The 233320-nt window shown below is 24.8% G+C and overlaps 1 protein-coding gene across 4 annotated transcripts; it reads left to right on the forward strand.

Annotated features, from left to right (window-relative positions):
• Positions 1-36104: 36104 nt before the first annotated feature.
• LOC129611020 (potassium voltage-gated channel subfamily H member 8) lies at positions 36105-215458 on the forward strand. 4 transcript variants are annotated; one of them, XM_055523924.1, is made up of 17 exons: positions 115680-115727; positions 115790-115823; positions 122323-122442; positions 150556-150666; positions 158499-158618; positions 160346-160483; positions 163882-164093; positions 165226-165454; positions 168345-168508; positions 183438-183642; positions 185416-185595; positions 187481-187599; positions 197062-197142; positions 202958-203053; positions 209661-209814; positions 210112-210236; positions 210684-215458. In XM_055523924.1, exons 3-17 carry the CDS (start codon positions 122367-122369, stop codon positions 212514-212516), a joined length of 3843 nt encoding a protein of 1280 aa, XP_055379899.1. In that variant the 5' UTR covers positions 115680-115727; positions 115790-115823; positions 122323-122366; the 3' UTR covers positions 212517-215458. The 4 variants fall into 4 exon arrangements, with proteins under 4 accessions (XP_055379898.1, XP_055379901.1, XP_055379900.1 ...); XM_055523923.1 differs by lacking the exons at positions 115680-115727; positions 115790-115823 and adding an exon at positions 36105-36596; XM_055523926.1 differs by lacking the exons at positions 115680-115727; positions 115790-115823 and adding an exon at positions 36105-36596 and having other exon boundaries at positions 163897-164093.
• The last annotated feature ends 17862 nt before the right edge of the window (positions 215459-233320 follow it).

Consider the following 233320-nt stretch of genomic DNA (forward strand, 5'->3'; position numbering starts at 1 on the left):
TTAAATATATATAGTAGATATGTAAAAAAAATAAACGTATAAATATGTTTAGAAAATATTTTTGTTTCTTATCATCAATTTACATAATATATTTAATTCTGTGGGAAAAAATATTAAAAAATTAAAATTAAAAAAAAAAAATCAAAATTAATGCATATATAACCCAAAATATTTTCTGATATTTCATCAGTTACATCAAAACAAAAAAAAAAGAAATACCAAAATTAAATAAAAATTAAAAAAAAATTAATTCACAATATAGAATTATAAGATTTCAATTCACAATATAATCTTCATTTAAATGTTTTACAATATTTCACAATATTATAAAAAAAAAAGAGTAAATATTTGAAATAAATAATTAGATAATCAAATAAAAAAATATACATTATTTTAAATCTAAGAAAAAATAAAATTCAGAAAAAATAGAAAATTAGTAAAAGTCAGAAAATCCGGTTTACTATAGTTACTTTGTGACAGAATAACTTGTGTTTCAATATAGCATTCCAACTTTATTGCATAATACAAATTGCAATTTTAATACAACCATATTTATCAACATTTTGTTGGAATAAATGCTTAACACACAAAATTCTAATCAAAATAAATATTAAACCGGATAAAAATTTTAAATAAAGAAAACATGAATTTTTTTCACAATATTCTTTATTTATATATCACAATATATATGATTCAAAAAAAAATAACACACAAATATATTATTATTAGAATATATCACTGTACTATAAATTTTTCAGATTCAATAACAAATTCTTCAATAAATGTTTAAAAAAAATAAAATATACAAATAAAAATAAATATATATATATCTATTATAAATGTAGAAATTAAGAATAATGTAATTAAAAAAAACTAAAAAAAAATATGGTATTTTTAGACAAATTTATTCATTTAACAAAATAAAAAGCAAAAAAAAAAACAAAACAAAAATATGAACAAAAATTATTAAACGCTAAAAATTTAAATGGGAATTAATAACTAATTTTTAAATGGAATATACATATATAAAAATAAAGGAAAAAACAACAACAAAGAAATTAACCATCAAAAAGTATTAACATCTTATATACAAATTATGATAAATTAAAATATCAAATAAATTAAAATAATAATTATTAATATAAATATATGAGAATGTTAATTATTATTCTCAATCACAATTATTTTAAACATTGAACTCATATTTACATACATAATGTTATAATAAAACAACACACATCTTATAATAAATGTCGAACATAATGAATTATTAAAGTAAATTATTAAAAAATAAAAATAAATAAAATATTCACAATTTATTTCATATTTACAAAGTAAAATTCAAAAAATGCATGAATATTAATTTAATGTTTAGCAAAAATTATTAAATTATTAAATTATATTATATCATTATTATTGTAATTTAAAAATATAATTAGAAAATATAAGTGAAAATGTAAACATAAAATGTTATATAACCCATATATGTACATATATAAATATTTATGAAAACAGTATGTAAATTACAAAATATAATATTACAAAAACAAAAAAAAAATAAGTATATATATAAATGAAAAATATATATAAAAATATTCTTGTAGGTGTAAATATAAACTCATACATATACATGTTACTAAAAATTATATTTTAGAATTAAAAAATTTCAAGACATCGTGTACTTTATTCGTATATGTATCATATGGATTATGAAAAAAATAATTAAATATGTATTTACAATTTAATATATATGTATATATATTCTATATATGTATGTATATATATAAAAATGTATACCAGCTATAATTGAAATATACACATATACTTAAATGCATATATATAAATTATGATATATATGATTTATATGGCATATATCATATATATCATATATTTGATACATATAATTTCATTTGTATCATATATATGATGTATATAACATATTCCATATATATCATTTATATATATATATATATATATCATACAGATATATATGTATAATTTGAATATACCACATATTGTATATATTTTATATATATATATATATTTATATTAAAAAAAATTTATATAAAATTCAATAAATAAAAAGTAAAGTAAAAGAAAAAAAAATACAAAATGGCAGCTAAAATGGTTTTTATTATTGACAATTTCACTTATAAATTTGTATTATAAAAATAGTATATAAAAAAATTGAGGAGAATCTTAGCTAAATTATGATGGAGAAAAATATTATGATCTTGTTTTTTATGTTTTATTTTATTGTTCTTTGTTTGTACTATATTTTTGAAATATAAATGACCTTAATGAATATCTGAATTATTAAATGAATGCTACAATAATATTGTTGGTAAATACTTTTTAATATAATTATTATATAAAAATTTTAATTAACAAATGAGTGCAATAAAATTAATATAAATAATATACATTATATCCTTTAACATATATTTTTATTAAATATTCTATTATATTGATATACATTATTTGTATATAGTATATTGTTGAATAAAGTAATATCATAAAACTTATAGATAATATTTATAATATAAGCATGGGATTGCATACAATAGTCCTAAAATTATATACGTTAATATATACATTTTATTATTTATATTGGTTTCTCTTGTCGAATGTTAAGGGTTCACGATGTAGGATATTGTTCCCATTAAGTCAAAAATGCATTACTCTATTTATAGCATACGGGAAAGTAGATCATTTAAACAAGGTTTTACTTGAAAATATAACCTGAATTAAGTTTTTATTTTTCAGAATTAGCAATTAAAATATTGTTTTACACATTTTTATATTAACACAACGAAGAAAATTTTATAGAACTCCAAATTATTCTTCGGTTATTATAAAAAATATTAGTATTCGAAAACTATTAGCATTTGTAAACTATGAAATAAAATTAATTTTTTATTAATTATAACTTTTATTAATTATCATATCTGTTATTGAAATACAATTATTAAATATCTCCATAATAGTTTTTTAAAATACTTATATAATTGAATTGATACACGGACAGAACCTCTTTCAGAGAAAAATCAAAGTCATAAAAGATAAGAAAAATTCAATTAAATCCAGTGGCATAAAATATAAAATTACTCCCTTAATCTTTATATAAAAATATATAAATACTATTGTAAATTTTACAATATTATAGAATTTTTATATATTTAAAAAAAAAATTTAAACAAATATAAATATATAAATTTAATTTTTATGTAGTACTATATTAACAAATAATTTTAAAAATTTAATAAAAATTATAGTTTACTGTACTACTTATCTATATTTTTAATCTTATATATTTATATTTGTATAAATTTTTATTAATTTTCAAATATTGGTATGTCAATTTTAGATAAAAAAAAGAAAAAAAACAAAATTTTTAAAATCAATTTTCACTGGATTCTTATTTCTCTTATCTTTCATATGAGTATGGGCAAAGTTGACGCAGAGATGTACTAATTAAAATTGTTCGTAAGAAAAATTTTTTAAAGTAGCTATATGGTATAGAATGTATGTACGTCATTATAATATTAAAATAATTGTATGTACCTACGTAATATCCAATATATTAAATAAAAATTAATTATTATACTGAACCAGCCGCAACATAAATTAAAATTAATATATATAATTCATGTTAATGAATCAATACGTAAGTATTCTACCATCAATAAATTGTTATGTGTATGTAAATGTTTCTTAACAATTTACTTAAAAACAAATAATAAATTCATAATATTCAGATAATTCACATTATATATAGAGTATTTATTGAGTATGATGGCAAGCAAATTATAGAAAGTTGGATTAAAAATAGTGATTATAGTCAAAATAAAACCAAAAACCAAAAAAAATATTTTTTTAATTGAAAAAAAAATTTTACAACCTTTATGTTTTGCATATACCTATATACTAAATTAAATTCCGAATATTTAGAAAATGTCTCTTTATATAAAATATTTGAAAATAAAATGAAAGAAAAAAAAAACAAAAATATCACTTAAAAATAAAAAAATTAAAAAAAAAAATATTTTTAAAAATGTTTTTCCGTGTTTTACTCATGTTGTTCATGTTATTAACAAAACAAAAAATAAAAATATTTGAAAACATTTTTTTCAAATTCAACTTTATTTTCTAAATGTTTTTGTAATTGTATCCTTTTGACATAATTTTAAAAATTTCAAAATTTACAAAATTCAATAAATTAAAAATAAAAATATTAAAAACTTTCTAGAAAAAAAGCCAGTTATTATGCGGTAAAAATATAAAAAATAATTAAAAAAAAATTATTAATTATGAAAATTTGAAAAAAAAACTTTGTGTTGAGAGAAACAAAATTATTATCAAAATTTAAAATATAAAATTATTAAAATAAATAAATAAAAATTTATAAAAAATAAAAATAAAAAAAAACATTTGTAATTTTATGCGTACCTAAAATGCATTTAATTTTAAAAATATTAAAAAATTTATTATTAATTTTTTCTTTTTATTTTATTTTAGAATGAGAAAAATGGTTAAAAATTTAAATAAAAAAAGAAAAATTTCAATATCAAATGTAAAAAATTAAAAAAATTAAAAAAAAGAAAATAATAATTTTTTTTTTTTGTAGATTTAAGTAAGAAGATGTCATGACTGGTTTCAAAATATTCATCTTTTATAACAGTTAAAAGATGGTATATTGCAGCGAACTGATAAGTGTCAAATGAAAAAAAAAAATAAATAAAATTATCAAAACAAAAAATATAATAATATATATATGTATACATATAACATAATAAAAATAAATTTACCCTTTAATCACGAAAGATCAAATTTTTAAAAGCTTTTCCATTCAAAAATTTTATTTTACCATTTCAATAATTTTATTTGAATATTTAGAGGACGAAATTTTTGGTAGGAAAATACAGTCAAAAATATTGTAAAATATTTCTTTGAGCTTCAGATTAATTGTGAAGATCATTTGTTCTTGCTTAATTTCCATATCTAAATTTCGAAATAAATCTGTATTTTTGTGTGCAATAAAATTCAATTTTTTTTTACTCTTCATTAGTATGATATATACATACATATCTAATTTTGAATGATTTCAGGATAACTAAAAATATTATTTAACGAATACAACCATAAAATTTTAATAATAATTTCGTTACACTTAAAAGAATTTTGAACATAAATAATTTATTTGTTATTATTTATTCCAATAGAAAAATATAGAGCAAAAAAAGCTCAATTAATAAACAGTATTCATTATTATATTACATATTTGTATATGTATATAAAATATAGTCTTAATATATACATATATATAAAAAATCTATATTCAAATTATAAATAAAAAATAAAATTATTATATATTATTATTATAATATTAAATTAATAAAAGAAAAAAGCAGAAACATATTACATTATACATATATTCATAATATATATATTTAAATATATATATATATATATATATATATATATATAAATTCAAAAGCATCATATTAAAATAGTAATTCAAGTTCTGATTAAATGTGGCAAAACGAGAAAAATAAATAAGGCAAAGAACACTCTTTAATTTATATATATGTTGTGTAAAATTAGTAAAAAATTCAAAAAAAAAAGAATTATAATATTAATTATAAAAAAAATAAATAGAATTAAACAAAAAACAAAAAGATTTTTTTAACTGGATTTTCAATATAATATTCTAACCTATATATACATTACATACCTATATATATATAAATATAAATTTAGTTAACACACTAAATAAAATTATTACATATTCAAAGACAAAAAAATATATAATTATATTTAAAAATTATAAAATATAAATATTCTTTCACAATATATTATATACTTATTCATATTATATAATATATAAATATATATATATATATATTATATATATAAAATCATGTTTTGAGGGATGTTTTTTAAATGTATTTTAAATTATTAAATGTGCATTTTGTTTTTCACTTTTCTTTTGAATTGTAGACAATAATAATATTTACAAATTAAAGGCTGTAGATTATAAAGAAAATAAATAACAATAAATATAATATAAAAAATACTACTTACTTATTATATTATAAAAATATGTTAAAATAAAATTTATAAAAATGTTTATAAATTTTATTATTACAAAATTTTAATCCTTTGTCCAACAATTAAAAATATTACTTTTCAAATAATTTTTTTAGTTACATGTTTTGATTAATTCTAGTAACAAAAAAAAAAGAAAAAGAAATTATATAATCAAAAAACAAAAACTAGAAAGTTTATATTAAAAAAAAAATCTATTTAAAATTTAAATATTAAATTTTTATGATTGGGTGTAATCAGAAAAAACAAAATTATTAATTTTTACAACAATTTAAAATTATTTCCAAAAAAAATTAAATTATAATATAACTTGATTATTCCATTATATATTACATATACTTTTATATAATTTTATTAATAAAATACAAGCATATTATAAGTATATACATACAAAAATATGTTATTAAATGTTTTTCAATAAAATTAACATTATTACATTATATATTATACATAAAAAAATATTATCTATACTACAGCCTTAAAAATTTAAACAAATGGCTAAAATTTTGTTAAAATTTAAGTGAAAAATATATATTATAAAATTATATATATACATAATATAATATAATATACATATACTATAACAAATATATAATTAATTCTACGCAGTGGATACGATCTTATTAATTGATATTACTTAAAAAATATAAGTATAATGTATATTTGAATGTAAATTATTTATATAATATTAAAAAAAATGAAATAAAATTAAATTAAAAATATTGAATATTAATTACATAATTATAATTGTTTGTTAATATGTTATTTAAATATTATTATTAATTATTATTAATATTATATTCTAGCAATTGAAACGCTACATATAAATTGATATATATATATATATATATATATATATATATATGTATATATATATTAATTATGTGAAAAAATATATTATTTATGTATAGTATAAAATATATGAATTAAAAATTATATAATATACAAAATATATATAAATAATACAAAATAATGGCTTTAATTTTTAATTTACAAAAAAAAAACTTATATTGAATATTAATTTTTATAACACTATAAAATATAGATAAAATATGAATTATATCATATATTCACGTATATTATATTTAAATATATATACAGCATTGTAAAACTATATTATATGTTACATAAACATTTGAATGTATATGTATATGTATGTATGTCTGTACATTTATATTTTAATTATAACATCTTTAAATATAAACTCACATACATACATATCCGTAATATTATATTTATGTATAATAAGTGTATAAAATATTTTTACAAACAAATAAAAATGAATTAATTCTACAGTATCGTAATTAATATTAATTGTATACATGCTATGTATATATTATATACTTAATATCATTCATATTGTTTATTATTATTATTGATATACAAACTAAATTATTAAATATACACGTATAAATATACATTTTAGAAATAATATTACATATATATTTTATTTACTTATTAAAAAATAATTTATTATTATTACATATATACAAAAATACATTTATCATAATCATAGAATTAATTTTAAGTTTATAAAACCATTAAAAATATTATTGATGATAAAATGGAAAAAAAAAAACAAAATTTTCAAATGCAGAAAAAATAAAAGAAAAATACATAAAACAGTTGCAAAAAAAAAACACAAAAATTACTTGAAACATATTGTATATCTTTAAAATAAAAAATTAAAATTAAAAAATAAAATAAAATAATTATACATAAAAATTAAAAATGCGTAACAAAACAATAAATTTAAATGAAAACCCCTGGAAGATGATAGAGAAAATTTGAGAAACAAAACAAAAAAAAAAATCATAAGATTACAAAGTAAAGAGACAAAAAAACAAATCATTAAATAAAATTAAATAAAATATTAAAAATATGAATGTAAAACAAAACTCAATTTTAAAACAAAAAAAAATATTAATTTAAAAAAAAAAACAAAAAAAAAATTTGATGTTTTTATTGACCCATTACATTTAACTAAACACTAAACTGTAATTTTTATTCAAAAAACAAATTTCATGTGAAACGAAACATTGCAAATCTAAAAAAAAACAAAAAAAAATACATTAAAAAACAAACAATAGCATTAAAATAAATAACTGGATTTATGTGAGAAAACTTTCTATCAAAATTATATACTAAAAAAAAAAACAAAAAACTTATATATAAATCAAGAAGACAATGAATTCTTAATATAGATAAAAATGCAAAAAAATGGAAAAAAAAATGAAAATAATATGGAAAATCAAACGGATACAAATATATTTTATATATTTGTAGTCTACAATAAAGAAACAAAAAAGCAAAAAAAAACAAAATGGAATTTTTATTACAATCATTTAACACCTAGCTATCATTCATCTCACCTGTACTACGTTATATTTGTTAAAGTTTACATAGCAGATTGACATTACGAGTATTTGTGTCATGTTTTGGAAACAATTGAAACTTGTGGCCCGGCCTCTCTAGACAGTTCGATTTTTCTGCAGTACTAGACCAATATTGTACAAAAAATTGTATGAGCTCAATTAAAAATTTTACCATATTACATACCAATATCGTATGGTATAGTAGCTTAGAAACGATTTTTTTTTTCATTTCTTTAAATTGGTACTTTAAAAGTGGTTTTACTTAATAACATTATATGAAGCCTAAATAAACAAAGTTTTTGATATAATAAAGCACAGAAATTGAAATACGGAAATGTGACGTTTTAAACATCATGACAGCCTTGTTAGTAATTATTTTTGAGTAGGTGTAACTATTTTTATTGAAGTCTGATAACATTTTGTTTTTAAATTTTAAAATTATACTTGGATATTAAGATTTCAATATTGTACGACATTGAGTTTAATACGATATTAAATGACATTGAAGTTTTCATAGAGTCGAACTATATTATTAGAATAATTTCTAGCAAAATTAGAAAAACGTGTATTTTTTTGTTTTATTCTCCTGTCAAATTGATCATTAAGGTGACTGTTTATAAAACTTATGATATTTTTAAAATAAAAACCTTTAATTTTGCATACGAAATGGATCTTTTTAAAAAATATTGCATATTTTTAGGGTTATACTGAAAATTATAAGAAATAAAAAATGAAAAGAATGCTGTGGTCAAATTTCACAGCTAATCAAGTGAGTTTAAAAAAAAAATAATTATGTTTTTAATATTTTATTTGCAAAATGAGACTGGAATTGAATGATACTGAAATTGAGACTGATTCTTAAAAAAATTGTCGTTTAACTATTTACGGGGGAGCTATTGGGAATGATTTAAGAGAAAAATTATTAATTTTGAGCTACACAAAACTTGATCGCAATTATTTCTGAACTGTATGTAAGGGTATTTGCTAAAAATGCAGCAAAATTTTATTTATGTATTTTATTTAGTGTTCAAATTTCTAATAGCAAAATTAAACCTCATAATTTCTTATACGTATTTTTCCCGCTTTTTCATAAAAATAAAAATATTGATTAAAACAAAAAAACCACCTTTTTAATGAAATGTAAGTATAATATATTCATGAATTATGTACTTTCAAGATTTGAATACAATGTATCGAGGTTGCATTAGAAATAATTATTAAGAATTTATTCAAATTATTGAATGAGTATACAACATTTCTTTGAAAAATACTCATTTCTATCAAGTTTTGTCTATTCATTAATTTAAAAGCTATCATAAAATTAAGTGTAGTCAAATTCTTCATGGCTATTACGAGCATTAAATAACACACAGGCAGAGGTCAAAAATTATTTTTTATTACAATATACAAGTACTAAATTTGTGTACAAGTAATTCAGATTTTGCTTTAGTAGAACTCAATTGGAATAATTTATTAATTTCTGTGTAAAATGATAAACTATTTAAATAATATTTTAAATTACAAAATAATATTAATTTCTTTACAAATATCCTGCATATGGGGTCTACTATCAATTTTTTTAAATAAAACTGATTTTAAAGTTAAATTTTCTAAAATTTTTTATATTTATCGTATAATTTTAACAATGTCAAAAATAATTATTGTTCCTGCGGTATTTCGTTTATCATTCTTTGAACTCATATATGGAAACTTTTCCTCTGTTGAAATATTTTTTTTTATAGCGGAATTAATTTCTGAATATTTTACCCACCTTGCTCTAATTTATTTGAATGGGAGGTATGAAAAAAAATTTATATTTATTTTTAATAAAATTTTTAATAATGAAAAGAAATTAAAGAGATCATTTAAAATAGGTGGCAATTTAAAAATTAAATTTTATATAATAGTTATAATTGAATTTTTAAATGTTATTGTACAAGTGATATCAGTATTTACTGATGTTAGTTACTATTTTTGTGACGAAAATTTAACTGTATTAAAAATAATAATATATATATTTTATAATTTTTTAAATCGATCCATGAATATTTATAATATTAGTTTTGTTTTAATAATTGTTAATTTTTCGATATTTTTCAATCATCTTACAAATTGTTTGAAAAAAATTTATACAAATTATATAAACGAATTGTTAAATAAAGACTTACTAAGTAAAAAGACAAAATTAAATTTCCGGAATTTAAATAGCCAAATTATTAAAGTAAAATATTTATATTTTATTGAAAAATCATTATATAATAGGATATTAGCATTAAATAAAATCGGAATCCTATTTTTACTTTCAACGAATACGATATTAAGCTCTATGGAACTATATTCAACATATTTATTTATAGTGAGATATAAATTAGATATAAAAACTTCACTAACTATTTTGTGTTTGCAAACTATTGAATTTGGACTTTTAATTATCTCTGTTGAAGTAAGCACAATGGAGTTTAAGAATTTCAAAAAAATCATCGTGGATTTATTAGATAATGTGAACTGTTGTTCCGGTGGAATTCATAAAAGTGTAAGTAGGTTAGAAATCGTATTAGCTGTGTAGCTAAGAGCTTTTCTAATTTCTTCTGAATAATCTATTTTTTTTTTGTTATCTAATTGGTATGTAATTATAAATGAGCTACATAGTTTTTTTATTTTTAAATTAATAAAGGATTGTTCAAATTTCTATACTGAAAAAACTGGTCACTATTTTGGTAGCCAAAAATCTAACTACGACTTTATATCAGTATTTGTTTATAAAAATTACAAAATTAGCATTATTTCTGCCTCCATATTGATTCATGTAATATAGAGGCAGAAATAATGCTAATTTACATATTCATTCTGTATTGATATAATATGTACATAGCTGATTTGTAACATAGAAAAGTGTAACTAGATATTATGACATTTTTAGTTAGCTTTGTGAGATTCTCCATGTGTATACGGCAAACAAAACATTTCTAAAATGACTGCTTAATATGGAAGATTTACCTTAATATTAAAAGTGTTTTGGCAACAGATCATACTCACCTACAACTCTCACTGTAATATTTTTTGTTTGTACAGTAATAAAACATTACTGTAATTACTAAAATATATCCTGAATATTTAATCAATTTATATAGCTATGCTTTTCTATATAATATAAAATCTGCAAAGAAAATGCTTAAGTCAAGTTACATAGTCTTCAATGAAATAAGTAATTGCGAAAATTATAAAATTTTATGGTGCATTTGCAATAAAACAAAACAGAAAATGTTATTTGTTCGCACTATTCTGATTTCTACCAGTTTTTATCACTGGGAGCATGCAGAACTATGACAGATATAGTAATATTTTTTTTGAGTGTACTATACGAGTAATTCCTATATAGTAATATGAAGACTTATATAATTCCTATATAGCAATATAAAGCTCAACAATATTGTAAAGAAAACCTAAAGCAATCAAATCAATAACACCGTTAACTAAATTAAAAATTAATATTTTGTTAAAATATAGTCTTAAGGAATAACGATAATTTCCCAAAATACAAATTTACATACCCTGTAAGTAGTACTTTACGCGTCACTTAATTGATTATTTTGTTACGCGTTACTTAAACTCGTAACAATAAATTTTATAACATTTTAATTTACTTAAAAGCCCGTATACCTGTTATACAGCCCATACGAGTTGAACACTTTATATTGAAAATTTCGATATCATCTTATATTTGTACAATTTAGTAACTTGATGGTATTTCGTCTTTTGAATTAAAGTGTAATAAGTGAATTTAATAATTAAAGTGTACTTTCGAAAAAAAATTTTTAAAATAATGTTAATTTACTTAAAAAATATTTTGAATTATAAAATTTTTGTTTTATGCTTAAGAATGCTATGTATATTTGGTTTTGTTTCAATTACATTTAATTCGGCTTTATTTAAAGTTGAAATATCAAAATATTTTCATATTTATCGTATGATTTTGAACATTTTAAAATTACTTTCAATACCTTGGGTATATTATGAATCCCTCTATCAAGGATCAAGACACAATTTTTCTCAAGTTGAATTGATTACATTGTTTTTGAATATTATAATTGAATATTTTTCTCATTTTATGCTAATATATTTTAAATGGAGATATGAGAAATCATTTTTAATAATTTTAAATAAAATTTTTAATAATGAATTAAAATTGAAAAAGAATAATTTTACTAATGAAATTCCCAAATTAAAATTTTATTTTATATTTATTTTTAAAATGTTAAGTATTACAATGCAATTGCTTTTTATTTTGACTTCAATAATATTTCTTACAACAGGGGAAAATTTGTTAGCAAAGTTTATTTATATTTTAAATATGTTCTTAAGACAAGCTGTTAATATCTGTAATGTTAGTTTTGTTTTAATAATGGTGTATTTTTCAGTTCATTTTAATAATTTAACAAACTTTTTCCAAAGAATAAACGTAAAAGATTTAAAAGGATCACTAAATGGGAATTTGTTAAATGGAAAAAATTTGATCCGCGACCTAATTAAATTAAAAAAATTTTATTTTTCTACAAAATTGTTATATACTAAAATATTAAAATTATATAAAATTGAGATTTTATTTTTAACTTTAACAAATGCATTAACAAGTTTCTTACATTTGTATTTGATATATTTAAAAATTTTGAAATTTAAATCACATATTTTGGCTTCAATGACTTTTTTGTGCTTGCAAATAATTGAATTTGCATTTTTAATTACTGGTACTGAAATAAGTGTTATGGAATTCAGAAATATTAAAATACTTTTAGACAATTATTTAGATATAACAGATATAATGTTTTCTGATGAACTTAATAAAAGTGTGAGTTTTTTTCTTGTACTCATTTTCTTGTCTTTTAATGTTATAATAATTATATTTAGTTATAATATAAATATGTAGTAACATATACAGTTATGTATAATTAAATTTCATTATAAATAAATATATAGATTAGTTAAGACATATATTTTTACTAAAAATCAATGTACTAGATAATGTAAATTACTTTCATTTAAATACCAAAATACTTCAAATCATTGCATACATTTAGGATGAAAACAAAAAATTAAAGAAGCGTTAACATAATTGGATCGGTCCGATTCGACGGTAAAATAATGGTCGGATTCGACGGTAAAGCTGACGTTTACCTTAAGCCTTTTGCTTTTTTAGAAATTTGAAAATGTTTTAGAGATCTTCTATAAAATTAAAAATTAAAAAGTAAATGGTTTTCTTGTCCACGAATATATTGACTCCAAATGTTTCGTTACAATAGACCCTTTTAACCAATATTTTTACTTTAAATTTACTTCTGAGGACATATACGTTATCATTTTTTTATTAGAATTAGAAAATAATTTTTATGGAATATCGTTTTCACAAATTGAACCAACAATATTTGTAATATTTATAATAAGCCATAACTTTGATAGGCCAATATAATTCTTGTTTTTGTTTTCAAACTCCGAAATACTTAAAACTTAAATATTTAAATTTCCAGAATGAAAGTTTCCTTGTTTGACCAAAAAAATATTTTTTTTTACTTGGTTTTTTACTTGAACAAGTTTTGAAGAGAATATCGAAGTAACTTACTTGTACAAAAATCTCGATTCCTAGGAAGTTTAAATGTATTTTGGTTACAACATTGTCCAATCATTTCATTTATTACTAGCTTATTTAAATTTGTCACCCTCTAGTATTAAAAATTTGATCTGGTATAGTTGGCTGGTATAGTTCTTTCGGCGGCCGTATTATTTAATTGAAACAACAGTGTAGTTAAGGAATGAAAATGCCAATGCAGAATGAATGTAAAATTCAATGCCCAATGAATAGAATTTTTTCTGTAATATAATTTTTTTGAAATTATAACAAAGGTAGGAGCACGCGATTTTGTGATTTTCATACATTTCTGTAATTACTTTAGTAAGCTATGTAGGTATATAAGAAATATAATATTTATAGAAGTTACGTATGTACTATGATGGCTTCTTCATTGAACACTTATGATGGCCCGTTAATTAATGAATATCTTGTGTTCAATTTATTTATATACTTACATAATATGTAACTAATGATGTGTACATTATTATATCTAGTAAATTTATCCAAATGTGTTTAAAGAATTTTAACATTTTTTGTGTTTGTACTTTAAATATTTCTTGTTCGAATTAAAACTTAAGCTAAATTTGTTGAAACATTCTTAAAATTGGAATTGAAAAGATATGAATTCATTAAAGTTTTTTAAGAAAATCTTAAAAAATATTTGGAAAAATGTAATAAAATGCAAAATATTAACATTGATTTTAAATGTATCTTGCTTATGGGGAATTTCAGCTGTATATTATGACCAAAATCAAAAGAAATTTAAATTTTCAAAATTTTTCTATTATTACCGAATATTTTTATTGATATTAAAATTTATTTTAATGCCATCTTATACATATATCATATTTACTAATAAATTTTTTGTAAATATTTATTCATCAAGCGAACAGTTCACTTATTTTTTAGATTCTTTATTTTCATTCATTACAAATATAACTTTAATTTATACAAAATGGAAATATGAAAAAGAATTTTTAATAATTTACAATAAACTTTTTATAAAAATACAAAATTCAGTAAAAATAATTAATTTTCGAAAAAGTAATATAAAAATCGAATGTTGTATAATAATTATTGTAAGAATAATATGTTTTGTACAACAAACAGTGAGTGAATTAAAATTTATTTTCTCATATGTGCCCGAAACTAATAAAACTTGGTTTATTAAAGTAATTTGGATATCATTAGGATTTTTACAGGATACAGTTAGAGTATATAGTAGTTATTTAATAATATCACTACTTTATTTTTCGAATTTTTTCAATTGTTTGAAAAGTTATTTTAAAAAGACATGCATAGATTTTATAAATGAAGATTTAAAAATGAATCAAAAAAATAATAAGAAACTTTATATAGAAAAATTTAATTATAAATTATTTATAATTGAAATTTTATATTTTAAAATAAAATCATTGTATTGTAAGAATATTTATTTAAATAATGTTAATATATTATTTTTAATTTTACTAAATACAACGGGGGCATTGTCTTTAACATATAATGCTTACTTGAATTTAACAAGATTTAAGGAAGAAATTATATTTGGAATTTTGACTATAATTTGTCATATGGCTGAATTTATGATTTTAATAATATGTTTTGAAATTAATGCAATTCAATTTGGAAATTTTAGAAATATTTTAAAAAATTTCATATACATAGAAAACAAAAATTACAAGGGAACCTACAAATATGTAAGTTTAAAGTTTTATTTTTTTTGTTAAATTATGTAATATGTTATGACGAGTTAAAATTAATTGGATAATGCTACTTGATTTATAATTTAGCTCTAGAATTAATTTGAAAAAAAAAAATAAATGAGCTCTTATAAACATTAATCATATGAAATTCCGTAATTTCAAAATCAGAATCCTGGTGATAGTTTCTCTAATAAAGGGTCAAAACTGATTCTTGCTGAAGGAGAGTTTATTTAAAAAATTCGTTAAGTGCATATTCATAAAGTTAATAAATATGTACACTAATAGTGCGTGCAAGTTAAATTCAACAATAATATATGAAAGCGTTTTTAAAAATTTCAGGTTAATGAAAAATCTGGTTAAGCTTCTACATTAACTATTAAAATTTGAGTTTTCTATACACTAATAAATAATTCTCCTTGTTCTGAAATGAAACGTGCCTTAAAAATTGATGAGTTTATATCATCGGTAAAGTAAACTGAAGTATAATTCTTTTATGTATAAATCGATTCAGTCAAAACTGAGATAAGAAAACGCAGTTTTTCTAAATAGTTTTTATAATAATAACTAATTTTTAATTTCCTAACAGATATACATAGTTCAATCGAGACATTTAAAATTTTGTGATAAAAATATTTTTTAATTTAGACAAAAATTTCATTCTTCACCTTCCTCTTTTCTGCACGAAAAAGCTTTTTAAATTTCATTTTTCGTTTCTAATAATCGTTCTCTTACCTAAAAGTAAAACGTTATTCCATTACCAAATTAAAAAACTATATTTTACATATATTTTATTTTTTAGCTCTTCTTATCTCGTCTCTGCCCTTTAAGTAAAACAGCGTGCAATAAAGTATATATGCAAGGTTTATTGTATGGTTTTCATTGTAATAAGACCTTAAATTACGCATACGGCATATGTCATTATGCACTTATTAAAAATTAATACAAAATTTTTAATCAATTTAAAAAATTGTTTTTTCCCCTAATATTGATTTTTTCAATAATATTTTACTGTGTAGAAATTTTTTAAATTTGTAACTAAATTTTATATAAATCGTGACATCTAACAATTGTGTCTGAATTTCGAAGCTAACCATGTTCAGTTTTATTAAAAATATCCTCGATCGAAATTTTATAATCTTATATTTAATAATGTTTTCATTATGGGGCTATTCCGCCATTATATATGATCGTAATATTAAAAAAGTCACTTTTTCAAAATATTTTTATTTCAATCGAATAATTTTAAGTGTTTCGAAGGCGATCGTTTTACCAATCGCCATATACATCAGTTTTAATTATAATAGTAGAGTAAAAAATTTGACTTATATTGAAAAATATATGTTTCTATTTCATTTGGACCTGCAAATAATCACACAAACTGTTATAATCTACAATACGTGGAAGCATGAAAATATATTCTTGAAATTTTTTAATAAATTAAACTCAATAAATAAAATTGAATGTAATATAAAATTTAAATTGTATTTGGTGATTTTAATTAAATTTGTATGTTTTGTAATGCATGTAATTGTATTGTTCAAAAATGTTAGAATAATTTTAAAATTAATGAAAATTAACATTTTAATATTATTTGCCATTCATGGTTTTGTAGTTTTTTTGCAAGCTTCAATTAAAGTTTTTACTGCAATTTTTATATTAAATGTAATTTTCTTTTTAAAATTTTTTAATTTTATTATGAATAATTTTGGATTATTCTATAAAGAAATGCAAATGAAGACAATTAATGAAAACTTTATTAATCCAAATATTTATTTTAAGAATTTACAATATAAAATGTTAAAAGTGGAAAAATTTTATTTATTAATAAAAAAATTGTATTATAAAATGTTGAAATTAAACGAAATAAATTTATTATTTTTGATTTTGTCAAGTGTTATGACAGATCTAGCGTATCTGTACAATATGTATTTGTATATACTTATTCAAAAATATAAAACTTATATTTTATTTTCGATAGCTTCAGTAATTTATCATACAATAGAGTTTTTAATATTATTAGAGGTTCTTGAAACTGGTTTCAAAAATATAAGAAATATTCGTAAAAGTTTAGATTATTTTTTATGTGTAACAGACGAAAAAAATTTTAAAGGAATCTATAAAAATGTAAGTAAGAAAATTTTTGAATTTCATTATAACAGTGATATGAAAAAACTTTAATGAAATTTTCATCAATTTATTTCAAACCAACTTCGTACAGAACCCATGGAATTGGTTAAAAGTACGGCAGTTAAAAATTAAGTACGACAGTACTGTCCAAATGACAGCCTAACGTTCGGAAAATTTGAAAATATTTGTGGCCCTTCGCAGTTACATAGTATTTAATATAATACGGCATGGCGCACTCCATTAAAATACAAAATGGAGTGAAAATTCTCACTTTATCTATTGTGAGAAAATGAAGGCTAATGAAATTTTGTCATATTATATGTCACATATTTAATTCGTTTTTAAATGTTTTTTTTTTATTTAAAAAAATACGGCATTTCAAGTTTTTGTGGATTATAGCTTTTAGGAAGTGGGGGAAGGGGCTGAGATTCGCAAGAATTTTATTCTAAGAAAAATTGGTTTCTAGTAAAAGTTTTTTAAAGGACTTTTTCTTGGTACAAAAACTTTTTCAATAATAAAATAAAGAATTCCGAATTCCGAATGTTAATGTGAGACTGTGAGTTTTTACTCTATTTAATATTTTAGAGAAGTAACATTTCATTTTGATTATATCAGCACTCATATTTACTAGTCAATAACAGGTACACACAAAATATTATTTTCTTAAAAGTTCGTACACATTATACAAACGCATATTGAAAATAAATTTAATCGCATTATTAAAATTAATTGAATTACTGGTGAACTTCTATCTCGAATAACAATTCCACAGTTTTTCATCAAAAGTAAAAACAAGGGTTACGTTCTTTAATTTTCCTCGTAATTTGGAGATTCAACGAGTAGTTGTAGTAACCACATGAAGATTATTTATATTCTAGGCTGGGATTGCCCTTCAACACAACGTGTCGCAGTTGCCGAGAAGTGGGCAAGAAGGAAACCATTTTGCACTATCTCTGCAAGTGTTCGGCTCTGGGCGGGGTCAGGCTGGTCACGTGGGGCAGAGCTGGTGATCATGGGTTAGTGGTATCAAAACGGCACATTTATGCTTATTGATGTGCAGTGGACCTACTGCAGCTGCAACGTCAACACACCAATCAAGAGTAGCCTTATGATATGTTGTCATTTGACTGTAAGATGTTAATCATTAGTTACCAGAAAATTTGGTGCGAATAAACAAAGATATATTAATAAAGTTGGGTCAAACAATGGTTTGTATTGTAGCACTTTTCCCTTCAACAAGTGAAAATACTGCTTTTAAAATACAGTTTATGTGTATCCACCATTAAAATTATTTTCATTCATATACAAAACTATTTCTAGGATTGCATATATTTAGGATGAACGATTTATGCAGTCTTTTAAATAAAGCAAAAATTAATATAAAGTGGGGTTAACATAATGCTCGATTTTAAGGGTTAATTGTGTGAGTTAAGAAAAATAATTATATTTTTTAATGTCATGGAATTTACCGTTAGCTTTTTGTGTTTATAGAAATTTGAAAAAGCTTCCGATTTCGGAAATATAAGGCGTCAAAAATTCAAATTTTACAAATTTCAAGAGGCGATAACTTGAGAGGGGGTGGAGATGAAAAAAAGTTTCTTTTAACGAAGTGAAGCATTTATTAGTGTCTAAAAGCCCCTAAAATTTCAAGCTTCTAGAGGCTGGGGTCTAGAAGATAAAGGACATCAAAATTTTGAAAAAAAAGACTTTAGATAACGGTAAATTTGAACGGCCATTTTGTTTTTCTAAAGTTAACCTATAGTATACTGCGCTAGGGGAGGCAAGCCACTGACTTTCTGCTTTTGCAAAATTTGAAAAATGCTTATGGTTTCACTGAACTAAATAGTTAAAAAATGGCATTTTTAGGGTTTTGGAGGGGTATAACTTCTAAAGGGGGGAGATAGATAAAAATTTTGTTCTACGGAAAGAAGTTTCTAATAAAGATCTATGCAAGTATTAAATTTCAGCTTTCTATCTTCAAGGATGTAGAAGTTTTGTAAACAGACACACGGACGGACGGACGAACGGACGGACAGAGTGAAAGTAATAAGCACTTTTTTTCAAAATTTTTTTGGAAAAGTGCTAAAAATATAATATTTCACACAAGGTTTGGCATACGAACTTTTTTTGAAATATATTTTAAGGCAAAAAATTAGTCGAAATAAATGTAAGATCGTTTTAGATGAAACAAAAATAATATTTAATAATTTTTTCAGCATTTGTGCGACAAAAAAAATCCTACATATTATTTCTATATGACAGAAACATTCCGTGTTTAAAAACTTAGTTAAAATACTTGTTATCCAATATTTTCAAGGTATACTTTTTGTTCGGTGCCAAAATTTACTGTCAGAGTTACTAAAATGTGGACTTAATAAAACCTAAATTTTTAGCAATAGCAAAATACCAGTAATTGACTAATAAAACTTCAGATATTTGCCTGAAATGTATCCATAATAGTGCTTGAAATGTATTTGGAATGTAATCACGACTCTTAGCATTAGTTACTGGTGAAATTATTGAAGTTCTTCTACATTTATTTATTTACGAGTTCACTGTACTCTTGCAGATTTTGTTTCTTGTTTTGATAGTCTTAGAACATTTCTGTTCGGGAACCATTCATAAGTTAAGGTGGAATTGAATATAAACGTCTATGAATCACATTGTTACCAAATAATTAATTTACAGTAAATTAATTTTCTTTTAAAGCTTTTATTGTTGAATTGTTGTTGCTGTGCATTTCTTAGATATACTTTAGGTATAAACTCTAACACATTATGTAAATATTTGTTTTACATATGTATGTACTATTAGTATATGTGTATCCAAAATAATATATTATTCATTTCGTTTGAATTGCTAGAAAATAAAATTGATATGCATATAGTTTTTAAAAATCTATCAAAAATGTTACAAGTACGTTATCTTAGTTTTGAAAATTTTTTACGATTGAAAGCCATAATTTTTCACTTGAATTTATTATCAATATTTGGTTTAAATAATATTGTATATAACAAGAAAAAATTAAAATTTTTAGTATCAAAACCACTTAAATTTTATAATTTTTCAAGTATTTTAACTAATTTAGTATCGCTACCATTCCTCATTAAGTTTTATTTTAATATAACAGATGGTACTCCACCTTACTTATATTTTTTGAACTTCTTAATTTTAATTTCATTTGCAACATCTACGGCAATATCATCTATAGCAAAATGGTGTTTTAAAGTAAAATATATTAAAGTTTTGAATAAATTACTTTTATTGGAAACAATTGTATTTAAAAATTTAAAAAAATCTAAAACATTGAAAACCTTCTTAATAATATTAATAATAAAATTAATTTTAATAACAATTTTGATAATTTTAGGATTTTCTGTTATTTTGTTGAATATTAAAGCTGATAACCCAATTTTAATAATTATTTGGGTTAGTTTTTTAGTTACTGAACTTACAATGAAAATTTCTAGTAATATTTTTCTCATATTTATAATATATTTTACAAAACTTTCAATTGAACTAGAGCAATACTTCAAAACAAAAGTGAAATATTTTCTTAAAGCAAACGTAAATTTTAATTTAAAAAGAAATAATCAAGCAATTTTTTATTTAAAATGTGAAAAAATCTTAATGAAAATGGAAAATGTTAAGAAAATTAATGATGTTATTCAAAATTGTTATAAAAAAATTTTAAAATTCTATGAATACGAAACGTTAGCAATTTTGTGTTCGGATACAGCGAATAGTATAGTGTTTATTTTTGTATGTTTTAAAAATTTCGCGAATATAAAAGAATTTGATTTAATTTTAATACTTTTAAGTTTATCGCAAGTATCAATTTATTTTATTGAAATATTAGTTTTAATTATAAGTATTGATACTGGTATTAAGAAAATTAAAAATTGGAAACAATTTTTATTTAATTTCGAAAATATAAATTCAATATTTCAATTAAAATACTTCAAGATTTTGGTAAGATTTTCCTATATACATCTATATGCATAATTTTACAGGATGAATCAGCAAGAAGTTAGGAGCCATATACCACCGGTAGAGAGTCGAAATTAAGTAAAATTTTTATTTTGAATATAAGCTATTTCTGAGCTACATGTATTTTAAGAAAATTTGGTGAAATTTTAACATATCTAAGTTTTTTGCTTAGTTATTTTAATATATAGCGAATTATTTGGCATTTTTAGAAATACATGCATTCGGCCTTTTGAAAAATATCAATTTTCGTCAACTTTTATTTTTTTCATAATTTTTGAACGTAAAAATTTCTCGTGAAATTTTTTGAAACTTCTAAAATCCTTTTTACAGAATTTTGACTAGCTGCTTAAGCTTTAAATTAATTCCTCAAACATTAAAAAATCTTTTATGTTACAAGAAATATAGCAAAAAAACCATTTCTATGTCAAGACTAACTTGTTGCTAAATCACCCTGTACATATAAATCTAAATACATACTCAAACATATGTACAAATACTTTATTTACATTGTAAGTAAAAACACAAATTAAAATATACGCTGTAAATGTTACTACAATTAGTGTTGGAAAAGTGTTGCCAACAGTAAATGTAATTAATTCCCGCTCGTATTGTAATTAAAAAAAATTTTACTACAAGAAAAGCGTTAAGCCTTTCCTATTTTTATTTTCTACTATTTAATATAAATTTTTTCAATGACGATTAAATCAAAAGGTCCCGCGTTCAATTCTCTTTTTGGAGATAAATTTTGGATGGTTTTGAATGGACAAAAACGTAAAAAATTTAACATTAATTAACACAAAACCATATTGGTATTCTAGTCTAGATTTTCACAGATAACGTTAATTTACAACAAAGTTTCAAAACAGTTATAGTTTTTAAGCCCATACCATTTGAGAATTTAAAACTTTAAATTCTCTTTCTTTTCCCTTGATTTCATTATACATCATTCTGTAAATTAAATTTATTTGTATAGTACGGATCACCTGTTAATCTAATAGGGTAAGTGTATTAATAAAATATTTACTCACTTGCAAATTATGAATTACAATAATGAATTAATAAAACTAATTCAAAATTATAGGTACGAGTATAATATAGATTGTTGAGCGATAACTTTTTAGTAAGTTTAAAATGCTTAGCAATGACTATACTATTCTACTCAGTCTCATTTATGGCTAATGAATACACGTCAAGTTTTTATTATAATTAAATGGAATATGTAAATTTTATTTATTTAGAAATAAATTCGCTAATACAACATTGAAAATGTTGAAAAGCAATGATTATGTGTATAAAATAATAAATTTTGCAATCTTATTTAAAAATTTTTTTGGTCTTTGTCATATATTTTTGGATAAAAAGAGTTTCAAATTAAAATTTTCAAAATTATTGGCATATTATTGTGGAGTAATAACTTTTATTAAGCTTACAGCTTTCCCATGGGTTCTATATATATATTTTAATCGCACAATAAAGCAGTTGGAGGACACTAATTATATTATACTTGTGTTTTATAGTTTAAATTCTTGTACGAAATGGCTTGGTGAATTATTAATTGTCCTATTAAATATTAAGTATGCAAGAAAATATTTATTACTATTTGATTCTATTATGAGAATTGATATGAAAAATTGTTATAATTTTAAGAATAGTTCAAGTAATATTTTTCTTTTAGGAAAACTAATAGTAATAATTTTTATAATTGCAAGTTACATTATTTATTTTATTGAAATGTTGAAGATTGAAGCCAAAACTTTTATTCAAAAATGTGTCTATGTTTATATGATATACTCAACAGTTTCAGTAAAATTAACATTTCTAATATTTTGTTCTTATATTATTTTGTATAATAAAAATTTTTCCATAGTTCAATTAAATTTTTTAAGAGTTATTAAAGATTTTGTAGAATTGAATAAAATGGAAACGATACAGAAACGATTTATTTATAAAACAATTTTAATTAGTTTAAACAAAATTTTTACAAAATACAGAAAATTAAATAAAAATTTTAAAATATTTTTAAGAATTTCTGAAATCACTGTTCTATTAATTACTTGGGCAGATTATATTGGAAGTATAGTAAACATTTATTTTTTCTATGCTGAATTGACAAAAAAAAATCGGGATTGGAAATTACTTTACATAGTTTTCGTTTTTCCAGCTTGTACTGTAATCGATTTTGGTTTTTTACTATTTATCGTTGATTTAAGTATTAAAAGTTCAAATCTGTTGAGACAAAGTTTAAATAATATACTCTGTTTAAACCTAATGAGATCTACTATAATTAATTTTAAGGTAACTATATTAATATTCAATTACTAATACAACGTGTAGTTATTTAATTAATAAGTATTGTGCCTATTACACTAATAATGTTAGCTCAATGTAAATTTCTTCATACAACTGCAGAACAAATGGGTGACGTAATCAAAGGAGTTAAAGGCAAGAAATTAAAAAATTTTTCTTCCCGAACTGGATTTGTAGCAGTGACCTACTAATACCAACTGAACTACAGAAGTATGAAGAAATTGCCGACGAATTGTTCTTCACATTGCTTTATACTGTAATCCACATGATTACTAATTAACTATACTAATTTTTTATCTGAATTGATTGTCAACTCTCATTAGTTTAAATTCGGAAGCAAACACTCCATTCAAATTTATTTACACATTATATTTATTTTTTTCTTACAATTATTATTTTAGAAATAAATTCCAATTAACATAATGTTTTAATTTAAGTATCGTACAATTTTTTGGATAATTTTAATTTACATGTTTTTCATTTTGAATTTTTCAGCTTCAACAATTCAATATTCAATTATTAATGGATGAAACGAAATTTGATATTTGCGGTTTATTTGTATTAAGCAAAAGAATGGTACCACAAATTTTAATGGCAATTTTAATTAATTTTAGTGTATTGGTCCAGTTAAATATGATTAATGAACAAGGAAAATAAAAAATTTATTAAAAAAATTATGCGCTATAACTAGAATAGCAACAATAAAATGTATTTTATCAATGTATATTGTGTATGTAGTTAATTATTTTTTAAATTTATTTGAAAATGAATCCCTGTATTAAAAATTTTACTTAAATGAATCAATAATTATTATAATGATAAATGGTTACTAATAACACAAAAAGAAATTCAATACAGTATATTTGATTTTCAACTGGAAATCTGTAAGTAAAAAATTGTGCTAGTATACTAGTGTGCTAGTATTATATTATAGAAATTTCTACTGGGTTAAACGTAAAAATAATGGCCAAAATGAGTTTGAAGAGTATGCACACTTCATTTTTCTTCGTAAGTATAGATAATAAAATTGGATCAAATCAATGGTTTGTTATGTAGCGCTTTTTCCTTGAACAAGTGAAAAAACTGCCTTTAAAAACCTTCATCAGTGTTTCAATTATATATTTTCATTACATACCAGAATATGTAGATTTATTGCGTATATTTAGGATGAGCAAAGAAGATTTTAAGTGCAGTAGAATTTAAAGGTTAAAAAAGTAAGTTATAGAAAAATAATTATATTTACCGATCGTATTGTGTAAACAATAGGTAGGTTATGTGATAGCAACAAATTTTGCATATCGAGTTTTCGGTGGGAATGCACTTCTCCATAGTAGGGAAGTGTAAATAAACTATTTTTAGCAACCTGTCGGTCTGTCGGTCTGTGTGTGCACGCGTGTATCTCAAGTTCTACTGAACCGATTTTTATGAAATTTTATATGTAAGTTTATTTCCACCTAATTGATAGAATTTCTTGAAATTTGATATTTGAGTTCTGGTTGTTACCGAAACTAACTGACGAGCATTTCAGGGAATTCGGGTAGCACAAAGCGAAACTCTACTAAGAGCCAAATTTACATTTTTCTAGGTATGTTAACTATAAGCTTACTAATGTCCTAAAAATTGGAAAGAGGTAACTGACAGGCATTTTTATAATATTCTGTAACACTTTCAGTTAACTAGCATTATATTTACTTTTAGTTTCTTGCTTTCATAGAAATTTGGAAAAACTTGTAGTTTTAAGATTAAATACGTTCCAAAAATTAAATTGTTTCAAATTTTAAGGGACGAAAACTCGAGAGAGGATAGAGGTGGAAAAAAATGTTCTTCTAACGAAGTTAACTATTTCCTACTCTCTATAAAAATGCCTACAATTTCAGATTTCAGCAATTTACCATTTAGAAGAAAAACGATATCGGTAATTAGATAAAAATTTCTTTAGATAATGTTAAATTTTAACGGTTATCTTATATTTTTGAATTTCAGTTACATTATACCATCGTAGAACAAGTTTGTCCCTATATTTATGCTTCTGTGGAATTCAGAAAATATTTATGGTTTCGTTATAATTAATAATCAAAAAATGGCGCTTTAATGACTTTGATCTTTTATAACTTATAGGGGATGGAGCTAGGTAAAAATTTTCTTCTACGGAAATAAGTTTCTAGTAAAAATTAATGTGCATGTATGAAATTTTAGCTTTCTATCTTCAAGATATAAAAGTGGTTTAGACGGGACAGAGTGAAACTAATAAACCTTTTTTTTTGTTTTTTTTAGAAAAGTGCTAAAAACATGTAAGTAAAATGTATTCAACAATTTTGTTTAAAAATAAATTGGAAACTTTTTTTCATATTTATTTATATTCCTTGATTATAACACATTGTTCCTTCCAACTTTAAATTTACTCAAGTCGAAACTTTTGTAGTTTTATTACCAAAATATTTAAGAAAAAATCAATTACATTAAAAACTTAAAAATCACCTCAAAAATATTTTTAAAATTTTTGTTATTATTATTTATTAAGAGGGCTAGGCTAACCTATATACAAATAATCAAATTAACATTAACTTTCTTTATATAAACTATAATAAATGCGTGTTATATATTCCTTATAGGTTCACATTAGCTGTAATAGAACTAGTAATAAGACCAGATAGTAAATTATTACACATTATTAAAATTAAATTTTATCTATACAAATATATTAAAATTATTGCATACATAACGTATATTAATGTATGTAGATAATGTAATTATATACATGACTCTGTACATATTTGTACGGTTTTAATTTGCGCTATATATTTCATAGTTACTTTTGAAAAACTAAGAGGTGGACAAATGATAAACGTCACAAAAGGATTGGGTTAAATTAAAAGTAAAGTAAGTAAAAGTGAAAAGATTGTAAATGCTAGTTAGAAAACAAATCTATGTTCAATCCCACTTATTTTGTATTTCGAATGGATACTATAGTATCTTCGGAGTTGTACTCTTTTTAGCGAATTAGTACTATTGCAGTTTATTTGACACCGTTTCCCATAAACTTACTTCATATTTCTCAAGCTTTTTCAGTTTATAGAAAGTATAAAGTGCTAAATGAGAAAATATCAACACATTGAACAGGAGAAACGACTCATTCAATTACAAAACTTAATAATGAACTTTCTTAATAAAACGTCTTAAGTTCTACATGCAGTTGGTTATTGACTTTTTAAAGATATTATATTTAACTCGATTTTGACGAACACACACTTTGGCTTGTCACATAGAATTATGAATTTACCTCAAATTGTTTTTAATGCCAACCATGATATTTTATTTTCAACTATGAAAACTAATTCAATTCAATTACCTATCAAGTAATTTCAAATAACTTTAACCTACAAAAAAGTTATTTAAATTAAAAATTAAATACACCTAAGCAAATATAACCTACATTTCATTGTATTGTACTGTGTATAATATTTTTAGGCTATAAAAAGAAAAAGTTTCCAATCATTGGTCAGGGCAATAAATATAATTAAAAAATTTAAAATAATTCCAGTGCGTAGCCATTAATACATATAAAAACTATAATAGCCGCTTTACACGCTATTTAAAATACTATGAAAAATAAATTTTATTCCGCGTTTATTACAAATTTTTTAAGATGCAGTTTCTTTTATATGACGTTTAGTGGTATAAATGTATTAACAATTAATTTCCGGGAAAATATTGTTAAAATATCAAAATTAAAATTATATTTTAGTATATTTTTGCATATTTTAATGCTATTGCATACACCAACGTTTTATAAGTTATCAAAAATCGAAGCAGAAATTTATTCAAACCATGATGAAATTTTTTATTATTTATACTTATTCATTTCGTTAATGGCATTATTTCTATCCCACACAATATTTATTGCAAATCAAATGAATGCCAAGAAATTTATGAGATCTTTTAATTTAATTCTTAAAATAAGAGAAAAATATAAGAAGGAATTGAAGAATTGGGGAAAAGCTAGTAAAAAATTGTGGATTATTCTTCTAATACGATTTTTAATATTTATAACAAATGATATACTTTGATTGGTTATAATGATAACAGATTTACCAATAAATAAAACAATAACATTGAAATTGGTATTGAATTGGGTTTATGTTATACACTTGCATAATGAACTTAAGATTATGTCAGACATTTATTTATGTTTTAATTTAATTATATGGAAATTATACGAAAATATTAATAATTATTTAAAAGGAAATTTAGATAAAATAAATTATATTCAATTAAATATATTGTGTAATTTAAATACCTGGAGAATCCAAGAAACTTTTTATAATGACCTTAGTCGGATTGGTTTAGGTTATGGTGTTAATTTTGTAATATTTAATAAAATAGTTAAAATATTTCAAGTGCAAATTTTATTTGTCTTAACATCGTATTTTATGTCAAATTTAGCTGTCTTCTATTTTTGTTATAGCCATTTGTATTATAAATTATTTAAAAATTATACTAGATTTTCCATTATAGTTATAAGTGTTATACTTTCATTTATTGATTTTAATTTATTGCTATTTGGAGTTGATTTGGTTACAAAAAACGCTGTCAGATCATCAGATATTTTGGGAGAATTTCGGACCAATAAATTTTTTAACAGAAGATTAGAAAAAGAGGTGAGAATTGGAAGTGATTTTACAAATCATTTTTATAAGGCTCATATACATATACGTATATGTACATGTATCAATATATATATTTAATTTTGCCATTCTAAACATGTTTTTTCTCATTTTATAAAATATTTCTTATTTTCAGCTAGAAAAATTTCATTTGCAACTAATTATTCAAAAGCCATATTCAAAAATTTGTGGTTTGTTTTATTTGAATCGTTCTACTGTGTTGTATGTGATGGGAGCCACAATCTTAAATTTGTGCGTTTTCATGCAACTAAATGAAGTTAAAGGAAAATAAACATATTTTTGACTATAACATTGTGTGCGTTTTTATTTACTATTTTAAAGGAAATCATTAAGGAAAGTTTTTCTTTGGTAGGTTAAACATACAACAGGTTTCAAATAAAATATGTGCATGCACACGTTTTAGATAAACAGCAATAAAATTGCAAAATAAAGGAAAAAGGGCAACGCTAATAATGTGAGGGAAGGAAATAAACAGAAAAGCAGGTTGAACAGGTAACCTTTGAAAATAAAAGAGCTAATAAGTCGGTTAGAGTACACTTAGAAGCAAAATGAAAAAGAATGACTTGCAATATCTTAAAAAAATAAACTTATTTTCAGTGCGTTTTTACAGTTTTCTCGTTAATTATTGGCATTTCTTTACCACTATTTAAGATTACAATGCGATCAAGTATTCTCAAAATACTTTAAAATGTATGGTTCGCATTCATTCTAAAAAAAAAATATATAAAGAATATTTAATTTTTTTTATCTTACAATTTTAATAAGTTCAACATATAACCCACCCGAACTTTTAAGTGTTTTACAAGTTATGATTTCGTTATTGTACGCAGCGTGTATAGAAATTGTTTAAAAATTAGAAAAGATATCGAATGTGAGAAAAAATCCTATAGGAATAATATGAAAAAAATTTTAAATTTTTCAGAAAATTATATTTTCTGAAAAGTTTTAATTTAATCATGAAAGTGTAGGAGAAAAAGTTTAATTTTTGTTTCTTTGGTGTACAAAAATTTATTGATCTTTTCTTTTTATTTCAGTTAAAAAAGTTCTTTCTGTAAATTTAAAAGAGATTGAAAAGAGATTGAAACTTATAATTTTGTTCTATGTTTTCTATTTTGAAAATTATGCACACAATTCATAATCCTTTTTTATTGGCTTTGAGATTAAAAATTTTTCAATTCACTTGTAATTATTGTGGATAATATCTTTGCTTCTCACGGCTTTGCTTTTTAATGTTCAAGAAAAGTTATTTAGTGCTTAGCGAAAACATTCCGTTTTATAAATAAAAAATTTTTTCAAGTTATAGCTTTTCAAAAATGTCACTGCTATATGCGATTGTATAGGCCCTCATCAGCAGACAAAAGGTTCGCAGGGGCTTAAAGTCAATTTCGACTGATTTTTTTACTTTTTGAAATTTTAAGTATAACTTCACGACTGTGTAAGACAGGCGCATTAAAAAATATGATTTGAAAACCTCAAAGTAAGTGCTTTCTTATAAATATCTACATTAGTTATAATCTGTTCAGATTTCGGAATCACATGACTTTAAAGTTCGAAAAAGTTGAAATTTTACAAGTTTTGTCTCGATTTAGGGCTATACAATTACATATAACAGTGCATAAAAGCATAAAAGACCTATTTCAATAGGACGAAAGGCTAAAAAAGACGTGCAAATTTTAAGAAAACACATATGTAAGAAAACACAAAAATTAAATACATACATATAATAATATTGTTGATTTTTTGCGTTTTCTAAGGTGTTATAATTTTATTTAGATTTAAAGCTACATATGTGGTCAAAAACATAATTAAGAACTCAACATAAAATATTATTTAGGACGCATTGCAGGTTTATTATCTTCAACAATTTTTATATATATATATATATGTTTATGTATATGTCATTTATATTTACATAAATGTATGTAAATCACTTTTTTGAATAAAACAGAAAATATATTGACATGATTCGCTTTTCAACATTAAAATACAACATACCTGTACAAATTTCGAAATAGTTTTGTACCATAAAACAACACACCATAAGTCACAATTCAAATATATGAGAGCATTAGAGTAAGAGGAATTTAAAGTAAGATTTAGTGTTTATTACAGGAGAAAAAGTCTTTATATAAGGAAATTTATACATCTTGTTTTGAAAATATGTAGAACATAATAAAAAATATCCTGAAACATTGAAACAAAGAACAAGTAAATAATGTAAAATAAATTATAACACAAAAATACGGTTGATATTGTTTGCTTTCCTTTTTACTTTGAAAAGGCTTAGTGAAACATGATCGAAAGAAATTTAGTTGAACTTTTCTCTTTAGATTGTTAAAGACTTGAAAACGTGCTACCGAATTGAATATAGTTTTCCTTCAAAATTATTCTCACAATAGCAATTATTTTATGACTAAAAGGTCCTCCGAGTGAAATTAGAACGTAAATTTCTGAATATAAGTAAATAACTAGATTAATACATAATGTATAATTAAAGTTATTAAACGATTTCAATATTCAATTAATGCCTGAGGGATTTCCATACACAGCGAATAATCTAAATTAATATAAATGCAATGAAATCATAATATGCAACGTAAATATTGGAAAATTTCACTCTTAACTTTATTAATAATGATTTTAAAGTCAAAAGTTTCGACTCTTCTTTCAATTGCCAAATTTAAATTTATTTAAAAGCTTTGTGGTTTTTATTATTCCGAGCAACGTCAACAACATAATTATTTTTTAAAACCTCATTATAAAATTTTTTTTTTTTCAAAAATATTTTCATACATTATTTCCGTTTAATTTTATAGTAAACTTTGTAAGCGTGTATAATATTCAATATGTTGTCATATGTGCACATATTATTTGTATATATGCACATACAAATATCAAGTCATTGTATTTAACGCAACAGGAGCCTTCGTGCGAAACTATATCGTATTGTATATGGTAAGCAATAAAAGAATATATCTGTATTTTGTTCTTAAAATAAACAATACAAAGATGTCGTAAGCAACAGTCGATTTGTACACGTGTTGATTTCTGCTAACTTATAAAATTTTACTACATACATATATGTACGTGTATGAGTAGGTAGTCATTATTTTTTATTTTCTCCGAAAGATTTTTCTTTTTTGATTTCATTTGAATTTATTCTTATATGCGTGTATATTTTTAACAGCGATACTAACATACGCATACACAAATATATTTTAATTTTCTCAATTTTAATGCTTTTTTTCTTTTAATATTCCATTTCAATTTTATTTTTTTTATAATATATAGAAATATTTATTGCCTCCTCCTTATTGTAACTCATATATACCGTACAGATATCTCAATTTATGTATACTTTTATACGCAGACAAATTTTACTTTTTTACATTTCCAACTTAACTTTTCCTCTTGTTTTACGATTCAAGAATGAAAAATAAGATTATGATATGAGTGTGTATCTTTATAAATTTTTTATATGCAAACGTACTCACTTTTTTTTTAATACAAATTTATATTAAAGTACATTTTGTGCATACAAACACGTACACATGTGTGTGTATGCAAAGCAATTGAAAACAATTTTCCTGTAATATCCTGATTTCAAAATTACAAAAGAATTTTACATAGGACGTACTGTATGTACATTCTTTTCTTGTATACATAACTTTACTGATATAACAATCTGTTCCCTATAGACGACAGCTCGTCTAACCCAGTAAAAAAGAGCAGCACAAATTGATATTTTCATTTCAAATTTTCTTTATGTAGTAAATGAAATATAAACGTGTATATAACCGTACACTCATTTTATCATTGAGATTTTTTTCATAAATTTTGGCTAAATTTTATGTGCAGTGAATAAAAAATTCTATGTACATACAAGTATAAATTCCATGCTCATGAATGTATATTTGTATGAAAAAATATTCACAACATACCACGATACTTTTTCTACAAATTTAAATTTTATTTAGATATTACTACATATGTTACATACATACATATTTGTATCTCAGCTCTTGCTCTCCACAAGAAATACATAAGTATTTATATATTACAGCTGAGTGTAATAAGCTTTTATATTCAACAGGGTTAAAACTTTTCCTCTCTTATTTGGAAAACTGTAAAGCATTTCTGCTAATTGGAGAATAAAATAATTGGGAAAGGAGAAACTATATAAAATGAAATTGAATAATAATAAAAATTTTTTTATTAGAAATATTTTGAAATTATGAAAGGGAAGAGAATGAAATGGATTACAAAAGCAAAAAAAAAAAATTATTTAGCAAGGTATTCAAAATAATTTATGGTGAAATTTTTATGTTAAGGTCACAATCACAACATATTAAAATTTTATTATCGCTGAGTATAAAAGTTACAATTAAAAAATTGGACTGTGTTTGGCACTGTTATAAAAGTGTGAACTAAATACTCATTTTTGTCTGCAAATTTTATTTTTCCGACTTTCATATAATTTCATATATAAATGGAAGTACGAGACAATACTCATATAACTCATATATTGAGTTATTAGCACAAATTTTGCTATAATTCGGGGGTAATTATATTATGTACAAGAAAAAATAAAAAAATTGCATATTTTTGGGCAAGTCCGGTTTTGATACTCTCGAAATACGTACGAATACAAATGCGACGTTCTTGTGGCTTACGTTTTATTTAAATAATTGATATCTATACTATGTAATACGCGTAGAAAATTAATCAAATATATAACATGTGAAAAATATCTATATAACTATGTAACAGCGATGACTATATTTGTACTATCCCGGGAGAATGGAATACAATAATTACAGCTGAGTTCAATTAAAATAATTTTATGGAGTCTTCTATTTTAATTTGATGTTTCAGCGTCTGAGGCTGGTTTCAGAAGAAAAGTAGAGCTATCAAAATAGAGAAAGCTGTTGCTTTTTGTTTAATATTCATCCCATTTACATACATTATTGTTACATACTATATTTTTATTTCTGAGTTATTTCTCCTCTGGAACATAAGATAAAACAAACATTTTTTTACAGCTGATCTGTATGGCTTTTTAAAGATTTACAGTCAAAATTATTTTGATGATGCAGTTTTCAATTAATCTTCCGAATTACTTTTTAGCAGTCGCAAACGATGCTTTAATAATAGAACTACAACATAGAAACATGTTCGAATCGATTACGTAGCGAAAAATCAGTTTCGACCTGCCGACTTGCTCAGCTGTTTTTATTTTATGCGAAACTCCTCAAAAAAATAGTGTAAATGAGCAATATTTCTTTATTAATTTAAATTTTGTAATATTATTGAGTTAATTAATTATACTTGTTTAATTTACGTCTTATACTAAAAAATCTTTAAATATGTATGTGTTCTTGGACATTAATTTATCATTGATATAATTTTCGTATAACATAAAACTTATGTTAAGTAAAAAAAAAAAGCAACAAATTATTGTTGAACTAAAATTTTCATACCATAAGAAGATTTTAATAAATATCAATTTCCACCTGTTGTTCTATTGAGAGTAAATAATCTTTTTTCCAAGGGCATATGAGTATTCCAAATAAATTAAATATGTATGTATATATGGTGTTGTATAAATATTCTTAAAATTATAGAAACAAATTTATTATTGAGGTGTAACAGGTTTTCTAAATGTATATATACATATGTAAATGTGGCGTATGTATATATATTATTTGTTGTGTATACTTTTATATTACATAAAAACAGGAAGGTATATAATATTTTGATATTTCTTAGTACATAGGGATCAAAAATAATTTAACCAAAATTGTATATAATACGACCTTCATTCTTAAGCTCTCTCTTTAATAATAAAGAAGTGTAAATTCGTGAATATACACACATTATGTTATATATAGAAATATATATATATATATATATATATATATATATATATTTTTCATATAATACATCAACTAATAAAGCATTCCTTTTTTCCAGAAAACTAGGATTTCAGGTTCTATGTTACATATGACTATATACTTGCCTATATACAAACAAAATTTTTATTATTTTCCAATATTTTCGTTTATTATGAAATTTCCTCAATTTTTTTTTCTTATTCTAGTTTAAATGGAACACTGGAATAAGGAAAAACAAATGGAAACAGAACAAATGTAACATGTAGATTCTCCAAATGGGAGAATGAAAATATAACAGAGCTTTTTATAAAATTTTAAAAAAGAAAAACGAAAAATAATAAAACTGTTCTAATGTTTCAATTCCCAAATTGTTTCAATACAAACATCATTATACACCTATACATCGCTGGTTAATATTCATCTTTGGACCATTTTGAAAAATGAAATGTGCTGTTGTTTTTTTTTTTTATATTTTTTTTAGTTTTCTTTTTGATATTTTTAATCTCACCGGGTTTATAGTAACGGTAATTTTAAATTTTAGATCAGTTTGTGTCGAGACCTTACCCGAAGCGATTTATCATTTTAGGTAAACGGATGGATACATTGTTATATAAAAATTATTGTTATCATATTTATTGTATTTTGTGAAAAAAAAAAATAAATTTTTTTTTCTGTGTTTGCTTGTCGTTCAGATTATAAAGGTAAAATAAAGAAAAATTAAAACAACAAATAAAAAGGAAAATAATATTTTGATATATATATGAATATATATATCTACATATTTATATTTTTTTAAGTTTGGTTTCCTGGAAAATTAAAAATTTTCCCCAGACACATTTAAAAAAGGAATCTATAAGAATATAAGGTAGTAGTATGTTGTGAATAATGTAAGAAATATTAAACCTACTTTAATGCTAGTGGGTTTCTTGCAAAAAAAAAATATCAAAAAAAATATTTGAACATATTTGTTGATTTTCGAAAAACAAGGACACATATGGTTGGTTGTATAGGCATATGGATATATATTCTTAAATAGTAGATATATAGGAAGAGTATATAAGATTAATTGAAAAAAATACGTAAAATATTGTGTTAAAAATTATAAATGATTGATTACCAGTTATAGTGACTAATTTTGAATTTAACATTTTAAGAGCTGCACATTTTCTAATTACATTTTCCTTTTTTTATTTTGAGTAATTTAAAGTTACTGTTCAAAATTCATGAGTTATTAAAATTAAAAGCGAAAAATTGAATGATTCGTGCTGCATAACAATATATTATTTGTGAAGTGTTAAAAAGCTAAAGGATAATTTTTAGCAGAATCTCATTGGCTCTACTTGTTCTTACAAGCGCTTTTATTTTTTGATTTGAAAAAATTTTAAATTATATTTTTTTTGTGAAATTTGTAAATTTGTAATTTTTAAAAAATACATTAATATTATTGCGCATTTAAGAGACTCTTTTGTTATTTGCTTTTTGATTAATATTAATTATCAAAAATTTATTATACAGCTTAGATATATTTGAATAAATTTATAAAATGCAACATTAATATGTGCTGGATGAAGTGAAATATTAAAATTTCATATGTGAAAGAAAAATTGTTATAATTAAAACAAAAAAAAACACAAAATTGAAAATTATAAATCTTGAAATATTTTGAATTAGTAGAGACTTTAAATATTATACGACAGAACAAGCCGATACTAAGATGGATTAAATTGCCTATAATTGGCTATCGTTCTTTTTTAATTAGACAGCATTAAGTAAAAATTAAAAAGGTAAGTGATTAATGAAATTAAAATATTTTTTTCTGTTTTTACTTCACAAATAAAAATATTGTAACAATGATGGTGTTTGGAAATTAATTTTTAATGAAATGAACCAAAAATATGGTGAAGGAAAGATGGAATTAAAATAAACTCATATGGTGAGGTTAATGCTACAACCAGATAGCTCGAAAATTTTATATTTTTAGATAATTAACCTAGGCGTCATAAAATCGAATGCCCTTTCACTTGCGACCAATATATAACCTTAAAAATGCTCTTAAATATCTAAAAATAATAACGCTAAAACTAGATATCTTCATGATTAATTATTTGCTATCTAGTTTTAGCATTAACTTCACGATATATTTTATAGAGTTAACACTGTCTAATCGAAATTTTCAATTATAAAAAAAATTTGTTGAGGTATATATGAAATTTAAAGTACTACGAGGGGTTCAAAAACAGAGTGGCGTAACCAATCAGAAAACCGAATTTTTTAAAGTTAGAGTAATATATTAATAAAACAAGCTAAAGTACGAAAAAAGCTGCAATACTGATTTTGCTGGCTCCTTAAAATTTTGTTCTTTTCAATTGTATTTTTTGCAAAATAATGTGAATGAATTCTGCAAAATAATGTGTCATTCTGCTTTTGAGCCCCTCGTGAAGTGTAAAATGCAGTTGGTAAATATTTTTCCATTCATCATCATAATATAAAAATATATGATAATTTTATATATAAAAATATTTTATTGAAAGCAAAAATTATCAACATTAGAAAAATATACAGGGGGTACCAAAATTATTTAGTCTAAAAAATGTTAAACTTATGGAAAATTTTAGAATTTGTATTGACAAAAGGTATTGCGTTAAATTGTTGTGTTTTTATAGTTATATGTCTTGCAACGGGGTTAAATGTGAAAAATGGAATTCACTAAAATTACTTCAATTGAATAGTAATGTAATTACTATTCAATTAATGTAATGAGAAGAAAAAATATGGTTATATATGATTGTTCAAAGACAGAAAATTGAAGTATGTGTTTTAAATTAAGATTTATAATGGATAGTATTCTTTAGTTGCATAAATGCTGTAATATCTAATTACTGTATATAATTTAAATACTATTGAGAAATTTATGACAATTTTGAATTGATCAAATTATTCTAGTAAGCTCAATAAGACCGAAAAACCGTGTTTCTGTAACAAAAGCACAAATTATTCAAAAGGAGCTTAATAGAATAATATTATGTACACAAGTTTTTATAAATTAAATTTCTGTTGGCTTAACCCATTGTCGACTGATGCTACTCTCAAGTATCATGAAATTTATATTGTTTAAAAATCGTGAAGGTAGATTAAACTTAAGTTTTAAGCTGTTGATACTTTAAAGTGATCCATTATCTCGTATATTGAATTATATTATACTTATAAGAATTGGGTCCCTAAACTCAGGCCAAACAACCGAATCCAAAAACCTTCTATTTTTCAAGAAACTATAGCTGCAATTTATTAAAAAAAAAATAATTTTGCAACAGATTTCGTCTATTTCTATTCTCTGGCAACAAAGGGTTAAAAATATTTCATTTATATCATAACTTGTAAAAAAAACATTCAAAACTTTAATTATAAAAGTTTTTTTTAATTTTCAATTGTGGCGCAGAAGCAACTGCATCCGTCGCTCTCTTAAAATGAACTCAATTTAGAATCAATAAAATAAATTTTTATTTACACTTTACCAAAATAATTCCAACAAATTTTTGGATTTTTTTAATGTGCCGTAAAAAGAAAATAAATAAAAATGCCCAACAGATGGCATATGTTGTATTCTTTTTTTTTTTTTGATTATTATTTTTAGATTATTATTGTTTTTATTTTTTTTTAATTACATACACCTTCACATATTGTAAACAACTAAATAATATTTGGGGAAGTAAATAAATTGTAAAAATATTTTTGTTCGGAAATTATCAGTCATTCCGTTCTGTTATTATAAACATACTTATTTGCCTTAACCTTAAAAAAAAAATGTTTTTTATTCATTTGCTTATATCTTATCAATTTTGTTATTGCATTGCAACAAGAATTGAAAATTATGGAAATGAAATCGATAAAAATCATTCGGAACAGATCAATAAAATTATGATTTTTAACTTTATATATACAAAAATAATAATAACCAAATTGCAACCACATGAAGAAATGTGTAGGAGTCAACTATAGTTTAAGAAAAGAAACTCTCTTATCTCTAACAAGATTTGGGGTAATACGTACTTTCCATTTGTACCATTTATGCATATCAAGAAATTGAGTTTTTAAAAATTATATAACCTGGGTCTAAAAACCAAAAAAAACTTCCGAAAATTGTTAGAAAACTTGTTTTGCAGTACGATAACGGAATAGGTGAAATTAAAATTTATGAAACGAATTTTGAAGCTAATTTAACAATTGAAACATTATTATACATATCTATATGGATAAATTCGATGATTAAGTGAAAATCTTAGGCCTAAAATGGAAGACCAAGAAAGTCTTCCTAGAAATTATGCAAATTGCAAATGAAGTCGTTTACTACTTCGATATAAGTTTTATGTGGCTTTAGGTTTTAATTTAAATATTGGTAGAAATCATAAACAATTTACAACGGCATCTAAAACAGCACAGAGAGACTGCGTTTAAGAAAGGCACATTATTGTCTAATCGAGAAATTTATACCTAAATGTGTGTTTGTTATTGATCATAAAATATTTTCGAAATAAAATACTGTCTACAACTGCCGTATAATATAGTTATCGTCAATTAATGGCTGATAGTGTATGTGAAAAAATATGTGAAGGCGTTGTACATTCAATTAAGTTGGCCTTTCAAACTAAAAATTTTACGTTAACATTAAAGCTTACGCAAATATTGAAAGCTAAAATTGGTTATGCATACTTATTTTGAGAAGAATTTTATGAATTCTTCTAATAAACTTGCTATTATACGAGAGCATATTTTAAAAATTGTAAAGTAAATAGTTGTTCAATAAATACACCTGTACATCTAGACGTATACGAGACAGGAAGGACACTTCCACCGTTTCACCTTTTAAAATTAATATTATAAATAATAAAACATATATACGCTTTTGATAACATGAAAGAAATTATAATTGATGTAACTTTGAATTATTTAAAATAAATATTAGGTGACGGTAAATCAAAGTTAAGTCTTTAAAATATGAAGTACTGAACCAATGTCAGAATACCAGAATGGAGAAAATAAAACAAAAAATTTCGAATATAGAAAACTCTACAAAATTCATTGTCCTTATAATGGTTAATCACATGTCGTTTTCATTTATGAAAGATGAGAGGCCTTATAATTTATGGACTTAACATATTATTTTGATTACATGTAAGTATACGTACATATTATATTTTACTCATGATAAACTGGGAGATTACTAATTTAGCTTTATTATTTTGACTTCTAATTATTATTTTAGATTTTTTTAACATATCATAACATTAAATATGCCTTCGGACAAAGATTCTTCTATATAAAATTAAGTAAGTATGTACGTATTTCAAGAAAATGAAATGAAATTTTTCTGTTTGTTGATTAATTCATCCTAAGGGTTGACTGACACATGACTTATACAAAAATGCTTAGTTGAATTTTTGTTATGTTTTAATTTTTGTAAAATTTTTTCTCTTACTTTAATAAAACAATACAAAATTCGATGGGGTCACAACTTAATCGTATTGTCCTAATCATATTCACCAGTTAGAATCAGTCTATACTCTTCTATGAAAATTGGACTAGTAGAAGGATGGTACAAGATGGTCAAATATTTCCTTTGAAATATTTAAAATAATTGCTTAAAATAATTGCTGAGCTTCTCAACATTTTCAATGAAAAATTTTTGTTAAGATTCTATTCAATACGCATTCAAAAATTTACCTCTTTTTCCTTATGGAGGTTATGTTGTTTTTCCCGGGGAATTTATTAGCTATGACAATCAGGGAAGAAACTAAAATTGACATAGCAAAATCATTAACTATGCTCTTAGCGAAAATATAAAGCCGGCTCTGTATATTTATCAACTTATCATGTACTTCATAAGTGTATAAATTCATCATAATTACACTGTAACCTCAAATTTAAGCTAGAAACACCAAAATTATTGCTACAAATACTGCCACAAATACAATACTACAAGTACTGCAAGGTACTTCATTACTTTTAAACTATAATATATTCATATGAAAATCTGGATATGCCACATTTTATGCAATCACAATACCGCGCCTTTTGTATATAATATAGCCGATAAAAACATTGTAAAAGAAAAAGTTATACGTACTTATACAAAATGGATTTAATTAGAAAAAAACTCAAAATTAATTTGATATTATTTCTTAGAATTCTCTTAGGGTAATTAATACGTAAGCAAAAATAACATTTATATATATATTTATCTATGATTATATATTTATGTATATATTATTGTAAGGATACAAAAGGATATTAAATCTTAGACCATTATTCAAAATATTAAAATGTTGGACATGTTAATCAAAGATGAAGACAAGAACATGTATTGCAAATGTACAAAATTTTTGGGTATTATTAATGTTAGAAATAATTCTGAACGCATCCATATCGTCATACCATTCCTCCGAAAACTTATTTAAATAATGCCTACTACAAGTATTAGCTTCAGCATAATGTACACAATATATTATAATATTTATTAAAGGTATAATTTAGGCCAGACAAAGGTTTGTGACCTTTTGATGTCAACATAGTTAAATTAATAACAGAATTCAAATAAAAAATAGATGGACATTTTTAATTTTTTCTAATATCTTTTTTGGCGAAATTAATTTTACTATTTTCGTAAAAATGTAAAAATGGTGTGTTTTTGTTTTGTAAATCTATGTGTCATCTATGTAAAAAATCGATTGGTCCATAATATTGACAAGGTGTGAATGAATACCGTTTTGGCAAAATGAAGAATGCAAAATATATTTTATTAAAAATGTTGTCGATGAAACGGATGATTTCTAATATAGCAAGTCTCCCTTTTAATTTTCCCTTTAAAATTTAATCAAAAGATGTAGTTATTCTATTATTACCACATAATCTCTAAATTTAGGAATTATTCTTTTAAGAATTCTTTTATTACCGCGTATTGTTCATTTTATTCATTTCATTCACTATAGCTTAAAGTTTGAATTAGAGGACCATTGCCATAATATTTTTGTTTTTAAAAAAGTTCGACAGAGTTATCGATGTTTTATGTAAAATTATTTCACTAGGAAAGTTATTATGTTCCAGTAAAATAAATAAAGTTGGGTCAAACCAATGGTTTGTATTGTAGCACTTTTCCCTTCAACAAGTGAAAATACTGCTTTTAAATACAGTCTATGTATACCTATCACACTACTAAAATTATTTTCATTTATAAACGAAACTAATTCTAGAATTTATTTTAGGATGAAAAAATTTCAAAAATGCTTATGGTTTCACTGCACTAAATAGTTAAAAAATGGCATTTTTAGGGTTTTGGGGGGTATAACTTCTAGAGGGGGGGGGGGGGGGAAATAGGTAAAAACTTTGTTCTACGGAAATAAGTTTCTAGTAAAGATCTATGTACGTATTAAATTTCAGCTTTCTATCTTCAAGGGTGTAGAAGTTTTGTAAACAGACACACGGACAGACGGACTGACAGAGTGAAACTTATAAGCACTTTTTTTTTCAAAAAATTTTTGAAAAAGTGCTAAAAATTAATCTATGTTAATAAATTGCAAACATTAGAGTTGTCTTGTAGGATGAAATTTATTTCGAAAAAGTACTCTCGGTTTCGATGCTCAAATTGCTTTTGATGTCGGCACATTAGTTTTCCAAATTAATATTAATTTATATAACGTATTTAAGAAAAATAATGCTTTCACTAGCACCTATTTATAAACAACATATTTGTATATTACTGTATTTTGAATGGTGTAGAAAGCTTGTAAACAGGATAGAGGGTGAAACTTTTATAGCAAAAAGAAAATTTGTGTGGGAAAAAAACTGTTAACCATCTATACTTGCCAATAACTTAACACACATTTGATATTTAATTACTTCACATTTCAAGTACCATAAGCATGAATTTTTGTAAGTAGGTAATAGGTTAAAATCAATATTTTGAAATCTTTTATAATTTTTCAGAAATTTACCGACATCGTATCAAATATTTTACATTTTTTCTGAACAAAATTCATTTAAAGCTAATTTAAAGTTTTATAAATTTTCAAAAAAAAAATTAAAATTATTAATAAAACGCTTCCAGATATTTTTTTTAAACAAAAATTCATATCTATAATTTGGGTTTATTTGATTTTCTGATCTATGCCTTAAACGATAAAGGACGCATTCTCTTATCCAAATTACTTAAAATTTTTATAAATTAAATTCAAAAATTGACTCGAGTATATCGATTATTTAAATTTAAAGGTTTATTTTGAAATGAAGAAGCAGAATATGTTTTTCACTATTTTTTATTTACATTTACATATGTATTGGAATGGGTTCATGTTCATGACAGGATTTATTTCTTACAGAGCAATATTGAAAACGTGAAAGAAATATCTATAATTTTAACTTATAATAGCATTAATTTTTCAGTTCAGTAAATTTTTACAACGTTTTTCTTTTTTAATTTTTAAATAAATTTATATTCAGGCAAAGAATTTTTTTCAAAAAATATTTTTCTTTTCTCAAATACACAACTCTTGAGATCGAAATTGTAATATTATTGTATTACTGCAGAATTCAGCTTATGAATGTCAATTGCTGAATTATGTTTCGATGCGGTATTATTACAATTCTGATGTCAGGTTATGTCAAATTAGTAATATGTAAAATAATAAATGAAAAATCATTTTTTCTTCTAAAAAATCCTTAATGAAATTATTCAAATTCTATGCATTATTTATTATTATATTCCATAGTTATACTGGTATCGATTCCATTTTACGAATAAATCGAATTGAACGACTGAAAAATTGACATTTTAATAACAATGAGAATAAGTAAAATTAATCGTGTCGAATTCTGATACCCGTGCCAAGGAATGATGCTAAGAGTTGAAAAATATAAATTTTCGAGAAAGATAGGTTTAACGTAAGCAACTTAAAGGGGTAAATAAATAATATTCTTTTGGAAAGGATGCATAAGTTTTCTAAACAGACATACAAACGGACCAATGAAAGAGATAAAGGGTGAAACCATTCCTTATATTCGTTTCCTTATTGTCTTTAATCATTCAAAAAGTGGATTGTAAAAAAAATTATTTATCTGTTGTTTTATGCAATCTATTAATTTACTTTTTTTCCACGTTTTTAATAAAACTATATGGAATATAAAAGATACAAGTGTATTCTGTATGGAACATCAGTTTGACTTAAGTAATTTGGTTTCACAGACAATATGTTGGAGACCGTAAAATTTTTACACAATTTATACTCTTCTTGACAATTCTTGTTTAAAATCAAAAACAATCTCAACTCTAATATCAGAAAAAAATCTAACATGTCCGTAATTCAATTTTTACATTATTTATTTTGTTCTTTTGCTGCCTTCGGCATTTTTTATTGTACTAAAGATTAAGATACAAAAATTTATTGCTAATTAAATATTATGAGATTCTTTTTTCTCTTGTCTTTTAATCATTTCTAAATTTTCTTAAATAATTGTTAATAAAAAGGCCAAATTAAGGATTTAAGGTATATATACCTTTTTACAATGAACCTTGACCTTTTGAAAAAAAATTAAGATATTTTTTATATAAAATTTGAATATTGAATGGAAGAAGTCAAAAAAATTTTTATTTTTTTTTTCTTTTGCCATTCATTACCGTTATCAATCAAGATAATTCTTTTGTTAATATTTCGCTGTTTATATCAAAAGATAATTTAGTTCCCCGTTTATTCTTTACCTAAATGGTATTTTGTGTACCATCTGAAGTACATATACAGAAATAAGAAATATTACATAGGTATTTTATACATTACTTATACATGTACACATAGACTTACATAATGTAATACCATACATGAACTCGTACATGCATATCTACATACAATGATTACTGAAAAAGTCTTTACAGGTGTTATGAGGTAATAAAAAAAAATTTAGAAAAATGCGTTTCTTTTTTTTTCTTCAAAAATATTTCTTTAAAGAAGATGAAGGAGAAATTAAGATGTAAGCAAAATAAATACAATAAAAAATTACACACACAACAAAAACTCGTTTAAATGAAAAAAGGATTGAAAAGTTAAAAAAAAAAAAAAACGAAAAAGGTATAAAGACTGTAATAATTTTTGTGATTGAAAATTAAATGGGGGTGAAAAGCGGAATGAGAGAAAAAGCAGCCTTTTTCATTGGAACTCTTCCATTTTATTCAATTTCTATTTAATTCCGTACTCCTACACAGTTTTTTGATGTTATTTTAGGGCACGGTTTTTTTTTACCTCATTCTGTAAATTTTTTGCTTCTTTTTGTTGTTTGTTGTGCCAATAAACAAAAGGTAAAATAAAGCAAAGGTTTTTTTTAAAAACACTTTCCGTGCAATTTAAGTCTAAATTGTTGTTAAGAATGTTATTATTGCATTAAATTTCTATACAGTTAAACCTCTATATCACGAACTCGCATAAGTTCTCCTTAACGCGTTTTGTTGTATTTTGTATTATACTTATTTTCCTTTACATATCCCATAACGCAAATCTTCTTTAATCAGAATTAAGTTTATTTCTATTAGCCCTTATTGTTTTCGAGTGAGTACTTCAACAACAAATAAATAGATATTTAATTAGAATTCGTTGCCGGTCAAACGTATATACGAGTATGTATGTGTAATATATATTTCATAAATATTTAATTCCTATCCTTTTTGGTGTTGTGCCCTAATCTTTCCAAGAACATTATAGATCCATTGTTTAAGCACTTTGAATTTAAAATTAAATTTCAAGGAAATTTGCTGATTTTTTGTCTTTATATGACCAAAAATCGAACTTGACCCGCAAATAGGTGCAGTTCCCAAGGCCAATAATCTATTCTAAAAATTGATCAATTCGTTTCATTACTATAATAAACTCTCATATATAATTTCATTAAAATCGGTTCAACCGAACAAGATACACCCGTGCGCACACAGACCAAAATCTCTCTAATAATATAGTTTATTTAGGCTTTCTGTCATAAAAAAGTACATTCCCACCGACAAAACTTGGCATGAAATTTTTAATCTGTTAAAAGGATAGCTTTAAATTATAATAAACGCCTTAACATTAATGAAAAGTAATATTTTTTGAATTTTAAAGGCGGTAAGAACGGTAAATACCAAATGTAAATGCAAAGACGGTGAAAACGGAATAAAAGTGCACTCTCACTAACATAAAAGAATATCAAATGAAATTTAAAAAATGTTACTGATATCTTTAGGTTTGTCTTAAAAACACTATCGCTTATTAAATAAAAAATAATTTTAAATTCATAAATCCCTATTTACTAATTTAAGGATTTGTTAAACCTATAGGATAGCAGGTTTGAAACAAAAGAAAACTCAACAAAAGAGAAATATTAATTTTTTATGAGGAAATGGTAAAAATTTACGATATTTTCCAAATTCAGACTTAATTTTCTATGATTGAAAATCAGTACAAGTAACTCTGCCTTTACTGCGTTCTTTCAATTTAATTTGGATGATATTACATCGCATAAATATGGAATAGAAACTGATCCTTACAAGAATTTTATCTAGGTTATGTTGTACAGGTCAGGTATGGAAATATATAATAAAATGGGTCCAAATAGAAATATTCTATATTTTCAGAAATATTTCAGATCAGAAACTTCCATAACTCATTTTTTGTTTACATATTTAATATTATAAAGATTTAATTATAGAATAAAGGATTTAATGGAAAACGAGAGAAAATAGAGTTGAGCGTGTCAACTCTGTGATACCCTTAATTCTGATCGACTCAGAATTCGACGCTGATCAAATACATACATTTGAGTCTATATCTCAGACCATTATTTCTTAGCGTTACAAACGGTAAAGCAAATTTAATATATCCTTTGAACATATGTTCGTACGGGTATACTTAACTATTAATTACAGTAATTAACTATATTTTATAGCAAATTGATTTGTGCGGTTTCAAAAAAGTTCGAAAAATATGGAAACTTCTAATAATAAAAGAATCTCTATAGGATATGGTATAGGTACACCTAGCTGTATAAAACGCATAGAAAATTAGATAACAATAAACTTTTGTTCGCCATTTCGTACAAGCTTTTGATTGTGGTTAATTCAAAACCGAAAGTACGCTCATCAAAAAATGGTATAGAAAAAAATCTCTTTTCATGCTAATTTCGATCTCTCATTGCTTAATCTAACAACATTAATAGGAAATTTCAGATTTCGATGAGTAAACTAAACATTGGATAATTTATTATTTACCTTTCCTTTTTGTTCTCTTTTTTAATTTTCTTTGATGTTATTAAATCTCTACGAGAGAAAATATGTAATATGTGCTTATAATATGTACATATTTTAAAATTGTATATATATATTATTCATAAGAAAATCGTTTTACTTGAGATTTGTATGCGAATAAGTAAAATTTCAAAAGTGAAAAGTTGACATTTTTTAACTTACGCTAAAGAAAATAAAGAAAATAAATGTAAGAAAAGTAAAAACAAACGATAGAAGCAGCTTGTCATCATTAAGCCTAATGAAAAAAATTTTTGTTTAGATTTCATAAAAAACAAAAGCAGCAATTTATAAGCAGCAGCTTTTTACAAAAAAGTATATAAAACTCAATATTTACATACATATGCACATACTTATATAAAGATTATTATAAAATTTCTAAGATAATATTTTGCTAACATATACACATTATAATATTGTGTTGTCTTAAAAGGATATGCGTTAATATACACTTAATATAAGCATGAAACAAAACATACAATAAATACAAATGAATACACATAGGCATACATACATAGGTGCAATGTTAGTCTATTTGTTTTTATAAACAAAAGTGTTTCCCTCTTTCATTCTCTTAAATTTTTTAAGTCCGTTTCTAATTTTGCTATTTTAATGCCTATTTTAAAGGTATATAGAATGACATAAGGAAAAGATAATAAATAACTTAGTTTGAAATGATCCTGTACGGTAATATCACTACATATTAATACATATCATATCTATATATGAGCATATTTCATACATAAACAATTTAAAAATGTTTGTGTGTATATTATTGTTCATCTTATAAAAATTATAAAAGAATTTCTTTTCAGTTTTTCCATTCTTCTTTCATTGTTAATGGAGATGAAATTTAGATAAAATGGTATACGTATTAAATAATCCACCCTGTCGCATAAGACATATGAAAATGGTGTTGATACTGTTTTTCCACAATTTTGGTGTTGATACTGTTTTGTTTTTTTGTTTCAGTATTAATTTTTCAATCTTAAATTTCAAGCTACTGTAATACACGTTATGTAACTACCCATAATATGATTTCATCATAACGTTTTGTGCTCAAAAGGAAGGCAATATATAGAAGACGGATGAGAAAAATTGAAGTCTTTGCTTTAAACTGTTTTAATATATATAATTAGTAAGATTCCAAATTGTATTTTTCCAAAAATATTTCATTATTTTACAGTTTTCACTTTATAACTCCAAAAACATACGTATCTCTCATGAATCTTCTGGGGACTGGAATCAAAATGCATATAGTAATAGCGGCAGTATGTTATGTTCGACTCTATTTACATTCATAGCTAAATTGGGCCTTCAGAAAAAAGGTTCCAAGTTGGATTAGAAAAAATGTTAATATTTTCTTTATAAAACTGAAGGGATTATAAGAAGGAATTGAAAGGTAGACACCTTAGTGCATTATAGTAGTTATGCCAATGAGTGCCATTGTTTAAACGAAACTGAAAGCCTGTGTAGAATAATTGTTATAAATTTAAAAGACAATTCAATTGACTTTTTTTTAAAGGGATGCTTTAAGAAAAAAGAGACACTCATAAGCGCTTGTAAAATTATATTTCGAAAAATTTTCGCAAATTAAAATATTTCTTAATTTCTGCAACTCTATAACGATTTTATAGTTTTTAGCCATGCTACCTCTAAATAAGACGGCATTACTTATAAACTGCAATCAACAAATATGTGATAGGATTCGTTAAAAATATTCAATTCGTTAAAACGCGGATGTTAAAATGTATTATAAACGACTTGCTAAAACTTGTACGTAATTTTTAAATAAGATTGACATTATGGGTATAAAATATAAAAAAAAAAGCGCAATATAAAATAATAAAGTTACAAAAGGAAGATACAAATTACTGTAAAATTACACAATTTCCTTCCCATTTTGTTGACAATATTTCGGTATACCTACACACATACATAAATAAACGAGTAATAAACGTAGAATGACAGCAATCATGAAAATTTATGCGACATAGTCGGTAAAATTAGAAAATAACTTTTTCTTAAAATTGGAAAATTATTAATGAAATTTTTTTTTTTAAAGTAAAATTTTATTTTTTGTTTTTGTTTGTAGGAAGCTAGGAATAGTAAATAGGATTGCGTTTTTCAATTTGTATCAGAATTTTTAAAATGAAGTTTATTGGAAAGCTTTCGACTAATGTTAAATTTAAAATTTGTCATGTTAGCAAATTGTTGTAATTAACTTTTTTTAGGGTGGTATAAAAATAAATAAAGTTGGATCAAAAAAATTTTACTTCATTATTTTAATTACTTTTATTCATAAACCAAAATACACAAAAATTATTGCATACGCTTCGGATGAGCAAAGAAAAAATTGAAAGAAGTGTTAATCATAATGCCCGAATTTAAGGGTTAATTTCGTCTGTTAAGAAAAATAATTATATTTTACATGACATTTAGCTTTAGCTTTTTAATTTAAAAAAAAATTTAGCAACATTTGCGGTTTCCTTTCAAATACAAAGCACTGAAAATTCGAATTTTACAAAAATTTCGAGAGGTTGTTATAAATAAATGTTAATATAGAAATTAATTGTGTCTCTAAATCTAGTATAAAGTATAAAGAGAAACGGGTCGACGGTCGAATAGAGTGAAACTAATGAGCGGTTCATATACTTCGTTTAATATTTTAATAAAAATTCTATTACTTTCCCGTTAATTTTATTGTTTGTTTAAACCTAAAAGTACAATTATCTTTTTCAATTGTGAGAATTGTTAAAAGCAACAACTTCATACAGTATGTATTGTTCAATTATAAAAAATTTTTTCAGTGGTATCTTTGTGCTAATTTTAGCGAAAGTGGCGTATTTTATTTCCTGAACATTTTTATTTTTTGAATATCCAGTTATCAATTATTTGTTAAATATTTTTCTTTTAAATAAAAAATTTCTCTTTCAAAATGTTGTTTTTTTACAAAAAAATTTCAATTTATTAAAAGGATAATTTTAAATTTAAAATTCACATTTATTTCAAATATATTTTCTACTCCTTTTAAGCACCAAAATTTGTTTGAAAAGTTTCAAAACTTTCACTCTGTCCGTCCGTGGTCATGGTTTCAAAACTTCTACGTCCTTGAAGATAGTAAACTGAATTTTCATAATATTTACAAAGATATTTACTACAGACTCATTTCCTTAGAAGACTTATTTTCCTTCCCTCACGTAATTAACCCTTAAATTCGAGTATTATGTTAACACCTCTTTCAATTTTTTTTTTATTTCATCCTAAATATATGCAATCTTTAACATATTTTCGTATATTGAAGAAAGTAATTTTGATAATGTAGTAGGTATACATAGATTTTTAAAAGCAGTATTTTCACTTATTGAAAGGAAAAGTATTACATTACAAACTACTGATTTTACTCTACTGTATTCTTTGTTCTTCTTCATAGCGAATAAAATAAATTCACATTTTTCAATCTGACATCTTTTATGGCATGTTATAGCACACACAAGATATAATATCATTCCTCGCTTAATATGATCAACATTACTCCGATAAATCCTTTAATAAATTCATAGTTCTCTCCTATATAATATAAATGAGTTTTTTTGTTAGCTAACCTAAATTATGTGTGTGAATATTTCTGCATATACATAGTTCATATTTGTGTTTCTAATACTCATGTGTACATAAGATTTTATTTTAAATTCTGGTACTGTTGCACATTATTTACACATACGTGTTTCAATTATTTAATATGCAATTCTATAAGTAATAAAAAAGATTGATATGGATATTTCAAGGATAAAATAGAAGAATTGAAAAAAAAACAAAAACTATTTAAAGATTCTTGTATAAATAAGCAATTGATTAGTTGGATTCTTATTGAAAAATATATGAAAAGGATAAGAAAATAAAAAAGAAAAAAGAAAACTGCACATAAGCATTTCAATTATTTCTTGTGGGAGTGAAAGAAGATACCAACGATCTTTTACATTATAATGTATATTATATGAGTATGTCATAAGGATATTTCTCTGTCCACATGACTTTAAAACCCGTGACGTACATACAATTTCAATATTTACTTTTATTTTTCTTCATTTAAAAAAAATATTTGCTATACTTGAATTCATATATGAAAATATAAATTAAAGATAATAGAGTACAGGACCCTCATATAAGAATAGTGTTTGTGTGTATGAAATTGTTTATTAACTTTTAACATTATGAAGGATATGAAAATATTAAAAAATATGAGAATATAATGATGATGAATAACAAAATTAATATTAAATTGTTTGTTGATGATTTTACGAGACTTGTTTTTCATTCTTATGTCATTGTACTCAATCTTAAAGATAGAAAACAACTAAGTATATATACATACAATCAATTTAAAAACTAAATATTGCCAAGAGTTTTATATTAATCTTAATAATTGAAACTATATCTGTAATTATAAATAAAACGTTCTTAGAAAAAAGAAAATTACTTAAGCGATGATGACCGAATAAAAGAGAAATGCTTTAGTAAAATTGGGAATTGTTGGCAAATTAAAATTGAAATGAAATAATTTTTTGGCCACAAATTCGCACAGTTTAATTTTCAGGACATTAATTATTTGCAAAATAATTTTCGATTTTTAATTAATTTCAAAACTAAATAATTTTCGATGGATATCTCAACTATACCAAAAATTATTCACAAAATGATTGGAATATAATTTGGATCTTGAAGTACCTCAAAGCGGTTTCGGCTATAATCATTTATTTGGTAGTAGTTTTTGGAATAAAAATATACACCTAACCATTGGTTTGCCTGTAAGTTGAATGTGAATTGAATTAATGTTCTTGCTGGGTATTAGGAATAAAGAGCTATGGTATTGAAAATTCAAAATTTAATTTTTAACTACAGATACGTCGCCTTGAAGGTGATAAGTCAATAAACTTTTAATTTAATTGTAAATACACAAGGTGTTTTAAATAAGGGGTAAATAATTCGTGGGATTATTCTTTGATGAATATCCAGCAAAAGTTGTTTGGGAATGGGGGTTTATTTCACTGTTGATTCGCACTAACAAAAATTTTTTTATTTGCTCACCAAAACCAGAATACAAATTTGCCTTATTTAATAGCTTTTAGCACATTCAATTTCAAGAAAAAGATAAGCAATTATTTTCTCTGATGAGCTTAGAATCTTTTGCGGCAATTTATTAAAGTTTGTCTACATAATTATACAAGAATAATAGAGTTTATAACAATATTTTCATAAGACAAAAAAAAACCTGTTTAAAAATAAAATAATGCGGTTAGAAATTTGAAAACATTTTTTTGTGTGTGTGCGTGTAAAGAGCCATCACACTTTTCCTTCTTCATTTTTTCAACTTAAATGAAACGGAATTTAATTTCCGCTTTGATTTTATATTTTTTTTTATTTTTCTTTTAAATTCGCCGGATACATGATCCCTGAGTGAACTATTAAATTAAATTAGAGAGAGGATACAAATACGAATGCAAAATGCGGAAACACGCAAACAAACAAAAAATCAATTGAACCAAATATCAAAAAAAAATTTAAGTTATTTATTATCAAAAATTGAAAAATTTCGAAAGAAATTGAGTACATTAAGAAAATAGAAACTTCTAAGAATTCGCAACAATGTCGTGTCGTATTGGGATTCTATCAGCAGAAAGGAAAAATGAAAGGCTTACGTATTTTTCAGTGAAACCCCAATTTTTCATAAAATCTTTAAAAATCTTTTCAAGGAAAACACAACAATAAAAAATTAGGTCTGAAATTTTTAAAAATTATTCAATGTCACGATGTTATAATCAATTCAATGCCAAATCCGAATTAAAATTTTGCCAATATTTGTGCATGTGCGTTTATAAATGTAGGATTCAAATTTGATATTTTTTACACCTTATAAGGAAAAGGATCAACTTATAATTACTAATCTCTTTAATTTATTAAAAAAATTGAGTATTTTTGAAAAATTTAAATTGAATTTTTTAAGTAATAAAATTGTACAGCCATGCGATGGCTGCAGGTCTTATATTAACTAGGCTATTTCTGTAAATATGAAAATAATTAAAAGGCAATAAAAGTTTTTGGTTCTGGTATAGTTTTAGAGTGTTATAATTTCCCTTTGTTCTTCTGTGACAACTTCACTTCACAAGAGACTAAAAGGAAAAAAGATCTTCGAGACGATTTTAATGATTTGAAAAACAGAAACTTTTATTGTGTAAATTTTACATTGAAGATACCACAGTTCTATAGTTGAAGTAGAACTATTTTTAAATCATACACATTTTCTATTTATTGTATAGACCTCATAAAACATAGTGGGTCAGTTAAAGTTTTTTCAGTCAACTTTTAATAATTATGTTTTTTTTTTTTGATAATTTTCTCAAGATTTTTAAATAATTACATGTTTTTAAATTTTTCCCGAACTTCCCTATAAAAAAAAACAAGAAATCTATTAAAACTTTATAGAAAAAAAATTTATGGCAGCTATCACCGCAGCAATAAACCAGAGAATGTGCGGTTTAAATTAAATTTTCCCATGCTTTTTTTATTTGTTTTCTGACTTTGACATTTTATTAATTGTTATTTATTTGTTGAAAAATTTCTTTTATGTTTTAAACTAAGAGTCAGTTAAAATATAACATGTATATGTTCTCAGCAAGAGAAAACAAAAACCAAGAGAAAGGAACTATTAAAGAAAATTAAATGTATGCAAAATTTATCTCGAAAATACTAGGATATGAATTGAATAAAATGAATGGTTTTAAAACTATTACACTACATATATTATTGTAATTAGTAATCGTAACAGAATTTTATTAAATGTTATCGTTAACATAACAATCCCCATGCTTACTCGTGAATAAAACAAAAACCTTACGTTAAGCCCCAATGTGTTACCAGTGAGCAAATCTAAAATGCTTATCCGTAGAGCCTGTAGAGTAAAACAAAAGACTTGCATTAAATCCTACGTGTATGGCTTTAAATTAAACAAAACTCAATAATTCAAGAGACTCTAAAGTCTTAGATTTTTTCTTCATTGACACAAATTAAATTCATCTTTATGTTACCCAAAAAATGCAGTTTCAAACAAAAGAATGGGGTTTTAAAAATTTTCACCAGTGTTCCATATTGGACGGAGTTAATGTAAGTACCTTTTTTATGTTCCTCTGTGAGTGAGTATAGAGTACAGTATAGAGTATACAGAAGTATTAGAGTATATATAAGAGTATATACAACGTGTTAAAGTAAATAAAACTTTGAAAAAATGCCTAAATCAATAAGCTTAGTAATAAATAAATGGCATTTGAAAAGAAAAAACGAGCGAATTTTAATAGCAAGTATTGACAACTGTGAATCCTTTTTTTTCTAATGCTTTTTCGTAACACTTGAGACGGTTGCAAAGATTTTTTTTTCGCCAATCATTCAGAAACAAGAAGGACCCTCTTTGTGTGAGGCAGACAGTTTTTTATTTGCCGCGACATAACAAATACCAAAACTTCGAAATTTATCGTATATTCAATATTCTTTGTTCATTTTCTCATTCTCTTCACCTGACTTCTAAATAGCATTTTTAGAAAATGAAGAAAATTTATTTTCTTAATCTTAATTGAATTTTATTCTGTGAAAATATTTTATAAAAAAATTTTCTCTTTAATTTTTTTTTTTCATAAATTAAAATATACGATGTTTGATTGGATTATCCGTGCTCGAAACAATTGTTTATTTTATGGTATTATAAACGATTACACGAATTTGTTAAATAAATTCTTCTACAATTTGTTATCGCGTTAAAAAAAAAAGAAAGAAAGAAAATAAATTTAAGAAAATCCCTAAAGTAAAAAGTTTGTGTCAAAATCCTTGTATTCTCATTAACGTCTTTCTAAAAAATATTATGTAAGTAGAAAAAAAAAATTTTTTTTTTTTTTTGACATTCACCCTCATTTCCATTGTTATTCGTTTTTTTGCGTTTCTTGTAATTTTTAGCGAAAATTAGAATTTATTATTATTTCCCATCACTATAAAGCTAGAAAAAGAAGGGCTGAAAAACTTAAAGAAAAAACTTTTCTATTATCCTTTTTCTCTTTGTTTTAGACGTAAATATCTTATTTTAATAAAAATGTAACGAAAATGTTATACTTAAACTTTCAGAAACAAAAAATCTTACAAAAAAAAAATTAAGAGTAGTATAACATTTTAAATGAATATCTAAGTCATATCGTAAGACGCGCGGTTTATGCTGAAATGCTAAGTAGTCCCTCTTTTAAAATATTTATTTATAATCTTTCTTTAAATATTTTAAACAGTTTGTATACATAGCACAGTTTCTTAATATATAACCTTAAAATTGTTTGTTCATTCTTTAAAAGGATGTGTGGCACCTTACTGTAGGAAAACTAATGAAATGAAAAAAAACCGTTCAACTTAACAAAACAAATTATTAAGGGGGTGAAATGAATAATTAAAAATGAAAATTAATATTTAGTTTTTGAAAAATGGTTTTAGCCTTTGAAAAACGCAATGGTATAGTGAATAATTAGTTCGGGTTAGTTTTTAATATAGCGTTTAAGAATTAAAATTGTTCTTATTTTTTAATTATAATTAAATGTTGAAGGTATACGTCGTAAATTTTAAGTAAGTTGAATATTATCGAAAGGATTATTAATTATTATAATATTTTTAAATAAATTTTGTTGTAAGTGAAAATAGTTTTTCAAGGTTTTTTTTCTATGAGATTATTGAATGGAAGAACATTTGCGAATATTTATGCTAAAGCAACTTAATAACTTATTAAAAAAAGACAGATTACAATTAAAAATTTTAACCCTCAGTTTAAATCAATGGGTATTCGTTCATGTAACAAGCTATGAGTAGAACAGTGTTATTAATTTTGCCCAAATCAATCTCATCATTGATCATATAAAAGCAAAATAAGTTCTAATAAATTGTTTAAAGAAATTTCGTCAGCGCTAAAATCAAATAGCATGAAAGTGAATGAAGTTGGCTATGTCAATTTTGTGTTACGCGTGCTAGTGAGGGAATAGATGGGATACTATTTGAAAAGCCGTATAAATTTAGAGCGTAATAGGCAATTATAATTTGTTCAAATTATAATTCAATTGTTCAAAATTAATTCTTGAAATAATTCATTGTAGTTTCTGTCAATAAATTAAGGTCCGAAAAATTCGATATACGAAGAGTAAATTAAAAAATATGTTCGTTTGAACATTTTGAAAAGTACTGAAAGTCTGCTTAAATAAATGTCTGCCACTTGCGGAAAAATAATAATTCTGCTGACAACACAAAACTGAACTCTTTCTACTACTGCACGCAAAATCTGTACAAAATTTCTCTCTTATACGTTGTGTATGAATGAAAATATCGGAATTGCTGATCTTAACTTTATTTTATCTTTTCTATCACAGTAAAATCAAGTTTCAACAACTTCAATAAAAAGCAAACAATTTTTAATTCAAAGGAAAAAAAACTTTGTAGAAAACCAAAGAAAATGCATATTTTTAATAAAAATAATGATTTTTTTTAATTTAATCACTTACCTGCAGTAAGGCAAAAAGTTTTGCTTTTTCGAAAAGAATAACCATGTAAAAATGCTTTTTCTTCTTTAGTTTTTAGTTTAGTTTTTCTATTGCTTTTCTTTTGCAATTTTCCTTTACGAAATTATTTACATTTTCTTGAGTTTCCCTTAAACTATTTGGCGCAAGAATAAATTTTTGAATTTACATTTTAACTTTTCTTCATTATCATAATTTCAGTGTAAGAGGAAAGTTTCTTTTTTCATTTTTTGTTCGTTTATGTTTGTATCTATTTTTCTTCAAGTGAAATTTAATAACTTAAAAATTTTCTTTTACATCTAAAAAATTAAAGAACAAAAATAAAACTTTTTCACTATTTCTGAAAATTTTATTGACATAAAATTCAACATAAAAAAAAAAAAATTACTTAGTAAGTTGACAGGATTCACAGCTATGCTGATGATTTTTTTTTATATAGTTATGAGTGTAAGGATTTCATGGCTTGCTGTAATTGAGTAAAGCACTAACCTTGAATGTTTCTCTTAAAAGAAAAGTTTCTTGAACAAATTTTGTGTTCAATGTACTTGGTGAATGTTTTAATATCTTAACAATTCTTTTGGATTTATAAAAAATAGCACTTAATACGATTTTCTATAGCCAATTTTGTTTGAAGATTATTGAAAATTTTTTAATGAATTTTGTTTTATTTAAATTTTTAATATTTATTTTTTTAATAATTTGATTTAAAAAACATATGAAAACTCAAAAAATTTCAACAAATACCCGTTTTTTAGCACACTTTCAACAAAATTAAGGGAAAGTGTACTCATTAGTGACGTGTCATTCTGTCCATCATTCTATTTGCTTTCAAAAATTTTACACCCTTTTAGCTAGAATGCTTTACAAAATAGAATGCTAGTGTGCTTTACAGACCACTCTTTCGGTCCAAATAAATTTGAATAAAATTTTATCTTATAAAACAAACTAATACGTTTGGTTCATAACACAGTTGAAGTATGGGTGTGTGGAAAATTAACCAAATAAGAACCAAAAAAAAAAATTTTTATCTGGGTTAAGGCACTGATTTGGATATGAATTCAGATCCCCAAAACTATAATAAAATATTGACGCATGCTAATACAAATTGTTCAAGTTTAAAAAGTGTTGAAGATAAAAATAGTGAGTGTACTTATATAAAAAGTGCGACATTCCTTAATCATATTTTGACAAGTGCAAAATATGATTAAGGAATATAATGTCAAGTAAAATATCATATTGTGCATTATTTTTTAGCAGTTTATTAAAAATTTTTTGAAAAAAAGTGCTTGTCATTTTCACTCTATCCGTCGGTGTACATGTTTACATAACTTCTACACCCTTGAAGTTAGAAAGCTGAAATCTTATATGTATATAGATCTTTACTAAAAACTTATTTTCGTAGAAGAAAATTTTTACCAACCTCCTCTCCTCTAAAAGCAGTTACGCCCTAAAATCCTTAAAATGCAATTTTTTGAGTATTTTTTGTAAGGAAACCACAAATTTTATTTAAATTCTTTGAACACAAGAAAATTGTGATGACCTTTCTCCCCCGCGGCATATATTGTTTGAATTAAAAAAAAAACAAAACGGCCATTAAAATTTCCGAATTTTGATATCGTTTTTTATTTACACCTCAAGTTATAAAAGTCTGAAATTTTAGCAACTTTTAGACGCTAGTCAATTGTTCATTTCAGTAGAAGTAATTTTTTTTCTCTCTGCCCCCTCTCAAGTTATTGTCTCTATTCGACAATAAATTTCGGAATATTCGACAACTTCGAATATTGTCAATTTCGGAATATTCGATAACTTTGAATATTCCGAAACTGCAACCTTTTCCAAATTTCCAAGAAAGTTAAGAGGAAATACGATGTCAACAAAAATATAATTATTTTTCTTAGTTGATATATGCAATTTTTAAAATATTTTAGTATATAAATGAAAGTAGTTTAAATTATGTAATAATAGCAGCATTTTCAACTGATGACAGGAAAAGTACTACTTTAAAAATCATCGGTTTGACCCAACTTTAATCATTCTAAAATGGAGCAACAAATTATAATCGATGTTGTGTTAAATATTAGCTCACCACAAAATTAGCATTACACTAATTGTAGTCCTATTTAAAATATGTGTTAAAAGAGCTGATTCAATCCCTTTCGGACACCATTTTATTTTATTTAAAATTAGGTGTTTTATAAAGCTCAAAAGCACAAAAAGAACATGAAACACCAATTAAAAAAAGGACATTTTTTTTAAAGGAAAAAATAAAAAATCTAAATAATTATTTTAAAATTTGTATTATCACTTTTAATATATTGTGTAATTTATTTCTTAGAGGCCTTGATGGAAAGCAAATATTTTAATTTTCAAAATAAATTGTTCGGTATAGAATTCCGCGGAAATGAGGAAAGATAATAAAATGAAAATTGAATCCCTTGTTATATGAGTTGATTTCTTTGAATTATCGTTGTTATTAAATTATTTGTCGAAGAAAATAAAATAATATGAAAGAAAATGAAACATTTTATATCAGTAAATTTAATTAAAATCTTTGCAGAATTCCAAATCAGAAGACAAGTTCATTTGGTTTTCTCTTCATTTTAAGAGTGTTATTATATTTCTTCTTCTAATTTTAGATTTTATATAAGGTTTTAAATATTTTTTTAAATTTTAGATCTGAATATAGGAATGATTTTGGAATCAAAGAAAAAAGAACAAACATAATTTAATGTTTAAAGCAATTTATTCACTTTCCTAGTTCTCAGAACTCGCATGTTGATCTTTGACTTGAAATAAATTCGAATATAGACAGCGTAGGTGTCTAAATTCAGATTCTTTTTATTTTATTTGCAATATACAAGATGTTGCTGAATGCTCTTACTTAATTTTAATAGATTTTTTAATAACTTTCTCATTACGAAAACTTCGACGGAAGGAAGCTGTTTATTCTACTTCTCTAATAAATTTCTCGAATGTATTAAAATGTCTTACTTAATAGTTCTACAACTTTAGTGTTTTATTCATACTTGACCTTAAGGACACCCTTTTGATTGTGTAAAAACATGCAGTTAGTGTAATGAACAACCAACGTCTGGCAAAAAATATAGTAAATGGCTCACAAAACATAAAATAACTAAAAGTTCTGTTTTCGCCCGAATTGTATTTTGCTGTCATATAAAGGTTTCCACCTTAAAGTATTTAATTTTTTCAATTTAACAAACTTCCTCCGCATTCCATGCAGCTAATATTTTAATAGTATTTTGTTATTATGAAAGATCTATCTGCTTTTCAAAAATTACGATTTCTTGATAAAAATTTCTTATTATTCAAAACTTATCCAATTATAAGTAAGTTTCTGAATGAATGGAAATTTAAAAGAATTGCTATTGAGGTAATCTAGAACTTATATTAAAAATTTCACGTTATCAAAATTTATAGGCTGAATAAAAGTTTTGTGAATCGAAATCTTTATTTCCCACATGTGATAAAATGGCAAATATTTAGATATTTAAAAGTGGGTAGCCTATTATTTTCTTCCCCCACCCAAAAACAAAATATAAATTTTCAGTTTTTGTAAAATTATTTTTTAGAAGACCTTTTTTTCATGGTTCAAATAATATTTTTTCATTTTAAAATTTTATTTTAAAAATAAGCATAATATTTTTATTTGTTGAGGGTGCAGTGCTCGTAAAATGTGTATTAAATTTTTTAAGGATCATTTAAAACAATTTAAGTGTAATTTTATTTTTAAGACTTAATTTTATTAGTTTTTTTTTTCTTGTTTTTTATTATTTTCAAAAAGCTATAGGGTTTTTTCACAAATTGAATTAATTTTAATTTTTAAGATTAACCAATTTTTATATTAGTGGTAGATTTGAAAATTTCGTTAGAATATTTTACCCAACAATCCATGGCCCTAAAAGAATCTGTTTTATTATTTAGCAATGCAACATTTTTACTCAATTAATTGAAGAAAGAATAAGTTTCACTTCACATAACGAGTTCTGTGGTTTTTAACAGAAAATGTAAATCGGATTTTAGATTTCTTATTTTTATTTATAATTTGAATTTTCCATGGCTGAATTCTTTTAAAATTCGATTCGCTATTTTATGCTGAAATTGACGAACGTTAGTTAAATTCTTTGTAATTTTTTGTTGATAACCTAATAAGAAGGTATGGGTATTTATAAAGGGCTACAATTTTATTCAAAATACAAATGTATGGCATGAATTTAGTTGCAATCGAACAATGGTTTTTCGACTAAGTAAATTTGAATTCGCAACCTTAATTCATTTTTCTTTATATAGTGACATTGTGATGCCAATTTCATTTTTCTTCTGTTTCGCTTATGACATGTTATTTATTTCTCACTTACGTATTCAACTTGTTACTTAACAATGTAATATAATAAATGTACGATATAGTAAGTATAATATAAATAAAAGTATTCTATATCAAAAACCCAAAGCTTATTGAATTCCGATATTTAATCCTAATCAAGTAAATTCAATAAAGGAAATTCATAAGAATTCAATATTTTTCTAACAGAAACAGTTTTCTCTTGAATATTTCGAGCATTTTTACAAATAATAAAAAAATAATAATAATAAATGATTTAATCTTTTGGTCTAAATGTTTTTTAGTAAAATAATATTTCTTATCCTAAGATTATTAGTCCTTAGGTTATAATAAAATTTAGTTAGGCTTAAGAATCATTACATAATCAAATAACATAAAATTTTAACAAATAAATAATACGAATACACTAGAAAATTTGTTTAATATTCACATAAGGATAAAATGTCCTTCTTAAAATGAAATAACAGTTTATTTTCATTTTTTATTCCATTTATTGTCATTTTTACCAACTACGTTGTTTAAACTAAGAGAAGCAATGTTATGGTATCAAATTTTGCCTGTCACTTTTTCGCATGAAGTGTTCTTCCTCGTGGTTTTTTGGGAATATCAGGACTCGGAAATTGAATTTTCATTAACAGAATTTCTTGAAATTTAATATTTGAGTTCTGGTTGTTCACGAAATTAAATGGTAAACTTAGTAGGGAAATAAAATCACGGAATGAGAACCTCTACTAAGAACAAAATTTAAAGAACGTTAACTAAAGTTCAAGTTTTATCTTTCATAGAATTTGAAATAAATATTAAAAGGAAACTTTCATAATTTTATGCAACACTTTAAAATTTCGGTTGATTATGGCCTGCTCACATCAGATTTTTACCGATATTGTGTATATAATAGGTAGGTTATGTGATGGCAACAAATTTTATCGAGTATCGAGTTTTCGGTGGGAACGCACCTCTCCATGGTATAGAAGTGTAAATAAACTACTTTTAGCAACCTGTCGGTCTATTGGTCTGTGTGTGCACAGTGCACGTGTGTATCTCAAGTTTCGCTGAGCCGATTTTAATGACATTTTATATGTAAGTTTATTTCGACCATAGAATGATTTATCAAGTTTTGGGATATATCATGTGCTGACCACATCAGATTTTTTTTATTTATGATTGTATTTACTTGCCTATATTAAGAATATTATTTGATATTATAAGAGTATGTTACGTTCTTAGAAAATACTGTGTAAACATTTGGAAAAAGAAAATTATTAGTAGAATGTCTAAAAACATTTGTATTTCAGTTTTATTAGCTGAAATTTTATTTCTAAACATTTGGAAGAGCAGTAATCTACTGCCTGCAAAAAGTTTTGTTCTTTGTAAGATCTTAAATTTATAGATCGGCGGGAGTCAACCTCAGACCAGGTCACTGCAGTAATAAAGATACGCGAATAATCAATCGCGTCCTCGCCAATGCCTCACAAAAGCAGAGAACCTGCTCAGGCGTCTCATATTCCTCATGACAAAATCTAGATAAACGGTCCTCAGATTGTTTCAATTTCTCCCGACTACCAACTTGGCTTCCCCCTATTAAACGCCAATAGCTCACTGGCCCTTCTGGGAGACCAACCAAGGATGAGGAATTCGCCTGTCTTATCTCTGACGTCCGATCCCAACACTCCTGCTGACGATGACCCATCCGTTTTGTCCCATACCCCTTTAAATGAAAACTTCTTCAAACTCATTTTGAATTTTTTTAAACAAAACTTATTCAGCCAAACCTTTGTAGAACCAAATAAATATTTCCATCTCTTGAAACCAGAAAAAATCCCATATTAATTTTATGCTCCTTCCCTCATATCGGCATATGTTTTATTCAGATTCCACTGAATTTACAGCAGATAATAATGAAGAAAAAGTTGTAAATATTTCATATTTCTGAAGAAAGTAAAAGTAATTTGTCAACCGTTTCTTCCTTTCATATTTATAAAAGATGTCACGCACAAAATTTCGTTATATTTTTCCGTCACAGATTTTCATCGCAAATAAATTATTATACTTTAAAATCTACTAGAAAATTTCTAAAGTAATTTTATATTACAGGAAGTATACAAACAGAAGATGGACAAAAATAGTATGAAATGAATTGAGCAATTTTAAAACAAAGATTCGAGTTGGGGTATTTTTGCTGAACTTAACATTAATACATTATTATAAATTTCAATACAAATTATGTTAAAATTTCTGAAAAGTATAGTATGAACAGTTTCTTTAAGATATTTTCCAAAGACCTACGACTAAATTTTGACGGTAATAAAATATTTTAGAAATGTTGCTACCGTTAATTGCGTTTTAAAAACCGTCACAGAATTTATGGGTTGTCACACAAAATCGGAGGGCAACGAAATCCAGGATTACATTCATTCTGGTTGTTTGAAATGCACTATGCCTAACATGTCCTTTTATCTTTAAGATATATGTAGTTTTAAAATTATTCATTGAGTAATAAAAAAAATTATTCAAATTTTAATCATGGTAGTGTGATTTTGGTTTGAAATAAAAGAATTACTTTAATGACTTTTAGAGTTGTAAGGCAAGATTATAAGGCAATCAAATCCCAAATATCAAGGCAAACGTAAACATAAAGTAAGTATATTTGTAAGTCAAATTTTGTTTCCTTTATTTGTAAAATTTTTGCATATTAGTTTGCAAACTTACGATACATACTTCAAACACATCTTTGTTTCTTAACAAATAAAACAATTTATTTTCCAAAAATGCAAAAATTTTTATCATACATTATGTACTTCAATACATACATAATATATAAATTTGGGGAATTCTCTATTTTTTGCTACATTTTATAATATTGTACTAAATATTAAATTTTTTCGTATATTATGTGCGCTCATGTGTTCATATAAATAGATTCAAATATGCTTGTACTCATATATTATATTGGTGAGAGTATGTGATGAATCAAAATAATGTACAATATTGCTATGCATGCATATGGGCTGATTTTTGTTATCAAAATCATCGATATCAAACATTTCTTTGTTATATGTATATAAAGTAAACGAATTTTACAGGAATAAATAATAAATAATTTTATTATTGAAATCCAGGATGTTCAATATTTTGTTGAATTTCCTTTCTTAATTTTAGATTTTTACTTATTTTTCACGCAACAATAGTTTGAATACCAATATCTATATATGTATTTTTGGTTAGAACTGATACATAGTGAATTCTATACTCTAATTTAGTTACATTACATTGATTCTAAAAGTATTGAATATTAAAAAAAATTCTTAGTAAATAATTTGGGTTCCATTATTGTGTGAAATTAATTTTAAAATGAAAATATTGTTATTAAATTTAAAATATTTAAAAGACCAGAATTTGGTTTGCGTTTTCAGAATTCGGCAACAAAGTATTAGAAGAGATGAACATACTAGAACTAAAAATTGGCTAATTAAGTAATGAAATAGAATCTATCGCCATTGGACTGCTGATGATTTTTTTTTAACAACGTAAAATATTTTGTTAAAATTTTGTGTGTTTAAATGCTAAATGAAGATTTCTTCTTAGATATTTTGAAAATAATTATTGTATAGTCGTCCGAGTTAGTTCCGGAATTAATTTCAGTGTTTATGAAAAACTATTTTTATTCTCAATAATAAATAATAAAGAACAAAAATGGGAAATTTTTGCAATTTGTTGCATAAGAATAAAATTATTGATCCTTTCACGTTTTCATATTTATAATATTTCAGTTTATTAAAAATAAGTAAAATGTGTTGGGCGACGTGATGAAAAAATAATAATTGAACTTCAATTTGAACTTCATAAATTTTTTTATTGAATTATAAAAATATAAAAATATTTAGAAATACTATTCATTTTTATTTTAATACGAGTACACATTATAATACATGTAAAAATTATTATGAGAAATATTATTAAGACTATAGAATTATTTTCCATTATTCTTGCAAACGAAATTCTCTTATATTATAAAAATATCATAAATATTATATTTGTTATATAATAATGAAAATGGAAATGAACATTTAAATTTCCTCGAAATGAAAATTTCTTTATGATTTGGTATCTATATACTCATATTATTAAAAATAAATTCGAACAAAATCAGAGAAGTGGAATGAAAAAATAATTTACATTAAATTTTTGTATAATACGTAAGATATATGTAGATATAGGTATATGTGCATTTATTTGTGTATGTTTGCACTCATAAATTCATTGATAATTTCTTATTGTTCTTTACAATCAAAGCATTATATTGGAAAAATCCCTATTTCTCTCTATATTATTATAACAAATATGAAAATATTTCAAAAATTTTTATTACAAATTAGAACATATTGACAATATAAACTAACTTTAACAGCTTTCTATACTGGAGTACAGCTGGAATTGCTATATTCAAAATAAATTATTTTATAAAACTTTAAACACTTCACGTAACGAGCAAATCATTAGAAAATGTTAACACTTTGAAATTCATTTGAATATGAGATAAAGAATAATTCATGTATTAAATATTTTTAGATCTATACACAGGCCTGGTTCTATCTTGTTCGGTGCCCTACACCATTTACAAAAAGTGCACCCTCTAACTTTCAAAGAAATGTACAATATGCCATAAACTTTCTAATAAACTTTGCATATTCTACATAACATATGCGTCCTTGTTTTTCGGGCACTCATTTCATATATGGTAGATCCACCGCTGTCTATACATTATTGTATTTTGCATAAGAATATGTGTGTTGAATTTCTGGATTAAAATAAATTTTAGATGAAATTTCAATTTTAAAAATTTTTTGGAAATGGAATGAGTTTTATGTCTATCTTTTCTTTGAAATTTTTAATTTTAAACATTGCAATAACCTTATAATAATGCATATTATTAATAAAAAAAAAATAATTAAAGAAATGGGCTTAAAATTTGAACTCAACATGTTCAACAAGCTAAAAAGTAAATAAAAAATGTAGGTACTTGTACATAATAATTTTTGAAGCGTAAATTTTAAGAAAGTCTTCATTTATAATTTTACTTTTATTATAATTTTCTTTCAGTCGGAAATAATTTCATTATATCCGGTTGATTGTATTTTTTGTTATTGCCTTTTTGGAATATTTTAAAAATATTTGAATAAAAATATGCGGATCTTTAAGAATTTTTATTTAAAAAGTAAAATGTACATCAACAAATTTCAAATATAATGTAAGTGAAAAGTGAATAGAGTTAATGTACAAGTGGAGAAGGTTGATTTTCTATAGTATAGGACAATTCAGTTGCTAAAATTCACATAAATTTTGTTTTTTGTATCTGATTTTTATTTTCGTTTTTGTTTACACGATTTTAGAAGAAGAGAATTTATTTATTTTAATGAAAATTCTATAATTTCGAATTTTTGCTCTATTTAAATAGATTACCAATTTTTTATCATATTTCTTTTCACAAAATCGAAAAGAATTAGAATTTTACATTGTCCCAGTACAAATTTGTATAGAATATGAAATTTCTTCATCAACAGGTCGTTTTCAATCTATTAAACTTCGTCTATCGAGGAGCATATCTTTGTTACTCCGTGCTAGGTGAAATTAAGAGGAGTTTTGGAAACGTACCTTTATATTGATTATGTATGTATGTACTTACTATTGTAAGTTGTAACTTCATCTATATTCATTTTTTTAAAGCGTAACTAGAGAAGCAGAATACTGCAAACATTAAATAAAACTCTGACGTCCAATTGTAATATATTATTTCTGCAATTAAAATAGTATTGCTGAGCAAATAGAGTAGGGTTAGATTTGCTTTTATGTATGTAGGTAACGTAAGATACACAGTTTATTTTTTTTTTAATTTAATCAAAAGTTTGGTGTTTGAAATATGCAGTAAGTATATGTAGAACCTGGATAAATTTTCTAGCAAAATCTTACTATAAGTACTCCATAAGTGTAATAAATTTTGTCAATAAGTGCACTCCCTATAAATGCAATAAATATTGTATCTTTTTCAAATTTTTAAACTTAAATAGTTCTTTGGTTAAGAAACGTGCAATATTGCAACATTCTTCTTCATCTCATTCTTACAACTAAAACTAAAATTCTATACGAGCCTAAAATTCATTTAAGTTTATATCTTATTCATTTAAGTTTTGCCTTCATTGCGGATTTCCGAAAATATGCAAATATTTTAAAAGTACCTTCGATAATCACATAAAATTCATATGGAAGACAAACTGTTATAATCAAATATTGTTTTATATTCCAGTTACGATGTCTTTTGAACTAAGTAATATATTTTCCCCTGAGTTATTCTTTTTATTACGAATCACAGTTAAAGGATATGAAATATGTTATAGTGAATATTACCTTAAAATAAATTGAAATGGGATAAAATAATGTAGATTATTATACTGATGGCGTATACTTGAAAATATGGCTAACGCACGTGTTTTTGATTGAAAGGTGAACATAAAATGAAAATTCCTAAATCCAAAATCAAGAGCAACAAAAAACAAAGCGAGCACAAACCCATTTAAATTTCAATATCCTTTGACGATAACTTTCAATTTTGTTGAACTTTAACCTGAATAATGCTTTAATATATTTAAAGTAAAGGAGAAGAAAAAAGTATTAACAGAAATAATGAAGAAGGATAAAGAAACTTTCAATCACGTTTTTTTTCACTTGTTTTTACAATTTATTAAGGTAATATTATTTAGTATTGCTGCGCACCTCATTTCAAACAATACAATGGGATTGTTATGGATACAAAAGGGATACTGTAAATTAACTTTTTGAGTTTTCTTTTTCTATTGAGAATTAAATCAAGGCTATATGGTTTATTGTATAATAATAAAGCAAAATAAAATATATTTTGATCCCCTTTGGAAATGGATAATCCCTTAAAAACTTAAAAATGAATTAGAATTAATTCTCTTTATTCAATCCTATGCTATAAAACTATACTGCTTAACATTTGTTATTTTTTTTACCTTAATAATCTAATTTCGTATTAATATAATGTAATATTGAATAAGGCGCAGCCGAGTGAAAAATTTCTTAAATTAAATTTGTAATCAGAAAAAATTTTAGTACAAAACTTCTGAAAATCTTAAAAAATTTCTTGAAGTTCTTGCAGATATTTTGTTTGGTGTACGGAAAAGGGCCAATATTTTCATAGTCTGTTCGTGAATCCCGCCAAGGATTCTATTTCTAAAAGAAATTGAGTAACTATCATGTATTTCATCATGTAATTTTCGAGTGAGAAGAATTATTCTGTATTACGATCTCGTTTTTCCTAAAATATGTACAAAATTTATTCACTTTGTTTTTGAAAATGAGACGTTCTGTCGATAATTTGAAAAAAAATGCAAATATCCAATTAAAAAAAATGATTAATCTTATTAGAAAAATGAAACATTCATTAGAAAAAAAGAGAATTGCAAATGATTGAGAGACGGAGAATTGAGAGTGGCTGATTTGAGAGTGAATAAAAAGAAAGAGGAAAAGGGAGATACAATTTTTTATTAATTTTATAAATAAAAGCTGAAAGTATATGCGATGGAAACCTTGATTGAGTTTGAATATTTGAAATCAATAAATTTGTGAGACTATTAATAGTATACAATGCATTTTTTCTACTAAATAAAAACTTACTAAAATTATTCATTCCACAACACTATGTTCCTCAATTACGGATGTTCACAAAAACATATACCTACACAATGAGTTCACTATGTGTTCTGCCCAACAACATTTATAGCAAATAGTTATTGTTCAGCAGAACACTTTCACATAATTAGAATAATCAAATTATTTTCATTCCAATTTGTTTTGTGTTATTTTTAAAGCAAATCAATAATTTAAAAAAAAAAGTAAATTCAAATTAGAATATTGTGTTGAACTAAAATAAACTACAAAATGCAAAAATATCTAAATTGTGCTCAATTCATTTACTTAAAATAATAGTGTATCCCAATAAATTCTAAATCATTTCAGATTTTTTCAAGATTAACCATTACTCCTAAACTAAATATTCATGAATAATTAACAAAACTAATAAGGAACCGAACGCTCTTAAGAAAAAAATTTAAATAAAAATTTTATTAAAATCCTAACAAAAAGTTCAAAATCTCAATACTTTTAAGAATTCTATGTAGATTTGAAAAGAAAATTTCGAAATTTATTTTTTAATTTCTAAAATTTTTATTTTTTGAAATATTTCCTGAAAAACCATTTTTATTATTCCATTCAAGCTATGTATGTACTCGTATATGCTAAAATGAAATGCTAATGAATATTGAATGAGAAGAAAAGATTTTTAATTGAAATTTTTTACTTTTTATACATAATTGAATTTTAAATAAAAAAAAGAAGACAAAAATACAAAATGATAGTAGAGGAAAAATTTTAGTTTTCCAATAACACAAACAAAGGACGAAAAGAATAAAAGCATTTAAAATCGATTGATTTCCTTGAATACTTAGTTTTAATATTAAAATAAAATTTCAAATTGTTTTTATCGGAATTGAATAATTTTTGAAAAACATGAATAAGGATTTTAAAGATAAAGAAGAGCAAATGTTTTCCATTTTTGTATAGAAAAGTTGAAATTTTGTTTCTCTCTCATCTGAATTTTATAAAATGTTAATAAGAATTAGAGTATAATGAATATTAGTTGAGAATATTTATATAAATAAAGCATTAAAGACGATACATGTCGTAATATAATTGTAGTTTGTGGCGGTAGAATATGGTGCAGTGCTACCATATAAAAGAATTTTCCTAAAATCCTGAAAATCTATACGAATTTTCCACAAATTGAATCAAAATTTTTTTTTTGAAACTTGAGATTAATAATAGCGTTAATATTGTCTAGTGGTCTCAAATTTTAAATACCAGTATTACTTATCAATGCCAGCGTAATTTTGGTGTATGGTTCATATTAGTGCATGGACAAATTTTAATTGCATCTTCCGTCATACAACATAAAATTTATACGTTTTCAATAGAATTTTGAATTTATGAAAAAGTTTTTAAATTCAATTTACAGAGTTTTTATCTTATAGAATATACATTTTTGTCATAGTATTTTTGTAAGCACATTGTTATTTATAAACATAGAGCCTTATTCTAGTTGTCGAAGTAGAGCGACAATTGTCGTCACGACTTGAATTTGATATTCTAAATGGCGATTAAAGTGACACGTGTCGTGGAATAGCGGGAAAATGTGTTTCAGGTATATTCCAGTTGTCGTTGTAGAGCGACACATGTCGTAGTGAAACGACGTTTTTTGTCGAAAAGTATTTAACAAGTGACAAGCGAGATGGATACACCAAAAATGTAAGTTTAAACAAAACAATTTAATAAAAATATAAAAAATAATAAATTTTGTAATTTAATACATAAATTAAACCATATAATATATGGTTTAAAAGTCTGTAATAGCTTATAAATCTGTGAATAAAATAAAATGTTTGTAACTAATGTATTTGAAAAAATTATTATCTTACACTCCATTTGGCAAATCCAATGGATTAGAGCTGTCCCTAATCTTAAATCTTTTGATCCTTAATTGTTGCTTTTTTTCAATTTCGGAGTCTGATGAACCCATAAATCATAATGCAAATGACGACATTTTTTATTTCCCTCGTATTTAAAAAAATAAATATATACACCGATTTTTTTTTTTAGTTTGAACTTTCCTCGCCAAAATTTCTTTTTAAAATGTATCAATTTTACTTGAAACGTTTCATTTTCGTTTATTTCTCGCAGTCACGTCACTCGACAACTAGAATACCACATTTCAAATGATGTGACAACGACAACGACAAATGTCACGTAAGTGACGCGACAACTAGAATAAGGCTCATAATCTGTGTGTATAATGAAATATTTTGCAACTTCTAAACAATTACTTAAATTTTTTTTTCTTATTCTACAGTAAATTCTATTATGTACCACAAGATAATAAATATGACAACATTTTTTAAGAAATTATACAATTTGTTATAAAACAAAACTTTGTCGATCAAACATAAGATTTTTGAAATAGCATCTTCCCTTAAACAGAATTTGAATTTGTAAAATGAAAACGGGAATCAATACTCTTCTATATCTTTTTTATAATAATATATTTTTGCACAAATTTAGGTAAAATCTTAAAGCATTAATTTTCTTACAAAATATACTAAAATGAAGATTGAGTCAATTGGCTAATTAAGTGAGTTAAGCTTACAAATTGAAATCGGTAAGAGTCGGTAATCCCGATCCCGAGTGGATGAACGAGTGGATAAAGTAAATAGAATATTTGTATAACGAAATAAGTAAAATATTTATCGGCATCAAGAAACTGTTAAAATTTGATATTCATCCGAGTTTGGATATGTAAATATTATAAGAAATTAATTTAAAAAATTTACCAAAACCCAGTTTTTGGCAATGATTAATATTTGAAGTGTGTTTTAAAATTTGACTTTTCTTTATAATTTTCAATAATTAAGAAAATAGATTGTTATACCTTGTTGCTTTTACAAATTTTAAAAACTGCATCTGGTAGCTTTTTCCAAAATACGCAATATTTGAATTAATTTCGATAGCTGTAACTCTATAGGGTCGACACGTGCATAAAATTTCATTTTAGTTAAATAATTTTTTCACAGAAAGTTTTGTAAGACAGAAAGGCAAAATAAATTTATGGGAGAATTATTAATTATTTTAAAATATAAGAGAAATATTAATTAATAATTACTAAAATTTTTTAGAAATATATAAGATTACATTATGTGGCAAGTTGGCACACCTACATTTTGATGAACTTGATATTCATACTATAGTTCATACCACATGTACATGCCATTTGGTTGTAAAATTAGGCATAAATTTTTATATAAAATTTTTTGTAGTAATTTTAGATTTGTTTAAAAAAATTCGTTATGGAATCTTTTAGAATTTTGTATTCAAATATATACCGAATTAAAACTTTAACTAAATTATTAAAATTTAAACTATTTTAAATCATTTCAAAATTTAATTTTCTAATTTATTTTTAAAAAGTTATACATTCATAAGTCTAAAATATTATAAATATTTTCACGAATAGGTTTTCATTCCGAATTCCGGTAGAATTAGATATTGCAAATAAGTATACAGAACTAGACTTTATAAATTTATGGAAAGTTAGTAAGGTTAATGATGTCACATTGTTAATTTTTGAAAAACTATTATTATTATGTACATTATTGCCTATTAGGCGTAATTAGGCGTAAAAATATGTGAAATAGTCAAAAATTGTGCTTAATTCTATTGCTCTTAATTACAACACACCGAAAATGATATAAAAACCAACACTCCTTAAAAGATATTTGCATTTTTATTAGAAACAAATAAATTCTTAAAAATATATGACAATAATTTGCACATTGCGGTCTTATTTTAAAAAATAACTGCTTAAAAATGTTAATTTTTCCAAAAATTTTCCACATAATTTTGTTTATCTTCAAATGTGATACTTATAAGTAAAAACGCCACCATATTATTATTGTTACTTAAATATATTATACAACAAAGACAGAAAAATAAATAAAAATATTTAAAACATAAATTGTTTTACAAAAAATTTTGGTCTAAGAGGAATTTCCGAACACATCCACTGCGTTAAAAAAAAAGAATGAAAATTTTAATAGAATTCGAGATTTAATTTGATAAAATTCCCATAGGGGAATGAAAATTCAACGAAAAAAAATTTAAAAATAAATTTCTACTTTACCATTTTTTTTTATGTCACTTGAACACCAATTCCGCCCATATGTTTCAAAAATATTTGAAATTTTATAGCCCACTTTTTGCTTCTACAACATTTTTTCTTAAACAAAGTAAATTTAGAACATACCTAGGCATAATATACAATTAAACAAAAATAAACAAGAAAATCTACAACGTGCTTTAAAATAACAGTTTGATATTCCCATGGCAAAAATATAATTTTAATAAATTTAAAAAAATAATTGCCTCGCAGGAAAACAATGCTTAAAAAATTATACCGGTTTTGCCTTAGGCGTAGTTGTAGGTACTTGAGAAATGAATTTATGTAGAAATTATTATGTAAGAGATGACATTGTTTTTACTTGTAACAGCAATTACTTTATACTTTCAACAATATTCCAGTTGTACATAATTTTGTCATTGAGAAAATACTCGAGTATATGACATTTGAATTTATGTGTTCTAATTTTTGAATAAAAATATAGTTTTCCAAGATCAAGCACTTAATTTTGCATCTGTATTAAATTTCTACATTCTGATTAAATATTTTTGCAGTATATCCCACTTATGTCGTAATTTCCATTGATAGTCATTTGATAAACAACTATTTATATCGAATATCTGACCATCTTCTTTTCTTAATTCAGCTTTTTAGCTTTCTAATATGAATAGGTTTTCAATATTTAAAAAGTTCTTTTTAATTTGGAAAATTACCAAATTAAAAACTTGGAGGAAAATTTAGTGCGTTCTCTATTTCAAATGCATACTAATTCGTAGTTGGAATTTTTAGCCCAATTACCCTTCTATTAACCCCTTTTTAAGTTTGAAGCGCTTTCAGAACTTTAACAAAGCTTTTAGCCCCTTTTTGCAGTAGCTGTAAGATGTCATAACAAGCTCGAAAACAGTACAATAATCTAATGTTAAAATATTGTGAATGTAGACAATAATAGTGATTGTGTCAACGTTGTGTCAATGAATGTTTTACTTAAAACCTCAAAGAACTGTTTTTGAAAATTATTTATGTGTATTTCGATTTTCCATTTTTGAAATACAATTTATTAACACGTTGATTGTAACATTCACTATTTCTGCCAGTGTCTATATTCAACAAGCTTCTGTGATAGCAAAAATTGCCCTTTAGAAAACTTCCACAAAAGTTCTAGAATGGATTATGAAATTATGATCCAAAACTTGAGTTACGAGTAGTAAACTAATTGTTTTTTGGTTTTTTCTCTTGCAGTTGAAAGAACATTTTTGCATAACAATGTTATAAAAATCAAATTTGGAAATCTTTTGCTATTCCCGCCTTTGATATGATTTTTTAAAAGGCATTTTAAAAATTGTGAAGTTGAAAATACATTGAAAAATATTTTACCCTTTTCACCCGCTTTTTTAACTGAAATTTAGTCCTTTCTAAGTTTTACTGATCTAAACACTTGCAAAATACACAAATTTATAGAGTTGCTCATACTAAAATAAGGGAAACATAAGAGAAACGAAAAAAGTACCAGTTCTGAATCTTTTGAAAACAAAACAAACCGAACTGAAGGTGGACCGAACAAAAATGCAGAAAGGTTGGCCAATTGGAGACCTTCTGGTACATGCAAGTATTCACGAACTAGAACGAAAGAAGTTTCTTAATTGCCGAATCAATCACTTTTCAATCTCAGTACTATCAAAAAATTGTTTAATTATAAGTTCCAAACTTGACAGATTGTGAATTTTTAACAAGAACTTTTAAATATAAAAAATTAATCTTTTGTTAAATTTTCATAAGCAGATTTATTTAATTAATCAAACAAGAATTTTATTCCTAGCGGAATTAGCTTCTTGTTTTATCACTAAAATATTCGTTGATGGAATTATCTTGAACTTCAAGGTTGAAGTTATGATATTTCAACAAGCTGTTGTGTGTAGGCTATATGAATATGCCTGAAATGATAATAAATGAGCAGCCGCAATTGCAGTATATTTGAATTTTAACTTGGGGCAATACAATAATTCGGGATTTCTGTTCTTGTTTTCGATTAAATTCATGAAAATAAATCTTTGAATTGCAACCAATAGATTTCTAAAAGCATTTATGGTGAAGAGTAAATTTTCATTAAAAGTTAACATTAAAAGTGAATTTCGTCTCAAATATTAAATAACTTTGCTTCCGACAAACTAAATTTTTAACATCAAATATTAACATAACAATAAAGGATCATTCAGTTCTGACAAAGGATATCATTGTTAATTTATTTAATTAAAAAACTGCTACAGATTGCTTACTGTACATATAACTTATATAAAACAAACATTTTTAGTAATTATTTTAGTAATGTTTTTCCAACAAAAAATTCTATTGTAATTAAATTCATGAAAAGAAAAACAAAATGTTTATGGTAACAAAAAATATTTTGGATGCCTAAAGCAATTTTTTTGCTTCTCTATAAATTTTATGACAGTGTATAAAATAAATGTTTTATAATATTTCTACTGTTATACATATTTAGGTAAGTCTATTTATTTTCAAAATGTAAAATAACCGTCACGTGTTTGAAATAACAGTAATATTATTTGTTCACTTTTTTTATAGCTTTTACAGTTATCTTTTATTTTGAACCAAAAATCCATAATTTATTCAGTTCAGGTGAATGGGATCTAAAATTTATAATGTTATACGAATAATAATAATCTATATTGTTCAGGTTTTAGCGCACGTAAAATGAAGTGAAAATTAGATTGCATATTGTTGGAAAGCACATTTTAGAGATACATACAAAAATACAGTCGAAAAAAAATAATAATTTGTTTATGATTAAGAATTAAATATAACTACTAATAGAAACAGTAGTTAGTGCATATATAGTTAGATTTAATGCAGTAAAATTGGAGAAAATTTGAAATATGTTGTAATAACAAAAATCTAAAATAAGTCGATTGCTTCAAATTTTACTAAAAATCATTATTGCGAGTTAGTCTGGACTAACTATTATAATATAAAAAGGAAACATATTTAAACTATATTAAAAATTGCATATTTTTAGGGGTATTAAATTCAAATCTAAGGAGATTTTTAATTTAAAAATAAAATTTTTGAATGGCACTTCTTACTAATTTCAATATAAAAAATGCTTCACTCATTTTGAAATTTTCGTATTTATTTTCCAATATAATGTTATATTAATTAATTTAATGAAATGCACAAGCACATTTTCATAGTTAAGTGATATCGAAAACGCGCCAAAGTAAAGTCTAACAAAAAATTAATTTGTTTTGACAATTTAATAAGTTCTATAAAGCAAATTTCCCTGAGGGTTATTCCTTTTTTTATACTTAAATATTATTCGAAGAAATTACTATTTTTATAATTTTTTCTTAACGGTAGATATCATTTTGAAATCGAAAACCTAAATCGTTTATATAAAATTAACAATATATTTGAGGAAAACCCTTAAATTTTCGATTTCTTTCTATAATTTGAAACTTTTACCTAATTAACTAGCTTATAAGGTGAACAGAAGACATTTATAGAAATATTAAAAAACAAAGAATGCACACAATAATTTTTCGAAAATCATCGAAAGACAAAGTTAAGCGAATCGAAACTGTTATCACGCCTATCAATAGTGGTGGACTTTATGCACAGTAACACCTCCCTATACACAGACGAGGACTCAGAATACTATCTTGAGGTCCCTAAGTTCCGTAAGCGTGGAGTACTCCTCGTCCTGTATGATACTAAAAAGCCAGTCAGATAAATATGATTCAAGTAACTCCACGAATTGTAAAGATATGAATTTCTTAAGTTTAAACAATAAGCCGAGAACGCACATATTGAAAACGAACACAATTTACAAATTGTGTTTGTGACTTGTTCTGTTTGTGACTATTTTAAAATTTATTTAAATACTTAAAATGCTAAAATTCAGTTCTTTGAAATTCAGTCGCTAAAAATTTAAAATTTATAAAATTAACCATTTAGTTCCCATCATTATGCTACTACTTTCTTTCATTTTTCAATTAAAAAGAAAGCGAAGATGGGTTATATAACAAAATTCAGAGAATAAGGTACATAAAAGATTATCGGTTCTTTGAAAAAATTTATTCTAGGAAAATGCATCAGTTTAATCCGAATCAATTTTAATTTTTTGTCAAATTTAAAGATTTCCATCATTAACTCACTTTGCATATTATTGTTGCATAAATAATATTTTTAGCAAAATTCACACCAGAGTTTTTTTTAATTTTAAAATACATTATGCGTCTACTCTTAAAAATCTGTAGTATATCATGCACAGAATCCGATTTCAATATTGAATTCAAAACTTAACTTAAACACTGATATATCAGAAGCATTTAGGTACTTCTTATTCATATGAGTTCAAAAAATTATTTTAATATTTTCTGTTTAACATTTATGTTAATGCTTTCAATTCTGCTCGTCATATAGGAGTAAATAATAATATGTGAGCTGATGCTATGGTTTTTACATGCTTATACACATGTAACTCTCACTTATTAGCATTTTGTCAAAAGGTCTTTAAACCTGTGTAACTTTTTATTTATATATTCTCTTTATTAGAATATTATTTATTTATTTTAATATGCGTTTATTTGCTCTGCTATAAATAAATCATAATAATATGTAATCATGTTTTTTACCATGTAAAATTTAAATATTTTATTCCTTTACATCATGCTTATTTTGTATTGCGCTGATATTAATATCCTTCTCATACAAAAACAATAGAATATTAAGTAAGAAGAAAGGTGCACACACAAACACACATGAATGTTAATAAAAAGAAAAATAAAAAGAAAATTTCCAAACTTAAGGATTCAAAATGAATTCTTCATGTTTATTTTTTTTTATAAATTTTGTGAATAATTTCTTTTGCTATTTTTTTTTGTTATGGTTTTTTGACCTTTCCCTGTGTTCTGTAAAAAGTCCCACACATGTTTTTTCTGCCTCTGGGAGCATATACTTTGAAATTTATTTGAAAATTATTCTTCATATTAATAAAAAGGTGAGAAGAATCTGATGTTTACTGGTAAAAATCGTTCAAATTCATAAAAATCTTATAGGTGACGAACCGTGTATAAAATTCTTTAGGTAAAAATTATCTAAGAGAAATTTTTTGAACTTTTAAATAATTTTTTTTCTTCTTTTTTTGCATAATTTCTAAATTTTAATTTTATTTATTGTAACTTGTATTAGGCCTCATTATACATATACATACACATTTTATATAGACTAGGAGCATTTTTAGTTTCTTATTATTCATAACTTGTGCTTCTTTCTTATTCTTCATAAAAGAGAAATTCTGTACAGATTCTGCAGTTACTGGAGTTCTTCGCGTTTTTAGAAATAATCCAATGACCGACTATTAAATGTCATTGTTAGACGTTTTCGGTATTACGTAATTGAGTACCTATGACAGAAATAAAAATATTAATATTAGAAATAAAAACGCAAATTTTTGTACGAATTTACTAGCTAAATATGGCTGGCTAAGTATGCCTGAAAAATAACTTATTATCGTAAGAGCCTCTTTATGTAAACTGCAACTATTTGAAATTCACAATTTAAAAATTTGAATTGACAATATTGAGCACTTGCTTCCAATATAATGTGAGGTATAATATAAAAATGATTTAAGACCATCCACAGTCATTCTCATTGTCAAATTGTCTTTTAAATTTTAAAATTAGAAATTACATAACCAGATAGAGGAAGCCTTTCTATTAATTTTAGACTCTTAATATCCCCTTCCGGAAGTCCCTGTTACGTATGCTGAAAAGTTGACCGTGTAATCTACAAAAAAGATTTAAAAGAAAAATTTTACGTGGTAATTTCTGTAAACGATCGTCAAATACTATGACTATCGTTGTACTGTAATTAAAAAAGGCCTATACCGCCAAATATTTTCTTGAGTTTAAATTGCTTTCAATTTTAATTTGCTTTGAAACCAACTCTACATAGAAATTATTAAGAACAAACATAACAAATCTAAAAATATTTTTTTTTTGAAATTCTAAATATGCGAGTTTGCGTCATTCGTTTTTTTTTTTTAATTTATTTCGGTCGTATTTTGTCCGCGTTTTTATAACTTTTACCGTATTTTCTTTTATCAATAAGGACACATCTTTTAAAATATTTTATCACTAAAAAGATTAATTGTTGTTGAGAACCCCATAATGATCGTATTTTAGATTTGAGAAATTTTTTCTGAAAGAGAAAAGAATGAACGTCATTAAAGTAAGGACTTCGTTTAAAAACTGTGAATGAAAATTATACCTAATCACCAATTAATTCACTTAAGACAAGTAAATTTCACTTAATATTCTCCTTTTGCAAAAAAAGAACTGCAATCAATAGTAAAGGTTTAACTTTAATAAAGATCTAGCTACAGTTAACACACCTCTTCTTGGGCCGGAGCCCTTCTGCGAAATCGGACCACATACTATTCGTTGTGAACTAAGAAAAAAATCAGAGGGGAGGTGGTCGGAGTACTGAAAAAGTCTTCCGAGGCTGCGGCACACTAAATAGCTCCTGGAAGATAATGACAAGAGGCGATTTAAGAAAATTATGGGGATGGTAAGAATTAGGTGGGATTCTCACCGGAATCTTAACGGGTCACTGCAGACTTAGGGTAACCCTCAGTCAGCTGGGCTGAGTCAGCGCCCCTTCTGGAGGAATGTGATGCTCTCGCTCATTTAAACTCAATATTCTAAAGTCTTGCTTAATTACAATTTTATGAATTTAATACGCTGTTCATGAGCTTAAAATAGAAAACCTAGAAGTTTTATGAGTTCAAATTAAAAAGTTTATTTCATAATTCGTTCAAAATCAATTTTCAATAACAAAAAAAAAAATTTATTCTAATTAAAAGTTTTCAAATTTTATTTGTGTAAATTCTTGTATATTGGCACCCACTAATAACAATATAGCAGTCATATAATATTGTAGGAAATGAAATTCAATATCTTATGTATTTTACGTTTTAGAATTAATCAAAACTCAATGAGTTCTAATAACACGTGTTGAGAGAAGAAGTAAATTTTTTAAAAAATTTTCTTTTTTTTTTTATAAATATTATTTTACTTTATTCTAATTCTTATTATTAAAAGTTTACAACCTTATATGTATGTTGGTATATGTACAAGTATACATCCTGTTTTCTCCTCAAAATTTAAAACTAAATTAAAATCCTTTTATTTCCCTATGTGGAGCAGTACTTAAATTCCATTAAATTAGTATTTCTCTTGCCGTGAAAACTTTTCTAAATATTTTGTAATTTAATTCATTCCTTAAAAAAAGATCCAGTTTAATACCTATAGGATTTAAACATTAACTAATATAATATATTTTACTCCTTAAGGACTTTCTACTTTCTTTTCTATCCTATTTTCCTGAAAACATGTAATGGAAATGCGTATAAGTTGTATGTACATGTATATCGATATAAATATATAATTAACCTTAATCTAAATAATGCTATAATATATAGTGGAGGCTTATATTCTTAAATTTTCGCATTAAAAAAAAATTTTTTTTAAGCTTTAAACCAAAGTAAAATTTACACTAATGAGATGGTGAATAAAGAATAGAAAAAAAGTAAAAAAACTTAATAGCTAGGTATATGTATATAAAATAAATTTAGATCAGATACATGGTTTTTTAAAGAAGCACATTTCCAAGTTAAATAATTGGAACAGCTCGTTTTAAAATAAAAAAAATGTTTTAATTACAATATTCTCATAGCATAGCATAATAATTTTCTCTCACTGTGTAGCTCAAGGAACATAAGAATTTTGAGGTTATAAGAAGCATAATATACGAAGCAAATGAAGACAAACCGTTGCATTTCTTGATTATATAATATTTAAGACTAAGTTTTTATTTTTATATAGAAATTCGAAAAAATCTTACAGTATCGAAATAAAAAATTTCTAGAAATTTAATATTGTTCAATTTTGAAGAACATTTGAGGTAGCTAAATAGAAAAAAAGGCAATTAAAACTTTGTTCTAACAAACTAAATGATTTATTTAATGTCAAAGGCTTCAAATTGCCATATTTAATTTGCCGCCGTAAAGAAATGAGAATTTGAGCTTTTTCCAAGTTACCAACCATTTTAATTCAGTAGACAAAATCGTAATGGGTTATAAAGGTCATGAAAAAATTTATAATAAATAAATAAATTCAGTGGCTTGTTATTGTGACGCATTCCTATGGTATTTTATAAAAGAAAATTGGATTAGTGTTTTCTACGCTTGTAAAAAAGAATAAAAGTAATCATTTGTAATGACATTTTTAAGGGTTTTGCGTGACTACAACTTTTAGAGTGGCTATAGAATGTGAGATATAGGTAAAAGATAAAGGGTTTCTCACAATATTGCTTATGCATTGAAAACAATTTTCTAGTGTCTAAGACAAAAATTAAAAAAGTTGCACAATTGGACGGACAGACAAAGACTGAAAAAAGATTAACAAATTTTTTTCCTAATTTTGTTAAAAATGTACTGAAACGAAAAAGAACACAATGAAAGAGAATTAAAATTTATTCATAGTTAAGCGTGTATATGCCAAGTACCATCGATCAGAAGAAAATATTCTTGTAAAATTTTATTGAAACTTTTTCTTTTTCTATTCTAACTTCATTTAACATTCCCACATCCCCTACATATAATTTTTATTTCAAATATATTTTTACAATTGTATTTTTATATGGGCATAAATTTTAGATGTCTTTATTACCGCCTTTTAGCTGTTATGTTTTTTCTTTAACTAAAAATATTTAAGAAATTTCGTTTGGCAATAAAGACATGACTTAAGGCTACAAAGTGTAATAAATTATTAAATGTGTTATTTTTGATTTGAGCTCGTTTCGCACTCATACCCGAATTTCTATTTTATTAAGTAGAACTATGATAGCAGATTTAATGTGTCTGTCTTATTACAATATTTAATTTTAATTTTGAGTTTAAAAAATAAATAACAGCAAAGAATGAAGAGTGAAATTTCGTACACAAATTAAAAACTAGTTACTTCAGGAAACTACAGCTTTCATATATGAAAACGCAGTCGTAAAAACATATTTTTTTCGGAAAAAACAGGCTAACCATATTATTTTCTGAATTGTGCTCTTACTTCGAAATTTAAGCAAGTAACTTGAAAGAAAACCCAAATTTCACTATTAAAAGCGAAACGTGGAGCACAAGTTTCATTAATTTCCGACGAAAGTTCACTATTTCCCAGCCAACCATTACCATGTTACTTTTAAAATTTACATTCAAAAGTTTTTGCTCTCTAAATATACATAAATATTTCTGTTGGTAAAATATCAGGAGTTTTTATTTAAAAATAAAACTCTTTGTGCAAAACGCCTGGGAATTACTTTATCCTTGCTTAGATTGTGGTGATTTTTTTTTATAATAAAATATTCATTATAAATAGCGGCTATTTAGTTACAAGTGTTAATATCACCCCACAACTATTTGGTAAAATTTTGCTTAAAAGATGCTCGTGTACACTTTTGTTAAAAAATTGTTTTGTGCTTTTGTCGAAAAATTGCGTCTTAAAGTATATAAAAGCAAAAAAAAAAATTAAGTAAACATACGATGTACATACGTCCACTTTCATTAAGTCTTTGTTCTATTTTGAAATTCTTATCACATTCACAAACTTTTTTCTAAGAATTAAAATGTACATACACACATATTTTTTTTTACAATATTCATTTTTAAGTAGGTTTTTGGTTTGCCATATAATTTGGTTTTGTTTATCCTTTTGTATATATTTTATGATGAATAAATGGAAAAAATGAAAAATATAAGAGTAGGTTTGTAAAAATCAAAACTCAGAAAGGATTTTTTTCATAAAAAAAAATCCAAAAAATTATCAATTCAGCACATTTAATTCGGTCAGCTGTTTTTGTTTTTCTTTTATGGGCCACTAAAGACAACATTTTTGAAATTGTGCATTCAAAGGAAAATTAAAAATATTTATGAGATTCAATATGTTATGGAGTGTTGCAATTAAAAATCCTTTAATTATAGGAAAAAAATTAAAAACTTTCAGAATGAATTTTTTTCCGGCGTAACATAAAATAAAATGTTCTTTAATTCCAAAAATATTTTTAGGCCATCTTCAAATTTGTCAATATTTTAATAAAAATATTTTCCGGTAAAAATCAAAGCAGAGCATTTGCATTTACGATTTAATCGTGATCTGTAGGAAACGAAAATAAAAATGAAAACAATTTGTCTCAAGTGCTTTATTGAAATAGCACTGAAATTCATATCTTCCTACACTTCAAGATTGTGAGACATTTTTCACAGTTGAGAAGACTAGTTTTATTAAATATTATTATACGGCTTAAAACACAATACTCTTCTAGGACTCTAGGACTATTTCTGTTTTATTTGTAATGCACATAATTATTTTCAATCTGTAATTTTTTTTTAATATCCTTTGAATTAAAGTAATAAAAATTCGTTTTAAGTTTTCTTCCAATGTAAAGGCCGAGAAACAGACCTTTTTCTTTTGCTTTATTGCTTGTTTTTCCTTTTTTGTTTTTCTGCTTTTCCCTAAAACATTAATTAAGTTTAATACAGAAAAAAAAAACAAAAAGAGCAAGAAAAAGTCAAAAAGATTTTGATTAAGTAGATCTTGGTTGTTAAGAAGCTTAACTATAAATGACAGCAAAGATTTTTGAAACATTTTTCTTGTACACAAAACTTTTTATTCATGACTTGGTTATTGATTTCATAAGGTCAAATTAGAAGAGCATGTTAGAAAAGCAAAGATTTAAGACAACGTACACGTTTTATACAAAATACTTCGTATTTAGTACAACAAATCATCATTTCCCTTATATTAATAATTCCATCTTAACAAAAATTTATTATTTTTTTATGCTTGCATATTAAATTCCTGTGGATTTTTTTGAATTTATCCGCGCGATTCAATGTTGAATTAAATTTTATGTATTATGTTATGAATAATAAATTGGTCTAATGAATAACATGAATTGGTGTTTAATGTATAAGCACTGTAATTGATCGACATTTTTTATGAAAAATTTAAATTAAAATATCCTTGAATTTTTGTTTTCACTCACAATAATAATAAATTGTCGCTTTTTGAATAAATAAAATTGTAAATTTATTTTTCCGAAATTCATACTTATTAAAAATAATTGCCTTAAATTATTATTAATTTGTTATATAAGTGCAATAAATTATTTTTTGATTATTTTAAATTATTTTGTCTTAATAGGTAAAGTATTGTTGGTTTAAAGCTGGCAGTGATTTTTGAAAAAAAAAAACGAAGGAAAATCAAAAAGGGAATGTGGGAAAGGACTAGAACAAATAAAATATTATAGGTTATGTGATTGCAGAAATACAAAAAATAAATGACAAATTTTCACAATAAAATTGTTAAACAAAATGTCAACTCTCAACTCATCATCATTTTTTATTTTAATTTCTAGAAAATTTGTAAAAAAAGGATATCAGGATACAATACCTGACAGGAACTAAAATAATATGATTTCATTAGGAATATCAAAAGTTATCATTAAAAAAAATCCATGATCCTTGAAATTAAAATTTATGCATGTTGATTTTATGACATTTTGTAAGTATGTATATAGAAGGAATATGAAAATTATTCTATGGCCCTTTCGAAAGAAATACCTTAATAATTTTCAATAATCACAAGATTGAAAGGTCATTTAAGGATCTTGTGAATTCATGTAGTTATTTGACGCATACGTTATGAATATTTTGATGAATACTTTTTTGAAAACTGAAAGGTGTCTATCTATTTAAAAAATACTAAAAATTACTGTAATTTTATGTTATTTTTAAATTATATTAATATATCTATGTATGAATTTTCTAACCATTATTATGAAAATTGGTGATTTATACAGAGTGTTTTCCATAGGGTGGCAAGTAATTTCAGGAATGATTATTTGATCAATTTTCAATTTCATGAGAAAGGGAAAGAATTTCCGGAGTTACAGGCATTAATTTGTATGAAAAGGCAGGAAAAATCTTTTACCTTTTTTTCAACTGGTTGTAGCTCGAAAACGAATGTATCTGCACATGTTACCCTCCTTATAAATTCGTGCTAGAAATATATTAAAAAATCATCTCTAAATTTATTTGTTAAGTATTGTAAAACATTTTGTTCTATACATCTAAAATGAAAAATATTAAAATTATCAGCAAAATTTTTGAAGGAATTTACTTCTCTTTTGTTGTTCAGGTTAACATATACGTATAGCAAAAAGAAGATAGAAAAGACTCTAAGTGAACCTGAATTTTTGTGAATGTCGTAAATTTTTCCTATACTCGAGACATTGATAGTTTTTCGTCCTAAGAAAATTACACAACACATTTTCCGAATAAAACCTTATATTTTTCGGATTTTTTTAAATTTTAGAATAAGATTTTCTTGAAACTAGAAAATTATTACAAATTTACTTTTTCCTAAGTTAAGTACCCTTTTTATTCATTCGCATTCTTTAAATGTGAACTATATAATGAGCAAATAACTATGCCACAAAAAGTCGTCTCGTCTCAAGTATACTCGTATGTCATATACAACACTGTGTATACAAATAAAACGTTCATTACCATTTTATTTTAATGTAATTTTTATACTTTTGTTTTTGGTTAAAATTTAATATGTAGCGAAAATTAGATTAAGGTTTAATTTAAGAAAAAATTCATAATGAAAATAATACTCGCGTTTCTACTGAAATTATTCATTAAATTCAAATTCAAAAGAAGTCACAAATAATTATACGAAAAAATTAAAAATTGAATTTTTTTAAATTTGAAATAAAATTGCGTTTCATATCAATTTCAAATGTTCTTGTAATTTTCTTTATATTCAAATTTTTAATTTCAAGAAAAAATTACCAAGCAACGTATTAAAATTACATTCACACGTACACATACATTGTATAGGTATAATTTAAAAAAAAAATTATTTCACATTAAAAAAGCTATATTTAAATTTAATTTCTTAGGAAACTGATGTTGTAAAAAAATTATTACATATTTAATTAAATTAAATTATAATTTTCGTCGTTGTCATTCTTTATTAAAATTGATTGTGTGTGTCCTTTAGAACATTTATTTCGTATTCCTTAAAAATTCTAATGAAAAAGATTTAAATCCATATGAGAATTAAATTATGATAATTATTATTGAACTGGTGTAGACCAAATACGTGAATTTTCTGACTTAAATAAAGCTCTTGCAATTATGGTTCATATAAAAATAATTTCAATTTTAATAACATTTGAGAATAAATAAAGTTGGACCAAATCAACGCTTTGTTAAATAACACCTTCATTTTGACAAGTGAAAATATCTTTTTTATTTTTACTTAAATTATTTCATTAATTGCTATGCTAAAATTATATTACGAAAAATTGCATACTTTTCGGGGAAAATATAAAAACATGAAAAAACCAATATTACAGGTGTCTCATAGTCAAAAGTCAAATCACTACAAACAAAGTGAACTGATATACACCATTGTATAGGTCCTCATGAGTAGACAAAACTTTTGTAAGGAAGTAATGTCCACAGCTCAAGAGGTTCGGAGTTACTTAAAGTCAATTTTGAATGATTTTATTTACTTTTTGAAATTTGAAGTGTAACTCCGTGACTGTGTATGACAGGTGTATTTTTAAATATGATTTGCAAACTTCAAAAAGAAGGTTTTCGTATGAGTATCTACATTAGTAATATTCTGTTCAGATTTCGTTATCACATGATTTTAAAATTCGAAAAACTTGAAATTTTAACTTTTCATTTTTAAAAAACGTTAATTTTCTAGGTGACGTATTTTCTAGGAGGTGAATTGTAGCTTTCTACAATTTTAGCACAATTTGCAATCTTGCCTCCTGACCTTTAATTAGACACGTTGATCATCTTCGTACCTGTTCTGTTTTAGGGGTTATTGAAGAAAATAGAATTATTTTTCAAATTATTTTTTCTTAATGGATTGGAAAAATGTACAACAATTATTCAAAATGGTATCCCGCTTTTGTTATGCTAATGTTCAACTTAACAACCGAGTTTCCCTCACATTTGCTAAAATATATGCCTCGGAAAATATCATATGGCGCCTCATTGATACAGTCCTGCAAGTCAGTTTTGATTTCAATAATATTTTGCCTTTTCTCGCTCTTTTAAAATTATACCATCCTGTTGAACACTGAACTATTTTTAAACCCAATTTTTTTTTAAATCCAAAAAATGTTTAATTATTTCTGTTAATTAAACATTAATTCACAAAAGGTCAGTTCAAATATGATTTCGTTTTTTTTAAATAAAGTATATATATATATATATATCTTTTGGAAATTACCGAATCCATTTTACCAAAAAATCTCAGTCCTTATCAAATTAATTTATTTTATTTAAATTCATTTAATACCCGGTTTTTGTTTGCATCCTTGAATAATTATTGCTCTTTATTTTAAATGGGTTTCCTGGAAAAACAAATTAAATTTTGTGTTGTTGTATGCTTTGCTCAGTCATATCCTTTCTTAAAAGTGTGATATCGCAAGAATGTATATAATAAAAAGATACACTTGCGCAAAATAAGCAAAGCAATTTAGCTCTTTAACTATTGGCATATTTTTATTAGAAATCTCAGACTTTCTTCTCTGAATTTTATTTTGGTTAGAATAAATTTAAAATAAGAATGCTTCACTTTTCGTATATGTTAAAGAATTAAATAGAATAAATTAATTATTTTATATTGCATGTCATGTATATGATTCTGGAGTAAAATTGTGAATGATAAACACGTATACTAAGATCCAACAATAAAAAATACTGCGATAACTGTATGCAATAAAGAATTAGAATTGGCACACAAAGACAATATTATTATTATTTTCCTTTTTTTCAATTTTCGAAAACTGCAGAATAAATATTACAAAATCCAAAGAGTATTCTAAATTTCTCCCTACTTCTTTGTTCTCGTCACAAAATGTGATTTAAATAATTACCTTGCATAAATCCTTCATGAAGGGTGTATGTCTAACGTAATATGCAACAATATAATATACATATATTAAAAGTTCTACAATTGAATTTATAAAATCCCTGATTCAACATTGAAATGTTCGAAGCTTTAAAGTTTAAAAAAAAAAATTGTTTTAATTCCCAAAACGTGCCTATTATCAAGGATAAAAATATTATTTATTGCATTTTTTCTTTTCCGCTCGAGTTATTTTCGTTTTATTAAAACTTAGTGCATTAAAGATTACACGTACATAAGAAGTACAATTAGTGTAAATTAAAAGACGAGCACATGCATATTTAAAGGTACATTTAATAATTTGATTAGACGTCGTAATTATCAAGAACTCAAATAAGTAATTATATATATACATTTTTACAATAGCTCCTATATGAAGAAGGATATACATAATTACTTAACAGATTTTGGCATGTTGTTGTAAGATAGGAATAAAAAAAATTCAACTCATCATTGCTATATTATTTTTTATTATGAATAAAGTTGGGTCAAACCAATGGTTTGTATTGTAGCACTTTTCCCTTCAGCAAGTGAAAATTCTGCTTTTAAATACAGTCTATGTATACCTATCACACATTCTAAAAATTATTTTCATTCATATACAAAACTCTTTCTAGGATTGCATATATTTAGGATCAACGATTTATGCAGTCTTTGAAATAAAGCAAAAATTAATATAAAGTGGGGTTAACATAATGCTCGATTTTAAGGTTTAATTATGTGAGTTAAGAAAAATAATTATATTTTTTAATGTCATGGAATTTACCGTTAGCTTTTTGTGTTTATAGAAATTTGAAAAAGCTTGCGGTTTCGGAAATATAAGGTGTCAAAAATTCAATTTTTACAAATTTCAAGAGGCAATAACTTGAGAGGGGAAGGAGATGGAAAAAAAATATCTTCCAACGAAATGAACTATTTGTTAATGTCTAAAAGCCCATAAAATTTGAAGCTTCTACAGGTTGGGGTTTAGAAAATAAACGACATCAAAAATTTGGAAAAAACGGACTTTAGATAACGGTAAATTTGAGCGGCCATTTTGTTTTTCTAAAGTTAACCTTTAGTATACCCCGCTAGGGAAAGCAAGCCACTGCCTTTCTGCGTTTGCAAAATTTGAAAAATCCTTATGGTTTCATTGCACTATAAATAGTTAAAGAATGGCATTTTTAGGGTTTCGGGGGGGTATAATTTCTAAAGGGGGGGAGCTAGATAAAAATTTTGTTCTACGAAAATAAGTTTCTAGTAAAACTCTATGTACGTACAAAATTTCAGCTTTCTATCTTCAAGGGTGTAGAAGTTTTGTAAACAGACACACGGACAGACGGACGGACGGACAGAGTGAAACTAATAAGCACTTTTTTTCAAAAATTTTTTGGAAAAGTGCTAAAAATGTAACTAGGAATTAAAAATTTTGCAATTAAATGAATAAAAGGAACGTGCAAAAATAAACATAATTGATTTCCATATTTACATATGTGTACATTGCATATGATATGAGATAATGTTATTTTTTACAAGACATTGAAATTGCTAAAACGTGTTATAGTTCAATATGTGACAATATAAAAATCTGTTTAGAATCACTAGAACTGCATGGAGGGAAAAAGTAGAAGGAATTTTATATGGAGGATGAATTCATAGAGAAAATTTTCATAGAAATAATCAAAGATTTGAAAATAATTATTTCTACTCTTTCAGTGCCAAATTGGAACTTAAAGAGTTTTCTATCTTCGTTTTTTAGGTATAAGAGGAACATCTCCCTAAACTCCTCCTCCATGTGATTACCTGTAAAATTTAGCAAATTTTAATTGGTTGACTACTCATTTTTCTAAATTTCTATAAGCTTTTCAAATCAAAATTATTTATTATTTATCTTAATTCCGGTGACCAGACACTTCATCATACAAGACATTTCATCATTGTAACATTTCATCATTGTAACATTTCATCATTGTAACATTTCATCATTGTAACATTTCATCATTATAGCAATTCATCATTGCACATTTCAACATTATAGCAATTCATCATTATTGTATTTCATCACCATAACATTTCATCAATGACTATTATTTTTATGATTTATGGGTTCAATTGTTCAAAGAAAATGTACTACTTTAAAAACCATTGGTTTGATTCTAATTTATTCATCATTATTTTGTGCCAACTTAAGTTTTTGAGAATTCTATTGTCACATAACTCTTTTAATATTAATTCTAACTATCTTCCTTTTTATAATAATACTTTGACATTTTGCAGAATTAAGACCAAAATTAAAAGTTACACCCATCGATTAAATTAAAGTGCAGAAACATCCACCGAGCAATTTAATCATTTAATTTTTGAAAAAACATCCTAATTCAAAAATTCTTGTCAGGTTTAAAAAAAAGTATCAATAAATAAATTTTAACCAACTCAAAAAATAAGTTTTTCTAAAAAGAACTTTAATTTTTACTGCTAAACAAATGTAGGAATCCCAATTTTTGAATTGCATGGAAAACTTTTATCTATTAAAAACAATTCTCCGTGTATAAAACTTATTTTCTGTAAATTAACTCTCACTTTATTATTGCAATTCAATATTAAAGTTTTATATTCTGATTGACCCTTGACATTTTTCCATATACCATATCAAATATTAAATTTTGACGAATACATAAAATTTCTTTTCATTGTACAAAATTATTTTAAGCATTCTCTAAATTATTCAAAAGCCATATTGTAAAACTACCAATTAACTAATTATGAATACTAGTTTTCCTATAATGTTGCCCTTCTATATGCATATTTCATTCCATAATACATTCTAGTAAAATCATATTTTACAATTCCCATTTAGAAAATGCAAAATTACTTTACATGTGTCTCTTTGATATTTACCATCTCGTAAATATTACCTATATTTTTTTTATCAGAAGGTTTTTATCAAATTATGTTAGAACACTATGGCATATATGATGTTATGAAGCGGATCAGCTAACATTTTTCAATAACATATCTGCTGTGCTACAATTTCAATTCATATTTTATACGTTCATTTGAATATGTCTGAAATAAGTGTGATATGTACATGTATTATAAAATATTGGGTAGTTGTCTGAAATTTTTAAGATTTTTTGTACTTCTGTTTTTATTAAATTTATATCGCTACAAATCTAAACTATTATTCTACGAACACCTTATACACTCTTATACGTTTATATAGCTGCTTATACGTTTTAAGATTACAATTTTATTCCAATACATATCTTAAATCAAAAATACTTATAGAATAAAATGCAAAAATCCATATGTAAATACAAACTTTAGCTTAAATTTAAAATAAATAAATTTATAACCGAACCGTGTCGGTAATAATGCCTAAAATTTTTAGATTGTCTCATATTTTTGTAACAATATTTCCTTACAAACAATCTGATTCGAAATCATTTTCAGTGTTACTGAAGAAATTAAATCATTATAATATTATACAATAAATTTTCCTGTAGGGTCATCTTTCATTTCGGCAACAATTCTGATTGTATATTTAAAATAAATATACTTGTTACAATAAAATAAAAGATAACGAAATCAGGGACAATTCCTTTAAAAATTGCAAGTATCGTATTTTTATATTAAAACAAGTAATAGTTTTATTTAAAATAAGAATTAAACATTTCATAGACCATGTCGTTGTCATAAAATGGCTTTCACTAGTCAACATGTATTTATGTAAAAACCAGTTTTATCTACTATTAAACATAGATGATAGTTTTTATCACGCATAAAATTTTTTATACATATACACACAGTTGTACATATAAACCCACATAAAACTCATGAATATCTGTAATAACAGAAGTAATTCGTTATATATACTGCCCTATACACGATTATAAAATTTTCTGATCGAATCCCAATGGTTTGGCATTCTAATGAAAAATAATATAATCTTCTCAACTTGACATTTATACTACTTTTATGTTGTATAAAATTTTATATATAGCTATATTCATTTGGAAGCTATACAATATATACATCATTTGTAGGCACACATAAGGGACCTAATTTAACTTCGAATGTTTAATTTGAACGGACTATTTTATATCTGTACAAAATATATTTTGATAAACCACATATGAATATTGTATGTAATATTGTAATATTGTAATATTGTAAATAATATGATGAAACTTTCAAAAGGATTTTATATTTTCTTTAAAGGCAGATAATAAAGGATGGTATCAAGAAAGTTTTAAGTATTATTTTATTGTAAGAATAGGTTTACATGAAATGAGAAACGTTCTATTTTTGTAATAATTTTAAAATATTGTACATCATTCTGGAATAAGATTTCTTACAAATCTTCTTATCTTAATACAATCTTATACCACAAAAACAAATCACAATGAATTTTCGTATAGAAACGTGTGATTGTTTTTGTTCCGCGACGGCCGATCCGAAAAATGGACAAAATGTTGGAATTGTAAATCAAAATTCTGCAAGACTTCTAATATTCTAATCCATTACCGCAGTTTGTACTATTTCAGGACTCAATTCGGAACGTATCAAAATTTCGAGTGGTCACAATCGAGTTTTATTAAATTTTTCAAACAATCCATTGCTGGGATCTTCGAGGTATTCGCTTTTGCCTATATGTGTATACAAGTTTTATTAATTTCTACTAATTAATTTCATATTGAACATATCGTTTGGAAGCAGGCTTTCGTGTGTGATAAATTTGATGTACTCACACGGAACACCATCAGATGCAAACACTTCATTTTTTTTCACACTGCTCTCTGCTTCTTCTAAAATCAGTTGCTTAAACGCTAGTACTTCAATTGCCTCATTATTATTCATCTTCATATTAAATCATTTGTGCATTTCAAGAAAATTTTGTTCTTTTGCCAAACTATTCTTCTATTAGATTCTTAATCTAATAGATTGATAAAATCAATCAATTTCTACAGTACCCTATCCTTAATTATACTCCTTAATTATATATCTAGTTTTTATCACGGTTGTTTGTTGCTATTAGCTTTGGCTTCATTTGTATTTTTTATTCTTTAGTTACTATAGCGATTTTACTTTTGCTTGGGGAATTCGCTAGGTGTTTTAAGTCATACATTCAGCTCTTTTGTTTATTTGATCTTGGCCGGTGTGTTCTGAACTAATATTATGTACTGTTTCTGGACCAAGAATAATGTTATCATTTACCCATTGGTATATATCAAAATGTGACTTTAGAGAATCATTAAAAATATTGTAAGATGACAATAAATACAATTTAATAAAAATAATATAGTTTTACTGCAAATTTATTACATTTTATTTTACTAATGACGCGATGTAGAAAAAAGTTGTATATCACTAAAAACGTTGGCCCAGATTACATTTTATTAAAAATATAAATTTCCTTTAATACTCCTTATCCATTCCAGTTTAACACTATAACGAGAAGCAATATGTCAATTTTTTAAATCAGTAATAATTTCTCAACATTAGAAAATATTACCCCCATTAAGATAATACAAATTAAATCCTTGAATTGCTTTAGCCGAACTACATACTTACATTTTAAAAAATAAACCATAAAAATTACGCATTGTGAAAATCTTCTCCATAACCGTTATTGTAAATTAGTTAATATTAATAACCTATTATTTATTGTGTTAAATAAATTTTGGGGAAAATTTTAGGTCAAAGGAAATACTTTTGGATAAATTCAATATTGAAAAAGAAAATGTCAAAAAAACTTATTGAAATTCATTTATAGGTCACAAGGGGCAATTCATTGTAGACGTCATAGAGTCATAGACGTTAATTTCTGTTTTGTATTCTTCATCAAAACGTCTGTTAAAATTAGAAAATTTTTGTGGCAAAGAATATTTAACAATATTTTGAAATAATAATCAAATTTTCCAGCAAAACACTAAAAACTCCTTAAAAAGGGATATTATTCCAAAAATTATTTTGTACAAGTTTTCTTGTGGTTTTAATATAAAATGTACTTTACTTTCGCGCAACTTTCACTTAGTAAAACATTCTGGAATCAATGATTATTTTTTATGAATAGGAAAACTGGTATAGATACAAAATTATTTGAACCTTCCGAGAAATGGGATATTATTTAATATTTGCGTGTACATAAATTAATTTTCATAAAACATGGTGGTTTTTTCCACATTCTCATAGCAAAAAAAAAAATTAATAAAAACTGATAAATTGTATTTTAAAATGTTTTTCATGAAAAATTCGCCATTATTATCAAGAAAATTTACAGAAAAGACTGCTCATTGCATTAATGATTCTAGTAAAGTTTTTTCGTTGATTTTTTTCAAAATACAATTTTTTTTTTCATTAAAAATTTTGTACTAGTAAAAAGCTAAATATTTATTGATATTTTTAAAATGTTAAAATTTGAAATACATCTGAGTTACTGTGAAGGAAAAAGTGTTGCTTCGAAAATTAGTAAAAAGTCAATTTCAGATTACAAACCAACAGGCTGAAATTTATTTGAGTACAGAAGAACTTTCTGCGTTTTTCAAAAATTACAAATTATATTTGGTTTGGTGTGGGCATAATAGCTTGTCAAAATTCTGTATTTTTACTACTAAACACAACTAATAGTTGATGGGAAAAGCGATCCGTTAAAATTTTCAAAGTGTCATGCATTGTTCTTGAATAATATTTTCACTTATGCTTAAAACAATACACAAATACACTTACAACAATATTCTTATGAATAATAAATGTTGATAATTTAAGTATGAAATAATAAACTTTTTTTTTGTGATCTCGAAAAATTCATCACCGCGGAAATTATACCAATACCATTATAACAACCAATTTAATATAATTTGTAGTGTTTTCACATAAATCCTATTTTTCTAGAAATTGAATTTTACTAATTATGAAATAAGTGAACTGAACATACTCTTAGCGTTCTATATTGAAATTAATGTGGAATATTGTGGATTTCTTACACGTGAGCATTTTATATAATAATTTCGTGGTCAACAGTTTCTTCCTTAGGCATAATCAACCCAAAATCAAATCCTCATTATTTATATTTCAATAATTTAAGATGGCTATCTAGAAAACTTGTAATTTCAATTACATACTGGCTAATATTTTTATTAATGCCCTTAAGAATTTAAATAATAAATGTGATATACGGAAAATATACAAAATATTGTGCAAACAGAGTAATCATGTAAAATTATTTACACTAAATTAAATTTTGTTTTTTAATTATAGTTTAGGATCAAACCATAATTTTAAGAGTAGATATAATTATGCTCAGTGATTAATATTCCAAATTCCTAGATTTAATAATTTTTAGCATATGTACCTACTCTATGAAGCGTATAAAATGAAATTTATTTCATATTAACTATGTAATTAGAATAAGGAAACGTTGTAATGTAAAATTCCCGATCAATTGATTTATAAAAATTTCGTTTTAATGTTTTTCACTGCGCGCGTCATATCTAATTCACTGAAAATTTGCATACTTCTAGGGCCATTATCCAACAAGGATTATTGAATTTTAATTTAAAGAATTAATAATGCTGGTTCTGACCAATGTACCAAAAGTTAAACCTAAAATTATCGTATTTTATTATCGAAAATAAATTTAATTATTTTGTATTGGAAATAGTGTTAATTAAAAATTAATTCAACAACTTCAAAAAATTTAAATTTTATTCTTGACCACGAACTTCAAGCTTTTTAATAGTTATTCATGAATCACATGTTTTCGAAAAACGGTTGCCATTGTTTCTATGATAAATTGTTAAATCTGCTCAAACCCTGCATTTGATTAATCAAAAATCTTGTTTGGGGCAGAATTAAATACCGCAAATTTTAGTTAGTGTCTGTAAAGTAGTTACATTAATGTTCATATTATTACATTTTAGTATAAAAATTTAGTTTAAAATGAAGAGGCTAATTTCAATGTTAATATAAGAAAAATGGAGATAATTTTTCTTTAAAACATTAGGTACCTAAGTACTCGGGAAAGAAAGTAAAATATGTATGATATTTAAAAATTTTAAAATTTTCCAATTCAAAAAACAACACTCAAAATCTTAATTTTTTTTCTATTTTTCCATTTAAATTCAAATTTATACAAAAAATATAAATTACTTTCATAAAATATTTCAAAGTCATTTAACAAACAAGGGTAGGTTCATATAATGTTCTCATATATAGACATGAGCAGTTGAGGTACAAATGTACATCGAACTAAAACAAAACAGAAATGACCATTTTAAATATTATGTAAAATGTGAAACGAAATAAATCGCTTAGGAAGGTCTTAAAACTAATTTGTTATTTCCACATTGAAATATGACGGCATGTTTTTCTTATTTTGGCCCATATATATAAACAAAAAATAAAGAATAAAAAGAGGGAACCAATAAAGGATTTCCTCATTTTTCTTCAAATTTTATACTTGTGTTTTAATGAAAATTGGCAAAATTATGTTTGTTTTTTTCTTCGTTTTGTGTTTAAAAGAAAATTTTTAGTCAAATATTTCATTTATATTGAATTCTGTTTTATTTTACTATTATTTTTCATTTTTCTATACGCACATAGGGTTTAGATTTTGCTTACAAAATGACTAAGAGTAAATTGAAATTTTATACTTTAAAAACAAAATTATTTTACAAAAAAAAAAAAAGAATACAAAGCAATAAGATTTCCAAAAGGTTCAAGGATATTTAAAATACTAAAAAAGATTTTGGTCATGTTCCTGCATATTATTTGTTAAGTATTAAGACAAGAGTATAAAAAGGAGCACGCTTATGTCCCTTTTTTTTTCTTTTTCTGTTTCCTGGGGTACTTTTTAAATACAAACAAGATGATATTGTAAATTTTGGGAATATTATTAAAAAAAGAGAAAATCATAAAATAAAAAATGAAAGTATAAAAAAATATTTAATGAAAAGCATAGATTTATTGAAATATTGGAAATTATTATTATAGAAAATTTCGCAGAATGTAGAACGATTTTAACCATTAGTTGCGAGCATCAAAAAATTGCAAAATTACTTGTATGAGATCTCCAGTGACCCGTTGGAAGCGATATTAAATTTATACAAATTAAAAGTTTTACCAGAACGTGATTTTATTTCCATATTCTTGTTTGAGGTTATTTCACTATTTGAACTGGCATACATTCGAAATTGGACCAATTTCTACTGAAATTTGTTTTCAGAATTCTCTTATATGTATTTTATATAAATAATCTATAAAATAAAAATATAAAATTTAACTAAATTTTTTTAAATTATTAAGTCTTAAGAGAATTTAATCTTAAAACTACTAGTTTTTTGTTTAGTCGCAATTAAAGCAAAAAACTTTATGTGACCCCATGTACGTAATTAAGGGTTAAAATAAAGAAGGGCTCAAAAATATGGAAATTTTAAATAATTTTTTTTTTAATAATTTTCCTATTATATAAAAGGTAAATAATTCACTAAGACTATAAATGTAAAACCTTTGTGAGGTCATATTCAAAGAGCATAAGATTACGTTTTGTATTTAATAAGTTTTTATAGAGCATAACTTTAAGGAACTTAATTACCGTAACAATTATTGAATAATTTATACTGAATATACAAATTTGATCGTTGCGTGACATTTATGAGCACCTCATAGGCATTTAAACTTCAAAAATTTTAATATTTTTAAAATGCTTAAGATGCGGTTTTAGTGGTAATAAATTTAATGACATTTTCTACGTACATTTAGGCAAAACATATTAAATCAACTAAATTAAATTGGTATTTGATAAAATAGTTGGCTAAAATATTTTTACTTTTCAGTATAAAAAATCTTAGCTATTTGACCCTCTTTGCGGGTAAACAGCATTTCAGCACACCATCTAATAATAAAGTGGCGTGTTACGAATAATTTATGTTATACAACAATGATAACAATTTGAAAATGGATGAAAAGCGGCATTAATAAAAAATTCATGTACATAACAAAATTTCTTTTTTTTTCGATTTTATTGCCCATTATTTATCATTTTGTATGAAAATATGAAAAAAAGCAATTTTTTTTTAAATGAAATTTTTATATATGTGCTATTACACATACATGCACATACTTTCATTTGTTTACATTTTGTTGACAATTTATGCTTGTGTCATGTATTTTCAGATTTACAACATGAGATTATAAAAAATTTTTTTTTTTGAATGTAAAATAACCTAAATGGAAATTTATTGAAAAAAAGTAAATAGCAAATACTAAATGCAAAAACAACGGGATGTACGAAAGGATTTTATTTACATTTCAATATTGATAATACAAAATAACATTACCTAAAATGGAATGGGATGCTTTAATTCTTCTACGTGAGGAAATATTACACATTGCATTCCATTGTGCTAATTGTTTTTTTGAAAAATAATTAATCTATGGAACACAGCAGATGCAATTCAAAATTGAATTAAATAAATAAATTTAATAATAATTTGTGTCCAAATTCATGTTGAAATTACACATTGGTGCTGCAAAATTCAAAAAAATAATCATTAGGAATAACTTAAAGGCTTAAATTATTTATTCTTCTGTTTCATTTAACTTGAAATTATATGTATCCTTTCGCATACATATTACATTTCTTATGTTAGTTTGAAGAGCTTTCCAAAACGGCTGCTCCGAATTTAAATATTTCCAATCTAGCCAATATAGACAGTTTTTTCCAGAAGGACCCTGTAATTTTAATACTTTTGGAAATTAGCAACATACAAAATGGGAATGATCCGAAAACTACATTTAATTTTCAATTGAAAATTCGAATATGAAGGAGGGATTAAAATTATCATGAAATCAGGCATTAGATCCTATAGTTAAAAATTTATTGTCAAATAATAAAAAATTAATTCTTTCATATTATTTAAAACAAATGAAATGAAATTAATAAATTGGGTTTTAAAATTGAACATATATATTTCCAAGGAGTTGCTATCAAACAAGAAATTATCTTTGCAATCAGAAAAAGGAACATAACAATATGTTTGCATAATATTGGCTTTGAAATGACAAAATTGCTAAGAGTTCCTTCAAAATATTAATGGCACTTTTAAATATTGAAATTGTCAGCTTTAAATTTTGATAAATTTCTTTTAGATCTTCTAATCTCTATTTTGTAAGAATTTAAATCTATATTAGTGAAATAGTTCTAGTAGTTGAATTTTTGGTTAAAATTCTAAAATTGTAATTATTTTATAGAGTAGATGCTTTTAAGTAAAATATTTGATTTAGAAAAAATCCGCAATTGAGTACGATATAACTAGTAGAAGCTTAATTTAAAATGTTTTCTGAGATATTTGAGAACAAATCGTTAATTATAGCCTATCAAATGCGAGTTCTATAGTTCCATATTTTTATCTTTTTTTTTATAAATAAATTAAATAAATTGTTTTTTGGAAAATGCCTTCTTGAAATTTCCCACTTTATCTGAAAAATTAAGAAAATAATGTATAAATTTCAAAAAAAATAGCCGTATTATTACAATAAATTTTTTTATACTACCATTTTTGTCATAACCTTATAATAGATAAATTTTACTAAGAAACAGAGAGTCTGGACCCTGTACAATTATACTTATCTTTCGGATATAATAATCAAAATAGATTTATTTTTATTCCCATAAGATTGTTTTTAAGGGATATTTTCTTTTTGACTTAGTTCTCTCATCCTATATTGTCCTATAAAAACAAAAACAAAAAAAAAACAAAAAAGTTTAATCCACAATTCAACCTTTTGAAGTTCATTTGTTTTTTTCTTTTTTGTTTAATTTAAAATTACATTGACATTTTATTAGGATTCCTAATATTTTCTAATACTTATGATTATTATTACGTGTTCACAAAAAAATATGAGTAGATTGGATGATATCTCTGTACAGATGCGTATATATCATATAAATTTTAAGGATAATTCTAGAGTAAAATGGAAATCTTCATTGAAACGAGATTAATTTTGTTTTTTCCCCATAGAAACATTTGAGTGAATTGGAATATTGCTTTTTTTATGGTTTTTAAGTAGATTATTTAACTAAAATTTATGATAATATTATTGCAAGTTGAATATAAAGTTTTCATTTCATTTTTTTTAAGGACTCTTTAAGGATATATATAATATACTTTTATTTTCAATTTAGTTATACTTGATATTTATTTGGGAAAATTTTCATTATAAAAAATACTTGAATTATTTTCAAAATTTTTTACTCACGCTCAAATTTAATGCTGTAAAAATCTAAAATTTTTCAATTTTTTAAGAAGAGTCTTAAACAAGAATCTTAATATTCATTTCATCTTGAAAAAATTCATTATTCTGCAAATGGAATTCGACCAAAAATCTGATGTACTGGCATATTAAGACTCAAGCATATATTGGTTTTCTTTCAACAATTTAATGAGTAGTTAGAAATTGTTGTTTAACTGTTGAAGTAATGAAATAATTCACAAAAATGAATGAACCCAAACTTTGGATTTTTGCAGTTAATTCAAATGTGAAATTTATTAGCGCACATAGAAAGCATTAACGATGCTTTCGGCAATAATGCCTTAAGTTTTAATTCTATATTTACAATATAGCAATTAATTACAAGCATCGTCATGCCATGATATACGGTCTTTTTGGGAAAGTACCAAAAATTTTCTTAAAACTTAAAATTGAAAGTCCACCTTAAAATTGTACAAAATCAATGAGGCAATTTCAATTGTTCATCTTTGTTTTAGGTCATTTAAATGAGTACAATATTTTCATTACTAAAAACCTTATGGACCGTATACGTTTTTTCTGATTTCTTAGTTTTCTTCTTTACTTTTTGTCATAAGAGCATTGTTGAGTATTTAATGTTGAATATTTGATATACTGAAAGTATGATATGAATCATAATGTCTACATGAAAAGGAAGGCCACTTAATATAAAAGGCAATCAAATTTGACCTTCATCAAAAATATTAAATTTGTACCAATAGTGAAATGTTAAAGTTCTTTATTGCTTTTTTTTTTCCTTATTCACTCCTAGAAGGAGCATAGGGCTAGTGCATGATTTCTCATGCACTAGTTTCATAGCGTCATAGGGTTTAACTAGGTAGGTGACTAGCCTGCCGTAGTTTTTATTTATATATTAATTATTTGAGGTTATTAATATTTACTATTTATTTTTCTTTGTTTTTTTTTTAATATCGAATATAAGGAATATTTGAAAATTACTTGTATAATATTTTTTTATTAGTATTGTATATTAAGTTATAATAATATTGAATATAATTTTTATAGTGACCTGACCGGGGTTTGAGCCCGAGACCTTCGGTTAAAGGACCGGTGCCATAACCACTGCACCAATGGTCAGATTGCTTAGAAAATGTTAATTTCGTAAATATTGTAAAAATTCTGCATTAATTAAATATTAAATAAAGTTGGGTCAAACCAATGGTTTGTATTGTAGCACTTTTCCCTTCAACAAGTGAAAATTCTGCTTTTAAATACAGTCTATGTATACCTATCACACTATTAAAATTATTTTCATTCATATACAAAACTATTTCTAGGATTGCATACATTTAGGATGATGCATACATGCAGTCTTTGAAATAAAGCAAAAATTAATATAAAGAGGGGTTAACATAATGCTCGATTTTAAGGGTTAATTGCCTGAGTTAAGAAAAATAATTATATTTTTTAATGACATGGAACTTGCCGCTAGCTTTTTGTGTTTATAGAAATTATAAGGCGCCAAAAATTCAAATTTTACAAATTTCAAGAGGCGATAACTTGAGAAGGGATGGAGATGGAAAAAAATTTTCTTCTAACGAAATGAACTAGTTGTTAATGTCTATAAGCCCCTAAAATTTCAAGCTTCTATAAGCTGGGGTCTAGAAGAAAAACGAAATCAAAAATTTGGAAAAAAAAGACTTTAGATAACGGTAAATTTGAACGGCCATTTTGTTTTTCTAAAGTTTAACTATAGTACACCGCGCTAGGGGAAACAAGCCGCTGCCTTTCTGCCTTTGCAAAATGTCAAAAATGCTTATGGTTTCATTGCAACAAATAGTTAAAAAAGGCCATTTTTAAGGTTTTGGGGGAGTATAACTTCTAGAGGGGAGAAGATAGGAAAAAATTTTGTTCTACGAAAATAAGTTTCTAGTAAAAATCTATGTACATACAAAATTTCAGCTTTCTATCTTCAAGGGTGTAGAAGTTTTGTAAACAGACACACGGACAGACGGACGGACGGACGGACGGACGGACGGACGGACGGACGGTCGGACGGACGGTCGGACGGACGGACAGAGTGAAACTAATAAGCACTTTTTTCAAAATTTTTTTGGAAAAGTGCTAAAAATAAATTTAATTTGACTTTTGTCATAATTTTTATGGCATTATGCTTTAAGTCTTTAGTATTAATGATTATTAATCTCAAATGTTAAATTCTCTCAGATCGTTTATAATTATTAATGGTATTTTTTCTTTTCTTCCCTGAACAAGATTTTTGTACAGATTTCATATTAAATTTTGAGTACAAATTTCTTGGTTCTTCAGTTTTATTTTAATAATTGATATAAGAGGGATCTGATACAAATTCCAGTTATCATTATAAAACGCAAGAAATGCAATTCTGCAAAAGTATCACCTCTATCACATTCAATCCATGCGAAAGTCAGTTGTGTACAGTTTCTGTTGCGGATAATACGACTATGATAAAATGTGAAAAGAAAAAATATAAAGTATTCCAAATTTCGAAAATTTTTCTAACATTTTTAAGGAAGTGCTGTACTTTTAAGAGCACAACTTATTCTGTGCTTAAACTAAAACAATTGTACACAACTCATATTTAGTTTGGGTAATTTTTATCTTAACGTTTTGTAAACTGGTTCAACGTTTATTTCATACATTAGGGGGCGGGAAAACTCGGAATTATTAATCTTAGTTTCCCATGTATTGAAAATTGCGTCATAAAAAAAATTATTCCTTTCAGATCTTAAAAAAACCTAAACCAAAGTTTAGGTGATAAAAAAATTCAAGATGTTCAAGAATATTAACGATTTTTTTGGCATTTAAGCACGCCAAAAATGCGAAAAATGATTATTTTCAAGAACATTAAACCAGAAGAACAGAATTTCAGTTTTCATGCTGTTTAAAAAAAAAACAATGAAATCCAAACCATAAATCTTTTCTTAAATAAATTCGCTGCCAAATATAATTGGTCCAGTATCCATCATTCTTAAAGACGTGATATTGTAATATAGAAAATTGTTTCTTCAACGTAAACAATTCTATTGAATTAAAAAAAAGAAAGAAAATCGTGAAAACCATACAAAATTCCTTTTGAATAAATTGAAGAAAATTTACCGGTGAATGCTACTTTGTCTTTTTATTCGTGTTTTTGTTTTGTTTCAATTTTCTTACAGTATTTATTTAAAAGCCGAAAAATAAAACAAAATTTACCTGTTTTTGCTTACCTGACTCCTCTCTCCTCCTACACCATCCCGCCTCTTAAAATTCTTTCTGTTCAACTTTGTTATGATTTTTGTTTTTATTTTATTGTCATGCTATAAACAATAAATTTTCATTTCAGTTGTTTTTTCTTTAACAAATAACAGAAGCAAGAAAAAGATTTCCAGGGAAAGGAAGTAGATTTTCTGTTTTTGTTTTCTCCTTGACTTTTGTAGTTGTCATTTTCAATATAAAAATATCGAGAAGTTTTGATTTATAATTTTTGTGGAAAATTTCGCTCAGCCAAAACCAAACATATTGGAAACCAAATCGAAAACGTGTTTATAATTTTAATGATATTAATTAAAGGTAAAAATTCTTCTGAAACATTTTTTTTTGTTATTTATGGGACTTATAAAAATACCATTTTAAGAATACTAAAGTGAGCCTGTACAATATGTGGAGGCTAAGGTAAAATTGAATTTATTATTATGTTCTCTAATATGTGATTCAATTATTTTCATTAATTGCTATTATATTTTAGCTTTTCTAATATAATTTATAATAAAATTTCAATCAAATTAATTAAAACGTAATACACGTGTGATTCGTGTACAGGTACCGCAAAAAAATATTTTTTTGTTTTCATTAAGAGAATTTTTATTTACGGTTATTGTCTATGTTTAAAGGGTCATTAATAACATATTATGAATATTACGCAAGGAGCTGTAGCACTATAATGAAATAAAAAATAGAAAAAAAAATTATTATCTTAATCAAAACATTAAGGTACGCAACGTCTGTTTCCACTTTTCAGTCATATCTTAAACGGAAAATCTTAAACGGAATACTTGAAGTGTGGATGTACAATCAATATTGTTGACTACACTGGTTTTACCTTATTGTTGACTTATACTAAATACTAAGCAAGAGCCGTCAATGAAAGTCGTTGCAGCCCACAAATATTTTATTACATATTAAATATACAATGTTCGTCTAGTATATACCAATATAATGATATTGTATTTGCATTCTGCATATTGAACCTAAAAAATACCTCAAAGCTAAGATACTTCTGTAATTAATTTTTCAAATGTAAATTAAGTAAAAAAATTTTTTTCATACGCTATTCACTGCATTATTACTATAATACTTCTTAACTAAGTGGAACACCCAAAAATATGCAATATTTCTCAATTTATCACACCAAATACTTGTTATTTTGAATTAATGTTAACACAAACTCACAACAGCTGAAAACAAATTCACACATGAAATCTTAAGTTCGGTTTTTCATTTATTTCGAATTTTCCTCGAATTTATATCGATCATATTGCATACAATGGTAAGATTCTAATTTTTTACACATCTCTACAGTATAAAAACGTATAAAATAATTATTTATAGCTAGATTTTGGTTAATTTCTGGGTTTGGCTGTGTGGTATTATATGTTGAATAAACCGAGTTATCTGTGACTTAAATTGGTGAATGTGATGAATTAATAAAATAAGAAATTATTCAGTTCTATTTGATATTTTTAACTATATTTCACATAATAATTAGAGGATTTACTCAAAACTATCAATATTTTCTTTGCTATCCGTTGAAAGAATTTTGTAATAAACTGCAACTTTTGTAATAAACTGCATTATAACCTGAAAGTGCATTATGCCGCAAATATAACCTGAAGGATTTCCTATACAAATTATGTGAACTTATATCAAGAACCGATAAGTTCATACTATCATATTCCCAACTTCTTCTATAACTTTTTCATTTATATACATACTAATAAGTTGATTCATCAGTGTTGTAACATAAATATTGTATTTAAATAGCATCACATAATATTCTCTAATAATAGTGCTTATAAAAACACTTAGGGCTGGTTTTCGAAATTGAAAAATATTTTTTACCTCATCTCACATAATAACTTATAAATTACAACACTTAATTATTACATTATTCAACAAATAAGATTTTTTTCTCCATATTATTTTTCATTTCGAATTTTAATAGTATTCGCAAAACTTTAGCTACCCCATCTCCACAAGATAAGTTTCTTACAAATTGCGTTTCAAAGCTCCTCCAATTATTAGTTATGACAAAGTACACGTCATTAAACCATTTTCTTTCATAAAGAACGCAACCACGAACTTGAAAAAAAAAATCCACATTTTAATGAATTAATTAATTAAAATACTCAAAAACGTCCTTAAATATTAAAGTTGAAAGTGCCTAATTATAAGAAATAATATTTTTCTTTAAAACATAGTGAAATAAAATTTTTAGTTTGAGAAAATAAGAAAAGAAAAAATTTTGTATTAAAAGTGAAATTTTTTTATTTTCACTTTCAAAAGTCGTCCATTAACCAAAGAATTTTCATTTTTCCTTTTAAATATTTGATGAATTTTCTTTTAATTGTAAAAATAAAATAAAAAACACAAAAACTTTTTTACAAAACTTTTTTCTTTATTATTTTTTTTATTTGTAAATTAGAAAAGCAAGAAAGAAAAAATTTTGAAAATTTTTATATAGAATCATTAAGTTTTCATTCATTTGCCAAGATTTAAGGAAATTAAGATTTTCATTGGAATTCGAGATAAGAAATTCAAACTTTTTGTTTTTGTTATCATTCTAGGTGAAACAAATAAAAAGACAAACAAATTTTTTGGTGGAAATGATACAGATTGTATTAAATAACAAAATGTTGGTATGCCACGGAGACTTCTATAAAAGTTCATAAATTCTAAGTAAATTTTTCTTGGAAAAAAAAGTTACACATACTCGTTTAAATTGGAAAATATAAAATTAACTTTAAGATGGGTCTATTAAAGAACTCAAACACAATTTTGTGACTTAATTTAATTAGTAGATTAAACCTCACCAATTTAGAGTGAGTATTTAGATTATTGGATAAAAACTGATTGTAAATGAAAACGTTGAGTTCCGAAATTTATGGCTTATTTTATAGAGAATGAAATTTGCTAACTTAATTATTTTTTTAAAACATTACATATTTATATTAAGCTATAAATATAATGTGCCGAATTTCAATTCCAAATATTCAATTATTCCAAAACATTTGCTGTTTCCAGATGCTCCAAAACATCCTGAAACTATTACAGATAAAGTCCAACCCAGTTTAAAAATTGCCATCAGTCCAATTTCCTGGTGGCAATCGTTTTTTAACTCACACATTCCTAATCTTAATTACTTTAAACACTATATATACTTGATGAGCTATGTTTGAAATATTTCGAACTTTGTCTTATTATTTCACCACAGCCGCTAATATTAAATTCTTTAAACTTATATTAAATTTTCTATATTTATTACTTTATTTAGAACTTATATTTAGAACTTCATAATTATGTAAACATAATTTATACATTAATTATATATAATATACACATTATTATTATTATAACATACAGACGTTAGTGGCTTGTCATTTCAATGCAAGTAGGCAAATATAAAGGAATATGTTTTAGGTAAAATATAGGTGGATAACATATAAATAACATTTAAATAAAATTTATAAAATATACATATATATATATATACATATATATATTCAAGCATATATGACATATAATAACATACATATATATACACAAATAAATTATATTTTTAGCTCTTTCATCATTTTATTATTATGTTTGTTTCTTCACTATTCCGTTGTTCTTACACACTAAGTTCCCACAAGGATAATTAACCAAAAGATTTTAAAATTTCACTTTACTTCTAATTCAACGTACGTGTATTAACATTCAAAAATTTATAAAGTATATACACATGTATATGCAGATTATTATAAATTTATATATTTGTACTATATATTATATATTTATACATTATCAGATTATATAAGAATTAGGTATACACATGTTATTTCACCTGTAATAATTAAATAAAGCATCTGTGAAATTAATAATAAAATTTTGAATTAAATATGAATTGTGTTAATTATTGTGAATGTGTTTTCTCTCGTCTTATTAATTTTTTATGTAATGTGTTTTATGTTGGTTTAAAAGAGTGTTAAATTTGTTATAAGGTATAACAAAAGCGTTCATTTCTCAAAATATTTTATATGAAATATATGGAAATCTTTTATTATCCATTAAATAATAAATAAAATATGTAAAGTAATTAAAATTTAAAATAATAAAATTTTATAAAGAATTTATTCTTAAATATTTTTAATTACTCCTTCAACTGGCGATAAACTAAGTTGATAAGACGGCAATAAATTTTTTTTTGAACAAAATTTTACTAAAAAAATTAAAATTTATTTTAAAACGTTCCTTGAACGAAATTTTAGTGAAAGTTTTACAAATTTAAACCAAATTGAATTTATTTATCCAATTTTCCTAGAAAAAGCAGTTGAAGAAGTTAGACTAGATTATGAATAGAAAATTATAGTGCTCTATGAGAATAACATTGTGAAAATTGTGGAATAAATTATGACAAGAGACGCTACCCGTAACTACCTTTCTTAATTAGTAGTGTAACGAGGAAAAGTTGAAAGGGCCTAAATGAAATTACCATTTGGTGACAAGTCGAACTACAATACTATAAACGTAGGTATTGGAATAATTTTTTGCTAGAAATCATCAGAAAATCACATTTTATACAGAATATCTATTAAGGCTTCCCCTTTTATTACAACAATTCTTGTTATAACACGCCAAAACTTAACAGTTCGTACTTTAGAGTAAGTACTTTAAAAGCAGATTTTTTTTATAATTCCTTAATTGTTCTCAAGTCATAAGAAAAAGTTTTTTGTAAAATCTGAAAATTTTCTAAATTAATGTATAAAATACATTAGAGTTCCATTAGGAAATTGCGTGGTAATCATCTCGTAAAATATAAAATGAATAAAATCAAGCGATACATCCTTGTTATTGACTACATAGGTTTCATTATTATATGTTTTATCTAAGTAAATTAATTGTAACAAAATGAAAACTACAACACAACCACATTAATTTGTGATAATATTGAAGTAATTATCCGTGAACCACATGTTTGAATACTTTGTGTCTTAAAATAATGACAAAAGATTTTTATTTTTTTATGATTTTCTCGTTGATTCAGAGAATATAATTTACTCTAATCACATAAAAAGCGTTATTTAATTATATTATAAATTACTTAAGGGGGAAAAATAGAATTAAAATTTACGGTATTTTAAATAACTATCATGGGAAAGAAATTACAGAAAAAAAATTTTTTATCCATATACTTTTAAAAAGGGGGATTTAAGGTCGGTAATATTATTTTTTTTACTAGAGAACTTTTTTTCGGTTTCCTTTGTTTCCTAAGTAGTTTTTGAGTAAATTATTCTTCGCTTACCGGCTTTTTAATTTTTTAACGCAATAAATTTAATTTCCTTAGTGTACCAGAAAATAATACTGGAGTTAATCCTGAATATTTTTCTGATTGATATTGAATATCATTTGAAAAGTTAAAGTAAAGCAATTAAATTTAAAATTGTTATGTAATAAAAAACAAGCAGTTGTGTAACATAACACTTATAAATTTGTAAATTTTAAGTGAATTGAATCAATTAATTTCCTAACAATCCTGAACCAAGTTTATAAGATTTTATATTAAAAAAATAATGGACAAGAAACGCCATAAATAAGATTAATTTCGATCATGAATAATTCATATAAATACCTCTGTCACTAAGGCGAAGACAACCAGAAACTTGCTACTATTGTAGAACAAAGTTTTCAACAGAAAAGACGTGGAAGTCTTCTCCTCTTCGTCATAGAATCTCAAGACATTCTAGATGCGATTTGCTTAGGTTTACCCTGAGTCGGCAATGCCTAGTCACCAAATCTGTGAAAGTTTTTTCTTGATTTTTGCGACTTCACTCTGAAATATTGACTCAAATTACAATTTACACGACATAAGAATGTATATAATATATTCTTTCCTTGTTAAATTTTAACTAAGACTTTAAATTGAATTTCATTCTAAATAAAATCTAAATCCCATTTTATTCAAAATGGAAGTACTAAAGTTTATAATGATGGCATACAATATATGTTTAAATCCTATGCTATAAAACGTAAATTTTCATTTAAATATGCTACAAAAAGAAAATTTTAATAGATTTATAAAATATTTCTGTATACAACTTTGTCAAAATATTAATACAACATTATATGAAATTGAATAGGGTAAGGATAAAATAGAATTTTAAATTTTTTTTTCAAAACCTTGAAATACACAGTACAGCGTTTATGTAGATTAGACTATAGGTTTTGATAATAAAAATGTAATTACGATGCTGATTGTTGTATACCGGCATAATTTAAAAATTTTCAAAAGTAACTAATTGACTCTTTTGGGGATGTAAATTAGGCTTAAGTTGCAAAGGAAATTTATTACTAAATTAACTACGTTTTCAAACTAAATTCAATACAGTGTTTAACATTGAAAATTTTATTTAAAATTTAAGGTATGAATTTTTTCAAAAATTTTGCCTTAAAAACCGTCCTTAATAATTCATTAGTTAAATTTAGTTATAAGTTTTGTGTTAAGGTATAGTAATAATAATTAACAAAGTAAATTTAGTAGAGTCAGACTAATGGTTTGTAAAGTAGATCTCCAACAAATGAAAGTACTGTTTTGAAAAACAATATACTACATTATTAAAACTACTATCATTCGTATTATATTAAAATATTTCAAAAATTGCATACATTTGGGATGACACAAAAAGAAAATTAAAGAGACGTTAATATAACGCTCGAATTTAAAGGATGATTGCCCTTAAAATAAATTTCTACATATATAGAAATTTGAAAAAGCACATTTCAAAATATTTTTGATAATGAGCACATTTCAAAATATTTTTGAAAGAGTGCTAAACAAAAAATAATAAAGTTGGGTCAAACCAATGGTTTGTATTGTAGCACTTTTCCCTTCAACAAGTGAAAATTCTGCTTTTAACTACACTATGTACACCTATCACACTATTAGAATTATTTTCATTCATATTCAAAGCTATTTCTAGGATTGCATATATTTAGGATGATGCATACATGCAGTCTTTGAAATAAAGCAAAAATTAATATAAAGAGGGGTTAACATAATGTTCGATTTTAAGGGTTAATTGTGTGAGTTAAGAAAAATAATTATATTTTTTAATGTCATGGAATTTACCGTTAGCTTTTTGCGTTTATAGAAATTTGAAAAAGCTTGCGGTTTCGGAAATATAAGGTGTCAAAAATTCAAATTTTACAAATTTCAAGAGGCCATAACTTGAGAGGGGGTGGAGATGGAAAAAAATTTTCTTCTAACGAAATGAAGCATTTATTAGTGTATAATTGCTCCTATAATTTTAAGCTTCTACAGGCTGGGGTCTAGAAGAAAAACGACATCAAAAATTTGGAAAAAAAGGACTTTAGATTACGGTAAATTTGAACGGCCATTTTGGTTTTCTAAAGTTTAACTATAGTATACCGCGGTAGGAGAAGCAAGCCACTGCCTTTTTGCGTTTGCAAAATTTCAAAAATGCTTATGGTTTCATTGCAACAAATAGTTAAAAAAGGCCATTTTTAAGGTTTTGGGGGGGTATAACTTCTAGAGGGGGGGAGATAGGTAAAAATTTTGTTCTACGGAAATAAGTTTCTAGTGAAGATCTATGTACGTATTAAATTTCAGCTTTCTATCTTTAAGAATGTAGAAGTTTTGTAAACAGACACACGGACAGACGGACGGACGGACGATTGGACGGACGGACGGACGAACGGACGGACGGACAGAGTGAAACTAATAAGCACTTTTTTTCAAAAATTTTTTGGAAAAGTGCTAAAAACTAAATATACAAAAGTATGCTTAATCCAATGGCCTTCACATTCCATTTTAATATATTCTGATTTAGAATACTTCCTCATTCATAGCAAATGATTGAAGCTGTATAAAAGTTAACTTTGTACTATTTAGGAATGTTGAAATACTAAAATGGGGTTTTAAAAATCAGGTGATTATTTTGACAGAAAAATAAATTAAACCGCATATATTCTCTAAATAATATAAAAATATAATAAAAACATGATTGCTCATGTTCAAAAGGCGTTCACAATTTTTTACCTAATTCAAGTGTCCTCAAACAAAATGCCATATAAAAATGATATTCCTATTGCTATACGTGTGAACAATTAAATATCCAATTTTCTAAGAAGGGAACTGTTATCGCTTCGAATTTCACAGATCGATTTTTTCTCGATAACATACTATTTTAAAGAACTGCGGGTTATCCTTGCATTTCTTAATTTTGTCTAAACCAATTTTAGCCAATTTTTATGTATGAGTGTCCGTTGTCGGCACCAGATTTAACTATTTTTGGGGAAAATGGTATACAAAGAAGTTGATCAGGATAAGGCGGGCTTGACATTTTCGTCAAATTTTATATATAATAGAGAATAGAGAAAGAAAATATAAAATTGGAATTTTATATTTTCTTTCTCTATTCTTTGTGAGCAAGAGAAAGCCTTTTTAGAAACATTTCTTCTGGGATTACTGAAATTTCTACAAATTTCATTTTGTATAACCTTCACATCATAATTTTATATACAAGTTTTTCTACTCGTATATTTTTTAATTCGTTTGAGAAATGCATGCGGTCGATCGTTTGCTGGCCATATTATATATTTTTTACAAATGAATGAATGCAAAGTACGCAAGTATTAATATTGCATTCAATTAAATTTTTATTAAATTACGCGAAATTTTAAATTTGAAATTTTAAAAGAGAATATTCCATTGTGCTCAATTTTCATTTAAATTGTAATAAAATTCGTTTTTGAAAAGTTTTGAATAATGTAGAATTTTTAATGTTCAAAAAATAAATGTTATTGTGTTACTAAAATTAAATATTAAAAATATTAATTTAAGAGAAGTTTTTTTATTTTAAACATTTACTCAGTATTCGGATTATTAAACTAATACCATTGTTTATGCCGGTCTATAAATATTTAAAATAATTTTTTAAAATTACACAAATTGCAGTAATCTCATTCAGTACGAGTACGAATATTATAAAATACTGTTCCTAGAATATTTCAGAACATGTAGGTGTAAAACTATAATTTTCAATTGAATGGAAACCATTTGAATACTTTCATTACTTTCAGGTGTATTCACGCCTGAAAGGATATTTTATTTTATTTTCTTCATAGTTTTACTTTTAAAACGAAATTATAATTATGATTTTATCAGTAGGTACGCGTTCAAATTTCATTTATAAATCTCACAAATATTTAAAGTTTTTTTTTTCTCTTGGAAAATTATGGAAAAATTATAAAATATTGAAATGGAAGGAAGAGATTTCCTGACACAATAATCCCATTTTCAATACATTTTTATCCTCGCGTTGTTGTTGTGATTTTAAAGAAAAATTTTAATTTTAAAAATTTAATTTTACATTCATTTCTTGAACTGTTGTTATACCAGATTTTATTTTAATGTTTTTAATAATTTTTGCAGAAATATTCCGAAAAATAATTTTGTTAAAACATTTATCCATAGTATTAAAATTCATGAACACAATAATTAAAGTTTTAATAACAAAATTTTAAAAGTTTCTTGTAGAAAAAAATTTTGAGTGAAGTGCGAAAAATTGTCTTTCATAACTTAAATCTTTAATAGTAAAAAGGCTCCATTTTTTTAAACCTTACTGAAAATTTTTTTAATGTTAATCGTATAGAGGTACGAGTGAGTTATAAAGTGAGTGGAATGGAGTGAAAATTGTGACGAAATTTTGAACATCTACTGAATGTAATGAGATTAGTTAAAAAATATTGTTATTGTGTTTTAGAAACTCTGTATTAAAATTCATGCAGTTTAAAAATTGTTTTGTAACTTACGATTCCAAAATTTTGTAATTTTCATTATTGTTTTTTTTTTTGCTTTTGATTGTTCCTTCCATAACTAATATAAAATCTTTAACGAAAACCTGATAGACATTCAAGACGTAGGCCAATCCAAATCAACCCTATAGACTTGCAAACAAAACCTGTAGTGAACTTTTTTCTAATATTGAAAAAGATTCAGCAGACTTTCATGATCTAACCTATTTAAAATCATGCAAACAATAATTGAAACATAAAATAGTGTAAATAAAGTTATTTTAAATGAAGCCACAATAAATTATGACTACATAATGCTTCCAATATTAAACAATATGAGGAAAAATTTCCTTATAATTTCTTCGTACCTGTGAAACTCACTTCATAGAGCGACTGTCCAAAAACCGGTCACTCACTGGTTCGAGATCAATTTGGCTAGAGAAGAAAAATTTTAAATTTTCTCGTTCTTTCGGCTACAACATCCGTCTTCTCTGGTGTATGAAGAAATTTTCTTTGTTTATTTCTCATTTTAGTTATTTACCCATGACCCTGTACTTAAACAAGGAAAATCTGATTATAAATTAAAATCTAAATTTAAACCATGTATATATACCTACATATAATACAAACATGCATATATTAAATATATTTACAACTAACATGTAACACAAATCGTTCCCAAAATTTGAAAATATCAACTTTACGTTCAAATATGTTACAATTTTTGGTTATTTATTTTTGAATTTCCTTTCATCTTCATAGCGAATACAAAAAATATTTATAAACATTTGACGACATTCCTCCGAAACAAAATTGATGATTTTTCTTTTAGTCTCGTGTAAAAGTTTACAAATTTTTAATGCAAAGAAAAGCAAAATTCTTAAAAACTTTTTGTGTGGTATAAAATTTTTATTTGTTTTTATTGTTGTTGTTTGAATTTTTCTCGAAAAATTTTCTAAATGGTTTTTCTTTTGCAAAATTTGTTATTTTAATTTTTAATGACACATAATTTTTTATTGACATTAATCCATCAATTTTTTTTTAGTTTTCAACGTGAAAATCAATTTCGTGTATACACACAATTATATACCTAAAAGATTATTAAATACATACCCGCAAAGTGAATAGAATTACATTATAAGGAAATACGTGGGAATCGTCAGAAGTATTACACGATAATTCGATTCAAAAGAAGCTGTCCAATATTGGCATAATGAAAAAAGCGTACAAAATTTTTATTTTCTGTTAACTGGAAAAAATTAGCATGTGTTCCGTTCGTTTACGCAAGAACAATGCCCGCATTTCGGAAAATATTGTCATACTTCCTTCCTCATATTTAAGTGACAATGATTATAAATAATTCAATTGTTTCTCACTTGTCGAGCACTCTTTATTTTTTATCTTTTTTCTTTGGTAGTGTAAAGAGTTTTAATTAACATTGAATAATATTATTAAACTGAGGGATTATTTACTCACATTCGCTATTGAATTCTTATGAAAAATGAGTTTATATTACTACGAAATTACAAATGTATATCAATATCACAAGGAAAGTAGTGAAAAATCTATTAATGTTTGTATCAAGAATTTGAGCTTCGAAAATCAATTAGCATACATAGCTTGTATTCTAATTTTGTATATAACGTTGAGGGTTGCTATCTCTGAAGATATATCTTTAATTTGTTTATTCTCTTTTTTTAACAACTTCTGGAATTTATTAAGATCTTACCCTTGATGCCCAACATGATTTTATACCGAAATTTTATTCAAATTTAACACCTCCGTGCGCGTTAAGATGAGGTGTTTATTAGTGACACAAAATTTTGGTTTCATTATGTAAGTAGTTATAAGGAAGTAAGTTCATAAAACATCGAATGTTATGAAATAATAAAATTGAATGAGACAAGAATAACTCATTGTTAATCACACATTGACTCCATTATAGTCATTATCAAAAAAAAAACTCTTATCAATTAAATTTTAAGCCATCAATTTATGAAGATAAGATAATGTCGATATTTTTATTCTTTGATATTATCATTTACATATATACATGTACAGTTTCCCATTTTCTAACATACAAGGCTGATCGGAAAGAAAAAACAGTGATAAATTTCAAATTTTTCATTATCATTATATAGTTTAGCTTAGTAATTGTCAATAACACAATAGAGAAAAGGCGGTTTACTTTAAGTGCATCGGAACTATTATTTTTATTTAAATAATTCTAAAATCTCTCTAAAGCCAATTAAAAAATAATATTTGTTTTTTCGTTAAAAAATTTATTACTTTAAAATATATATAAATTTTGCCGTTCTATATAACAATTAAATGTCTAGCGTATACAATTCGAATCAGAGAAGAAATTCACTGCGTCAAAATAGTAACATTGTTGGCGCTTACGGAAATGGAGGAGGAGGAGGGAGTAGTGGTGTTGGTTTAGGTGTTAACAATAATAGCAATATAGAAAGTAAGAACAAATTTTCAACGAAAGCCAAAAAAATTGTGTTCTTTTTTTTTTTTGATTTATAGTTGTTTGCCAGTGAATCGTTTATCTTTATTGCAAGTAAGGAGAACAATAATAATTATTATTAAATTATGTTAACGATGACGAAGAATTTTTATGAAAAATGAAAATCCGTCAAATTTTCTTAGAACAATAATTGATGTGAAAATATTGGTTTTTTTCCTTATTGATTATTTCTATAAGTTACCAAACAGTTCATATTGTGTGTGTATGTGTGTTTGTCGTTTATAAACAATTTTTCAATGAATCTATAATCGATTTTTCTTCTTTGTAGATTAAAGAGAATATTCTAGCGTTCATCCCATACACAAACATGAAAACAATAAATTTATATTGTGGGAAATTATTTTTTTATTTGATTACCTATTTTTAGACTTTCTTTCCCTCTGGAACGAATATTGGTACATTCACATATATACTTCGTGTACAATTTTACAAATTTAATGTTATTGATTAATATTATTATTAAACAAAATTTCATTTCGTAACAAAAAGCCGAAAATATCTACATAATTTTCACGTTTTTATCTGCTTTATTTTTTATTTTTTCTTATAGAAACGTGATAGAGTTTCAACAAAGATTGTAATTTTAATTTAGATTGTAAAAGGGAACTGTCTTTCTAATAACAAGCTGGCCCACCATTTTCAATTATTCCAATTTTCTAATATCATAAAAAATATTAATAAAGTTTTGTTTTGAATTAGGGCTATTCTCCCGGTATTATTTTTTGAATATAAATCCCACTATAAGCACCTACAACTTTACAAAACACTTAAAAATAACCCATGCTCGTTGAAAACAATTCATATTTAAAGAAATAGGTGATTATGGTTAATTTTAAATTAAAAAATAAAAATAGTTTGCATATAAAAAAATTAATGAAATTTTTCTACGAATTAATTAATTAAATAAGTTGAACTAAATTTTAAATATAAAGGTAAACAACATTTAAAAGAAAAAAAATTGTTATTAAATATTTATTTAATATTGTTGTCAGATATAGTACACCAATGGCTATGTGAAATATTATATATATACCAAAAAAAACATAAGTTTTAAAAGTAAACACAAGTTCAACAAAATATTTATAAACATACTTCAATTCATGCCTGTATATAGAAGAGCCCATTATAAATTTTGTACAAGAGGAAAGTGTGCATCTATATGTTTATATAATGAAAAAATATTTTGACCCTAAAATTTAAGTTTACACAATTTTTTATGTTGAGATTTTAATTTTAATAGCATAATTATACATAAATTTGTTTGACAAGTTGTTATTACTTAATTTGTAGAATTTGTAAATGAAAAATTAAGAAATATCATTGCACGTACTACCTGTAAATTAAAATATTTATAAAGTAGCACTTTTCCTTTGAACAAATGAAAATACTATGCTTTTAAAAGCAATCTACTACTATTAAATTACTTTCACTTTCACATAAAAATATTATGGTGATCAAACTTTTGCATACATTTAGGATGACCAAAAGAAAAAATTAAAAGAGGCCTTAATATAAAGATTGAATTCGTTGTTTTCCGTTAGGTTTTGCTTTTACAGAAATTTGGAAAAACTTTTATTTTCGGAAATATAAGGTAACGAAAATTCTAATTTTACATATTTCGAGAATACTCGGGAAGGGATGGAGGAGAAGAAAAATTTTCTTCTTTTCCAAATAAACTATTTAATTATTATTTTCTAACAGCTCCAAAAATTTCAAACCCTTACAACACACTATCAGAAGAAAAACAATATCAAAAACTCGAAAAGAAAAAGTGTTTCAGATAACGGTTAATTTGAACGGGCATTTTGTTATTTTATTATTTGGCTATACTACATCGCTGTTGAAGAAGCCAGTTAATACTTTTCTGCGTTAGCAGAATTTAAAAAATGTTTCTGATTTCGATACAATAAATAATCAAACAATGGCATTCTGAGTACTTTGAGAGAATATAACTCTCAGATGGTGGGAGATAAGTAGAAATTTTCTCTACAGAAATAAGTTTCTAGTAGGGACCTATTTATGTTAAAATTTTGCTGGTAGTCTTAAAGAGTGTAGAAAATTATAAACAGACACACAAACAGACTGATGGTGTGATAAAGTCAAATTAATTAGCACATTTTTCCAAATTTTTTTTTACAAAAGGGCTAAAATTAAACGTAAAAGATTTGACGCCATTTTTAAATTGCTACAAGGTGTACCTTGTTAAAAGGTTAAAGAGACATAAACATTTTTATATTAACAAACAAAATCTATGCAATTCTTAATTTTTACAGGTTTATTAACAAAATTTGTAAAAATATTAACTTAAAAATATTTAAAATGTAAAGTGTACTTTGAATTTCTAAGATCACTTCACTTATATTGTGGGAGACATAAGTTCATACTAAAATAGGTACTGTGGGAAAAACATTCAAACGATTGAGTATTTCAACCATCATAAAAAGTTGTTGTCAATATATTCTTATTAACATGAAAAGGAACAATCAAGTATGTCTGGGAGTATAGCTCAGGAACACTATATAATATTCACATAAGTAATTTAATAGAAGAAACAACAAAAAATTAAATTATGTAATTTATTTTAAAGCATGTTATTTTTCGAAATCAAATTATAGATTTTTTTTCACTGTTATCTTCATTTACATATTGGAATATATCGATGTTAATTTGAATATTCGTTGCATGTTACAACATTTTATATTAATGTATATTTCTGACTAAATTAAACTAATGATTCATATTGCTTTATCAGTTTTTCATTCTTATCACTAATATTCATAAATACTTTAAAACTTTTCGTGTATAATACACATAAGTATATAGAGAATATTAGAGTATTTTGAGGACTAATGTATACGAGTATCAACACCCATTTAAAAGCCCACCAACGCATTTTAATGTGCTATATTGCTAATATATTTTTATTTTTAGAAAATAATTTCTAAATATAAATCGCTTGTATATAAACACTAATTAAAAAATCACCTTGATATCTTCATAATACTATGTAATCAATAAAATACATAAATATTTAGTTTATATTTAGAATTTTTATATTATATAATTTTATTAAACGGAAGTAGGTACAACTATTTAGTAGAAAAAAATTTAAATAATGAAAATTCATATAAACAAAAATCTTAATATCTTTAATATAAATTCATAGACCCATAAATATAATAATCAAGCAAAATGTAAAATTAAATTTAGTATATATTAAGAAAAATTTGATTTACTTAAAAAATTTATTGTAGATTAAAAAAAAAATTCAAAATATTTATAAAAAATGTTTTCATTAACCCTTAATTGGCAAACTACTTTTAAATAATGTTTGGTCAAACCAATGGTTTGTACTGTAGCACTTTACCCTTCAACAAATGAAGATACTGCTTTTAATTAATATATTCTATGTATACCTACCACACTATTAAAATTCTTTTCATTTATGTACGAAACTATTTCTAGGTTTGCATACATTTAGAATGAATGGTTTACAAATTTAAAGAAGGATTCACATGATGCTCGCTTTTAAGGGTTAATTGTGAGAATTAAGCAAAATAATTCTATTTTTAAATGGCACGGAATTTACCGTTAGCTTTACCAAATATGTGCCAAATATTAAAATTTTACAAATTTCGAGAGGTGATAACTTGAGAGCGGGTGGAGATGGGAAAGAATTTTCTTCCAACGAAATAAACTATTTATGAATAAACCTGTAACGTACGGTTTAGAAGAACAACGGCATGAAAAATTTTAAACGCTATTTTGTTTTTTTAAAGTTCAGAAATGGTATGCCGCGATAGAAGAAGCTAGCTACTATTTTTCTTCTATTTGACTTCATTGCAATAAATAGCAAAATAGTAAAAACTGCCGTTTTTAGGGTTTTAGGGGGTATAACTTTTAGAGAAGGGGAGATAGCTGAAAATTTTGTTCTACGGAAAAGGGTTTCTAGTAAAAATCTATTTTCGTATAAAATTTCAGCTTTCTATCTTCAAGGGTGTAGAAGTTTTGTAAACAGACGGACGGACAGAGTGAAATTAATAAGCACTTTTTTCAAAAATTTTTTGGTTCACATTAGATTTTCGTTTTTATAAAATTTTGCAATGTAAAAGTATGAATGTGTGACAAAAGCCTTTTGTATATAAAAATTTTGGATGGGACAATTTAGTTTTATTGTTATATTGTCGTACAAAATTGCATATAATTGCAATTTGAGGACACGAAAACAATTCTGAATATAGATTGAAACGCCAACGTAATTTAGAACAAAGAAAAATATATTTTAATCGCTTATGAATTACTAAAAATAGAATTTGCATATTACTTGTGTTTTAATCGGTTGATAACGCACGATCAAACAATTTTCTCATAATTTTCATTTGGTTTTCCATGTAAATGAATTTTTGTATATATATACTAATACATACATAAATAGTTGTGCAGATGAAAAAAGTAAGTGTTTTAATAAACTAATTTGAGTTTTTGTACAATTATTGTTTATTTGATTTAAGTAAAAACAAATATAGGGAAGGGCTACTCTATGACCTCTCTTACGGAAACTAAGAGATTAATGTACGTATAAAGTAAACCATACCAATAAATTTTGTGTTTAAAAGAAACATACTTACCAAAATTCTGAAACTGTTATATTTTTTTTATATAAATTTTTAATATCTATTAAAAACAATGAAGCATCAAATTTTTGTCATCATTATCAGGGTTTCGAATTTAATGTGACTTTGTGCAATTTTGACTATCTCATTGAAAATAATTAAAGGTTGTTTTCGAAATTTATCACGCTCACAAAGTTTTTCAAGAAAAACAGATTTAATTTAACTAAAATATTTTCGAACAGTTATGTTCGAAAAATATTTTAGTTAAATTGAATCCCAGAAAATTAAACTCCACTATAAGAGCGGAATTTACATTTTTCGATGTATATTAGCTATAGAGCAGCCGTCGGGAAAGTGCGGTGCATGGGCAGCATGCGACTAATCATTTTGGAAAACTTTTTTTAAAAAATTTTAAGACCTGAATCATAGATAATATCCATACAAATTCCATACAAATGTATTATTTTGTCAAAACAAAATAATCAATAAAGACAGTTGAAAATGTCATTGCTCCTTAAAAGTAGGTAATGTAAGAAATTCGGGTGGCTCATTCTTATACTCACATATTACATATTTGCCCATAACCCAGAAAAATTCTATAGAGGATTACTTATTTTCCTTATTACTTATTTTACTTATTAGTGCATAAAGACCAGTTCGATAGCGCTTCAACTAAACTAAAATTAATAGATTAATTGAAATTTTTAAATAATTATTCTTCAGAAAGTAAACAATGTGGTCTGTAAGGGCAGACAACATCATTTTTATTATTCACGATTTTTTTTAACATTATTATTATTTAACAAGATATTACTAAGATGAAAATATTTTTTTTCTGTAAATTTTGTTTTTTCACTTTTTCACAAAATTTAATCAGTTTAAAATAGGTGAGAATTAATCATTCTAAATTTTTTAACTTATTTATTAATATTACTACTATAAATAACTTGTGAGTACAACTATATACAATGTACATGACACCCAATTATATTAATCATTAAATTGTAAATTTTTTTTTGAATAACATCTGAAATTAAAATAATTATTGAATAAATATATTAAACGAAATAATTTAATCAAACAAATTTCACTATTTTTAGTTTTTAAAGTGATACGCTAGTTTGAACAACAATAAATTTCTATTGTTAAACTATTATTTTTATAATCAAATTTACAAATCTTTGAAAAGCTTTCAAATTTTGAACATATTATGTCCAAAATTTCCGTGAAAGGTAATTAATATTTTTAAAATATGAATTATTGCTGCATATAAAAAATTTAAAATGTAGTTCTAAAAATTCTGAAAATTCAAAAATTTATTATAAATAAATTTGTAGGAGAAATTATTTTCTGTTAAAAATAAGCGAAAGAACAATAATTGAATAGCAATATTTCAAATTCAATTTAAAATCAAAAGAAAAAATTTATAAATCATTTGATTTAAAATTTTCTATAATTTATTTTAAATTTATCTGTTATCTTTAATATATTAAATGCGAGAATAAATCAATTTGAAAGTGAAAAAATAATAATATGAAAAAAGAGTGCGTCACTTTTAATTAAATTTATAAACTATATAGAAAATTCTACATCCAGCTACACAATTTTATTCAGTAAATGTACATACATGAAAAAAAAACCCGCTTTAACATATTGCAAAAAAAATATTTGAAATTTTTATATTAGCAATGACTGTGGTTCTCTGCATGATATTAAAATGGAAAAAAATATAAACAAAGATGAAAAATTTAACAATAATTGTTGCAAATCAATTTAATTATAAATTTCATACAAAAGAAAATATAATTTTCATTTTATTTATAATACAGAGCGCGCATTATAGAAAATAATTAAAAGAATAAAGATTTTAATATTGAGGAAAATAAAAATTTTTATAATTTTAAAATTTTCAATTTCAGATACACATCGTAAAGCAAAACGTTATAAAAGACCTTCAAATCCAATGCCAGCCCGAAAGGGGCTGCTTGCGCCCCAAAATACATTTTTGGATACTATAGCAACACGTTTCGATGGGACACGTAAGTACAAACAAAATTTTATTTAATATATTATTTAATTTTCATTTGAATTTTAAATTCAAGAACAATAAAATGATAAGTGGACAAAGGGGTTAACTTACATTTTCATTCTGACACTTTTTTTTATTAACAAATTGTAAAACTATTAATTTTTTTGTTACTTATTTCCTATGTGCTCTGTCAATCTTGTCTTCTATTAAGTTTCTAGCTATAAGAGTAATCACAGTTGAAAATATATGAAATTTAATGATGTTCTATCCGAAAAAATGTTCATCCGGCAAAATGCTAGTTAACCCCTTTGTCCACTTACCTCTTTAATTATTATGATTTTAACGCCTCCTTAAATTTATTATAATTATTAAATTTTAAATTTTTAAATTTGTAAAAGAAATTTAAAATCTTAAGGCAATTATTTCATAGTTTTTCATCCTTTTTTTAATTGACAATAACCGCTGCACCATTGTCCAGGTTTAAATTTGACTTTAATTTTCGTTAAAAAAAATCTCGTTTAAATTTCCTCCTTCTATTTCACGTTAATGAGCGCATATTTTTCGTATAACCTGTATGAGTACTAAATTTAAACTAGAGTCTAGGACTGTTGTAATCGTTAAGTTAAAAAATCGACTTAAAGTTTAACATTACATTTTTTTGAACAAATAATTTTAAAGACTAATTTTTTAGTAATTTTGATCAAATAGTTTTTAAATGCAGTCATATTTATAGAATCTTTAAATATGAGGGTGTAACTTTTACTTCTGTTTCTTTTATGTTACAAAAATAGGTCAAATTATAATGAGCATGTATGTATACAAGATAAAAGGAATATTTTTTGTAAGAAATCAATTTTCTTTAATGTCAATTTTATATACAATGTCAGGTCTCATGTACATTATTTGAGTTCATATAGAACTGCACATTATTGATTGGATTCACTATATTAAAACGTATGGCAAAATATCTAAAAATATATCAATCAATCTGTGTAAATTAAATGAGAAAAGAATCGTCCACCTTGTATATCAATATTATGTACGTACATATATGTATGCATCTATAGACAGCCTGTATCAATTTATCTATTTTTTTTTTAAATAAAACAATGTAAATAACACATTGAACTTTTTATTCTATTACTTAACATACTTGGGTGCCATATTTTATTTTTTAAGCTTCAAGTTTTTCATTTTATTTTCATATATAGTATGCTATATAAATTTGACTTTAGTGACATGCTTACATGGGTACATGTGTATGTGAAAATATATAAAAAAATTTCAATTTTTTTTTTAAGAATTTTTTTCTATTTTTTTTTTCTTTATTTTTACTCTCAGTTTTATTTTTTACCCCCAAGGTGTAAATTATTTTGTATTCTATATGAACTTTGCCTTCAATTTTCAAATAAAATATTTTATACATACATACATATAATATTTTTGTAGGTATAATACGTATGTATATAGGAATTTCTCATATGAGTGTAAAACAATAACATTTTATACATATTCGAGGAAATTCTCTACCTTGAATAAAATTATAAGAATATTTCTAGCTATAGAAACGAATTATAATCGGATTAATTGTATGTATATAAGGAGTAAGAATACTTGATCACTTTTGGTCAAATATTTCAATGACATTGAATTACTTAAGGGTAACCTGCACTCTTAATACCGTGTTCGTATTAAATTGATGTCTGTTTCTAATAATTTAATAATATAAATTGTTTATTCAATTTGGGGAGTTTAATTCAAAGTTATATATGTATGTGTATCTATACACAATTTTTTTTGAAAAAAATTGAAATTTTTGAAAAATTGGAATTCAATTTATTGCGAGATTGTATAAAAAAATTCAAATTTATTTGTTTATATATATATAGTTTACCTATAAATGATAATATACGAAAGTAATATTCAAAAATGATAATATACAAAAGTCAAATACTAGAACTAATTTTTTGCTAGAAAAGACAACGACCTAAGATAGATTTTGGTGGATAACTTGGGAAACAAACAAAACGCTGACAAAACCTATGTTTTCCCATCAGCCGGCAAAATAAACTCGTAAAATGTTTTTGGTAAAGATGGAGGCTTAAAGATAGTTAAATTTTTAAATATATTGATTTTTAATTTTATTTGCTATATTCATGGAAAAATTTCTGCAATTATGTGTGTGAATCCGGAAAATTAATAAAAATATAAAATTACTAAATATTATAATTGTTCTCCAATTCCATTCCAAGAAATTTGGAGCTACCAAGCTAGAAAAGTGACAACCTAAAATATAATAATTATAAATTTACAGCAACCCTTGCTTATATGTTACACAACATTTTTTGCAGAACGATTTAATCCTTCTTATAATCACTATGCTTAAGATTAGAAAAAAAATTAAAATATACAAGTATGTAAAAATTTTTTGCTATCAAAATTATTTTCTTTAGAAGACGAAATTATCTTCTGAAATCCTTTTTTAATGCTTCATTATAATTGGAATTTATAAAAAATAAAAAAAATCTGTTTAAAAAGTTTTCCTAGAAAAATCTCGTTTGCAATATATTTTGTTAAGATTCTTAAATTTTCTTATTTTCTCGAGTTTAATTAAAATTCAATTTTCTTTCAAGTTAATTTTGAGTGCTTCGATACGCTTACATGTTTATAGTTATTATTTCTAATTAGGTTGCTATATTATGCATATCTCTTTAAATCATACGAGAGCAATTCATTTACACAAATATTTTGTTTTATAAACATATCAACATTAATCCATACTCAGAAATTCCAATATAGCTATTAAGCTATAAAATAAATTTGCAAATTTTGCTGCAAGAAAATAAAATAAAAAACTTGTTGCTAAAAATACCATAACCATATCATCCAATTGCATTAAAATATGGTTCATAGTTTTTCAAGTAATCTTATTAGATTTCCAATATATCCTCAAGGTATACTGACTGATATTATAAAATAATTTATTTTATTGGTTGTACAGGAAAAATTTTCTATCAAGTTAAAATCATTTTCCGCTTTCGGGTCCGTATGCCCCTCATACATCCTATAATTCTGTACGTATAAGTATTAAAATTTCATTGTATGTGAGTATAGTTGATATATTTTAAATAAAAGTAAAATCAAAAAATTTATTTCTTCAGTTTAAAAGTTTGTTTTTTTTTTATGAAACCTCAAAAAAATAAAAGTATGATACTCTTAAAATTTGTATTAACAGACAAGCAAAATAAAGTCAACCTTAACTTATTCAACCTTAATAAAATTTTTAAATATATAGGTTATAAAAGATGAAGAAAAAAAAAGTAGAAAATAATCTTCATTTCTTTGATGCATACAGCAAGAATAAGATAAAGCACCATAATTTTCGCCCTTAAGATTTACAACCACAAAAAGGAATAAAATAATAAAATTAATGGATCAACTTAAAGGATCCTTATACATTACATATATTATATGAGCATAAATATGCACAAATATAAGAATATATATTTATGTATGTGTAAGTGTACATATCCAACAAAAGTAATAATAATATGAAAACTAAAATAAGAAGACACAACCAGTGGATATAAAGATCATAAAAACGCAAAACAAAAATAATTTTTTGTATTTTCAAAATTTCATTAAATTTTACAATAAAACTAAAATATGTATAGTTGACCGTGTCAACTCTGTGGTTTCTAATGCAACAATTTTGCGTCAGAACTACCATTAATGTAGCTTTAATATTTACTTAGTTTTGCTGAAACTGCTATTAAAGTTACCTGTATTGCAAATTAACAACTCTATTATTTAACTTACTGTTGTATAAAATTTCAATATTATGTAGTCCCAATATAGTGTATGGTAGCTATAATGAAAACTGACACATTATTTTGTGTAAAAATGGTGGTAAAATTTTGCTGCTTTACTCGCTTCTACGAAGTTTTATTAACAGTACTAATTATTACAGAAGAACAATATTTTTCCGAAATATAGTCAAGTTAAATAGGGTCTATAAAATTACACAAAATATTGGTATTTACTATTACAAACAATTTGTGAAAATTTGATGTAAGCTTAAATATTGGTTTTCGAGTTCAGTTTACACGGATGTGACAGTTTATGTGTCAGTGTGAACTATGTATGTGTAATAATCAACTCCCGTTTTTATCTGTCAATGTGAAATCTTGCATATTTTTAGGATATTATAAGCAAGTTTATTACAAAATTGTTCATAGTTTAAGTTATTTTAAGCCAATCAAAGAAATTTTATTTAACCAGAAAAAAAAATATATACATAAATACTAAGTGTTTTAAATTGAACGTTTGATGATTTAAGCTTTATCCATAATAATTTTGTACCATCTGAAACCTAATTGAAACTTAAAATTCCCATTAACTTTCGATTAATGTTTCTTGCATTGAAAAAAAAATATCTAATTCAAGAATTCCATACTTGTAAAAAGGAAATTAAAGCTTTTGTTTGTATTCTATCAAAATATGTCCGATGTCGCTCAGATCTACAAAGTTATTTTAAATCATAACTTAACAGTATAGCCTATGTAAGCAATTTCTTGAATAAGAGGAAATTTTCATCATACTATTTTCAATTTACTTTTTATGATTGCCGTTTCATATGGAAATGAGTTCATTTTGTGTAATTCACTGATTTACAACCTATACAAATTGATTGAATGATGTTTTGTTTGCTTTGCCTCTTGCCATTATTTTCCTTTTATTTTTGTTTAGTTTGCATTTAACATTCAAGCAAGTGAAAGAATTCCCTTCAAATCAAAATAGTTATGGCATGTTAAGTAGTTAAAATTGAAAATACTTTCAATAAAATTTTAATTCGTTATCAAGGATAAAAATGTATTTTAAGATGTTAGAAGAGGGTAAAAACAACTTAAGGGATTTCGTTAGTTATTTTCGTTTTCCCAGTATACTTTTTTGAAAAACGACAAAAAAAGGAAAACATTTAAGGAAAAATTAAAAGATTGGCTCTTCAAAAAGGATTGATTGCAAAAATTTTATTGGCACTTTTACAAAAAGTTTTGGAAAAAATATTTATATTATTCTTCTCAGACCGCCGTTAGTCCGATGTTATTTTTTTCAGTCCGAATGTTAGCAAAACGTCTGCTCTGCTCAAAACAGATAAACGAAATTTAATAGATTACTAATATTTCATAGTGAAGGCATTATTCTTCTGAAACAAATTTTTTTCCCATGTCCTTCTTCATAGCTATAGTTATTCAAATCGATGAAAATGTAAGTCTTTGATAAACTTTTGTGCCCGATACAATAGTCATTTGTAAATTCCATTAAGTAGCGGCGATCAGGACCTATTTCTTCTATCATATAAGGAGATAAGGATGCTGGGCTGCCGAATTAATTTTTTAGGTTAACTATTAATTCAATCTACTTTTTTAATTATTTCCAGAGAAATTTCGACATTAAATGGCAAGCAGACTATATTATACCGAAATTGAATTTAGGTGCCGATACAATATTTTCATATAGCTAAGATACATAATTTTTTTGTAAAAAAGTAACAATTTTCCGTCACCTATTTCTACTATAAATTCTATTATACCATCTATGAAGCAGAAATGCAACAGTAGCCGCCTATTTACATCAAAAAGTTTAGTTTTTAATTTAATAATGGTCAGCTAAATTTACTTTAGCTTAATGTAATTCAAGCTTTATCTTATTACTCTTGGACTTCCCCTAAATATATGCAAAAATTAATTTGACAAGAAAATTATTTTAATAGATAATTTCTATTACTTTGACTTAAAACTGTTAATTTAAATTGTGGAAATGTGCTATTTTATAAAAAAGTGATTTGATCGACTATATTTATTTTTTGATTTAATAACTAAACATTTTTTAAAAATACACTGCTCCACATAAAAGTAGTGCGATAAAACTACATCTAGCTAAATGTCTGCCATTTTATACATTTCTTCATCAAGTTCTTCTAAACTGATCTAACTTATCTTAGATTATTAGTTTTATTAAAATTTGGAATAAGATTTATTAGAGCATATAGAAAAATAATCCAAAAAATACGAAAAGTGGTCAGTTGTGTACATGCTACTGTCATCATATTATTTTGCTGTATAGGACTAAACAAAATACTAACTTTGATTCGGGTATATCGAAGCCTTCTAATTCCACATGAGACCACTTAGGTTTATGAAAAACATATGTAAAATATTATTATGGTTCTACGTAATTTTGAAATCATGGGAAATCATGCACCGAATAAGTGGCTTCAGAACGGTAGATCAACAAAATATTTGAAAATTTGAAGTTATTGTGAGCAATAATGACTTGCTTTCATTCACAAATTTATAATTCAATTTTTAAAATAATAAGTTGGTCTTAGTACTCGTATCATTATTATAAATAATTTTATGTATTTCATAATGCCATTTTATGTATTCCATAATGCCGTAAGATTTTTAAATCCATTTGTAAATTGAGTTCAGTTCAGAGGACTAAATTGAATTTTACAATTCTTCTAGTATTCTAAATTCTAGTACTGAAACAATTTAAAAAGAAATGAAAAGAACAATTTAACAAATATATGTACCAACTCAAAAATTGTAAATTTAATAAAAAGAAATGCAATTAATTGCTTCGAACAAGTTTTGCTGAAATTAATACTTCAGAGCTTAACTATATAAGCACTCCTACGTATTAACGTATAATTTCATTGTCAGCCCGTTTTTACACTAACTTATGTAATACATATGACAACAAAATCCAAAAATGTTTTCCAGTAAAAAACAAAAGGAATCAAATCCTTTTTTAAGGGTTCATTGAAATTTTTTGATTGATAAAATTATTAAGTTTGAAAGAAAAAGTTTTTTGTAAAACTTCTCCGAATATCCTTAAAACATTTAGAATAACAAGAAGAAAAAAAGGAAAAATAAATCTTGAATATCGTGCCCACAACTAAAAGATTTATAAAAATACACACACTTACAAGTTATTCTTCTTGTTTGAGTAAAAAATTTTGGAAATTTTTTTATAATTTCTTCAACAAAAAAAAAGTGTTCAACACTAACTAATCTTTTACCGTAGTATTTTTGATTTTTGATTGCAATTTAATATTTAATCCTTTTTCTACAAAATGCAAAGCCATAGAAAACGTGATTTTGGTTAAAAGGATAAAGCTTGTTAAAATATAGAAGATGTAAAAAAAAAACTTGAAATTTTTTTTAATTCTTTCAAAAGGCGAGACAAAATCATTTTTTCAAGAAAGTGTTTAAAATAAAGAAGTTTTGCTATAATTTTAAATGGGCGGATAAAGTTTTCGAGGTTCGTTAACTTTGAAGGAAAAAAAAATTTAACATGCTTTGTACAAAAAGAAAAAAAGTATGTTTTTTTCTAAAGAAATTTTTCCGTTGTCTATCCCACAATCCACCTACAATTGTAATTAAAAGAATATTTTGTTGTTATACAGTCTCCGGCTTTATTAATTTTTAGGTCACTAACAGGAATGCTATTAAATCTTAACTTTAGAAAATTTATTACATTTCAAGGTTTTGCTTTTGGTTTTGTTTTTGGTTATTGCTTTTCAACACGCAAAAAATGTAGATGAAAGCGTATAGAAATAATAATAATGGATTTATCATTAAAGATAAAAGAACAAAATTGTTAATTATTCAACATTATTTTATGAAAAACTAATGAGGTACAGGATAATGAATAAAATGAAAAATCTTGTTTGATATTAAATATAGCCATTAATTTAGTTAGCATCAAGGCATTTTAGATGAATTTAATATGATGGTGCATTAGACTTAGAATTTTTTTTATTAAAAGTTGTTCAGCAAAAAGTAATGAAAAATGTAGAGTTTAAACGAAAAATAAAAAATTTGTTTAGACTATCTTCTATTATGTGGGTACGTATTTAAGTCATGCAATATTCTAGAGTTCTGAAACTGATTATTCTTGAGTTATAAGAGTATAATTTTTTACAAAATAAACTATGAGTTTTTATTTTACATCTGTGCGAAAAGTAAAAAATTCGAAACCAACGAAAATTTTGTAAAGTGGCTTCTTTTCCTTAAATTGCAAATTTTGAGTTTGAAATTCAAATTTCACCAACTTTAAAAAACAATAGCTTTAGACTTGTAGGAAGTAAAATAAAGTTCTCTTCTGACGAAATTAATTACTTATTAGTGTTCAAAACCGGTTTAAAATTTTAACCTATACAACTCTCCATTTAAAAGAAAAACGATAAAAAAAAATTAAAAAAAAATTCTATTTTTAGTAATTAACGGTCAGTATTCCTTACTTTCAGTGTTTTCAGTTCAGAATTTAAAAAGTATTTGGTTAAATAGCCAAAAAATGACATTTGAAAAGACAATTTTCTAAACAATTTTCCATAGAAATAAGGTCCCATTAAAGATCTTGTTATATCCAAAATTCCTTCAAGGGTACGAAAGTTTTGTAAAAAGGCACAAGAACGGAAAAGTTAAACTTATTTTTGAAAAGGACCTTTTCCAATTCACCAAAAATGCTAAAAACTGAATTCGAGCATATTTTGTATATTTTCAATTGTTGTTGACTATTATTCACTCAAAGAGAGAGTAAAATTTATTTAGATTCAAAATAGCTATCAATTTTAGTAGATGACTACAAATTCAATTTTTGCAAATAATTCGCAATTATTTGTTTTTCTAATTTTTAATTATTTAAATGTACGCTTTTGACTTTTATTATTAACACAAAAAGCGAATTATACAAACAATCATGTAAATAAATATTGAAAATTCACAAATTATACAGTACGACTCACATAGAAATCATATCACAAAATTGCAATATTTCAGCTGGATCATCCTCATGAATGAATAAATTATAAGTCCAGTTGTAATCACACAATTTGGTTTCTTAGAGAATTTTCTACTTTAACTTATGTAATTTGCAACTTAATGTGAATGAAGGCACTAAAATAAAATCATTTTAATTCAGCTCCCAGAAATTTAAATTGGAGCATGATATAGTGGAACAGATATAATGTCAGAATTGAGTTTTATATTATTCTAAAGTAGATGAGAGTAGTTTGTAAATTGAATGCTATTTTGAAAGAAATCCTGTTATGCAAGAGTAAAATTTTTTAAATTAAAATGTTCAAAATTTGTCGTTTATTTTTCATTAAAACCATTTTTTTTTAATTTTTGATATAATTTTTCTTCTAGACAATATATTGTATAGGAGTATGAAAGCTTAGCAGGATTTAGATATTAGAAAATAGTTTCTCCACTGCCTCTCGAAATTTGTAAAATTTGAATTTTTGGCATCTTATAATTATATTTCTGAAACTGTAAGCTTTTGCAATTTTCTATAAATACATAACGCTAACGGTAAATCTCATGCTATCAAAAAACATAATTAAATGTTAGCGGATGTTTTAATTTTTTTTTTTTTTTGCCCATCATAAATGAAACTATTTTAAACATAGTACATTAGTAGATTGCTTTTAGAAGTAGTATTTAGTACATCATTTCTTGAAGGGAAAAGTGCTACTTTACAGATCATTGGTTTGACCCAACATTATTTAATTATAGTTTATAAGTGTGTAAAGTATTAATTAAAGACTTCAAAAGCGAGTTAAATTTTAATATTGTTGTGTACTATAATAAAAGTTTTTACTTTTTATGAGTTTGTTACAAACTGGTCTCACTGTCTATGAACACGACTGTTCCGAACAATAAATGAAAATTTATTATGTTTATTTTTATAAAAATATTTATACATTTTAATAATATTAAGTGTGTTAAAGATTTATTAAATCAAATATAAATTTAAATAATGTTTTATTTTATATACACTGGATAACTCACTTAATTAATAATTCAACATAAATAAACAGAAGTATTTATTTAACATAAATATTAAAATAAATAACAACAAAAATTAAATTAATATTTTTCATTTTAAAATTTATGGAAAATAAATTTTCAAACATGATAATTACTAATTTTAATTTATTATGCTTGATTATTATTGAATACGACTGCAGGATAATACGTTACATTATAATTTAATTATTACAAAGGATTTATGGCAATAATAAATCAGCCTTCACGCTATTTTAAATTTAATTATTTATTGAGGTTGTGTGCAGTTTACTATAAACTGAGATTTAAGAGATTTAATCTGGAGTTCACATAATTTTTTAATTAATTTTTTCATAAAAATAATATTGACTAAATTCTTAATCAATATTACTATCGATATCTTAATATCGGGAGGCACAATTTAATTTTGTAAAATCAAAATCGATTATTTCCCATTATATGTGAAAATTGAGTGAAAATTTTATAGTCTTGTTTTTTGATAAAATTGATTTTCTCATGTTATAAATGGAGGATAAAGCGCCTCGCTATAAATGCATGAGCACACATAAATGCATGTTGTCAATGAATGTAAACATTCATATTAGTACTCGTATTATCCTTAATATTTTACATGAAAATTTTAACATAAAAATTTCAACGAAATTTTTCGCGTTTCAATAAAGAAACGGAATTTTTAAAAGTTCGTCGCAATATGCAAGGATTCAGTTTTTTTCATTATTTTTGTCACTCGCCGTTTTGTTTTTTTTTTCTTTAATTTAAAAAAACTTTTTAATTTCAAAATAAATGTTTTTTACAAAAGGATTATTGAAAAAACAAAAAAAAAAAAAACTAAATTATAATCAAAAATTTTTCATGCATAAATTCAAAACAAAAAAAAGGAAAAAGAAAATGTAGAACTTTTAACATTTAATAAAGAAAGTTCATGTCCTTGAAGCTTTGTAGAATAACATACAAAAAAAATTCAAATTTAATTTTTTATAGAAATTAGAATGATATTAAGTTTTAAGCCCTACTATACATCCTTATATCAAATTCAGTTTAACTCCTTTAATAATTTTATATACGAGAACAATTTAAAATTTTAATTGGATAAAAATTGCTGTATGCATTAGGAATAAGTTGAAGTTTTTTTTTGATACACATTTATAACCCGGGTACGTGTATTCTAGATCAGATTATGCGAACCACTGAAAATAGAACTTCAAAAAAAGAAATGCACGAAGATTCTCAATTTGTTTTTTGTTATTGCTTAAAATTTTTATTAAATTGTTTGGGTTTAATTTGAGAACTCTCAATAAATGAAGTTGCTCACATTTTGGGTAGTTAAATCTGCTCCATATATTCATAGTTTGGGAAATACCGAGTTCTATAAATTTCTCAAAATTTACAAATATAGAAATACAGAACACACTTTATTATTACTCTATTTTGTGAGGAGAGTTTAATGAAAATCTGTTGCAGGTCTATAAAAATTTAAAAAAAAAGTAAAATTTTTATATGATTTTTTATAAGCACCTCTATTTCTATCATGTTATAGGAACAAAGCGATCTAATATTTTTAAAAAGTTTTTAAAATATGAGATAGCTATAATTATAAGAATAAGTTAAAAAATATTTTATATGGATACAAAATTCTCGAACTGTGTAAAAAACAAAACTGAATCATTTAATTATGTTTTATACAGTAACTGCTATAAGCGCCATAATGAAAAACCAAAAATTTTATGACATGAATCATAAATTATTCAAAAATTTTGTATACATATTAGATCCATACGCTAACTCTTTTGGATATGGATTAAAATGCGCCGCAAATCAATTTAAAAATGGATGTGGGTCAAAATAATTAAAACAAATTGAGTTGCATATTCTAAAAATCATCCTTGAAATCTTATCAAAGTGTTTTTAAGTCGAAAATCATGAAACTATTTACATTTACAAAGTCTTGCCAAAAATTATAATTTGTGGAGTATCTCCAACATTTATCGTTAAGAATAACAGATCTGAATTGCGTCCGCGATACAATATACTCGTATAGCGACAAATTACTATTTTATTCACATTTTGTTATTTTTGAATTTGTATACCTTAAAGCATCTCAGTATTATTCTGTAAACATATTCGCATAGCTCGAAAATAATTTCAGAAAAATTTCAAATTTTTCGAAGAATGTGCCGCTGAGCGATTAGTATAGTTTGTCTGTTATAGTTTTGTTAATTTTAGTTATACTCACTAACCAAGGCAAGTGAAGGCAAATTTCGGAAATTTATTATTAAATGTTAAATGCGATCGATATATGGAAAGATTTAAGAAAAAAGATAATATTTTCAATTTAATTCTATAATTTCAGATTTAGCATTTCTTTTATTATACGTATATTCATTTTTTGTTTCGTTTAGAATATTTTTTTTTGTCTAGACCAGGGATGGGGAACCTTTTCTCTATATAAGGCCAAATTTTAGTCAATGCAAAGTCAATCAGGCCGCAAAGTTTAAAAAAAGTCCAAAGGTTATAAATTTTTGCTTTGTGTAGGTTGATGAAAACAAAATTATGTCAGAATATAAAAAATAACATAAAACAGTTTATTTCATAAATAAAAATAGATAAGTAAGTATGTACATTATTAATAAAATAATATGGTTCATTATTTCAATGACTTTTCTGTGATTGTTTGTTGCTCGATAACAATTTTATATTTGGTTCCAGCCTCGTTGTCTTCAATCTTAGTTGGTCTTCCAAAAATACCAATATGTGTTTGTTTTCAAACAATAAATAAATTTTGAACTCAAACAAATGTGTGAAAGCATTTTTTTAAAATTATTGAAAAAGTTTACTAGCGTGGCATACAATTATACTGAAAGAAACCCGGACATAGGATTCAAATATTAATATGGGTTTGTTTTCAAACAAATATGTATGTAAATTTTGAATTCAAACGTTGTTAGAAATTTCATGGCTTTGAATTTTCCAATTTTTAGTTTTCAAATTTGAAAGTTTATGTGCACGGTTTATTTTTCTAAATGTTTGATTTGTTTTCGAAAATTTGGCAGCAAAATTTTAATTTTTAAGAAATATAAGAAATAAATTTTTTTAAGGACAAAGGCCACTAAAAAACAGTTAAAAGGCCGCATGCGGCCTTAAGGCCGCAGGTTCCCCATGCCTGGTCTAGACCAATGTAAATATGCTTATTTATTTATGTATTCATGTACAAAAACTAAAACATATATAGTAAGAAATAAATAATTGAATACATATAGTAAAGTGAATGTCCTGATTCTTAATAAAATCTAACATTTGTAACAGAATCATAATTATTATTTATGAATTTTATAGAAGATATTTGTAATTTTTTAAACACAAGCCTTTTAATAATAATTATTAACAATACCAAATCATCTAATAAAAATTCTTTATTTAGAAAAGTTTATTGAAAAGCCTTGATTGCATATACATAAAAATTAACAAATTATTTATACAGACAGCATAATAATATTATTGTGCAAATATAATGTTAGTAATACTAAGTGATTTAGATTAACAAAAATCTAAAATTACAAACGATCCAAGTTCTATTTATGTAAATACGAAAAAAAAAGTTACACTACAATAAGACGTGATGAAAACTATCGCCTTCCAAAAGTCTGTAATATTTTTGGAATATGTGTACAAAAGTAAGCAGCTGCTCTTAAGTAATATTTGGATTTTAATTTCTTATGAAACCTAATTTTACGTAGCAAATTTAAGGTATTAGATATTTTTTTAGGGATAAAGAAATTGGAGAATCAAACTTTTAGAAACAAACCTCGTAATTCAATAAGTAGAAGTGATAATGAATATATTTTAAATTAAAAATTATAGTGTCCGTTTACATTTTCTAAAATGCTATTTAATTTACTTGTGTTTCTTTAAAGTATCTTATTATTTATCATTTAGTTATCCCTTAATCTTAGGCAAAACATTAAAATCAATAATACAATAATAAATTACTAATAAAAAAGTGAATCTTATCCACTACAAAATGTGTCTTACTAGATCGAATTACTATGTCAGAATTTTAACAAATATTATAAAACTTTTAATTAATAATTAAGGCTCAGTTGATCTCTTGACAAAATGACTGACCATTGACCTCCACATATAAAATATATGTGAAGGTTGTTCGAAGGTTACATTTTGCGCTTTCCATGAAAACCTTATTATTTTCCTTAAAGCTCACCGATCAAGCATAATTTATTATGAGAAGGTCGATGAATTTAATTTCTGAACACAATTTTAAAATTTTAAAATACTAAAATTTATTCAAGATATTACGAAAAAATTTTTAATTTAAGAAAAACTGTGCCAAAAAAAATATAAAAATTCCACAATTTTACACGATATTTATACATTTAAAATTTTCTTTAATTTTTAAAGTCCATAAAAAGTTTATTCTTCTTAATGCGCGGTTATTTAATTTACGAGTGGAAAACAAAAAAAATCAAATTGAAAATTATTGTGGGAAAGCGATTAAATCCATATTTTATTATTGTTTCTATTAAGTTTTTGTGGTTTTTTTCGATATTAAAAAATTTTATATAATATACGACCAGATGTTTCGAATCACCAAAGATGAAGAAAATTAATTTTTCACTTGCAATTACAAAAAAAAAAAAAAATCCGATTATGATTTTTCACAGACAAAGTCGTACCTAATTAGGATGTCACGTAAATTACTTTTAATAACCAAAAATTATGGAATCATAATTTTTTATATTTTAAGACTTTTAATATTTAATTTTCTATTTTAATTTGTTTTAATATGTTTTTCGAGTAGGGAGCATAATGACGTTAAATCGAATATACAAAATTTTCATTTAAAGCTTTTAATATTAAAATTCACAACTTTAAGAACTCAACAATGTTTATGTAGAGGTTTGCGAAATAACTATCTCAACTATTAAAATAACCAATTTATTTATTAACAACAAAAGGATTGTGGATTTTTTGAATGAAAAATTCAAATAACTTAAAAAATTACAATAAATGTGGGTACTTTATAAAATATTAAACATTTTTAGGTAATGCGCCGTTTGAAAACACGAAAGCAACCATAAAAGTTCTAAATATGGCAGAGTTACTCTTAAATCAAATTCAAGCAAAGTTTTTCTTTTGACTATGAGCTAAAAGTGAAGTGAACTTTCTTTTGTAATTCTCCAAATTTCCATAAAAAATCCTCTCCAATTTAATTCCTGTTCAATAATTTTTAAAAACAACATACTTCTGTACTGATTCGAGGCTGCTATTCGAGATAGTATGGGTACGGTGTATATGTATAATGTGTTATTGACGTTTATAATAAAAACATTTCGAATATTCTATTAAAATTACTTATTAAAAAAAAATTCAATTACAATAAAAATGTCTAGAAGCTACACTCATTCAATCAATAAAATAAAAATTACTATAAATTACAAGTTTCATAAAGGAAATACACACAATTTTTTTTTTGTTTTGTAAAGCGAACAACCATAAAAAGAATCATTACCGTCCTGTTTTTTTCTTATTATGGTTTCCTTCAATTTTAAAGCTATAAAATTAGCATTAATGTGTTTTTTTCTTAGCAATTTATATATTGAAAATTTTTATAGTTCTGCTCATTTAATTTTGTACTAGAAAACACAAAAAAAAAAGATATTTTAGCTATTTTAGTTAACCACCAGCAAAAATATTTCAAACAAGAAAAAAGTGCGGTCACCTTATTTATAATTTATTTTATGTAATAAAATGAAAATTATAATTTTATTGTTTCCATCCGTTCCAGAGTTCTTAATAATTATAAAAATTTTAAGTCGGTATAAAAAAATTTTTAACTAAATTTCTATAATTTGTTTTATTTTACAATAAGTTGCTTGCCAAGTACGCTGTTTGTAGTTACGAGTAATTCTATATTTTAAATTTCAAGCTGCCTGTCGGTTGGTCTGTTTGAAAGACTTTTATACAGTTTAAAATCGTGTAGAACTTGATACACGTGACTGCATCCAAACCACATTTTTTAAGTTATTTAACATCAAGTAAGAACCAAGAATTATTTTTTTCCAACTTAAGGTAAATCGAATCACTTTCAATTTTATTAATTCGTTTTGAAGACGACATATATTTTTATTTTTTGGAACAACTTAGTTTTTCTACTTATTACCGCTCAAAATTTTCGAAAAATCAATTCCCTACTTCTATTTTTTTGACACCATAAGTCAAAACGAGCTTCTTTGAATTAAAAAATGTATCCTGTAGTCAAATTATTCTCTTATCGGAATTGCATCAACAAAATCAATGGGTAAAACTCTCTTTAAAAGTATAATGTCCTGTTGTACAAACTTTGAGTTGATTTGACTACATTCGATTTGATTATCGCAATGACAAAATAATATTAATTTAGGTTAACATAGCATTCCCAGAACAGCTATAAGCTCCTGTTAAAAAGTGCGGAATTGAATAATTGAAATCAAAATTAATAGACAGAAATGAGAGCTGTAAAAAAATTTTTGTTTTCCTCATACAAAAGCTAAAAGAGCGAAATACATCAATCAAGTTACTAAATTCGTACATGCTGCCAAATGAAGCTTCATGTCTATATTTTCAATTTATTTCTTAAAAATCATAAAATTGAAATTAGAAATTTGCACGTTTAATTTTTGTCAAGGTAAACCAAATTTTATGTATGAAGAATACTCGTAATTTACATGCTTTTTTAACTTTATATCGGATGCCAATATACATATACACAGTGAATTTAATCATATATGACCCTGGTACATGTTTTAAAAAAAAGCTACCATCCCGTAATATTTTTTTTAACATTATTTTATGAATTTTTATTTATTTGACTGTTTTACGAAATCATTACGTTCTCATTAATACAAAAATATAATTTGTAAAAAACAAAATGGATCAGGATTTGGCTCCGCACATAACCGACCCCCATACATTAAATTTTTGGAAAAAAAAACTTTCTGTCCTCCTGATGAACCAAATAATGAACCATGACAACCTATTTTGGGAAAAATAGGTTTTTATGAAAAGCAAACTGCGAGAATTTATGATTATGTTATTTTTTATATCATAAATAACACTAAAAATAAATTCTAGTTGGTTAACGACAATGGAAAAAGCTCGAAACATTTAATTTAAGCGAGAAAAAACTTGGCAAGGGCTTTAAAAAATTTAACGAATTCGATCAGGTGTATACAATAAAGGAAGCTCATTATAATAAATGTTTACATTTCAGTTGGACCAAAACTAACTTACCTAATTATGTGAATGTGACTAACGTCCAATCACATATAAACGTTTTATTGAAAAATATAAATCTTATTTTCATATTATATAATTTAATAAAACCATCTTAAACCGGATATAAAATCATAATTGAAATTTATCAGAAATCATAGGTATAAAAAGTAGATGATAAAAAAGGTATTTCAGCAGAAAGAAATCCAAAGCATGTGGTCATTATATTGAAATCGAATCTCATCTAATAATAAAACTATAACCAAGAATTTTTTCTATAATAACATTTTCTTATAGAGCTCTTTATATACAAAGTACAGATGCGGTTAAGATCTCATTTTTAGAAAAATCAAATAAAAATTAAATTCATTGCTTGGAAAATTTGCTATTGTATCTTTTACAATTATACATATACATACATAGCAATATGTTACCTGGGTATTTCTATTAATCTCCGTACTGAAATTTTATGAACCCATATCAATAATATAAAAATTATTTAAAAAATTTAAGGTTAGGTCATCGTATGTTCCCTTTGTTCTATTATACATTAAATTACATACCGATACACAATATGTGATTGCTTTTCATCCTTCTATTACTCCTATTTTTATAATAAAGTGCGTGCAAAAATCAAGTAAGCGAAACATAATATTTTCAACATACAAAAGAATAATTGAAAACAAAAGGGTGAAGCAAAGAAAAAAGAAAATCTAGACAAAGAGTTGAAAGCAGTACTGGTAATTGCTTAAACAGATAGAGAGAGAAAGAGAAAGAAAAAAAAGAAATTTTTTTCCGAAAAAAGCTTTTCCATATCCTTTTTTTGTATTTTATGCTTTTGAAATTCCATTACAACATAAAAACTCATAGATCCTTTTTACCATTTTAATTTACGATTTTTCTTTTTCAATATTTTACATGCAGGCCAAATATACATCTATACTCTTATTTAATTTTATTTTCTGGTCATGTTAATATTATGACCTATTACCAGCCTTCATTCAACAGGATACGGTACAATTTATATACGAAATTTAATGGACTCTTTCGAATTGACTTTAAAATACTTTGAATGTATTTTTTAAAGGATATTATTTCTATACTATAAATTATAATTGGACAGTATTAAATCAAACGCAACATAAATTCTTTAAATTTAGATTGTATATCTAGTTTCAAGTACAAAACTAAAAATATTTGTAACACTGAAAATGCTAATTACAATAAAATTAAGTGAAAAGTTTTTCTTAAATAACAAATTTTTTTAATTTTGCTTTTAAAAGTTTCTAAAAATCAGTCAAAATTAAAAATTTCAAAAATTGAACTGATGCGTCCCTTAACCTCGTCTCTGACAGGGCTGTTGGCTGTGAGCCGACAATATTAACTCAGGAAAGATAAACTAGTTACTTTTAACAAAGTACCGAGAATATCGCAGCTGAAATTCAGCGGAAACCGCTTATTAAGTAGTGGCAAAAAGGGTCTGATATTTCTCTTACGAGAGGATATCGGTGCTGTAATTGCGGATTTCTGACGGATAATTTTCTGATTGGTAAACATGGAAAAATAATGTAGTCAACTACCTATGCTCATGTCTGGACGATCTTCAGACAGAAATTTCTTAAGTCTTACTTCTGTGGGCTCGCTACGGACTTAGCAAATATAGTTGTTAGGTTATCGTTTATTAAAAAATTAAAATCGCATGTTAGCACAGAATTTCATACTTGTTAGTGTATTTTACAAATGTATTTTGCAAATTGATGCTGGTTTTGTGTATTATACTCTATATACACATACCATTTTTCAAAAAACAAGAACAAATAAAAATTTAGCCAAAATGAAAAAAAAATAAAAATTTTAAGTATGACACTCAAAATTTTAATTTGAAATAAACATAATGCTTATGAAGGTGAAATTTCAATTTAACCTACATAAGCATTTTAAATCTCTGAATATTGCCTAATCTTAGAATTTGTTTGGAAGGAGAGCCGCTCCGCAATCTCAGCTTCCGCTAATTTCTGTTGTTTTAACATTCACTGTATAATAAAAAATTTTTGACTCAACTAAATTAGAAAATTTTCAACTCAATTAACTAAAGTGCATAATTTTGAACTCAAGTCCTATAAAAAAATTTAGTACTTCTTTTTCTCGAATTTTTCTTTTAGCATTATTGAATATGACAGCATTGAAGCATTAAGTCTTAAAAATATCTCGATTATTGTCTTAAGCTAATTTCATGGGTTATGTATGTTTATAACAAGTATTTTGAGCTTTTTGTTGAAATATTACTCCAACTAGGTTTTCTAGTATAATTTTAGGAATTTTTCCGATAACTACGTTTAGTTCCAGTTTATGTTTCTCTGTTTTTCTAAAATATCAATTTTTAATATTACAGATGAATAAGAAGAAATTTTGAATTTTGTTTAAGAACTTAATTAAATATTAATCGCATTACATAAAATCAAGAGTTGTATGAGGTTCAATTATCCTTCAATTTTTCCTTTTTCTTATTTTTATTTGGTTATTACGCCGTTGAAATTAAACAAGGATACAAAATTAGTTATTATTGCCTTTTAAAGCTATATTATGTTTTTTTTTTTATTTTAAAAATTACAAATTAAAATTCTCATGAATATCAATTGAATTTTTTTTTTTGAAAAACTTTTATTTAATACTTAAGAAAAAGTACCAAAATTAAAAATTCTGATTTTTAAATTTAATTTATTTTGCCATTTGTTATTCTTGTTATCGTCATTAATCTGATATAAAAAAGAAAAATGAAAAAAAAAAAAAACTTTTCAAGTAAATAATTTTGTTCTCTCTTTTTTTTCTAATTTTGTTTTTTGTCTCTAATAAGATAAAAAACTTTTAATAATTTAACTGAACTTAAAGAAAAATAATTTTCCATTTAATTTTCATTTGCGCTCTTAAAATATAAATCTCTTAAATTTTTAATTCACCTTCAGGATATACATAATGTATAAAGGATAAAACAAAACAAGAAAAAGGAAAAGCAAAAAAAAAAAACAAATGACAAAAAATTATGCGAAAAATTTTAGAAAGTGACAAAAGAATTTTCTCACCGTTTCATTTTCATTCTAAATAAATAATAAATTTTGATTAATTTTTACCTTTAAATTAATATTGTGAACAGAGAAATGGACAATTTTTAAGTAAAGGTGTCATTAAAATTAAAATAAATTTGCAATATGAAATCAAAATACAAAATTCCGTTGGTAATTTTTACCGATGACAAGGTCAATGATTTGAAAATTAACATAGAAATTTTTTATAATATTTTTTTATGATTGTTAATCTAATTTTTCGTGACAACTTCCTATAATCCGCATTAAAATAATAATTTGAAATTTGAACTGGGGAAAAGCACAAGTCTTCCACCATATTGCTTCTACTAGGTATATAAAATTTTTCAATTGAAATTGAATTCTCCAATGAGAATTCACATTTATTGAAAACTTGTTAATTTCACATCAAATTTGTGAAAGCGGCACGAATCAATATTGGATCAAGCCTTTGAACTTAAAATTTTTGATTTGATTTTTATGATTTGGAAGTTTTTAAATTTAAGTGAAATGCGCTTAGCTCTGGTGGAATATACGATTTAATTTGTATATTAATTGAGTTGTCATTTTACAGTTTCCTGTATAAGTAATCTTAAAAATCAGCTTTCTTAAATTTTTATAATTTAACTTGAAAATATTTCAAATATCAGGCAAAAACTAATTGGCAACTTATTAAATTTATTTCTTGTAAAATAATTATTTTTTTTTTATTACTTTTCTTGAACACCCGGTGTAATTTTTCCTAACAATGCCATAATAATTAAATTTCTATTATATGAAAAATTGACATGTTGTGCTTCATTTATACAAAGTATCCGAAATTTTCACTAAAATCTCAGTATCAGGAAAACAAAAATTAATCTATAGGTAAATTGGAAATAATTGTGAGTGTTCTCCGTGGCCATTAAAAATTACTACACTATAAAAGTAAAAGCAAAATCTTTTAATCAAAGTTATTTGTGAATACTATCGAGTCTCGAAGGCAATGCATATAATTAAAATGAAAATCTTATTAAATATTGCATAAATATTCTTGTAGCATTATTCAAATATTTAGTAGGCCGTTCTCTATTGATTTATTGCTACTGATCACTATCAGAAGTTTTCGTGCCTATTGTCATACTCGTAATATATTCAAGTATGTATTTGTAAGTGTACAAAAATAGAATATTAAAATCAAAATAAACTAAAATGAATGACATTTAAACAATAAATTCTAATGAAGGTATAAAATATCCTTGGAAAAAAGAAAAACAAAAATTACACTGTAAATGTTTTAAAATAAAACAACTGCGATTGTTTTTCATTTTTCTCTGTTTTTTGTTTTATGTTCTTATTCTTCCCTCCCATTATTATTACTGTCACTGTTATTATTATTTTGTTAGCCTTAAGAGTTTTATTTTTTATTTATAGGTCGGATACCTTTATAAAAGCAATTTTTGCTCTTCAAATTTCATTTGATTTCATTTGGTTTTGATTTTAATACACACGCACATACAAAAAAAAATGGAGCTTTTTTTTTGGCATTGGAATTGAATAATTTGTTTTATTCCTTAGAAAATGCTTTTTTTGATTTTAATCGAAATATAATACAATGGTGTATGTAGCAGATTTCGTAAAAAAAAAATTAAAATTCAAAAAAAAATATATAAAGACTAAATGGAACGTGAACAAAACAAAAGGATATCGTGAAAAAAAGCCTAAATCAATGTCTTTTAACAATTTCTTACTTGTTTTTCATGTATTTTTGAGATATTTTGTTTGTCGCGTTAAAATTAAGGCTCCTATTTAAAATGGACATTCAAGACATCATTTTCCAAAAAAGTAAACTTGCTCTTTATTAAACGACTTTAAAAAACTTACAACACCAAAGAGGAGGTAACAGTCAAAATTTAAAAATGTAGTCGTTTATACTCATAAATTGGCGAATGAGCACATTCGCGAAAGAAAACTTTAGCAATTTAATTTTGTTGAAAGAAGTATTAAGGCTTATAATTTCAAATAACTAATCTGTATTTAATAGTTTCCTAATATGAGTAATGGCACATTAGATGAGAGAAAAATCGTTTTAAAAAAATTAAATATTTGTTGTTATTCACATGCATAAGCATAGTAGGAATTTTAGATGCTACTGAGTCGCAGAGTAGAATGAAAATCGTATCAAATATCCGTTATTTTCCTTAAGATATTTTTTAAACAACGGTTAATTTAAAAGAAACCATCTTCATTTATCGTATTTGTTTACGTATTCTTACGATAGACAACGCGCATTTTTTTTTATCATGGCGAAATGATAAATTGGCAAAAAATAGAAGCTTTCTTAGAAGAAAAAATGTATTTTCAGGTTTGCAATTCAACCCTTTAAAAAAATTTTTGCGAAAGTAAACCCAGACGGACATACGAGCGGATATACTAAAAGGACAAACCAATAGCGGTAAAATTACAAGTATATGAATTTTTATTCTAAATTTTTAAAAATATGAAAGTAGGGATTAATGATAAAGAAAAAATGATATAAAATAATCTAGTGTAAATGAATATATTTTGTTACTTCCATCTCTACATTCAATTTTTCTCTAATTTAAATGGGAAATTTCTTAGCATTTTCTAATTTATTAAAGAATGTATAAAGTACATGATTTACACGCTGAGTAGGGATCATAAAATGATCAAGAGTTTTCAAAAAAATATGGTAAATAATTAAAACATTCTCCAGTCAATTCTCCTTGGCTGATTTTATCCACATTTAGAAATTCTCAATTTTAAGGAATGAATCAGAAAAATTTGAAGAATTTTACACAAAAAATCATTTCAGAATTTTAATTCACATATGATTTGTAACTCAGAGAACGGAAGTAAATTCAAGAATACTTTTTAGTGCTACCTATGTATATTTTAGCAAAATTACCTACAATACAAGATATTATTAATTATTCGTTTGAAAGTTCCGTATTCATAATTTCAGCAAGAATATTATATGAAAACCCTTCTAGATGTTTTTTAAACTTTGATAAATAATTTTACTCTTAACAAACAAAGATTTATAGTGAAAAATTATTAAGGTCATTCTTTTTTTATAACATATTTTTGATCTGTAGAGTATTGGCCCTTTTAATTTACAAAAGTTTTCAAACTCTGATTATTCAATAATTCCAAATTTATCATTATTGCAGACTGTGGGTAGATTTAAATTAACAAAAAAATAAATTAAAATTGTAAAATCTATCAAACAGTATCACACAAAAAAATCAAAATCATTATAAAATTTACATACTTATGCATACAAACACACTAAATCTACAATATATACATATACGTACATATATTTGAGATATCAACATACTTACAGATCTGATTACAATATTTTAGAAGAAAATATCATCTGATTTCTTTGAAACCACCTATAAGTATAATGGGCCTCTGTCTGCTTTTTTTTTATTTTCTATTTCATTTATGGTCCTCTAGCTTTATGTACATTAAAGAGTCGTAGCAGCACTTCATTCTTTGTGTTGTTTTTTATTGTCAATAAATTTAATGATAGCCTTTTCTGAATTTCAAACATACTTGGTTTTTTCTTTTTGCTTTTCCTATAAAAGTTATTACAAAATTTTTTCTTCTTTTATTTCTGGTTTTTGTATTTTGTGTGTCTTTATCCTTGAAAAAGAAAGGAAGTTTTAAAATAAAAAGAAAATGTTTTCAATATTTTTCCCTTTAACTTTAATTTAACGGCAGGAGCCTGATGATGAAAATTTCAATTTTCACCTCACGTATTTTCTCTTCTTCGTCTTCTTCTTCTTCTTCTTTTATTTTATTTTCGTTTTACTTTGATTTTTATGTTTTCTTTTCACTTTTGTTTTAATCAGGAATAAATAAAAATCCCCTTTGTACAGATAAAACTTTAATATAATGTCAATGTCATATAAAAAAAATGAGAGTTATGGTGAAAGATTATTGTTGTACTGATGATGGATAATTTTGGTTTTCTTATGAATAAAGTCCAAAAACAAAAATTGAAATATCATGTCCTTTAAGTCATACTGATTTGTTTTCGAAAATTTTCTATAGAGAGGTTTTTCGTTTTATCAACTTTTATATAGACATTTTGAATCGGTTTTCTTTGTTTTTATAAACTGGATGTTGTATGTGTTCAAAAGATTTTCTATCTTTAATTTTATTTATTACTCATGTTAAATATTCATTTTAGTAATAAATGAATGTACAGTAATTGAAATGTAAATGGGAACGCATCAAGTTTCAATGCTAAAATTAAACTTTATAACTGTTAGATTTATAAAAAGAGAATACACAAAATAATGGAGTTAAATAATTAATATATTGTTCCCTCTGCTGTTGGTTAAAGCAAATTTTGAACTCTGATAAATAATTCCAAAATAATTCGAGTATAACTCAATTTCGAATATAGTTACTGCTTAATTTTACGTCACTTCTTGCTAAAAATAAATTAATTTGATTTTGGTGTTAAAAAGTTTTCTTTACGCTTATGTTCCGATACTTATGAGCGTTATTATTATGGTGTCATATTCCAGAACTAAAAACTTTTCTCGCACTTTTCCAATGCCATAATATAGAGAATTTTTCTTCATATTAAAGTTTTAGCTTGACCATTTTATCAGAAATTAATTTTGTTGTCATCGTTTCTTTAGAAACTTCTTATATGATACTGAAAAAGTTAAAAATTATTGTTTTAATACCATTAAAAACTTTACCTTTATTACTCGTATTATCTAATAAAAGGACTTGTGATTATATCAACATTATTCATGCATGTGTTTAGGCATGTTTAGGCACACAAAGATTTACAAATAGGAAAATATTAGAAATAATAAAGAAATAAATAAAAATTATAATTTTTAACTAAAGAATTTTGAATTCATTGGATGAAAAATGTGTAGAAATTAATTTTCAAGAAGAAATTTCAAATAGAAGAAGTCATACAAATGTACTGACTGTCTTTAACACGATATTTAGTTACTTTGTTAAAAAACATGCATTGTAAGCATTAAAGAAAAATTAAGATGAATTTCTTAATGACCACTCAAATTATACCCAAAAATTTAGTACTTACAGAGATTTGGATTTTCCAGATTTGAAATTTCAGTTTTCTTTTTCTCTAATTCATAATATTCTTTTTTAGAGAACCAACCAATCTCTACACCATGTATGTACATACACATAAATTTTCAAAATTTAATTATTTTTTGTTCTTGCTATCTGGTTTTGCGGTTTTAAAAACTATTTTTGTTTCAAACAAATTTTTATGTAGGTTTCCACAAAATAGCACACAAAAAAAAAATTACTTTTGTTCTCTATGTTCATGACATTAGATGTATGGAGATAGAGGTGGACTTGTTTAAAAATCTATTGAGAATATATCAGCAGCTCATTTTGAATATTTTTCTATTATGTATTTCTTATAAAAAACGAAAATCTAGTTGATCAAACACGTGTTTTTGAATATTACATCATTGGGCAAAAATACAAGTCAAATATCTGTTGTATTTAGAAGATTTTGTGTCTAAGAAACTGAAACGAAAAATAATTGGTCAGCTTAATACTTTTAAAAATATCTCTGTCATTATCCTAGAATTTTGCATAAGTTTAAGAAAAATTTTAAAGTGATAATTTAAAAAAAAAAAAATTCTAATTATAAGAACTCACTTGTACCTAAACAACACATTTGGGTATTATTTGGGAATACTATTTAGAGTGAGCGTAAGTTTCTAAAACATATACAATGAACAAATGAACAATAAAATATAAATACACATTGCAAAATTTATGCAATTATTATTGCATAATTTGAGGATTAAGACAAAAACAAGAAGTTGTATTTAAATAATGGTTTAATTCGACGACTGATGACTTATTACATTTTTGAAGACGATGCATTTGCCGTCACCTTTCTGCTTTTATATAAATTTCGAAAAGTTACGGTTTCGGAAAAATAAAGTACGGAAAGTTGATTGTAATAACTGTATATAATATATATGTGTATCTGTGCACTGGTGATATATAAGAAATTATACAACTAAATTCGTAACAAATATAAGGTTTTTTTGGAATAAATTTTTTGTTATTTGTTTAATTAGTTTGGTGAAATTCTTTTGACCACATCAAAGGAGTCAATCAATTTGTAATTAAAATTAAATTTAATCCTAATTTTTATTTACAAAAAAAATTTTACATAATATTAAATTTCGACTTTTTTTAAGTACTAAAGTATTTGAGGTTTGTATAAAACTTCAAATAGTTCAAAAGTTTTATATTTTCTTAAATTAACTCCTATACTTATTAGTTTTCTAATTGATATTCCCAGTTGACTTACTAAATAAAGTTTTTTGTCATCAAAAATATTTTGGTTTATATTAATTTGTCTTCAGACAACCATTATAAATTTTGTACTTTTTTACTGATCTAGCTTTTCTCCTCTATTATCTTTACAGTTTTTGCTTTGTTTAAATGTTGAAATTTATTTTATAACTTACATTGTTTCGGAAATTACATAAGTGTTATATGGTCTAAAAATGGTAATCATTTAAAACTTTTAAGTTTATTACATTAAAAAGAAATTTGATGTGACCAACCGTAATACTATTGTCTAGTTTAGCAAAAGAGTCACAAGACCATTAAAATGCGTTTTAAATAGTTTTTCCAATTTTAAGGAAGTAAGGAAGCCTTTAGTAAGAAAATTCATTGTTTTAACATTCCGAATTCAAATATTAAATTTCAAAAAAATTTAATTTTATATGCGCAAAAATCGGCCCGTAAAAAACTCCGCCCCAGGACTCGGGAATAGCCGAAATAAACTCACATACAAAATTTCATTAAAATCGGTTCAGCCGACCTTGGCGTACTAATTTGACTTAACAAGCAAACATACAGGTAGTCCGACAGAAATCTCTCTAAGTTTTACACTTCCTTAACATTGAAGATCGAATTTCCGCCTAAAACTCCACATTTGAAATTAATTGATGTCACATAACGTGTTTTATTGTATGCAATGCGGTCGTTAATACATTCATTTGGTGACCGCAGTAAGAAGCTCAATATTATTTTCATACCAAATTTGGTACAAAAAATATGTATGTTTTAATAAATTAATATTAATAAATAAAAACTTAGTTTGAATAGTCAACTTTTGAGATAAATAGGCTACAAGGAGCTTGACTTCTCTACAAACATATATTTTGGATACTAATGTACATCAGTAGCCAACTAATTTTGCCTTAACATTTTAAATTTTCTAATTTTTCTACTATTGTGCTTCTACATTCTCTTGATTGAAAATTTGACTAACTCACTAGTAAGAATACTCAAAGCGTATTTACGAAAATTGGGGTAGGGAAAGAAACGTTCTTTTCAATTCGAAGTGAGTGTATATAAAAATCATTTCAAACCCCTTCTACAACTGTTTCGCTACACTATTATTTCGTTTTAAAACCTCGTTCGTTTTTTACTTAAATTAAATATTTTAAATATGTTGTACAATTATTCCCATTTGGAAGAAAACAGAAATTATTGAGAAGACTAAAAGAGAATCTAACAAAAATTATATTTCCACTTAATTTATTTTATTAAACAATAAATTATTTAATTTTAATTTTAAATAAGACTCAGACCTTCAAGAGCAAAAAAACAAAAACAATGAATTATTCCTTCAGATTTGAACAACATTATAAAAGAAAATTCACCAACATTTTCCCATACAGAGGTGATTTTGTTTTGAAAACAATCTCTCTATTTACTTAAAAGTTTTATGTAATAAGGTATTTACCATACACTTATTTAATTGTGTATGTATAAACACTTGTCGTTGTGTATAAAACGGTGCAAATATTTATATAAAATTATAATTTTTTTTCTTTTTGTTTACAGATTCAAATTTTGTTCTTGGAAATGCTCAAGCGAATGGAAATCCTATTGTATATTGTTCAGATGGATTTGTTGAGCTAACAGGATATTCCCGGGCACAAATTATGCAAAAGGGTAAGTAAGATTTATATACATGTAATACCAAATGAGTTTTATGAAAAATGTTTTATGTTCTAATTTTATTTGTTTTGATTATTGAATTTTTGTTGTTTTGTTATTTGACTCTTTCTTCGAATTTAGTTTCCTTGGCCATTATTGTTTTATTTCCACTTTACTCATATATTTTTCATTTTTGCATTTTGGTATTCGTTTGGTTGTGTTTTTTTTAAAGTATGTGTAAAATTCCGTCGAACTTTCATTTATAAAATAATATGTATGTTTGTATAAAACGCGAAGAAAAACGATAAAAAAGCTTATTGAATTTTCCATGAACGAAAATTTTACATTACTTGTATTTTGCATACATTAAAAGTATGAAAATAAAAATTCAATATAATTTTGAAAAAAATTCCAGGAATATTTTTTTATAAATTCCTGGTACATTTTTTACCTATACATTTGGAAATTCAAATAAGTCAACAAATGATTCTGTAAAATGTAAAATATTGCTCTGATCAAGTAAAAGAATGTTATTAATAAAATTTAGATACACCTACTTTGGCAAAAATTGATTTGTTTGTACTTAATATTACAAGCTCAGGTCAAAAAGGAAGAAGTCAGTGTTTAGTTACTTTGTTTTAAAATCTAATTATGTTGCAATAATAAGTAAATGCTCTAGCAACTTTGAGGAGTAGAGCCTCCGTATTGAAACGTGCGAAATACAGTATAATGCAATGCGACAACGATTGATTTAACGCATTATGGAGACGTTGCGGTGTACAATATTTGAAAACGAAGCTGGTCAGTTCAGCAACAGTTCATCTAATTGGTAGTTACAGCGTATTTAAGAGATGAAGGCAGCATGATTTATAAATGGAATGAATTACGCACAGCTCCTTTAATATTCCAAGTTTGAATTTGGTATGACAAATTGAAATGGTTGTATGAAAATGACCTTCAATCAAAATATTTTTTCTTTGTTTTACCAAAAAACACCACCAAATTTATAATAGAATTGCATAGTATACAAATATACATAAAAACTATTTCTATATATACAATGCACAAGGATCTTAAAAATGTTTTCATCTTTTATATGAATTAATTTTTACTATTCTATCTTTATTATTATGTGTGATATTAATATGAAACAATAAGGTTGACTGTTTACGAATACATGACGTATTTTGAATATAAATTCTACATATCTATGCTTTTTATTATATACATACATTACATATTATATGTATTGTACGGTTTTTATGAAGAGCCATTTAGTTCAGCTATACCACAGAAAAGTACTATAAAATCTTCCGGAGACTATTATTATATTTAAGGTTATGAACAATAGTGTATAAAAATTCTTTACTCGCATCTAATAATAATAATGAAGGTATATAAAACTTATGGCATTAAAGGAAACAAACAAAAATAAGTACATACATATATGTGTATAAAAATATACAATAGACTACATCAAGAATATTATGAGAGGCTTTTAGGCGACCTCATAAAAAAAATTTGTTTTTTATTATTGTATAACGAAATTTTTTTTCCTACCTCAAAAATATTAAAAACTACATACATATGCGTACAAAAATTTCACTGTTTGTATCTTATGTAGCTTTACATTGGTATAGTCTATAATAATATATTGTATACTTTCTATTCATATAACATATTGTTATAATTTTACCCTGAACAAATTAAACGCATTTTTATTTAAGAGCTGAAAAGACACAACAAAATAAAACCAAAAATATCAACCGACCAATAAAAGGTGTGATGACTTGAAAAAGATATATTGTTGTGTATGGCACATACATAGAGAAGCCTACACAAACGCACAGATAAAAATATTTTGGTTCATTCTTTCCCGTTATGTAGGTATACCTAAATATCATAATACATATTGTATACCTATTATATTTTGATGATTGTGGGAAAAGGTTATTTTTTTGAGACTTTTGAAGTTTAAGTACATATATGTATGTATACTATGTGGTGATTAAAGTGTATCTTATGTACTATAAAAGGTAAACGCAACATGTGATATTTGATATTTTGAATGAAAGCGATTATGATTTAATGAAGTTGACGCTACTTCTATAATATAATAAAAAAGTTTTTAAGGACTCTTTTTGGTATTGTACAGGAAAAATCATAAATTTTATTTTAGGTAGACCATGAAATTGAACAATTATGCTATATATAACAATACATATAAAACTTATCAACACATATGTATGTATATCATACATAAATACATATATACAAACATGCATAGAATGATTGTATGTCACACATTTTAGCTTAATAAAAACGAAATTTTATGTGAAAATATCCTTTATATAATAAAATATAATTTATCTTTTTTTAAAAATAAGAATTTAGATTATCGCAACTGACATAAAGTGAATAAGAATTTTCAAATAATTTTTTATTTATTTTACTTTATAAAAAATATAAAATATGTTTTTTTTTTTATAAGAGCCCCTTATTAATAATTTAATATAATTTTTATTATTTATATATTTTAAGTGATTTACAGAGTAAATTCAACAGGAATATTACGGTCGTAATTTATTATTAGAAAGAAATATTTTTAGAAATATTATTAAGAAAAACTCACAATGAATAAAAATGTCATGACAATATTTGGGCCTACATAATTTCTATATTTATATTGCTTAACAGAATATTCATTAATAATTTCATATTCTCATATACGAAATTGTTAGGAATAATTAAAATTTCTTAATAAATCTATGTTTATAGATTTATGGGCAAGTTAAACTGAATTATCCTAAACATTTTATTTAAATTTCATTAGGGAAATTCCAATTATATCTGACTGACTTTATTAAATTCCTAAGTATTTTTAAACTTTATTATTTCAGTGGATAACTTTTTGATCGTTATGATAATTAAAACTTTTACAAATGAAAACTGAAGCTCAAAATTTTGCATTAAATTTGCTCAAAATTTTGCATTAGCACTTTTCTAAGAAAATTTTGAAAAAGTGGACATCTTTAAAAAACTTCTACACCCCTAATGATACAAAGCTTAAATTTCATATGTACATAGACATTTCAATTTTCACCTATCTCCCACCTCTAAAAGTTATAGCTCCCCAAAACCCTAAAAATGCTATTTTTCAACTATTAATTACAGCGATTTTGCACATGTAGAAAAGTAGTGGTAGGCTTCTTCCTATTATTTGTACTTCAAAAATACAAAAATTTACCGTTATCTAAAGTCTTTTTTTTCCAAATTTTTGATGTCGTTTTTCTTCTAGACATCATACTGTAGAAGTCTGAAATTTTAGCAGCTTTTAGACATTAACAAATACTTTATTTCGTTAGAAGAAAATTTCTTTCCATCTCTAGTTATCCTTTCCCCTCTTAAGTTATCGCCTGTTGAAATTTGTAATATTACACGTACAAGCTTTTTCTATACAATTTCTATAAAGCTAACATCAAATATTAAAAGATTTATAATTATTTTTCTCACGTAATTAAGCCTTAAATTCAAACATTATGTTAACGCCTCTTTAAATTTTTTTTTGTTTTATTTCAAGTATTTATTGCTCATCCTTTGTTTTATTGAATGCATCTATTGCTCATCCTAAATGTAGGCAATTTTTGAAATATTTTTGTATATAATATAGCGGACACCTAAACTGTTTTTAAAAGCACAATTTTGATATTTTGTTGAAGGGAAAAGTGCTACACTACAAACCACATTCGTGTGACACAACTTTATTATTAATTGTGCCTGCGGATATTGATATTTCGCTCACTCTTAAATCGATTTTTATAAATATTTATTGTTGACTAATCACAATTACTCAAATTTGATTCAATATTGTAAAAAAATTACATTCTCTAATGTCAAATATATTTTTAAACCCGTATATTTGTGTGAGGTAAAACTGAAGCGCCATATTTTTCGCCTTTCATTTCAAAATTTCTTCAAAAAAACCTTCAGTTTTCAAACATTGTAACACAAGTTTTCATATAAAAATTTGACATGAAAATTCCCTTTTAAATTTTAGTTTTAAATTGAAAATTATCAGTTTAAAATTTCATTCTTAAAATTTTTTCAAACATGTTTTGTTGAATGAAACAAAAGAAAAAAGCAAAATGTCATTGCACCTGTTATATAACTTTTAATGTCAAATTAATTTTTACTTCACTGCTTCAATACAATATTTTTTTCATTATACATATGTATATATATACATACATATACGTATATATATATATACATATGTATATATACACAATGAAAATCGCATAAATTTTCGTTAAGAAAATTTTTTCTTCCTTATACGCATATTTTATCACAATAAGTGTATACATAACAAGCATCTTGACTTTTTGTAGGCAGGCAAACAATTGAAAATTTTTAACGTGTGAATTTTTAAAATTTTTTTACGGATTTTTCTTTTATAATGAAAATATTCAAAGAATCATGAAAAATTCCTTTGAAATGTTTTTTTTATCATTGAGTACAATCTCATAACACTAATATTGTTGTGATATGAGATTGCGCCTCCCAGGAGACCGCATATTTATGTGGTATTGAAAATATGAAAAAAATTCTTCTCTTACGTTATACGTATATGTAAAAATTCAAGGCTAAAAAAAACATTCCACGAAATTTCTTAAACGCGAATTTAAAAAGTTGATTTAGTAAATATTTTCACAATAAAATTGAATTTAAAATAACCTTTGAAATTACTAAAACATTTTTTTTATAACATTTCGCTCAAACACTGACAGATTTCAAAAGATAATGTCAACAAAAAAAAAATTTGTAATAAAAGTTTTTCAGTATAATATTAATAAAAAAATTATGATTGATTGATTGATTGATTGACTGATTGATAGTAAATTATCAGATTATTTAAAAAATTAATATTTAAAATAAAAAAACAAAGTCATAGTCAAATATTGACGTTTTTTACAAATATTTTAGGACAAAAATTGTCAATTGTTCTCCTAAAAACAAATGATAGAATATTAACATTAATTAAGCGTGAACTTTATTGTGCTAGAGTAATAGTTTCCATTGAAAGTCTATTATCATACTTTCAAAGCACGAGCTCCAGCATTTACCCATGTAAAAAAATTTAAAACTTTGAATTCAAAAATATGTTGAATATCATACAAAAGAGACGCTAATGCATATCTCATCTTATCCCAACAATAACTTCTCTTGGAAAAGTATGACATAATTTCCATAGAAAAATTTTCGAATCCTAAAACAACAGAGCCTTTTCACTGGAGGAAAATTTTCACTAATACAAAAATGAATATTGTAAATTCATATATTGTATTATATACTTATATAATGTAATTTTCCATTTAGGAGAATTATTCGGTATTGCGATCTTATTTTTTTCTAAGATATTCAAAATTTACTCACTTTGTTTCTGAAAGTGAGACGTTCAGTCGATTAATCAGAGTCAGAGTAATCTTATTGGAAAAATGAGATTGGAAATATCCATTAGAAAAACCAAGAATTCTGGTTTGAAAGTGAATAAAAACTGAGTAAAAGAGCAAGACACACGATTAGTCTTTAAGTTCATATACCTAAGCTTCAAATACACATACCTTACCATCCATTAAAAAAGTTTAATTTTACTGCAAACCAACGTTAAACTACTTTAAAATTGTTGAGCAATACATTATAACACGTTCTTTTATACACAAATAAAAATCAATTGAAATTTTGTAAAGTTATACTGTCTTATAGTTTACAACCCCGCACCTCTGCTATTTAAATCTAATATTCATTAACTGCAATTGAAATTTTTGCACGTATCGCTCTAAACTTTTCACTTGCCTTTATTATATAAAAATATTCTTGAAAAATTATTAATAATTCATCATTTACATATTTACCAACACTCTATTTGCCTGTCATGATCTTTATGTTAGCAAATATTACTATGTTGCTAAAATAATAATCCCCTTCAGTCCACAGTTCAGTATTCAGTTTATTCGTTTATAATCTGTATATAAATCCTTTACATAAGATTTACTTTGTAATATCCTTTTCACTGAAATTGAAATATACGAGTGCATTACTTTCCTGTTAATAATTTTATTTTTTTTTTTCAAAAGGAAAAGCATATTTACTTAAGTTGCATACAGTTGCAGTTAGTATAAAAAATATTATACACTTTAAAAACTAAACATTTTAGCAATGTATGAGATAAAAAAAAATCCAAAATTTTTAAAACAAAATTGCAAACTTCTTTAGTATAGTTTTTGAAACTCTAAAGAAATTCATCACATATTCGTGGTTTTGAACTTATTATAAACTCTTAAGTGATTTAAAAACTTTGTTACTAAAGTGAAAATAAATATAAAGTATATACATTGCATTTTATTTTTTACATCATGGTATGTCGTTCATGAGGATATTACCAAAACATTTGTATTATATGCTATACAATATGTTATCTTTTTTGACTAGACAGTAGTATTGAATAAGAGTTCTAGTAAATATCAAGAATAAGAAAGGATATTGTTGCGTTATTACAAGTATAGCATTTGAGTGATTTATGTGCTGCAAGTAATTTTTGTACAATTTATAATCATTATATTTCTACTGTCCAGTATTTTATGATACACATCATTTTTTGAGGGTAATTTAAGATTTAAGGGATAAACTTATTAATTGTTATAAAGTGTATCTTTTTTTTTAAATCTAACCATGTATACATTTTATAAGTTCGTGACCATTACGACAGAATATAATATTATACCCTTGTGTGCATGTAAAACTTATTTACAAACTTTAACCTTTAAGTTGTTAAATTTATATCGTAAAATAATTGCTTACATACCTTAAATACGGACAATAAATATGTAACTAGTTTTGAAAAATATTATTGGAATTTTTAATAACAAATCGTTTAACTAAGTGTGCTATTAGAATACTTCGAATTTTAATGGTCTACTTTTGTATATTATATTTAAAACAAATAAATAATGCCGTAAGTAGATTTTTGCTATTTGCTGCTGTAAAAGTATAAATTTTTTCTTTCAATGCTCTTTGCTTCAATTCGAGATTTGAATTTCTCGAATTCTTATGTTTGCATACAGTGGTCGTGTTTTTAAAATTAATTCAACATTGCTTCAACAAGTTTTGCTCAGGCGTAACCTCCGAGACTTGAGATCGATAGAATTATGAAATGTTTGTAGTAATGTTCATACATTATGAAAGGAATAAGCCTGTGAATCTAAAATTTTGCATATTTTTAAGATTAATTTTGCAAATTAATCTTAATTCCTAGAATTGTGGTAATGATATTATTAAGGCTGCTTATAAGTTAATGAACTTTATATCTGCTTTTACTTTTTAACTTTGCGAAACGTTCTGTGCAGGTCACTAAACTATGCATTTTTAATGCAATTTTTAATTCTAATCCTTGATTTGACTACAAATTTAATATCCTCTTTCCATTTATAACAAAATCATAAAAAATCTAAATATTCAAAATAATATTTTGAATATTAATTGTAAATAATAAGCACTTTTTAAATTTAATTGAAATTTTAAACACATTTTATATTAATCAAAGCAGTACATTTTTTTAACTTAGTAGTATTAGGTATAATTTTCAAAAATTATAATTAAAAACTAAATTTTATTCTCTGTTATAAATACGATTTGAAAATTTTAACATTTTTGGAAATTGCAACACAATAATTATAATTTCCAGTGCGAAATCTTAACGTTGAACTACAACATTTATCTCATAGCTCTTACAACAAGGATATTAATGCAAATTACGTAATTAATGATTTTCTTTATCAAATTCTTTTCAGGATGTTCCTGTCATTTTTTGTATGGCCCAGAAACAAAAGAAGAACACAAACAACAAATAGAAAAAAGTCTAATAAATAAATTGGAACTTAAATTGGAAGTTATTTTTTATAAAAAAGATGGTAAGTAAAAAAAAAAAACAAATTATTCTGTAAAATTCCAATGATAACATACAACACATTACATAATGAAAATTATTGTGAAAATTTAGTGAAAATATCTTCAAATCAGGAACAATTTTTTTTTTTTAAATACTTAAATAAGAAAAAATTGTTTTAGCAATAAAAGAAAAAAGTGTAACCCTGGGAAAAATATTTTTCCCTCTTTCTTTTTTGGATAATTACTTTCATTATCACTATTTATTTTTATGTTCTTGTAAAACGATAATACACAATTTATTACAAATACGTTTATTCAAACATACCTATGTTATTCCCCAAACTATAAAATCAGGATGTTGGCGACAAAATAGGAATTACAATAAGATCATCACATATCCTTTTCTTCCATTTCCATTTTCCGTTTGGTATTTTGTTTTCTTTATACTAAAATTTTACTTCTCCTTAAGGATATTTTTTGTACCCATACATATATACGTATGTACCCAACAGTATTTGAAATGGAAAAAATTTTCTAAAACACATTATAAAATCGTCCTATAGAAAAATGTGTAAACATACACATATACACAGGAATGCTAAAAATATTTTGTGATTTTAAAATTTTTGCAATAATCATAATCACAGAGAGAAGAAAAAACAGGTGTTTGAACTTTTAAGTCATTAAAAAAGGTTCTTATGATTATAAAGTGTTATTACTATAATCAAATCAGCTATTAAGGATTCAGATAGGGATTCAACATCAAAGCAAATTGGAATAAAATAACATAAAATTTCAATAAATATTTATATGGACATTATAATAAATAAAATTAATTCTACCCACCGAATGGCATTTAATTATTGAATAAAATGTCATTTTCTAAAATTAAGTTTTAAAATTACACATTAAAAGAATCTAGTGGGATTACCGAATCAACTCATTTAGAGCTGTCATTTAAATTTATTCAATGTCGTACAATATTTTCCCAAATTATGTTGCTCTTAACAAGTTATGCTAAATACAGCTTAAATATATCAAGAGTTTTGTGTAGTTAAATTATAATTGATGTTATTCCGGTACATAGTTCATAGAGCTTCAATTTGGTATATGGGTCATTACGCTACCTGATCAGGTTTGGGAGATATTGAGAGAAATATTTTACAGTACTCTATTTTTCTTAATAAGTACTGCTTTTTCTTTAATAACTTAGAAAAATGTAGACTCCTCACTTATCAGATTATCACTCCTCGAAATTCGTAAATTTTATCTCACCCTAAATATATGCAATAATTTAAAACATATTGTTATATGAATGCACGCTATTTTTTAAAATGTAATAGATAACTTCAAAAAGCAGTATTTTCAATAGCTCGAGAGAAAAGTGTTACTTCACAAACCATTGATTTGACCTCACTTTATTTATATACAAATCTATTTTAAGAAAAATTGAAAATAGCCCCCCTCAATTATCAAAAGGTCTCCAACTACAAATCGAAATTCATTAATCATTTGAGTCCGAATATTTTCAGTATGTACTCATGTGTTTATTAACAAAAAAAAATTCACATATAAAATATACACTCATAACAAAAAAAAATTTATATAATCTGACAAATATTTTTTATACTCGTGTGTATACAAAAAAAATATCAATTTATTTTTTAATTTTTCACTTTTATGCCTTTTTCTAATTTTTTCTTTTTTTTTCTGATTTGTTTTTTCTTTTTGTTTCTATAATAACAAACAGGGCGACCATTTTGGTGTCTATTCGATATAGTTCCAATAAAAAATGAGAAACGAGATGTTGTATTATTTCTCGCTTCTCATAAGGACATTACAGAGCAAAAAATGTCTGAGATGTCAGTTTCTGATGAATGTGATAGCGGTAAGTATATATATTTATATATTATTATATACGTAAATGTATAACTGAGCTGTTTAACTACAAATTCACATACCTATTAATATAATATACAAACTTACATACACGTACCCAATTAATGTACATCAAAATATGTCGTCTTTTAGCCAATAACCGTATATATTTCCTTCCTTATTTTATAAGTATATGTTTCTAAAAAAACAAAAAATACAAAAACGTAAAAAATATTGTGTTATACTTTATCAATAATTTACGTTTTTTTAACATTATAATGTTACTACATTATTAAATGTGTGTATGTGTGTGTCTTTTGTAATTTTCCCAATTTATTTATAAATGTTCCTTGAAAATTGAATAAATTTCTTCGTATATTATTACAATCTTCTTGGAAATATACATAAGAATATTATATGAGATTGAAAAAATGAGTTTATCATGACCAAAACGAAAAAAATTTTTATGAAATTTAACTTGTGTAATACACGCGACAAAACATTCAATTTCATCATCCCACATACTGACCTTAGAAATAATGTAATTCCACTGGACTAATAATCAAATTGAAGTTTATTACAAAGGCCTCATTTGATTTTGACTCAAAGGCCTTGTTTTGAAATGAGTTTTAGAAGCTATCGTAATCTGGAAAAAACGACGAATGAAATACAGAATGAAGGTTGTAATTTAAAAATTGTAGCTTTTATAAGGAGTAAAAGCTATTATTTCAACACTATCTAAGGTGATAGATCAATTTTGTTAATATTGATGAAATAATTGCTTAAATTATGAACAACATTCGATATTTTTTTTACGATAGTAACTTTTACTTATAGCTGCCGAATTAATAGAAATTATATTAATAATTTTTAACAAAAAAACAATATTACGAGGGTCACTATTTATATTTCGGGTCTAGCAATAAAAAACAAACATTTATCATTGGAAATGGTTTTATTGTTTTTCAAAATATTCCCCATGAAGATCAATACACTTTTGCAATGGAAGTGTCAGATATGCACCTGGCAGCACTAGTATTGCCAGGACCCGAAATATAAATAGTAACCGTCGTATTTTTATTAATCCTGCATTAATTAAAAAACAATCTTGTATTATATTTTGTGTGGGTATATCAGTTTTATTTTTCATTTATCTTTAAAGCGTAGGCGAATTGTATAAAATAAGAACCAAATGAAATATAAAATTATTTAAATTATTACGAAAGCATAGCTTTAGCTATAAATAAAACCAACTTGCTTTTGGTTTGAGCAAAATATAGTTTCGTACAAAACTTTTAATATATCCGAGCCATTATGCCTACAAATAAATTTTGTATGTTTATAACTTTTCTTAGTGATCATTGATAAATAATAAATAAATTGTTCATTAACAAAAATTTTATGTACGTTCCTTAAATATTGATCTACATTTTGTATAATATCAAATTAATGTTAAAATGTGTATGTAAAGTATGTAATATTAAACATGTCAAAATTTTTATAGGAAAATTTTCTAATATCCTTTTCAAAATTCTCATTTACTATCATTTATTTATACATACGCATTAATTATATTTATATAAAATTATTTAATATATTCGAGGAGTCAAAGGAAAATAAAATTAATTTTTGTACACTGACCAGAAAATATTCTGGAATACATTCTAGCCCATATATGATGGCCTATTTTTATTTTTTTTTACTGTAATTCAATGAATAAAAATGTTCTCGTAAAATAACTTTCTAACTGCTATACATAGCTACACGTTTATTAAAATTCCAAACTAAATATTATGAATTTTAAACCATCAACCTTGTATATATGACGTATCTTTATACATAATACATATCAAATAATGAACATACATATATACATTTATGATAATAACAAAAATTCTACTGATCTTCCTTTTCCTTTTCAAAGGAATTATTTGGAATTTTATTTATATAAATTTTTTTTTTATTGAATTGTGGTGACTTGTTAAAAAAAATTATTTCTGCTGAATGGTCAATTATATGAAAAATATGAAGATTCCTATAAGATGTGAGGAATTTTTATATATAAAAAACAAATAAAAAAAAAAAAATAAAAATACCCAAGTGTATTGGACAAAATTAAAGAATTTTCTAAATCTATTTCGTATTAGGCTAATGAAAAAATGAAAGAATATATTAAAAATATCTAGTTAAAAAGAAAAAGGTTCCTTAAATACCTATGTATATTTTCTATTGAAAAATATACTTAAATACTTGGAAAGCGTAGGATTATTTAAAACTTTTTTAATTTTTATTTTAAATGAATGTTAAAAAAATAAAACCAACTGTTCTCATATCGTTTTAACTTTGAAACTTCAGCAAAATTTTGTTAATTTAAAGAATAGTATAATTTTTATAATTTATAATTTGCACTCTGAAATTTCTGAAATATTTGGCACTTTATTAATTTTACTTCCAACAGTACTTCCTTTAATCAAAAAGCAGTAATAATAATTAGTGCAAAAGAAGAGCTTGTATAACATAACATACATAAATGTATGCATGTCATGATGTGCTTCAACAGGATAATAATCCTCCAATGAATATCATATTCAAACACATATAAATCTGCAATTTTTAAGGATAGAATTTTTTTTTTTTCATATAAATAAACTTCAAGTGAAATCTCTTAAAATTACAAAAAATTTGAGAAATTTTCGGCTAACACTGAAAAAATAACAATAAAATAAAAATTACTTCCAATTTCCTTTTTCCAATCAGATTGTAAAAGATTTATGGGTTTTAATGTAATTTTACTGGTAGCCATAAGGTTATTATTGCACAAGAACATGGTCAAATATTTTGTTTAGCATTACACTAGAAACTCTAACTTCCATCAGATTAGAATTTGTTTTAAAATTTCTTATTGATTTTTTCAATTATTTTTAATCTAGAATTTGCGTTGTATGGTTCATTTTGTGATTTGTGTTGTGTGATCTTGGGTATGAAAGAACCTTCCCTAATATTTTTGTATAAGCATCATTCTTGTAAATTCTGTTCACTCTTAATAATTAAAACCAATCTTTGAACGTATTTTCCCAATTTTGTACCTATATACATAGAATATTTTCCATTTATTACAAAGGAAAAAATTCTAATCCGACCGCCCGAAACATCGCACAAAATATTTTATGTTTGTATGTATGTATAGTACCTTATTAAATTTTCAAACATTGCAAGCTTTAAATTGAACTTACCATAAATAACAATTTCTACTTACTTCAAATGTTATTCTGTTTGTTGTCCCCTCTCCTAAAAAAAAGGGGTCTAAAACAAAACAAAAAAAAAAATAATAATACTTTAATTTGTTTTTACCGCTTTTTCACACAAATGTTACGCCAAATCAATTGATATGATTTATTATTGCAAAAGTTTTTGCACTTACAGCCGCCTTATTAGGAGCACGTTTTCGTGGTACAGATGCTGGTATATTAGGTCCACCAACTGATGATTCAGATGGTGGCAATGGATTACAAGTTCCGCCTGGCTGTAATATGGGAAGAAGGCGTTCACGTGCTGTGCTTTATCAATTGTCCGGTCATTATAAACCAGAAAAAGTTAAAACAAAATTAAAATTAGGCAATGTAAGTATAATTTAAGTGTGGTAAGAATAAAATATATAATTTAAATGCACATATTTAACAAAGGTTTTCATATAACAATAAAGTTAAGTCGAAATGTTTAAATTAAAAAAAAAGCTCTAGTAACTACTTGAGAAGAAAATTAAAGCCCAGTGGCTATTAAAGAGCAAACTATTTTGCAAAAATTTTTATTTATTATTTCCATTTTGCTTTCAAGTCAGCCAATCCAAAAAAAAAATCAACTAAACTAGCATCTTTAAAGAATCCAATCAAAATTATTTGTATAATTTTAATTGTGTTCAATACAAATCATTAATTAATATTAAAAATTTCACAAATATTAAAATTCAATTAGAACAGTATTCAAATCGTATCTAAATGTTAAAAGTGAAATCAAAAAGGTGAAAAAAGATCTTAAAGATTTTCAGGAATCTGAAATTTTTGTTTTGTTTCATCCCGTACAAATTTTTACACGAAAAGTAAACCCGATGATAATTTGCTCACATTTTATATTCAGAAAACAGGGACAGTAAGAAAATTAATTTAATCGACACTACGAAACCTCTTAAATAAAATTCAAATCAAAAAGGTAAAATTTATTGCCATAGCTTTTGCTTCTTTTTTAAATAAACATCCTTGTTTTGAGATTTAACTGAAGGAAATTCATAATTTTTGAAAATTATTTTACATTTTAGAAAAATCAGAACCAATTATCGTTAAGGCTTATCAAATTCTCAAATAAAGTAGATTATTGGTGTTTTGGCTACTTTGATGTGAATTCCTATATCATTCCAATTTGCTCTTAATTAATTGGAAAAATTAAGAACAATTAATCAGTTAATGCAATAAAAATAATATTGAAAAATCCCAACCCCAATTAAAAGCATTCAAAGCATTCTGTTTTTGAATTTTATTAAAAACTTTTCGATTTTTCTTTAATGTATTTGAATTAAAATTAAATATTGGAATAAATGTTTTCTTTTTTTTCTATTTTTTTACAATTTCATTTTTTAACAATGGCGGCAACTTTCATAAATTTGCATTGCAATATAAAATGAAACATAATATGGACGACAAAAAAAAATATTTTTGTTTTGTTTTTCCATCACGGAAAACCTCAATTAATGTTCAACAGAATTTATTACATTCAACTGAGGCACCATTTCCTGAATATAAAACACAATCAATAAAAAAATCTAGATTTATTCTATCACACTATGGTGTATTTAAAACCTGTTGGGATTGGATAATATTAGTTGCTACGTTTTATGTAGCTATCATTGTACCATTTAATGCGGCATTTGTTAAATCGGATCGCCAAACCATGATACCAGATGTGATCGTTGAAGCGCTTTTTATTGTAGGTAAGTTTAAAATTATTTAATTAAATAAATTATGTATTCATATATATATGTGTGTTGGAGATTTATTGAAAGGATACTGAATAATTAAATAATAAAATAAAATTGGTATTATTCATTTATTAATAAATTTTATTGCGAAATCAAAACAGAAAAAAAAAGGATATTTATGAGGATTGAATTGAATAAGACTTGTTATACCAGTCTTGCTATTCAATTATATAAATAAAAATAAGTATGTAGTTTACTGTATCAGCTCTGTTATTCCTTACACAAACTACAATTGTGTTAATGATTTACAAAATCTCGACTATAATTTCTTTAAGAGTTTTTTTGCTAACATATGATTTAGGAAGCCATAGGGATTCTATGGTAAGAACTTAAAAAATCTTGACTTCTTTGGAGAAAATGAAGATGCTAGAATAGATCTTAGTGATCCTCGATAAATCAATAAAATGTTTTTATTCTGATGTTTAATTTAGAGTTTTTAAATCCATAATTAAGAATTATTGTTGCAAAAAAATACAAATCGACCCATAGGATCTTTTGTGATTTGCAATCCAATTACACGAGCACTATTTCTAGATCCCATTTATGTAATATTAATTAGACGCTGTTTATAAACTGTGACATTTTTCAACAGACATCCAATAAAAAAATTAAAATAACACAGTACAATTCATATGTACAAACACTCACCAAATGGGTTACTGAAAGAATAGTATTTTGAGCATACTTTTTTTGATCTAACTTTACTTTATGTACAAGAAATTTTAACATACACTCATGATTAATGCCGATTAACAAAATCACAACTCAACACACGTTAAACAATTCCAACTATCAACACTTAAATATTATACTTATGTAAAAACAAAGCTAAATAAAAAAATCAAATCACTATAGTTATTTGCACAGAAAGGTTCACATTTTAGATTCCAAAAATGTATGTGTATCTGGTACCCGTTTCTTATACCATCAAAAATTTAGATGACAAAATAATAATCCCACCCTCCATCCCCCCGCCCCTTTTAAATTATAAATTTAATCAAAATGACACCAATTAAGATAATTAATTTTCATTATTGTGTCTTTATATTTTTGTTTTGTCTTATGTTTTTTCTGTTAACGACCTTCAAAGCTATATAAGGATTGCAAAAAAAAAAAAAATCAATGGTGGATAACTGTATGTTCACAAAAAAAAAATAAAGGGCAGCTACATAATCACTTCATATAGAAATAATTTCGACAAAATCATGATATTTTATGGTTTCTCTCTGTATAAAAAGAAAAAAACAAGAAAAAGAACACATAGAATAGCCATTGTAAGGACCAACTTTCTCTAAAATTCTGTTTTTTTTCTCTCCTTTTTGCGTAGATAGTTTTTTCTTCCTTTACGTTGTACGTTGTAGAAGAAGAAGATCCAAAGTATAATAATGTCACAAGTTTTTATTTAATTAACTTCATTAGAACTGAACAATGAAAATGCAGATGATAACTTAGTTGTTGTACTTCTATACATGTGTACAATATTTGATGGAATACCTACACATATAGATAATATAGTACATACATTTCGTTATAAATATCGTACTTGTGTGGCATAAATACATACATAACAGTGCTACACGAAAATATGATTTTATTTTTAGGAGCACAAATCGCAGTTACATAAAAATTTCTTTTAGTATAACAAAAACAGGAATGAATCATAAATGAAATTAAAACAACATTAAGAAATTTAAGGAAGAGTTGATTTGTATTGCTTTTAAATTTGTTTTCATTTTGAAAAATTGGAAAAAACCAGTTAAAAATTAAAGTCGGTTTTGGAAAATTTTGATAAATTAATTTTAATATTCTTTTTTGAAATTAATTCATCCTTTATTTTTGCTGAAAATTTGTTTCTGTTTCTTAAATCTCTTCATACACATATAAATTAGACTCAAACTGATTTTTAAAAATTTTATGGATCAGGAGTTTTAAAAAACTCTTTACAATTTTACATAAATTTTTTATAGGTATTCGACAATATTAGTACCATGTAGTAGTATAATAAACCCATGAAGAATTAAAAGAATTAATTCTGTGAAGGGTTACCATTGTCACTTGATTAAATCCTTTAAAACAGTTTAAAAATTTGAAGCGAAGTAATTGAGTTGTAAAATGGACCAAATTTTATTCAGCGAAAATTTGCTTTGCAAACGTAAAAATTTTTTTGAAAAAATAAAAAATATTTTATTAAAATTTAATTTTACAATTTTCTTTGTATCCTTAATTTAAATTCGCAAGTGCTGCATAATTTAAAAATTCTAGTGCTTTTAATATCAAGCTGCTGCAAGAGTCAAATTTTAAAGCAAATTCTTTTATGCCGAACATAGTTATATCTAAAAATTCTAATTAAAAAAATTCATTATTGACATTTACAATTTTCAAAGCGTTTACGAAGAAACTTAAAACTGTGTTTTTACTTAAGTCTCAACTTCTATTAGTCGAACAAGTACCCGAAGTAGCAACGAATGTTTGGAAATTTTAACAACTTGCTAAATTCAAAGTTGTCTAGATATAGAAGACATTTGTTCCCATAAAATATTTCTATTTCAGCTTAAAATATATATATATGTTCAATTTGTAATTTTTTAATTTTATCGAAATAAATCAAAAAATAATTGCCATATCTTAGTAAGTTGTCACATCCACTGATAGAAGCATCTTTAAAATGGTCTGGAGCACCGTCTCATGAGATTATTTTTTGCTTTTTTCATGCTAGAGCATCTTCTAATTGATAATAAATTAATAAATTTTAAATTAGTAATATAATAAATCAATAACTTTAAATAATAACATAGTAAATTTTTAAATTTATATTAATTAAATATTATTTTATTAATTTCAGATATCTTATTAAATTTTCGTACAACTTTTGTATCTCGTAAAGGTGAAGTAGTATCAGATGCTAAAATGATTTGCCTTAATTATTTACGTGGATGGTTTGTAGTTGATATATTAGCGGCATTGCCATTTGATCACCTGTATGCATCAGATTTATATAGTGGTGAAGTAAGTTACATTTAAATTTATTACAATATTCAATAAATTAATAATTTTATGTAATGTATAACTAATAATGTATAATATCTCATCATTACTTAAATTGCAAATTTATTTTAATTGCATTGATTGTATTAGCTATAGTACACATAATATGTAGATATGTGTTTAGAATGAAACTGGATTCCTTGTTTTTTTTTCACTACCTTAATTGTTATTATTTTAATAAAAACCACACGATAGTTAAAACCACAGGAACAACAAGAATGTTGTTCAATTTTTAATTAGATACCAAAATGCATGCGAATATTATTTAAATATTTGCAAAGTTAAAATATTTTATAATTTAATAGGGAAAATTTCATAATTTGCATAAAACTATGTAATAGGAATATACAGGATCCTTGTATGTATATATAACCATTTGAAATCCAAAAATAAGTATATTAAGTAGATACTAGAACTCACTATGAGTAATATGAATTGAAATTTGAATACCATACCCCGACCATTATGTTTCGATGCTTAAATAGCTCAACTTTAAAAATCTAAAGTGGTCTCTTGGTCTTATAAGCCCAATTCGTACTTCTTATTATCTTTTGTTCACAAGGCTTTTTCTAACCTTACCTTTTTCGCTTTAATACTTAATTTCTTAAACGAGCGAATAATGATAATAATAAGGATTAAGCTACCAAATTTTGTTTCTAAACTTATAGAAGTTACGATATACATTTTTCTACTAAAAAAATAAAAGCAAAAAACAATAATTAATAACATTTATACAACATTAATTTCATTGGTCATTGTCGGCTTCGTTTATACATTCTACAAATATAGTCTTTTAGACCGGAAAATTTATTAAAAAAATATTCTTGTTTACTTTATTTAATTAAAAATCGATATGGGGTAAAGCATATATCACTTAATTCATTTCAAACATTAAAATTCCTTTTTCTAATTAAAATCTCAAAAAAACTTTCTATATCACCCTGTTCTTTAATCCTTACAACTACAAACAATAATTATCGTTGCAACAAATTTGCATAAAACTTTATCGATTTTATAATTATATCGATTGCACCTTTTGTATTTTGTAAGCTTTTAAACTATACCAACTTTATATACATAGTATTTATACACAAACCTTTGAAGGACTAAAAAAATTATCTAGGATCACAAAGTAATTTGAATAATTTTAATCGTATATATACTTTTTATAACACAGATTATTGTTACATTAACGTTCTTACAAAGAATCTGAAAAATAAAATTTTTTATCCCCTTTTTCTCCCATTCAATTAAGTGATTATTTTTATATTCTTCGTCTCACCCCATCCTCAATACATTAGAAGAGTACCCTTTAGATTTTCCTTTCTTTAATAATAAAGCTACCTACATTTATACATATATTTATTCATACAAAATATTAAAAGTGGAAAATATTATAGTGTGAAAAAATTGAAATTATAGTCAAGGTTTTTTTTTTCAAGATTAAAAAGTGATCCTTGACAAAGATCAAGAATATAGGCCATGAAATTTATTTTAAGTTTTCATTGTTTGTGTTACATTTATTCGTAAATTTGACTAAATTGTAAACCTCCGCTCTATCATAAAAATCTGGGTGTATTTTGCTGAATTAAAGCAATATATTAAGGTATTTAATTTCAAGCATTTAGATTTTCGTTTCTGTTATGCGAAATTTGAGTAAAAGTTCTTTATAACACTTCAAAATTATCGTTATAATCTGATACAAATTTAGATGTCTAAAAATTTTCAGTTTTGGCCATTTTCGTATAGATTCCAACAAAACAAAGTTGTCAATACGTCTACCTGACTTTATCAGGATTGAATGAGGTTCGTTTCAGCAGTAGATTTAATTAAATTAATGTTGAATAATATTCATTAGTCTTAAATTCTTCGATATTTGCCTTCACAACTATGGCCCTCATTTGAAGTTTAAATTATAGTTTCTTTTTCAAAGAAGTATTGTTGTTAAATAACAGCACCTATTAGAGATGTTTGATCTTTAAACGATTGGAATATTGAACGACCATAACTTTTATATCATATCAGTGCATTGTATTTTCTTTGTACCTTTTCGGGTCACGCGCCCGAATGTTTGAAGTGGACAAAAACTTGAGAATATTTAAACATATTACTTTGGCAACAAATACCTTTACTAATATTTTAATACCTTTCCATTCAATAAGTGGCCACATTTAATTTCTCATTTAACTATAATTATATTTTTGTTATTGTTTCACCGTACCTTAAAATTTTATTCTTTAGAAAAGTTTAAGTTCTTTTTTTTTTTTTTGCTAAAATTATGTCAAAAACATCTGTACCCAATCCCAAAATTTCTTATCATGAAAATATTATACATCCAAAAATTATGTACAAAAGTTGTAGATATCGTTAACATAAGATTTTGTATTTAATAATTTTTTTATCAAAATAACGTGTTAGCTTTCTCCCCCTACATATTCTCCATAGTTATCTCCATTATATTTTCTTTATCTTCATTTCTATTTTTTACCATCTTTACCATATTTCTTGCTTTCTCCCCATGATTTTCTTTGTTTCTCTTAATTTAATTTTTGTAAAGTCGAAAAAAGTGTTAAAGTATTCTGCTTTGAAATGCTGGGGTATATTGTTAAAACTTAATTTTATCTTGAAATTCTCATTTTACTCAGGACAATTTTTATCTTTTAAAACAATTGTCTGAGAAAGTGTGAATTATATAAAAGGAAAACTTTAAAGTTAAGTATATAGGTATTTAATAGCTGTGAAATTATAATAATAATAAAATAATGTTATTTAAAAACTTTTTAATATGAGATCAGTTTAAGAGTTACAAAAAGTAAAAGAATAAAGTTGTGACAAAACATTGGTTTGTAAAGTAGCACTTTTCCTTTCAATTGAAAATACTGCTTGCAAACTACAATATAATAATATTGTTCAAACTACTTTCATTTATAAACCAAAATGTTTCAAAATTACATACATTTAGGATGAGTCGAGAAAAATATTTGAAAAAGGCGTCAAAATAATACTCGAATTACAGGGATAATTGCATGATTTAAGAAAAATAATTATTTTTTTATGGCATGGCATATACCGTGCTGCAGTTTTGATGATATAAGGTGAAAAATTCAAATTTTATAAATTTCGGGTAGAGGCAGAAAAAAATTTTCTTCTAACGAAACAAACTGTTTATATCTAAAAATTGCTTAAATTTCAGACCACTACAGCTTATTGTCTAAAAGAAAAACAATATAAAAAATTTGAAAAAGCGCTTTTTAGATAATGGTTAATTTTAACGGCCATTGTGTTCTTTAAAGTTCCCTTGTATTGTACGCCGTAGAAAAACCAGCCACTATTTTTTTGCGTTTGCAGAATTTCAAAAATGCTTATGGTTTATTTAGTTACAAACGATAATCAAAAATGATATTTTTAAGTCTTTTTGGGGCTCTAACTTTTGGGAGTGGGGAAATAGGTAAAAAGTTCTTTTTATGGAAATAATTTTCTAGTAAAGATATGTGTGTATATAATCATGATTTTAACTGTCTATTCTCAAGTGTATAGAACTTTTGCAAACCTGTCTACGGACGGAGAAAATGAAACAAATAAGCACTTTAAAAAAAATGTTTGGAAAAATGCTAAAAAGAAATTTCACATTTCTAATAACTTGAAAAAATAAATAAAAAAACAAGATAAACTTAAAGTTGTTCAAGAAATTTTTTGGTATTTTTATATAAAAATTTATTAAATTTAATTGGCGCTATTAAAGTTAAAGTAGACTGCTTAAAATTAAAGCTCTCACCGCTATATTTTTAGTAACTGAAATGAATATTGCTTCAAATACTTTTTATATTCTTAAGAACTTTCTTAAATTCTTAATTTTTATATTTACATTGCAAGACATTTTTAAGGTTTGTTCAGCGTTAAGAAAAAATTTAAAGCATGAAAACGTTTACAACACTTAAAATGATTTTGTTATATTTGAGCGTTTTTGCTGGATAAATCTTTCTAAATTGACTTAATGATTTTAGCATAAAATTATCTGAATTTATCAACTGTGAAAAGCCTATCGAAGAATAAAACCAATTGTGCAGTTGTATAGAAATTACAACTTGAAGCTATTACTTTTAGAATTTAAAATGCTTTGAAATTCTGCTTTAAGCGTGTCATGTTAATATTTTATTAAATTTAGTTACCAGTCCTTCAAAATAGTTATTTCTGCACTATTGTACACGGCCTTTAAACTAGTTTTAAATTTAAAATCTTAAAAAATGTTCACTTCTACACCATTTAATACTTATTTAGTAGTTATGTTTTTATTGAAAAATTTTATATTTGAATTCTTATAAGTTAAAAATGTTCTAGCGATATAAATATCATTGTACTACTTAAATTTAAACAGCCATAACAACTGATAAGTTCAAAGTTTAATTTGAATAAAGGTTTCAATTATACCATCTACCACTTTCAATTATAAAAATTAAATTAATTTAAAAAATTTTCGAAAAACTTCATTCTTTCAAATGAATTTCAACATTTAAAATTTATTTGAAAATTTTGTTTTTTAATTAAAAACTCAAATAATTAAATATGTTTGTATGTGTATAATATACATAGGTGCATATTTTCCGTACATGTACATACTCTTATTGTACAGTACTTAAAAGAGAACGTTTCAGAATTTTGTGTAATAATATGTACTTGTATATTGTATGCCATATAGTTACTGTTAAATTCTTCGTCCAATAAATTTCATTCTGAATTCAAAAAATATGTTGTAAAGAAGAAATTTCCTTCTTTTTTTAATTAATTATCACTATATTTGTATACTCACTCAAATATCATTTCCGTGTCCCTTGTTCTCAATTAAAAAAACATAATATGTATAGGAGATGGAATTTTTACACAGTTGTATTATAAAACGAGAAAAAAAATAGAGTTGACCTTGTCAATTCTGTGATACCCGTACGAATTTGTTATCCTATGTGCGAATAACTAATGTGCCATAACTAACTATGGGGCAGACTATGCCTTTAAGTTGCCGTATTACCATATTAATTTATGCAAAATTTCAGTACTATGTGTTATTCAAAATACTGGTTGTGCCAAACTACTATTGATGTTGTATGTCAGCTACCAGAAAGAGCCAAGAAATTTTAGCGAATTTTATCAAGCACATCGGCCCTACTAATATATTCACTTGTGTGAAATCTCAATATCACAGCTTTTATAGTTTTTGAGATATAGTCAAATAACTTTTGTAGTTGTATGGCAGGTACCAGAAGGAGCCAAGTAATTTCAACGACTTTTATGAGACACATTGGCCCTACTAATATATTCGTTTGTGTGAAATTTCAATACCATAGCTTTAATAGTTTCTGAAATATAGTCAAATAACTTTTGAAGTTGTATGGCAGGTACCAGAAGGAGCCAAGTAATTTCAACGACTTTTATGTGACACATTGGCCCTATTAATATATTCGTTTGTATGAAATTTCAATACCATAGCTTTAATAGTTTCTGAAATATAGCCAAATAATTTTTGAAGTTGTATGGCAGGTACCAGAAGGAGCCAAGTAATTTCAACGACTTTTATATGGCATATTGGCCCTACTAATATATTCGTTTGTGTGAAATTTCAATACCATAACTTTTATAGTTTCTGAGATATAGCCAAATAAATTTTGAAGTTGTATGGCAGCTACCCGAACCGGTACCCCAATCATGTCCAATTTAAATAGGGTTCTGGCACTTACTACAATAAATCATTTGTGAAAATTTGGTGAACTTAGCTCAATTAGTTTTTGAGTTATCGTTGGGACGGACGGACGGACGGACAGACAAAGCTAAATCAACTCAGAATTTGACGCTGATCAAAAACATACACTTGAGTCTATATCTAACACCATTATTTCTTAGCGTTACAAACGGTAAGGCAAATTTAGTATACCCTTCGAACATACGTTCGTACGGGTATAATAATGTTGTTTTTCGACATACAAGCAAGTATAAAATTCTATGATTATGTTGTAGAGTATGCAAGCATTTTATTGTGTAGGTACTTACATTTATTTTAACGTATCTAATATTTTTTGTTCAATGAATAACATAAGGATGGAATGTAAAGTTAGTTCAGGTGTATTTTGAGGTAATCACATGGAAAATGAAGTTTATAATAATGAAGTCAATGTAGCAAAGCTCATCCAAATTATATGTTAGTTGTAAAAGCAATCCAATTTAATCCTAAAATTGTAAATTAACAGATTTATCAGATAAAATATATTTTTTTATGAACCATATTTCTCCATACAAATTCTTCACACTTTAAATTATAGTGATTTCTTCACTGATTTTATTATACCCGTACGAACGTATGTTCGAAGGGTATACTAAATTTGCCTTACCGTTTGTAACGCTAAGAAATAACGGTGTTAGATATAGACTCAAGTGTATGTTTTTGATCAGCGTCAAATTCTGAGTTGATTTAGCTTTGTCTGTCCGTCCGTCCGTCCGTCCGTCCCAACGATAACTCAAAAACTAATTGAGCTAAGTTCACCAAATTTTCACAAATGATTTATTGTAGTAAGTGCCAGAACCCTATTTAAATTGGACGTGATCGGGGTACCGGTTCGGGTAGCTGCCATACAACTTCAAAATTTATTTGGCTATATCTCAGAAACTATAAAAGTTGTGATATTGAAATTTCACACAAACGAATATATTAATAGGGCCAATGTGTCTCATAAAAGTCGTTGAAATTACTTGGCTCCTTCTGGTACCTGCCATACAACTTCAAAAGTTATTTGGCTATATCTCAGAAACTATAAAAGCTGTGATATTGAGATTTTACACAAGTGAATATATTAGTAAGGCCGATGTGCTTGATAAAATTCGCTAAAATTTCTTGGCTCTTTCTGGTAGCTGCCATACAACTTCAATAGTAGTTTGGCACAACCGGAATTTGGAAAAACACATAGTATTGAAATTTTGCATAAATTAATATGGTAATACGGCAACTTTAAGTCATAGTCTGCCCCATAGTTAGTTATGGCACATTAGTTATTCGCACATAGGATAACAAATTCGTACGGGTATCACAGAGTTAACAAGGTCAACTTTATTTTTTTTCTCGTTGCATAATATTTTTACTTAATTTTGTATTAAGTACGTTTTGGTTTTTGTGCCGCTTGAAACACTTAATATAAGATAATACAATCTCACGATGCATGTAAAATAAGTGTTTGAACTGGAATAAGAAATTTATAACTCCAGTCAAATATAAATGAGTGTGTATGTATTACAAACAAATATGTTAAACACATACACAAATAGCAAATAGCCTTATATTTTAAATAATAAAGAAATTTTACTGTTTCAATTATCTGAGTATAACTTTTCAGACCCATCGTATAAACTGATGAATTTTATTTACTTTTTTACTATAGGTCGTAAATTTTTTTATTTGAAAATAAATTTTTATTTCACATTATTTAGGTTATCAGAATTTTTAACATTCTTAAAATTAAATACAATTTAAAAATTTCTAACTTGAGTCAACATAAATTTTCCTTAAAATGTGAAACGCTGTTTTAATCTTATGTCTTTATTATATGCTTTAAATTACATTTTTATTGTTTAATATGGCTATACAATTGTATATAATCAACTTTAAAAGTGATAATTCAAAAATATTACGAAGAGTACCGAAGTAGTATATAAGTACTTTCATTTAGTTTGAATCCGCCACTATACATACACAAAAGCTATATAGCCAAAAGTAATTGTGTGGTAAAATTTAAAACGAGGAGAAAATGGTGCAGAAAATTATTTTTTTTTTAGTGTCACATGTACATGTAGATTTTTAAATCAATTCAATCGCAGTATTGTCATTTCTCTTCTCCAAGAAAGACCGTAATAATCTTTCGGTCGAAAGATTCGAAAAAATCTGTTAAAGAGCAGACTGATTAAAAATAATTTCAATAAAGTTCATATAAGTCTAATCGATGTGGCATAGAATTAACGTTAAAAATATTTCTCGATTTACAATAAACACGAGAGCCTACACAACAATGAGTGCTCATTTAAATGAACAACAAAATCATGTTCTTTCTATAAGCAATTTGGTTTTCTAAAACCCCTGTAACTATGTTATTTTCCTGAATATTAGAACTATAGTCTGCGATATATTTATTGTTAATTGGGTACCAACCAATTTATTTCGATATTACAAAATATTTTCCTATTTTTCTACACAAAGTAGCTTACATTAATTAATTATATAATTCTCAAACAATAACTTTTATTATAAGTAAAATAATATTATAAATTGAAATTGAATAAAAGTCTACTGAATAAATCTACTTGTATTTCAACATGGCAAACATCCTTCTTTTATTCCCACAATTTAATGTTGCATTATAGAGAAAGTTAATTGAGTGACTAATAATGAAATTTAATACTTAAAGAATGTAATAATAGAAGCAAAATAACAATTATCATTATTTTTTCCAAAATATAAATTTTAAATTTACTCATTCCTGTAATTAGTATAAATGTGCTAATATTGTACTAATAGTCTGCCCTAATGAAGGCAATAAACATTTAAATAATTAGACAAAATGAATAAGACATCGCGTGTTCAATTGACCTCTTATTTGCATAGAATTTATAAAATAGAATTTATAAAATCTTTGCTTCTTCAGGATATGAGATAACTTTGAATAAATGATTTTTTTAATAAATATTTGGATTAGCGCGAATACATAGTAAAAAATCTTACAGAAAATCTTATCGAAAATGTTACAGAATATTATAAAAATGTCTGTTAAATACTTCTTACTCAAATATCAAGTTTCAAGTAATTCATTCCGTAAATATGGTGAAATATGTAAAATCGACCCGCAGATCAGTTTTCGAGCCCTGATCTTTCCAAAAACTTTATATGTTTTAATACGAAGAATTTAAATATTAAATTTCAATGAAATCGGTTGATTATTTCTCTTTTTATACGCAAAAATGTATATTTAGCCCGTAGTAAACGTCTAGTTGCTGACACCTGATTTCTTTCAAAAGTAAGGAGGTTTCGCTTACGGTTGAGCGGAGCTTATATATGAAATTTCAAGTATATCGATTGAATATTTTCTTCAAAGTGGTGAAAAATGTAAAACAGGCCGCTAAAATGTGCAGTTCCCGAGGCCTATATATTCCAAAAGTTGATCAATCCGTGCCATGGTCGAAATAAACTTACATATAGACGGACAGACCAACTGACCGACAGACAGGTTGCTAAAAATAGTTTATTTACACTTCCCTAGCATGGAGAAATGCGTTCCCATCGAAAAGTCGATATGCAAAATTTGTTGCCATCACATAACCTACCTATTGTATACACAATAGGTAGGTCGGTAGGTAATATACGTTCGGTCGGTAATTTTTTCTTCTCCCATAATGGGAACAAAAATCTTATTCGTTTTCTCTTAAGCCCAATAGAATACGAACTCAAATTATTTAGAATGTCATCAGTTTGCAGTAGAGTGATTAAAACTTCATAATCATTATATTTTTCTTAATGCATAATCTAAAGGAAATACATAATACTAACCGTATTGAAATTTTAATAAAATTATGGGTTAGCCATTTAAAATTTGTTATATGTATAACAAAACTGTTATACATATAAATATCAGGGAAAAATTTTCTTACAGATTTGTTTCGAACTGAAAGGAAGCTGATAAACTTCAGTTGAGATTCGGTATTCCCAAAAATATAATATATAAATACTCGTATTTGTCGCTTGAGAAAGCTATGATTTCTACTTGCCGATTTCATTCCAAGGGTTTATTAATTCATTGCCTTGGCAAGAATAGCTCAAACATAAATAATTTATAAGAAAACCCCTCTAATGAAGCACATATTTCATTCTGCAGCCTGCAACCCATAAAATCTTTATTTTTGCAGTACATTGACGTATTGCTACTGATTGTGACAATTAATTATATTTAGACTTTTAATTTTGTTTACAAAGTAATGAAACAATTCAATGTGCTCCTTTAAAAATTCAATATTAACGTCTTTAGTTAATCAATATATTAAGTAGTACTTGTAATTAACAGATTTTACAACACATACTTATGAAAAATATAGGGCAATACAAACAGGAATTTCATATAACTGTATAATCTTGAATTCGTAACAATGTTTAAGCAAAAAAAGAAAACCTTAATACTTGTCAAAGAAATTTCATAGAAATTTATTAATAAATATATAGGCACTTAATATTCCATATTATTTCATATATTAATAAAATTTTGATTAAGGATACTTCTAAGAATAACGATTAATTTCTTATATGAATTGATTTTTGTCTTACATCATACGTTAATGTGCGCTCGTTATCTCACATAGTAACAAAAAAATTTTTTAAATACAGGGTGGTAAAGCATACATTTTTTATTATATTTTACATTGTTGTTGCTGCGTATTTTTTGTTTTTTGTGACTTCCACATTACTTTCAAGTTTAAGTTTGTTATTGTAGCACTGTGTTTTGTTAACAAATTGGTCTATATGCAAACATTGAACCATGAAAACCCACGAGTATTCAAAAAAACACTGTGTTCACAAAATGTAATAAAATGTAAGATAATTTTCTAAATACTGCAATATTCATAATATCCTTGAGATCAGTCGACAATAGCATCCATTCTGTGAATTCTAATGTTCTTTTTGAATTTCGTATTGAACTCATGCGAATGACAACGAACGGACGAGCTATTTGAATAACTTAAATAGTTTAATATTTTGTGAACAGCCAGGATTTGCCTCAACTGATAAATTCCTTCTATAAGTAAGATTTTATTTGTGTACTACAAGTCCAAGTTTTAACTAAAATACCATAAAATTTGTTCGTTATCCGGGCTGTGACAAATATATATAATATTTCGGAGCTTATTCTAGGGAACAAATTACTCAGTGATAGTGATACTTACACCAAAAGTTTGATTTTATTATTATTAACCCATACATATAAATTTTTACGATAAAATATCGTTTTATATCTCAGGATAATTTCCAATGCCTCTCAGTTAAATAACAATAATTATTTTTATTGTTTTCAGGACATATCAATACCATCGATTGTTTTTATTTATATTTTTAATTAAGATAATGTCAAAAAAAATATTTTACTTCTAGAAACTATGTTTGTTTTTAGATGCCCCACAAATTAAATTTTTATTCAAATCAAACGATCTTTGAATTAATGCGTGCCCCTTTTTATAAATTAAACATTTAAAAACTGACAACCGTCTTTTGTATTTTATTAACAACATATTGTATATATTATACGAAAACGGTATAAAAAAATATAATCTGTTTTCAAATTCCACATACCTGGTTGTTTTCCATTAAGTTAAAAGACAAAATTCATATTTAATTCAAAATGAAACCTTTTAATTTAATCTTTAAAATAAAAAATGTCAATCAGTTTAATTTTAAAATTTTTTTCTTGAGAAATTTATATTATTTTTAATATTTTTTTGAATTCTCAAAGGTAGTCATGTCGATACTCATTTTTGCCTGTCCCCGTTCTTAATCTTGTGAAATACTTAATATAAATTATTTGTTTTTAAGAGCCTTAATTCTTCAAATTCAAAGTCACTGTCAAAAATAAAGAAAAAAAGGTCGCTCTTATTCCAAAAACCTAAAAATAATAGAATATGTACATTTATACATACATACATATGTGTATTCCTTAGAAAATTTTGAATAATATTTAGATTATCATTGTGATTTCCACAAAATTACCCACCCTATATCTCACATATAAATATACCAGTTTTCCATGAAACGAACATATACAACAATAACCAATATACAAATTATAACTTCTACGTATACGTATCAACGTAAAACATACATACATATATATTTGTACATACTACATGTATTCTATAATTTGGATGAGAATGAAAATCTAGAAATCTATTTACATAAATTATTACCAGATTTTCATAAGATAATTATAATGGAAGTATAACAGTTTTATTTTTGTCTTAATATCCTGTTTAATATCAAAATGTTTTCCCTGAATATACTCATACACATATTGTATAATATTTACATTTTATATATTTATATTCACCTAATTTTGAAATGATATCAATATAATTTATTTTACATGTAATGTAAGTAATTTAGCAAATGTATATTTTTAATAAATGTGATGCTTTTTAAGTGATATGCTTCCCGCATTTAAGTGGAAAAATTGACTGACATGACAATGAATTTATAAATTGATCAATATAAAATATTTCCCTACTTCTTGATTACTTCTTTTTAAGGTATTTTGTTTGTTATCTATTCCTATTTCAATTAAATTTTAGTAACAATTCGAGAGTGTTCTTAAAATGTTTCAATTAAATACATCAGGCAATACGAAGGTTTATGGGAAAGGATAGCTTCAAAATCTGAAATCAATCAAAGTTGTAATACAAATTTTCCACAATTTCCTGCTATGGACGATAAAAACTTTTAAATATAGAAGGGATGCTCGTTAATTTGGTAAAATCCAATGTATAATAATATGATTGCAGCCATGATCAAAATTGCCTATAGGAATTTGTAAGTGGGCGAAATTTTTTTTATTAGGAGACTAAGAGCATTTAGCGAGAGCTGCAAAAATCTTTTGCTTAGATTGATGAATATATTTTAAAAAAATAAAATCCACTAGCTAAGAATTATTGAGGCTCCTTCTCATCATAGTTCATAAAACCAGACCGGAGAAAAATTTAATTTTAAAAATTTATCCTTTAAAAATTTAATAAATATAATCATGTACGTACATACATATATCATCATGAACTTCAAAAGTTTTTAATTGCAATTTCAAATTTATTATGGTAACAATTGTAAAAGTTATTCCTCAGAAATTTATGAAGTTTCAATAATTTTTCTTTTTATTTTAAATAAATTGGCAAGACTAGTGTTGTAGAATCCCCTATTTAAACTTTAATTCACATTCTCATATGTTGTTATTAATGCTGTTATTAATATAGCTACATATTTCGAGAAACGTAACAAAAAAAATTGAAAAGTATTGTGAATTCTTTGATATTTATAAGGAATTTGTGACTCTAAATTACTGAATTCTATTTATAGAACAATATATATATTCTATTTGTACATTAAAATTTATATTTATTCAGCCAGAACTATTCATTTCTTAGACCGTTTCAAAGTAAAACATTGCTAAATCTAGACATTAAATAACATAATTATTGTTTATTCAAATATAATCGGCAGTGTCAGTTCTATGACTATCATACAAATATATTTGAGAAAAAGCTTTAAATTAATTTACGATCTGCCGATCCTTTATGCCTTAATTCAATTTAACTTAAGTAAAATAATAGCAAACTCATAATATAAACAGAAAAAATTAGTAGCTTGGAAATAAAATCGCAGTAAAATAAAACTAGAAAAAAATATCCGCTACAATAGGCGAATTTTTTCACAATTTCATTTATTTAAGCTTTTTGCTATGAAAAATCAATTACTTAGTATTGATTGTAACATTGATTTTAGTCAATGAGCAACACAAAATTATATTTGCAACACTAGCTCTCTAAAATGCAATGCCAAATTGTCACATTTAAAATATGTAATTGTATTTTGTTAACGCATTTGAGTAACTTAAAAATATTGCATATTTTTCGGGGTCGCATACATTTTTAATCATTGCAAAGTCATGTAATTTTTTAAAGAAAAAACAAAAATCATAAAGAAAAAACTCACTTTTCTTTGTATATTCTACAATTATTGTAATGTGAACAGCATGTTAATTCATGAAGTTATAATTACATTATACACGCTCTAGAAAAATTTTAACATTTTTTGTAATTGTATTCCATTCTTATTAAATGCATGTTCCATTAATTTTCGGTCACAAAAACGGATTTTGAATGCTGTTTTTGTTTTTTTTTTTTAATAAAATACTATAATGTTTAAATCCTGTTGCAAAGAAGTAGAATATAATTCAACTTACAATTATTGCACATTCACTTTGTTCACTTAAAAGAAAAACTTATGTAATTCATAACTGCACTTTACATTCTTTTTATTACATTATTCAGAGTAATTTAATGCTAAATAAAAAAAAAATTACAATTATTATTTTTTGAAGTTATTCAGTGACATAGATTCCGGAAAAAGAGATTTAAGAAAACGTAACAAAAATTCATGAAATTTCTTTACACATAAAAAATTAAGAACAGCATTTGACATTTATTTTTTCAACTTTTTTCCATACCGTACATATACGTATATTACGTATATTAAGAGAATCATTAAATGGAAATGATGATAATAAAGTCCATCTCAAATATAACTACATTTAATTTGAGTCATAACTAACTTAATGTTATTTTTAGTGTATAAATGACACGAACATCTGTTGAAAGGATATTTTTGTTTCTGTTTCTTTTTTTTTTTAAAAACAAAACAATGTACATGAATGTTTGTTCTACTTCATATGAATAGAAGAGAACAAGTATATAGAAAGAGAAAAATAACATAGATGAATCCCTTAACATTAGTCCAAAATGTTCTACAATAATTTTCTAATTTCATGCTATCCTTAATTTTCTTTTACTCTTTCTGTTGATGGGGGATGTATCCTAGATTGACGTGCCTTTCTATTATATATACAAGTTTCTACGTTTTGTTTTGTTCTGTTTTTGTTTTTTGTTCTATATTTTTTAAGAACCTGATAAAAGTTTTTATTTTCCTCTCAGTTTTAATTTAAATATTTTTCTTTATAAAAATTTTTCCTTTTTTTTTCTTTGTGTTTTGTCTTTTACTAAAATATTGCTTTAAAATTTTTTATTTTTTGTTCATTTTTTTATTATTATCCTTTGACAGGAATCTCATATTCATCTAGTAAAGTTAACTCGTTTATTAAGGTTAGCTAGACTTATGCAAAAAATGGATCGATATTCACAATATACAGCAATGATTTTAACATTATTAATGCTATGCTTTTCACTGGTTGCACATTGGTTAGCATGTATATGGTATGTTATAGCAGAAAAGGAAGGATACTATAATGATGATGATTGGGATATAGGTAAATTATATATTTATATATAAAATTTTTGTTGCATATAAAATTTAAATATAAGTTAATAATATTTAAAAGTTTAATTTTTTTTTTTCAATGTTATTTTTTTGAATTCTTCATATTTTTTAAAGGACATTAATTAAAATCTTTTTATGATTTCAAAATAAAAAGAAAGAAACTTCTTTTATAGTAACATAAATTGCAAAAATATTTTTATAAAATTTTTTCTTTTTTTCCCCCTCTAACTTTTCTAATAAAATTTTAGAATTTCCATGGAAACTAAACTCTTATTCATTAAAATTGCATAGAGTTTCATTTTGAAAAACTTTCAAAAACAAAATTACTATTTTATCATTTACTACATTTATATAGAATTTTTTTTTCTAGATTATAATCACTTCGGGGTGATTGAAATAGAAAATCTAATAACTTTAATCTACGGAAAATAACTATATTTTAGAAAGAAGGATATTAAGTGGTCGGTATCATAAAACGAATGCAGTAAAACATTGCTTATAATTGCTTGTACAACACATTTGAATCATAATGAATTGCATCCTGAAGGTTATAAAGTATTATTTAAAATGTAAAATTGTTAAATTGCAATTATAATGAAAATTTCTTACAATAGAAAAAGTTCGTATGCTGCTTAAATATTTTTTTAATACTTTTTTAACACATCCAATTTGAACAGTAATGTGCTTCAATGTAATAAACTGCTTTTCCGACTTTGTTCAACAGTATTAAAAATTCCAATCAAAGAGATATACAGTTTTTATTTTGTTATACACTATTGTAATGAAGTGAAAGTTGTTTCAGAACAAATCCCATTAAAAAATTTGCAATTATTTTCTTTAAATCCTGCTTGGAATGAAACTCAAAATTTCCTTTTGTTAATTAAAATTAGCAAAGCCATTTATCAATTTAAATATGTGAAAGATGAAATAACTTAAAAAAAATTAGATGAATTCTCAATATTTTAATGAAACTTGTAATTAAAATAAAATTATTACTAAAAATGGAGAAATTTAAAAGCTACTTAAATTTTTAAATACGAGTTTTTGTGTGCAATTAAACTTTTTTACAAATTTCTGTGGAATTCACATACAGCATAATATTTCAGAATTATCAGAAATTCCTCTAAAACGCTACACGAAATTTGTGATTACTTAGTGAATTGAGATACTGTTATAAAAGTATAACAACATTAAGAGTCAAGAGGCTTAATATCGCCATAAAGAAATTTTCTTCTTCCTAAACCATACATATATTATACATATAATATGTTTGTGACATTTTCCTATAAGATATATAGCAAAAGTACTTATTAAATTTACTATATGCGATTTGAAAATTTGCAAAATTTAACTTTAACCTGACTTAAAAAATTAAAAACTTTTTAAACTAACAACTATTATTTCATTCGTTAAAACTTTAACATTTCCGCTACAGTATTTAAACAGCAATGATACGTATACAAACACATATACCAAAAAGGTGGTATTAATTGAGTAAAAAAAAAGTGAAAATACGAACTTTATTTGAATTCGTAGACAGGATATACGAGTATAAAAAGTTGTCGTGAATCAAATTACAGTTCCAAGTTTTTTTTTGCCTTCGACTTTTTGTTGCTGTGATAAATTTCTCCATAAAATTTTATTTTATTTAGTGTACCTAAATATGCTTTTTATTTTATAAAAGGCAATTATTTTCATATAATTTTTTATTTATATTCTTTTTTTTTGTTTTTGTATTTCATGACTTTACACACACATACAGGATGGATGCATGCACTTGCTGAACGATTAAAAGTACCTGTTGACAATATAACAAATGTTGAAGCATATGCGACAGCGTTATATTTCACATTTACAAGTTTAACATCAGTTGGTTTCGGTAATGTTTCAGCGAATACAACAGCAGAAAAAGTTTTTAGTATTATTATGATGTTAATTGGAGGTATGTTGAATATAAAATAAAAAAAAATTATTAATATGAAAGAAAAATGAAAATTTTTGAAGCGTGAAAATTATGTTTTTCTAAGTCTATATTGGGATATTTTTGTTCTATTATTGAAGGCAGAGTATAATATATACAAGAATGGTATCAAATGCTAATCATATAATTCGTAACAGCAGAACGGAAATATAATACTGTTGCATAATATGAAAATCAATTTTAGTATATAGTTGCAATTATCATAAAATTTAATTACTATTATTACTAAATTTTTTATGTTATAGCCCATGTTATTATGTTCTGTTGTATGTTAGATTATATTGGTATTATTAAATGAAAATTTTTTAAAATCATTTGCATAAACGTACATATTTTTTACATATTAGTCTTACAATGAAATAAAATACGTGATGATGACCGAAATGCCATTATGTTAGCGAAATGAATTATGTATAATACGAAACCTTCAAAAAATGGACTAAGTCATATTTCAGTTATTTAGTGAATTATCCTTAGTGTATGACTTATTCAGATTAAATTGAATAAAAGGAAATGATATTATACTCTAGTATCAGAAAATTCCATCTATAACCATCATTAATAAGACAACTCCATCAATTCCATAAACTCAAGAGCAGTTAGCAATACTTCCATTAATTTAAGAGCAAAAAGGAAACAAACTAATTTATTCCAAGTAACGAAAAGCTGACCCTTTCATCAATAGTATTTTAAGATTTAAAATTAAGTGCAAGAAATTTTTTACGAAATTTAGTGCGACCATAATACCTTTCTTATCATATTCACAACGCAGATTGTAAAAAGATTATTAAAACAGTTCTAACCAGCAAATAAAATTATTTAAACTTTATGTATCCTAAAGTTGCTTAAGGTTAAACAACTTTCTATGTTTTACAATTTTTTTTTTGTTACCATGGGAAATGTAACATAAAATTATTGTAACGACGTACATGTATGTTTGTCAGTTCCCAACTTATTTGAACAAATTAATGTAAATTTCGTGAAATCTACTTTAAAATGAAAAATTTGAGATAAAATTTAAAGGATTTTTGTTTATTTTATTCTTTATTACATGAAAATAAATACATGCTAAACAAACATAAGTCGTGAAGTACGTATATACAATTAAATCAAATTAAAAAGTATAAAATTAAAAATTTAAAGTGTGCATTGCGAATTATTTACATTACAACACAATATTTAAATTTGCTTAAAATTTTAGCAGAATATTGAATAACATCTTGTGACTTACGACTGCAAAAATTAATTTGCATAGGTATTGAGAACTATAGAAATTATAATATTCATACTTCTATTGAATATTGCATACTTCTAGGATAAGCGCAAAAACTGAAAGAAGCTTTTATAATGATAGGAATTCTATTGATAAGTAAATGACAGTATGACACAGAACTTTCACTATTTATGTGATTATTTAATATACATATACAAAAGAGAAGGTACTTGCTAAAATTTATAGCAACTCATAAATCTAAAGAAATTTGTTGCCAAACATAGAAAATTTGCTAAATTTGATGATTCAATTATTTGGTATGAAGGTAGATAAAAAAATTTGTTCAAACAAAATCAATCATTTATTAATTCCTTTAAACTCTTTTACACTTAAATTTGATCTGTAACGAACTGTTAAGGAGCTTAAGTATATGTATTTTGACCTCTCTCATGGAAAATTTATAATTTTTGTGCTTTAACATCAATAAATTTATTTATCAATTTAATATTTTCTTACATAAAAATTATTATAAGAAACTAAGATTTATTTCAGAGAATATTTTAGCTAAAAAATAATTTTAAACTTTTCCACATTCTTTATTTTCATAATACACCAACAACAACAATCGAACAGCTCTAATGCATGCTGTTGTATTTGGTAATGTTACTGCAATTATTCAAAGAATGTATTCCAGAAGATCCTTATACGAAAGTAAATGGAGAGATTTAAAGGATTTTATTGCACTACATCAGGTATGTTAAAGTTTACAAGTATTTTTGTTTTTTTCAAAAATGAGCGTGCGTGTGGATGTGTAATAAGTATTTCTTTAGAACACATTTGTATACATAAATATAATATTTATGTGATATAATATTTTTATTGTATTGCAATGAAACATGCTTCAAGTTCTAACTTTTCTTTTTTTTAAAAAAAATGAAAATTCAGGGTTAAATATAACAAGTATTTAAAAAAAAAGTAATAGCTCAGTTGTTTTATTCTTTACTCTTTTTTTGTTGTTAGTAAAACCTAAATTATTGTTATATACTTAATATACGAGCATTTGTGCAAGGACATTTTTACATTTTTAACCTTTTGTTCCCTATTTGTTATTATTATAATTACAATATGAAAACTGCGAGAATGTAGAACAAAAGTTAAATTTACATTAATTACAAAAATACAAAAGATTTGATTGTGTTCGTGTTTAATTAAATAATTTTTTCGACAAAAATGGTTTTTGAAAGTAGTTTCTAATTATTAATTGGTGTTAAGATGGTTAGTTAACTGATATAACTACTATAAAGTAATCAGTGTTACAACTAGAAAACTTACTAAGCTATTATATAGATTTCCTACCCAATAAACTACAGCTAACTGAAACATGGAACTAAATCGATAACTAAAACTGTTTTAAAATATTTTACAAAATTTCAGGAGATTTGCTTAACTGAAAAATTAAAACAAGAATAAGAACTTCTCATTTTGAAAATAAAAAAAAAATCAGAACTACCTACAAAATACATGTGAACATTTTATTCTGAAACATTCCTTTTTTTCAGGAATTGATAAAGCAGAAGGTTCTTCACTTTATGCAATAGCATACAAAATAACATAAATAATTTCACATCCAATAACAGCTGCATGTTCAACTTGTAACCATTTTCGAGATATTATCTAAAATTTCTTCTAAGACAGCCATAATTCTCTATAAGCGCACATTTACATACTTACATCTTTTACATTATTAATACATATACGAACACAAAGTACGATAAAAGAAATAAATTTTGAACAATAATACAAAAGTTTTTATATTTCTTGCAATAAGAAAGTTGGTAACAAAGAATCTTCTAAAAGTGATACATATTTTAAATATCCACATAATATTATAAAATGCATTGGCAAACATGTAGTCGAAAATTATGACAATAGTTTTCATTTGCATATACACTCGTAAATTGAATGTAATTTAAACTAATGTACAATTTCTAAGTATCCGTGGGTTGCTATACATTTATAAATGCATGAATAAAATTTATAATCTCAATAAATCATCTTAAAAAATTTAAATAATCATTTAAAATTATGGAATGAGATTTTCAATTTATTTTTAACACAAAAAGTGTATATCACTTTCATCAAAATTTATTCTTGAATATGGAAAATTAAGGATTTCCACTGCTGCTCTGTAGAAAAAAAGAAATGTAATTTACTAAGTTATTACAACGCTAGCTTAAAATATAACATTTATTACTAACAATTTATTATTTCGAATAAATTATAAAAAATAAATTTTGTAAAAATATTAAAAAATAGATTACATGATTTGGAAAATTTTTATAAATTCTCATTACAATAATATTTTCTCTTTTATTGTTGGTATTTATATCAAGAAATTCAAAAATTTCTTGATATAAAATAAAGTTTGGTCGTGTGTTTGCAATATGTGATACGAGTATAAAATTCAATACTAATGTAATGAAAAGTGAACTTTATAGTTAAATGACTTTAAAATTATTAAATTATTCATTCATTCTGCTTTTTACCGACCGTATTGTGTAAACAATAGGTAGGTTATGTGATGGCAACAAATTTTGCATATCGAGTATTCGGTGGAAACGTACTTCTCCATAGTAGGGAAGTGTAAATAAACTATTTTTAGCAACCTGTCGGTCTGTCGGTCTGTCGGTCTGTGTGTGCACGCGTGTATCTCAAGTTCGGCTGAACCGATTTTGATGAAATTTTATATGTAAGTTTATTTCCACCATGGCACGGATTGATCAACTTTTGGTATATATCAGGCCTCGAGAACTGCACTTTTAAGCGGGCCTGTTTTACATTTTTGAACATTTTGAAGAAAATATTTAACCGATTTACTTGAAATTTTATATATAAGCTCAGCTCGACAGTCCGCGAAAATTCCTATGTTTTGGAAGAAATCAGGCATCGGCAACTAGACGTTTACTACGGGCCAAATATACACTTTTGTGTATATAAAGGGAAATAATCAACCGATTTCATTAAAATTTAATATGTATATGAATTCCTCGTATTAAAACAATGAACATATAAATTTTTTGGAAAGATCAGGGCTCGAAAACTAATTTGCGGGCCGATTTTGCATTTTTCACGATTTTGAAGAAAATATTAAACCGATTTACTTGAAATTTCATATATGAGCTTTGCTCGACCGTCCGTGAAAATTTCTAACTTTTGGAACAAATCAGGCATCAGGAACTGGACGTTTACTACGGGCCAAATATACATTTTTGTGTATATAAAGAGAAATAATCAACCGATTTTATTGAAATTTAATATTTGAATTCCTCGTTTTAAAACAATGAATATATAAATTTTTTGGAAAGATCAGGTATCGGCAATTAGACGTTTACTACGGGCCAAACATACACTTTTGTGTATATAAATAGAAATAATCAACCGATTTCATTAAAATTTAATATATGAATTCCTCGTATTAAAACAATGAACATATAAATTTTTTGGAAAGATCAGGGCTCGAAAACTGATTTGCGGGCCGATTTTACATTGTTCACCATTTTGAAGAAAATATTCAACCGATTTACTTGAAATTTCATATATGAGCTTTGCTCGACCGTTCGTGAAAATTCCTAACTTTTGGAACAAATCATGCATCAGCAGCTGGACGTTTACTACGGGCCAAATATACATTTTTGTGTATAGAAAGAGAAATAATCAACCGATTTTATTGAAATTTAATATTTGAATTCCTCGTATTAAAACAATGAACATGTAAATTTTTTTGGAAAGATCAGGGCTCGAAAACTGATCTGCGGGCCGATTTTACATTTTTCACTATATCTACGGAACGAGTTGATGGAATTTCTTGAAATTTGATATTTGAGTTCTGGTTGTTACCGAAACTTACTGGCAAGCATTTCAGGGAATTCGGGTAACACAAAGCGAAACTCTACTAAGAGACAAATTTACATTTTTCTAGGTATGTTAACTATAATCTTACTAATGTCCTAAAAATTGGAAAGAAGTATTTAAGAGACATTTTTATAATATTCTGTAACACTTTCATTTAACTAGACAATACACAATGCGGTCGGTTATGTGCTGACCACATCAGATGTTTTAATTTGACAAAGCAACATTTAATATTATGACTATTAATATTTGCCTTGAGCTTTAAGAGAATTATTAATGCTATATCATTCTCTATCTAGTACTGAGATTATCAACACCAATACTGATTAATTAATAATTTTCAACTGTTTTTTACTTTCTTGTAATATAACTGTTCTATATACATATAAACTTAGTGAATTGAAATTTTAACTTTGAAATTTTAAAACATTAATCTAAAATATTAAAAACAACATCATTTCAAATAAAAGAAACGCTGATTGCCTGTCGGATGACGGTGAAAGCCGTCTCCACGTTAAACACACCAAAATGGATTCTAACAACAGATTTGGTCCATTGAGTCAGCTTTCAGATGATGAAAATGAAGCTGTTGCAGATTTTACTCCAAAGCAACACAAGCCACCGCCAGTGAACATTACTGGTAAATCAAATACCGAAATTCGTGACCACATGGCACAACTAGGTATTAAAAACTACGCAATTAAAAATTGCAGTATAAGCACAAAAATTCTTGTAAACACTCTGGAAGAATTTGATTTTTTATATAAAGCACTTGTTAACTATAACTCTAGTGTGAAAGATGATACAAATAAATGGAAATTTTTTAAACATCAAAATCGTTTAAATAAGCCAATTAAATTAGTATTATACGGATTGGATAACTCAATACAAAGTGATGATTTACTAAACGAACTACAAAATCTTAAAATTGAATGTTTTGATGTTAAAGCAATGCAAATGAAAACTGAGCGATATTATTGCCAACAAAATTTTTTGATTTACATAAAAAGAAACAGCATTACTTTAAAAGAAATCCGCACAAAAATCAAAGCTATATTTCACAGAATTGTAAAATGGGAATATTTTAGTAAAAAACACAAAGGCCACGTCATGTGCTTTAACTGTCAAACACTTGGTCATGGTGCTAATTACTGCCATCTAAGTACTGTCTGCGGTATATGTGCTTGTAAACATAAAACTTCCGAATGCCCAGAAATGAGCAAACCGACCGACGAACAAAAACTGAAATGTGCAAATTGCAAAGGTCAACACAAAAGTAATTTTCTCCAATGTCCAGAAAGAATTAAGTATGAAAATATAATGCAATCCATTCGAGAAAGAAATAATAAAAAGCAAAACAAAAATCGTTCTCATCAATTAAATTTCAATAACAATATTAACATTAGCGACACGCATCACTTTCCAATTCTCTCATCAACTTTGAGAACAAATAATCAACAATCAAACTTCACCAACAAGAGTAACAGAACTGTTAATTCAGTATCATACGCAAGTATTGCAAACAATAATTATAATAATTTTCCTAGTTCAAATAATTTATATAGTAATAACAATGTTAATTTTCACAACAACTCTAGTTGTAATAATAATACTAATCTTACTAACAATAGTACAAATAATGATCTCTTTACTTACTCAGAGTTATTGACTCTCTCTCAAGAACTTTTAACTAGATTGAGAGATTGTCAGAATAAAATAGAGCAATTTAATGTTTTAACAGAACTAACCTTAAAATATTTATTCAGTAATGTTAAATAATAATATTCAGAACTTAAAAATAGTTTGTTGGAATGCTAGAAGCATTGTCAACAAAAAAATTGAATTTTTAAATTTTTTAAGAAAATATGATGCTGATGTTATAATTATAACAGAGACTTGGTTAAGAGAATCAATTGTTGTTGATTCTGTTTATGATATGTATTGTTGTAATAGGACTTCTGGAAGAGCGGGAGGGGTTGCCATAATGATAAAAAAATATATTAAACATGAAATTTTGCCACAGGTTAGAACAAAAATATTTGAAACAATTTCTGTTAGGGTAGATACGGGTACAATGCATATTGACTTTATAGGTGCATATTTTTCAGGTGGTAATAGTAACAAAGAAAAACTAAACAGCTTCAAAAAAGATTTGGAAGTTTTTAACAAATTAACTGGCAACTATATAATTGCGGGCGACTTTAATTGCAGGCATGTAACATGGAATTGTGTAAAGAATAATATTTGGGGTAAAATTTTAAATGAGAAATTATTTAATAGCAATTTTAGCTTATTATTTCCTGCGACTCCAACTTATGTGCCCACGTCGGTAAGACAGAAACCATCAACTCTGGATCTTGTTCTTTGTAACATCCCTAATTATATTACAGCTCCTTATACCGTCAATGAACTAAATTCAGACCATTTGCCTGTATTATTTACCGCTAATCGAGTAGCACAAATTATTGAAAAACCAAAAAGATTTTTATTTAGAAGGACCAATTGGAAACAATTTGGAAAGGTTTTTAATCGGGCTATATCTGGTACAAATTTTGCGACAAAACCAATTACCAAGGAACAAATTGAGGATTCAGTTGTTAAATTTCATGAATGTTTGAGGGACACTATTGATAAAGTTGTTCCTCGGCAAACTATATCGGATCATGATTATTTGATGAGACTGTCAGAGCGTACTAAGCTCATAATATCCCTAAGAAATGCAGAAAGACGACGCTGGCAAAGAACAAGGTGTTACAGTCATAAAATGTTGTACAGATTTTATGATCGTATAGTTAAGATGGAAATTAAAGAATCCAGAAATCGGGCATGGAATCAATATTTGTCCTCACTAGACAGAGCTTCGAAACCTTTTTACAATTTGTGTAAAATACTCAAAAAAAGAAAGACTAGAATGCCAGCTATTTCCTATAACAATTCTACCTTAACTACCGATTTAGAAAAGGCTAATGCATTAGCAGATTTCTTTGCAAGTCAAAGTTCTCTGACTGATAATTACAGCGATGTTCTAACAATGGATGCAGTTCAACGTTCAGTTGACGGATTACGATCACTGGCAATTACGGACTATTCTTTGATTTCTATAAATGAAATTATAGATATAGTTACAAAATTGAAAATCAAAAAAGCACCGGGTAATGACGGTATACCAAACATTGTATTGAGGAACTTGCCAAGGACAAGTTATAAATTTTTGGCAGGGATTTTCAATAGCTGTCTGGAATTAGGATATTTCCCTAAAATATGGAAAGATGCCATAGTAATCTGCGTCCCAAAGAAAGGTAAGAATCAAACCCAAGTAGAAGGATATCGCCCAATTAGTCTTTTGAATACTATAGGAAAAATTTTTGAAAAAATCATTAAGCAACGTCTTGAGCAAATTGTAATTCGAACGAATTTTCTGCCTGATGAGCAATTCGGATTTAGAAAAAACCATTCAACGTCTCATCAAGTTTGCAGGATTAAGAACATTGTAAAATCTGAGCTTGAAATGAAAAATTCAATTGGAATGATCACACTTGACATCGAAAAGGCATTTGATTCTGTATGGCACGATGGTTTAATACATAAGCTCTTCGTAATGGGATTTCCATCATACATCGTCAAAATAATATTGAGTTTTTTATCTAATAGATCCTTTTCAGTCAGAATTGGAGCTACAAAGTCTGAGACAACAATTATCACCGCCGGAGTGCCCCAGGGTTCTGTGTTATCTCCATTACTTTACAACATTTTTGTAGCTGACATGCCGAAACCACAAAACTGTAGACTAGGACTCTATGCGGATGATACGGCTTTATTGACAGCCTCCAAAGATCCCACTGAAATAATAAATCATCTTGAAAATGGATTTCTAGAAATAAGGAATTTCCTTTTCAGGTGGAAAATAAAGATAAATGGCTCGAAGACAAAGGCTATTTTCTTCACTAGGAGAAGAAAACAACGTTTTCTCCCGAACCGTGTTCTTACCTTGGATGGAAACCAGATAGAATGGGAAAGGGATCATATCACTTATCTGGGGATTCATCTCGATAAAAAATTACTTTTTAAATCACATGTCGCAAGGACTGTCAACAAATTGGATCTGTTTATAAAAATACTTTATCCAGTTATTAATAGGAAATCTTTGCTGAATATAGAAAATAAAATATTAATATTTAAAGGGGTTTTTCAGGGAATCCTTTTGTATGGTCTTCCAGTATGGAGTTCAGCTGCGAAAACGAATTTAATATTGCTTCAAAGGAAGCAAAATAAAATTTTGAAATTAATTCTAAACAAACCTTTTTATTTTTCGACTCGAAGATTACACGAAATGGCCAAAACACATTCTGTTTTCGAGCAAATTGATAAAATGATGTATACCTTCCAGGAGTCGTGTTACAATTCTAGCAATCCTTTAATAAAAGAATTAGTAGAATAGTAATGTTAGACAAAAATAGGGTTAATTAATAGATATAAGTACTTTAAAAAATTTAGTTTGAAAATAATCTAGGTTTTATATATAGGAATAAATGTAGAGTATAAGTCTTTATTTTTAAGTATTTTATCTTAAAATTTTCAAAAGGTTTTTTCTTGCCGTTTTCCTTTACATTGAAATTAATAAAAAAAATCTTAGTCTTAAGAAACAAAAATTATATAAAGCTGTAAATACTAAAAATGTATGAACTCTTAAAAAATATTTGTAGTAAAAATGTACAATCTAATACGTCCTGGCAATAAATAAATAAATAAATAAATAAATAAATTAATGCTATATACATTATCATACATGTATGAAATAACATCATTCATACAAGTCATACAAGTAAATTATTAAGATAAGTACCTAATGTTCTACAAACATTTGCATTGCAGTGTTATATTGTAAAATACAAAGTATACAAAGCTTTAGTTGTATTTTTGTGTTTGCGACAAATGTTGTAATATGATTAAAGTAAATAGGTGCCTATTTGTGGAGATAAATATGATACGACCACCCGATTCTTTTAAATCAACATTAATGTTTCTTAACTACAGAGTTAATCCTTAAAAGTTAAAATTTTTTTAAAATTATTAAAAAAGAAATGTGTTTTTCCGTACAAATTTTGTGATTTAAATCATACAATTTAAACAATGGGGTATAATTTGCAACTTTTACTTCCTAACCATTTTTGTACATGTATATTCTTTTTACATGTAGACTTTAATAAAGAGTAAAAGTAAAAGAGAAATTTATTCATCATTATCACTTTTAATTACTATCCCATAATTTATTTGCGAATTAACAAGTTTTCTATTCATTGAAAGAAAAATTCTTATTAATTTTCTTCTATTTCTCACAAAATCTCTTTTAAATATAATTAAATTGAATGTTTTCCCTTTTTTACTCTTCATTAAATTATATACAAACAATAATAACAAAAATCAAACCTCAAGTAAAAGAAGAGCATATGAAAAAGAAAAAATATTTTCTTTTTAAGAAAATTAGTTTTAAAGTTGAAGAGAAAAGGGAAAACTTAATCAGCCATTTTCTAATTTCTTTTGATGGCAACGTAAACTAAATAAACAAAAATCACATTAATGCCGCAATGTTAATGTATTGCATTTACATACATATACATATGTACATATTGTTGTTGTAAAATAAAACTACAGAATATTATCAATGTTAAAGTAGAAAATTATGCAAGGAAAATAGGAAATAGCAAAAGCAATATTATGCTATACGGTAAAAAAGAATACGAAAACTATTATCTACTATCACATGCTTGTATTAAAATGAGAAAACTAACATAAACGAAAAAGGACACTAATTTAATTACAATGTCACCAAAAAATAACAAATATCATTAAACTGGACATTTAACTTACATATGTTGTCTGTCCATTGTTAACTAAAGATTTTTATAATAGACAGTTATAGTACTCGCGCATAGATTTTTGTTTTAACGAAAAATTATTTCAACAATTTTAGGCTGATTAAATTTTTGGTATGTAGTAAAATACATTCGATTTTCATTGCCTATTAAGAAGAAGAAACTAAAATTTTCCGGTTTTCGTTGTCCTTTATGTTAAATGTAATAAATTTCAGTACTATTGGAAAGGAGAAAAGATTTTTTAAAAACACAAAGAAACAAAATATTAATTACAAAAAATCTTTTAGTGGAAAATTCTTCAAACTGATTGCATACATGTATATGTGTAATGTGTGGAATTTTTCTTCATGTGTGGATTTGAAATAGATTTTTTTCTTGAAGAAGAATAAATATTATTCAAACTAAAATAAATAATTTTTTTTGTTTTAGATGCCTAAGGAATTAAAACAACGTATTCAAGATTATTTCCAAACAAGCTGGTCTTTAAGTCATGGAATTGATATTTATGAGGTATGTTTACTTATATTTTTTCATGTGTACATATAATTTGTATACGTAATTTTAATAAATTTGAGTAGTAAAGAAAATTAGATAAAATATTAAATAGATTTCTGGTCGAGTAGATGAATTTTGGAATTTCTTATATGATTTTACTGTCAGTAACTTGTAGATCTTTTCAATGACTCATGTTAAAAGGTCTTGTAAAATCCACAACAGTGACTTCAAAATCACATATAGGACAAGGTACACAACGACGATTTTACCGAAAAATTCAAATATTAAAATATCCTTTAATAAAATATCCTTTAATACTTTGAAGTATAGCAGTACCTATTATATTTCGATATTTAAATATAACAGTACCTTGTGGAATTAAAGTATATCTTTTGAAAATGCTTCAATATATACGTGACTTTTAAATCAATAAAGTCTACTATACATCGATTTTACGTAGTTTGTACAGTAAAATCACGCACACAAAAACTCTTTCGGAAAATTATTTATTTTTATTACTTAAAAATTAACGACCAATCATTTAATTCGCTAATTGACAAAATGCATTACCATAAAGCTACCTCTGAATTCAATATTTTACTTAAATCACGTTTTTCTTACTTGCATTTATACTTTTACTTGCTTGACTGCAATAAAATACTTGTTTCCTTTCTTTACCTTGATCAACTATTTTAATTATTAAAAGTTTTTCAAAATTATTATAATTAGATTTCTTAATTCATTTTTCTATTTTAAATAAAAATAAAATGAACTTTCTCAATTCTAGAAAATAAATTCTATATAAATACTTCAAGATTAATTAAATAATATTATTTTCTCAGAAAATTTTTTGCAAATCTCTTGTGAATCTCTTCTAGAAACGAAAACCATTAAATACTTTAAATTTAAATTATACCTTAAGGATTATTTACTAGCTTTTTTATGTTGTTCCAGAGATTAATAATAAGGTAATGGAGTTATTGTTTTCCACTAACAATATGGCGATAAACTATTATAATAAATATGAAAATTCTTCTCAACAAAACTATATTTTAAATACAGAAATTTTTTATTTTAAAACTTCTTGTCGATATAAAATTAAATCCACTAAACATTATTTCTTTAAGTATCTTATTCAACTTTTACACAATGCATTACATTACAAACGTTGAACGAGATCCTTACATTACAATACGTTTTATTGATTACATATTATTTGGTTGCTTTAAAATGCCTGGCTTTCAAATCAAAATAGGAGCATTGAACAATTGCGAAATTTATACAATATGCATTAATCGATGTAATTTAGGTTTTGAATGTAAAATTGCATACAAAAAGTTAGCTAAAATTCCTTGGTCTATTAGGAATCCATATTTTAAATGTGGGAAAAATTTTATATGCGTGGGTAAAATTTTACCCACATATCAATATTATACCTTTTTTTTTATCAATATTTGTACCCACATTTCGGGGAGAATACTAATAATCAATATTAGGCGTTCAACATTGATTTCCGAAGTCGATTCCGAATAGTTGATATAAAACAGGTATAACACTGATCTCTAAGGAAGATCATTTAGAAGCCTCAAATGTGAATGATTTTTAAATATTGTTCTTGTGTCTCTGTCCGTTTATGTTGAAATAAAGAAAATTTTTAGAATACATTTACAGTAGAATAATATTGATAAATTTGTGATTTTAAGATTAAACTTTATTTCCTTATCCTGTATATTTATGTGCACGACTTATCGTAGAGGTTTATTCAAGTTTATGATATAAAACGTGATTGTTTTTCAAATAACTTTAAAACTTGATAGTTTACTATAAAAATCCATAAATATACTGCTGATAAAAGAAAACTTTTAAAATTTTTTATAAAATTAAAAATGAAATGATGGAAAGAATTTTAAATTATTGCTTATTAAAGAATTTTTTTCATAAAAAATTCTTATAAAACAAATTTATTATATGAAAAAATAACAAAACTAGCTATATAAATTTTTTTATTTTTTTTAATTAAATACGAAAACATGTTTCCTGTTGGAATTTAAGAACGTAATTTATGTTTTCGTAATTCTTGCCGATCTCATCCTTAGCAATTTCATTTTGAAAAGAAATACCAAAGAAGAAATAGCATTCTGGTTTACCATTTAACACTACTTCTATCTGAGTATTGAGGAAAATGCAGAATTTTTAGTATCTTAAAATTTTATGTGAAAAGCATTTAGTTTAAAATAAAAATTTAAAATTTTTGCATTTAAAAGCAAGAAATGCACAATAAGCAATTTGTAATAAGCAGTAATCCATTAATATTTAATGCATTTATTGCAATTGGAAAAAAATGCAACCATATAGCCTTCTCTTCACTATGTGCTATAAGCTAATTAAACTTTTCATTTGTCTTTTTTAAAACTCACTTCTAAAAAATTTAAATTATTGTATACTCACACTTTTAAATGTTTAAAATTAAGTTGGAATGTCCTGCTTCTGAATAAAAAAAAATTTCTGTTTGAAATTTGAATTTAATATTACAGTACAATAAGAGAGAACCACAACAGATAAAGTCAAATGTTTGAAGTCCTTGAATATCACATTTAAATTACTTAGGGTTTAATAACTTTTCTTAACTTTTTTTTAACTCAATTCTGTTTGTTATGCTGCTACATCAATATGTACGCGTATATTTTTGAATAAACATCAAATTTTTTAACGATTTTTCATCTCTCTTTGCCTGTCCATGAGTTTTTATATACTACAGCTGATAAACCGAAAAGTCATTTCATTTATTTATGAAAATATTCAGGCTATCTGGACCAAATGTAAAAAAATTTTTTTTTTTTAGCAAGATAACTTGGTTTCTAAAATACTACAAAGGAAATAATGTGAGCTATATACTCGATCACTTTCATGCAACTCGTGCAAGTGCCTAAGAGTTGATTTCAGCGAATGTCGAAAAGTAAACAGTTTTCACAAAATGTCCAAAAGCACCGTTATGTCTCGCACGAATAAAGTTATACCCTATTTTCGGATAAAGTCGGACAAAAAGAAAATTTCCCTTTTAGTGCTTTTAGCTCCTAAACCGGTTCCGAGAGAGGCTCTTTTGAGAACCGTTTTGTTTCTTACACATAAATCACATAAATGTATACTCGTGGACGTTATGCCAATGCACTACTGCATGAAACACCATGTATAATTGACTCATATTCATATATTGATTTGTATGATTATGTGCCTAATTCTATATTGATTCCATAACAAAAAGCTCTATTGTTAGGATCCTCAAAATCTATCACATTATAAATAAAGCCTTGGAAGACCTTTCAAAAATTCTTAATAAAAATTGTAGTAAATAGCTAGTTTAACAAAATTATTCTTATTCTTAGAATTTTTTTTCAAATATCTCAAAATTAAATTCGTACTTGTAGGTTAAATATCCATTTTCAGGTAGACCTTATTACTTTGACCTTATATATACAAAAAAAAAAAACAAATTCCGTTGATTTTTATTATGCAAAATTCATTACCATTATCGTCCTTTAACAATATAAATAATATTGTATATAAAAAAAGTTGAATTAAAATTCCTTTAATATATGAGTTCATTCAAATTGATATGAACCGAATCTATATCAACATCATTATAGCAATTGGACTGTAAATTAATTTGATTTTTCTAAAAATCTTTAAAAATGTCAATAAGTCTTTCATTTGAAAATTTATTTAACCTGAATATAATATTTATTTTAAGATTTTAAAGTAAATAGAAAATTTACAAAAAAATAAAAAAAAAATTATTTTCATTTTTCAATTTCTATAATTGACTGTCGCTTCTTTCTCCAATCATCTCTATACCATTCTCTACAAAACAAACTCTAAAATTCATGTCTGTATTTTATTTATATATACATATGTAGTTATACGTATGTAGTAGACGTGGATTGTATTTATGATCTATACAAAATCCTTGGAATAAATTATAAATTTGATTCAATAAATTTCTCCTTCAATCCCCCAAATTTCTAAAAATATATGAACATACCATAGCTATATTAGGTAAGTAATGTCATTCAATTGATTTTGTTGACAACAGCATAAAATTTTCAAAAAAAAAAAACAAAAAAACAATTTAAAGATATTCTTAAAATGAACAATTTTATAATATTTATAGGATCAAGTTTGAAAATAATCTAAGGGGTATATAGAAAGGAGGTTGAGAAGATTTAAGTGGGGAAAAAAATCTTAAAACAAAAATTTAGTAGTAACCACCGTAAACAATAATTTTAAAGAAATTCAACACGAGTTCGATAAAAATAAAAAAATTCAATTCAATATTAAAAAAATAATTGAAATGTGTGAATGCATGCTGAGCATGTTTAATGTCTTGCTCATACACAAGTTCTTATTGAAAAATATTCAAAAATTTTTAAAAATTTTTCATATTTATTCAAATGTTGAAATTGTATTCTCCTCGTTTTGTATTAGTTAAAAAAACAAATTGGAATTTCATTTTCTCATACCATTTTATTTAAATTATTAATTTAAAATAGCTGAAAAGCAAGTTAAAACGCCTTAATAGTCCTTAAGGATACAGAAAAATACAAAGAAAAACAAAATTTCTTGTGTTACAAAAATATTTTTTTTTTTGTAATGGAAAAATAAAAATTTTACTCAAAATTTAAAATTTAAATTAAATTTAAATTTTATGGGAAAAAAATAGTGAAACTCTTAGCCCCTAGTTATAGAAATACAAGAGAAGGGAAATTTATTAGAATCAAATCAATAGTGTTTCTATATCAAAAATATTGCATACTTAAGGATGGGACCGTTAATTAAAAGAAACATAACATAAAGTTCGAATCAAATGGCTAGTTAGGTCAGTGAAATCAAATAATTATATTTTGTGACGGGACCGGGGATAAGGGTATGGGGAAGGTTCATAATTATATTTTAATTTGCACATAATTATGTAAAGGTGAAAGGTGTAAATTATGTAAGCATTTTCTTTCTGTCTTTATTAAGCAAGATGCCGATAGCATATAGAACAATATGTCGTGCCAATAATAATGCTTAAGCCTCTTATTAAATTTTAGCATCACAATAAGTATCTGTCATTATAAATTTTTTCCGAGGAAATGAAAGCAATTTTTTTAAATTTGCTTGGAAAATTCAATTAATTAAAAAAACACTGGCGGCCTTATTATTCTTTAATATTTTATAGATATTTTGATAAATTATAAGAAATGTGATTTAAATAAACTATATTACTAGGAGATCTTCCCGATTTAGCTGTACAACCTTAATTTACTTGTATGGCCAACTTATTTTCATTACAAATTCATTGAACCTAATTAGATTGCCATTCTTATAAAAGTTGGCGATTCCAAGTACTCTATAACGTTATTTAATAATAATATTTTATTAAATATTCAAAAAAGTGAAATGTTTTATTAAATTTAAAATAATTTTGAATAAATTTAGTTCCTACAAAAATCTTATTCTTTCACTTTTACGACTAAATAAATAAAATATAAATGGGCTCGTTTGTGATATTCGGATTCATTTTTCGAAAATAATTTTTCGTTATGATTTCTTCGTTATATGTATTTCTTTGGAGTTCCAAATTCGTTTTTCTTTCAAAATATTTCATTCATCTCATTAAATTTCACTAAATGAAAATTTCCAAAAAAAAACATATTTATCTTATGTTTTCATTCTGGTAAAGAAAATTTGCCTTTTAACTAAATTAAATTGTTTGTTATTTTTTAATACTTGATATACTTAAAAAAATTTTTGTAATAATCACAATTAAATTTTTTATTATTTTTTACAGACGTTGAAAGAATTCCCTGAAGAGCTGCGTGGTGATGTGTCAATGCATTTACATAGAGAAATATTACAACTGCCGATATTTGAATCAGCATCACAGGTAATTATATAGAAAATTGTTTATTTAAGACAAGTATATTTGAATGTTTTAAACTGATTAATTATAATTTAAAAAAATTGTTATATTTCTAGTATAAATAGTGTACCGTATTATATACTTATATAATACATGTTGTATTTAATTTTACTGAATACTTGGATTGGAGGGCAAAGTTACTTTGTTCCTTCCTATTTGATTTGCGAATAAAATTTAGATTTTTATAAAGATTTAACTTTGGTATTGTCTGGTCATTATGTTATACTATTCGACACTATCAATGAAATTAAAAATTAAATTAAACCAATTAAAATTAGTAAATTTAGAAATAATAGAATTACCAGTGGCAAATTAAAATTTAATGTCGCCTGTTGACTATTTTTCTCTGCACGATCTCGCGTATAACTTCAATCAAAACACAGGTTGAATAATTTGATTAAATTTAGTAGTTTTTGTTTTTGAACTGATATAGTGTTCGAGGTAATTTTTCGTTTACGTGGTCATTTAAATATCTTCGTTAAAGGAAGTGCGTGCTATCTAATCGGGTAATCGTTTTTATTTATTGATTAAGATAAGCACAATTTATTTTTATATTTATATGCAATATCTTGGAGTTATATGCCACACTTCTAAAACCCCATTTTCTATGTATCCCACTGAAATTCATATGGAACGTAAGTTATTGACAATCCTTTGTTATAAATTTTACTTATCCTATGAAAATTTGAAATATTGAAAGTATTAACTACAGGAAAAATTTATTCGGCATTATTAAGAGAAGTTAGGAAAATTCGGACGGTAGTAAATGATCGACACGACCATCTATACTACCGTATATGTAACGTAAACAAAAAGACAATAAAAATATTATATTTTTTAATGAAAACTTTTCGTATTTAATTTTGAGCTACAAACATTTCGATTACAAATTTTTAAAATCCAAATTAAAGTTTAAAAATTTAGAATTCACAGTCAAGGTATATGAAAATGGGAAAAATGAAAAAACAAAATTTCTTACTTTAAACAATTGATGGTTCTGATTTTGAGGCCATATATCGTTCACAACATACGCTTAAGATAATCCCGATATTATTGATTATATACTCAGTGAAATAACTCCAACTTTAATACACTGCATTATACAATTTATTTATTTATTTACAACTCAATATTATTATATATGGAGAATAAGTAAAAAATTAAATTTTTGCTGACAAAAGTCTGGGTATAAGATTGTTATAAAATTTTTTATATTGAATCAATTATATTTTAATATTATTATTCATAGACCAACTCTTAATATTCCAGTTTAGAATATACATATATATACGTACACAGTTCTTTTCTTCAAACAATGTAAATTTCCAAAAATAAAGGAAAATCCTTACTTTTATTTTAGATTTAGCTGTCAAAGTCAATCCCCTGTCAAGTAGTAAACTTTTTTTATGCTCACATTACGTACATATATATTATATAAATTAAATGTACATATATGTGTATATGTATGTTTGAATTTATTTGAGACTACATACATACATAAATTTTATATTATATTTTTTTTTTTATAAAATATATTGAAATCAATCGGGGTTATTCAAGTTACGTACTAAAATTTTATGTTTAACATTGTATATAACATACATAAAATAAATACCATAAAAACCTTTTAAACCTAATATGCATATACTTAGGCCCCTTTTATGCGAAATGATTCAATTAAATTCATTTTGAAATATACAAAGAAATTTTTTGTTAATTTTTCCAATTTCCACAAGAAGCTCTTCACAAGTGAAATGACTTTCTTATATAATGAAAGGTATAAACTGTTATTTCGGATATTTACTCATATTTTTATGCAATTGATAATTCACACCTTATGCGAAGTAGAAAAAAAGTAAAATTACTTGCTAATTTACGATGTTGTGCATTTTTATTGCCGAGCTGCAATAATAAATGTTCTGTATTAACTTACCGAAATATTCATCATCTTGCAATTCAATTCGCGGAATCACAAGTCCCTCGGGCCCTTACATTCAGACGAATTTTAATATCCATAATTTTCCAAAATATTTACATTAAATTTTTAAATTTGTCATAACATTCCATAAGACCAACAATTTCAAATTATGTTTATGAAGAAACTACTCATCCATTCTTGCATATAAACTATTTTCCACAAAAAAGGAAAAGAAATCGTAAAAATGCTACACATTTTGCCAGTAACAAACATAAACTAAATGTGTAAATGATGTTTCCGATTTGTTATTTTTTTTCTTTCTTTTTTACTCCTGTTTGTAAAATACAAGCCTATAGAATATATTACATTGAAAAAAAAAAAAAAAAAAATTAGAGGAAATAAATCATTTTATATATTTTTCTTGCAAATTTATTTTATCTTTGAAATTTTCAATTTTCAGATGTTAAATATTAACAAAACCATAAATGTCCGATAAAAATAAAAATGAAAGCTAAACCATTTTGAAACAAAAGAAATATTAATTTTGATGTAGGATTTAGTTTTCCACAATAAAATATTTCATAGGCTTTATACGAAATAAGAAACTTGAGAATATGAAATTTAGTATGACTAACATAAATTTGTTTATCTATGAAAAAATGTCTTTTATTATAAAAAAAATTTGAAATTGCTATCACACTTAATTTACAATTAAGAAAAAAAATATTGCATACTTTCAGGGGAAATGTTTTTTAAAGATTTTACAAAATATAATTAACAGTTGAGACTAGAGAAAGTTTAAAACAAATAGAATTTTGAAAATTATTTTCTTAACTCAAAACAGAAAATTAGAAATTGTAGGACTCAGCTTTATTAAATTGTAACAGGCTGAGATGAAAATTCATTAAATGTTCAAAGTTTAAATTTTTCAAATTGAAATTCTTTTGAAATAGGTAAATGCGGCCAATTGCATTGTGTTTAAATCTCAATTCAAAGTATATTTTTAATTTATTGTAAAATCTCTTGATTAATGTACTAGGAAGAGTTAATATTTAACGCACATTAAACAGAATTTAATATCTATGTCTAAAATAAGTGCTTGAAACAGTTTAATTCCATTTAATTGATTTTCTTTCTGACCCATCGTATTAAATGGAGACAAGCGTAGAATTTTTTGCACATTACAAGTTGAAAAGGATTTGTAAGACTTTTAATTTTACATTTAAATATTGCGTAACGTAAAAAATCATTAACACCAATGATACATTACAAGAAAGAAAATTTCATGTGGTTTAAAATGAGTTCAACCGACTTAATCTGCTTACCATATTTTCCGAGCTGTTATGAAAAATGTAACAATATTCGTCTGTTTTAAAAAATTTTTGATCCAATATTAAATTTGAAATCCCATAATTTGACATAAGCAAAGCGATAAAAGAGAATGTTCTATTATATGTATCAATAAGTGTACCTTTTCTAGTTCTCGTACCAGATTTATCTAATAATGCTCAAAAAGCACAAAATTATTCGATACAAAATTAGTTAAGACCCTTTATATTCGAAAAAATAAATCCGTAATTTTCTTAAATTAGTTAAAAATTATTTCACAAGATAGTATACAATCTGTTCTATCGCATAATGCAACTGCTCTTCAAACATTTTACGAATTCTATACGATTAAAGCAGTAGCAACAGTGAATATAATTAAATCAACATATTTCCACAGTATTCATAGATCGTTTATCATATTCAAAAATTTTATACCTATACTAAAACCGTATACCAATAAATAATTTTTATTATATTTGCAGGTAATGTGCAAACATAAAAAAAAAGTACTAAAAACTGTTTTAAGGTTTCAATCACCTTTTACGATTGGCCTATATTCAAAAGAAAATTTGTTATAAAAAGCAAAAGAAGAAAAGAACCATAAATACATATATCAGATTAAATAAGAAAGAAATAAATTTTTAATGTTTTATTATAAAAGCAAAATGATACTGAAAAATAAATTCAATTTAAAACCAGATAAAGTTCAGTTGGACTTATTAATTTGACAAAGGATAATATTTTAACTTTTTCTTTTTTTTTTCTTTTTTCTGTTTTTTTTTTGCAAAACAATTTCATCAGCTTTTCTGGAATATATCCCGTATCGTTTGATCTCAGAATTAAAGGATATTATTATATAACATATTAAAGCTTTTGAATTAAAATATATATGTACACACGTAGCTACATAAATTATATCGGTTACTCAATGATTATTATTAAATTTGACTTTATTTTTTTATGTATAATTTCAATAAATTTAAATTTATAAGTAAAAAATATCAAAACGTTTGATTATTTTTTATGAAATTGAATAAATTCTTTATTCAAAATTCAATATAAAAATATTTATTAAATTTCCCTATAATATTTTTAATATTTTTTTTCATATTCTTTGATTCTTTACAATGTTAAATGCTATTATAAAAACGCTTCTCGAAATACTAAACTATTTAAGTTGAAACACAATATTAAAAGGATATTGTGGTCGTTTTTGAGTATTTAATTTTAAAAAAATTTTAATGGCTCAAATTGCTATTTGAATTCTTCAATATTTATTTCACCCATTTAAAATAAAAAAGTCTCCATGGTTATGAGTTAAATATTTGCTTGGTTTGCTCTTCATCAATACGATTAAATTGTTTCACTGATATAAAAATTGAAGAATTTAAAAATTATATTAAAAAATTTCATTCAAAAACAAAATAAATTTAATCCTTTCCAGTATTATTGAATTTTGTTACTATCGAATTATACACTGAAAAAATTTTTATCTAAATTAGATATTTTCATTACACAAATAGATGCAAGCTATGTACGAAATCACAATGGCCATAGATAATATTTTCTCACAAATTTATTTCCTACCTCTTTATAAGATTAAATTATTACTTATTTGGAATAACAAAATTTCTAAATGGGCTGCACTAATTTTCTATATGTTTTGTAGCCAATTTTAAAATTTTCGAAAAATTGGGAATTAATATTTATAGTGATATTACAAATAAATTTTTTCTCATTTAGAAATGTTTTTATTTGAGTAACGATAAATTTGTGTCCATCACAATATTTTTTATTAACAAAACAGGGCTATTGCCAAAAGAACTATTATTATATCTTTATTACAACATTCTACAAACTTTAACTTCGAATTTACTGTATATCCCTTTTAGTTTTATTTTATCCGTATAATTGATATAATTTTAACGAATTTTACTATAAAAAGTGTTGAAATATGCTTATGTTATGGAAAGACAAAAATTATTTCTGCTTTGAGCAACAATATTACGAGTTATCAAATATTTTATTTGCAAAGCAGAAATATGATCTTTGAAATGGTTTATGACCTCTTTAGATATTCACTTTTTTTCCAGTGTACATTGTTACTTGTTAGTACCTTTAGTAATTCGAAATTAATCAAAATTCAAAGCAAATACACATTTAAATTTTAATATTCAAAGTAAAATAAAAATTATAATATTAAATTAAATTTACTTTTGATTACAGTTAGTTTTAATTCAAAGTAATTGGTCACTAAAATAAAAGAAAAAAAGTACAGAATTTCTGAAAATCTGTTGAAAATTGTTTATTTGAAAAATAGAAAAATAAGTGAATAAATAAATCCTTTTTTTGTGTTTTTTAAAGTTAATTTTTAAAGTCTTAAAAAACTCTTGTCTAGACTATTCAATTACATTTTTTGTTTTCTTTTACCTTTTAATAAAATTTATTTAAACATTTTGTTTTAAATAAGAGTAAGTACAATGTAAAGGTTATCAAACACAATCCGAGTACGTTCAAATACAATAACACTATTTTTAAGAGGATTTTAACTGAAATCTTTTACATTAAAATTATGATGTCTTTTTAATAAAATTAATGAAATTTTAATAATTAAAAAGAATCTACTTGTAGCGGTACAAGTAAACCTAAGCTGACCAAACCTTGTAAATCATAGGTTGCAATCAAATTCAATAAAATATCAGGTAGTCTGGGAGTGGGGTACGAGTATTTGCAAAAACTCAAATATTTTTCTAAATTTCACGGAAATTGTAAAAATGTCTTTAAAACTTGTCTTTGAAAATTTATAATAAAAACAAAGATTTTTGTAAAAATTTCAGCTAAAAAGCAAATAAATTGGGAACGGAACAATAATTTTAAGTGCCTAAAATATATGGTTTAAGAAAATGACTTAGCCAGAAATCTTTTAATATAACTAATATTTACAAAATGTTGTTCCATTCTTCCAAACCGAAAAAGCAATACATAAAAATTACTTTACACTAAAAATTTCCTTTCAATTTGATTCAAATTTTTCAATATTTTGAACGACCGCATATTATTAATGAACTTCAGTAAAAAAATGCTAAAATATTAAAAATTCGAAATATCATATCGTAAAATATACTACCAACAATTCTGAACCAATCATTGTCAACCACATTTTTAACCTTATTCAATTTAATATATTTCCATCCACACCTTTTTCAAATATTCAATTTATTCCAAATTAACTACATGCATAATATTTGTAACTCGTAAATGTCCTTTATACTTTTCAATATAAAATAAAATTTTAATATTTATTTTATTTTTTCCATTTTCCAGGGTTGCCTAAAGCTGTTATCATTACATATTAAAACAAATTTTTGTGCTCCTGGTGAATATTTAATTCATAAAGGTGACGCATTAAATTACATTTATTACCTGTGTAATGGTTCAATGGAGGTGGTAAAAGACGATATGGTTGTAGCAATATTAGGTGAGAATAATTTTTTAAATAAAATGACAATTTTTATGAACCGTGATACTCTTATTATAATACTTCTCGAATGATTATACAATTCAACGTAAGTCCATACAAAACTATACAAAAATTTGTATATTTTTGATAGATCTTGTTTCCTTAGAATTGAAGTGATTATTTATTTGACTCCACTCAAAATTAGTTTTGACCAAAGTTAACTTTAGTTTAAATGCAACACAAATTTAATTATATTCGAAAAATTTGAAGTAAAAATAACTAAAGTCTAAATCACATTCTTGTTTTTATTTCCAGGTAAAGGTGATCTAGTTGGCTGTGATATAAATGTACATTTAGTGATAACGTCAAATGGTCAAGTAACAACTACAACTAATAGTGCTGGCCAAGAGATTGTAATGCGTAGCAGTAGTGATGTTAAGGTAAAAGTAAAATTTTAAAATTCAGAACCTTTTTCTACATAATATGAAATGGAGTAATATGTTCAAAGTGTGAGCATTTATCTACTCACACAAAATCTGAAATTATTATTTCAAATGATACAAAATTCAAAATTTCAAAACCTTCAAAATTTTTACAACAAAATTGAAAAATGACAATAACATTTCATACACAATGTATGTACATGGGTTGAAAGCCTTTTACAAAAATAAAATAATCTCAAATTGTCAACAATTCAATCCGTAAATTTCCATGAAAAGTCTGAAAATTATTATTATTAATGGAATAAATTTCCACTTAATTTTCATACTCAAATAAAAATATTTTCATGATTTTTTCTCACTTTATCTTTTTTCATATATGTATTTTTTTTTTTATTCGTATGTCTTATACACAAACGATCAATCATTCATCTGTAACTTTTAAAGGCACTGACGTATTGTGATTTAAAATGTATGCATATGGCTGGATTTCTTGAAGTTTTAAGGCTCTATCCAGAATATCAAACGCAATTTGCTAATGATATACAACATGATTTAACATTTAATTTACGTGAAGGATATGAATGTCAGGATTCTGATATAGGTCCTTCTTTACCATTGCCGTCGATTAGTGAAGATGATGAAAATCAACCTGATAATGATGGAGAAGGAACAGGGGGAACTGCAAATGCTTCACCGCATCATAATATAGGTGGTAGTCCAGCGCTTTCACGACATGGTGGTTCACCATTATTATCTGTTAGTCCACGGCATGGACGTGGTCATTTACAAAGGGGTCGGTCATTAGCTGCACTAAGAGAACGTGTTGAAAGACAACGATCTGTTACTGTTTCATCATCCAATGAAGCAGAATCAAATTCGTTAGAGGGTCTTAACCTAGAATCCGGCGGTACTGGAACAACTGCACACGCAGGAACTAATAAACATTCAATGGAGCGATTAGACTCTCAAGTAAGCACTTTACATCAAGATGTCGCCGTTTTAAGTATAGAAGTACGAAATGCCATACAAGCTTTACAAGAAATGACATATCAGTCACATTTAGCATCACAAATTGATTTAGGCATTAATCGATACCCTGCTCGTTCAATTCCAAATATTTCAAATGATTTTCAACATTCAATGGATGAAAATTATATACAGCAGGCTCAATTAATGGCTAGAAGCTCATCTCATCCGCCAGAAATTTGGGGTAGAGAATTACAAGAAGCTGCTCAAGCAGCTGCTGCAGCTGGTCATCCCCAAATGTTAGAAATAATGAACAACTCTACACCCGAGTATCAGCAGCCACAACAACAACATCAACAACAACCGCAAAACTTAATACAACAACCTGCACCAGCTATTACTAAATCAACTCAAACCGATTTAGTCAAAATTGACTTTCAAACTTTTGAAAAGTTTGTTCTTGCCAATCCAAGATTAGTTTTAGGCCTTTTAGGTATTGAACCAGCCATAAAGACTGAAATAGAGCTATTACAGCAAAGTCAAATACATCAAGTATCACCATTAAACACTATTGAAGAAGTTAATTCACCTGATGCATCAGAATATTTATTTGATGAACAGTTGTCAGCATTAAGTGAAGAACAATCTCCATTACCTCAAAAGGGTAAACTGTCCTCTGAACAATCTTGGACATCAAGGAGTTTAAATAGTAACGATGCTGAAAATTGTCGTTCAACTGATGCTCTAATTGAAATAGGACCAGATTCAAGTGAAAATCTTTTAGAGGAAGATACGCTTAATGAAATTAGAATAATTAGAGATAATAATGTAGTTGTACCTAATAGCAGTAGTTTCTCAAGACAAAAATCTATTTCAAGTAGTAAACATTCGAGCAGCAATAATAGCATATCATCAAATGATTCAGCATCAAATGTAAAATATTTTGATACAGAAAATTCTCGTCAATCAAATGGTCCAATTTCAAGACGTTCTTCTTGGAAAAATAATAATAAAAAGGATTATGAACGTCTAACAGAAACATATGATGATTCACCCGAAAAAATTGCCATCCATAGTATTAAAGTACAACATCAACAGTATAAAGATGATTCCATTGGAAAAAAGCGAAACTCAAGAACTAATTGTTCTGATTCTGGTATAAATGGTAGCAGTAGTATTGGTACAACAAAACGTTCAAATTCAAATCAGAATCGTGCACCTGCAAATTATCGCTTTTCGGCTGGTGATGCCGATAAATTAGAAAAGGGTATGAAAACTTTACCATCAACGAGATCATTAAAAGAAAGCTGAATGCTATAAGAATTTAAATAAGTAAAAGGGAAAAAGATCTAAGAAAAAAAAATGCTTTGTATTATAAAATTAAAATATGTAAATTTTTTTTTTAGGACTTCTTAATAAAATACACACAAAATTTTCACTCACAAATTATACATACCTCATGCATTTTAATTTGTGTGTACTTTATACAAAACTACATTTATTACATACATCTAAAGAGATACCAATACTATATAGAGCACAAGTCTATCTACGAGGTGTACGACTGAAAATTAGAATTTTCGTAGATTTCATTTTTGAAATTATTTAAACATTAGTGTTATATAACATGTATGTATTTATAATAAATTTTGTGAATTTAAAAAAAAAAAATGAAAAAAGATAGTGCGCACTTTTCGTAAAGGTTACCCGGGAAAAAAAGTAAGTGCGACTTGTGAAAATGAAACACTTCCTACTTTAAAGAATATAGTATTCACAATCTAAAATCAGCATCTTTCAAATATATTGCTTCGCACAAAAATATTATAATTCAGCAATATTGTAGAAGCCATTATTAAAATCAATGTACAAACGCTTACACCTAAACCTGTTATTAGAACAGAAAACAAAACTTAAAATTTAATTAAATAATTTAAAAAAATTAATAAAATAATTCAATAAAATTGCCATAAGTAAACATTTTTTATACAGAATACACAAACGTACCAATGTTTTAATATACATACAACGTAATGTTTCACTCGACTTAAAGTGAAACACACTGTAACAGATTTTAAATTTAAAAAATATTCAATTACTTTCAATAAATTTGAGAAATAATGTATTCAAATCAGTACAACAGACATTATTTTAAAACTATTTCTATTATTTTTAAAGTCTCATTTTTTTCATATATAGAATAACCTGGAAAGAAATTATTTAAATCTCAAATGAAAATTTAAGGTCCAAATCTCCCACCTAAATTTTTATATAAATCTCATACAAAAATATGTACATAACAAAGTAAAAATTCTAAGAACTACAATACAAAAAAACAAATATTATTCTTATACTTATTATTCACCTTTATCTCACCGACCAGCGACCCACCTAACATATTACATAGAGAAAAGAAAATGATAAATAAATAAAATAATTTAGAAAAATAAAATATCAATTCAGTTGCTTAGTAGAGGATTTTTAGAAAACATTTAAAATAAAAGACAAACTTTTAAAAAGTAAATTTAAAAAAAAAGAAAATAAATTAATGAAATTTAATAGTAATGTTAAAAGACTAGAAAAAGGTCTCGGCCAATTTTACAATAGTACTGCGAAAATCAAATTATTTCGATTTCATTTGAATGTTTCTATAACAAAAAGTAACTACTTCTTGTGTTATAAATTTTTTTTTATTGAGAAATTGTTTTTTCCAAAGCAAATCTGAAACTAATTTTTAATTTAATTCGAAAATAGTACAATGAAACTCTGTAGCTCAGTTAACTGACTAAAAAGTTATTTGACTTTGTGCAATGTTTATATAAAGCTAACTCTTAGTCATGAAGATTAATGAGACAAAAATACTCTCAGGGGCCTTATTTTTTGTAAAACGATTTTCGTATTCAGAAAAATGATAATGTAGTATCGTTTCACAAAAATCGAATTACATAGTAAGACCCCAGTAACTAAAACATGGTTTTAAAATAATTGCATTAAAATATTTTAAATTTTTTTCTTAAAATGTAATTTAAATATAAAAAACTTTCATTCAATTTCAATATTGCTAAACTAAATTGTTATAGAGAAGTAATGTAGAAGTGATATGTAAATTGAAACAATTAATATGAAGAAACTTTTACATTCTTAAGCCTCATTTTCATTAACTTCACCTTTATTCATATTTTAATCAACCAAATTTTTTATGATTCCTGTGTACGTATCGTTTTTAAAGTATAAAACTGAAATTGTAATCGAGTAAATCTTTATAAGGAAAACATTGTTTTTCTAGAACAAAATTTTTTTATGTTTCCACTTCGACTCCCGGGTTCATATCATTACCATAAAATATCATTTTTTGATTCCATATTTCTATAGTATTGTAAGCTCCATAAAATTTCTATGATTAAAAAAATTTAACAATGATCATTATCTTACCAAAATGTAGCAGATCCATAGGTAAGCTTAAATAAGTTTTTTGATTTATTTTACTGTATTGCTCATCCTAAATGCATGCAACCGTATAGTGGTTATAAGGCATGTTATTTCTTAAAGAAAATAAGGGAAAAGTGTTTCTGTTTCTTTTATTGTACTTTATTCGACTAAATACAATTAATTTTAAAAATATAAAAAACAAATATAATTTTGTATAAAAGAAAATATCAAAAAATAATTATTAATAAAAAATGTTTTCTGTAAAACAAAAAAAAAATTTTTAAATTTTAAAGAATTTCAAATAAATTACAAAGAAAAAGTAAATTTCTCATGTTTCGATGTTTCAAAGAAGGCCTAAATCGTATGCTATGTTAAAAATACAAAAAAAAAATAATAAATATATTCTAAAATTTTATTTTAGTTGCTTAACATATTAAATTATGAGAAGTTTTTTTGAAAAATTAGAGAAAAATGCCGAATAATTATTCTATTTAAATTTGGGAAATGCCTGTGAAATAATCAAATTTCTCACTGCTCTTCCTTGAAATCACTTGGAATATTTTCGTTACTGCTTTTTCTTGAAATTTAAATTTGAAAAGAACATTTGCTTTTCAACATTACAATCAAATTGAATTTTAAATAAACCTATTAATTTTGTTGCAATATGATTGAAATAAATTTACAAGAATAGGCACAATCTGCATGCCAGTTCATATCTTATTACTGCACACTTTATCTTTAATAAATTTAATCTCAGATATTTTCATTTAAAAATTCAAAAAATTAATTTTTCTATAAAACTTCTTATAATTTATAAATTTATTGTAGAGAAAATTAAATTAATTTTTAAAATTTGAAGTGACTTTATAATTTATTAACTTATAAAATTAAAAATTATAAATTTATATGTAATAAAATTGTTATATACATGTAATACATAGACATATTATAAAGTCATCTGCATATACATTTGCATGTAGATAATAAATAATTTCTATAAAAATTATTACAATATTATTATATACAAAATTTTAAATGTGATTTATTAATTCTTAAGTCAAACGTAAGAAAATATAAAAAATAACAAAAAAATTAAATTAAAAATCATGTATCATATATAATAATATTTTAAATCATGTTAAATAAATTTAAAATTGTAATAAAATAGAGTAAAAATATTGTATATGAGAGAATGAAAATTAATTTAAATTATTAAAAATAATAAAATCAGAAAAATGTCAATACACTATAATAGCTACTATACTTAACTTTAAGATAAATTCAAAATAAAAATAAATTAAGAATTAAAAAAAATAAATTGAACGAATTAAAAATTTCAGTATTAAAATTTATTGAAAATTTAAAAATTAGATAAATGTTATTTTAAAAAAATAAATATATTAAATATAAAATTGTAAATTTAAAAATAAATAAATTATTAAAAAAAATGATTAAATATTAAACTATCTAAAATTATAAAATTTTGCCAACAAGCGAAAATAATAAGGTATGAATTTAAACATGTATGAGCTACATACAGATGAACAATTGTATATTTGATGTACAAAATGCCGCCAATTCTAAAATAATTAATAACAATAATTCAAATATATAAAATTGCATTCTTGGAATTTTATTCATTTAGTTCTTATTATTTTACATCGAACATAAGTGAGCCTGTAAAAATAAGTCTTTCCGATAGCCCACCAGACGCTATAAATTTTATTTATTTTATGTTTAATATGCTTTTTAATCAATTATTCAATTTCATATGAATAGTAATATATTTTTCAATTAACAATATAGCTTAGAGATTTCACCCTTAAATGGTGTAATATGTGTTCATTTCCACAACACAATATGCATAGATATTAGTTTTTAACCTCGAAATTGTGGGAACAGCAGAATGTACTTGAATATTTAAATTAATGATCTTATATATTAATAATACCTTCTGTATTTTTTAGAATTTGTTTAATAATACCTAAGTCATAAATTTTATTCAAGATTATTCAATTTAAATAATTTAAAATTTCTCTTTCAATATTTATTTTCAATCGCAAAAATAAAAATGTCTACATGCTTAAATTTTACAGGAAATTTTTTGTTATCATTTCTTTTATACGTTTAAAAATTTCTGTAAGCATCCAAAAATTTTAATATTTTTACATTTTTAAAAAATATTCAATAAAATTTTATTGTTGTCGTTATTTTTACAAGAAAAAAATTTCAAGATAGAAAATTAATTGTATACCACAAGTTCCGTAATATACAGTTAAATATTTTCTAAATTCAATTCACAAATTTTATGTCAAGGCTGATAATGAAAATTTTAAAAGATCGCAATATTGCAATAATGAAACTCAAAAATACACTTTAAAATGCCAAATTTTCAAATTTTAGATAGAAAGTACATTAAAAATTAAAATAACTTGTTTAATATCAGAAATAAATCTAAAGTAATGAATAGAAAAAATTAAAAATATTATACATTATACACACACAAATAAATTATAGTAGATAATAAAGTTTTAAAAACATGTTGAAATAACTTCAAAATTTTAGTACTATAAGACTTTAAAAAGAAAATCAGTAAGTAAAAATAGGAATTAATTAAATGTTCTGTGAGTTTTAAGGAATTAAATTCAAATAAAATTTATTTTCAATAGAAACGAAAAATTTTTTGTGCATTTTTTAATTAATATTGGAATATTTTATTTTAAATAGGCTGCAATCTCACTTCATTTCCATAATTAAGAATTAAATACTTCAAATATGGGATGACGACATTTAAGGGTTCTTATTGTATAAATAAAATTTCCAGCTTTTCATAAAACGTAATTAAAGGTATTTAAATGCAAGCAGATAATTCTTTTAGGACATTCAAGTGTGTCTATGCAATTCATTAACATCACTTCAATGCAATATTCTTAAATTCTTGGAATACTGCTCTATATGGTGAAGTTTGTATACAAACATAGAATAACAAAAATAAATAAATATTTTAAACGAGCTATTTAAATAAAACAAATAATTTGGAATATGAAAAGTAAGCCTCTCAATAAAAACAATTATAACAACTTGATACTCACTAATTCATCACGAAAAATCACTAATTTTGAAAAGGCGAGGAATAAAAACTATACCATTTTATTATTCATATACCTGGCACTTGAAATCGCTTTCATAATAAAAATTTCAATAAATTCTGCTACCCTCTTTGACTGTTACCACATTTTAAAGATTCCTTAGGACAGAACCAAAGTGTTTTTATTTCAAAATACCTTATGCACACCATAATTCCTTTAAAACAATTTTATTTTAATAAATTTTTAAATTATCTCAATTTTAAATCCTATATATAACATTGCACATTGAAAAACATTTAACTGAATCCCGCAGGTTGCAAGATTTTCGATAAAAATTTTTATTTTGGAAAACAAAAAAAAAAAACAGCAAAAAAGGAAAATGAATTTGTAAACAAAAAATAAATTTTGTAGCAATTTAAATTCTCGCTATAAAAGTTTTCCGAACGTTCAAAATTTTAAAAAGAAAAAGGAGTACAAAACTTGATAGATGTTTTACGTAATTGTATCAGTGACAATTTCATAGAAATTTTTTGAATTTCCGAAATTGCATAAATTTTAATTCATTAAGTTCAAAACCGATTCTTATATCAATTTAAACCCAGTTAACAGTAAATGGGGAACATACAAAATTTCATCTAAATTAGCAGTCATGTTGACTTAAAAATTACGATTCCTATAGGTATTTTATTACCGACCGTATTGTGTAAACAATAGGTAGGTTATGTGATGGCAACAAATTTTGCATATCGAGTTTTCGGTGGGAACGTACTTCTCCATAGTAGGGAAGTGTAAATAAACTATTTTTAGCAACCTGTCGGTCTGTCGGTCTGTCGGTCTGTCCGTCTGTCGGTCTGTCGGTCTGTCGGTCTGTCGGTCTGTGTGTGCACGCGTGTATCTCAAGTTCGGCTGAACCGATTTTGATGAAATTTTATATGTAAGTTTGTTTCCACCATGGCACGGATCGATCAACTTTTGGTATATATCAGGCCTCGGGAACTGCACTTTTTAGCGGGCCTGTTTTACATTTTTGAACATTTTGAAGAAAATATTCAATCGATTTACTTGAAATTTCATATATAAGCTCAGCTCGACCGTCCGCAAAAATTCGTATGTTTTGGAAGAAATCAGGCTTCGGCAACTAGACGTTTACTACGGGCCAAATATACATTTTTGTGTATATAAAAAGAAATAATCAACCGATTTCATTGAAATTTAATATATGAATTCCCCGTATTAAAACAATGAACATGTAAATTTTTTTGGAAAGATCAGGCATCGGCAACTAGGCGTTTACTACGGACCAAACATACACTTTTGTGTATATAAAGAGAAATAATCAACCGATTTCATTGAAATTTAATATATGAACTCCTCGTATTAAAACAATGAACATATAAATTCTTTGGAAAGATCAGGATTGAATTGATTGAGAACTGATTTACGGGCCGATTTTACATTTTTCACCATATCCACAGAACAAATTGATGGAATTTCTTGAAATTTGATATTTGAGTTCTGGTTGTTACCGAAACTAACTGGCGAGCATTTCAGGGAATTCGAGTAGCACAAAGCGAAACTCTACTAAGAGACAAATTTACATTTTTCTAAGTATGTTAACTATAAGCTTACTAATGTCATAAAAATTGGAAAGAAGTATTTAACAGACATTTTTATAATATTCTGTAACACTTTCATTTAACTAGACAATACACAATGCGGTCGGTTATGTGCTGACCACATCAGATTTTTTTTATTTTTTTCTATTATAGACCTTCTTTTACAGTGATTTTATTGGAAGAACTAAATAGGTTTTTTATTCTTCAAAAGAAAAATAGAAATATTTTTACCTAAAAATCTGGAATTATTAAAAGGAAATTTATTTAAAATTAAAATCTTGGAAATAAAAAGTGGCTCTACTAAAAATTCACTAATTGATAATTCCATAAATTCCATAAATTATTAATACAATAAATATATTTTTAGTCAATTCTGCTACACCCAGTTCACGATTTCATACCTTTTAGAAAATCTATTCAACTCACTTTATAAATAACACCTCTGATACCATTTAAATTTCAATATTCTGCTGCATGTCTTTAAAATAAGATGGAAACATCCCATCCTATTACATAGAGCTGAAAACTCTTAGCAAGAATAGGAAAAATACACCCCCGCGTAACTTTCACTTTTTAACTGATTTCATTCAAAATAAAAGAAAAACTAAAACAAAATTCGCATATTTAAAAGGAAAAAAGGATAAAAATAAAAATTTATTCTTTCATTTTTTCAACATTTTCATTTGAATGGTAAACAAGAAAACAATATCAAAATTGAATCCTTCTAAATATTTTATTATACGTATACATATTAACATCCACACAAACTCTTATATATGTACGTACACATAAAAAGTATATATTTTGGTATATTTACCCTTATAAATTGAAATGAAAAGGTTCAAAATTAAGTTTCTTTGATTAAGATGAATTAGTCTCATCTTTTGTATCATACATAAACATTTTTATTTAGACAATATTTTACACTCTATATAAATATATTTATTTCAGAAATAAATAAAAAAATAATGCAAAATTATTAGTGAAATTAGCTATAGAAAAACTTTCAGTTTTCATCATACGCATATTACACATTTACATATTGTTATACGGAATTAGTTACTCTGTCTGAATTATGTACTAACGTAAAACTTGAGTGTATACAATTTATTTAACTTTTAAATATTTTCTTGTATCTTTTCTTAATCTTTTATATTACGTTATGTAAAAGGTATTTAGTGTATTAAAAAAAGTTAAATATAATCATTTTATATGTTGAATATAGAAAGATTATTCAACTTTTTCTATACATTCTTTTCTACTCTTATTCTCATATTATTTTATCGACTTAATTAACTTTGATGTTACATAGTTAAATACAGATTATAAACTATAATAGAGGGATAGGTGTATACAGGTATGTTAAGTAATATTATTTATGATGCAATAAAAATTCCTCTTTTATATTAGAAGAGCACATAAAAATATTTGTTAATTCAAATAGAAAAATATTAAAAATGAAATTAAATATAAATTTTAGTATATTTGCAAATAGGTTTACTTATAAAGTAGAGCTTTTTCTTAAATTTGAAAGGGCTTAATATTTTAAAGTAAACACGCTACTTATAGTGATTTGCATACAATATTAACCTGATTTATTCAGCAATGCAATTTTACAGGACGAACATAGTAAAACATTAATTAACATTTGAGAATAAGCTTATTGAAAGAGCTGGAACTCAGATACTTGTTGCGAGAAAAAGATTAGCTCAATAAATTACTTTAAGACTTTTTGGCAGGGAAACTTTTGCTTTAGCCTTAAAAAAAATCACTAAAAACCATAGAAAAACAATGTAAAATTACGCGTTTAATTAAATAAAACAATTTAAAATCACTCCTATAGAGTCACAATCCCACATAATAATAATCTTAATACGAATCCCAATGAAATAAAGCGTTATGTTAAAGCATAAAAACAGCTAAAATTTTAAACTTCAACAACTTATAGTCTAAGACTAAAATATTGTTAGGAAATTAAAAAAAAAACATGTTTAAGATAAATTTTTAAAAAATTTTGTTCTAGATGCTTTGGAAGAGCTGCATTTTAGATCAGTAAAAATTTTCATTTAAGGATATTGGTTAAGTGAGCTGAAAATCTTGAATACTCGCCTGGAAATCTTTCTTACTTAATATGCTAACACGAAAACCAATCATATTATTTCTGAAGCTCAATATTTTACGATAATTTTGTATATAAATATATATATTTTTTTTTTGTATAAGGAATGAGGAAAACCTTATCCCATAGTGCGTATTTAGGTATTAATTTTTAAATTCGGATAAAAAACCACATAAAATTTTATTTTGTAGTTTCTTAACTGCAAAATATAAACTTTATAAAAGATTTGAAATTCAAACTGATTTTACTATGTGATTTAACACCCTTTCTTCTAATACTCCATATTTTGTTGTAGCAATTTCATAAGTATATACAGTTAGCGCCTTAAAAAAATCTACAAAACTATTTTTAATTTAGAAGAAAATCCAATCTAAAATAAGATATTTTTTTTATATAAGTTCCCAAAAAGTTACCAAATATATATTTTGACAATTTTGTATTCTACTACTAGGCCTTCATAGATTTTGCCTGCAATGTTGTATATAGAGAACCCCTGAGAAACTACACCAGTATTTTTATTGTCTATTATACTTATTTTCAATATTAATGCTCATACTCAAAGAAATTTTTCAGAATATAACAAGTGACCAAAATAAAAAAAATTAGCAAGTTCACTACATAAAATATTGAACCGGGAATAAAAAGAATGCTTTTGAAAATTTTTAAAATACCACAATAAAAAAATTTAAATATCCTCATTAAGGTATTCAACATATATTTTGGAAAGAAAAAGAAAATATAAAAAATTCTAAGAAAAATTTTCTAAAAATCTAATTTTCGGCGATGTTAAATGCTTTATTATTTGTGCGGTTGATAATAAAACTTAATTTTATGAAAACTTTTTAACACCAAACAAATAATAGAATGAACGCGATAATAATTCTTATGTCGGGGATCTAGTAGCACAAACTGTGTATATCAACACATTTATATCAACACATACATATATACCGATTATGTATAGCAAATATTTTATTTTCCTTTATTTGATTAATTTCCAAAATTTATTACCAAAAAATTTTAATAGAATTTCTCACTTGGTTTTTCAGTTACAAATTTATTTATAAAACCAATTCAATTTTGGTTATTAATATTCAAAATATGTTATATAAATATGTATATACATATGCATATGTATGAATGTGTATAATTTATTTGTAATACACAAATTTTTTAGATTTCAGAATTCAGTTTTTAAAATAATACACACACATACCTGTTGATGCCTTAAGAAAACATAAAAAAATATCTTATATAAGAATTTAATTAATCTCAAAATAATTAAGAAAGTTTTAATTAAAATAAACCTTTAAGGTCTTAATAATTTTCTATGATGATTTTTTTTTGTATAAACTAAGGATATATTGTAATCCTTTTCATATATACATAGAAAAGCAAAGAAAAGAAAATTAACCCTAAACCTAGATATCTTAAACAATTTACATGTACACCTCTAAAAAATTTATACATAAATACAAATGTGCACATTCATAATTACATAAAAAATTTTTAAAGAATTTTTCTTTAACACTTTTCGTTTTCCTATTCTCCTTGATTTTGTTTTAGGTACACCTAATTATTTTACAAAATCACATTCTCTTATTCTTATGCCGTTCTATTATTTTTGAAGTTACACTTTACAGTTACTTTATATAAGAAAGGCATCTAAGGAAATAGAAAGTATGAGAAATCAAAAGTATAGGCGATAACAAAGTCCTTGCTTCATCTTCTAAAAATCCTTTCCATAACAGTATTTTACGATATAGAGGAGAAAATTTTACGCTATTTTATATAAAAAAAAAGTAATGTAAAGAAAATTTTCGGAGATATAAGAGAGATACACTTTCGAGATTATAATTACAAAATGGTTAATTTATGAAGCATAAATTTAAGAAGTAGCTAGTTTGGATATTAGCCTACCATAAAAAATAATTTAATACAAAACATTCTGTTCCTTTCATATAACTCTTTTGCTAGATATTTATAAATTGATTCATTGATTCGGAAAATATGAATTCGGGACTGATAATCCTTAGACTCTATTGAATATTTTCATTATTTTAAAAAATTTTACTATTAAGTTTTTATATTTATATTTAATTATTTTCTTTAATAATTATACATACGTATACAGGGTGATTCAGAAAGTTATACAACAACATATAACATTGGTTAGATGAACGAAAATAGATAAAACTTTTGTTCCGGATTGGATGTGAAATCTCAAGGGTTTCCGAGTTCCAGGAATTTTGAAAATTTTCCACGAAATTTTTACTTATCCAAGTTTTTTTGGATTATAACTTAGATTCTGATGAAGATAGGAAATTCAAACAAACAATATTTCAGAAAAGCCTAGCAAAGGACTTAAAATATACATGCTACTATATTCTGTATTTTATGTATTTTCGGAATACAAAGCATTCGAACTGTAGAAAAAATCAAATTTTTCCCTTGTTTTATTTTTTCAGTTTTTTCTAACTAGATAATTTCGTAAGAAATTTTTTTTATAGAGTTTTGTCCAGCTAAAGCTTTAATTTATGTCCTCAAACATGAAAAAAATTTTTATGGTCACAAATTCAATTAAAATCAAACCAGGGATTGTTAATAAAACTAAAATTAAATTCAATTGAATATTTCTTTATCAAAAAATCTGGAACAAAACGAATTCTTTATCTAAAAATTTTACAAATTTCTCAAAACAAACACTAAATTCTTTTATGAAATTCACTCAAATCGGAAAAAATTCATGTTTTTCTTCTTTCAAATCTGTTTCTATTCAATCGCATGTTTTAAATTTATTGCTTCACTGGAACACCTCTTTAATTGCATCAACCGTATACACCAAGTTTAGCTTTTGTAGAAATATGTTTAAAGTTTATTTATTAATAAAATTATGTATTTATTACCTTCATAATCTAAATATCACAAACTCCATTTTGTTCAAAAAAAATTAAATTTTCCTAATAATTTTTTTTTTTTTTCAATTAGAATAAATGTCAAAATTTATATGACATAACTTTAAATATTCGCCCCAGCTGGATAATTTTAATAACTTCAGATGCCAAATGGTCTCTAGATTTCGAAAATATTTTTTTCAAATTTTTAAATTGCACCCAATCTGAGGAAAACGCATTTAAAAATTCCAAACCATATAGGTACCATTTCTTATAAAAATTGGCAAAAATAAAAAACCTATCAATTTTTTTTACCAAGAAAAGTTTCGAAAAAAAATTTTGATTACTAGATTTTTTTTTTGTTTTTCGTAATACAAAAATTCTAGTTTTTCTTTTCAAAAATTTCAAACTTTTTAAAATCAATTTTTGTTTTTCAATTTAAAAGTTTGTATAAAATTTCGTTCCAATTTTATTATTATTTGTTACATTTTAATAAAAATATTAAAATTCTGATTTTTTATAAAAATAACGGCTCTTAAAAATGTCAACTGTTGTCAATGAGTGACTCTTGTCATCAAAAATTAATTATAGTTGATAGTTACAGCGTTTAATCAATAAAAATCAAAAATAGTGAAAATAGGGCCAATTATAACGAATGGTATATGTCTTTCTGAACCACCCTGTATATATCAATATTTTAATACTTTCCATTAACATATAATTCAATTACGATTATGACAGAGAAAAGGATTACCAAAACATACGTCACCCGATACAATGTTTTTAAATACAATTTAAATTTCTATAATAATTTTTAATCCCATTTATAAATATTATTGATAAGGAACAATACTATTAGTATTCCATGAACACAAAATTTCATAACAAAGATTTCAAATTTAAATTAAAGTAAATTTAATTATTTATAACTGAATTCTATATATATACGTAATTAAAATATTTTTGTACATACAAATTCATTATATTATTGGCTTATATTAATTATTACATAATATGATTGAGGGTGTATACAAGAATTTCTTTAATTATTATTTTACTAACAATATGCGTTATTAATAGGAATTTAAAATTATTAAATTGGAAGGTATATAAGGTAAATTTATTTATGGTATTCTACACGGTATAATACAAATTTGTATTAATTAAATTTAATTAAATCGTATTCAAATTTTATTCATAAAATGACATAATTTTAAATAAAAGAAAATTAATAAAAATGAATTTATCAAATAATTGAATTTTTCATTTAAAACTATTACAATATGTTTTAATTATAAAACTGGGAACTGAGAAGTAGTATTTATACTATGAAACAAGGAATTTATACTGCAATAATTTCTAATTATATTTATATTATATAGGTATACAGTCATAGAAATGTAGGCCTTGTAAAACTACACCGTTTTAATGTTAATACTAAAATGTTTTGAAAATCAATGATAAGACATATTCGTTGCAAAACATCCGCATCCTTTAAGATACCGACCTGAAATTTTGTATATACAAATAGATCATTACTAGAAACTTATTTTTCTAGAAGAAAGCTTCATCGTGCCTCCCACCCTTTTATAAAAGAGAAAGAGAATATTCCTGTGCTTTCTATAAAAGTAAGTGGCAGGTGTTTGAAATTAAGCATTGATAAATATTTTATTATATTAGAAAAAAAATTTTTTCTACCTCCATCCTTCCCAATTTATCACCTCTTCAAATTCGTACTTACTTAACCGTGGAAATCCAGCATTATGTTTTCCCTTAAAATTATATTAAAATTACATATTCACCACATTATTTGATGAAAGCAATTTAAATAATGTGGTGAGTATATTTTTTTAAACACTATTTTCACTTCTTCATGAATAATGAAGAATTTAACTTTATTAAATTTATTATTCTAATGGGAATTTAATATTCTGATATTAAAATTTATACATATATATATATCTTAAATTAAATTGAAATGGACGTAAATTATAATCATCTATGGCCGTTTCCATTTGATTTTTATTCTCAATAAATTTCAAAAGATTATATTTCGTTTTTTATAGTATATTCCTTTATGTTTATGGTATAAGTAAATCTGAATTCAAGATTAATGTAGTAAAATAAAATCCTAATTTTATTCAATTCAATATTTCAAAAATCGTTTATTTACGAGTATAAGAGTAATAATTATTTTATAAAATTAAATAATTAAACATATTCTTTAAAATATAATAAACTAAAGCCATTTTATAATTCCAACAAAAATAATACCTTTTCATTTGCAAGGTATTCAATAAATTTCTGATGAAATTTACGATAAAACTTATATAATCGCAAACATTTAAAAAATTAAATTATATGAACACGATTATATCATTTTACCTGTAAAATTATTTTGCAAAAAGAATCCACAAGTCACAAGGATGCTTTTAAATTTAAATCTACAATAAAACATTTCTATAAAATTTGCAATTCATTTGTAAAACAATGAACAAACAATAAGTCGTCAATTTCTAAATAGAAACTATTAAATTAATCTGAGTTTTATTATTTAATAGTTATCTAGTATTTATTTTTATTGTCAATTCAATTCTAATATGCATTTATTTTCCAGTTATACCATATTTTCCGATACATTTTTACATTTCGAAATCAAAGGATCATTATTAACAAAAAAAAAACAAAAGCAAACAATGATCCACCCTCGAAACAAAACAAATAATGCTTAAAAGAGACAGACAATTGAACTAAAAAGAGATAAAAAATTGCACAAATCCTTCTTGATTGAATCAAAACACAAAGTCAATTAGATTTCTTTTTTCGCATTTTAGAAAAGAAAATTAACTTTGTTATGGGAAATTTTCAATTTATTCAAAACGTTTATAATGGTTTTGTCGGAAGAAACAAGCTAGAGTTTAGATTTTAAAAGGACGAAACGGAAATTTTTCCTCAATTTTCATAATCTTCTGTTTTCCTTACACTAGTTATTTTTTTTATTAGTATTTTCAATTTGATAATAATTGGGTAATTACCCTTACGATTTTTAGATTTTCAGATTTTTTGTAATTTTTGTAATTCGCCTTGACTTCCAAATAATAGAACTATTTCCAATACTCGCGGCAATTTTTATAATTCTAAAATAAAACATTATGATTAAGTTCTTGGAAAATCTGAGCAACCTTTCAAAACGACTTTAAAATTTATGAAATCTCCTATTATTTTCGCAGCAAGATTGTACAAAAGTCAATTGATTTTAACTTATTTGCAGTTTACCATGCAACTATCCTTGTTCACAATGAACAGAATTTAAATTAAATTACTTAAATTCATACACCAACTCTCACAATACAAGTCATAAGTATATAATGCATATATAATATGTATTTGTATATGGACTTGTACGATGAGCTTACAATAAGGCCTTTATGTTTGTCATATAGCGGTAAAGCATAAAAAAGAATTTTCATTGAAGTTAAAACCACCACCAATAAGGATTGTGATTTTATTTATTGTCATTTTTTCTTTTTATAACTTTATTTTTTTTTTGTCAAAGTCATGTAATAAAGAAATAAGATTGTTTATAAGGATCAAAGGGAATTATATTTTGTATTGTTTATTGACAAATACGCAAAAACCAAGAGAGAAAAAAATATTTTAAACACAAATACATAGAAACATAAAAGTAAAATAGAACAAAGGTAATAATAATTTGCAACAAGTAAGAATTTTTTTTTTATTTGATTTTATTCTGAGAACAATATTGTGATTATTATTGTAAATGTTTCAAATATTGTTCTTTTTAAAGATTAATTTTTTTTTTGGTTTGTCCTCTCGGATTTGTATTTACGTATACTTAAATAAAATGTAGTTCATATTAATAAATTTCATTGTCTTCATTTTAAAAACTTGAATTGAATGTCTGTCATAATAATATTGTCAATTTCGAAAATGGCAGTGCAATTGTAGGTGGAAATTGCAATTAAAGAATTTGAAAACAGAATTTCTCATTTAATTTCTCTCTTTCTTCCAGCAGTATTTTATTCAAAATAATCATATTACGAAAATTTTAAAAATTTATTTAAATTATTCGTATTAAACCTTTTAACAGGACAAAAATCACTCAAAACGTATAACACTTTATGTATATGTATAACACTTTCAATTACAAGCACCTTTAAATACAAGTATAGCTGAGGAATTTATAAAGTAAAAGTATAAAGTAAAGCAAATTTATTAGATTACTTCACATTTTATGCCATTTACAAACTGTTCCGCAGTAGTTTCAAAGTGTTATATTCCCATAAAAGGAATGCATCAATAGTAATTATTAATAATATGTTTTTAATATTTGACAAGCTAAACAAGTGTTTGATCAATGGGGCGGAAAAGACTTAAGAAAGCATTTTGTTATAGCTTAAAAAGGGTATGATTTCTTATTTTCGAATCACCCAGACAAAAACTTTTCATATTGCAAAACATATTAAAACATGAAATCGTTTTTATTAGAGAAGTATATTTTTCTGTCAGGTTTCCTCAGTTAAAAGAAAAAATAATAAAAATAAAATGTTTATCACAAAAACCAATTTTGAAACCGAGTACTTCGAGATAGTACGCCATTAAGTTTGGGTCACCCTCTGTAAATATCCAAAATTCGCGTCGGAAATTTTAAAATTTTATATGAATAACAAGAAAAAAATTGTTAAGCAATATTTATGAGGTTTAAGGTTCTATTTTAAAAACACGTTAAATATTTGATTTTAAATAATATTTATTTTGTGGTATTTAAATTTGTTTTAATATTTTGCGTTGCTTGCTATTACCGACGCGAATTTATATATGTATACGCACGTTGAATAAAAATAGTGCTGAAAGTTCCACATATATCTTTAAAGCAATTTTTACGTCATTCCCGTTTCAAGTTATTAGTTCTCAAAATTATCGAAATTTCAATTTGCATCAAAAAATCAAACTTTTCCAAATTTTTTAAATGTACGAAAATGAAGCGTAAATATTCTCCTAGAAAAATATAGCTTATCTTAATTGACCCAATTAGCTATTGAATTTAGCCATAATAATAACGACTCTTACTTTGTGCATAAGAAGCTCTACGACCATAATAGAAACAGTTCTAACGTACATAGCTCTTTGTTTTACATTTGCGAATTGTTATTGCAGCTAAAATAGCTGTCAAAGCTTTCAAAACAAGCGTAGTAAGAGAAGTAATCATTGGGCCATTATCTTTACTATCGATGTTTTTGTTTTCAAAATATGCAATGGTAAGCTTGTAATGTTAAAAGAAAAAAAGGAATATATACATACACACTTATATTCATTTATATAACAATTTTTACACTATAATTTTTAACTTATAAACCTTTAAAAGCAAATGAACCAATTTAAAAAGAATTCATTTAGAATATCTCATAAATTCGGTATCAAAAATGTAATTTAATATTTTCACTTGAATGAACCAAAAAGATGTCTGTATAAGAATTATAAATTAATTAGGTTTTGTTGGTTCCGTATACAGACATAGTTTTGAATTCATTATCCTTGCAATAATTTTTTATATTCAAATAATTATTATTTTTCGCATTTTATAATTAAACATCTATACTATATATATATTTTTGTTTATCCAAAATTATAACAACAATATTAACATATAATATTTTAAGGGGACATTGAAAACCACACTCTTTATACCAAAATTAACAATAGAAAATCATAAAATTATATTGAATTGCGTGTGCACATATTCTTATATTATTTTATTGAATCTTTTGTTAAACATCCAGAAATCAATGCAACTAATTAATTTAACATTTAAAGCAATTGAATGAAAATATTCAATTATTATTAAATTCATGTTTATGTAAACAATTCACAATATCTACCCAGAGAAAGCTATAATGAAATTAATATTGTATATGTAAACAACGTAAAATAAATTTTTAAAATATTTTAAATAATCAATAAAATTAAAAGTGCTTGTACTAGAAACTAAAATTAGCATTATAATCATGCAAAATATCCCAGAAACAATTTAAGTTGTTTCAAAATTATGTGCTCTTTAAAAAATGATTTTATTGCATACTTTCAGGATTGTGATTCGGAATATAAAATTTCACCAACACAACAAATAATTACGAAATTCAAATATTAAAAAAAAAAATTTAATAAGAGAAAATAGTTCCAATTTTTGTATATTAAATGTAGACTCTTATACACATTATTATTTACGTTACGATAATGGCAAGGGTTTAAAAACTATGATCTTATAGGAGCTTCAAATAAGAAAGAAAATAAAAGATCAAAATATATTCCATCCATAATAACTAGAAACAAAATTTACAACAACATTGCCTAATTTTTAAGCAATTCCTATTATTCCATGATACCATTAGGCTGCTAACATTTCATATGCTTTCGTGTTTATAATTGCTTTTATTAATATCCAAAAACTGTATATAAGAAAAAGAATTCAAAGCCTAATTATATTCGAAATAAATAATGTAATTACAATAAAAAAAGAAAATATTGAAATTTTCAAAATCCCCATATTCATAACCCAGAAATTTCGTAACAACTCATAAGGCAATGTCAAAAGAAATGAAGGGATCAAAACACAAATGTTTTTTACTTAAATTTAAATAGTCCCTTGTGAAAACAGAAAGAAAGCATTTTATTTTCAGACTAAAATATTGTTATATCGTAAAAGTTAGAGTCACATGTATATCTATATTATAAAGGATAGCAAGGTCATTTTTTTTCAAGACATTTTCTAAAAGACAAAATAATTTTCAATTTTTTGTCATCTTTATTTCAATTAAATTGAAAAATATCATATTATTCAAAACAAAACAAAATATTGTATAAAATTTATAAGAAGAACAACAACAAACAAACAACAAGTAAGAAAAAAAACAGCGAAAAGTTAAAAAAAATTGATTTTTTGTCCTTTGAATTCTAATAAAGATCAATTTGTCTTTTGGAGTTATCGAATTTAGAATTTTTTTTTTACAAAACATCATCATTATTTTTATATCATATTCCTTTCATTTTCTTATATACAGTATATATACATACAATGTACTCTATATTCAACACAAACATGGACTTGTTTACTTTATAATTATATACATACCATATCACATACATAATTCATTCATAGTACTCGTATGTATACATTTCACACACTTTTCATGTAGGTATCATTGAAAATTATTCCTTATTGAAAGTTATCAAACTGTTGCTTTATATTAATATTTGTGTATATTGTGTGTCCTACAAATTAATATCCTGTCTTCATGTTTTGGTGTATGTAATGTACATGTATACTTTTATTTACTTACATATTTATATATGTACAAAATTGAAATTTGTATTGAAATCTAAAATTACAAAATAATGACAAAAAAATATTTTTTTTCCTATGATTTATTTCGAAATTATTCTTAATCTGGTATTAGAGGGACCATAAGACATGTTAAAATTGAAAATTTATGAAAGTATAATTTTGTATATAATTTTTTATGGTTCACAATCTATGAATAATTTAAAAAGACAAAATTTATTTTGAATTAATTGTCATTACATTGCATAAGTTTAAAAAATCATAATTAATTTATGAGATCCTTGTGAATTTGAAAACAACGCAATTGAAAAAAATTAATTTTGGTTTTTGCGAAAATTGAAATATTCTCCTATTATAAATTGTCAATAACTCTGATTTTTTGATATTATGCCCCAAAACTGAATTAGTTTAAATTTTTAAGACCCCATTCAGTTAAAAAATTTTAAAGACATTTTTAAGAGTTGAGATTTTCTTTTTATATTTTGCCAATCATTTCACAGTACACTTGCGACAATTTTCTACTCACATATTATTTTAAATTAATTCTTAAAATGCACAACTAATAAAAAAATATTGTTATAAACTTCAAAGCCTTTAAAAATCATGTTATATAATTATATACTGTAGTTCAAAAACATAATTCCAAAATTACAATCAAAAAATTTAAGATTATTTTATCCTTATACAGCCGAATCGTGAATATCGGTTTTTTTACTCACCTTTTGTTCACTTTCATATACATTTTAGAAAAAAACCAGATACGCAATACCGAATAATTCTTCGCACTCGAAAATAACATAATACAAATATGTGATAGTTACTCACTTTCTTCTCATTTACCGAGTAAAATAGCAAGATAGGCGAATAGGTCCTAAAATTCAATCAGCAACCTACATCCCAAGTTGAATTATCAAAAAAAAAAAACAATTAGGTTGGTCACTTTAAAAATTTTTTAACTATCGCAACTCAGACTGATTAAATTAAACCGATTATTATTTATTTATCATTATTTTTCTCATTTATTTTCATATTAGATATGGACATTGTTTAGTTTTTAATAGAAATATAAAGAAAAAATTTAAGAATTATGAAAATAAATTGAAAGAATAAAAGAATTTTGAGGCCATGTATAAATTATGTTCTCCGTGATTCGATTTTCTTCGTATATTTATAGACACAATTTTTAAATTTAGTTTACAAAATATTTGAAAATTATGTAATAAAAAAGTCTCTATTTTATAAGAATATAATACAAGTATAAAATAATAGTAACAGAGGTAGTACGGCAATACTAAAACAGTGTGATTACTAAAGAAATTTCATAAGTCCTTTTTTTTTTTAAATTTTTTGCTCAATGTGACCGAGTATTTTCATGGTACATAGTTCAAATTCAGATCTATGTGTTACAGAGAAAATAAAATTTTCTTTTAAAATTTGAATACATTATGACTTTTTCTGTAAAATCAAATTCAGCACAATTATGAAATCTAATCGCCAACACCTTAGTTAATTCTATAAAATTTCTGCTTTTTTCACCCTATATTATTTTCAATAAATTAAAAATTTACTTGTTTTTCAATCTCTTTATAATAAACACAAAAAACTATTTTA

Source organism: Condylostylus longicornis, unplaced genomic scaffold, assembly GCF_029603195.1.
Source record: "Condylostylus longicornis isolate FDR11 unplaced genomic scaffold, ASM2960319v2 ptg000048l, whole genome shotgun sequence".
Taxonomy (NCBI): domain Eukaryota; kingdom Metazoa; phylum Arthropoda; class Insecta; order Diptera; family Dolichopodidae; genus Condylostylus; species Condylostylus longicornis.

Excerpts from the sequence above, each read along its gene's own strand:
- LOC129611020 (XM_055523923.1), top strand. The coding sequence starts at position 122,367 with ATGCCAGCCCGAAAGGGGCTGCTTGCGCCCCAAAATACATTTTTGGAT. Across the intron at positions 160,484-163,881 it reads TTCTGATGAATGTGATAGCG|TTTTTGCACTTACAGCCGCC; the intron begins GTAAGTATATAT and ends TTATTGCAAAAG. Across the intron at positions 210,237-210,683 it reads GTAGCAGTAGTGATGTTAAG|GCACTGACGTATTGTGATTT; the intron begins GTAAAAGTAAAA and ends TAACTTTTAAAG.